The sequence below is a fragment of the Euprymna scolopes genome, chromosome 32 (genome assembly GCF_053919585.1).
Source record: "Euprymna scolopes isolate OS-2025 chromosome 32, ASM5391958v1, whole genome shotgun sequence".
In the NCBI taxonomy this organism is placed as follows: domain Eukaryota; kingdom Metazoa; phylum Mollusca; class Cephalopoda; order Sepiida; family Sepiolidae; genus Euprymna; species Euprymna scolopes.
The window spans coordinates 95,069,926-95,313,646 of NC_136513.1; the positions used below are offsets into that span (position 1 = coordinate 95,069,926).

The 243,721-nt window shown below is 36.1% G+C and overlaps 1 protein-coding gene across 1 annotated transcript; it reads right to left on the minus strand.

Moving 5' to 3' along the window:
• Positions 1-28,208: 28,208 nt before the first annotated feature.
• Positions 28,209-179,944, minus strand: LOC145256509 (MOB kinase activator 2-like). Its single transcript, XM_080115481.1, has 5 exons — positions 179,431-179,944; positions 100,970-101,136; positions 82,830-82,926; positions 53,850-53,974; positions 28,209-29,079 (listed from the first exon to the last, which is right to left on the minus strand). Exons 1-5 carry the CDS (start codon positions 179,445-179,447, stop codon positions 28,673-28,675), a joined length of 813 nt encoding a protein of 270 aa, XP_079971607.1. The 5' UTR covers positions 179,448-179,944; the 3' UTR covers positions 28,209-28,672.
• Between the last annotated feature and the right edge of the window lie 63,777 nt (positions 179,945-243,721).

Sequence of the window (243,721 nt, forward strand, 5' to 3'; positions counted from 1 at the left end):
TCACATTTTGCATAATATTAAAGTCTGTAAGTATAAGGCTTTAGAGAAACAAACGTTGATTAACTCATATTATGCCTCCCCACTCTCTCCCTACTCGAATATATAATGTTTTGGATTATGATAACGATTATTTTGGTAATGACCAGGCTCCATGTTGCTTAACTTTGGTGATCTACATAAAGTATTTAGTATTGCCAAGTAGTCACACATTTGATAATGACCAGGCACCATGTTGCTTAACTTTGATCTACATAAATCATTTGGTAATCCCAAGTAGTCACCCATCTGATAATGACCAAGCTCATGATTGCTTAACTTTGGTGATCTATATGAAGCATTTTTTTTATTCCCAAGTAGTTACCCATCTGATAATGACCAAGAGAATGTTGCTTAACTTTGGTGATCTTCGTAAAGCATTTAGTATTCCAAAATAGTCACTCATCTGATAATGACCGAGACAATGTTGCTTAACTTTGGTGATCTATGTGAAGCATTTTTTTTATTCCCAAGTAGTTACCCATCTGACAATGACAAGAGAATGTTGCTTAACTTTGGTGATCTTCGTAAAGCATTTAGTATTCCAAAATAGTCACTCATCTGATAATGACCGAGACAATGTTGCTTAACTTTGGTGATCTATGTGAAGCATTTTTTTTATTCCCAAGTAGTTACCCATCTGATAACGACCAAGACAATGTTGCTTAACTTTGGTGATCTATGTGAAGCATTTTTTTTATTCCCAAGTAGTTACCCATCTGATAATAACCAAGAGAATGTTGCTTAACTTTGGTGTTCTTCGTAAACATTTAGTATTCCCAAATAGTCACTAATGTGATAATGACCGAGACAATGTTGCTTAACTTTGGTGATCTAGTAGCATATTGTATTCTCAAGTAGTAGCAAAAGTCAACAGACCACCAACAACGGCGCACTGACCTTCACCTACGATGCCTGCAACTGGCAATGTAGATTAAAGATAGGCTTATTCAGCCACAGAAGACGGTGTTCAACCACAATAATTACAAGCGCAACCCGGATATCAACAATCTTTAATAATAAAACAAATTTAGCTGTTGATTATTTGTAAACGTTCCTATTTACAATGCCTCCCCACGGGACAGAGTTAGACACCAGAGTCGTTTTTTAACGTGGAGAAAAGGAACAAAAATAAAAATTGTCTCAGTCGTGAAGGATTTCTCTTCCACTGATAGAGAACAAGAAACTGAAGTGGAGCATCTGAAGAACAGATACTACACTATGATCTTGTCCCGAAGGCTTACCAAAAAAAAAAAAAATAACGTTCGAGAGTTTGGGTATGAACAGTATTGACAAAGCGTTCATCATGGCATGCTGATAAATACCATTCTCAAAGTTTTCCAGTCCATCGTATGCTGCCCATCCATTCGATATAGTAGAGTGAGTTTATATAAACAGTGTTTCTCCAACAGATGTCTCCCCAACATTGTTATATATACAACGTGTGACGTCTAGTGGTTAAAATATTCATCTGCTGTTGCATGTATGTGTGAGTGTTTCACATATAATAAAACAGTTTTATATTAATGTTCAGTCTGTGTAGTGCACACGCAAACAACATACATTTCTCCGTTGTGTTTTTGTCTCTTCACATTATTCAAATTCATCTCCCTCACAATGAAACCAAACAACAATAGATTTTATATTTGATAACTTCCTTCTTGACTTCCCATCGGATCCGTAAGACATAATTTTTTACATTATTCTAAAGTCGTGTTTATCCCAGCTTCCAAAAACGCTCCAGAAGATATCTCACCAATGATGCAATTCTCTATCTACAGGGTGGTCAAAAAGTCAGGTAACATTTTAAAGAAAAACGATATTAGAAAAGAAAGAAGAATATAAATGACACAACACATAGATTTAAAATTAAAGTTTATATATTACACTCAAATATTTAAACAAATAATATTAAACGAATAGAGATTATAATGGATCATATTGTTTTTTCTACCTTTAACATGTTACCTGACTTTTTGACCACCCTGTATATAAAAGCCAAGTATGTCAAAGGATGGAGTACTGCTGCCACATCTGGGCAGGAGCTGCTAAAAACAGCCTATCCTGCCTTGACAGAGTACAAAATAGACTTCGTGGCTTGGTGGGGGATGCCCTTTTCTCTTCCCTGCAACCTCTCTCCCACAGAAGAGATGTTGCGAGCCGGTCTCTATTTTATCGCTATCTCCATGGCAAGTGCTCGTCTGAGCTCCAATCTCTGGTCCCCCCTTCACCAATCTTTCATGAAAAACACTCGACTAGCTGTAAACACTGTCAATAATTTTCCCCACTCTTTATCCGTGCCTAAATCAAAACATAGATTCCATGAACAAAGCTTCTTTCTTAGAACTGCACGCCTGTGGAACTCTCTGCCGTTTGCCTGTTTGCGTCCTGACTTCAACTTGGATGTCTTCAATTCCAACACAAACAAATTCCTGATGAACCGCCCCCTTAAGTAATGACACTTTATCAAATCTCCGATACTTACTATTACTATGATAGTATCCCATTGATTACTGTACACACAATAACCCTTATCCCCGAGTGGCTTCTGGGCCTTGATAAGTGGTGAAGCCTTTGTAAAAAAAAATATTTTTTTTTAATTAAAAACATAGTCACATCTTTTTTTTTTTGCAAACGAACATAGCTGTTTTTTTTTAGAATAACATACTGACGAAAAAATAATTTCTCTGTAATTAGCATTGCTTTTTCCCTTTTTTTGTTATTAATGTTAAAACTTTGATGCATTAAAGTAGCTGTTTAGCTTGAAAATTGATTTCAGTGAAGTTTTAAAGTTGTGTTCTATCCTGCCTACAATCTTTTGGGTCAGTTTCAATAATCTTAATAATACAAACGTCCGTTCGCATAACACACAGTCTTTCAACTCACCGGTCTTCTTTTTATCGTTCTTTTATGCATTTTGCAAAATCTAATTTGCATAGAGTTTGCGTGACTCAAATGTTGGTTGGTTGGTTGTTTTGTTTTACGGCATATCAACCCTTTTCAGGTTATTTAATGCCGAATCTGGTGATTTTGAAGAACGATTTTTTAATATAGTATATTTGTTTTTTAAGTCATATACTATTTAACCCATAGTTGGGACCCTAACAGGTACTACCACTCCGGGTCAGAGTGGACCTGGGAGAAATGGCAATTAAAGAGTGGCTCCAGACTCCCTAAGGCCTGCAAGCTGGGGCCTCACCATAGGATATAGTTTAAGGTCATATCCAAGACCGTGACAAATGTGATCGTCAAATACAAAAGCAACGTCAATATTTTAGCTTTTTTTTTTTTTTTAATTATTTTCTCCATAAGCGAATGAACACGACACCAACACTAGTCAGGTAAGCTACAATTTTTCCTACACTCTTCCTGATCTTATAATCACAAACAGGGCAAGGGGTAGTATTGGTCTTTGTCAGGTACTTCTTCAGAGAGGAATGATGCAGGCCTCACTCTCATGAATACTCTCGTCTGCATGTCTGCTTTTAGTAGATACTTTTATGAGTCGGGAGATTACTAGCATCGGAATCACTGGCAAACAGGTCTAAATTCAGATAGATTAGTCACTCAGAATTACTTTTGTTACTTGATAAGTGCGTCCGTATTACTGTTTGAAGGTCTTTAACGTGCTGAAGCAACCCATCAACTTTCACACGGGCTGATCACTTCAGTAACGAGACCAGTGTTATATTTTGTGCACCTGGCACACGGATTTTTAACCTAAACGGCATCTCCTCTTTCATACTTTCCTCCAATTCTAGTTTTAGCAGTGGGTCAGCTTCAACACTTTTGATTCGAATATGATATCTATGTAGCACGTCAGCTGACACGGTGGAAGGTGAAACGTCATCCTTTGGGGTGATGTTGTGCCAGTAGACCGCCTCCAATAATGAACAATTCTTTCTAGTTGCGAAGGTCTTAATGGTCCTATGACTTCGTTCTACAATCTTGTTTCCATTCGGTGAGTAGGCACATCGAAGCCATAGATGTACCTCCCAATTTTTTGCAAATTCTTCAAACTCTTTACTGGTGAAAGCAGTGATATTGTCGGTCAGTATTTCCAGCAGCGGGCCTTGCTCAAGGAAAATATTCTCCAACTGTCGGATAACAGTGGTCGCATCTGCCCAATGCAGTAGCTGCCATATTGCAAATCTAGAGGTGCCACAGTCGATAATAGAAATTTTTTACAATTGTGGTGGGTTATGTCCCTCGCTAATCTGCTCCAGTTGTTTTTGATGCTGAGTTTTTCTTTTTTCCAGCGAACAGGTGCTGGATCTATTGATCGACAGGTTTCGCAACAAATTTAGCAGTCTCTTTGGACACTTTGCAGGTCAACTGACTTGGCAAAATATAAAGTTCGTTTCACACCTGGATGTCCACTTTGACGATAGACGTAAGCCACCTAGTCCTACTGTTGCGCAACTCCCAAGCACCAGCTCTCTACTTTCCTTGAGTAGATCCATACACCTGCACAGTACTCTGATGAGACTATCTGCATAGTTCTGACAGGACTTAACGAGTTTTACATCTATGATCAATCCATATTCGTTTGCCAGTGATTGCAAGGTTCCTAACCGTCCCCTGATAAGCATATCACCAGCCGCTCTCGTGTTCACTTGTGCTTTTCCAATTGAAGTGTCAGAAATCCACCAATGCACATATGCCAAATCAGTGACCAAGTGTAACACTGTCGCTTCCCACTGAAAGGCCAAATTGACTCCATTGAGTGCCGCGTCGAGTTCAGCTAGACTGATGTGCTGAGCATCGTTAGTTGGATGAAGCCAACACACATCCTCAATGACCGTTCCATTCGTTTCCAGTGCCACTCCTATGGCTATGCAACTCATATCTACCCAGACTATAATTTATCTACCATCCATACATCAGTTTCCTCCAGAGATCCTGCTATGTGGAGATAGGTAACCAACCCGGAACATTCTACATAAGGATGGAGTATTGCTGCCATGTCTGGGAAGGAGCTGCTAAAAACAGCCTATCCTGCCTTGACAGAGTACAAAATAGACTTCATGGCCTAGTGGGGGATGCCCTCTTCTCTTCCCTGCAACCTCTCTCCCACAGAAGGGACATTGCGAGCCTGTCTTTGTTTTATCATTATTTCCATGGCAAGTACTCATCTGAGCTCCAATCTCTGGTCCCCCCCTCGCCAATCTTTCCCAAAAAACACCCGTCTGGCTGAAATCACTGTCAGTAATTTCCCCCACTCTTTATCTATGCCTAAATCAAAACGTAGATTCCATGAACAAAGCTTTCTTAGAACTGCATATCTGTGGAACTCTTTCATTTGCCTGTTTCCCACCTGACTACAAGTTGGATGTCTTCAAGTCCAACATAAACAAGTTCTTGATAAACCGCTCCCTTAAGTAAGACACTTTATCAGATCTCCATTACTAACGATTACTACGATATTATCCCATTGATTACTGTACACACAATAACCCTCATCTCCGAGTGGCTTCCGGGCCTTGGTAGGTGGTGACTTCCATGTAAAAAAACAAAAAACAAAACAAAAATAAAAAACAAAAAAAAAGGAACCGAGTCACTGGACTTTTGAACAGAGAATTCTCCCTGAACGTTAACACGCTTCATTTGTCTCTATGTAAATACGTAAATAAACTTCTCTTTCAGAATTCAAACCATAGCGTATACTTATTTATTCCTTTCCTGGAATACTTATTTATTCCTGGAATACTTTATCTTTGATTGTCCATATAACAAGGACATATCAGATCTGCTTCTAATACTTTGCTCAAAGTTTCTGCCAATATGGGACAGAGAGATGCGTGTTTGATTCTGTCATCCCAGCTCTTTGTTACTGCAGGCTTGATAAATGCAACTGCCACCCGGAGTCTTCTACATACAGGGAAGTGACCAACGAATATCCCACAGAGAGAAAATGCACGTCAATGGCTCAATTCATCAGTTTCCTCGTTTCCATCAAAGAGTGCCATCTTTTTCCTAGACTTGCAAGCCAAGAACTCTGGCTCCAAATCTCAGTCATACCGGATCCTTGGAAACCAAACCATAGTCTAAGAAATGTTGTTGCACACACAACACAGGAATTACACTTTCATTAATACAAATATCATCAACATATGCTTATGTGACGCTTTTGATCACATGGTCTTGCGATACGATAACATCTATAACAGATTTCATAATAAGTGACGAGACAGAAACGTTGGCCCCTAAAAATAACTGTTTGAAACAGCCATAGCACTATGTCGACATGGATTTGAAAATATGCATTTCGCAGATCCATAAGCGACACACTCCTTGTTGCCACACATTCGCTTATATAGATAATAGACCGTTTCCATTAGAAAATAGCCATATTGACTCCAAGCCCTTGTGCAGCACACCTATCATAAAAAGCAATACTTTCAAGCCTTGTGCCACACACACAAAACCCGCACACAAATAATCATTCATTTAAAACGTTCGAACACAAGAAAACATTTATGTTGGAACATTTTATTTTAATACTTGTAACGCGTAAATAAATGTTATTTATTTTGTATAAACCTAGTGATTCTGTGTTGTTTGTCGAGTGCCGTAATTGGTAACCCTTTCTATAGATTGGCGATCTCGTTTAGTTTATTTTTAAGAGTCCCGAATACGCATCCTATGGATTGGGGAACCTCGACTTCAGCAATTTAGCAACATACATCCTATAGATGGTTACCCTTTCATGAATACATCCTATAAGTCGGTGAACCCCAACTTCACTGATAAGTTGGTGACTTTCTGACGTCAGCAAATTAGCAATTTACATCCTATAATTACATAGAGCAATGCAATCATGAAAAGTAACATGATTAAGATTAAACTTAGAAAAGTAAAAGGACTAGTTGTTAAAACTGGAAAAGAAAAAGACAAGATATTCTAGTAAAAAAAAAAATAACTTTATAACTTAAAATCTTGCAGTATTAAGAATTAAAAAACAAAAAAAATCAATTTAACATTGTATATAAATTCTTAATACTGCAATATTTCAAGTTATAAATGTATCATATTTTTTTACTAGAATATCTTGTCTTTCTTTTCCAGTTTTAACAACTAATCCTTTTACTTTTCATGCTCCCATTCTTTTATGTAATCCATGATTTTTTCCAGGCTTTGCTTTAAAATATTTTCTTTTTGTGTTCAATATCATACGCATTGTCAACAATCAATAAAAAAAAAATTACTAACTTCTTAATAAATTGACTAAATAAAAATATCAAATAAAAGATGTGATTAAGTAATTAAGCAGAAAGAAGGGACAAAAAAAAAAAAAAAGAGAGAAACAGAGTTAATGGGCTACATCATTAGTGAAATATTATCAGCCCTAGCACAGCAAAGAACATCACATTTTATGTTAATTCTCTCTATATTATAACTCAAATAAGATGGCATGCAAGCTACATTCCCACTATGATTTATGAAGGTGTCGACAACGAAAATGTTGCTATGGTAACCAACAGCCAATCAGAAGAAATCATCTCTGAAATGTCAACGTTGAAAAAGTCGCTATGGTAACCAACAGACAATAAGAAGAAAGCATCTCTCACGTTCCTTACTTATTCTGAGGACTTTAGAACACCAGTAATTTTATTATTACTTGTTCTAATGAACGAAAATTGAAAATTTTTATTTCAAAATATAGCTGAGAAGGTGACCTATGAAGTATAAAAATTTGTTTGAAATTTGGTTGCAAAATGTGAAGCTTTAAAGCAGTTCTAAATGAGTAAAACCAACACTTAACCATATATCTAAACACGGTAGCACATTTGAATGAGAAATAATAGCAAAAACCGTACCTCTGTACATCTTTTTTGAAAATAGATGCTAAAATCAAGTTGACCTATATCTAGAAATAAACATTTTTTAACAATTAAAATTATTTCAAGTTGCAGTTGAATTTGCTATTTTGTAATTGCCAATAGTCATTTTTTTAAATTATAAAAAAAAATGTTTTGTTAAATTGGAAAACTTTACTCAAAAATCTAAGTTTAAAAACTTCATATTGTGGAATATTGGAATTTTATTCTATTTAAATTTAAAAAATTAATTATTTAAATTTTTTTTTTTTAAATCTAACTAATTAGAATATATATTATTGAGAAAAAACGTTGATTTTTTTTTTAAAATAATAATATTGATTTTATGTCCATTTTTTAAATTTACAATTTCAAGGAAAGTGAAAGAAGTAATATATAACTAGTAATTGCAACATTTTATAAAGCTGAAGAGTTTAAAATAATTAAAAAGTAGTTATTTTTATTAAAAAAAAAGTGGACATAAAATCAATATTGTTTTTTGTTATTAAATCAACGTTTTTATTTTCAATAATATATATTATTAGTTAAATTACAAAAAAAAATTTTTTAACTAGGATAAAATTCCAATATGATATTCCATGATATGAAGTTTTAAACAAAGATTTTTGTGTAAGGTTTTATAATTTTTGAAAATATATTCATATAATATAAAAAATGACTATTGGCAATTATAAAATAGCAAATTCAACTAAAATTTGCAATTATTTTAATTGATAAAAGATGTTTATTTCTAGGGGACATCAACTTGATTTATGCCCCTATTTTCCAAAAAATGTATGAATGTCTCTAATAAATAAAATTAAGATAAACAATGGCAAAAAATTCTGCTCCTCTGGCGCAATTATAGACTAGTGGCTTCCGTAAAAAGTATGCCCAATCATACAATAGATATAAAATGATGATGTGTCTAACAGAGCATAAAATTTTGGTGATTTTACAAAAAAATTTGGACATCTCTATTACACAAGCAATCATTGTTAAACTTTTTGTTGTTAATTAACATTATTTTCTTTTAAATTGTTTTCAAACCGTTTGATAATTTTTTTGTGAATTTAAAAATTGAAATTGACTTTTTGTCAGATCTTGTAAAAAAAATAAAATAAAATGGAGTTATCTCCCTTAGATTCGGAACTTTTTTTTTTTTTTTTTTTTTTTTTTTTTTTTTTTACAAGGTGGTCATCACTTACCAAGGCCCGGAAGCCACCCATGGATAAGGGTTATTATAAGTACAGTACGTTAGTGTGAATATTTTAGAGTGTCTACTTAAGGGTGCGGTTCATCAGGAATTTGTTTATGTTGGACTTGAAGACATCCAAGTTGTAGTCAGGAGGGAAGCTGGCAGACAGAACAGAGTTCCACGGACGTGCAGTTCTAAGAAAGAAGCTTTGTTCATGGAATCTACGTTTTGATTTAGGCATAGATAAAGAGTGGGGAAAGTTTTTGACAGTGGATTCAGCTGGACGGGTGATTTTTGTAAAAGATTGGCGAGGGGGGGGACCAGAGATTGGAGTTCAGACGAGCACCTGCCATGGAAATAACAATAAAACAAAGATAGGCTTGCAATGTCCCTTCTGTGGGAGAGAGGTTGCAGGGAAGAGATATCTGTACGTGATGTTGCGAAGCTAATCAAAAACCTTGATTCGAGTAAAGCAACTGGCCCTGATGGTATTCCAATTATAGTACTCAAAAAACTTCAACCTGAATTAGCGCCCATACTTACAAAACTGTTTAAACGTTGTCTTAAGGAGAATAGTTTCCCATCTCCCTGGAAAATCTCATCAGTATGCCCTGTATTTAAGAATTCAGGTGATCGCTCATCCCCCTCTCAGTACAGGCCAATAAGTCTCCTGTGCGTCATGAGTAAGTTGCTAGAATCTGTGTTAAATACAGAAGTAATCAAACATCTCAACAAAAATAACCTTCTTAGTGACACTCAATATGGTTTCCGTTCTGCTAGATCTACAGCAGATGTCCTTACAGTTATATCGCATAGGATTAGCAAATCTCTCGACGGTGGCAATCTTTCTAGGGCAATTGCTCTTGACATATCTAAAGCCTTTGATAGGGTATGGCATAAAGGTTTACTTCATAAGATCGCTAGCTATGGTATAGCTGGAAAAGTCTTCTCAATTATTAAATCATTTCTTTCTGATAGGTTCATAAGAGTAGTAGTTGAGGGGCAAAAATCAGAAGCTCACAGTATTAATGCCGGTGTCCCTCAGGGATCCATCCTGGGCCCAACTCTTTTCCTGATCTACATTAATGATCTTCCAAATCATATCCTTACATCATTTGTAGACATTTATACTGACGACACTACCATTTATGGTACCACATCTAAGACAGTAAACGACCAAGTTCTCTCCAATTCTCTCTCCTCTGATCTTGAGCACGTAGTACAATGGGGAAAGGAGTGGCTGGTTACTTTTAATGCATCTAAAACCAAGCTTCTCTCTTTACATCATCAACATTCTAATCCACATTTGTCATCAATTGAAATGAATGGCTCTCGTCTTCAGGAGGCCTCAAGTTTTGACAAGCTTCTGGGCTTGACCATTACTCCTGATCTTAAATGGAACACGTATATCAAATCTGTTGTCAAGGCCGCTGGAAAAATGGTGGGATCTTTCTATCGATCCAGTAGATATCTCACTGCTGATGCTATTCTCTACCTATATAAGAGCCAGGTACGTCCAAGGATGGAATACTGTTGCCACATCTGGGCAGGAGCTGCTAGAAAGGACTTGTCCTGCCTTGATAGAGTTCAAAATAGACTTCGTAGCCTCGTAGGAGATGTCCTTTTCTCCTCCTTGCAACCTCTATCTCACAGAAGAGATGTTGCGAGTTTGTCTCTGATGTATCGTTATTTTCATGGAAAGTGTTCAACTGAGCTTCAATCTTTGGTCCCCCCTCGCCAAACTTTCACAAGAAACACTCGTCTAGCTGTAAACACTATCAATAATTTCCCCCACTCTTTATCTGTGCCTAAACCTAAACGTAGATTCCATGAACAAAGCTTCTTTCCTAGAACTGCACGCCTGTGGAATTGTCTTCCGTTTTCCTGCTTTCCGGCTGACTACAATATGGTTGTGTTCAAGTCTAAAGTAAATAAGTTCTTGATGAGCCGTTCCATATAAGTTATTAAATTTACCAAATTTTCATTACTAATGATTACTATATTGACCAATTTCTACTGTACACTCTTTAACCGTTATCCTTGAGTGGCCTCTGGACCTTGATAATGTGGTGATGCCTTTGTAAAAAAAAAAAAAAAAAAAAAAAAAAAAAGAGAAAAGGGCATCCCCCACTAAGCCACGAAGTCTATTTTGTACTCTGTCAAGGCAGGATAGGCTGTTTTTAGCAGCTCCTGCCCAGATATGGCAGCAGTATTCCATCCTTGGACGTACTTGGCTTTTATATAGAGAATTGCATCAGTAGTGAGATATCTTCTGGAGCGGTAGAAGGATCCACCATTTTTCCAGAGACCTTGGCAACAGACTTGATGTACGTGTTCCATTTCAGATCAGGAGTGAAGGTCAAGCCCAGAAGCTTGTCAAAACATGGGGCTTCACCTAGACGAGAGCTATCCATTTCAATTGATGCCAGATGGGGATCAGAGCGTTGATGATGTAAAGATAGGAGTTTGGTTTTAGATGCATTAAAGGTAACCAGCCACGTCTTCTCCCCACTGAACCACTCATTCGAGATCAGAGGAGAGAGAATCAGAGAGCTTTGTCATTTACAGCCTTTGATATGTTGCTGTAGATGGTCGTGTCATCAGCATAGATGTCAACAAATGATTTAAGTATGTGTTTAGCGAGATCATTGATGTAGATCAGGAAGAGAGTTGAGCCCAGGATTGACCCTTGAGGGACTCCAGCATTAATACTGCAGGCCTCTGATTTTTGCCCATCGACCACTACTCTTATGAGCCTATCAGAGAGAAATGATTTAATGATTGAGAAAACATTTCCAATTATACCGTAGCTGGAGATCTTGTGAAGTAGGCCTTTATACCATACCTTGTCGAAGGTTTTTTATATGTCAAGAGCAATTGCCCTGGAAAGGAAGCATTTGTCAAGAGATTCACTAATCCTATGAGATATAACCGTTAGCACATCTGCGGTAGATCTTGCAGAACGGAAACCATATTGCGTGTCACTAAGGTTATTTCTTCTGAGGTGGTTGACTATTTCTCTATTTAATATGGATTCCAGCAACTTACTCATAACACACAGGAGACTTATTGGTCTGTACTGAGAGGGAGATGACTTATCACCTGAGTTCTTAAATACAGGGCATACTGATGAGGTTTTCCAGGGTGTTGGAAAGCACTTCTCCTTAAGGCAACGTTTAAACAGTTTCGTAAGTATGGGAGCAAGTTCTGGTTGAAGCTTTTTTAACACTATAATTGGGATGCCGTCAAGGCCAGTAGCTTTACTGGAATCAAGGTTCTTGATTAGCTTGGCGACCTCATGCACAGATATTTGTATGCTACCTAGCGTGTTCTGTGTTATAGGAGGAAATATGGGGAGTTGATGGCCTTTGTCGCATAGGGTAGAATTAGCTGCAAAATTCTTGGCAAATAGTTTGGCCTTGTCTGAAGCTGAGGAGATGACCTCTGGTCCGTTGATAATGGTTGGGATAGAATGCTCACTTCTGTTCAGGATCCTATTTGTTATTTGCCAAAACTGGTGGGGACCAAGCCGCTGATCAGCTACTTTGGATTTAACAGACTGAGCATACAGCTCTCTTGCATTTTTTATTACTCTTTTAACATATTCTGTAATGGTGGCAATAGTTTTATTTTTATCTTAAAACGTTTAAAAAATAATTAAATGAAATGCTTTTTTACTTTTAAATATTAAGTACTAGATCGGGTGCCCGGATGTTCAGAGGTGTGTGTTCAGCAAAAAAAAAAAAAAAAAAAAAAAAAAAGTAGTAGGCAGATAGGCTCGAACTCGTACCGCGAAGGAGGAAAAGAAAATTAAAGAAAAAAACGTGACGTCATTACTGTTGCGCCCATCGCCAAACCGGAAGTGGCAAAGGTTTAAATTAAGGCTAGTCAATCAAAAAGAGAGAATAACTTTAAAAAATATTGGTGAAAAAAAGCGACCACTCCCTGTAAAAAAGTGTCCAGTTGAGGATAAAGGAATTAATGTTTTTAGCCAATTTTCGATATTTGTCGTCCAAAGGTTCGAGTTTCAAAACGATACCGATCTCATGAAAAGCTGTTGCCTCTGTTGAAAGTTTTAGGGAGATATACATACATACATTTAAACAGAAAGGTGAGATTTATATTATAGACTAGCGGGGGGTACCTGGCGTTGCCCGGGTGTTTGGAGGTGTGTGTGGTTTTGGGTAAATCTAAACTCCCGGGGGGGGGGGGGGGTAAAATAAAAATAAAAAAGTTTTGGTAGGTAAGTATGAAGATCGAACCTGAACCATTGAGGCAAAGTTGGAAATTAAAGTGTGAAAAAAAAAAAAAAAAAAAAGAATGCGTGACGTTAACCATTGGGCCACCGCGAAATACTAATGGAAACACGTTTGAATTTATTTAATTACTTAGAATTGGCAGGTGCACGTTTTAATGACTTAATGAGGTCAACTTTGACTGCAGAGTAGTATTTTATTTACTGCGGGAACACTTTTTTTATTTTTATTTACCCTAAGATGTTTGGGAGGGAAGTGGAGGACCAGCCCCCCCCCCCATAAAAAGAGTATTGTCCAAATTGAATAGCAATTGTCTGATATAAGGAAAATATTTCCACATTGATCAAAGCTGATTGCTTTCAGACATTTCCGACGATTGCAACCGGAAAAATACTGCCTGAATTAGTGTCGCTTTTATTATACGAAAAAGGCTAATCCACATGCGGCGAGCGAAAAATGTTGAATATTTATCTTTTTAAGTCGAGCAAATTAAATAGAGAGGCAACCTCCATTGTTAACTTGTAGATATTATGATTTATGTGATATAAAAAGTTTTATGTTGTGAGCCGACCGACCGCTTCTCGGAAAAAAGCCTTTCTTGGACATACACAAAAAGCGAACATTTTTTTTTTTTTTTTTTTTACACACGGTGGTCACCATTTATCAAGGCCCGGAAGCCACTCAGGGATAAGGGTTATTGCAAGTACAGTACGTTAGTGTGGAGATTTAATGAAGTGTTTACTTAAGGGGGCGGTTCATTAGGAATTTGTTTACGTTGGACTTGAAGACATCCAGGTTGTAGTGAGGTGGGAAGCAGGCAGACGGAACAGAGTTCCACAGGCGTGCAGTTCTAGGAAAGTTCTAGACGGGTGTTTTTCGTGAAAGATTGGCGAGAGGGGACCAGAGATTGGAGTTCAGACGAGCACCTGCCATGGAAGTAATGATAAAACAAAGACAGGCTCACAACGTCTCTTCTGTGGGAGAGAGATTGCAGGGAAGAGAAAAGGGCACCCCCCACTAAGTCACAAAGTCTATTTTTTACTCTGTCAAGGCAGGATAGGCTGTTTTTAGCAGCTCCTGCCCAGATATGGTAGCAGTATTCCATCCTTTGGACATACACACATTTTCGCTTTTATATATATAGATGGCAAATAAATTTACAGTTTTTTTCTGCAAAAAATATATCTTAATAAAGGAAAACGACTTGTTTATTTATAGCTCTTGAACCTGATCAAACGACTATTATTAATGCAGAAATATATACATTCTAAAACTCAAAACGAGGCGACTTTTTAACAAAAATATTTCTATGAAAATTTCCTTTTTGACAAAGAAAATCAATGAAAATTTTTTTCCATGAAAGTAAATTTTTTTTTTCCAATAAACTGTTGTTTTTTTAATTATGATTAATAAACAAAATATTGGAGAAAAAAAAAACAAATAAAAATGCGATTTCTAGATTTTTTGATGCAGCCTTTGAAACAGACACAAACCGACTACATTAGATAGGGTTAGGTAAGGGTAGAAAACAAAACAAAAAAGGTTTTTTATCTGGTTCAAAAGCTATAAAAAATTTTTAAAAGTCATTTTCAGATAAACAAAAGCAACAACCAACCAAGAAACTTTACCACGGACTATTAAATGTTTTTTTATCTTCACCGTTGTCAATACAATTGTTGTATTTGTTTGTGATTAACATTTTTTTAATAGTATAGTGGCCTCCCTTTGTTTCTCTCAGTCTCAATACGAAAGACAAGTTCTTATCATGAAAGTTGCACAAGGAAAAGCCAGCGGTTGAAACTCAACTGAGCTGCTTTTCATATAATATATGAGCAATCCTGTTGATAAATACAGAAACACAAAAAAACACAGAAAAACATTTTTTAATTTTTAATGTTCAAGAAAGCAACAAAAAGTTTTTTAAAAATTGTCATTTCTTTAACTCTCTTTTAATTTTTTTTTCTTTTTTTTTTTTTGCGACAGGGGGAGACAAATGGCAGTCATTTTGTTTCATATCTTTTTCTCTCTTTCTTTGGGTGAGAAAATCACCCCCACCCCCACCCTCTACTAATATATATATATATATGTGTGTGTGGGTGTATATTTTTTAAGCTGGAAGTAATTAAAGTTATCTGCAATTACGTAATTTCTTTTTATTATTTGTTTTTATTCAGTTTCTTAAATTGTGTCCAATTCAAAGAAATATAATTTAGTAAATGTTTTGTGTGTGTGTGTGTGTGTGTGTGTGTGTCTTTTCTAAGCTGGGAGTATTTAGAGTGTAACAGAGTGCGTATGATGGCTATATGTAAATACCGAGTTGTAAGCGAAATGACGTCATGGTAAGGAAAAAAGAAAGAAAAATTGTTTAAAAAAAAAAAAAAAAAAAAAAAAAAAAAAGAAGGAGTCAAGTTATTGTCTTGTGTTCCTTGCGATGCCCTCTGCTACAATGTGTTGGATCTATGTGCATAAAAGTGTAATGTTACAAAAGTTATGTCATTATGTAATCTTTTTTTTTTTTTTTTTACCTGCATTTACTGATTCAGTCTCTTAAATTGTGTTCAATTCAAAAATATAATTTAGTAAATGTTTTGAATTTTAAAAAAAATTTCAATTCAAACAATTATTTCTGCATCTTTAAAAAATATACATTTTTTTAAAATTATTTTTAAAATCCTTCATTAGTGGAATTTTTGCCAGCAAAATTAAGTCCCTCCCTCCAAGCATTTAGAATTGTTCTTTTCATTTAACTTATCTTTTTTCCTTTTATATTTTTCATAGACCAATGAGAATTCTTTTTACTTAAATTTTTTTCATAGACCAATGAGAATTCTTTTTACTTACATTTTTTTCAGTAGAAACTGATATTAGAAGACATAAAAAAAGTTTATTTTCTTACATAATATCTGACATTAGTTCTATTAATTTAAATTATACATAAAACATCCTTTCACAAAAAATCCTTTTCCTTTATTCATCTATTTTTTTTTTTATTTTCTTTAACTCATTTGCATAAACTTTTCCAGGAAATTTTTATGACTTATTTGTTCAGTATTAACATCTTATTGACTTCCGATGTCCATAGAAAATTACCTACATATCATTTAAAATTTTCTCACAGTGTGTGTGTGTGTGTGTGTGTGTGCGCGTAAAAGAATAATAATATAATTACATTTCAAGATCCAAATATGTTTTTCATGCATAACAGTTCCTCCAGCATGTTAAAATTCTGGTACATTTTTATTTATTTTTTTACAGATCCGTTTCGTTATGCAGAAACAAACAGTTATTATTATACCAATACCATCTCTTTTCGTGCATATACTCTTCAGAAAAATTAGAAATGCATGACAATATAATGTTGGAAAAAAAGAAATTAAATTCATAGATGACTCAACATCGTCTGTTGAGTCTTTTCTATGAACTTTTTTCTTCTTGCAGCATTATTTTTCATGCATTTTCCTCTTTCTAAGCAAAGAATTTCTAATTTTTCTGAAAAGTATATGTAAGAAAAAAAAAGGGGGGGTATAATGATAACTGCTTGTTTCTGCATAGTGAAACGGATCTGTAAAAAATGCACCAAAATTTTAACATGTTGGAGGAGCTGTTTTGTATGAAAAATAAATATTTGGATCTTATTCTTTTATAAATGCTGTTATATTTAACACACATCGAGCTTCTAAACAGAAAGGATTGGTATACACAAAAGAGTGAAATATATTTAACATATATATATATATATATATATATATATATATATATATATATATATATATATGTTTTATTAAAATACTGTAAATTGAGATTTACAAAAAATTATTCTTCAACAACACAATGCACATTTAGAAAATTCCTTATTTCACAAAGTTTCAAAGAATGCCTTCTCTTCAGAGGAAAGATATTAGCAAAATATCATTCATAGTTAAACTATGATTTTGCTGTTTAGCACATAAATGGAAAGTACAACATATGATATGAATCATATTTGCATAAAAGATAATGAAAAATGTTTGAGAATACAATACATAAGTGAAAGGATATTTAGATGGAATTCAGATAAATCTATAAAACATGATGGGGTTATCAAGAATCCAGAAATTATATATATATATATATATATATATATAAATAATGTTAAAAGTCCATGTATGCTTCTAGGATAGTGATTTAGAGGTTATGAGAGTTTTTTGAAGTATGAAAAACGATGTTACTTTTTGTATTTAATATTTTTATTTTTTATATTTCAAGCGAAACTCCGCTCTTGATCACAAAAAAGTATCAAAATTTTCATTTCGATACTTTTTTGTGACCAAGAGCGGAGGTCCGCTTGAAATATAAAAAATAACAATAAAAATATTAAATACAAAAAGTAACATCGTTTTTCATGCTTCAAAAATCCCTCATAAACCTTTAAATCACTATATATATATATATATATATATACTCTGCTATTGGCCAGCATTTGGTTGACAACCTGTGCTGTGCTGATAGATATAAAATAGATTGGTTCAAGGTGCTACATAGAGTGGACTCCAAAAACCATTTAAAGATTTTGGAGGGCGTCTCTATCGCGGTGCGTCAACCTTCTTTGTGCCGGCAAAAAGAAACATCAAACGCATTGTTTCTCTTTGGGGAACTTTGAATTTTTTCTCCCGCTTTTTTTTTTTTCTCCCTCGTTGTGCCAATATTTTAATCGTTTTTTAAACGTAAATAAATTTAATTAATGTCCCCGTACGTTGGCACAGTTAATTAGTTCCCCAATAGAACTCTTTATTTTCGTTACAATATTATTTAGACTGCCATCGATTTACTCCTGACGAGATGATAGCCGAAAGAGCTCTCGAGAAACTTCCGCCTAGTATTTTATTCAAAACTATATACAAATTCTGTACCTCTAAACATTTATTTAAATATATATATATATATATATATATATCTATAAAAACAGAGATGTGTGTGCCACAGACGATTTCTGATTGGTTAATCCAATAATCACATCTCCTAAAAAAGTATAGTTCTTACGCTCTTAACTTTACCATAAAATATTTTGGTCTTATTTATTGTCCATCTTGAAAGGGTTTAATTTTTTTCTAACTTGCGATTTACAACTTAAAAAAATACGAAACTAACTTACAATCTAACAATCGAACCTCCGACACCACGGCCGCCATTATGAAACTAAACTAAAAAAAAAAAAAATACGCGCGTTCACTCGTTTTTTTGTGCATTTTTTTTTTGGGGGGGGCTAATTTAGCATAATAGTGTCCATTTAATAGTATTATCTTGAAAAAATAAAAAAATAAGGAAAATTACCAAAAAAACAAACAAGAACAACAAAAGTGTGCCGTATTTTTAAAAGTTTTAATGCGTTATTTTTATTTGCTTTTTTTATTTCATCGGTGAAGAAAATGGCCAAACAGAAATTTTGAAGGCCAAATTTCGCGAATTTGGCCTTTTTTTTAAGCAGTTTGGCCTTCAAAATTTCTGTTTGGCCATTTTCTTCACCGATGAAATAAAAAAAGCAAATAAAAACAACGCAATAAAACTTTTAAAAATACGGCACACTTTTGTTGTTCTTGTTTGTTTTTTTTTGGTAATTTTCCTTATTTTTTTATTTTTACAAGAAAATACTATTAAATGGACACTATTATGCCAAATTAGCCCCCCCCCCCCAAAAAAAAATGCACAAAAATTCGAGATTTATGGTTTTGACGAGATAATTTAGCGAATTGTCCGGACTATTGCGAGATAACCATCCATTAGTTTTTCCTGAAATTTTGCCACAAATTGTATTTCATTACATAGATGTGCATAGTAACAACATTTTTTTGCCGAAAATTCCCGTTGCGTCTCCAGATTACATCGGTGAAGAAAAAGGCCAAACAGAAATTTTGAAGGCCAAACTGCTTTAAAAAAGGGCCAAATTCGCGATTTGGGAAAATCGATGTGATAGGTTTTCGACAGAAATTTGGCGATTAAGTGGTCAATATTCAACGATTTGACCTTTGAGAACTCTACCAAACTCCTCCTACAATTCTGGGTCTAAACAGTAAACACTTGATATTTTAGATATAGATTCCTTGGACATGGATCTAACTTATTAACTTTACTTGATCCCTAAACAATAAATGTTAAGAGGTCATAATAGGGGTCAAAGTTTTAAAAAATTGACCGTTTTTTTTTTTTTCTCAGCATTAACCTCAAAACACGTGGGCAACGCCGGGCACCGATTGCTAGTATATATATATATATATATATATTAATTATTATTCTATATTGCGTAGCCCGGACGGAGTCAAGTTATTTTAGTTTTTTATTTGTTTGCATATTTTTCAACATAAGGAAAACTAAAATTATAATTGCAAGATAGATAATTCATATTAGAAAAGGTAGATAATTCATATTAAATTCAATTTAAATATGAATTATTCCCCCTTACATTATTTGAGTTATGCTTAAGATAAAAAAAAAAACATTTATAAATTATTTCAGATGTTACTTAATTGTTTCCCCAGAAAATGTTTGAAATTGCTGTGGCATGTTAAAGAATGTTAGAAGAAGTATGAAAAAAAAAATGTTAACTGATTTGTATTTTTAGGTGATTATTTAAAGATGTTTCACATAATCTGTTGTCTGGGCTGGACTAATTAATTTTAAAAATAAATTATCATGAACTATGTTGCAAGTATGTGTTCAATATAATCATGCTGATACACTGATTCTTGTTAAATCATCAAAGTTAAGCAACATTAAGTCTGGCTAGTACAAGACGGATTACCATTTGGACATACTAGACCCTGTATATCATCTCTCCTAACCAAGGGTATACATGTAGACTAGGGACCGCATGTGAATTTGCATTCTCCAAAAACTTTCATTTTTAATGGAAGATAGAATGACGAGTAGCACAAAAAATGTTGCAAATAACATGATACGCCAATAACAAATGTAAAATGGCTCGTCAAAGGTAAAGTGTGATTTGTCAGCTTAAATGCTATTTGGGTCCAACTTTTAAAATCTGACATAACTATTTATTAGATAAATAATGTAAAACGTCTTTGAAATAAACACAATTCAAAAAACTGAATCACTAACTGATGCATTAGATCCATTTTGAAAAAAAAAAAAAAAAAAAAAAAAGGATTAGGGTGCAGGGAGAAAGAGAGTAAGAGATGAAACTGACATCCAGTAAAGAAATTTAAAAAAAAAAAAAAAGAAAGCCACCCCCTCCCCCGATCCCCTGAAAAAGAGGTGAGAATGCAAAGTGAGGGGAAGGGGGATTATGCAAATGACTAAATTAAAAAAGTTAATAAATAAAATTAAAACAAAAAAAATAAATACTTTTTCTTTAAGAAAAAAAACCCTAAATTCCACCGAAAGCTTTAAGTTAGAGATATGGGCTTTTTATTACGAGGACTTATAATTGCTTACATTTCCGCACAACACGGACAATGTGTACGCACACACACACACACACACACAAACACACACGACTTTCAGCTTTGCATTTACAGAGATATGTTCACTTACACACACACAGCCATGTCCTTATATGCAGACACATATATACGCACCTTTCATACACACCTTTTTTGTTTTTGTAGTCATATTGACACCTTGTTATAAAAGGTGACTCAGATTGACGCAAGTCATTTTAGTTTTAAATAAACCCCTCCCCCCTTTTTTGGTTGGAAAGTCAAAATCCAAATTCCAAATTTTTCTTGGGGAGAGGGGGAGGAAGGGGCAAAAAGTTAAGCAAAACCCTCTCTCCACCTTCCCCCACGCACAAGACAATGATAAGCTATCATCATCTGCAGATGATTAAAAAAAAAAAAAAAAAAAAAAAAAAAATGGGGAAAAAAATTTTTTGGTGCTTCTACAGAATTGGGATGAAATTTCAGAAATCGTAAAACTGAATTCCATATGAAAACAATCGTATCTACGTATTCCTCGTATTTTTAAGATGATTATATCGAAAAATTATGAAAATCGATAAGGTAGAAATTTATTTATTAAAGAAAATAAAAAAGTAGAATTTGATGAAAACGATTGTAAGACACAGGAGAGTTCAAAAGGGAGGTAATTGTTTTGAATTAAACAAGATGGCAGCAATTTTTCACTTGCTAACACGATTAAAGTTTTTTTTTTTAATAATTCAGTAATATTCAGGTAATTTCGACTGCATAATTTGGAAACTACTATTGTAACTCATTAGAATTGGCAAAAAAAAAAAAAAAAATCAGTTAAAACAATTGTTTTTTTTATCTGAAAACTCCATTTATCGACTAAAAAATCTTGTCCCAATTCTGTAGAAGTGCCAAATTTTTTAAATAAGTAAAAAAATTTTTTTTTTAAATAAGTAAAAAAGAATTTTTGCAATTTCCATGTAAAATCAAGTGAATAATAATTTTAAAATCTTTCGTTTTAAACACCCCCTCCAAAAAAAAAAAAAAAAATAACAAAGCCTGAAGAGGCGGGATTGGGTGGAGGGTGTGAGATGAATGCATGCAATATCATAAATATTTCAGATAAAAAAAAAATGAAAAAATTATTGCAAATTTTTCAAAAATCAATCAAAAAAAAAAAAAATCCGTTATTAGTATGAAACGTAAATTTTCTAAAATTTACGTTTTCTTTTTGTTACAAATGTTTGAGCATAAAAATATGTAACTGTGCACGAAGTCATTCTAGTTGCGATAATTTTATTCTGTATGTTTGCATATTTGCGATGAAATAAGTTTTGGGTGTTTATTTTTTATTTCTTTTTTTTCATTGAGACTTAAGTGAAATACGAAAGTTCTAAATCAAACCACAGGAAAACTTCTGAATATACTTATCACTTTTTTTTTTGCGTTAATCTTGAGTTCGGGGGGTCTGCAATGATAGATTTTTGTCTCTACTTGGCACGATCACAAGTTTTACTGAGATCTTCTTTGTGCCTAATCATTAGCCACCTTCTCAATTCCTTCTGATGCAAAAGCTACTAAGCTTAAGATGTTAAGCTTCAACGCATGTCTGAACCATCCGAGTTGCCATTGCCTTATCTGGTCTACAATCAATGTAATGCTGCAGCGCCTTTGGATATCAGGGTTAGGGTTAGGATCAGGGTCAGGGTTAGGATCAGGGTCAGGCAGATGTGGTAGAGTAATGTCATTCCCAATATCCAATGGAACATTTTGATTTTTATAACAATGAATCTTTACTCCATCTTCCTCATTGTTGACAAGCATTTAGAACTGTATAACGCGACAGGTTTTACAAGTTTTGTAGAACTTCTACTTTAAACAGTCATTGTTCTCATAATCGTAGGGGATGCTGGTGGTGGTGGTGTGCCCTTTGAATCACATCGAATTGATGCACTCGAGTGATTTCACTGATGATGCTGTCATCATAACTCAGCATTGAACCATGTCATTTCCAGGAAGATCCTGTCTGTCAACTTCGATAATGCCATCATTGGTTAAGTACTCTTAAATCTTTTAGATGTTAAATTGCAGATGAAACTGCGCCAACCTGTCTTTCCAGAACTGGAATTCTTGTTGCAGGTCGAATTTACTCTTCAACTGCGTATAATAGTGTCCAGGGCTGGTGAAGATCCATGATGATCGTATCTATAACAAAAATGAAGACCAGCTGAGAAAGAGATGTGTGTTGGTGTACTCTCTCATCGCAAAGTCCTTAGATATACCAGAAACGATTTTCATCAAACTCTTTGGCGTTAGATTAATCTGACTCAAATAACCAACCCCTTGCAATAAGAATTGAATGATCTAGTATAATTGAACTCTGTGTGTGTGTGTGTATATATATATATATATATATATATATATATATATATAAAATAATTATGTTATCAAAGAGTAGATCTTTAACAAAGAAAAACTTATCAAGATAAAAACTCAACACTATAAAGGGGGAGCAAAAACGATAATATTAAATGAAAGATAAGGAATAAAAGTTATAAGTTTATTATATCATCAGGACAATATGGAAAAGTTAAGGAGAAAAAAAAATAAAACCCTCTTTAGGCCATTTTTAGCTTTGAAATGCCATGGCCTAAAGAGTTTGTTTCTTAATTTTGTCATATTGTTTGGATGATATAATGAAGTTATATATAACTTTTATACCTTTTTCTTTCATTTAATATATGTATATATATATATATATATATATATATATATATATACAATATTTATTATGACACTATATATACATATTTCAAGGTCGTACCATTGGTTTCGATACACCGAAAACAGTAATAATATACTGTGGAAAATCGGTATAATCTCTTCGGCGACAAAGAAAAATCTGAAACTAATGCAAAAATTTTTGCATTAGTTTCAGATTTTTCTTTGTTGCCGAAGAGATTATACCGATTTTCCACAGTATATTATTACTGTTTTCGGTGTATCGAAACCAATGGTACGACCTTGAAATATGTATATATAGTGTCATAATAAATATTGTATCTTCAGCTCTCACATCTACAATCGAGCACTTTATTGGATTTTTTTCATCACCCCTGGACACGCTATATATATATATATATATTAAAAATGGGGGGGGGGGTTAAATGAAGAGAATCAAATCAATTCTTTCAGAGGAAACTCATCAGGATAATACAGAGCTCGACAAATTCTTTTGGAGCTTATATAGGAGTCAATAAAGAGAAAATGAAGGTATAAAAACTATATAATAATATATATATATATATATATATATATAGAATTATTCATTTATTTAATAAGGTTATACCACAATTAGGGGTGCTGGGAAAGGGGGAAGTCTTTATAACATGGTATTTCGAAGCCTAATGCTTCTCTTCAGAGGAGTAGAGAAGGTGCTAGGTAACTGATGAGAAGCATTAGGCTTCAAAATATCATGGTATAAAGAATTCCCACTTACCCAACATCCCTATCGATGTATACTCTTATTAAATAAATTAATAAATTTCTCTCTCTCTCTCTCTCTCTATATATATATATATATATACATATATATATATATATATATATATATATATATATATATATTACAATATAGTTTTTATACTTTCATTTTCTCTCTTTATTGACTCATATATATATATATATATATATATATATATATATATATTCTTGTAACATAATTGAAATATTTGTAATCATAATTAATGCATCTTCAACTTTTGAAATCTACACTATTAAATATTTATAGAAAGCCTTTTGAAATTTTCAAATATTTTGCATATCTTTATTTTTCCAAATATTGTGTTGGAAATATTGTGTTATTCTTCTGGTTTTGACTGGGTGTGTGTATGTATGTATATATATATATATATATATATATATATATATATATATATATATATATAACTATTCGTTATTGTTTTGTTATCGATAATGAATACATGAATATCCTATGGTGATGAATTGCCTAAATAATTAAGAGTTATTTCCCCTTTTGTTGCCTCCCATATTTTAGCAGCATATTTATTTATAGATAAAATATATCCGCGCAACACATGTGTCGACATTTCTTTGGCTCAGTAGCATGATTGACTATGACAAGATTTGAAATCACGATCACAGAAACTAGTTAGAAGTTTTACCATTAAGCCATGCTGATGAGCTTTAGTAATGGTGAAACACATGCTAATGGATAACTATATACTAGCAGGCTGTTGTAAAATATACTTAAATATATGTTAATTTGTGCAGATTTCGTATTTATTATTATAGAACCAATTCTCTATTGATTATAATATTGCACTCAATATATAATAGTGATTTCAAAAGTTTAAAAGAAAATAATATATGACTTAGGTGCCATCAGCTAGAATCAAAACCAAAACATTTACCGCTCCAGCATTATTCGCTACTATCTGAGCTTAGTCCATGCACATACAAAAACTTAAAAAAATAATGTTAAAGAAAGAAATGTATATTTACACATGTGTAGAAGTAACATTTACTTGCCTTACACCTGCCAAGTTCCAATTTTCTTTTTTTCTTCAATTTTGTCATTAGCAGCTATTTTTACCGGTTAAAGACAAAATCGAATTTGTTTCACATGTTCAAATCTCCCATATATGAAGTTTCAACTCTGTAGACCAAAAATGACGGTAGTTTGATAGAGACCGTCCCACAAACAGATAAGGTCACTTATATATATATATATGTATGTCTTTACATAAGCAGTAGTTTGTTGCTACACAGTCATGAGCATGTTTCGGTCTAAATCTTTTTTTGAATTCCGTTTTCGGAAATAAAGGTTGTTGCCTGATGAGGTCTCTAGTTGGTAAATACTGGTAGACCGAAACATGCTCATGACTGTGTAGCAACAAACTACTGCTTATATAAAGACAAATGTAACTTGCTCTACTGTATTGAGCACTCTCGTTATATTTCACTGGTTAACCTACCTTTGGAAAATAGCAACCTCAAATTATATATATATATATATATATATATATATAATTTGGAATTAACTGCTTCATCTTTTAAAGTTAAACTTTGAAATCTTTAGAAGAGGTAACAGACGATTCCAAGTGAGAATAACAAAAGGAACCTTACAAAATGGAATCGTCCCAATTAAAAATATTACCAAGAACGATGTAAGTATATTACCAACTCAATTGTATAAAAGGAAAATAATCTTTGGGGGTAAAAAAAAAAATGAAGAGATATTTGGAATTTCACAAATATTTATGAAACTGTCTTCCGATATTACAATAACCCTTCCCTCTTCCCTTCTCTATACTTTCTGATATTGTTTTTTTTTTTTTCCTGGTCTTCTTTTCTATCTCAAACGTCTTTCTCTTCTTAATTATTTACTTCATCCGCATCCTCCTCCTCCCACTAATTCAATAATCGTTCACATACAGACGTAACGAGAGCATGGTGACAAGCATTCAAATTTTAGGTATCGCATGTAGATATTTTCGGAAATATAGTAAACAGCTTAAGTATGATACGGTGCTTCTACAGCACACAACACATATTGACACAAAAAGTTTTGATTGTGATTTACTAAACAAACTAAAAGTGGCAGAAACCATTGCCAAACAGTCACTAAGTACTAACATCAGGGGAAACAACGTTTTCATTATTGTTAGAGGCAATTATCTCATCCCTCCGCATCATCATTTTGTGACTGCAATCGAAATGATAGAGTTTGGTAACCTCGATAATCGTTTTATATGGCTGTTAATGTGTGCGCACACCACCACTACACACACACAGATACACACTCTCCACAGACTTCCCATGTGAAGAATGGTTTAACAATTTTCATCAAATCAGTAAGTGAATCAATTTTATTTTATTTTATATATTTTTTTTTTGGGGGGGGGTTCAACTTTATTTGTCTATTTTTAGAGTCTAGGGAAATTCTCTTTTATAATCTACACTGGTTTTGCATTCATATGCATCCGTGTTGTCTTTCCTTTTACATTTTTTTGTAGTTTTCAAATTCTGGTCCATAAATTGCAGTGAAAAACAATTGGAAATATTTGAGTCAATATAAGCTCTATTTTGTTGAAGTACAAAACAAGTTGTTTAGTCATAAAATAATAAAGGATATGAAAAAAAAAATGTTATTGTAAATAATAAACGATCACACTTCAGGAAATAACATTTTAATTTTTTTTTTTTTTTTTTCAAACTTGTTAAAATCGATTATCCGTTCACACACATCTTCCACATGAAGAACGAGTTTAATAATTTTCTTCAAGTTCGTGCAGGAATCAACTTTATTTTATTGTATTTTTATTTATTTTCTTTTTAGGAAGATTTTACAACTTTAATTTGTTGGGGTTTTTTTTTTTGTGTCGGGATCATTCTTTTTGGTTTTTTTTTTATTAATTTTTTTTTTTTTTAACTCTAACCTACATTGCTTTTGAATTTATATGCGTTAGTATTTACCTTTCTAAATTTAATTTTTTTGAGGCTTCTAAATTCTCACACTGCTGGAAAGAATAAAAAATATTTGTGTCAATATGGGTCTTATTCTGTAGAAGCACCCATGATTTTAGCAGAAAATAAGACGTTTGGAAATATTACCAGAAAAAAAGGACATTTCACTGCAAATAATATGCAAACATACTTTGGAAAAAAATTTTTTTTTTCATATTTTTCAGCCAAGTGCATTTATGTGTTTGTATGTGCGTATGTAAGTGACCACATGTTTGTGTTAGTGAGAGAGCGACTGTAGGCATCTATGTGCATGAGAGTATGCGTTTATACATGTGGATGTCCACTTACAGATATGCGCATGTGCATCTGCACAGGAACTGATATTAATGCATCTTCTGCGTACACACTTATGACTGTCTGTGTGCACGTCTTTATGTGTGGCTACGTACATGTTTGTGTATATATATATATATATATATATTCCATGCTCAGATGTGAGTGCACGTGGTAGGTAGTATCCCCATCCAAGAAGGGTATATTTGAATTTTCACTCTTTCTGAGAAAAAAAAAAAAAAAAAAAAAAAAAAAAAAATTGGCTTCCATATTTTAATTCTGATGCATTTGAAGGCTGTTTAATTTTTTTTTTTTTTTCAGGTTTTAAAAAAATAAAAGTTAAAATAAAAAAGTAAAAAATAATAAATAGAATTTTTAAAAATGGGGGGGGGAAGATGCGCTACTTGAGTTGGAGAGAGAGAGAAGGTGTAGGGGGGTGGTGGAGGATATATCCAATTAAGATTCAAAATCCATCTACTAGAAATGTTTATATCTAAACTAATCTAACATTAATAATAATATATATTTTTATTATTATAAGATGCTATAAATTAGATATTCACTTTAAAGTTTAAGAAAGTAACTTTTTTGTATATGTTGTGCAAATTCATTTATTTTTATTTTTCTGTAAATGTAGCGCCATTAAAATTTACTAAACATCAGATCATTGGGCTTTTTATTTTTTTGTATCTAGGTACGTGTGTTTTATTTTGTTTTGGTGTTAGTTGGGGGAATGAGAAGGTTCGAAGCGGATTAGGGTTGCTGTGTTAATAGCAATGCAAGTCTATGCCAGGCAAGTGATGCTTAGTTATTTTAGAGGAAAAATTAAAAAATGCAATTGACAAAGCAAAAAAAAAAAAAAAAAACGAAACAAGAGACAAATGGAGAAAAAAATAAACAAGCGTGAGATCTGGCTTTTAGTTTTTGCAGTCAAGGTTCAATCCTTATTGTTTCCATTTGTACTTGTTTACTTGTTTTGGCCTTCTTTTTTCTTAAAATGATAAATTTTAATTTCTTTAAAAGTTTAAAGTCTTTTCCTTCCAAAGAAAATAAGAGTTTCTTTCCAACAAACCTACGTCTTTGTTTCGTACAGTCTTCTGCAATAATGCAATAAACTCAATTCTATGATAATTCTTACTATGTTCGTATCTGGTCGTGTTCAAATTCGTTAGCCGATGCGGAAGCAAGGGGGTTCACATGCCCAGCAGAGTCAGCGGTAGTTGAAATAACGTTGGTCCCATCCATGCCGTCTGCTGATCTCTCCTCGCCAGATGTTGTGCTCGTCAGAGGGTTAATCGTTTCCGTCGGTACAAAAGTCGTGAGTGCTTTGATTAAATCCTGTAGCACATCAGTCTCTTTCTCCTCGAGCAAATCAAAACGGAGGTTGAACACCATGAAGTGGGCGAACAACGTGTTCAAATGGCCGTGTAAACCAAGGACGTAAACTTCATTGTAATGACCATGGTAGATATGGGCGAGAACGTGGAATAAATATCGGTGAATCCGTTTGACAACTGTCTGGAAAGTTCCCGGAAAAGCATTGCCTGGAAGACAGGAAAAAAAAAAACAAAGTGAAACTACATAAAATTGTAATTAAATTGCAATTAAATTGTAATTAAATTGCAATTAAATTGTAATTAAATTGCTGAACAAAAGTTGGACAAATGAAAATTCCTTCAAGGAAAAATGTAAAGATGGCACAGATACAAAAAAGGTAAAAACTGAGATGGACTTCTCAGCCGAGAATGGGGCAGGGCACAGCCTCCTCAGTGTGTAGAGAGAGGGCAACACAATGTAAGAGTGATACAGCAAAAAAAAAAAAAAGAAAAAAAAAGACAACTTTGCAGAGCAGGCATAAACCAATCTACAGCCTGTAAGGAGATAGAAAATGTCACGGTGTATGCATTGTTATGTATGAAGTGAAACCTAGCCAGTAATAGTTGAGGGTATGTGTTGCATGGAAATGATAAAAATAAGGAGCACAGGCTTAGATCTGATGACCTCAGAGGAAGATAAAATCTGAACAGTATAGGGAGGATATGTGCAGAAGAGTAAGCGATGATATCGTCATGTTGATAGAATGGATAAAAGTTCTTGAGTTAGCAGATGTGGAACAGTTGAGGTAGCAGGCTGACTTTACAAAGGAAGGCCAAGGAAAAGATGGAAGTGATAAAAATGGACTTTGAGAGGAAGAGGGATAAACGAAAACCTATCCAGAAATAGGTTAGTTTAGAAGTCAATTCCTTGTAACCATTCAACACACACTAACATGTAGAACAGGCGATGATATAATGTTGCATAGCTAAAAGGGAGTGCTTTCTTCTTAATTTTTCATTATGAGACATTCAAGAAACGTTGGAAAACAAGTTCTTCTCTCCACACGCCTTCCATTATTTATCCATCAAACACAAACTTGTTGATATTTGCATGAGGGGGTGTCTATAGAAAAACAAGAACTACAAGTTTTGATGAAAAAAGAATCGCAAAACATCGGTTAAAAAACAAAAAACAAACACACATTGAAAGATATTCGTGTCAACATATTTGGGAAGGGGGAGGGGGCAAGTATCACCAAATCGTATTTTTTGTTGGAAACAAACTAATTTTTAAGATTTAAAAGGTTATGTATAAATCATCGTTTTTTAAAAGGTCATATTTCTCGTGTTACAGAGAATCATCATGAATGGTCAATGAATTTTTTTCGGGTAAGACTGATTATTAAAAGACAGTTTGGTTAGCACTCAAACTGGTGTCGTTAAATTACAAAGGTCACTGTTGTGCACCTTTCGTTAATTTCCGGACAAAATATTTCAATCATAAATCGAATAAGTAAAACATTCATATGGCAACAAAATTGAGTTTACAATTTGAAAGATTTTTTCTTTTGAATATTCACTCCTTCCGACATTCAACTAGGGACCAGAACCCCGACTCCCGACATTAAAAAAAAAAAAAAAAATATGTCAGAACCCCGACTCCCGACATTAAAAAAAAAAAAAAAAATATGTCAGAACCCCGACTCCCGACATTAAAAAAAAAAAAAAAAATATGTCAGAACCTCGACTCCTGACATTAAAAAAAAAAAAAAATATTTCAGAACCCCGACTCCCGACATTAAAAAAAAAAAAAAAATATGTCAGAACCCCGACTCCCGACATTAAAAAAAAAAAAAAAATATGTCAGAACCCCGACTCCCGACATTAAAAAAAAAAAAAAAAAAATATGTCAGAACCCCGACTCCCGACATTAAAAAAAAAAAAAAAATATGTCAGAACCCCGACTCCCGACATTAAAAAAAAAAAAAAAATATGTCAGAACCCCGACTCCCGACATTAAAAAAAAAAAAAAAAAAATATGTCAGAACCCCGACTCCCGACATTAAAAAAAAAAAAAAAATATGTCAGAACCCCGACTCCCGACATTAAAAAAAAAAAAAAAATATGTCAGAACCCCGACTCCCGACATTAAAAAAAAAAAAAAAATATGTCAGAACCCCGACTCCCGACATTAAAAAAAAAAAAAAAATATGTCAGAACCCCGACTCCCGACATTAAAAAAAAAAAAAAAAATATGTCAGAACCCCGACTCCCGACATTAAAAAAAAAAAAAAAAAATATGTCAGAACCCCGACTCCCGACATTAAAAAAAAAAAAAAAAATATGTCAGAACCCCGACTCCCGACATTAAAAAAAAAAAAAAATGTCAGAACCCCGACTCCCGACATTAAAAAAAAAAAAAAATATGTCAGAACCCCGACTCCCGACATTAAAAAAAAAAAAAAAATATGTCAGAACCTCGACTCCTGACATTAAAAAAAAAAAAAAATATGTCAGAACCCCGACTCCCGACATTAAAAAAAAAAAAATATGTCAGAACCTCGACTCCTGACATTCAAAAAAATGTCAGAACCTCAATGCTGACAATTCTAAGATGCTCAAATCAGACAATTCCAAAATGCCATATTCCAACAATTCCAAAATGTCCGAATCTGACTCCTTATTTTAAGGTCTTCCAATATTAAAACTTTCTTAATTCTACAGAGATCAAAATTTTTACTGACATATAAAATTCTTACGTCCGACTTATACTCCTTCCTAAACCCAACTTATGCTGACTAAGATTCTACATTCTTTATCTATATATATAAAAGACAAATGTGGCACGCACATTTTTGTATGTCTGGAAAAGGTTTTTTTCGCCACCATTCTCAGGAGGGGGGGGTACTATCGCTTAGAAGTATTTATATACCCCCTAGATAATAATATCGAAGAACGTGCATCGCATCTATAATTATTTACATCGACTTTTATAAGATTTGCGCTATTTCGTTTTGTCCCGTTTGTCCTGCTTTTTAGTATAAATACAGTGAAACTAAATTCAAACGGTTCGGTTTTCCGCAGAAAGCAATCAGCTTTTGATCAATGTGGAGTTTCTCCTTATATCAGACAATTGCTATTCGATTTGGACAATCCCTTTTAAATGGGGAGCTACCCTCCCCACCATCATCTTGGGGAAGCGAAAACTAAAAATACTACCACGTCATCGTAACGATCCTGCGATGACCTCATTTAGCGTCTTCCTGTCAATCAAACCTTTTTCACTCGCTTTATAAGCCTTAACTTAACACGCTAATCAATTACTCTCACTCGTGGTTGAGACGGTTAAGTGCTTGTCTTGTTTCCACCTCCACGTCAAGGCTTCCGGGTTCAATCTCCCCTCCCGACCAAAGCTATTTTTTTTTCTTTTACACCTTTAAACGCCCGGGCAACGTTTTTTTATTACTTCGCTTATTCCTTAGTTTACCCCTCCCCCCCCCTATACACACAGGCTCCGACAGATTTATTTATGCCATTTTTTTTTCCGTTTTGGCTTTTCCGATTTTTTTAACATCGTCTTTTTTATAACATTTAAGCAGGGTTATTACTTACCCCCACCCCATACATACACCTACAAACACCCGGGCAATGCCAGGTACCCCACGCTAGTATATATATATAAAAGGCAAAATGTGCGCGAGAGTTTTTGTATGTCCAAGAAAGGCTTTTTTCGAGGGGGGGGGCTACTATTGCTTAGAAGTATTTATATACTCCCTAGATAATAATATCTACGATTTACGAACGCGCGTCACAGCTAGATTTATTTACAGCGACTTTTACAAAATTATTGCGATTTTGGCTTCTCACGTGTTGATTCGACTTTTTCGTATAAAAGCGAAACTAACTCGAAGCTAAGGCATTGTTCCCGGCAATCGCGCCGGGAATGTCCAGAAAGCAATCAGCTTTTGATCAATGCAGGGGAAACTCCTTATATCAGACAATTGCTATTCAATTTGGACAACTCCCTTTTTACGGGGAGCTGCCCCCCCCCAACATCTTGGGGAAACAAAACCAGCCAAAGTTGGGTAAACAAACCCCAAAAAATTGTCCCGCAGTAAAAGTTAACTGCACTATTTCTATTTGACCTCATTAAATGCACGCACCTGTCAATTTCGTTTTTAATACTTAAATAAATTCGAACATGTTTCAGTTACTCTTCTTTCTTGCTGGCCGAGCGGGTAACGTGTCAGGTTTTTTATCACACTTTATTTTACACCTTTGCTTCAAGACTTCGGGTTCGATCCTACCTACCTACCAAAACTTATTTTTTTACCCCTCCCCCCCATCCCAAGACACACACACACACACCTACAAACACCCGGGCAATGATTTTTTGAAGAAGTTTTAACGTTTTTATTTTAATATAATATTTAAACAGAGTTATAGTTTGCTAGAGATAGCAAAGGTCAAATCTTTTGAACTTTGACCCCCTTCACAGCCAAATTTTCAGCCAAAAACTGATTAAAAGCTTGCCCTATGTCTGAATACACGTTATGTAAAATTTCAAATGTTTAGACCAGAAATTGGTTGAGTAATTTGGTAGGGACCACAGAGGTCAAATTTTTAAAAATTTTGACCCCAATTTTGACCCTTTAACATTTGTTCCATGTCCAAGTAACCTACATCTAAAATTTTAAGTGTTCAAACCCAAAATTGGCAGGAGTTTGGTTGAGTTTTCAAAGATCAAATCGTTGAACTTTGACGGCCAAATTTCTGGCCAAAAACCAATTAAAAAGATTTTTCCAGATCTCAATGCTCCTTATGTCAAATCTCGAGGCTGTAGACTGAAAACTGACAGAGTAGTTTGGAAGGGAAATGTACACACACAGACAATTTCACTTTTATAGATATATAGATACACACTATCTCTCTCTAGCATATTTTTCTTCACACAAACACCTGGTCTGTTACACTTAATTTTAAAATAGCAATTATTCTTCATCCTGTAATCAAATCTGAAAAACAATTTTGTTGATCTGTGATGCTTACATTTAAAATATAATTTTCATCACTAAATATCAGTGACCGCACTATTTCAATATATTTCCCGAGCATGATACAATTACCGATTCTGATTCTTTTTAAATTTCTAAGTATAGAGTTGTTTTTATTTTTTTTTTGGGGGGGGGGGTATTCCAGTAAAAATACTATGTAATATCTGAATATATTTTTACAAACTTAGAAATACACTTGTGGGAATGACCTATAGATTTTAGTTTTACTGATAATTTAAAATCAATAACTATTTCATCCTTTCATCATTAATACGAGCCATGGAAAATTAAGTTTTAAACAAAAGAAACCAAATAAAAACAAAAGGATCGTTTTTAACACCGGGGAATAGATACATTTTTTTTTTTAATTTAGATACCCCATCCCCCGGCCCCCCCAAAAAGTTTGATTTTTTTTAATTCCCAATTCTGATTAATTGTCCTAACAGAACGATTATTCAAATGTCTGAAAGAAGGGACAACCTGGCTCCGCTTTATCGTTATTTTCCCGTCTGAGCTCCAATCTATAGTCTCCCCTGGCCTGACTTTCACGAGAAAACATTATCAATAATTTCCCACACCCTTTATCTGTGCTTAAACCTAAACGTACATTCCATGAACAAAGCTTCTTTCTTAGAACTGCACACCTGTGGAACTGTTGTGCGTTTGCCTGCTTTGCAGCTGACTACAATATGGTCGTCTTCAAGTCCAATGTAAACAAATTCTTGATGAGCCGGTCCTCTTAAGTATTTACCAAATTTACATTACTAACGATTACTATAATATTGTCCCATTGACCACTGTTCACTCTTTAACCTTTATCATCGAGTGGTCTCTGGTGACTACTATGTCCCAAGAAAAAAAAAAAAAAAAAAAAAAAAGGCCAGCTGGACGTTGGCTTTTGTGTATACACATATATTGATTCTTATTTAAACAGTGTGAAAAAAGAGTGAGAGAGAAGTTTGATAGAATATGGGTGTTGGCAAGAGTTTCTGATGAAAAAGTCCGAGCAACTTTTGTCAATAGTCGCTGCGGAAAGTGATTAGTTCTCTTTTCATTATTGTTCATTGATCTACGCGATTATGAGTGTACCTTGCTCAACATGAAAGGAAAATAAAAAAAAAAGCAAGTTTATTCAATCGATAGAGATAAGTAAACACCTGAAAAGACTTTAGAAAAATAAAATATAAATGGGGGGGGGGGGCTAAAGAATGTAAATAAAATACAAAGAAATAAAATTTATTATTTGAACTATAAATATTTTAACAAAAACGTTTTGACTGCCTGGTTACTCTCGACTTGTTCCAAAATAAAAATAATTAGCCTCATTTTGTCCACTATATTTTCTATCTCTCTCCTCTCCAGCTCTAAGTTAAATAATATCAATACTTGTGGTGATATTCCCTATTGTTTATTATGGACTATTTTCAATCGTCTGCTTTAGTTTTATTACCTTTGATGAGAGAGAGAGAGAGAGAGAGACAGACAGACAGACAGACAGACAGACAGATAAATAAAAGCAAGTAACCAGATCAGGCAATTTTGAAGATACTGGCTTCCTAATCTAAAACGCACCCAACATTTATTTTTTTCTTTTCCCTTTAAAAAACAATCATGTTCTGCAAAGTCAAACGCAAAAACATCTTTCTTCTGAAAAAATAAAAATAAAAACAAACATCATAAATATTTAAATATACAAAAAGCTTTTCCCAAAATTACTGGATTCAGCATTAAACAGCTTGAAAAAGGTTAATATGTCAAAAAAAAAAAAATAAATAAACCTCATCTATCGCCTTAATAGTATTATCTCTTGTGATGATATTTCCTATTATTAATAATAGACTATTCCAATTGAGTGTTTTATAGCTATTATTTTTTTATTCTGCCGAAATGGATCAGAGAGGATTGCAAATTGCATTGTTATAATGACTGAACTTAAGCATCTATGACCTGAACGTTTCATCTCTCTGTTGCAGATATTGACGGTGTTAGACTTCTAAGAAAGCAAACCCCTGTCATGGACGTGCATCAGAAGTAGAGATGTGTCATTGAATTCCTAGTCAAAGTGCATTGAGAATCGTGATGACTATGTAGAGAAATTGATTCTTGAGCACAAAAGGTTCGCTCATTTTTATGATACCACTCCAGTTTTTATAGCTCTTCCACTTTTTGAGTTAAAAAAAATAGGAGGCTTTACTTTTGGAATGATCATTATAGTTTTATCACTTTTTATTGTTAATAAAAAGAAAAAGATAGGAGCGTGATGGAAGCAAAGTAAAAACTGTATAAAATGGGGGGGGGGTCAAACAACGTACAAGGAGAGAGTCTGAGTAATAAGAAAAGATGGATGACATGAGTAAATTCTAAATTACAGCTAATTAATTTTATTTTCGAACATCAAAACCAATTGCAAAACTGAGGAATATTTTAGCATGTATTTTGTGGGATTAAAATAAATATATATATATATATATATATATATATATATAAAAAGCCTTGGGAAAGGAAACAAGCATCTTTCACTAAACATGAGGTTTGGGGGGGGGACAGGTGAAAAGACCAACATTTTTCAATTTTTACAATTAAATTTCATACTTTTTTGTCATGTGGATTTAAACAAATAATAATAAATAAATAAAAAATTCAATAATTGGAGTGGAAGTCATTTTACATTAAAATGTGCCAGAATTGTGAAAACTATAAAATTTTATAAATGTTAATCAATTGAAACAAATATTTTATTGGGAAACATGCGAAAAAATATGTAAAATTATTATATTAAACACGCTCAAATTAAGTCTGTGGTCATCCTTTAAAAAAAAAAAAACATAACTTAGGACAGTACAGTATGTGTGTTCATTTTAATGCAGTTGTAGCAGAGAACGGGGTCTTCAAGATTTTCTTGAACTTCAATTTGATCTTGAGACAACCGAGTGATCCCAGATGAAGTAAAAAAGTAGTTATGACTTTTTTGATGATTAAGTGCAATTTAAATCAATTTCACATGTGAAAAAAAACAAAAAAAAAAACAGATAAATAACGATTTACTCAGAAGATATCCTCTGTTTTGTTTAGATCATCTGAATCAAAATATTTAAAAGTTTTCACTTTGTGGTTCAAATGATGGAAAGTATTTTATGATTCCAAAAGACATTATTAGTCAAAGTTTCATATAACGAGATTCAATAAATTATTTTTGCTTGAAACTGATTTTTAGAGTATGATTGAATATTTTCACATTTACTGCATGGGTTAAGTTTCTTTCTTTTTCAATCTTGTAAAAGGTGAACTAACATTTGAGTGAAAATATCTCGTATGTTCGAGCAGATGGAACATTCGCAAACACAAACTGCTATGCCAGATTTAAATGCTGCTTTAATCCCCATATATATATATATATATATATATATATATATATATATGTATGTGGTTTTGAATAGCAGAAAGCAGTGCCAAAATGACGCAGATCCCAGCACATCATCCTCTTTCCCATGCCACTCCTGAATAGGGCTCCAAAGCCATGCTCAAAGATGCCCAAACGACAATCCGCTGAAACTCCAAACCACGTCATTTTCTCCTAAGATAGATTGCCTACTACTATAAATACATATATATACACGTACACACACACGCACACATATATACACACACACATACACGCACACATATATAAACGCACACACACACACACGCACACATATATATATACACGCACACATATATAAACGCACACACACACACATATATATACACGCACACACACACGCACACATATATACACATACACGCACACATATATAAACGCACACACACACACACACATATATATACACGCACACATATATAAACGCACACACACACACACATATATATACACGCACACACACACACACACACACACATATATACACGCACACACATACACGCACACATATATACACGCACACACACATGCACACACACACACACACATATATACATGCACACACATACACGCACACACACATATATATATATACACGCACACACATGTATATACACGCACACACATACACACATATATATACACGCACACACATACACACACACACATATATATATACACGCACACACATACACACACACATATATATACACGCACACACATGCACACACAAATATATACACACACATATATACACACACACATACACACACACATATATATACACGCACACACATACACACATATATATATATACAAAGAGAGAGAGAGATGAGAGATACAGATTTAAGGCTCCCAAAAATGTTCCTTTATGGTGTACTGTCCAAAGGGAAAAGATCCACATAAGAACAGTGAAAACAGTTAAAGGACAATCTGAAGGTCTCCCTCAAACAGTTTGGCTTGTATTCTAACTCATGGGAAAACCTAACCCAAGACGGATGTTTCCTGGCGTACTGCAACTCACAAAGGAGCTACAATTGCTGAATTCGCACGCAATGAAGAACACAAGAGAAAACGTAACATTAGAAAAGACAATGCAGTAAACACCTCTGATACAGAATTATCCCAAAAAAAGGGTTCAACACGCGGGAAATACTCTAGAGCTTGAATCTGCCTAACAAGCCATCTTCGAACCTATAGAACAACTGCATGATCACGCTCATCTTTTCAAGTGATGGACGAACATCATCATATGTTCGTGTGTGTAGCTGTTTGGAAGTGAAAGAATGCATAAATACATTTAACCATGATAGGCGGTAAACTCTTTTAGAGTTCTTTCAACTACCATCTGATCAGGAGAAATAATTAGAAAATATATTGACAAAAATAAAAGAGCGTTCAAGAAAGTTTTAATTTCCAAGACTTATTAAAATAAATAATTTAATTAAGAAAAAAAAAAAAAAAATAGCAACAGTCAAAGAATCTGTTTTGCATGCGAGAATTGTCAGCACACCAGAACAATACTCCACGCATGATTTTATCGCAATATAGGATACTAACAAGCGTGAGAAGTTTTCTAGATCGGGAGACGGAGCCACCTTCTTTGCAGCAGAAGTAGCAGTATCTTCTATGAATATATAAATATATAACCACATACTTCACAAGAATGTGGTTTGTCTCTCATATGTGTTTGCATATGAGTCAACAAATGTTTCACATTTGAGTGAAGGTATCTTGTATGTGCTATAACTTGACCGTTACAATTTAAACTTCTCTCGGACCATCTCGCCATCTGGTATTGTTGAAAAGGAACAAAAATAAAAATAAATCTGACTCAGCTTTTCTTTCTTTTTTAATTTTTGGCTTGTTAGACGGATTCAAGCTAGAGTATTTCCTACATGTTTCCTGCTTGTTAGACAGATTTGAACTCTGAAATATTTCCTACATGTTGGACACCTGTGGGATATTTCTGTATCAGAGGTGTTAACGGCTCTGTCTTTTTCTAATGTCACATTTTCTCTTGCGTTCTTTATTGCGGGGTTTTTCTCTATTCTACTTAAATAAGCAGAGGATTGGTGATAAAATCCCCTCTAACGTTTACCAGAAATTGTATCTTTCAAGTACTGTGAGAAAACCCATCTGCTCTGGCAACTAATCTGTATTAAAATGAATGAAAAGGATATTAAATTTTTTCTATTCTAATAGTTTCTCCCCTCGAACAGCTAGACTTTGGAATTCCCTTCCTGCTGCCTGCTTCCCTGGCTGTACTGATATGCAGAAGTTTTAATAATAATAAGCATAAACAAATATCTTGTTAATCTTTCCTAGATATGGCCCCAAATAGTAGCCCCTTACATCCAAGAGGCGATATGCTTTGTAAAAAGTGAACATAAGTAAAAAAAAACAAAACAAAAACAAACAACATAAGTCATCATCGTTTTTCTTTCTTCCCGTCTCCACACCAGCTTAAAGAGTTTCTCGCTGCCTCTGTGGGGCCACATGTCTATCTCACCTGGCATGTTTTTTTTTTCTGCCGACCGTAAACAACCATTTCTCGTCTTAGACTTTATGTAATCATCTTTTTTTTAACCGCGCTTTTTCTTCTCCCGACTATGTGGTGTCCTATTTTTTTTTTTTTTTTTATGTCACGCCAGCTCATGTACACTTCCTAATTTGCATATATGCATTTTTCGGCTGCTGTTGTTAATATCCTTGCAAGCCAGCTATCTTACAGCTCCTGCTGATATTTACCCACGCAAATCTGTTGCAGATTTGTAGGCCATGATGTGTTTGTTTATGCTTCAATAGATTCTTCAGCATAAGTTAACGGCTTCCAATTTGTCATCTCAAAAGTTCCAAAGAACAACGGCACATCTAGTAGACGCTTGGGGAGATAATTACGAAGAGAAAGCTTTGTAGTGAATCAAGAGATTTTGTCTAAACTTTTTAAAGATTAAGGTTTTACAAATTTCCGTGTTTGTTGTGCAATAAATATTGTATTGAAATAGGAAAGAAGCTTTGAAAAGGCTTCCCTATCAAATAATTTGAGAATCACGCTGTAAATGGCATCAATCAGCAGTAGGAATGATATTTGTGTTACCACAGACCTTTGATGATTAAAGAAAAAAAAAAACAATGGAGAGAAAAAAATAAACAAGATAAAACGTTTCATATAATTCCGGCTGAAGAAGTGAAAGGAACATCTAACTGTAATAGAACGTGTATGAATGTGTGAAAAAAAATATCAGCAGGTGCTGTTAGATAGCTTGCTTGTGAGGATATTAGCAACAGTAGCCAAAAAAAAAAAAACAGCTGCAAATTAGGAAGTGTGTGTGAGCTTGCGCGACAATAAAAAAGACACCACGTGGTCAAGAGAAGCAACGTGTGCGGCGAAACAGATGGACGTGTAAAGTCAAAGAAAAGAAATGGCTGTCTGTGGTCGGTGTGTAGTGGAGTAAAAAGAAAAACGCCGGCCAGGTAAGATGGACATGTGGCCCCGCAGTGGCAGAGAGCGACTTTTAAGCTGGTGCTGAGATGGCAGGGTTTTGTTAATATCAGGTAGACAAAATGAACAATTAGAAAAAAACAAGAAGCAGGCGTTGTTTGGAAAGTAATGATAATAAAATATACAGCATAATCACGTTGACACACGGGTTCCCGTCAGATCACCAATTAAGCAACGTTGAGCCTGGTCATTACTAAAATGGGTGACCAATTTGGGAATTCCAGGTGTTGTATGGAGGAGGATGTTGATATTTCCCTGCAAGAGCTGAAAAAACCGGGGATATACATGCGACTGGGGACTGCTTGTAAATTTCATACTCCCATGAAACTTCCTCCTTCGAAGGAAGCTGGTTAAACCCAAATAGGATTAGTGTCGACGCACACAATGATAATAAATGTCTTTTGCTAAAATAGAAAGAAAAGCCGAGTCGGATTTATTTATTTTTGTTTGTTTCTTTTTGACGGTAACAAACTGTGTGGAGGTTCGAAAGAGGTTTGAACTGTAATGAATACGGTTTGGTGTAACAGCCATGTTACATAATGAATACACTTAACGAACTACATGTCCACGAAAAATCTTGTTCCAAACACAATTTTTGTTTCTGTGTTTCAGACAAATTATGTCCAAATGGGGAAATTCATAACGAAGACAAAAAATTTGAAAATGTTCTTAATTTCAAAAAAGTCTCATCAATTCTAACAAGCAAGAAATTAATGAAAAATTTGGTTTCAAACTCAATATTTTCTGTTTTTAGTCAATTATGCCCAAATAAGGAAATTCATTAAAATTTCTTAAAAGTTCAATCTCATCAATATGCTTCCAATGAGCCTTCGACCACTTTCAGAAAATAAAGGAAGGAAAAGTTATCAATCTTATCCCATATTTCTTAATTCTAGACACACTGTGGATTAGCGGGTTTATACCTATCCCATTACTATTATTAGAACTTAATAACAGCCAGGAAACTGTGGTTATATCCCCAATCAAGTCATACCAAAGTTGAAGAAAAAAAAATTGGTATATGATGCCCTCCTTAGTGGAGTAATTCAAGAAAAAAGTGATGCCCTCCCTTACATCTTGATATGATAGTTCAAGAAAAGGGAGTTTTTGGATCACCCTTGACTATGGTCAATCCATTTATTTATTTTTCATCTGTGCTTAATTAATTATCTAATAAGTAATTCCAGAATCCGTAATGCTAACCGTTATACAGAGTGACGTGACACACGGGAAACGGGTGTTTTTAAGGAAAACAAAACTCTGCGAATATTTCAACAAAAATTGTACATAAAAACATTTATTAAACTCCCTATCCCTTACTCAAGGAGAGCCAGGAGTGTTTTAAAAACATCCATTTCTCGTGACTGACCCTGTACCTAGCGAACATTCCACTAATTTTCAGTCAAAACCAAGCAAGTACTGCAAGTTATACAGCATAATCACATTGACACACCGATTCTCGTTAGATCACCGAAGTTAAGCAACGTTGAACTTGGTCAGTACCCAATTTGGGAATTCCAGGCGCTGTATGTAGGAGAACGTCAACACCTCCATGCAAAAGTTGCAAAAATCTAACGTTGTCATTTCCCCTAATGGGGATATACATGTGATTGGGGACTGCTTGTGAAGTTCATACTCCCATGGAACTTCCTTCTATGGAGGACGCTAGTTAAACCCGCATAGGGTTAGTGTCATTTCCATTTTCCAGCTACTACTAGTGGTCACAACGTGTAATTGGGTTAGTATAACAGTGTCGATTACACTGACATTTTCTATGTATATGTGGTCACAACCGCCACTGGACCTCCTGGCGCTATAATATTAGGTTGTCTGAAGACACCGGCTTCCTGATCTAAAACGCACCAAACATTGATGTTACTGTTTTTTTTTCTCTTTACAAAACTCAATCATATTCTGCAACACCAAAAACAAAGATTTTCCTCTACAAAACACCATATTTGCAGATATAAACAAATTGAAGGGAGTTTTTAGATCACTGAATATAGTCGATCCCTTTTTTGTTATTTTTTTAAATTTATTTTTAATTTATTTCTTTTATCTGTACTTAATTGAAGACAACATAGCTAATAGGCGATTGCAGAAATCGTAATGCTAACCGTTACAACTAAAACCGAACACACATTCCATTAATTCTCAGTAAAAACAAAACAAAACAAAAATAAAAACATTGAACAACTGCTAGTAGTGGACACGGTGTGTAAACTGGGTTAGTATGACGGTGTCGATTACATTGTCATTTGCTATGTACATGCGGTCACAACTTTTTGAAAGAGCTTTTTTTTTTCTTTTTACTAATACCAAGGCCAAAAGCCATCCAAGGATAAGGGGGGTTTAAAAGTATGAAACAAAATATTGTCACCTTCTGTTCATATATTCTAAGCATGTAACCCTACAACAGTTTCCTATCTCTCCACACAGTGTTTTGTATTATCACTGAATTCTGCGACATCTTTTAAATTATATCAAGTGGAGAGTAGCGAGAGCGTCATATGATGTTCCTCTCGACATTCGCAAGATTGTTAAGTCAATTTTTTTGACTCATCTAGCTAGCTAGTCACATTTGATTAGTCTATTCCTATTCTTATATGGTTAAGTATCCACCACTGGATCTTCTAACATCGTCATCTTCCCTAATTGGGATATACTATACATGTGATTGGGGACTGCTTGTGAAGTTTATACTCCCATGGAGCTTCATCCTTTGGGAGGAAGCTGGTAAAACCCGCATAGATTAGTGCTGTTTCCATTTTCCAACTACTACTTGTGGTCACGGTGTCGATCACGCTGTCATTTGCTATGTATATGCGGTCACAAATGTCACTGGACCAATTGGCACTACCAAATCAGGCTGTCTGAAGACACCAGCTTCCTGGCCTATTATGCACCAAACATTGATATTGTTATTTGTTTTTTTCCTTTCTCTTTGCAAAACTCAATCACGTTCTGCAAAACAATGAAACCAAACACCATACTTGAAGATATGGATAACTTGAAGTATAAAATCTTTTACCAAAATGTCTCGATCCAGCATTAAAGTAACACGAAAAGGGTTGATATGCTGTAAAAGAAATAAAACCCACTGAACTCAGAATGCTTTTGAATCAAGAGAGACAGCTTAAGGAAAGGGAGGAGGGGGGGGGTCCATGCATGCCAACTGAACCGGGTTTATTCTCTTGGATTTCTGATCCACAGCCCTGCTATAGTTTCTTTCGGAGAGATTATTAAAGACTGGATATGACTACGGAAGCTTCTTCCTCACTTCACACCCCAAAAAAAACCCCAAAAAAAACCTTGATATATCTTATCTTTCTCATCAAAACCCAAAAGCCCCTCAAGGATAAGGGTTAATGGATGTAAGATGATCAGGAGACAACAGCGTATTAATCGTTAGTGGTGGAAGTTGGGTAGAATTTGATTATTTAAGGGAACAGCACAATGAGAACTTGTTTACATTGGACTTGAAAACGATCATTTTATAGTCAGCTGGGAAGTAGGCCAGCGGAACAGAGTTCCACAAGCAGGTAGTTCTAGGAAAAAAGCTTTGTTCATGGAATTTGCGTTCAGATATAGGCACAGACAGAGAGTGGGGAAATTGTTGATATTCATCACTGATTTTGTGATCTCTAGTCGACTGAAACTCCCAGTCACATGTCACACATTCAGTTAATTAAAAAACAAATCTATTTTTGCATCAGGTGTTATTTAAAAAAAAAAAAAAAAAAAAAAAATACAGAGAGAAGGTAACTTTTTCATAGGTCGGGGGTTACCTTGTCGAAATGTTTCTAACTAATAGTTCCTTTCCTCAAACTACTTACTTTTAGAATTCCTTTCCTGCTCCCCCGTTTCACTGGCAGGACCAACATGCAGAAATTTAAATGTAATGTGAACAAATATTTTGCTGCTGAATTCCCCATTCAGATTGTACCCCTATAAATCTGGGCACCTATTACACTAACCTCTTACATGTCAGTGGTAATAGGCCTGGTTTGAGATAAATACAAAATTTTTTTTAAATTACTGAATCATTGTGAAAAAAAAAAAAAAAACTTTTTTAAATTGAAGAAAAAAAAAAAAAGAAACCTGTACCCTCCACTCTTACTTGGAGATAATTCCCTTACGGACATCCATTGAATGGATTGTTCTGGGAACAAAAACAATGGAAAGAAAGAGTTGAATTGTTCACAAATTAATATTTTGTTTCTTTTCCCAGATTGAGCAGAAGAGAATATTTCCATTAACTTCACATGTCCATAAAAATAGAATTTATGATTTTGATTCCCAAGAGAGATATGATTTCATGACACCGATTGTTAACATTATATATATATATATATATATATATATATATATATATATATATAGAGAGAGAGAGAGAGAGAGAGAGAGAGAGAGAGAATGACAAAAAGTTATATTCCAAAATTCATGGTGTTAACCATTTTATAATTTCATTTATTGAGATTGTTGGACTGACTTCCTCATCTTAGTTGTTATAGTCACAACGTTTCGGCCGTTTTACCCTCCGGCCTTCATCAGGTGTTTTGTATCGAACTGGGGAACCGTTTGTTAGGAGTCTCGAACCCAACCCTTTATTATTATTACGGGGGTACCGTGTTCGGACTCCAGCTAGGCTCTGGGACATAGTTGCTGATTCTCTGTTTTGAATGTTACTTTTCACTGCCTTCGTTCAGGATTGAACTCAGCACCTTTGGGTAACTAAACTTTGATACAACATCTAGGACCACTCGGCCATATGTCACTAGGACCTGTCCTAGCTGTGGTTCTCTCCGAAATGTGCTGCTGCCACTTTTTCCATTGCTTCCAACGTAATAGATGTACTGAGACTAAAACCGGTTTCAGTACTGCCAGCAACCACTGTAAAAAAGTAATAAAGAATGCAAGAGAGTTGTATGCTCAGTCCGTCAAGTCCAAAGTAGCCGAGCAGCGGCTTGGTTCCCACCAGTTTTGGCAAATAACAAACAGAATCCTGAACAGAAGCATGTGCTCTATCCCTACTCTCATAAATGGACTTGAGGTAATCTCGTCAGCATCAGACAAAGCCAAACTCTTTGCCAAGAACTTTGCAGCTAATTCTAATCTTTGCGACCAAGGCTGCCAACCCCCAATATTTCCTCCTGTATCAGAAAGCACACTATGTGATATACAAATATCTGTACGTGATGTTGCCAAGCTAATCAAAAACCTTGATTCCAGTAAAGCAACCGGCCCTGACGATATTCCAATTATAGTACTCAAAAAACTTCAACCAGAACTAGCACCCATCCTTACAAAACTGTTTAAACGTTGTCTTAAGGAGAATTGCTTCCCATCACCCTGGAAAATCTCATTAGTATGCCCTGTATTTAAGAATTCAGGTGATCGCCCATCTTCCTCACAGTAAAGGCCAATAAGTCTCCTGTGCGTCATAAGTTGCTGGAATCGGTGTTAAATAGAGAAGTAATCAACCATCTCAGCAAAAATAACCTTCTTAGTGACACGCAATATGGTTTCCGTTCTGCTAGATCTACAGCAGATGTGCTTACAGTTATATCTCATAGGATTAGCAAATCTCTCGACAGAGGCAACCTTTCTAGGGCAATTGCTCTTTACATATCTAAGGCCATTGATAGAGTATGGCATAAAGGTTTACTTCACAAGATTTCCAGCTACGGTATAGCTGAAAATGTCTTCTCAATTATTAAATCATTTCTCTCTGATAGGTTCATAAGAGTAGTGGTTGATGGGCAGAAATCAGAAGCTCTTAGTATTAATGCTGGAGTCCCTCAGGGGTCCATCCTGGGCCCAACTCTCTTCCTGATCTATATTAATGATCTTCCAAATCACATCCTTACATCATTTGTAGACATTTATGCTGATGACACTACTATCTATGGTAGCACATCTAAGACCTTAAACGACCAAGTTCTCTGATTCTCTTTCCTCTGATCTTGAGCAAGTGGTACAATGGGGAAAAAGGTGACTTGTTACTTTTAATGCATCTAAAACCAAGCTTTTATATTTAGATCATCAACGTTCTGATCCCCATCTGGCATCAATTAAAATGAATGGCTCTCGTCCTGGGGGGGGGCTCATGTTTTGACAAGTTTCTGGGCTTGACCTTTACTCCTGATCTGAAATGGAACACATACATTAAATCCGTTGCCAAGGCCGCTGGAAAAATGGTGGGATCCTTCTATCGATCCAGTAGATATCTCACTGCTGATGAAATTCTCTATCTATATAAGAGCCAGGTACATCCAAGGATGGAATACTGTTGCCACATCTGGGCAGGAGCTGCTAGAAAGGACTTATCCTGCCTTGATAGGGTTCAAAAAAGACTTTGTAGCCTTGTGGGGGATGTCCTTTTCTCTTCCTTGCAACCTCCTCCTCACAAAAGAGATGTTGCAAGTTTGTCTCTGCTTTATCGTTATTTTCATAAGTGCTCGGCTGAGCTCCATTCTATGGTCCCCCTTGCCAAACTTTCACAAGAAACACCCGTCTAGCAGAAAACACTATCACTAATTTCCCCCACTCTTTATCTGTGCCTAAACCTAAGCATAGATTCCATAAGCAAAGCTTCTTTCTTAGAACTGCACGCCTATGGAATTGTCTTCAGTTTTTCTGCTTTCCAGCTGACTACAATATGGTTGTCTTCAAGTCTAACATAAACAAGTTTTTGATGAGCCGTTCCATATAAGTTAACAAATTTACCGAATTTCCATTACTAACGGTTACTATATTGTCCAATTTCTACTGTACACTCTTTAACCCTTATCCTCGAGTGGCCTCTTGGCCTTGATAAATGGTGATGCCCATGTAAAAAAAATTTTTTTTAATTTCAAAATGAAAACAAAAACAGGAAATATTTAATAACGTGCTCCGTTTAAAACATTTTTTCAATTAAACTATCAGTTATTTCCCCTTTTGGTTTTCTGGGTTTTGAAAATAAAACGGTTTCAGATTTCAGATAAAATAAGTTAAATCAAATAAAACTTGAAATTTAAATAAACTAAATAATTAAAAAAATTTTTAATTAGTACAGTTGAAACAAAGCTATTATGTCAAATAAGTAATGTCATCAAGGTAATTATTTAAACAGATTTCATTTAATGTGATATGTTAATGACCGTAACTCAATAATGTAAAAGTGGTTTGAAGAACGTTATATATTGAAAGTCCGTATACAATATAATGTCTCCTTTGACAGAAATATCCTAACATGGGCATTAATATTTCTTGACCAGGTGAGGTGTACACAAACATGGCCTTTATATTTCTTTGATGATGGGGAGTTGTAGACACAAACATACACGAACGCTACTACTTTATATATATATATATATATGTGGGTCCAGCGATAATAATTCAATGAATCTAATGAAAAGAATTCCACCAGACTTTAATTTATTATCGCTGGACTCACAAACAAATTTTATACAAGTACTTGCCCGATTTGGATATCTAAACTGCTATGCGGATTACCCAATATATAACTTGGACTTTATTACCAAACGGATGTAGGGAACGCATAACATGGATTTTACCAAGCAAGCTGGATAAAAAAAAAAACTTTCATATCCTTTTTCTGCAAATCCTCCTACTACAGGATTTCTGATATATTTATTATTTTGACTTTGACTTTCCATGTCTCACTGAATTTAGCAAATAGGGTGCATACCTCATAAATATTTGCTAATATTTTCTCTCCTCTGATGAGATGGTAGACATCGAAACCCTATAGGTTAAGGAGATTAACTTTCTAAAGTATTCTTTGTCTTGCTTAGAATAATTAAAATTCTTTGATATGAAATTCATTTCAATGAGTTTTTTGAAATTCATTGAATTACAATTTAATATATATATATATATATATATATATATATATATATATATATATATATATATATATATACATACATACATACATACATACACACATATATATATATATATATATATATATATATATATATATATATATATATATACACACACACACACACACACACACACACACAAGTGCCTTAAATAAGTTTTCAGACATTTTTGTACAGGCATTTAAAATTTTCATAGACTCTTGAAAAATTGAAAATTCACTATATTACTGCTATACATCTTATGAGATGACTGACCAATTTTTATGATTTCAGCTTCAAATGAACAGCTACAGCAGGAATCAGAATACACCTTACTAAAGCCCGACTGTCACAGCTGGTAAATTTCAAAAATGTAATCTGAACATGAGGACACTTTAGAAGAACGATATGCAATAAAATTTTGTTCTAACCTTGGGAAAAAATGCCACAAACGTATAGAATGCTTCAGACTACTTTTGGACCATCTTGCATAAATCAAGCATCAGTTTTAAGTGGCATAAGAGATTCAAGGAAGGCAGGGAGTCTGTGAGGGATGATGAGGGGTGAGAGGAGTAAGGAAATCAGAACACCAGAGTTGATTGACCAAATAAAAATTTTTAAGGATAAGGACCGTCGTGTGTCTATAGAGACAATAATACAATTTGACGTCAGTGTGGGAACTGTACACACAATTATTTGTGAGGAACTGGAGACGTGGAAGATTTGCGCAAAATTTTATTATCTCCATGGATAACAATGTGTTCTGGATCGAGCAGCAGATACATAACTAAATACGTCCTCATTTCAAAGTAATTTTTTGTCAGTTTTATTTATAAAATAGATAATTATTATTAATCTACAACAGAATCGTTTTCTACCAATTTATTTCTTCACATTTATGTCTTACCACTGGGAAAATACCATTTTATTTTAACATATATATGCATACACATACATCATTCCAACTTATTATTGTCTTTCTGATTGTTTACTGTGAACACCCACCGATATAGCATTCATAGGTTTTTTATTTCCTCCCATTCATGCTGTTAGTGATCTAGGCCAAACTCTCTTCCTTATCTTCAATGATTTCCAAGCATTCTCATCTAAAAGAGGTTCCCTGAAAATGCTTATCCTCTATCTGTGCCTAAACCTAAACAAATTCCATGTACAAAGCTTTTTTCCTAGAATTGCCCGCCTGTGGAACTCTGTTCTGCTGGCCTGCTTTCCAGCTGACTGCAATATTGTTGTCTTCAAGTCCAATGTAAATAAGTTCTTGTTGAACTGTCCTCCTAAATAGTTCATTTCTACCCTATTTCCATCACTAACTATTACTATGCTGTTGTCCCGGTGAGTCCCATTGAAAAAAAAAAAAAAATTTTTTTTAATTCTCCCAAAACGTTAGAATGGTCCGGAAATGAGCGTTGTTAAACTTCTATGCAAACATGATCTCCCAATGTAAATTCTAAAATATTTTTATTTTGTCTTTTTATAGAAAAAACTGAGACCAGTAACATCACACATCTGTGAGAAAGAGATGCTGAGAAGAAGAGCAGGACCAATTGCAGATATCTTTCTGTATCTTATCAAGAATCCTCAAATAGGTACAGATCTTATTCACCAGCCCAAATATGACATTACAGTACTCCATACATTATCTGATAGTAGATTCTCAAATTTCAAAATTAAAGGATATTTTAATAATAATTTTAAGGATATTATTTTAACGCATCCAAAACCAAGTTTTTATCTTTTCACATAAATACTCTGATCCCCACTTGGCCCCAATTGATATGAATCGTTCTCGTCTAAAAGAGCCTCTGTTTTGACAAACTGATGAATCTGACCTGAAATTGAAGGCTTGCATCAAATCTGTTGCCAAGGGCGCCAGAAAACTAGTTCCATCATTCTACCGCTCCAGAAGGTATCTAACTCCTGGTGCAATACTCTACGTGCATAAGAGCAAGATACATCCTAAAATTTAGACTGTTGCCATATCTGTATGGGAGCTACTCAGAGCAGCTAATCCTGCCATGACAAAGTTTAAAACTAGTTTTGAAACTTTGTAGGTGATGCCCTTTTTTCTTTCCCTGCAGAAGAGACGTTGCGGCATGTTTCTGTTCTACCTTTATTTTCATGGCAAGTGCTCATTTGAGCTTCAATCTATGATCCCTCCTTATCAAACTTTCACAAAAAGCACTCATCTAGCTAAAGCAACCATCAACAGTTCCCCCACTTCCTACCTGTACCTAAATCTAAACAGATTCCGTGAACAAAGCTTCTTTTCTAGAACTGCCCATCTGTGAAACTGTTCTGCTGGCTTACTTTCCAGCTAACTACAACATGATTGTCTTCAAGTCCAATGTAAACAAGTTCTTGTTGATCTGTCTCTCTAATCCATTTCTACCCAATTTCAACTACTTATTAATATGCTGTTTAAGTGACTACCATACACTCATTAACTCTTATCCTCAAGTGGCTTTCGGGTCTTGATAAGTGGTAACTCGTGTAAAAAAAAAAAAAAAAAAAGAGTACCTTTGTGACAGTTAAAATCTTCCAACCAGCAGTAATCATCACTTCCTACACTGATGATTGCATAGGCATGAAACACTTGTTTTTACAATTTTGCTGCAGATACGACATACAGCCTGCATAGTTATATTTTTCTCCCGTTTGACATTCACATATTTGTTCGTGTCATAACATCTCATGAAAGGAAAATTATTTACAGTGGTTGTAACTAGACGAGTTGTGAATTTTTATAGGGGGAAACCATTGATTGGAGCTCAATAGAGCACCTACCATGGAAATAATGATAGACGAGAGAAAGACTAGTAACGTCTCTTCTGAATAGAAGAGGACATTCCCTACAAGACTTTTGTACTCTGTAAAGCCAAGAAATAGTGCTCTGAATGGCACCTTCCCGGACATGGCACCAAAATTTGATCTTAGAACGTATTTGACTGTTATAAACATAGAGGATTGTGTCAAGAATCAGATACTTTCTGGAGTGGTAGAATGATGCAACAATTTTTCTAGCTAAAACTTTTAGCAACAAATTTGATATAAAACTTCTGTTACAACAGTATTTTTGATCCAAGCATATCGATATTAAATATCACTTCATAAGAAATGAAGTAAAAAAAAAAAAGAAAAAAAAAGGAATCCATTATTGTAAATTACATCAGGAAAAAATATCACCGATATATTTACAGTGACCCACTAAAAATTCTTCATCTCCAGGACTTGTATAGAATAGTTACCCATTGGAAACTTTTCTGAAATTAAACATGGATTCCAATTCAAGAACTTCTATTTTAAGTCTAGAGTGAAAGCCAGTCTTCAGAGCTTATGTTGGTTGATTATTTTTGTTTTACGGCATATCAACCCTTTTCAGGTTATTTAATGTTGAATCCAGTGATTTTGAAGAAAAATATTTTAATAGAATATATTTGTTTTTTTTTTTTTTTCTATGCGGTTTCTATTTAACCCATAGTTGGGACCCTAACAGGTACTACCACTCTGGGTTAGAATGGACCTGGGAGCAATAGCAATTAAAAGGTGGCTCCACACTCCCCAAAGGATATAGTTTAAGGTCATATCCAGAATCAGGGTTCAGAGCAAGATGTAATTTCTGGTAGCGTGATACTATGGTCGACCTGTGGCCATTAAAGAAGGATGTAGGGAAATGTAAAAAAATAGATTTATTAATAAACAACGGAGAGAAATTTGTTCTTAACAGACAAAGGTAGATTTAAATTTGGGTCGGACAAATGACAGCAAAAAGTCTGAATAACATATTTAGTTTTAAGATGTTAGAGAGTGCCATGGGGTGAAACAGCCAATGAGTTTTTAACAATAGAAATGATTACGGACAACAAAGGTTAGCTAATGATTAACCAACGACAGTTTGAATCTGACTTTTTATGACAATCAGAGTTGAGAATTGAGCTGGACGCTTACACAGTTGGTCTTAGACTACAGTTAAAGACAGCTCGTGGTCTGGGCCATATCAGAAAAGTTTTGGGAGATGGGGAAATGAACTGACCGCAACAGATGAACTCAGCCTCGACAGGATGTAAATGTGAACCTTAGCATGTAAGCACACATGCAGAGCTCAACCGACATCAGAGTTTGTGTTTTTCTTGCATTGTGCTTTGTTTTATTTTTATACTTGCGGACCCAAGTGTCCCCATTGATGGTCACCAGTGTGAAAAAGACGATGACAATGATATGGCCAGAACAAGAACAATGAAAGATGGAGAACAAAGTCATAGCACACAACATTTGCGGTCAGTGGTCTGTCAGTGGGGGCACGTGGTGTCACAGTAGAAGGATCCAACCATTTTCCCAGCAACTTTGCCAACAGATTTGATTCAAGTCTTTTAGTTTTGATCTGGTGTGGAAGTGGAAAGAAAGGGTCTGTAGGGAAAGAAAAATCTCATTGCCCACTAGATTGTAAAGTCAATTTTTGTACTTTGCCACGGTATAACAGAGCCACTAGCGATGGTAGTAGCAACAGCCACATGAAAAATATGAAAATGGCCAAGCCAGTGCGCAAAGTGACGTCACAGTGAAGGAAGAGACGGAAAAGAAAGAGGGAGAAAAATCAGACAAGTGGACGGCAGAGGACTCCGTCTTAGGGCATATCTGATTCTTATATGATTGCTTCTAGAGTCAAATACTTTCTGGTGAAATGGAATGATCCAACCCTTTTTCTTAGCAATGAATTGGATTCAAATCTTCCAATTTAAATTTACTTCTACTTGACACGCTTTTGCGGGTTCAGTCCTCATTCGAGCAATACTAAGAATACAATTATGAATCACTTGAGACTTCTACTTGGTCATGGCTGATGGAACAAGAGTATGCTACCTTTGTGGATTAAATAAAAGGTTCCATTTGAAATTCTGTGCAGATTCACAATTTTGGCAAAAACATTCCCCAAGTTCAATAGAAAGATCCCAGAGTTTGACAAGATACACTTGAAGAACATCGGCCAAAACATTGTGCGAAAAACATTCAAGATAAGAACAAAAAAAAAAAAAAATTTAAATACAAGTTAGCAAATCTCATCTTAAAAGTTCAAAAACATTATTTTCTAGTATAAAAGAAAATAAACAATTCCATTTTTGGAAACTTACCAAATTTTGTAGGAAAGACAGATTCTTCTAAAATATCTTTTTGAATGAACGACATGACATAATCAACATATTCGGGTGCCGTACATTTGAACTTCTTGCCTTTTTCATCATGCCAAAAATATTGCCTGCAAATACAAGATAATAAAATACAATCAAAGAAAGAGAAAACTTTATACCCCCATCCCACATAATGAAGAGGAGGGGGGGGGGCACTAGTTAGTACATAATGTAAATCCGACACTCGTTTGTCCCAAAACGCCATCTGTTTTCCCAGACAATAACTACAACTCTAAGCAAGGGAGATCACTCTACGAAACATACACTCAATATTAGAGATATCTGCTGAGGAAAGAGGCATGTATGTTGTTAACCCTATTTTGGTCAGAGTCGGATAACAGTTGTCCAATGTCTTTGCAACGTTCATATAATTTTTTAATCCACCCAACATCGGATACACTTTGTCATTTTTTAAAATGCAGTTTCCATAAAATATAGGAGACGAAATATTTTTTTAGGGCGTGTTCCCCCTCCTCCATATTTATTTTTTCGAAATTCGGACAAAATATATTTAAATCTATCGAAATTTCTATTTATTATGAAACATAAGAATTCAAATAAGTAAAAAATATTTATTTTTTTTAAGTTTAAATACACACATTTACCTTGAAGTTGCAATTAAAAAAATGATATAAATTTAATGTTTTTTTTTTAAATAGCATTTTTTCGAATTCATATATACTATAATCAGTTGAATAGCACAGAAAAAGAAACTTTGTAAACATTAATTTTTAAAAGATTAAAACGATTAAAATTCCATTATTTCAAAATGTTCCACTACAACATAGATTTTTAATTAATTGTGTTTAAATTTTTTTTAAATATTAAGTTTTTACATGGCTCTTGTCAGCTATTTTATCGCCAGATTAAAACGGATTTGAAAATATTATTGCACAAATATTAAGCATTTTGTAGGCCCCCCACTCATATTTTGTTTGTCTCTTGTTACCGAACAAAATATGGAGGCCCGTAGGTAACCAAAAGAACATTCAGTAAAACCGTATTTCATATTTAATATACAAATGTTTATAAGATTAATTATTAATTGCAGTTTGAAGAAGATAAACAAAGGTTTTAAAAAATTAAGTCGCTTCTGCTTTTTCATAGTTCGTAGTTAACACAAGTCTAACGTCACGGGAACATGCGCTCCGTTTTTCACATTGTTTTGGGGATACCTACTGGGCATAATTCCTCATTTAAACCCGGGCAAAGTCGGGTCTTACTGCTAGTGTTTTATAAAATGTAGAGAAGTGAAATACAATGTTTTTCTCCAAGAGAAATGAGTCATAATAGATAACAATAGATCTGCTTTTAAGTTTGGTTCTAACTCCAATCACATCCATAAACTAATTCCTTGAGTGAACACAAAAAGAAAAGAGAAAAATCATAAAAGCTAATTAAAAGAAAACAAATTTTAAAAAGGGGAGATAACCGTGTAGGTTTTCTTTCTAACCAAAATAAACCTGTTTTCGAATTAAGAAAAAAGGTTAATGGAACATAAATCACGTGATGTTATTGTTGGTGGTTGTGTGGGTGTATGTGAAGAGGGATGGTCAGAACAAGAGGACACTACTATTTGGGCCATTCATAAAATTGTATAAAAATAAATTGCTGGTTGATTTAAAAAAGTAAAAAACAAAAACATAAAAAGAGAAAGAGAAAAAGAAAATTGAGATAGAGAGAGACGGACGAAAGAAAAAGACAAACGATTTGAGAGAGAGAGACGGACGAGAGAGAGAGAGAGAGACAGAGAGAGAGAGACGGACACGAGAGAGAGAGAGAGAGGGAGCAGTTTCAAACGATCTGAAATAACAGCAAGGGGAGGCTTAATTTCAAATATTTCTCATATCTCCCCTTTTTGGTTTTCATACATAAAGTAAATTTCAGTGTATAAAGCTTATTTGATACTGGAGATATTCATAATCGTACCATATGTCCAAAAGAGGGGAGATATAACATATGAGAAATGTTTGGTATCAAGTCTTCCCTTGCTATATATATTTCCCCAAAATCTCTGGCCTTGATGGAGGAGAAACTAAAACTTGTGGCTATGGTTTCAAATGATCTGAAATAACAGCAAGGGGAGGCTTGATTCCAAATATTTCTCATATTATATCTCCCCTCTTTTGGAAATATGGTACGATTATGAATATCTCCAGTATCAAATAAGCTTCATACACTGAAATAAATTTATTTTATGTATGAAAACCAAAGAAGGGAGATATAAAATATGAGAAATATTTGGAATCAAGTCTCCTCTTGCTGTTATTTCGGATCATTTAAAACTATAGCATTAAGTTTTTGTCTCCCCTTCCATCAAGGTCAGAGGTTTTGGGGAAATATCAGATGTAATTCATTTGTCATCCATTTTTTAAAAGATGGAATCGCTCGATTGTCAAAGATGCAAGAAAGCATGCAAAGTGCACAGAGTTTTGTGATCTATATATTAAGACGATAGCGTGTGTGCCATTTTCTGTGCCACGCTTACATCCAGGTGGTTTAATTGTTATTTCTTGTAAATAATTTTACCAAGAATTCATAAGTTTTGGTTTCGGTTTCGACTATAGCTGATGGCACTAAAGTCATCTATTTTTTTTTAAATAAACAATTTTATTAAGAATTCTTCATAAGTTTTAGCTTCAGTTTCAATTATGGCTGAAGGAACTCGAGTTTATATATATATATATATAAACTCAAGTAAAAATTAAGTTTACAAACCAAAAGCTTCTATAAACTTTTAAGCTAATATAAATATTAATATTTATATAGTAATCCCAAATAAATAAAAAAAAGCTCAATAAAATCAAAATACGAAATAGAGCTTGTCATAGAACACAATTTAAGACTGTAAATTACACTTTACAAGAATTTATTGTTCAACAGGATACTCAAGTAAGAAATATAAAGATTTACTTAATCCGCTGAGTTTCAAAGAAATGTGTTCTCATCAGAGAAAAGATAGCAAATGAATATTATAGCGAAGTGAAATTCTGCAGATTAAGGAAATCTTAATATATTTTTGTAGAGTAAAATTTACAGTCTAAAATTGTGTTATCTATCTATATATATAAAAGCAAAAATGTGTGTATGTATGTGTGTTCGCTTTTTGTGTATGTCTGTAAAAGGCTTTTTTTGCTGGACTTTTTGGTCGGCTCATTCCTTCTTAAAACTTTTTATATCACGTCTAAATGATAATATCTAAGAGTTACATACGGGGATCGTCTGTCTATTTAATTTGCCCAACTTTCATGCATTATTTTTTGCAGATTTTTAGAGCGTCCCGTGTATCTTTCGCTTTTCAGTATAAAACAAACGAAAACTGGCTTGCAGCCGCGTCATGTTTCAAAGTCAAACATCACGCGGCTTAATTTCATTATATAAACGTTAAATGTTAATTTCATTTTATAAACGTTAAATTAAGAGGATTTTCATTCCTCTTCTCTCGTGGCCGAGATGGCTAGGACCCAGGGTTTTTTTCCATTTCGTTTCCATCTCCACGTCAAAGGTTCGGGGTTCAAGCCTACTTTCCTATTAAAACTTTTTTTTTTCTTTTACACCTCCAAACATCTGGCCAACGTTTTTTTTTTTTTATACAGGGTTGTTTTGATCACACCCCCAACACACACACACCTACAAACACCCGGGCCACGCCGAGTACCCCCCCTCCCGCTAGTCTATATATATAAAAGCGAAAATGTGTTTAAGTATGTATGTATGTTTGTATGTCCGCTAAAAACTTTCGACAGACACAAAAAAAATTTAAAAAATCACAAAGTTGGTATCATATTATAGCCCGACCCTCCAGATGATAAATATTGAATTTTTGGCCCAAACAATCAACTCTGAGTTGGTCAGCTGTGCGTTTTTCTGCAGGGGGGGGGGGGCAAAAAGTGACATTTTTTTCGTTTTTCCTATGTATTTATGTAGTAATAAAGTAATAATCTAATGTATTTAAAAAAATTCTGAGTCATATCATGTGATCTGACGTCAGCAAGCTGTAATGGCACCTGTTAATACACACAATAACTGCCTTCGAAAGGTAACTTTATATTATAACCCAGAGTTAAATATTAATTTTCGATCATAAAATTAGTACCAACGTAATTATCGCATTTCAAAACGTAGAATCCCAAATTTACACGAAAATTGAAGGGGGGGTGGGAATAAAATTATGAGTGATTAAACTTTTCTACCGACGAGAATCGACTTACTGCGTTTTAAAATGTAAACAAAGCATTTCTAAATCTAAAACACTACATATAGGCGAGTATGAAGGGAAAGGGGGAGGCATAATATGAGTTAATCAGCGTTTGTTTCACTACACTCTTATACTTATACTACTTAATATTATACGAAATGTGAGTGAATGGATTTGATGACATCCCAGGCATAAATCCTCCTTATATTCGAGTAACGTTTGTTCCTCTAAGGCTTGAGATCCCAGGTATAACCTCCCCCTTATTTTCTTAGTGGGAGGGGAGGACGAAAGATGAGACCGCTTGAATTCTAAGAACAGATACTACACTTTGATTTTAGCCAAAAGACCAAGTACAGCTTAATTTCCTACCGACCATTATCTTCTATATATATAAAAGCGAAAATGTGTGTATGTATGTATGCTTTTTGTGTATGTCCGCAAAGGGATATTTTTCGTCGGCTTCTCGAGGCCGTCGCTCATTTTTAAAACTTTTTATATCACGTTGAAATCATAATATCTACGAGTTACGAATGGGGGTCGCCTGTCTATTTAATTTGCCCGATTTTGAAACGTTAAATATTCGACATTTTGGGATCACCGCATATTGCTTTCGTTTTTTGGTATAAAAAAAGCGAAACTCGATTTGAATCCCTGGCCCACGGCCAGTGGTCTCTAGAAAGCAATCTAACGTTTAGTCAATGTCGGCTTACCGTCATCATATCAGACGCTTGCTTTCATTTCAAGACGAGACACTCTCCTAATAAACAGGGGAGCTGCTTTTCCCTAAAGTTAGGTAAAAACAAACAAACCGGGTTATTGACCTCATTAAAAACTGTCCCGCAGAAAATGTTAACTGCTGAATAGCTATTGCTTACGTCGTCGTAATGCTCGCACAAAATGTTAACTCTATGACTTGCGTGCAGGCACCTGTCAATTCTCTTCTTAATCAAATAAATTCAAACATCTTTCAGTAACTCATTCTGGCTGGCCGAGCGGTTAACGTGTCATGTTTTTTTTTTCACATTTTATTTTCCAACTTCGCCTCAGGGCTTCAGGTTCGATCCTACAAACTTACCAAAACTTCTTTACCCCCCCCCCCGGTTTCTTTTTTATTTTAGAGCATACACACACCTCGTAACACCCGACAACGCCGGGTACCCCCCACTAATCTATAAATATAAAAGCAAAAATGTTTGTGTGTGTGTACGTTTTCGTGTATTCCAAGAAAGGCTTTTTTCCGAGAACCGATCAGTCGCCTCACAACTTCTTAAAACTTTTTATATCATACCTAAATGATAATATCTACGAGTTAACAACCAGGATCGCCTGTCTATTTAATTTGCCAGACTTTGAAAAGATAAATATTCAACAATTTTCGATTGCTGCATGTGCATTAAGCTTTTTCGTATAAAAAAAGAAGCGAACAGACTATTATTTTCCAACTGCGCGTCAAGGCTTCGGTTTTCTTTTAAAACAAACACCCGGGACAACCGACCAACGATTTTTCTTTTCATTTACCCAAAAACACACACCTACAAACACCTGGGCAACACCTGATACCCCTCTCCGCTAGTCTATAATATAAATCTCACCTGTCTGTTTAAATGTATGTATGTTTGCCTAAAACTTTCAACAGAGGCGACAGATTTTCACAAGATTGGTATCGTTTTAGAGCTCGACCCTTCGGACGACAAATATTGAAAAAGTGGCCAAAAACAATGATTCCTTCACCCTCAACTGGGTACTGTTCTACTGGGAGGAGGGAGCTTTTTTCGCCGATATTTTCGAAAGTAATCCCCTCTTTTCAATTGTCTAGCCTTAATTTAAACCTACATCACATCTGGTTTGGCGATGGGCGCAGCAGCAAAGACGTCACGTTTTTTTTCATGTTCTTTCTCTCCTTCGTAGCACGGGTACGGACCTGCCTGTCTAACACACCTCCGGGCAACGCCGGGCACCCAGGCTAGTATATATATATTTTAGGTCAATCCAGATCTCGTGTTAACCTTGTGTGTGTGTGTGTGTGTGTGTGTGTGTGTGTGTGTGTGTGTGTGTGTTACACACCCACACACCTTAACATGAGATCTGCATTGACCTAATTTCTTTCTCAAGTTTATTTTTAGTTAAAAAACAAAAACAAAACAAAAAACAGATCCAGTCATGGGAAGATGAAGCCAAATTAACTTTGAATTTCATATGAAGTCAGGTTCTTTATTGTTTTTGTTGCCACAGCTGCCGGCTCTTTCAAAAAAGGTAACTAAACACACCAATCAATGAAAAATCATCAAATACTTTTGTCTTTTTTTTTTTTTTTTTTTTTTTTTGTTGGTCCCAGTCATCAACAATTGCATAATATGAAACCAGGCAAATAATTTGATCATTATAGATTTTACATAAAAAATAAATAAATAAAAATAAGATAAGTGCACAGACAGACATCTTCTATAACCTTTACATCATTCTTCAAGGGAGTTAATTGCTGTCATGTCTGCCATCGGTTTCCTAATAGATTAAAAAAAAAAAAAAAATGCACAAAATATGAAACTTAAAACGGTCATCCAAACATCAAATTGGGAGATGATTTAAAAGCCATTGTATATGTTATGATTGGCCGGTGTTCTCTGAGGCAAGTGTGTTTACATCAAAATTATCCTGGCTGATCTTGCATCTTCCAGAATGCAATGTATGCTTAAAGGAGATAACTCAGCCATGCATATAAATTTTAGCCTGAGGACTTAACAATTACTCCCAATGGCACACAAACTGGCATCTTATTACATTCTAATTTCTTTTTTAAATTATTATTTTACTGTTTTATTCACTCCAAACAAGGCATAGTGCCACTAAGTAGTAAGGAACTATTATTCGGGATCAGACTTGCCAGGAAACTATGTAGGGAGTTGGGCAGCAAGATGTCTGTTCACATTACATTTGAACTTCTGTATGGCAGTAAAGTAAGGGAAGCAGAGGCCTGAGAAGGAATTCCAAAGTTTAGCAGTTTGAGAGAAGCTATTTGAGTGAAAGGTTTTATGACGACGCCTACGCATCTCTATAGTCCATGCGTGGGATTTTGTTGCTTGTCTGGTTTGTCGGGCGTAATAACGCCTAGGAGGAACTAGTGCTTTAAGCTCATCCGAGCACTTACAATTAAAGTACTTGTAAAACAAGCACAGGGATGCCACATTTCGGTGGGAGATGAAGGTTGGGGGTTTGTCCAACAGTGTGCGACCTATTGTGTTGGCAACTATTTTGAACCCTAAATATGAACGAGAGGCTAGTGGCAGATGCATCAGCCCAGATGTGAGAAGGGTATTTCATGGTTTTGTAGAGATACAGGATACTCTCAGGTGGGAGTAACTATCTAGCATGGTAGAGGGAGTCCGCCTTCTTTGCAGCTGTCAAATCAAAGGCAATAAACAATTAACGAAAACATCAGAGATCATTTTCTTCTTCTAAAAATAAGTATTTTATTTATTTATTTTTTACTCATGTTCACCCCTTAGAAAGCATATCGCCACTTAGACGTAAGGGGCTACTATTTGGGGGTAATGTCTAGGAAAGATTAACAAGATATTTATGTTACATTTAAACTTCTGCATATCAGTACAGCCAGGGAAGCAGGTAGCAGGAAAGGAATTCCAAAGTCTAGCTGTTCGAGGGAAGAGACTATTAGAATAGAAAGCTTTCTGGCATTTAAGGGCATCAAGAGTGAAGGGGTGAGATCTTATTGCTAAGCGGGTTTGTTGGGAATATGTACATCGAGGGGGTACAAGTGAAACGAGTTCATCAGAAAACATTTCATTAAAATATTTGTAAAACAGGCACAGTGATGCAATATTGTGGTGATGGGACAGGGGTTGGAGCTTAGTTGATAAAGTAGGACCGATTAGATTGACAACTCTTTTTTGGCCCTATCTAAAAGGGAGAGGCTAGTGGTAGATGCACCAGCCCAGATGTGGCAACAATACTCCATATACTTGTAGAGGTACAGGATACTCTTAGGTGTGAGTAACTATTTAGCATAGTAGAGAGAACCCATTTTCTATGCAGTAGTCTTGACAAATACCTCAATGTATTTATTCCATTCCATGATTGTGAATGTTAAGCCTCAGGTAGTGTATATAGCACAGGGTAAAGCAGATGAGACTAGGGCAGTAGTCCTAGACATATCTAAGGCCTTTGACAGGGAATGGCACAATCGTCTTATGAAAATTAAATCATATGGTATTACTGGACGCATACTTGAAATAATCAAATCCTTTTTAGATAAGAGAAAAATTCAGGTTGTCCTTGGTCGTCATACATCTGAACAACAATGATATAAATATGGGTGTGCTGCAGGGGGTCGATCCTTGCCCTTTTATTATTTCACTTATAAATGATCTCGCTGATAAAATTGTCTCAGAGAAGAGTATATTTGCTGATGACACTATGCTCTATAACAGACAAATGTGAATAAACTAATATCTAAGGAAATGGCTGAAACCTTAGAGGAAGACCTTCAGTCTGTAGTGGAATCGGGCCAAAACTGGATGGTAATATTCAATGCCGCTAAGACTAAGCTTATTTCCTTTAATAATTACAAGAAACCTTCTCAACCATCGATTTCCATGGCTAATGATACACTGCCTGAATTATTTATGCAGACAGTTTATGACAAGTATTTGTTTGTATTGAACTTGAAGATGATCTTGTTGTAATCTACAGGGAAGCCGCCGTGTTGAATGTGTTTTCTTTTTCATTTCACACGAGCCACTGTGATCCTCTCATTTAGAACACTTGAAAAAAATAAAAATAAAAAATAATAGGTTGGCACTTTTTTTTTTTTTAATATCTTTAAGTGAATATTTGAATTATTTTAGCTTTTTGGCTTTCTAAAAAAAATTATATGTTCATTTAACGATGTTTCAAAAAAAAAAAAAAAAAAAAAAAAAAAAGTGGCATCCTATTTCTTATAACATACGGTGAGTTGCGTGCTTACACTTGAAGACTTTAAAACTGTCAAGTTAACATCCCAATGGAATACCACAAAGAGAGATTTTTACATCTCCAAGAAAAAAAAATGATAAACAAAACGAATTCGCTTCATAAGCGCTTGTTCGAGCGGAAAGCTTGAATAATATCTAAATATCTATTTAACAAAAAAATGTATAGTTTTGTTTAAAAAAAAAAAAAAATTAAGAAAATTTATATATATATATATATATATATATATATATATATATACACACACACACACTTCAGAATAAAGTTATCTAACAATCAACTAGTATGGAAACCTGTGATTTTAAGAAATGCTATAGGATAAAGAGTTATATTTCAAATGTATTCTTTGTCTTACATAGAATAATAAAAATCTTTTGATATGAAATTAAAACATTTCACGTCATAAATTTTTAAATTTATTGAATGACTAAAATTTGATTTTATATATATATATATATATATATATATATAGGATTGATATGTAGTTTGCTTGAAGCATTGTGTGGGATAGGTATCTAGTAGAGATTTAGAAGGCTATCACAATGCGAGGAATGAAATATAGGAATGAGAGTGCTATCACAATGTAGTAGAGTCCTCGCATTGTGATAGCCTTCTAAATCTCTACTATATATATATATATATATATATATATTAGTTTGAATAAAATAAAAAACATTTGTATTTATATATCTCTTACACAGAAGTGTCACGAATACATGTGAGAGTCGTTCCAAAAGTAATGCATCTTATTTTTAACTTTTTTTGTTTTTTTGTTTTTTTTTAAATATACAAAAATTAAAAAATATAAATATATACAGTTTTTCTGTTTTTTTTTTTTTTTTAAATACATTAGATTACTTACATATAGTTTTGGAGTTACTCTATTAATCTACTTTCACTAGTTTTATACTACTTAAAAGCATTAGGATATCTAACAAATGTTATATATATGTATACTAGCAGTTCAGCCCGGCTTTGCTCGGGCCCTATGTACTGTTCATAACTTGCCCTATGTGTGAATACACTTTATGTAAGACTAGCGAGGGGTACCCGGCGTTGCCCGGGTGTTTGGAGGTGTGGAGGGGGGGGGTTAAAAAAAAAAGTAAGTATGAGGATCGAACCCGAACCCTTGAGGCAAAATTGTAAATTAAAGTGTGAAAAAAAAAACAAAAAAAAAAAAACGTGCGACGTTAACCATTACCCCACCGCGAGATGCTAACGGAAACACGTTTGAATTTATTTAATTACTTGGATTTAGCAGGTGCCCGTTTTAATGAGTTAATGAGGTCAAGTTTGACTGCGGGATAGTATTCATTTACTGCTGAACGCTTCCCCCCCCCCAAGATGTTATAGGAAAAAGACTAACCCACATGCGGCGAGCGACAAATATTGAATATTTATCTTCCCGAAATCGAGCAAATTAAATAGACAGGCGAGCTTCGTTGTTAACTGTGAGATATTACGATTTATATGTGATATAAAAAGTTTTAAAAAGTTGTGAAGCGAGCGACTGCTTCTCTGAAAAAAGCCTTTTGTTGACGTACAGAAAAAGCGAACACACATACATACATACATACATACATTTTCGCTTTTATATATATAGATTTCAAATGTTTAGACCAAAATTTGTCTAAGTAATTTTGTAGAGCCCGCAGAGGTCATTTTTTTTAAAACTTTGACCCCAATTTTGACCGCCTCAACATTTATTATTTTGGTCTCAAATCCAAATAGAAAGTTTTACCCATGTCCAAGCTACCTACATCTAAAATTTCAAGTCTTTAGACCCAAAATTGGCGGAGGAATTTGGTAGAATCTGCAAAGGTCAACTCTTTCAACTTTGACCTTTTGGCAGACAAATTTTCACCTCCAAAACTGATTAAAATGCTTGCCGCATGTCTGAATACCTGTTATGTATAAATTTCAAATGTTTAGACCCAAAATTGGCTGAATAGTTTGCTAGACACCACAAAAGTCAAATCTTTTGAACTTTAACCCCTTGGCAGCTCAAACTTTCGACCTGAACCAATTAAAAGGCTTGTCTTATCTCTGCTTAAAAAAAAAATTAAAAAGCTTGTCTTATCCCTTCATATAAAATTTCAAATGTTTAGGCCAGAAATTGGCTGAGTAATTTGGTAGAGACCGCAGGTCAGATTTTTTTTAATGTTGACCACTTAACATTAATTTTGGGGGGCTTAAATCAAAGTATAAAGTTTGATCCATGTCCAAGTAACCTACCTCTAAACTTTCAAGTGTTTAGACCCAAAATTGGCAGAGGAGTTTGGTAGAGTTTTCAATGGTCAAATCGTTAAACTTTGATTTGAAAACTTTTGGTCAAAAACTGATTAAAAAGATTTTCCTAAATCTCAATACTCCTTATGTTAAATCTCGAGTCTCTAGACCGAAAATTAACAGAGTTACTTGGTAGGAAAATGTACACACACACACACACATTTTTACTATATATATCTATAATATAAAGCTGAATGTCTGCGTGTGTGCGTGTGTGTGTGTTTCTGGTCACGAATAGGCTCCTATATGGTTGACTATTTTAAAAAACTGATTACATATAATGATAGATGTATCGAGACACAGGAATGGGTATGTTTGATCTAGCAGAACGGTGGTTCATTAAAATTGTGGGGTCTGCGTTTGCACCTGGTCCACAAAGTATGGAAATAAAAAATTTAAAAATTAAAAAAAAAAAAAAAACTTTTACAAGTGTTTTTGATATAGATGTACATAAAACATACTTATCAAAGTATTCTTAACTTAAATAGGGATGATATAATAAAATTGTGGGGTCTGCGTTCGCACCTGGCTTCCATGGAATGGAAATAGGCACAAACTTTAATAAAGACTTTTCATATCTATCTGCGTAAGTATACTTTGATAATTATGTTTCAGTTTGAAGAAATATGGTATAAAATTATGGGGTGTTCGTTCGCGCCTGGACCTCCATAGAATGGAAATATGTTACAAAGTTTAACAAGGTTTTTTAATATAGATCCACAGAATATTGTGATAAGTGTTTCAGTGTGAACAGGTATGGTATAATAAATTATGGGGTTTATCTATTTCATTTTTACTTTCATCATATTTTGCTTTGGTTTTGATACCCCCAAATTCGAAGCTATCTCTTTACAACCCTTCCTTTTCATAACCTATCATCCACATATATAAAAGCGAAAATGTATGTGTGTATGTATGTATGTATGTATGTATGTACGCTTTTCCTTGATGTCCACAAAAGGCTTCTTTCAGAGAAGCGCTCGCTTGCTTCACTTCTTAAAACTTTTTATATCATCTATAAATTGTAATATCTCAGAGTTACCCACGGAGCTCGCCTGTCTATTTAATTTTATTGACTTTCAAACGTTAATTATTCGACATTTCTCGCATCGGCACACGTTACATTCGGTTTTCGGTATAAAAACAAGCGAAACTCAACTCTAATCACAGGCCGAAAGCCAGTTGTCTCAAGAGAGCTAAGTAACGTTTGTTCAATGTCGACTTCGTCATATCAGACTGTAGCTTTCATTTCGCTCCTCCTAATAAACAGGGAGCGGGTTTTTAAAAACAAAAAAAAAAACGATTTATTCACCTCATTCAAAACTGTCCCGCACAAAATGCTAACTGCTGAATACCAATTGCCGTCACGTCAATCAAAAACGCGCACCTATTTTTTTTTTTAACACTTTACTATTTTCCAACTGCGCGCCGTGAAGGCTTCGTTTTTTTCACGGGCACCTGTTTTTTTTTTTCACATTTTCGTTTTTTTTTCACATACCCCGAAAAACACCCGGGCAACACCGGGTACCCCTCGCTAGTCCATATATATAAAAGCGAAAATGTATATATGTATGTTTGTGTGTCTGCTAAAAACTTTTGACCGATGGAACAAAAATTCACAAACTTGGTATCATATTAAAGCCCCACCCTCCGGACGACAAATATTGAAAAATTAGCCCAAAAGGACCATCAGAAGTGCGTCAACTGATCGATTTTCTGCAGGGGGGGGGGGCAAAAAAGTGACATTTCTTTAAATCGATTTATAACTGCCCCAAAAAATACAGGCGCCAACTCTTCTACATAAAGTATACATGGGGCCGTTTATTTTGGGTCAACTTGTATTTAAAACCCGCTGAGTCATGTCACGTGATCTTGACGTCAGCAAGCTCTAATGGCAGTCTGAATTTACAAAAACATGTTAACAGTAAAAATAAAATTAACCCTTACACAAGCTAAACTATGAACTTCTACGCTATGGCAACGTTACCAAAGTTATTAACACATTCAAAATAGTTAGATATGATAGTTAAATGAAAAATAACAAGCCAAAAATGTGAAGTAAAAAAAAAAAAAAAAAAAAAAAAAATATGCTTACAAAAAATATTAACAGCCAGACGCCATTTTCCAGTCTTTAGAGCGAGGAAGACAAAGTGAGAGAGAGAGAGAGAGAGAGAGAGATACACAAACGCAAACAGAGAGAGAGAGAGAGAGACAGACAGAAAGAGATGTCTAGGCAGGAACCGAAATACGTAATTTAATAAAAAATAAAATACTCCCGCGATGACCTGATTTAGTGGCTATCTGACAATCAAACCTCTTTCACTCGCTTTATAACCCTTATTTTAACACTATAATCAATTCCTCTTACTCTTAGCCTAGACAGTTAAGTGGTTGGAGTTAGTTTCACCTCTGCGTTCCGGGTTCAATCCAGCCTCACGACCAAAACTATTTTTTTTTCTTTTACATTTTTAGACACTCGGGCAACGTTTCTTTATTTATTTTTTTTTTTTACTTCGCTTATTCTTTAGTTTACTCCCCCCCCCCCCTACACACAGCGTTTTTTTTTTTTTCGCTGTTTTGTTTTTGTTTTTTGGATTTGTTTTTTCCGATTTTTTTAACATCGTTTCAGGGTTATTACTTATCCCCCCCATACACACACCTAAAAACACCCGGGCAACGCCGGGTACACCCCCCCTCACTAGTACTTTCATAAATCAGAGTCCATTTTCTGTAGACTGTTTTTAAACCCAGTCAACGACAGGTACTTTTGCTAGTATATATATATATATATATATTCTGTACAGAAAACGTTTCATTTATTTGGTTACAAAAGAATCTTTAGTGTGAAGAGGTCAAATATGATTTCTCAATTAGTTTTATTTGAAAACATTTCACTGAGAACAAACAAAATAAAAATAAAAAAAACTTTTTCAGAGAGAACCTAAACAAGAGAAAGCCTCATATAATTGGAGGGAGGAGTGGGGAGAGAGATAGGAAGAGGAGAGGATTAGAAAAATGTTTGAAGAGTCGGGTGGGGTCAGGTAGGAAGGTAGCGTCAGTAGGTTCTGAACTTTTAACTAAATGGATGTCAATTTAACCCAATTAGAAATAAACAGATGAAAAGATGTTTGGGTTGTATATGAAGGACAATTTGTGTGCTTTGTTGTTTTGACCATTCTCAATTTCTGTTTTTTTTTTGTTTTCTTTTTAAACTGGCTGTATTCGCTTTCCTAGGGAGTATATCGTAGAAAACATATCTGTAATTTGATTGGCCCCATCCTTTCTTCTTCACTGCACAGACGGGATGTTACTCGTCTTTTTTTTTTTTTTTTTTTTTTTTTACGTGGTAGTCACCACTTATCAAGGCCCGGAAGCCACTCAGGGATAAAGGTTATTGCGTGTACAGTAATCAATGGGATAGTATCGCAGTAATCGTTAGTATTGGAGATTTGATAAAGTGTCTTACTTAAGGGGGCGGTTTATCAGGAATTTGTTTATGTTGGACTTGAAGACATCCAAGTTGTAGTCAGGTGGGAAACAGGCGAACGGAAGGGAGTTCCACAGACGTGCAGTTCTAAGAAAGAAGTTTTGTTTATGAAATCTACGTTTTGATTTTGGTATAGATAAAGAGTGGGGAAAATTATTGACAGTGGTTTCAGCTAGACGGGTGTTTATTGTGAAAGATTGGCGAGGGGGGATCAGGGATTGGAGTTCAGACGAGCACTTGACATGGAAGTAACGATAAAACAAAGACAAGCTCACAAAGTCTCTTCTGTGGGAGAGAGGTTGCAGGGAAGAGAAAAGGGCAACCCTCACTAAGCCACAAAGTCTATTTTGTACTCTGTCAAGGCAGGATAGGCTGTTTTTAGCAGCTCCTGCCCAGATGTGGCATGTGTCCTTCAGAACTGTCTTGTCTATTCTCTGCTACTTTTGCTCCAACTCGTCTGACTCGTTGATCTAGGGGTCTCCATCAATTCATGGTTTTAAAACCTCGTCGTAATACAGCTTCCTAATCCAGTAGCTGCCTTTCAAAAACTGCAAGGTTGTGAAACTCTCTTCCTGCTCCCTGTTTTCATCCTACTTACAGCCTTGGTCTTTTCAAGACTAAGGTCAATAGGTATCTCCTATCTTTGCAACAATCAGCTTTTGTTCTTGTCAGTTTTTTTTTTTTTTTTTTTTTTTTTTTTTTACACCAAGTGGCTTCATGCTTTGTCTCAAGCGATTTCCATAAAATCGCTAAGTGTTGGGACGATTATTTGGGATCGGAAAAATTGGAACGTTTTTTGGTATTGGAAAAATTTGTCTATTTTCTGATACCAAAAACAACTTTTTTTTTTTTTTTTTGATTTTGTTTAAAAACAAAATCTTCCATGTTAGTAGTAGTGATAAAATAATCAATATTTATTGATTTTAAACTAACAGTACAACGAAAATCTATAGATTACCTCTTACTAGTGTGCTTTTACCTTTGAAAAAAAAATATGCACATTTAACATGGGAAGCAATAATTCCACAGTTAAATATTTAGAGATTTATAAAGAATCAGAATCTGTAATTGAATCGGAATCGGAAAAATACTGGAATTGTCCTTTCGCTAAACACACAAATCGTTTCAAATCACTCAGTTTTACAAAATTATATTTAATACATTACTGTATACAAACACATGCCATATATAGCCACTTTCAAAATATTTTTGCACATGCACATAAGATATACGTATAATACCAATTTTTTTTTTAATTTTCACCTCTTAGTGATTATTTTTACTGGCTAAAAACCAAAATTGAATTCGTTTCACAGATCAAAATCCTCTATATATTAAGTTTCAAGTCTTTAGACCAAAAATTGACAGAGTAGTTTGGTAGAGACTGTTCATCAGACAGACAAGGTCACGTTTATATATATATATATATATATATATATATATATACATACATACATACAGGGTGACCAAAAAAAACGGGCCCCGTGTACACTTTACTAATTAGACTTGGAGCCCGTTTCTTTTTTTGGTCACCCTACTTAGGGGATTAGAACAAGAGTCTAAAGAGCAGAGTATAAACTACATTTACCATCCCAATGAATGCATTGACTTTTAGAAGGCGAACCATTAAAAGATACATCTGTCTTACTTAAAAAATGCTAGGTTTATTTTTGCGGTCTTTAAAAAAAAACCACCCAATATTTTTGCTGATGAGGAGACTTTGTTTACAAAAAACTATATGATAAAATTATTGTCCAAGACTCAATGTCTATCTCAATAAAAACATTGTTTCCGAAACGATCGTACAATTTGATTTTGTTTGTTCTTCCTTATGAAACCGATTTTTAATTTTAATTATAAATTATCAATCATCTTAAAATATATATATATATACACACTAGCAGAACGCCTGGCATTGCCCGATCATAAAATATGCATAAATATTTTACTTTAATTCATACAGATTTCTTATTGATTATTATAAAGCCAATTCTCTATTGATTATCATCCAATATATAGTACTGATTTCAAAAGTTATAAAAAATATGATTTGGGTACCATCTGCTGGAATCGAAAGCAGAACCTTTAGCACTTCAGCCATAGTCATCTGTCTCTCCAGCATCATTACCATCTGAGCTATGGACAGATATGAACGATTGAAAATTAAGCAAATTTGAGTTATGTTTAATTTTGAGCATCCGCAAAAGAAACAGCAGGCGTAATCTTTTATTTGATTATCCTGAGGTCGACTGTTTTGTTTTCAATTTTGACACCTTAGCAGCAATTTGTACTTCAAGTTCGAATACCCTATATATCAAATTTCAACTCTGTAAACCAAATATTCAGAGAGGAGTTTGGTAGAGACTTTTTGCACACACCGACACAAGTCACTTTTATATAATATTAGCGGGGGGGGTACCCGGCGTTGCCCGGGTGTTTGGAGGTGTGTGTGTGTTGGGGGGGGGTGTAGATCAAAACAACCTTGTTTAAAAAAAAAAAAAGACAGAGTCGGGTGTTTGGAGGTGTAAAAGAAAAAAAATGTTTTAGTAGAAAGGTAGGCTTGAACCCCGAATCTTTGACGCAAGGTGGAAAGGAAATGGAAAAAAAAACCTGCGACCTAACCATCTCAACCACGAGAATAGATAAATTGATAAGTGTGTTAAGTTGACGTTTATAAAACGGAATTAACAGGTGCGAGAACGTTAAGTTGCGTGATGACCTAGTTTTGCGCTGGAAGCCAGTTTCTCTTTTCCCCGCTATGCGGCGATCAAAAAATATCTCTAAAATAGCTTGTAAAAGTCGGGTAAATTAAAGATAGCTGCAACCAGAGTTCCTTAGTCATAGATATTATTATTTAGACAGCATATAAAAAGTTTTAAGGAGTGAGCCAACCGAGAATCACGGCGATAAAAGCCTTTTGTAGACATACACAAAAAGCGAACACACATACATACATTTTCGCTTGTGCTGGAGTATAAGATATGACTGAGCGATTAGATTGGGTTGACCTTCTTCTAAAGGGTTGAGGGTACCGGATTGACAGTTCCTGGCTGCTGTTCCCGACTGGTAGTACAGGAGCTCTAACTCTTTGGTAGCGCTTAGAGTGGCTGCTCCATCAACAGTTGAATAATATCGGGTTGTTTGTAGTGCCATGACGCGCATGGAAAGGGACCCTGCACTCATCCCCGGTGGGCTTTCCTGAGGCCACAATCCTAATTGGAGAAAGGTCAGCTGATGGTCTACTTGTGATGCATGTCTGAAGCTCCACATAACCTCTTGTTTAGCTCCCCCTTACCGAAACTCTTAAAAAAAAATATGACGACAGTACAATCTAAAAATAAGCTTAAACCAGGATTAGGGACAAACAAATTCAACTTGCCTCCTCCCTTGAGGCTCTCATTCACAAATATCCGTGGGCTTAGAACTAACTTAGCTGATGTTGAAGCATTTCTCTTGACAAATACCCCGGATATCTTAGCACTAAGTGAGACTAACCTACACTCCTCCATTCCCTCTAACCACTTTAACATGCCTGGATATCTCCCACTCTGCCGTAAGGACTCTGACAGACATATGCACGGACTTGGAGTTTACATTCGTAATACCCTTCCCTTGACTAGAGAAACAAACCTAGAAACAGATGATCAAGCCTTTATGTGCTTTAGACTAAACATGCAACACAATATTAGCTACTATTATTTTCTCTACCGCTCTCCCTCGACTCAGGACTGCTCCATAATAAACAAAGTATCTGACAGCATAGACACGGCACTGACCCTCGACACTAGCGCACAAATACATGTGTTTGGTGACTTTAATGTCCACCACAAAAACTGGCTTGGATTCTCTACTCACACAGATGCAGCGGGCAGCACAACTCATAGCTTCGCTATATCTCACTCCCTATCACAAATTGTTACGTTTCCAACCCGTTTCCCTGACCAGGAAGAACAACACGCATCACTTCTAGATCTGTTTTTGACCACAGTTCCCGATGACTGCATAACGAAGGCCCACAGCCCACTCGGGAACGCTGATCATGCAGTGATAATGGTTGAAATCGCCCTAAACTCTAGACCCAAAACTGAAGAGCCAGTGCTCAAAACAACGAGATATTATAATAAGGCTGACTGGGAAGCCATCAGGGAACTAATTAGAGATGCTCCATGGAAAAATATTTTCTCTCTCCCTGCTGAACAATGTGCAAACGAGACCACTGACTGGTTCAAAACTGCAATTGAAGCGCATGTTCCCATGCGGAAATTTTATAGTAAGCCCCACTCTCCCCAATGGTTTACGTCGACTTGTGCAACTGCCATTGCTCAAAAGCAGCATGCATAACGTAGGTTTAACCGACATAAGTCCAGTTCAAACAGACTGAAGTATATAGAAGCTAGAAATAACGTTAAGAAAGAAATAGCGACAGCTAAGAGAGAATTTACGGAAACCACTAAAAAGCGCATCGAAGCACAAAAACTAGGAACTCGAGACTTCTGGAAAATCTACAACAGTGTAGTAAATAATGGGCAATCAACAATTCCCCCACTAACCAACAATCACGAGGTTGTCTCCTCAGCAACCGACAAGGCTAACATGCTTGCCAGTCGGTTTGCCTCAAACTCCACACTGGACCCTTCCAACCACCCCCTACCTGACTTTCCTATGCGGACAGACCCCACACTAGCCGATCTGAAAACCACCCCTGCTCAGGTGCATGCTATCATAAAAAACCTTGATACCTCAAAAGCATGTGAACCTGATCTTATCCCAGCTGTGCTATTAAAAAAGTGCTCAGCCGAAGTAGCTTCAGTTCTCTCCAAACTCTACAACAAATGCCTTAATGAAGCTTGCTTTCCGGTCTGTTGGAAAACTGCTTCTGTTGTACCAGTATTCAAGAATTCTGGCGAAAGGACAGACCCATTAAATTATCGCCCCATTAGCCTCCTCCCACTTTTTGCCAAAATATTTGAGACCATAATTAACCATGCTCTAGTCCATCATCTTACAGATGCTAAACTACTGACTGACAAACAATATGGATTTAGACAAGCCCGTTCCACAGCAGACATCCTAACTGATCTCTGAACGTATATACCATTCACTGGACAACGCGGGGAGGGCAGAGCGGTAGCTCTAGATATATCTAAGGCTTTTGACAGGGTATGGCATGAGGGTCTCCTCAGTAAAATCAGATCATACGGTATCACTGGTAGAATACTTAACATAATTAAATCCTTCTTAGATAAGAGAAAAATCCAGGTTGTCCTCGACGGTCGTACATCTAAACAATATGATATAAATGCGGGGGTGCCCCAGGGTTCTATCCTTGGACCTCTATTGTTCCTGATATTCATAAATGACCTCCCCGACAACATTGCCTCTGAGATGGGTATATATGCTGATGACACTACACTTTATGGCAGGCACGACAGGAAGACGAATGAACACATTTCTAAAGAAATGGCAGAAACACTAGAGGAAGACCTCCAATCTGTTGTGGAATGGGGACAAAAGTGGTTGGTCGCATTCAATGCTGCCAAGACTAAACTAGTTTCATTCAATAATTACAAGAAACCCTCTCTACCACCCATAGCAATGGCCAACGACTCTTTATCTGAGAGTCCATCTTTCAAACTCCTTGGCCTAACGTTCACAGGAAACATGAGTTGGAACAATTACATTGAAGGCATTGCCAGGGCCGCTGCAAGAAAGGTGGGCTCTCTCTACCGTGCTAGAAATCTACTAACACCCGAAAGTATCCTGTACCTCTATAAGGCCACCATTCGCCCATGTATGGAGTATTGCTGCCACATCTGGGCTGGTGCATCTGCTACTAGTCTCTCGCTCCTTGACAAGGTTCAAAAGAGAGTCGCAAACCTGATAGGCCCTGAACTGGCATCTAAGCTTCAGCCTCTGTCCCATCGACGAAATGTTGCATCCCTCTGCCTTTTCTACAAGTATCTTAGTGGTGAATGCTCTGACGAACTGCAATCACTTGTGCCCCCACGACGTGTGCACCCTCGACAAACCCGACAGGCTACTAAATCCCACCCCCACACTGTAGAGATCCCTAGAGGTAAAAGATCTTTTTACTCCAATAGTTTCTTCCCCAGAACCTCAAGACTCTGGAATTCCATCCCAGGTCCCTGCTTCCCCAACAGTACTGACGTGCAGAAGTTCAAGTGTAACGTGAACCGACACCTTGCTGCCCAAATCCCTACATAGTACCCCAGTAGTTGTTGCCCCTGATAGTAGCCCCCTACACCAAAGTGGCAATTTGCCTTGTTTGGGGTGAAAATGTAATAAAAAAAAAATTTTTTTAAATATAGATAGAAGATATATAAAGTGAAAACTATAGACAACTGTTTTAAGAAACAAATTTTATTTTATTTTTATTACCTAATTAATTTCGCATTTAAAATCACCCGTCAGAGAAATAATTCTTAAGTGTTGATCTTTCTTTTTTTTCTCGGAAGTAAAAAATTCATCCTTGTGTTGTTGTTGTTATTGGAATCACGCTGGCTGATACTGCACATGATTTGTTTTCTTTTAAGCCAAAAAGGCACGTATTCGCCAAATATGAAGTTGAAAATGTGTTAACTCTTGGAAGCATCTTTGAATAAAGTGAAAAATATAGAATAAACAGACAAACTGTTTTTAAAAACTGGTAATACTTTTACCATTTTTCTCTAAGCTTTATTCAAAAATTTTTTTTTTTAAACTTAATTCATCTTCTTCAACAAAGTTATTCAAAATTGAGTTCTAACCACAGATGAAGAACACAAAGGCAAAAAAGAACGAAAGAACCACGGTACAAATGAGAAAAGAAGTGATAAAAAATAAAAAAAAAATGCAATGCATTTTCACTGAAAGACAAGGACAATGCAGAATATTTGAAAACAAGGATTAAAGAGAAGAAAACACAATTCTAAAAAAAAAAAGGAAAAAAAGAAAAGGAACAAAAATGTAACATATCCTGATTTGGTGCCAAGAACACTTGCTCCCCACCTGGGAGCGTTACAAACAGTGCCATGACCCTCTCCCCCCACCCCCCAATAAAAAGAAGTTGAATAAAAAAAAGAAACAAGTGACAGAGAATGAAAGAAGAGAAGGACAACAACGAATATATAAGTTTTATGAATTGCTATTGAACTAAATAATAACGAAATAATGGATGAAAGACTTTTGGGATTTAAATTTTATTAAACGTTGAATCTTTAGAAAAGATGAAAATGTTTTTCATGTTAAAAGCAAAATTATTGATTGGACTTATTTTTAAAGAGAATCAAGAAGGTGAAGTCACCAATCAGCGTATTGATCTGATGACAAGAAAATGTTTTTTTTCGTTACATATTATTACATGAGGAGTCATATCGAGTTAATATTTTATGCATCGAAACACGAGAAATACATAATTTAAATATGTTAACATTGCTTAAAAACTAAAATGGCCGTCTTTTAGCTGTTTCAAATATGCATTTTCGATATTAAGCAGGTAAATGAAAAGCCACCATGTTTGTTGGGTAGTTCTAAGAAAGAAGCTTTGTTCACTGAATTTGCATTTAGATTCAAGCACAGATAGAGAATGGGAAAAATCGTTGATAGAGGTTATAGCTAGACGAATGCTTTTTTGTGAATGTTATGGCCGCATTTTGAAAGAGTGGATAAGTTCTTGGCTTAGTAGATTTAGAAAAGTTTCAGTAACAGATTAGTTCACATGGGAAGGCCAAAGAAAACAGGAGGAAACGATAAAAGACTCGAGAGAAAGATGGATAAATAAAGACCTGGCTAGAGATAAGTTAGTTTGGAAATCAATTGCTAACCAGCAGAGCATTACTACTGTCAATCAAGAAAAGAGTCTAACAAACATATGTATGCAATGTGATGATGTATGGAAGTAAAACAGACAGTGAGGGTTGAGGATATGTGTTGCATGAAGAGAAATTATATGAGAATAATATGATGAATGTGCAATGCTAATCTTAAAAGATAGACTTAGGAGGTCTGATAATTTCAGAGGAAGATTAGATCTGGACAGTATAGGGAGAGGTGTGCACAACATGAGACTCAGTTTGGTCACATTGAAATAAGAGATGAAAGTTCTTGGCTTAATGGATGTAGAACAGTTGAGGTAACAGTATCCATTGGCAGGGAAAAGTCAAAGAAAATATAAAGATGATAATAAATCGTGCACTTGGTTTGGTCGCATTGAAAGAAGGGATGAAAGTTCTTGGGTTAGTGGATGTAGAACAGTTGAGGTAGCAGAAGCAGTTAGCAGGAAAAAGCCAAGGGGAACATAGGAAGAAGCAATAAGAATGGATTTCAGAGAAAGAGGGGCAAATAAAGACTGGGCAGAGATAGATTAATTTCTAAAAGCTGTCTAACAGATGCCAACACATAAAATGGATGATGAAGAAGATGAAGTTAGTATCTATTCTGAATACTTGAAGTTTTTACTCTTCTTTTCTCAGTTAACTCGAATAATTAAATGACATCAGCACCATTCTTCAAAAGGGTACCAACCGAGAGATATTGAAGTAGACGAGACGTATAGGCCTCAATCAATATCTGCGCTGCAAAACATCAAACATCTATTCAAAAAAAGAGTCTAAAATACTGAAAATATATTTTTGCCAACATGTTGTACATGCCAAACTTTTAATAAAATTTTATAAAATGGCCTCTTTTCATATGGACAAGAATAATCAGTAGCGCAATAAAACTGAATAATAATGGATCCAATTCAAAATGTGGCACCAAAATTTGGCACGACTACCAAACTATGAAGAGTGGAAACTAATTAAAATTGGTGTTAAGACAGTGAATTCCAACCTCTTGAAGTGTGAAAAATTGCAGAGAAACAATTCTTATAGACTAATTATATGATGTAGTTATTGTGATGTGTAGTGGGAAAATGTGTCAGTCCAGCTTGTTACTGAGCTCAACGCAAAAATTAAATGGCTGCTCCCATGTCTCTGCTATGGGGAGATAACCACTGGTTACTTCCTGTTCAAGGATAGACAACTCTTACACCTATACAGATACGTAATTATATGGCATATTATAGCAAGGACCTACTTGTGCAACTGAGACTCAAAAAAATAGGAATAAATAAAATAATCCAGTTTTTTTTTAAAACATCAAAAATTAAATTTAACTGAAATTATTCATTTATCATATATAGTTAGTTTTGAAAATATATATGGCGATTAAGCTACACAGAATTTTCCAGGTTTCATCCTCATGAGGATTCGTCAGGCTATTTACATGGAATTGATGTTGCTACATGTTTTTATATATACATGGTGTTGAGTTTGCTAGTCAGCTAATCAGTTTCTTTTATTCACACATCCATTCATGTAGCCAAGTCTAGAAATTCGGGATAAGAACTATTTGATTCCCGATTTTCATGAGATGCAAACAACATTTTACGATGCAACTCATTTTCAGCATTAACAGTTATTTCAGAATTATTATCAAACCAATCCTGATGTTAGGAATGTTTGGATTTGCTAAAGCCAAGAACGCCTACACTTATATCATTGTGTATTTTTTTAAATGCACCCATGCTCTATATATATATATATATATATATATATATATATATGTGTATGTGTGTATGTGCGCATATATACACACACACATATATATATATACCAGAATACTCATAGTAAAAATTAAAATAATTACCTAAACAGAACTTTTTTGCACCACTTATGTCCTGTTATAAAAGGTGAAAAATCAAAATGTGTTATTAAACCTTATATCTAGAATCCTTACTTCAAATTTGATCAAAATCCATTACACGATTTTGATTCCAAAAAATTTCAGGCAGATTATGTTTAATTGAATGCCTAATGACTACAAATAAAACTTAATGTAAATCTGAAATATCTGAATGTTTAAATAGATTCCATGAACAAAGCTTCTTTCTTAGAACTGCACGCCTGTGGAATTGTCTTCCGTTTTCCTGCTTTCCGGCTGACTACAATATGGTTGTGTTCAAGTCTAACATAAATAAGTTCTTGATGAGCCGTTCTATATAAGTTATCAAATTTACAAAATTTTCATTACTAATGATTACTATATTGTCCAATTTCTACTGTACACTCTTTAACCCTTATCCTTGAGTGGCCTCTTGGCCTTGATAAGTGGTGATGCCTATGTAAAAAAAAAAAGAAAAAAAAAAGAGGTTGCAACTTGAATTATAGTTCCCAAAATAAATTTTAAAATACTTCAGTGCAACTGAACTTGGAGGAATATTTATTACGGTGTTATTTTAACTGCAACTCAACATTCCACTGTTAAATTGAGGATTTAAAACTTTTGGGGTATGCTGAAAACGAATATCACATTTAAATTTGGGGCAGACAAGTAGTTTTATTCATATTAAGACCATACTATCCAATGTTATCCCTTATGTTTTCACTAGCAGCCATGTTTTTTCCCAACTGAACAAGTATCAATGCGAATGCGCGTTACAAAAACATCCCTTCCTCCTCATGTTAAGAATGGTGATCGCCACTGATAGTCATTAAGTAATACACTGGAAAAAAGTGAATGGCATACAAATATATAAACATAAGCACATCTTCTATATATATAAATCTCAAACGTCTGTGTGTATGTATGTATGTTTGTTTGTAACGCTAAAACTTTTGACAGACACAACCAAACTTGACAAATTTGGTATCATATCAAAGCCCCATCACCCGGATGACAAATATATCGAAATTTCACGTCAAACGGACCACTAGAAGTTGGTCAACTGATCAGTTATCTTCGAGGGGGGCCCCCAAAAAACCTGTCATTATCTATATATATAAAAGACAAATGTTTGTTTGTAACGCTAAAACTTGAGATGAAAGATTCCTCTCCCCTAAGAATAAAACATATGTTCAATATCTGCTTTTGTTTTTTCATTGTTTATACGGTCCCGAGCAACGCCGGGTAGCCCTGCTAGTACCTAATAAATATCAGGCTTAAAAACACACAGGCAACAGGAGGTGAGGATTTCAAAATAAATTAAATACAATAAAAGACCCGGGGGGGGGGTAAAGTAATAGAAATATGAACGACTTTTTTCGATTGTTAAGTCATTTGAACTGCAACATCTGGAGGCGGAGGAGGGGGGGGGCATTTTGTGTCTGGGAGGAGATGCACATAGACACTACATGACAATAACAATAAAACCCTCATGATATACTTCATGGCAATGCGGGAATGCAATACTCAAGCTGGCTGGAAGGGAGGGTAGGGTGATCCCCCTCCCCCCTCCCTACACATTGCAAATTGTTTGACATGGAGGTAGAAAAGAAAAATAAATAATGTGATTTCCATTGTAAGAAAAACAAGAGATGAATGGGACTTGTGTTCTGTCCAATTTTTTCTGGGTGAGAAAGAGAGAGAATGGAATGGGGTGGGAGGACGATGACGACGTGTGGTTAGGGAGGTGATATTTTTACAACATAATTTGTCACTCTTGTCATTTGATGTCAGAAATGTATGTGTAATTTTTGTATACAATGAATTTTTAAACTAATTTACTTTAGTAAAAAACATAGAAAATGATTGGTTCTATTAACAATTATGGGATTAGGCGAACCTGTAAATAACAGATTCTATTTAACTTATGGGACCTCAATAAATAGAGTCACCCTAGTTCAGGCAGGAAAATTAACAGATACAATGACCACTCCAGGGATCAGGCAGACCAGAACAAGTACAATAACCACTCCAGGGGTCAGGCAGATCAAAACAGGTACAATGACTACTTTGAGGGTCAGGCAGACCACAACAGGTACAATGACTACTTCGAGGGTCAGGCAGACCACAACAGGTACAATGACTACTTCGAGGGTCAGGCAGACCACAACAGGTACAATGACTACTTCGAGGGTCAGGCAGACCACAACAGGTACAACCACAACTCCAGGGGTCAGGCGGACCTTGGCTGCGACAACGACCACTATGTGGGGTCAGGTGGACCTTGGCTGGTACAACCACCACTGAAGGAGTCGGGCGGACCTTGGCTGGTACAACCACCACTGAAGGAGTCGGGCGGACCTTGGCTAGTACAACCACCACTGAAGGAGTCGGGCGGACCTTGGCTGGTACAACCACCACTGAAGGAGTCGGGCGGACCTTGGCTGGTACAACCACCACTGAAGGAGTCGGGCGGACCTTGGCTGGTACAACCACCACTGAAGGAGTCGGGCGGACCTTGGCTGGTACAACCACTACTGAAGGAGTCGGGCGGACCTTGGCTAGTACAACCACTACTGAAGGAGTCGGGCGGACCTTGGCTGGTACAACCACCACTAAAAGGGTAAGGTGCACCTTAGCTGATACAACAACCACTAAAGGGGTCAGGCGAACCTTGGTTGGTACAATGACCACTGTGTGAGGTCAAGCAGACCTTGACGTGTACAACGCCCACTTTCTCCATGAAACTCCATAATTTATGTTGGTTTCCATGTAATATTGTTTGAGGCTATCTTTCAGTCATTTCAAGTCTTTCTCAGTTTGGCATTTCTTTGCTTACTCTCAATTAACATGGGTTTATATCTGTTTATCACAACTAGATCTTCATTCAACGTGTTCCTATCAGTGTCCTTGGTAGCAACTCAAAGCCGACTTCAGTCTGGTCACCTTCCACTTCAATAGTAGGGAATCAGGACTGTTATGAAGTTACACACAAAAAAAATCTACTGAACCATCGCTTTGTCATTTTTCTGAATGTTCAGAAAGACCGAGTAAATGTCATCGCAGGATTTGTCTGCAGGTAACACGGCGTCACAGAGACAATTTTTGTAAACTCGACTCTAAACAATTTGGGGGTATCTTAAGTAGGACGCCCTCTAGTGTGAATGTGGTATTCTGGTAATTAGGATGAGTGTAAAGTTAAAGTGAACGACAGGTTAAGATAGGATGAGCCTCACAAAACTTGCCGCCATACAGTCCATACCCATACTGATAAAATCTGAGAGAGCATAGAAAGGAAATGAATAGAAAAGCGGACAAAAACAAAATCTCAAAAGGAGACAAATTTTTTGTTTCTTTTATTTACAGAAACTTTATCAAAGTTAAATGAAGACGGTTTCAGAATTTTTGAGATATGAATTGATATTTTTGCTTAGTGTATTTAGATTACCCTTCTCATCTTGCACGTTATTCTTACGACGTTTTGGTTGATAAGCAATTCTCTATCTATATAAAAGCCAAGTACGTCCAAGGCTGAAGTACTGTTGCCACATCTGGGCAGGAGCTGTTAGAAGCGCTTATCCTGCCTTGACAGAGTTCAAAATAGACTTTATAGCTTAGTGGAGGATGCCCTTTTCTCTTCCCTGCAACCTTTTTCCCACAGAAGAAACGTTGCGAGCTGGTCTCTGCTTTATCTTTACTTTCACAAAAAACACTCGTCTAGCTGAAACCACTCTCAATAATTTTCCTCACTCTTTATCTGTGCCTAAATCATAGATTCCATGAACAAAGCTTCTTTCTTAGAACTGCACGCCTGTGGAACTCTCTTCTGTTTGCTTGTTTTCCATCTGACTAAATTTGGTTGATCAAGTCCAGCGTAAACAAATTTTTGATGAACCGTCCTCTTAAGTAATCCAATTTACCAAATTTCCATTGCTAACAATTACTATGATATTTTCCCATTGACTACTGTACATTCATTAATCCTTAGGCCTTGATAAGTGATGACCCCTTTGTAGAAAAAAACAAAAAAAAAAGAAAAAAAAAAGAAAAGAAAGAAAAAAGGAAAAAAGAAAGAAAACGGTAATCCAAGGAATAAAAATATTCTTGATAAATTTTCGGATTATTTTTGGATCATTTTGACAAGATGAGAGAAAACAGCATTTATATTTCATAGTATATCAATTTTTCCATTTCAAGGTTTTGTTTTTTTTTATATCACTCAAAAATTGGGAAAAAAAATATTAAAATAATTGCTTACACATTTCCGGGGCCGTTCATAATCGAACATCCTTCTGCCGTACAGTATTCTGAAATTGCTCCGTACAGTAGGTTGACATGATTAAAAAATGAAATGACTGAAATAAGAAGAAGAAGAAAAAAACGTTAATATGAGATCAATTTTCGGAATGCAAAAAGCCAACGGCAAAAAAGCTGAACTCGATGAAAAGCTAGATTTAAGGAGTTGGTGTACATGACCCGAAACGAAGCGATTTCATTATTGTGTATTTTTAAAAAGTAAAAATTACTTGAAATCTTAAAGTAACATAAAAGATACAATGAGAAAAACACTAGGCTTCACCATCACGCCAACGATTTCTGAGTGCAACAACATTTTATTAAAAATTTCATATGTACAGGGTGTCCCAATAAAATGTATACACTCTTTAAATGACCATAAAACCAACATTTATTATAAGAAAGAAAAGTTTCATACACCAAAATACTGCAAACAAATATAGAAACCAGTTAATTATCAAAAGTGTTCAAATTGTTAGCCATTGTGGTCCATGAACAGCTGACAACGCTCACTGATTGAATCGAAAATGTTCCTAATCTTTTCAATTGGTACGTTGACACATCTTCTTTCAATGGTTGCTTTCAACTCATTCATTGTGGTGTGAACCCTGTGTTTAACATGCCCCCACCCATCCCCTGCCATCTAAAAAAGAGAAAAATACAGGGGGGGGGTCAAATCTGGTGAGTGTGGACAGTACTCGATACTTCCTCTTCGTCCTAACTATCTGTTTCGCAGGTGACTATAAAGATATGCTCTTACGTCATGATGATATTGGGGAAGTGCTCCATCCTGCCGGAAGTGCCAGTCTTTATTCCTAAACATCTCTTGCGTATACATGTAACAAATTGAGATAATTTAAGGAGTGTATACATTTTATTGTGACACCCTGTATGTACAGGGTACATTTGGTGTTTGAGAACATCACTTATTTTACTAATTCTTTCCTTATATTAATTTTCGCTTTTTTTTTTTTTTTTTTTACAATCAATCGTGTGAAATAAAAAACACAAGAAATGATGAAAAGATATGTTGTAATAGTTGCAACAATGGAAGAACACAGCGATTTGCAAATTTCACAATTTCTTAAAGTTGTCTGATCCTTTGTTTTTAAAGTTTGCAAAGAGTTAGAAGATAATGATGGCCAAATTTCTCCTGTTGCTAAAAAACACCAGCATCGCTCTGACAGCATACGAACATACGAGTTTATTCAAGAAGTTCAGAATATCATTGACAAGGGCCCTCAGAAATCAATGAGGCCAATTGCAAAAGATCTTGGTGTCCTCGAAGCCACAATTTAAAGAACTATCCACGAGAATTTTCGATATAAGTCCTATGTGATGGAGAGGGCAGTTTATGTCCAAATAAAGAAAATCATTTAGTGAGATCCAAGAGGCTTTTAAACAAACTGAAACATCCTGCTGAAGAAAACATGCTCTAGTTTTGTTTTTGTTTTTTTTTCAGACCAATTTCTAAGCTCTCCAGGCCTTATTTCGTTGGATTATTATGTATGGGACATTGTTGAGAGAGATGTTAACAGGCATCCTCACAACACCAAAAATTCTCTGAAAGCATCCATAGTCAGAGTAATGGACAACATGGACCATTTTATATGCACCTGCCAAAGGTTTAGGTCTCGAATAGAAGCTGTCTTTGAAGCGGACGGAAATTTCATTGAATGAAATCATTAATTACTTAGAATGTACCAATGTAGTTATATTATCCTTAAAAATATAATAAATGTTCTCAAACAACGAACACACCCTGTGTGGGTGTGTATATATATATATATCTATATATATACACATGTAGGTATTTAATAATTATTATACTAAATAATTATGTCAGCCCCTTTAAGAAACTCGTTTCTTAGCGTTGAGCACTTTCAGATCATCATATAATTATTAAATCACTCTGACAGATGTTAAAAATATTTTAAAAGTAAATGTTTAAATTTCAACAGTATTTCTCGCGGTTAACGGTGATCGAATGGATTTGGTTCTTGCTAATGAAGTCAGAGATGGCTTCATTGCCAGGTTTGGATCTATCAACCAGTGTTAACCGTGACATCCTGCATTGATGATTCCTGAAAGGATGAAACACTAGTGTCTGTAGTGGGTATTTAATAATTATTAGAGTATATATGTATATATATATATATATATATATATATATATATAGTAAATTATAAAATATATATGGTGATTAAGCTACACTGAATATTCCGCATTTCATCCACTCTAGGACTCTTCAGGCTTATGCACGAATTCTGTGGTTGTTTATCGTTTTTATATGCTCCTCTTCTATTGAGATTTTAGTTAGCCAATCAGCTTTCTAGTATCCACCGCGCCCTTCCTATCAGCCAATGAGCATGCATTTATCGGACAAAGGCCTATTTGGCCTCTGGTTGACCTGTTCCTTTGTGTGTGCTCTATTTAGTTTCTTGATCTGTTTTAAAACTAGATTAGTTTTTTTTTTTTTTAAATGTTAGTTTATATATAAATATATATATATGTGTACATACATATATGCACATATATATACATACATACATATAGGTGTGATCGTTTATGTATATTCATTTGTTTATTTTTTATTGTTTTTTTTTGTTAGTTTTAAAACTATTTTGTATCGCTTATTGTTTTTTTTTTTGTTAGTTTTAAAACTATTTTGTATCGCTTTTAGTTTTAAAACTAACAAAAAACAATAGAAAATAAACAAATAAATAAATTAAATAAACATGAATATACATAAACGATCACACATATATGTATGTGTATATATGTGTGCATATATTTATGGACACACATATATATATTTATATATAAACTAACATTAAAAAGACAAAAAATACACTAACCTAGTTTTAAAACAGATCAAGAAACTAAATAGAGCACACACAAAGGAACAGGTCAACCAGAGGTCAAATAGGCCTTTGTCCGATAAATGCATACTCATTGGCTGATAGGAAGGGCGCGGTGGATACTAGAAAGCTGATTGGCTAACTAAAATCTCAATAGAAGAGGAGCATATAAAAACGACAAACAACCACAGAATTCGCGCATAAGCCTGAAGAGTCCTAGAGTGGATGAAATGCGGAATATTCAGTGTAGCTTAAGTGCCATATATATTTTATAAATTACTAACTAGCGCTACCTACGTATTGAGCACTTTTGAAGTAAATACTTTAAGTTTACGCATAAATCTATACTTTCGTATATTAATTTTATGTGAGTAAATTAAGTAGTTATATAATATATATATATGAAAAAAAATTGAATTTATAATTCTGTAAATCAAAATTTTATTTTCGACAAGGAATACAAAAAATTTTTTAATTTTAAAATTTTGTCAAGAGGGGAAAGGTAGTTTGCTTGAAACATTACTGGTAAATAAATATTTATAAGATAGCTATAGCAATGCAGTGACCTGGGTGTTAAAATGATGTGACATATGTTGTGGCAGTAATCTGCACCAACAAAGATTGGCTCAACACAAAGCCTTTCCTAAAACAAATCGAAAGCGGGTTAGGATTAGGGTTAGGGTTAGGGTCTACAAGCATATTATATACTTCTTATACTCCTCCACATTTACATTTTTGTATTTTTAGTCGAAAAATAGATTTATTGTAACTTTTAATTTACAGAATTTAAATTCAATTTTCCTTATATTATTGCTCTATCTCGAATATTGAGCTTTTTCACCTGGTTGGCATCGTCTAATAAATATTCATACTAACTTTTATACATGCTTTCAGTTTACAGAATTATTCAATTGGTAAATTTAATTTAATTTTTTCTTTATATAACTAGCTGACTTCCCAGCGTTGCTCGATTGTACAAAACACTTAAACATGATATTTTAATTTATGCAGATTGCGTATGTATTATTATAGAATAAACCCTTTATTGATTATTATATATTACGAGAAATAATTTGCCCAGTAAACTAGTTCGTAAATAAAAAACTAAAAAGCATTAATAATGATAATGTCGTTCATCAAATTCCATCTGTGTTTTTGTAAAATATCACGTCAGCCGATATTTGGGCTTGACGATCTTGAACATAGTCTTTCTTCTGTTATAGATAAAATGGAAGTATTTTCACAGGGGAATATTTTACCTAACACCAACCGGTGCAACTTAAAATATTCCCCTATAAAAATTCTTATCAGATGAATTTCTGTACAAAACATATCTAAGAACACTGCCAGACATATAAATTAGTTATGTGTGAAACTTGCAAAAGATGGACTCAGCCATTTCGGAAACAATGAGGAAGGAACTCTCACACACACACACACACACACACAAAGTGACTTTTATATAATAGTAGATTATAATTGGTCCGACTTAGTCAGATTTGTTGGTCCATTGATTTAGTCGAATTTGGACCTTAGAATTCACGTTCGTCCATCCATTCCCAAAATTCTCAACTACTCATTACATTTTTCTGAAATTTTGCATGAAGTACCAACTACCCAAGGGAGTAAATGTAACATTCTTGGATTTTTGATAAAAATTCTGGTTGCGTCACAAGGAGGTCAAAAGGAGTCCAAATTGCCAAAAATAGCACTTTTTGATACATAGAATCTTTTCAAACCATTAAATTTTGCTGAAAATTACCCAAAAGCAAGGTCACATAGATATACATCTGGAAATGTATTATTTGACTCTGGGAAAATTCTGGGGGTGAAAAACATACCTTTTGGGGCTAATGTTTATTTTTCTCCTAAAATTCAAAGCATCAGTCGGGGAACCATGTAGTTTTTGGCTTGTTATTTTTAATATCTACAGTGTTTTATCATTCCGGTATTAGTACAAAAAGTTATGATTGCCGTTGGCAAACGGAAGAGAGTTCCACAGGTGTGCACTTGTAAGAAAGAAGCTTTGTTCATGGAATCTGCGTTTTGATTTCGGCACAGATAAAGAGTGGGGGAAATTATTGACAGTGGTTTCAGCTTTACGAGTGTTTTTCATGAGAGATTGGTGTGGGAGGACCAGGGATTGGAACTCAGACGAGCACTTGTGATGGAAATAACAATAAAACAAAGACAGGCTCGCAATGTCTCTTCTATGAAACCAAAACATTTAATGCTCCAACCAAGTTCCTTACCGTTTGAGCTATCAACAGATAAGAAAATTTTTTAATTGAAACCACTTTATGAATAAATTTGCGCATGCACAAAAGTAACAGAAATAAGTTGAAATGAACAGTCTGCATTATAACTTATTACCGACATATTTCTATACACATTAATTGTCCATCCAAACAAAGATTTTACTCGTTATAAACCATCCTTAGTGTATGATTAATATTTCCTGTTAATTTCAGTGTTATGTGACTAGTCGTTTAAGAGTTAATTGGTTAAATGTGTACACACACACACTTCCACTGTTATATTTATAAAGCTATAAAAAAATGTGAAACATGTATAAATACTTCAATATTTTAAACAAATTTTTTTAAATCTATATATCTATAAAAGTGAAATTGTCTATCTGCGTATGTGTGTGTGCGCGTGTACATTTTCCTACCAAACTACTCTGTCAATTTTCAGTCTACAGATTTGAGATCTGACATAAGGAGTATTGAGATTTGGGAAAATCTTTTTAATCGGTTTTTGGTCCAAAATTTGGCTGTCAAGAGATCAAAGTTCAATGATTTGACCTTTCAAAACTCTACCAAACTCCTCCACCAATTTTGGGTCTAAACACTTGAAATTTTAGATGTAGGTTAGTAGGTTACTTTGACATGGATCAAACTTTTTAATTTGATTTAAGCCCAAAACAAGAAATGTTAAAGAGTCAAAGTTAAAAAAAAAAATTGACCTCTGCAGTCTACCAAATTACTCAGCCAATTTTTGGTCTAAACATTTGAAAGTTTACATAAAGTGTATTCAGACATAGGTCAAGATTTTTAATCGGATTTTGGCCGAAAATTTGGCTGCGAAGGGGGTCAAAGTTCAAAAGATTTTACCTTTGCAGTCTCTAGCAAACTATCCAACCAATTTTGGGTCTAAACATTTGAAATTTTACATAAAGTGTATTCAGACATAGGTCAAGATTTTTAATTAGTTTTTGGCCGAAAATTTGGCTGCCAAGAGGTCAAAGTTGAAAGAGTTGACCTTTGCAAACTCTACAAAACTCCTCCACCAATTTTGAATCAAAATACTTGAAATTTTAGATGTAAGTTACTTGGACATGAGTCAAACGTCTTATATATATATATATATATATAATAAATTCCACAGCCAAACAACGTCGCAGCCCACAAGAGCCATGACAGTTAACGAACCGGCTCCTGTGGGCTGCAACGTTGTTTGGCTGTGGAATTTATTATATACAATCTCTCACATTCTGAAAATCATGTATATATATATATATATATGCACATAAAGTTATGAACAGTACATAGGGTCCGAGCAAAACTGGGCTGAACTGCTAGTACTTCTATATCTTAAACAAAATATTTTTTTTAAATCAGTAAAAAACTTTACTTCATTACAAATGGTTTCCGTTCCAGTTTTCTGTATCGCTCACAAAGACAAGATCATTTTTTCCCAATGCCAAGAATAAATTGTGTATTTTTTCCTGATTTCATGTAATGTTTTCAACTGATTTTAACTCCAAAATATTCATCATATCATAACATGAAAAAAGAAAAAAGTTCGCTTATGCACAATTTTTATTCTCGTTTTCAAACAGTTTCCAACGACGACCTCAACAACTGCCAGAGACACATTAACCATATATATATATTCTGAAACGACATTAACCATATATATATATTCTGAAACGACATTAACCATATATATATATTCTGAAACGACATTAACCATATATATATATTCTGAAACGACATTAACCATATATATATATATTCTGAAACGACATTAACCATATATATATATATATTCTGAAACGACATTAACCATATATATATATATATTCTGAAACGACATTAACCATATATATATATTCTGAAACGACATTAACCATATATATATATTCTGAAACGACATTAACCATATATATATATTCTGAAACGACATTAACCATATATATATATTCTGAAACGACATTAACCATATATATATATTCTGAAACGACATTAACCATATATATATATTCTGAAACGACATTAACCATATATATATATTCTGAAACGACATTAACCATATATATATTCTGAAACGACATTAACCATATATATATATTCTGAAACGACATTAACCATATATATATTCTGAAACGACATTAACCATATATATATTCTGAAACGACATTAACCATATATATATTCTGAAACGACATTAACCATTTATATATTCTGAAACGACATTAACCATATATATATTCTGAAACGACATTAACCATATATATATTCTGAAACGACATTAACCATATATATATATTCTGAAATGACATTAACCATATATATATTCTGAAACGACATTAACCATATATATATTCTGAAACGACATTAACCATATATATATTCTGAAACGACATTAACCAAAGTGTTCAGATAAGAGACTTTTAGTATTGCAGGGTCTGCGTTTGCGCCAGACATCCATAGGAAGAACACAACTGTCGAATTTCCATGGGTCCCAATGGTTAATGATGAATAAGAGGAGGGTGGGGGCAACAAAAAGTGAACACTACTAAATGGTATAGTTGTATAACAAAAGGGGGGGCGCGCGCAAAGAACGTGGGAGTGGGGCGGTGTGACCTCTGACATAGATGACTTTTTAATCATATAACCAGATGAGCATTTTCCAAACAAAAGAGCAATTAAAACTAATGAGTATATGAAAATATAAGAAGAGCTTCGTGACTGAGGATATTTATTTCATCATGCCAAATTTGGTAGGAGAGAATGGGGGTGGGGAGAGGGGATAACAGATCAAGTCGATCTGATCTGCTCTACGATCATTTGATTTAGTGAGTAGGGGTTGGGGGGGTCTTCTTTTCTCGTGGGGGGGGGTGGCTGGATGAAGTTGATTATTCTAACCACTAGATATCATTTTCGTAACTATATTGTTACAAGAGTAACCAGACTCCAAATGTTTCTTCCTATAAACGCTGCAGAGCCGCAATATAAGTTTTGTTTGTGTGCCATCATAAACAGTTCAAGGACTAATTGGCTTCATGTTACAATGGACGTATTTGTTTTTCTTTTGTTTTTTTTTTGTTTTTTTGTTGTTTTTTTTTTCTCACAAAGGAGTCAAAGTGAAATGAATGTAAGGTGGTAGTGTAGTAATCATTACTGGTGTAAGTTGAGTACAATCTGATTTAGGGGGACAGCTCAACAAGAACTTGTTTGCATTGAACTTGAAGGCTATCATACTGTAGTCGGCCGAGAAGCAGGCTGATGAAAGAGTGTTCCAAAAGCAGGCAGTTCTAGGAAAAATGCTGTGTTCATGGAATCTGCAATTAGATTTAGGCACAAAGAGTGGGGGAAACTTGATAATGGTTGTAGCTGAATGAGTGTTTTCTGTGAAAGTTTGACAAGGGGGAATCATAGATTGGAGCTCAGATGATTACTTGTCATATAAATAACGATAGAGCAGAGATAGGCTTGCAATGTCTCTTCTATGGTAAAGAGGCTGCAGGGATGAAAAAAGTGCATCACCTACTAGGTTTTGGAGCCAGTTTCTTTTTTTTTTTTTTTTTACATAGGCGTCACCACTTATCAAGGCCGATAGGCCACTCAAGGATAAGGGTTAAAGAGTGTACAGTAGTCAAAAGGACAATATAGTAATCGATAGTAATGGAAGTTCGGTAAATTTGTTAACTTAAGTGGAACGGCTCATCAGAAACTTGTTCACGTTGGACTTGAAGACAACCATATTATAGACAGCTGGAAAGCAGGAAAACGGAAGACAATTCCACAGGCGTGCAGTTCTAAGAAAGAAGCTTTGATCATGGAATCTATGTTTAGGTTTAGGCACAGATAAAGAGTGAGGAAAATTATTGATAATGTAATGTTTCAGCTAGTCTAGTGTTTCTTGTGAAAGTTTGGCGAGGGGGGACCATAGATTGAAGCTCAGTCGAACACTGTCCATGAAAATAACGATAAAGCAGAGACAAACTCACAACATCTCTTCTGTGAGAAAGAGGTTGCAGTGAAGAGAAAAGGACATTTCCCACCAGGCCACGAAGTCTATTTTGAACCCTATCAAGGCAGGACAAGTCCTTTCTAGCAGCTCCTGCCCATATGTGGCAACAGCACTCCATCCCTGGACGTATCCGGCTCTTATATAGATAGAGAATTGCATCAGCTTTGAACTATCAAGGCAAGATAGGAGGTGCGCGCACGTGCGGAGCAACAATACTCCATTGCAGAATGTACTTGGCTCTTATACAAATAGAGGATTGCATCAGCAGTGAGATACTTACTGGAGCGGTAAAGTGATCCATTTTTTCAGCGATCCTGGCAACTGATTTGATGCATGGGTTCCATTTCAGATCAGGAGCGAATGTTAATTTCAAAAGCTTGTCAAGCCATGGTGTTTCCCCACGATGAAAGCCATTCATTTCAATTGAGGCCTGATGGGGGTCAGAACGATTATGATGAAAAGAAATGGTTTTAGATGCATTAAAATTAAGCAGCCACCTTTTTTCTATTACATCACGTGCTCAAGATCAGAAGAGAGAGAATCAGAAAGATCTTGGTCATTGCTGGCATTTGAAGTGTTGCCATAGATTGTGGTGTCGTCTGCATAAATGTCTACAAATGATCTTAGAATGTGATTTGAGAGATCATCGATGAAGACCAGGAAGAGAGTTGGGTCCAGGATGGAACCCTGAGCTACGCCAGCATCGATACTTTGAGCTTCTAATTTCCGCCTGTCAACAACTGCTCTCATAAGCCTATCAGAGAGAAAGAATTTAATAATTGAGACGACAGTTTCAAGCTATTCCATAGCTGGCAATCTTGTAGACTTTTATGCTTTTGACATGTCAAGAGCTATTGCTCTAGAAATGAAGCCTTTATTGAAAGATTGACTAATCCTATGTGTTATTACAGTTAGCACATGAGCTGTAGATCTAGCAGAAAAGTTGTATGTCACTGAATAGGTTATTTTTGCCGAGGTGGTTGATCACTTCTCTATTACAAATTCCAGCAACTTACTCATGACACACAGGAGACTAATCGGCCTATACAGAGATGCAGATGACTGATCTTTGGAATTTTTTAAAACAAGGCAAACTGATGATGTTTTCCATGGTGTTGGGAAGCATTTCCCATTAAGACAACGTTTAAACAGCTTTCTAGTTCTGCTTTTTGAGCACAATGATTGGAATTCCGTCAAAGCCAGTAGTTTTACTGGAATCAAGGTTTTTGATAAGCTTGGCAACATCATGCACAGATATTTGTATGTCGCATAGCATGTTTTCAGTCACAGCAGAAAATACAGGACGTAGGCGGCACTGGTCGTAAAGGGTAGAATTTGCTGCAAAGATCTGGCAAAGAATTTGGCTTTGTCTGATGCTGGTGAGATTACCTCAGGCCCATTGATGATAGTTGGGATAGAGGACCCTATTTTGTTATTCACTAAAACTGGTGGGAATCAAGTCACTGCTCAACTACTTTTAACTTGACATACTGAACAGATGAATGTCTTGCATTCTTTATTACTCTTTTACAGTGGTTGCTGGCAGTGCTAAAGGTAGTTTTAGTTTCATAACACCTATTTAATTGATAGCGATAGAAATAGTGGTTTCTGTGTGCAATGGCACCAGCATATTCTGGAGAGAACCACGATTGGCTGTTAGGCTTTTGCTGGAATTTCTTGTAGGATATGAAGCAGTCTATACATTCAATCAGGTTTGATACTAGAGAATATACATTCTTTTTAAACATGGGAAGCAGAGATAGATCTGATATAAATGTTCGAAAATTATCCCAGTCAGTCATGTATATATATATATAAAAGGCAAAAGTGGCACGCACGCGTTTTTATATGTCTAAGAAAGGCTTTTTTCGAAGGCTTCTTTGGCTACTATTCTTTAGAACTTTTTATATACTCCCTAGATTATAATATTTTTTATTCTTTAGAACTTTTTATATACTTCCTAGATTATAATATTTTTTATTCTTTAGAACTTTTTATATACTCCCTAGATTATAATATTTTTTATTCTTTAGAACTTTTTATATACTCCCTAGATTATAATATTTTTTATTCTTTAGAACTTTTTATACACTCCCTAGATTATATTTTTTATTCTTTAGAACTTTTTATATACTCCCTAGATTATAATATTTTTTATTCTTTAGAACTTTATACACTCCCTAGATTATAATATCTACGATTTGTGAACGGACGTCGTCTCCACATTTATTTTGATCGACTTTGATAAAATTCCTTCTATTCCGCCCTTTTGCGTGTTTGCTCGTTTTTTTTGTATAAATAAAGCATAACTAATCGAAGCAAATCGACTCGTCTGGCCTTCGTGGCCGAGACATCTTGAAGGCAGTCAGCTTTGATCAATGTTGGGAAAACCCTTCATATCAAACAATTGCTATTCATTTGAAGAGCTCCCCCTTCTTGGGGGAGCTGGTTTTCCCCAACATTGTGGAGAAGCAGAAACTGGCCTGCAGCCAACCTTCATTTCTGCACCTGCGTGAACTCATTTCTGCAAGTCAACTTTTTAATCGTTAAATTTGAACGCTTTTCACTTTCTCTCATTTCATAGCGTAGCGGTAAGATCTCAGCTTTTCTTTCACTTTCTTCTTTTCCGCCTTCGTGTCACGGGTTAGAGTCTGCCTGCCTGTCTACTAACACTTTTTTTTTTTTCAAACACCCAGGCAATGCTGGGCATCCCCGTTAATAGAGTATAGATATACAGTACAATGGAGAGACACATCCAAAGACTTATTAGATTTTGTTTTTATCTTAATTGAAACAGGAGACCCAACGTTGTCTGGAATTGAATGATGATCAACAAATGTTCCACCCTCCTATAAGTTTATTGCCATTGAAATCAGTGAAATCGTCCATTTTTCAATCAAATCAATTATCTCTAGTGTACTGGGAGGAAGCTTTACATGTGTGCTTGCAGTGACGTAGTCTACAGGGTGGTCAAAAAGTCAGGTAACATTTTAAAGAAAAACGATATTAGCAATATACGTATATTTAAGTACCATACATTGAAATATAAAATGAAACACGTTTATTTTGTTAATTGTCGTCCATTTCTCTCGATCAATCGCTGGAAGCGATTAACCACTGATTGTGTAACACGTGTAATCATGTCAGCTGATATCCGCGCAATCTCCTCTCCAATAAATAACTTTAAAGACGCTATTGTATCAGGCTTCTTGCCATAAACGCTATCCTTTACATAGCCCCAAAGCCAGAAATCAGGAGGGGTAGTTTATATATTACACTCAAATATTTAAACAAATAATATTAAACGAATAGAGATTATAATGGATCATATTGTTTTTTCTACCTTTAACATGTTACCTGACTTTTTGACCACCCTGTATATTGCACTGTGTAGAATCTGTTGATTTTATAAAATTATCTGTAAATAATGGCTTCACTTTAAGTTTAAAATGCAAAAATCAAGTATCATGGTTCCATTGTTCTCTAAAAAACATTTCAAATGTGCCTTTGTCTTAGAAAAGAATCTACAGTTGATTTTATAGGCTGGGCCTTTCTGCTTGTGTAGTGATAAAACTTCTCAAATGCATTTCTTATGTTAGGTTGTCTAAGAGTGTTAACTTTCAGTCAGAATTGGACTTCTTTCTTTAATTGGATTTTTTCGATTATCAATTTTCGATACTTATCGAATGCATTCCAATACAAAACTTATGTAAGAATATTCCCACACACAATAAATATCTTTGTGCGAAATTAAAAGATAAAAAAAATTGGCCCAGCGGTTTCTGAGTTCATAGGGAATGAACTTACACATACATTGTTTTGTTCAAATATTTGTGAAAAACCTTTTAAAATTTCCACATATTTATGAAACACCTTTCAGAGTTAAGGGGGGATGCAGATCAAATTAATCCTTTCTGCAATCTGCATTCATTTGCTTTGGTAGACGGATGATCTTTTTTGGGGGTTATGTACTGGTTGATTATTTTAGCCACTTAATAGTATTCTGAACTTTCTACTGTGTATATATTGTCACAAGAGAAACGAGATCTCAAATGTGTAAAACAAGACGCACAGATAAGGGAGATAATTACATTTTGTCATCAACAGTTCATGGCTTAATTTGGTGTCATATTATTTTTATTAGTTTTATCGCCAGTAAATTATCACAATTCTACCAAGCCAACGACCAATGAAAAATGCATTTGTTTTTATTCAAACTAGTTCGTTTTAGCATTACTATCAGGTCAGTTTTTTTGGGTTTTTTTAATTTGTTATTAAATGTTTATGGAAAAAATTTGAAAGACTTTTCATAAAAGTAAATGTTGAAAAAAATATATTGGCTTTGTGGGTGTATCTTGTGTAGTTTCTGACTTTTAGCTGGATACACACATAGACAGACACGCACATACATATGGCACAATTATGTTGATACACTGGCTCTTGTTATATCACTGAAGTTAAGCAACGTTGAGCCTTATCAGTACCTGATGGGTGACCGTTTCGGAAGAACCAGGCGCTTTATGTAGGAGGACGTTGCCACCTCTCTGCAAAAACATAGTGTTGTCATCTCTCCTGACAGGGGATATATATGTGAATGGGGACTGCTTGTGAATTTAATATTCCCTTCACACTTCCTCCTTTGGAGGAAGCTAGTCCAACCCGTCTAGGGTGAATGCTGCTACCACACTGGCAACAGATAGCAGACAACTGCGCTTTTTATAATAGAAGAGTGTTTATTCAAAAGGCAACGAATAAAGAAATTCTTGTTGTTGGCGCCAGTTGAATTCTCAGCTTTCTCAATATGATTTATATATTGATTTCTGGCCAAATAAAATAAATCTCATTAACTTATAAAGTGTACATATACAGAACAATCAGATCACCAAAGTTAAGCAACATTGAGTCGGATCAATACCAGATAGGTGAACATTTGGGATAACAGGCATTGTATGTAGAAGAATAGTTAAACCCTACTGCAAAAAAAAAAAAAAAAAAAAAACACAAAAAAAACACAAAAAAAAGTCCCGAAGATCTGAATTTAGCAAGTATTTTAGGATAACCTGCTAATCCACACAGGTTGGCAAGACAGAACACCTCCCCACCTCCCCTTTGAGTGAAAGTTTTGTTCTTAATCATGTGGTGAAGTTCTTTGGAGTGAGTACACTAATAATAAAATGCATTTTAATATATGATTTAATTAATATTTTTTAAGAAATTAATTCCTACTTCTGTTGTGTGTTGTTAACACAGTACTGGATTGAACCAACTTGCTTGTGTTCAAGTTAAGTGCAGAGTGGTCGAGAGATTAAGCCTGACAGGTTTCAAACTCATTGACAACATGTGCACCTGCATGCTAGCGGGGGTCACTAGGCAAGTCGATACATTTTCAGTGCAAACCAGTTAATGGGATGTTACTGCCCTACACATACACCTTAAAATAAATACAGACGCACATGCTCATGCCAGTCAGTCTAGAGTCTACAGTTAGTTGAATCGTAGTTAGTCGGAACAAAGACTTCTCATGGAGTCAACTTTCGGGATGTCTCTTGTATATAATGTGTTGATAGAACAGAACTATCACCAAGCGAAAGTTGTTCTCAATCATGTGGTGAAGCTCTTTAGAGAGAGGGAGAGTATGCAATTCTGTTGTTGCACCGTTTAGATTGTCCGTCTTATGGCATATCAACCTTTTTGGGTTATTTAATGCTGAAACATCAAAGTGTAGTCTACTAAAACCTCGATTGAAACCACCCTTCAATCAAAAATACCCTTCTCTGCATTAAAAAACAGGCTTGTGTCGATTTCTGCTCTCATAGGGAATAAAGTCAATAGGGAGATAAACATGAAACAACAATGCTGACATGTTTGTATGTGCATAGCGAAGTCAATATTCAAAATGAACTGCCCTGTGACCTCTGTCAAATTATCCGATGCAAAGCACTGCCATCTTATGTGCTGGGTTTGTGACAGAAGAGAGGATACCAAGCCAGAAAGACTTCATCGCTAACAAATAGTTGAAACAGTTAACTAATGTGTGTCGGCGGCTATGCTGAGGAGTTGTTTGAGCTAGCATGGAAACGCGACACATGCAGATTAAAAAAATGGTGAAGTAGCAAATGCTGCTATATCGAAGTTGTGTGAGGTAATGGCTACAGACATGGACTGTGGACCTGGTGAGCCATGTTCAAGTTCTGGCGGAACTACTACATTACTTTAATACTCTTGCGAAATCAACCAGACTTGACATCCATATCTCGGATCTTGTAACTTACACCAGAGATTGACATCATAAAAACTATTTTAATTTGCCGAAAGAAAACTTTGTTTCAAAGAAAAAGCAAACGTTCAGCAAAAAAATTGCAAAAAATGATGCAATTTAATTTTACTCGTTTATTTAACAGACGGAATCTGGAATTACAACACCCCGTGCCAAAAAAAAATGTTATTGCAAAAAAAATAAATAAAAAAATTGTTATTGCAACAAAAATAAATAAATAAAAAATTGTTATTGCAAAAAAATAAAAAAATCTTCGGATTAAGTACGACATGTTGAAGATTATTAGTAAATTGAAAATTAATAAATTAAAAAAAAAAAAAAAAGGTTCAATTTTACCCTTTGTTCCCATCCTACCAACGGAAAAATGAAAGGTGAACCTAAAATAATATTCTGAAGAGATGTCTTCCTTGCATTTCATGAAAGAGTAGAGTGATCTGCCCTTGAAAACAAGGTCAGCCATAACAGTTGCATATTTAAACAATAACGCCTTGCAAGACATTGGACAATCATTTTGCATCCCGCAACATTTAAATAATCTAATCTGTAAATTGTTTTAATAAACATGTTGCATTTCATATTTCAGTCATCGATTATTTTTTGTTTGTCACTGCATCGATAACAGCTGTTATTATCGAACATAATCTCTATCATTCCAGTAGTGCGTGTTTAGTTTGTATCCCAAGAATAGTTCAATAATTTAGTTTAATAGTTCAATATGGACGAGTTAGGCAGTTGTGCCTTCTTGCAACTAAAGAGGTTTGGTTTGGTTTGGTTTGGTTTGGTTTTACGGCATATCAACCTTTTTTTTTTTTTTTTGGTTATTTAATGCAGCGTTCTGTAATTTGGATTCTTTTTTTTTGTCATGGGTTAGAGATTTTAATTTATTCAGTAAATCAAATGTTTTAGTCATTTTGTTTCATCGTACATCAACCCCTTTGGATTATTCATGCTGCATCCAGTCATTTTGTAGAAGGCTTTTATTCCTCAAGCTCTTTGTATCTTTAAATCGCTAGTTCGTAGTGTTTGGTTTGGTTGTTTTATAGTGGATTTTGTCGTTTTTGTTCCCTGCCCTGCGTTTTGCAATGGGAGAGGGAAAAGGGTTACAGTATTAATATTTAGTACATTAGAAAGAGAGAATAAGGAGAAGGAAAAGGGTGGTGATGCTTTTGTTTTTAGTTTTGCAGAACATGATTAAGTTTTACAAAAGGAAGTAGAAAAACAAAAAGCATCAATGTCAGGTGCATTTCGTCTCAGGAAACCAATATCTTCAGACAGCCTGATCTGGTAGCACCAGGCAACTAAAGACGGTGAACAGTTCCAATGCACTCCCTTTAATAACCTTCAGAAACTAGTGCCTAGCTTGCATCAAAGATTGTTTCTGATTGGCTAAATCCCAATTGTAATTACGTGTTTGCCCCAATCAGCACCAAGCGTACAAGTCAAGCAAATATTTCAAACATAGTTAATGGCGACTGCTGCTGTTGCTACTCGTTGTCATAGTAACCATCACTATTGTCTACACTAAAGAAAGTGGGAGATCATTGGAGGAATTCATCAGCAAGTTGGTGGCCCTAATGCCACTCGCTGGGTGCCTAGCATTGCCTGGGTGTTTAGAGGTGTGTGTTGAGCAAAAAAAAAAAAAAAAAAGTGGTAGTAGGTAGGCAGGCTAGAACCTGTACCGCAAAGAAGGAAAAGAACGTGAAAAAAAAAAACATGTGACATCTTCGCTATTGCGCCCATCGCAAAACCGGAAGTGTCGAATGCTTAAATTAAGGCTAGTCAATCGAACAGAGGGGATGACTTTCGAAAATATATGTGAAAAAAGTGGCCCCTTTCTGTAGAAAAGTGCACAGTTGAGGGTGAAGGAATTAACGTTTTTAACCAATTTTTCCATATCTGGCGTCCGAAGGGTCGAGCTTCAAAACAATACCGATCTCATGAAAATCCATCGCGTCTGTCAAAAGTTTAAGGCAGACATACAAACATACATACATACATTTTAAACAGACAGGTGAGATTTATATTATAGAGATTACATAAAAGTTAAATATATTTTTTTTTTTTTTTTTTTTTTTTTTAAATGCAAGAGAGTGTATAGCATGGGTTTTATTTAAAATTCAATATCGGCACTAGCATTCACCACCAGCATTCATGAATAAAAACATCCATGTTAAACCTGTAATCGATCTGAAACAATGTATTTACGTGCATTTACAAGTCATGATTTTTTTAGTGAATGAAATAAGCAAAGAAAATTTTTAATTGGCTAGTTGGAATCAAATACTGATTTATCAAATCCATTGCTATTGATGATAAATTTTTAAAATCTGATGAGACGATTTTATTCATTAGATTGTGTGTATGTCCATAATGTTGGATAAACTGGAAGATGAATTGCAGACAAAATAAATAGCACACAATGATATGTAATATTGTAATAGATTGAAAACAATTTATCGACTTGTATTTGCAAGAAGTGATTGGAATACTTTACATGGATTTAATATGAAGGTTTGTCAATACATCTATAGTTAGATGGTTAACTTTGAAAGTCGCCCTCCATCCCCCACCGAGTGTTTAGAAGCCACAAGCAACAAAACGGTCACTAAGAATAACTTGAATAAATTAGTTTGAAGAGTTATTGCCCTTTAATTATTTGTTTGGGAATTACCTCGTAAATAAAAGAAAATCTTGCAGACTTACCATGAGTTGCTAACCATTCACAATAATCCAAACAAAGTGGGATCTCAACAATTTTTTCAAAATCGGCTTGAATAATTCGCTCCTGAACACAGCTGTCTTGTAAATACTGTCGTTGTTCATCTTGGACAAGCGGCGTTGGAGAATCTTTGTCTTTCCGTCTCCCCTTCCTGAAACAAAACAAACAACGGAATCAAGAATAAATCAACTGGACATTATTCATAAGTTCAACGACATGTTTATGTGAAAAATCTTTGCACACCGGCTTCATGCCTGGGCTGCACAAGCATGATGGTGGAACATTATATAATACTACCCGGTGTTGCTGGGGACAAAAGTATAACATATTTCTATTAAAACATTTATCTCTCTATCTTTCACTTTTTCCTCCTCACCAGTCCCCCCCCCCACTTCCTGTCCCTAACCTCTTCTTTCATCTCCGCCAAACCCAAATATCTCTAAGCTGGACATATACGCATACAAGTCATTTATAGAATCAATTTCTTGAGGAATGTATCAACATTTTCTTTCAAAAAAAAAAAAAAAAAAAAAAGAAAATGACCCCCTCTGATGAAAGCTGGCTCAGTTGATCCCCCAAAAATCATTTCTTTTTAGATATTATTTATCTGGGGTAATGCTGATCAAGAAAATACCAACTTTGTGGGTGTTTGCCTTGTAGTTTTTCAGCTGGACACACACAACTGCCTTATATTTATCTCTATCCATCTCCATTTATCTGTGTCTCTATATTTCCTCTGTATCTAACATCCTTTTTTCCTCCACTCTGCACATTATTCTTTAACTTGACACATACATACGCAACTCTCCTTTATATAATAAACTAGCGGGGCGCCTAGCGTTGCCCGGTCGTTAAAAAAAAAAAAAAAAAAAGGACAGGTAGCATCAGCCAGAATTGAAACTGAAATCCAAATTTTGTAAGCAAAAAATATTTTTTTTAAATTGCCGCGTGCTGAGCGTGAACTCGCATAACTTAAGTTAGTAAGTGAACACGTTATTGATAGGACTACAAGGACACAGATGTTATCAAGTCACAAATTTAGCTTTTTAAAATAAAAGAATGTAACGATACTCCGTGCATATGCGGTTTGCAAACCACATCAAAAGCAAAACACTTCAAACAAAACATTTCTACACAAAAAAATTGCTAATTTTTTCGCCAATTTTTCGATATTATATTGCCCGAAAGATTGTTCTTTCTAACGATACAATGTTCATGCCTGCATAATGTAGATGACACAAGTTTTTAGTAGACATACAAGCACACAGACATTCGCCCTTTATATAATAGACTAGCGGGGGTACCCGGCGTTGCCCGGGTGTTTCGAGGTGTGTGTGCTCTTAAATAAAAAAGAAACCGGGGGGGGGGGGTAAAAAGTTTATATAATAGATTCCTCAAGAAACGAGTCAACATCGCTTTTTTTACAAATTAGTACAAAAAACAGCTAAGAAAAATCGATCCTCCCCTTCAAAAAAAAAAAAAATAAATAAATAAATAAATTTTAAATATTATTCATCCTAGGCAATATTAATCAATATATTAACTTTGTGGCTATTTGTTTTGTAGTTTATTACTTGTAGCTAGACAAACACATACATGCTTCCTAGGTGGGTAGTTGTGCAGTACTATGGGTACTTCTACAGTAGAGGCACAAGTGAAAATCCTATTCCAAGTAAAAACTCTAGATACAAAATTATTTGGTTTTGGCTTGGATTTCCTATAATGAAATTTTTGTATCCTGAAATCCGTTTTGCACGGAAATCATCTAATCTGTTCCAAAACCCTATGAAAACATACATTAAATTTTATGATAAGTGTAAAACTTAAATGAAATAAGAGCCAAATAGTACCTACCTAACCATTAATACCTGTAAATAAAGTAGATATTAGAAAATAATGCAATAATTTTTTTTTAATTTTTATATGAAAACTAGCGGGGAGTACCCAGCATGTGTTGGGGGGGGGGGGACAAAATAACCCTGTTAAAAAAAAACAAAAAAAAACGTTAGCCCCGGTGTTTGGAGGTGTAAAAGAAAAAAAATAGTTTTAGTAGAAAGGTAGGCTTGAACCCCAAAGCCTTGACGCGAAGGTGGAAAGGAAATGGAGAAAAAAACCTGTGACCTAACCATCTCGGCCACGAGGGGAGAGGAAGTGATAAGTGTCTTAAGTTGATATTTATAAAGCAAAAATTAATAGGTGCGAGAAAGTTAAGCCGCGTGATGTTTGATCTAGTTTTACGCTGGAAGCCAGTTCCTGTTTCCCCCGCCCCATCATTTGCTTTTCAAAGACACAACGATCGAAAAATCTCTCGGAAATAGCTTGTAAAAGTTGGGTAAATTAAAGGTAGCCGCGATCCCCCATTCTTAAGTTGTAGACATTATGATTTAGACGTGATAAGTAAAGTGATGTCTGAACTTTACTTTACATGCTTCAAAATAAATCAAATGTTTACAATCTAAATTTTTGTCTCCAACTTGAAATTATCAAAGCAATCACAGCCACATTCCAAACACGATATCAACCATCTTACCATAAGTTATAATTCTTATTCACGATCATTCTTCAGTTACATGTTTACCCATTTTCACACTTCAAACTAGGCTGTTTTTTTTTTGTTTACTTGTTTTCTTATTTATGGAAATCGCTCAAGACAAGGCAGGAAGCCATTTGGTGCAAGGAACTAACAAGAATGAATGAATTATCGCAAAGTCAGAAAGTGCTTATCGAGTTTAATCTTGAAAAGACCAAGGTAGAAAGAAAACAGCGAGCAAAAAGAGATTTCTACAACATTGCAGAAAGAAAGAAGCAAATTGAATAGGAAGCTGTAGTACGATGTATTAAAACAGCAAATTAATGGAGACCACTAGACCAACGAGTCAAACGAGCTGGAACAAAAGAAGCGGGGAATAGATCAGACAATTCTGAAGAACATTTGCCATAATAGTATTTACAGAAAAGACTGAGACTAGCAACATCTATTATAATAAAGTCATCATTTTTGTTCACAATTTGATTAATACAGTAGAACCCCAGGATACGCCATTAAAAATTAGTAACAAAATACAGTACAATATACCCCGAGATACGGCATCAAAATTAGTCAGAAAATACAGTACAGTATACAATATACCCCAGGATACGGCATTAAAAATTAGTCACAAAATACAGTACAGTATACGATATACCCCAGGATACGGCATTAAAAATTAGTCACAAAATACAGTACAATATACCCTGAGATACGGCATCAAAATTAGTCAGAAAATACAGTACAGTATACGATATACACCAGGATACGACATTAAAAATTAGTCACAAAATACAGTACAATATACCCCGAGATACGGCATCAAAATTAGTCAAAATACAGTACAGTATACGATATACCCCAGGATACGGCATTAAAAATTAGTCACAAAATAAGTACAATATACCCCGAGATACGGCATCAAAATTAGTCAGAAAATACAGTACAGTATATGATATACCCCAGGATACGGCATTAAAATTAGTCACAAAATACAGTACAGTATACAATATACCCCAGGATACGGCATTAGAAATTAGTCACAAAATAAAGTACAGTATACAATATACCCCAGGATACGGCATTAAAAATTAGTAACAAAATACAGTACAATATACCCCGAGATACGGCATCAAAATTAGTCAGAAAATACAGTACAGTATATGATATACCCCAGGATACGGCATTAAAAATTAGTCCCAAAATACAGTACAGTATACAATATACCCCAGGATACGACATCAAAAATTAGTAACAAAATACAGTATAGTATATAATACACATGTATATAATCAAATAACAAATATAAATTATTATAAAACCGTAAGGTGGGACAAATACCGTAACCAGGGTCCGGAAAACATTGTATTCCACATTGTAACATGGAAAAAAAAAAAAACGTATCTTAGGGCCACTGTATATACTAAAGGTTCACTGTTTATCAAAAAAAAGATTTTTTATAATGAAAACGGACTCTTATATACTTTTATTTCTGCATGATTTCTATATATATATATATATATTATTATTATACTGTTGGTAGAATTTTTCAGTAACTTATAACAACACAATATGTCATTCCAAAGAGTGCTCAATGCATGAAACAGAGCAATATATTGATTGTTGGAGAGCTATTGGCTACACATTAGCAAACGTGTTTCAATGATCCCCTAGCAGGGAAAATCACCTCATCAGGTGAATGGTTTTTGGCCTGATGAGGTAATTTTCCCTGCTAGGGGGTCATTAAAACACGTTTGCTAATGTGTAGCCAATAGCTCTCCAACAATCAATATATATATATATATATATATATATATATATATATATATACTATTTATTCAAAATTAATCAACATCCAAGAGGTTATCTCATTTGCATATTATATTAAAAAAATCTCTTTTAATAATTAGCTCTAAATTTTTAATGGAAACTAGTGATAGAATTATTTTAAGTAGTCTATTTAAAAATATTATATAAAGTTAATGCATTTAATTTAGTTTTAATTATTATTATTATAACCAATACCACATTTTTTTTTATTATTTATTTAAAACTAGCCTGGGTGCCTGGCATTGCCCGGGTGTTTGGTGGTGTGTGTTAAGCAAAAGTGGTAGTAGGCAGGTAGGCTCGAACCCGTACCACAAAGGAGGAAAAGCATGTGAAAAAAAAAAACAAAAAAAAACATGACGTCTTTGCCGTTGCATCCATCGCTAAACCGGAAGTGGCAAAGGTTTTAATTAAGGCTAGTCAATCGAAAAGAGGGGATGACTTCCGAAAATATCAGCAAAAAAAAGCGACCCCTCCCTGTAGAAAAGTGCCCAGTTGAGGGTGAAGGAATTATATTTTTAGCCAATTTTTCAATATTTGTCGTCCGAAGGGTCGAGCTTCAAACCAATACCGATCTCGTGAAAATCCGTCGCCTCTGTCGAAAGTTTTAGGCATACATACATACAGACATACATACATTTAAAGAGACAGGTGAGATTTATATGATAGGAGGTATTTTTGAATAACAACCAAAGTATAAAATCGAAAATTCCAGAAGGGACGTAATCTATTATGACGTCATTCCTGTTTTATTCCTGCATAATTTCTATCATTTCTTTCATTCAAGAGGTTATCTAATCTGCATATTAAATATAAAAAATTTGTTTGAGTAATTAGGTCTAATTTTTTTTTTATGGAAATTACTAATAGAATTGTTTTAAGTATTCTATTTAGTAATTATATTAAGTTAATTTAATATATTTTTAATTACTAGTATAACCAATATTAGCTGCATTTAAAAACGAAAGTAAGTTTGCATTTAATTTAGGAGTTATTTACCTTTAAGCTATGAGATTTTTTTCCTGTTTGAATTTCATAGATAAAGATGGCTATGTTTTCTGCTTCTAAAAATCCAAAATATGGTCAACTTTCAGGAAAAATTTAATAACTTAGAATATTTGGTGTATTTTAAATCGTATGTTACTAAACTCTCCATCCGGCAATATGTATTTTTAGCTGGAAATACTAAACACGTACAGCTAAGTAGTATTCTATATATAAGAAAGATTAATTTATTTATTGCGGACTACTATCCTCAGCTTTCTTAGTTGTTGTTTCATGACGTTTCGGCCAACTATTCCTTTGGCCTTCTTCAGGTGGTAACTGTGACGGGATAGGAACTCCGAATCTCCTAACTGCATTCTCAGCAATTACTGCCATCCATAGTTGTTGTATCTATTTACAATGCCTCCCCACGGGACAGAGTTAGACACCAGGGTCGTTTTTTGACGTGAAGAAAAGGTACAAAAATAAAAATTGTCTCAGTCGTGAAGGATTTCTCCACCGAAAGAGAACAAGAAATGGAAGGGCAGCATCTGGAGAACAGATACTACACTTTGATCTTGGCCAAAAGTTGTTGTAGTCTCACCACATTTTAGCCAAGTAAGCCTCTGGCCGGCTTTGGGTAGGATTGAAACCGCTATCTTCAGACAATTCTCACCTGGAACTCAACATCTCTATCCACTGCACCTCGGGCCCCGAAATGCCATGAAACAACAACTAATAAAGATGAGGATAATAGTCCGTAATAAATAAAATTAATAAATAATACTCTTCTCAATAATGAATTCCAATTAAATAATATATAATTATTTTTTTACTATAATAATTAAATACCTACAGACACTAGTGTTTCGTCCTTTCGGGATTCTTCAGTGCAGGGTGTCACGATTACTACCAGTCGAACGATTCAAACCCCGCGACACGAGACATCTCTGGCTCGATTAGCGGAGGCCGTATCCATTCGGCTACCATTAACCATGTGAAATAGCGTTGAATTTTAAACATTTTAATTTAAATGTTCATTACGTCAGACAGACAGTGATCAAATCGTTATACGATGATCTACGCATAAGAGCTAAATTGACCGACTTTTAATTCAACTGAAAGTGCTCAACGATAAGAAACGAATTTCTTAAAGGGGCTGTCATAATTATTTTTTTACTATAATAATTAAATACCTACAGACACTAGTGTTTCGTCCTTTCGGGATTCTTCAGTGCAGGGTGTCACGATTACTACCAGTCGAACGATTCGAACCCCGCGACACGAGACATCTCTGGCTCGATTAGCGGAGGCCGTATCCATATATATATATATATATACACACACACACCATTCAGTACGGACCCGACTATGGAAGATCAGATAATTAATAAACGTAGATTTATAAACCCAAAAATCCAATCTTGATTGCCCCTTTAGGGCCCATGGCGCAGTGGATAGAGATGTTAACTCTCTGTTCCAGCTGAAGATAACGGTTTCAATCCTACCCAAAACCGGCTAGAGGCTTACTTGGCCAAAACGTGGTGAGACTACAACAACTATGGATGGCAGTAATTGCTGAGAATGCAGTTAGGAGATTCGGACTTCCTATCCCGTCGTGGTTACCACCTGACAAAGGCCAGAGGAATAGTCGGTTGAAACGTCATGAAACGACAACTAAGAAAGATGAGGATAATAGTCCGCAATAAATAAATTAAAAAAGAAAGATTAGTTGTGATACTATAATCTCACCCTCCACTGCTAAGTGTTAGGAAGTAAAAGGAAAAAAAATAGAAATAGGGTTTATCAGTAAGTAATAGATAGGAATCTGTTCACTGGGGTAGACAAAATAATTTTGAAATAGGATTGTTGATCAGAGTGTAGCAATGGCTCTAACAAAAGAATCAAACAATGAATCTGAGACATATTTAGAATAAACAATGGGTTTTATGACGCGAGGGATCAGTTTGTAGAGACTAGTCTTTTGCAACATTTTTGCTACAGTGTTCGGTTGACGACAATTGGGAGAGTTTTGGCAACGGTTGATGATAGCCAGAGTTGAGTAGTTAGTGAGACAATTAAGAATAATCGCGATTTTGACAGAAGAAAAATTGTGATTTGGGCTAAGTCAGGAAAGCTTTGGGAGATAGAGATGAGCTGACGGCAACAGACGAACACAGCCTCGACAACAGATGTAGATGGGGACTTTAGCTTTTAGAGGGTCAATGGTGCCACGCACACATGAACCCAGAGTCCAGCGAATATGTACGTGAAGTTTCAGAGTTTGTTTTTCTGTGGAGTTGTGTTCTGCCAATGTGTAAGAGATGATGACGCGGCTATGATGAGATGACAAGATGAAGGAGAACAAATCCACGGCACACAACCTTGGGATTGGCGAATTGTCAAGTAGGGGTAGGGTTATGTGGTGGCATCACATAGAAACATCATATCATATCTGAGAAAGAGAGAGAGAGCGGTTCCCGTAAAAAAGAAAGGGTAGAGGCCAATCAAATTTACAGATGAGACAAAGATTCACCAGCCCAAATATGACAACAGGACCCCATAATTTTATAATAAATTTATTCAGAGTTTTACATTTTTATATTTTTGAAATGAGGATTGATTATTCATATTATTTGGATTATTCCAACTACTGTTTTCATCTTGAGTGTTATTTTCACGTTTCAATTTCTGTGCAAGAAGGCGCAGTGAATAAAGTACTTGGGGAAATTCAGTTGTAAAGTTATACTCTTCTGGAGATCAAAAGTTCAATCTTCAATGTGGGCAACGCTTTAAATACAATTACGAATTACTTAGGACATTTACCCAATCATAGCTGATGTAATGATAACAGACAATTCTGAAGAACACGTGCCATAATAGTATTTGTAGAAAAGACTGAGACTAACAACATTATGTATGGTGAAGGAGAAAGGGGGGGGCAATCAAATTACAGATACTTTTCTGCAATTTATCAAGAACCTTCAAATGGGACACAGATTCACCAGCCCAAATATAACAGCAGTACTAATATGGTCATCTTCAAGTCCAACGTAAACAAGTTCTTGATGAGCCGTTCCCCTTAAGCAATCCAATTTACCAAATTTCTACTACTAACAATTATTACGACATTGTCCCATTGACCACTGTACGCTTATTAACCCTTATCCTCGAGTGGCCTCTGGGCCTTGATAAGTGGTGACTCCTTTGTAACAAAAAAGTACTCCATACATGGTCTGGTAGTAAATTTGTAGAGACAGAGAATAGCCTCGAGTATGAAAAAGTGGTTAGAGCGATAGAACAGATTTTCAAGAAGCAACAAGAAAGCACCGCCATTTTTTTTTTTTTTTTTCTGTAATAATCGATTGAGATTGAAATGACCCTTGTAGCAAAGTAAAAAAAAAAAAAAAGAGGGGGGCACTTGCCATGCTATTGAATGGCACACGCATTAAACTGAAGTTTTTGGTGACGTCTTGTTACGCATGCCAACTTTCATTTACATTTAATTACTTATCTCCATGGAGAACTAAAAACGCCATTTACAGTTTACGCATTTATGAAAGCAACAAAATGGGATTTGACTGGCAACAATCCACGATAGTCATCTTGTTTTTATGTACTAATGACTCACACTTCATGGAGGCTCAAAGGCCACTCGAGGATAAGGGTTAACGAGTGTCAGGTGAGGCAGTGAAACAATACATTGAGTATTTTCTTTGCTCTGTCACACTTAAGTTTGAAATAGTATTTACTTTGCTCTGTCACACTTAAGTTTGAAATAGTATTTTCTTTGCTCTGTCACACTTAAGTTTGAAATAGTATTTTCTTTGCTCTGTCACACTTAAGTTTGAAATAGTATTTTCTTTGCTCTGTCACACTTAAGTTTGAAATAGTATTTACTTTCTCACACTTAAGCTTAAAATAGCATTTTCTTTTGATCTGTCACACTTAAGTTTGAAATAACATTTTCTTGAATCTATCAATGTTAAGTTTGAAGCAGTATTTTCTTTGCTCTGTCACGCTTAAGTTTAAAATGGTATTTTCTTTACTCTCTCACACTTGAGCTTCAAATATCATTTTCTCTCTTTTATTTTCATTTTTCTTAAACTTTTTCTTCTAGGGGATGGGACATCCAACCAGATGCCTGACATTTACCCCTACTTTAGTGAGTCCAACCAAGAGATCTTTTCAGGATTCTAGCCGTCCCTTTCAGTGCAATCGTTTGTATTTCACTTGCACTTGGTTCACCGGGTATGCTTGCTATGTACTTTTTAAAGTTCTTTTTCATAAGCCCAGTTGCTCCTATGATGACTGGTATAATTGAAACGTCTTTTAATTTCCAATTTCGTTTCATATCATACATAAGTCCTTGATACTTTGTAATCTTTTCCCTCTCAACTCTGTTAAGCCCTGTATCATTAAATAATAATCAGAAACAAAAGAGTGTGGAAGAAGGATAGTACGAAAAATTCATAAACAACGGGGTTACTGACCTACAAAATCTTTAGGGAAATAACAAATCAATAGCCGAGTTTCGTCTTATATTATGGATTATATAAATTCTCGGTCAATAAGTTGAACAATCTACAATTGGCAGCGTTACACATGGACGGGCGCTTATCCAATATATCGACTTTCATAACACACCCTTTCGCCTACATAACTGTACAAGCCTCACCGCATCCCAAACAATCTCTTTCAAAAGAAGAAAAACAAGCTGAAAACAGACCACATTAAAAAAAAAAATAATAATAAAATAAAAACAATATACTCTGTACTAATAACTATATTTGGACATATACCAAGCAGAGTATTCTAACTGTCGACCAAGAAAAAGTCTATCAGGTGAATATAGGCTGTCTGATAAAATATGGAAGTGAAGCCTGAAGAGTTAGATTTGAGGATATGCGTTGCATGGAGAGAAATAATAGGAGAATGATATGATGAGCATGTAATAGGAGTCTCTTAAAAAGATAGGATTCGCTCTGATCAGCTCAGAGGGGAAATTACATTTGGACAATAAAGAAAGATGTGTGCAGAGCAGGAGGCTTTGTTGGTTTGGTCACATTAAAAGAATGACTGAGAGTTGCTGGATTAGTAGATGTTGCTCACTTAGGTAGCAGTTTTAGTTGGCAGGAGAAAAACCCTATAAAAAACATAAAAATGATAATGATGGATTTGAGAGGAAGAGGGATAAATAAAGACTTGAGCAGAGATAGGTTGATTTGGAAGTCAATTTCTAAAAGTTATCTAACACATGAAAGCATGTAACAATGGACGTTAATCATCCTACTCATTCAGTTGATGACGATGATGATGATGATGACGATGACGATGATGAGCTATACACAAATCATCTCCCGTGAATTATACGATCAACAAATGAGAACAAACTCTTTAATTTTGAAAAACAAAAATCTATGGCAACATTTCAAAGGGCAGCAATGGCATCTTTCTAATTCTCTTCTGATCTCCAGCACGTGATGCAACAAGAAAAAGGGTGGTGGGTTCATTCTAATGCAGCTAAAACCAAGCTCCTCTTTTCATCATAATTGTTCTGACCGCCATCAGGTCCTAGTTGAACTGAATGGCTACTGTCTTGGAGAAGCACCATGGCTTGACAAGCTTCTAAGACTGACCTTTTTGCCAAGAATCGCTGGAAAAATGGTTGGATCATTCTACTGCTCCAGAAGGTATCTCATTGCCGATGCAATTTTCTATCCGTATAAGAACTGCGTACATCCTAAAATGGAATATTGTTGCCACATCTGGGCAACCGCTCAGCATTCCTATCCTGCCTTGATAGAGTTCAAAATCTAGTCAGTGATGCATTTTTTTCTCCCCTGCAGCCTTTCCCCACCCCCCACAGAAGAGACGTTGCGAGCCTGCTTCTGCGCTATTGTTATTTTCATGGCAAGTGCTCATCTGAGCTCCAATTTATGGTCTCCCCTTGTCAAATTTTCACAAAAAACTCGACTAGCTAAAACCACTAGCAACAGTTGCTATCAGTAGCTAAATCTAAATGCAGATTCCACAAACACAGCTTCTTTCCTAGAACTGCCCGCCTGTTGAACAGTTTTATTGGCCTGCTTCCTGGCCGAATTCAGCATGGTGGATTTCAAGTCTAATGTAAATAAATTCTTGTTGAACCATCCCCTTAAATAATATAATTGCACCTTGCTTACACCATTAACGATTACTACACCACCACCATACCCTTACCCTCAAGGTTCGAAGGCAACTTGAGAAGTCGTGAATCCCTTGTAGAAAAAAAAAAAAGAAATACAAAAACAACTTGCACATGCTAAATGTGAGATTCAAAACTGAGACGTAGTCTCTTTCTAGTTTGATCTTGAAGCCAGATGAACATATCCTATCCCTATATATATATATATTATTCCCTAATTGGAATTCATTTTTGAGATGGGCATTATATATATTGATTTAGTTTTATTTCGGACTATTAGTCTCATTTTTATTAGTTGTTGTTTTTCATATTTTATAAAAATAAATTAATATATATAATGCTCATCTCAAAAATGAATTCCAATTAAGGAATAGTATATATATATACCAATCGATACGGACCTGACTATGGAAGATCAGATAATAAATAAACGTGGATTTATAAGATCAAAGAATCCAACCTTGATCGCCCTTCGGGGCCCGTGGCGCAGTTGATAGAGATGTTGAATCTCTACAGTTCCAGATGAACATTGTCTGAAGATAGCGGTTTCAATCCCACCCAAAGCGTGCCAGAGGTTAATTGGCCAAAAAAATGTGGTGAGACGACAACAAAGACAGATGGCAGTGATGGCTGAGAATGCAGTTAGGAGATTCGAAGTTCCTATTCGTCGTGGTTACCACCTGACAAAGGCCAGAGGAATTAGTTGGCCGAAACGTTGTGAATAAACAATCCAATAAAAGATGAAAAATAACAACTAATAAAGATGAGACTAGTAGTCCGGAATAAAAATAAATTAATCCTATCCCTACTCTACATTTTCACATGATTTTCGCGACTGGCACGTTTATTGTTAGATGTCCTATTAATCAGTAGCAGCTTTTGTTCAGACAGATATTCAACTATGGTCAGTCGTTTCAGTTTAACCCTTTTTCTATTGGTGGCAGAATTTGTTTTGAGAATAGTTTCCAGACAACAAAAAAAATTAGTCGTTTTTATTTTACATATCCCATGCATTCTCTATAATATGTTTACCCGGGCAAGTTATGCTATTATCAACTGTGCTAACTCTTACATGAGTAATTATGCTTGTAATTTTAACCCTTTTTATGTACCATATTTTATTATGTAGGATGTTGCTATTTCAAGAGAAACACTCCCCTTTTCAAAAACAAAATTTTATTCTGTGCATATGCTGAAATACTAGAAAAAAAAAATGGTGCCTTCATACAAACGGAAGTTAGTGATTATTTCATCATATGTACACATTTCTAGCATGTTTTTCTTAATATTACAAGTGTAATACTAAATAGATTTTAATTCAAAATGGTTCTTCATTTAATAATATTCAATAAATACAACAAAATAAAACAATATTTATCAACCGCACACAAATTTTCCATAAATCATGTTCAGGCCATGAAACTGCAGTTTTACCTAAAATTCAAAAGTTAAGGAATATTACTTACAGAACTTCTTGTAGCTACAACTCAATCCAGTTGCGTTTCATTTATTTAGCAAATATTTCTTTCCGTTTCATGCAATCGCTCTGGATTATCCAAATGGGATGTTCCGCTATTTTCGGACACCTACACATCCTTAAACTACCAATGCCCTTCCAGCATATCACCTCTGCAACTTCTTGTAGCCACACCTCTATCCAGCAAATAGATGTATTTCTATCGTATGCAAGTGGTTTATCGAGATGGAGTTTTTGTTTCATTATTCTTCCAACTATACTGGTGTTTCATTATTACCTAGATTTAACATCTTGCTTACCTCACTCTCAGTTTGATCATTCTTTTTTTTTTTTTTTTTTTAATTATTTGACAAAGGAGTCACCACTTATCAAGGCCCAGAGGCCACTCGAAGATAAGGGCTAATAATTGTACAGTGGTCAATGGAACAATGACGTAACTGTTAGTAGTGGAAACTTGATAAATTGGATTACTTAAGGGGAACGGCTTATTAAGAACTTGTTTACATTAGACTTGAAGACAACCATAAACCGGAAAGCAGGCAAATGGAAGAGAGTTCCACAAGTGTGCAGTTCTAAGAAGCTTTGTTCATGGAATCTACCTTTAGGTTTAGGCACGGATAAAGAGTGGGGGAAATTATTGATAGTGTTTTCAGCTAGACGAGTGAGCGTTTCTCATGAAAGTTTGGTGTGGGGGGACGATAGATTGGAGCTCAGATGAGCACTTGCCATGAAAATAACAATAAAGCAGGGACAGGCTCGCAACATCTCCTCTGTGTGAAAGAGGTTGCAGGGAAGAGAAAACGGCATCCCTCACTAAGCTACAAAGTCTACGATCATCATGCTGAAAGATATGGAGTCTTTTGTTTGATCCTATTAAGACTCAGCTATTGTCTTTCAATCACAAACATGTCCATTTTCTTCCTGAGATTTTTACGGATGGCTCTGCTCTCGATGGGAAATAGACTTTAAAACTTCTTTGTTTTTCTTTCTCATCAAATCTTTCTCGGAGACCAAATATTAAATTCATTGCTGTTTCCGCTTCCCATAAAATCGGTTCTCTATCGCTCTAAATGCTTTCTCAGCACCTGAGGCTATTTTCTATCTCTACAAATCTGCTATCACACTATACATAGAGTAGTGTTGTCCGTGTCTGGTGAATCTGTTTCCCTTTGAAAGTTCTTGATAAATTGTAGAAACGTTTTTGTAATTTGACTGGCCCCACCCTTTCTTCTTCACTGCAACTTCTCCTCACATGTGATGTTGCTAGTCTCAGTCTTTTCTACAAATACTATTGTCTGATCTATTCCCTGCTTCCTTTGTTCCAGCTCATCTGACTCATTAGTCCAGTGGTTTCCATCAATCCACTATTTTTAATTCCTCACTGTAATGCAGCTTCCTATTCTAGTAGCTTCTTTCCAAGCACTGCAAAATTGTGGAACTCTCTTCCTGCTTACTGTTTTCCGTTTACCTATAGGCTTGGTCTTTTGAAGACTAAAGTCAATAGGCATCTCTTGTCATCTTTCATTCTTAGCTCCTTACATCAAGTGGCTTCATGCCTTATCTCGAATGATTTCCATTAAAAAAAAAAAAAAAAAAAAGATCTTGCATAACAGTGAGACATGGGTTCCAAACACTTTCGATGTGCAATGGCTTCGACACGACAATCATGTCACGACAATCATGTCACGACAATCATGTCACGACAGGGTAGATGTGTAGCTGCAAACTGGAGGAAAGGATTCCTTCAACCTTGATCACAAATTTTAATGTTGGTGAAATTATCAAGGTCTTGCACGCTCGGCGTCTCGGATGGTTCAGCCATGCATAGAATGCCACCACTTGCATCAACTCTATAACATATTCGGATATTCCGGGGATTAAGGAGCATGATAGACCTGGCTTTAATGCGTTAGAAGTAATATTATTGTATGTGATTGTTTAGATAGAACTAGATGGAGAGCAAAAGTGCGATGTTGCCAGGTGTGTGTGTGTGTGTGTGTGTTTTCCCTTTGTTTTAATTTTTTTATCACTTTGTTTTTGTTGGGGATGACGCATTCTACCGGATGCCAAACATTCTCCCATTTAGTTTAGTTACTTCAATGAAGAGATTCTAACCATCACTTTTAGTGCTATTGCTTGTATTTCTCTTGCACTTGGTTCACCAGGTACATTCACCAGACAGCTTTTGAAATTCTTTTTCATTAGCCCAGTTGCTCCTATAATAACTGGTATGATTGATACCTTTTTAAGATTCCAGTGTGTGTGTGTATGTGTGTGTGTGTGTGTGTGTGTGTGTGTGTGTGTGTGTGTGTGTGTGTCCCCTCTAGGATATTCCAAAAACGGATGATGATGATGATGATGTTGATGAATATTTGTTAATTAAAATATCTAAGTGTTAGCGAAATAATCTCAGGTTTTATGAGCACATTTTGTTTCTCCCATGGGAAGAGAGAAAAGGAAAGGATTCTTATGATTTGTTTCAGAAAGCAAATTATGTGTTGCTGCAGCAGTGCAGCATTCGCTGTCCATTTTCAACCCTGATTTAGTAATAAAACTTGTGAAATACTTGTTGCACACTATTAACAAAACTGTTTCGATAATCATGATTGCTAGAAATACAAATATCTCCACAGCTGCAATGGAGACAATGCCAGTGTGGAAAGTAATGAAGTTTATATGCGAGTGAGAAAGAGAGAAGGAAAAGGAGGGAAGTGGAGTGAGACAGACAAAGAGAGGGTGTAGAGAGAGGGGGGGAAGAGGATAGAGAGAGGAGGAAGAGGAAAGAGGATAGAGAGAGGAGGAAGAGGAAAGAGGATAGAGAGAGGAGGAAGAGGAAAGAGGATAGAGAGAGGAGGAAGAGGAAAGAGGATAGAGAGAGGAGGAAGAGGAAAGAGGATAGAGAGAGGAGGAAGAGGAAAGAGGATAGAGAGAGGAGGAAGAGGAAAGAGGATAGAGAGAGGAGGAAGAGGAAAGAGGATAGAGAGAGGAGGAAGAGGAAAGAGGATAGAGAGAGGAGGAAGAGGAAAGAGGATAGAGAGAGGAGGAAGAGGAAAGAGGATAGAGAGAGGAGGAAGAGGAAAGAGGACAGCGGGAGAGGAAAGGGAAAAGAGGATAGAGAGAGAATGAATAAATATAGAGGGAGGAAAGGGGATAGAGATAGGAGAGAGGATAGAAAAAGAGAAAGAATATAGATAAAGGAGGACAGAGAGAGGGAGGAGAAAATAAAGGAGAGAGAACAAAAGAGATTGTGAAGAGAAAGAAAGAGGTGGGAGAGAAAGAGAAAGTTTTCAGTCAGTATCTACGTTTCCATTTCGTTTTACTCTATAAATACAATATAAATATAAATAAAAATATAAATAAAAATAAAAATATAAATATAAATAAAATATAAATAAAAATAAGATAAAATATAAATAAAATATAAATATAAATAAAATAACGATTAATAAGAAATTATTTTTGCTTTCATTATACTTCAGTATAACATGCTCCAACGTAACCATGACAACAATTGAGTTTGTTTGTTACACAATTAAACAATATTACTAGTAACACTTTTAGGATGAATCTAATACACTGAATCCAAAAATCAAATTGGTTTTGCTCTATCAGGCCAAGCTTTTGAACTATAGCCGCATGTTTTATACGTTTTTCGTTTACATGTACACATGTATGAAAAATTTTAGAAGTTAAAATGTCATGTCGAATAACTTGATTGGAAATGATTATTTTAATGACAAGAACTATTCAGGTTCAATATTTCTGAGTGAAAGGATCAGTTTGCCACCATAAAACCTAGAAATCTTCCAAAAATTGGTTCAGCAAAGCATAAAGTTGGTGGATCAAAATTGCTGCCTTGCAAAGAAAGAATTGTCATCAACAACGTTCTGGCATAATATTCTTCCCACCGCTGCACATCAAGGTCAGCTTAATCAAACAGTTCACCAATGTTCTGGACAAAGATGGTTATTGCTTCATTTACTTGTGCCAGGATTTCCCAAGATTCACCATAGAGATGTTGAAAGTTGGCATCTTGGACGGTCTTCAAATCTTGCAGCTCGTCAGAGATCCAAAGTTCGAAAACTCAAAAAACAAAGTGGAACTGGAAGCATGGAAGACATTTGTTCTGATAATGAAAAATTTTTTTGCCAACAATAAGGCCAGAAACTATGCAGAATTTGTCAACAACTTGTTGACTTTGATTGAGATTGTCGGACTGACTTCCTCATCTTGGTTGTTATTGTCACAACGTTTCGGCCGTTTTGCCCTCCGGCCTTCGTCAGGTGTTTTGTATCGAACTGGGGAACCGTTAGTTAGGAGTCTCGAACCCAACCCTTTATTATTATTACGGAGGTACCGTGTTCGGACTCCAGATAGGCTTTGGGACATAGCTGCTGATTCTCTGTTTTGAATGTTACTTTTTCGCTGCCTTTGTTCAGGATTGAACTCAGCACCTTTGGGTAACTGTAAACTTTGATACAACGTCTAGGACCACTCGGCCATATGTCACTGGGACAATTCTTAGTTGGTTTTTGTTAATGTTAAACCTATGTTGTTATTCAAGGTTTTCTCTCTCTATCAGAGGTGTCCAAATTGCATTCAGCTCTATGCTTGGTTTGCTCAGTAGGTTGTTATGTCCAAGCATGTGAGCTGCTTCACAGACAATTACCAACTTGTTGACTGTTCTCAGAAACCTGAGCTGCAGCTTGCGCGTTAAGAGCCTTACATATTTTCACATATGAACTGGTTTCCTGACATAGTCCTGGATATGACCTTAAACTATATCCGATGGTGAGGCCCCAGATTGCGGGCTTTGGGGAGTGTGGAGCCACTCTTTAATTGAGATCGCTCCCAGGTCCACTCTGACTCGGAGTGGTAGTACCTGTTAGGGTCCCAACTATGGGTTAAAATAGAAACTGACTTGAAAAAAACAAATATATTCTATTAAAAAAATTGTTCAATTCGGCATTAAATAACCTGAAAAGGGTTGTTATGTTGCAAAACAACCAACCAACGGTTTCCTGAGAACCTGGGTTCAATGAAACGAGCAAGTGGAGAGATTTCATCAGGACCTGAAAGAGATGGAGACCAAGTACCAGAGTCGCTGAGATGCAGTCATGATGGCTGACTACAGTTGGAATCTGAATTTAGCTTTATCAATTCAGTTTAGATTGGAGTTGTGGTTTTGTTACAACAGTGGCAAAGACTGCAAGACCCGTGTCAGAATCAAGCACCAACTTCAAACGAAGACCACAAATGAATGATCATACTCTATGCAGGGAATGTACAAGGACATACATTACAAATAGCTTACCATTTCTAGATTTTTTTGTTGTTACATAATTTAATTTTTAGTCCAACTGGTTTTGATGGCATGTCTTAGTGCGTAGTCTTAGTCTTAGGCTGTACTGTTATCGGTTTTGTATAGGTCATTATTATTATTATTTAAGACACCTGAGGAGAGTTGAATGTTAGATGCTTTGTTCGATAACACAGAACTTGCTCCCTTTATCAGGGGTAGATAAACAAGGTAGTTTACATAGGTGACACATACATAGGCCAACAAATAAATAAATAAATATATATATATGTGTGCGTGTGTGTGTGTGTGCTGCCAGTTGCATATCTATGTTAGTAACTTTAGTTTTGTAAATTCAGTTAAGAATACTTGCAGGGCTCTACGGACAAATTTATCCTCGCTTGACCTTTGACAACTAAATGCTTTCGTTTACTAGACATATAGAAAAGTTATTACCCAAACTCATGATTTTTGGAATATGACATCTTCGTTCCGTGACGAGTACGTACATCATAAAGTGTAATTCTAAATATGCACTAAATTTTATGTTAAAACTTAAACATTCAAATTTCTTCAGAGGTGTTTTAAAAGAAAGAAAACAAAAGCATATATTGTTCTATTAAACTTTCATTGTTTAAATAATCTGCCTTTGCTCATTTTATTAAAAAACAAATATAGGTTAAAAACACTTTCTTCACGCAGGATTAAGCTTTGGAAGATTGGTGTAAAAAAACAGTCACCGAAAGAAAAGCATTTTATTATTTCTAGTCGCTACTTGGAAAAAAAAAAAATCACTTACAAATGCGACTGTTTCACTCGCAACGTAAAGCCCTGTCTTGATGGACTAATTGAATCTAATTAAATTTTAAGTATTTTTTTTTATTATTAATATTTTACGAATAGCATCTCTCAAAGTTTGGAAATAATTTCTTGCTTTAAATTTGGAACCTAAATAGGAAATCTCCAGAAGTATGGCGGAGATCTGATACGTACACACATGGCGCTAGAAAATAATGCGTCTCCTCATCGGCTGTGAATCCAACGAGTTTTTTTGTTTTTCCAGGAGGGTGTGTATATACTCTATAAATAAGAGTTGTTTTTTTTTTTTTAGTCTTATGATTTTGCAAACTTTAAAAGATTCCCATTTCCTTTCATCAACATTTTTCCTTCAACATATACTTTTATTCCAAAGGAGAAACACGTGTAAGACGTATTACATTAACATATGAATAAAATACTATGAGTGAAAAAGAAATATATATTCTGGTTTTGGAATGATTACCATTGTGACGCATGTACAATTCAGGGAATGATTACCATTGTGACGCATATACAATTCAGAGAATGATTACCATTGTGACGCATATACAATTCAGAGAATGATTACCATTGTGACGCATATACAATTCAGAGAATGATTACCATTGTGACGCATATACAATTCAGAGAATGATTACCATTGTGACGCATATACAATTCAGAGAATGATTACCATTGTGACGCATATACAATTCAGAGAATGATTACCATTGTGACGCATATACAATTCAGAGAATGATTACCATTGTGACGCATATACAATTCAGAGAATGATTACCATTGTGACGCATATACAATTCAGAGAATGATTACCATTGTGACGCATATACAATTCAGAGAATGATTACCATTGTGACGCATATACAATTCAGAGAATGATTACCATTGTGACGCATATACAATTCAGAGAATGATTACCATTGTGACGCATATACAATTCAGAGAATGATTACCATTGTGACGCATATACAATTCAGAGAATGATTACCATTGTGACGCATATACAATTCAGAGAATGATTACCATTGTGACGCATATACAATTCAGAGAATGATTACCATTGTGACGCATATACAATTCAGAGAATGATTACCATTGTGACGCATATACAATTCAGAGAATGATTACCATTGTGACGCATATACAATTCAGAGAATGATTACCATTGTGACGCATATACAATTCAGAGAATGATTACCATTGTGACGCATATACAATTCAGAGAATGATTACCATTGTGACGCATATACAATTCAGAGAATGATTACCATTGTGACGCATATACAATTCAGAGAATGATTACCATTGTGACGCATATACAATTCAGAGAATGATTACCATTGTGACGCATATACAATTCAGAGAATGATTACTATTGTGACGCATAGTAGTCATTGATAGGTATTCCAATTGGCCAATAGTGTTTAGAGCAGAAAATGGTGCAGACGGCCTAGTCAGGCGCCTCAGGGAAATCTTTGTGACCTTTGGAGTATCTGAAGACTTAACTTCAGATGGAGGCCCTCAGTTCACAGCTGAGAAGATTCAGGAATTTCTTCACTCGTGGGGTGTGCACCTCCACCTCACCTCAGTCGCCAACCCTCGCACTAACTGCAAAGCTGAGATAGGTGTAAAGATTGTCAAATGCATGCTAATGGACAACACGTCTGCAAGTGAGTCCATTGATGTAGACAAGTTCCAGCGAGCTATGCTCATCTGTCGGAATTCAACTGACCCAGAGAGTAAGGCATCCCCGACCCTCATAGTCTTCGGAAGACCTATAAGAGACCCTATCCTCATGGGTCGCTACTGCCTGCATCTGATATGGACAGAGACCTTTGTCAACAAGAAAAAGGCTCTCACAAAGCGACACTTGCAACTCGCGAGAGCATGAGAAATGGAGCGAACACACTATCCTTGCCTTCTCTCGATGTCGAGGATCACGTCTACTTACAGAACCTGAGATGCAATCATCCGAAACGCTGGGAAAGAACAGGTACCTTTTTCCTTCCCTGCAACCTTTTTCTCCACAGAAAAAACATTGCGAGCATGTCTGTGCTTTATTGTTATTTTCATGGCAAGTACTTGTCTGAGCTCGAATCTATGGTCCTCCCTGGCCCGACTTCCATGAAAAACACTCATCTATATGTAATATCCTCCACTCTTTATCTATGCCTAAACCTAAACAGATTCCATGAGCTTCTTTCTTAGATCTGCACACCTGTGGAACTGTTCCGTTTTTCTGCTTTCCAACTGACTACAATATGGTCGTCTTCAAGTCCAACATAAACAAGTTTTTGATGAACCATCCCCTTAAGTAATCCAATTTACCAAATTTCCACTACCAATGATCATAACGACATTTTCCATTGACTACTGTACACTCATTAACCCTTATCCTTGAGTGGCCTCCTAGCCTTGATAAGTGGTAACTCCTTTGTAAGAAAAAAAAAAAAAAATACTAGAGGTTCGATCCTCAGTGCAGGTAATTATAAGAATATGTTTATGAATTACTTAAGACTTCTACATATTCATGGCTGATGGAACAAGAAAAAACTATCTCTGTGGATTAAATAATTCAAAATTCCATACAGGTTTCCAAAATCTCAACAGAAAGATTCCCAAGTCCAACAATATGCATCTGAAGAAGGTCAGTGGTCACATCGGCCGAAACTTTGTGGAAATAAAATCAAAGGTGAGAACAATAGTCCAAACAATCCCAATACAAGGAAATTCTATTTTTGCTTTTGTGTTTTTCGTGCTAATGAATGCACTTACTGATCCGCGCTATTTTTTAAATCATATTTCCAAGTTTAATTAAAGTTTTATACTATGTTTTTTTTATTCAATTGTAAGGTTAAAGTACAGAATAGGTACAAAACACCATCCCATCCCCATGTTAAGAATGGCTTTTCAAATAACGTTATTATTTCAGCACGGATCAATAAGTGCATGAGTACCGGGCATTTTTTTTTTTTTTCATAAGCATCACCACCTATCAAGGCCAAGAGGCTACTCAAGGATAGGGGGTTACAGAGTGTACAGTAGATAATTGGACAATATAGTACTCGTTAGTAATGGAAATTCAATAAATTTGTTAACTTATATGGAACGGCTCATCAAAAACATGTTTACATTATTACTCTTGAAAGTGAGAAAACTAATAATGATATCAGGATGGGGGGGGGGTAAAATTAACTCCTGTATCTTGATACTTACCTAATGATTTTTCAAAGAAACGCATGAGAAAAAATTTGAAAATATTTGAAAAGAAAGAAAATAATTCAACCTTTTTCGACATTGACTTTTAGTGAGGGTTACCAAATTCGGGAAGTGAGTAGAGCCATTCTCATCATTTTTTTTTTTAACATTTTGAATGTTGTGGTCCAATTTTGCTGCTCAGCATTCAGGTTTTTGGTTCAAAATGAAGTAAGGTACGTGAACAAACCCAAAGAATCGGATAAAAGAAATTCTTTTGGGTGCAGGGGGGGGGGTCTAAAAAGATACAAAGAAAAACACAAAAACATGATTTTACTACTCCCTCTCCTGCCTCACAGCTACTAGATTTAAGACCTGCTGACCCTCACATGTGTTATTCAAGTAGTTGGAATTGGAGAGGGAAGGAGGACGAGGGGAGGATAAATAAAACTAAATATTTTTTAGTTGCTGCTACATTGGCAAAAATTCTATTTCATATTTTAAGCTCGACAAATCAAAGAAATTTGTATTCTACACACATGAGGACCATCTTGACAAAAAAATGTCTGGTATATGGGTGTGGCTGCTCAGGTGGAAGACCAGAAAAGAATTCCTAAAATAGGAAATTCTGTAAAAGGTCCTATACAGATTGCCTTAGAAGAGCAGACTCAAAAACACTAATGTTTCAAAAATGCAGCTCATTAGGTTTATTTATATCTATATAGTTTCCTTATTTTAGGAATCCTTTTCTGGTTTGCCACCAGATTTCTATTATCCTCACCTTACCGTACCCGTCTGTGAGCATGTATACACACACATACATATATATATATATATATATATATATATATATATATATATATATGATAGTTGAATTTTTAGATTTTTGTTACCATTCCAAACAAGCCCAATTTTTGTTTTTTAATGACATTACAGCATTCCGGGCAACATTGGATAGGTATAGATAAATTTGAAGAAAATTAATAGCATAATGATGTAATTGACACTATCCTTAAGTCAGGGGAGGGGGGGGTATTATTTACTGTCGGTACTAATTGATTGCTTAGCCCTTCCCGCCCGTTTTATGAATCACCAACTTCCAGGCCAATGTAGATCCCCAACTGAAGAAGTACCAAAAATAAAAACATGAGAGGAAAAAAAGGAAGTGAGGTGATCAAAGGTTGAATATTGTGGGTACCCTTCAAATAGCTGAGCCTAGGTCATCCAGCTGCCAAAATAGCTAGGTGACCCCCACCTCTGCTTCTCCACCACCTCCATCTTTTTTCTTTTAGAAAATTAGCTAGAATACAACCTGAGAATGTCAGAGTTACCATTTAAAATAATCCACACATGTTGAGCATAACAGGCACACTTTATAGGGGTTTATACATAATGGTTAGATCAAGCTAAGGTATCTGTTTCGATGCTCCACTTTATTTCTAATCAGTGGAGGAGAAATCCTTCTAGGCGGAGGCAATTTTTGTCTTAATCCAGTGTTTCATTTTGGGGAGCTGGATTTTCTCTATTAAAAACGTATTCTTTTACCTAATTTACATTCATTAACAATTACTAAACTACCACCATACATTCATTAACAATTACTAAACTACCACCATACATTCATTAACAATTACTAAACTACCACCATACATTCATTAACAATTACTAAACTACCACCATACATTCATTAACAATTACTAAACTACCACCATACATTCATTAACAATTACTAAACTACCACCATACATTCATTAACAATTACTAAACTACCACCATAATGAATAGCCTTAATACGTAGTGACTCTTTTGTAAAAAAAAAAAAAAAAAAATGTCTAACTTTATAGAGAAGGTGAGGCAAGTAAATAGGGCAATGGATGACAAAATAGGACCAACACATGACCCCTTCTCGTCTCTATTTTACTATATTAAAAAAATATGGGAATTTTTTTTTTTTAAATAAATTCAAGATAAAAAGCATCACATTTTGGTAAATGATGAGATTACCATCCTAAACAGAATGTGATAAAAAAAAATGGTTTTATGCTGTTTTTGCTTTAAGATTAATACATAAAGAACAATTCCGAATTTTCAGAGAAGCCCAAAAGACATAGTTACATTCCAAGATCCAAATATTTATTTTTCATGCAAAACAGGTCCTCCAACATGTTAACATTTCGGTACATTATTTTATAGATCCGTTTTGTTATCAAGAAACAATCTGTTATTATAGGCTCTTTTTGTGCACATACGCCTCCGAAAAATTAGAAATTCTTTGCTTAGAAAGAAAAAAATGCTTGACAACATAATGTCACAGTAAGAAAAAAAAAAGAAACTTCATAGAAGATTCAACATCATGTTTGTTCCGGCAGACATCTTGGTTCATTTATAATTAATTTTTCAGTATCATACAATCAATACAAGTATTTCAAAATTTCAGTATATATATATGATGATGATGATGGCAGCAAATTCATTTTCGAACATTGCCATTACTTGATATAGCACAAAAAAAAAAAAAAAAAAAAAAAAAAGATATACAGAAACACAAAAACAAATCAGTGATGACCTGCATAAAGGTGGCTTTTAAGCCCTGCCAAACTATAACATTCTTTGGCACACATTGTGCAGACATGTGCGCCACTAGCAGCACGTTCTTGATGGTCACTTCTATGTATAATCAAATGCCGCTTCAAACCACCTGCTGTTTTGTATGTCCGCCCGTAGTTGACACAGGTTAGATCTGGCAACACAAGACTGCTTTATGGTCCACTGCGCTGATGAGTAGTCTTGTGGCTTATCAGCCCAGCTCTGCCCAGACATAATCTTCCGCACACCTCACTTCACCCTCCGTTTCTGGATATCACGTTTAAGTCGCTCATCCTGGGTTCGATCAGCCTCAAACTTGCCCACACCTTCCTTCTCCACTCAACTCCACACAAGGTCCTTCTCCACAATCCAAAGCAAGACTCTCCCAGGTTCTTTCATCTATCTCACATTTTTTTTAAAGTGGACCTCAAACAATCTTTGAATCTCATTTTAGGCTTTTCTGTGTGTGTGTGTGTGTGTGTGTGTGTGTGTGTGTGTGTGTATATATATATATATATATATATACACACACACACACACACACACACACTAGCAGGGAGTTCCAACGTTGTCAGAAATTGAATGAAGATCAACAAATGTTCTACCCTCCCATACTTTTGTCATCAAAATTGGTGAAATTATTACCTGCTCTAGTTAGGTACTTCACCCCCAGTGTACCAGGAAGAAGTTTCACTTAGTCCACAATATATTGTAATTTACACGGCACTGTAGAGAACCTACTGTTGATGTAATTATCTGTAAATAATGGCTGGAATTAAAGTTTAAAATGTAAAAATCAAATATCATGGTTCAATCATGCTCTAAAACGAAAATTCATTTCGAACACACCCTTGTCTCATCAAAGAATCAACAGTTGATTTTATAGGTTGAGCCGTTCTGCTTGTGCGGTAATAAAACTTCTCAAATGTAATTGGTTCTACAACATAAGTGTGAACTTTGGTCAAAATCAGACTTTCTTTTTTAATTGGATTTTTTTCGATTTTCAATGCTTATCGAAGACATTCTGATACAAACCCCATGTAAGAACACTCCTAGATACATCAAGTAACTGTGAATTTAAAAAAAAAAATTGGCTTGGTCGTTTCTGAGTCTATAGTGAATGAACTAGAACACACAAAAGGTCCTTTTATATAATAGTAGAAATATAAACCACATGCATGCATACCCACATATATATACATACACACACACACACACGCATACCCTGAAAAAGATCTTTAAAAAGTACATAGCAAGCATACCCGGTGAACCAAGTGCAAGTGAAATACAAACGATTGCACTGAAAGGGGCGGCTAGAATCCTGAAAAGATCTCTTGGTTGGACTCACTAAAATAGGGGTAAATGTCAGACATCTGGTTGGATGTCCCATCCCCTAGAAGAAAAAGTTTAAGAAAAATATATACACATATGTATATGTAAACACTGACATGCTCATCTGCACACACACACACGTACATACACATACCTCCATGTATACATTTTTAATTTACTTTTACTTTATTACATTATATATATATATATATATATATATATATATATAATGAGAACTGGTGTGTCGATGTAATTATACCATATATATATATATATATATATATATATATATATATATATATATATATATATATGGTATATATATATATGGTATAATTACATCGACACACCAGTTCTCATTAAATCCCCAAAGTTAAGCAATGATGATGATAATGACCAGGTAATCATTTGTGCCGATTGAGGTCAGCAGTGGTTCCAAAAATATGGATGGTCCTGCACAAAGCCTTCACCACAATAAACAAACTGTGTGCATTTTGGACAACTTAGATGCCTAAATCCTATACATCAGCATTCGATTGGACACACACACACACACACACACATATATTTATAAATATTATTAATTATTTTTAATAACTTCATACACTAGTGTTTTATGCTTTTGCAGTCATCAGTGTAGGAAGTGATAATTACTGCTAGTCAGGAGATTCAAACCCAGTCACAAAATCACTCTATTCCATAGGCAAAGATGTTGCCTCAATTCCACCAGACATTTACACAAAAATTAAGGGAAATCAATCACCTTTAAATATAAAATGTGGGCATAACATAGTAAACAATCAGAGAGTATTCTACAACCAGATGTCGGAATGTTACATATCGCTAGTCGACCGCCTTTTTCTTAATTCCTCAGACAGGGCTCAACTTTAATTATTTTAAAGGGGTTAATTATTATAAATATTAAATAACTTTTTATTTTTATACTTACAGATACTAGTGTTCGTGTTTTTGCAATCATCAGAGTAGAAAGTCATAATTACTGCTGGTCAAGAGATTTAATCCCAATTCGAAAGTTGGCATTGACTCCATAGGTTAGGACTCGTTCAATTAAAAAATAACAAAACAAAAAACTAGCAAACATATGAGAACAAAATGCTGGAATGTTAGGAATTCTAATAAAAGCAGGAATTTTGATTGCATGTGCGATTATGTATACAATTTCTCCAGCCAAACACACATATTATATATATATATATATATATATATATATATATATATATATAAACAATTTATTACGATCTGACATTTGCACTTTTTTTTTCCTTCCTCCAATACAATAGAATTACACTGTAACTTTCATATAAGAGACCCGAATATAAGAAAAACGGATATAAGAGAGATTTTCTCTGGTCCCAAATTAGAGTCTGTGTTAATGTACAGTGTAACCCGGATATAAGAAATACGAATATATAAAGTGTAACCCGGGTATAAGAGAGTTTGCAGAGTCATGATAAGTCTGCTTCCCTGTAGGCAACAATACGGTCATCTTTAAAGACAATGTTAAATAATTGCTGCAAACAATCCTCATAAGTTATCAACCCTCGTTTATTTCATTATTTTCAATCCTCTCATAATATTCTTCAGTCAATCAATAATCTATCCACCTTATTAACCCTTATCCTTGAGTGTTTTTTTAGCTTTGATAAATCGTTAGCATGAAAAAATAAAAACATAATTAAGACATACACATATCTGTCAGGATGAAATTCGACAGTTCTCAGAAAGAACAGCTTAGCTTATTGGCCACTTTACATCGACCACACTAAGGTGTTTTTGGCATCGTACCAGCACCATACAGCTGGCGGGTTTCTGTAGACAGCGAAACGCTAAATCCTTGTGTTGCCAACTGGAATTTCTTACCGATTTCTGTCCTATGTTAGAAATATAAACAATAAAAAGAAACTTATTTTTAAAGCAGAATACCAGAGGTGATAGGTCAAATTCTAAAAACCGTTACCAGATGGAATAAAAGCTTTCAAATGATAGCTTACTGGGACAAAAAAAGAAGAAGAAAAAATTGGCCCCATTATCTAAAAATAATTGTACCTACCCAGAGTTGTTCAGCAGTGTATTTACTTGTCAGTATATTTTTCTTTGCTTTTTTCTCTATTCTCTATCTGTATAAAGGCCAAGTACGTCCAAGGATGGAATACTGCTGCCACAACTGGGCAGGAGCTGCTAAAAACAGCCTATCCTGCCTTGACAGAGTACAAAATAGACTTCATGGCTTAGTGGGGGATGCTCTTTTCTCTACTCTGCAACCTCTCTCCCACAGAAGAGACGTTGCGAGCCTGTCTTTGTTTTATCATTTCCATGGCAAGTGCTCATCTGAGCTCAAATCTCTGGTCCCCCCTCGCCAATCTTTCATGATAAACACCTGTCTAGCTGAAACTACTGTCATTAATATTCCCCACTCTTTATCTGTGCCTAAATCAAACCGTAGATTCCATGAGCAAAGCTTATTTCTTAGAAGTGCACGACTGTGGAACTCTCCTCCGTTTGCCTGTTTCCCACCTGACTACAACTTGGATGTCTTCAAGTTCAACATAAACATATTCCTGATGAACCGCCCCCTTAAGACATTTTATCAAATCTCTAATACTAACGATTACTGCGATACTATTCCATTGATTACTGTACACGCAATAACCTTTATCCCCGAGTGGCTTCCGGGCCTTGATAAGTGGTGACCTCATGTAAAAAAAAACAAAAAAAAACAATGACATGTGAACAAATCATCATAACAGTTACAGAATACTTATCGTCAGTTATGGAAACGAGTTGGATTATCATTAACGATGTTGAACTGTTCCAAACGTGATATAATAGACGAAATTTAGATAGTCACTTTGCTGGCTGTGTACAGAGATGGTGCTGCCGGCTATGCAAACGAGTTGCACTGAAACACTATGCAAATGAGCCTAGCTCCCGACTATGCAAACGAGTTGATTCGCTAGGTAATAACTGATAGCATTTATGCGTTCTGATATAATGAATACGATATAATGAATACGATATAACGTATACGATATAACGTATAGGATATAATGAATACGATATAACGTATACGATATAATGAACACGATATAACGTATACGATATAATGAACACGATATAACGTATACGATATAATGAACACGATATAACGTATACGATATAATGAACACGATATAACGTATACGATATAATGAACACGATATAACGTATACGATATAATAAACAAAACATTAAAGTATCAATCGATGATGTTAAAAAAAAAAAAAAAAAAAAAAGGAAAAATATGTATCAATTGGTATATATTAAAAAAAAAAAAAAAAAAAAAAAAAAAGCCCGAAAACATCTTATTAGATAAATAGAGTGAAGGAGATCTTTCAAAATTAATTTTAGATAGCGGATGGGGGGGGGGGGGGTCTTCTTTAAAATTCAACCTAATTAAAAAAAAAAAAAAACAAACAAACACAGAAAACTCTGATATACGTATCCACCTTAGAACGAAGATGTCATATTCGAAAAACACGTGAAGAAATCAAGTACTTTTATTTTTAACTAAGAAAATCAAATTTTATGAGTAAGGAAAAAGAGACCGTCACCATTTAGGGAGGGGGAGGGAAACAGCAGATAAATCCACAATAATTCAAATTTGCACGATTAGTCTTGTAATACTTCTGATTTCATATTAATCACTAAATCATTTAAAAGTGATGTTCTTTATAAAAAATAGAACTACTTGATCAATTTACATAATTTTTGGAATATGACATTTCCGTATTGTGATGTGTACGTCCAGCATAATTTTTTTTTTTCTTTTAATTTGGTTGAATTCTAAGTAAGAACCGACAGAGGGCATCTGACTTCTTAATCGCTTTCTCCCTTTCCCTAGATATTGAAATGCTTTTATTTGGTATATGTTTTTTAATCACGTGATGAGATTACTTAAAAGACCCCACTTTCGACCCGAAGCGGCATTCACCCTAGGTGAGTTGAAAAGATTTCCTCCAAAAGAGAAAATTTCATGGGAATATTAAATTTACAAGTGGTTTCAATCACTTGTATACCCTTGTCAGAGGAGATGACGAAGTTTGAGTTTTGCAGTTCTTGCAAGAAGGTGTCGACGTCCTCCTACATACACCACCTGGTATTCCAAAATGGCCACCCATCTTGTACTGAGTAGATTCAACGTTGCTTAACTTTGGTAATCTAATGAGAATTGGTATTTTTACAAGAGGTCTGACACTTATCAAGGCCCAAAGGCCATTCGAGGATAAAGGTTAGTTACGAGACGAAAGTGAAAAACTTATAGATTTGAAAAGTTTTCTCTTCGCTTAAGATCAAACACTATCTGGAGGCTTATTAGAATAATAGGAAATATTCTCCTTCTCTTTCATATACGTGTCTCAGCAGCTTTATGGACAAAAACATCAAATAGGATGAAAATCAAAGGTGACTTTAGTCTGGTGTTCGAATTCTGGTATAGTTATAAATAGCCAAACTGATGAGTTTTAGTTAAAATGAAATGTGGATATTAAGAAATATTAGTTGTAAAAAAAATTTATATCATTCAAACACGGTAGTGTTTAACTATATGGTTAAGTGGCAGTTTTAGTCATTTAGAACTGCTTTAAAAACTTCACTGCTCTCATTTTTTTGACCAAATTTCAACAATTATTACAGTTTATAGATAAGATTTTCAGCTATACTGTGAAAATTTTTTTCAATTTTTATTCAGTAAAAACAAGTTATGATGAATTTTCTGGTGTTCAAAATCATATGTAAGGAGATGACTGGTTTCCATAGCAACCACGTTGCTTCAGCGACTAGTGTTGCTACTAATTCAAAAAGAGAAGTAACAAGAGAAACAGAGATAATGAAAGCATGAAAGGGAGATAATTGGGGGTATTTTATTGAAACCAGACGAGCGCCGTACATTGTTATTACATATATGTTTATGGAGGCAAAAAAATAAGGCTGAAATTAAACAAAGAAAAAGTGAATTTATCGGAAGCCTGGAAAAATCTTGGATTACAACAGAAAAATGCGAGCGTGAAAAGTAATATGGTTAAGCTTAAACATGGAAAAAGTAAAGGACTAGTTAAAACTGTAAAAGAAAAAGACAAAATATTCTGGTAAAAGATATAAAGTTATAACTTAAAAATATTGCAGCATAAAGAATTTTTTTTTAAATTCAATTTATAACATATAATCAATTCTTAATGCTGCAATATTTTAAGTTATAAATTTATATATTTTTACTAGAATATTTTATCCTTTTCTTTTACAGTTTTAACAATTAGTCGTTTATTTTTCCATGTTTAAGCTTAACCACATTACTTTTCATGCTCACATTTTTCTATTGTAATATATTACTTTTATTTACTTCAAACAAAGATTATTGCCAACTTTTAAAATTTGGCAGAGTAGAAAGTTTCACTTTCTACTCTATTTTAATTTTAGTTCTCACATTCTATGAGCGTCGTCTTATAAAGGAGGAAGAATTGCTATTTTCTGGGTCAAAATATAACATTTCTAAAAGTGATGATATTTGTTCACATTACATTTAAATTTCTGCGTATGATTTTAAACAACGAGCAAAATCTATAAATCACCCCCCCCCCGTCCCAGTTTGATTTTATGTTTGAGCACATTTAACAAGTTTTCTACAGGGAAAAATAACAACTCTATAGTTAAATATTTAGAGACTTATAAAGAATTGGAATTGGTAATTGTATCGGAATTAGGAAAAAATACTGAAATCGTCCCATCCCTAACATATATTTCCCCAAAACCTCTGGTCGTGATGGAGAGGAAACTAAAACTTGCTGCTATGGTTTCAAAAGATCTGAAATAACAGCAAGGGGAGACTTGATTCCAAATATTTCTCATATGTTATAACTCCTCTATTTTGGAAATAGGGTACGATTATGAATATCTCCAGTATCAAATCATTCTTATACACGGTGAAATTTATGAAAACCAAAGAGAGACAATATAACATATGAGAAATATTTGGAATCAAGTCTCCCCTTGATGTTATTTCAGATCATTTGAAAGCATAGCAGCAAGTTTTAGTTTCCCCTCCATAAAGGCTAGAGGTTGTGGGGAAATAGATATTTTGTAATTCATATGTAAAACTAGGAAAACAAATGACTATGATTGAAACATTTTATGGCTGTAAGAAAAGTGCCAAAAATAAGCTCTGGATGATGGATGACTTCATTAATGTGCCACCTTAAGGGCAAATGTTACATAACCCACTACACAATTCAGGTCATTACCTTTCCAATGAGCCTTCATTTGTTAAATTCTGATCAATAGTCGCTGAGATTTGGAACTTATAAAATTGCCAACAAAAGTGGTATATCTATACATAGATAAGATATGAGCATTTCAATATTCGTTTTGGTTACCATACTCATATATATATATATATATATATATATACTCATAGCCAAATTGAATACTGAAATGCTCATATCTTTGGTTTTATGGGAAAAAAATGCATGAAAATTGGCAGGCTTTTTGAAGATTATTATACTATTCTATGGTTAAAATTTTATGACAATTGGTAAAAAAAGAACCTACATGTTTTCAAACCAATAAAACATGCCCAAATTTGCATACATTTGTATATATATATATATATATATATATATATATATATATATATATAGTGTCCCTCAGGCCCGCTTCAGTTTTGCAAAATGGGCGCATGCGTTTGTGTATGTCCAAGAAAGGCTTTTTTCGTGGGGGTTCTCAACTATTTTGGAGAAGTTTCTTTATACTCCCTAGTTCGTAATATCTCCGATTTGCAGACGGACGTCGTCTCTATCTTTTATTTGATTGAGTTTTTAAAATAATTGCCCTGTTTCCGGTGTTTGTTTGTCTTTCTCATATAAAGCGAAACTGATCAAAGCAAACGCATCCGCCTGGCCTTCCGGGGTGGGACATCTTGAAGGCAATTCGGTTTGATCAATGTGGGGGAAACCCTTCATATCAGACAATTGCTATTCATTTGGACACTGCCAGAGTTCCCTTTTTTGGGCGGAGCTGGTTTTCCCCAACATTATGGGAAAACAAATACGGCAGAAAGCTGAAAGCTTAACTGGCCTACAGCCAGTCATTTCGCTATCCATTATGGCGTAATGGTTGACATCACTAAATTTGAACGCTTTACACTTCCGCTCGCCTCATGGCGTAGCGGTAAACTCTCACGTTTTCTTTCACTTTCTTTTCCACTTTCGCGTTATGGGTTCGATTCTGCCTGCCTATTATCCCCCCCCCAACAAACACCCGGACAATGACGGGCACCCCCGCTAGTTTATATATAAATACACACTGGTTTTTACTATAGAGTGTAGAATATACTGATCTATGACAGAAATGTAATAGATATTCCCAACTCTAAGTATTAATTATTGTTGAAACTTAAGCTATTCAAAACTATTTTATTGGCTAGAGACCAAAAATAACAAAAATACAAAAAGAATTTTTTTTTAAATTCAATAAAATATTTGGTAGCATATGTTATCTTATCTGCCTGAACTGTTTTGTTAGTCATTAAAAAAAAAAAAAAAAAAAAAAAAAAAAAAAAAATTATTGAGTTGCCAAATAAAGAAATAGTTTCAGTGAAAAGCGTTCACCATTTGCGAATAGCTTAGGGCTGTATAGTGAGTAGCCAAAATAATTAAAAAAAAAAAAAAAAAAACTAAATAAAAAATAATTGAAAAAGGAATAAATTGAAAAAGGAATAGATTGAAAAAGGAATAGATTGAAAAAGGAATAGATTGAAAAAGGAATAGATTGAAAAAGGAATAGATTGAAAAAGGAATAGATTGAAAAAGGAATAGATTGAAAAAGGAATAGATTGAAAAAGGAATAGATTGAAAAAGGAATAGATTGAAAAAGGAATAGATTGAAAAAGGAATAGATTGAAAAAGGAATAAATTGAAAAAGGAATAAATTGAAAAAGGAATAAATTGAAAAAGGAATAGATTGAAAAAGGAATAGATTGAAAAAGGAATAGATTGAAAAAGGAATAGATTGAAAAAGGAATAGATTGAAAAAGGAAAAAATTGAAAAAGGAAAAAATTGAAAAAGGAAAAAATTGAAAAAGGAAAAAATTGAAAAAGGAAAAAATTGAAAAAGGAAAAAATTGAAAAAGGAAAAAATTGAAAAAGGAAAAAATTGAAAAAGGAAAAAATTGAAAAAGGAAAAAATTGAAAAAGGAAAAAATTGAAAAAGGAAAAAATTGAAAAAGGAAAAAATTGAAAAAGGAAAAAATTGAAAAAGGAAAAAATTGAAAAAGGAAAAAATTGAAAAAGGAAAAAATTGAAAAAGGAAAAAATTGAAAAAGGAAAAAATTGAAAAAGGAAAAAATTGAAAAAGGAAAAAAAAAAAAAATTTGAATCTTCATGTTGAGAAAGTGTACCTAATGTTCAAAACATTAAAAAAAAACTTGAGATGTTATAGGATTCATGACCAGATGACTGATAGACTCTTGGGTTAGTCAGTTTTTATATTTAATGATTGAACAGCCAATAATTATCAAGTGGTCTGTGTGTGGTCTGAACTGAACTATCATTTGAGGCAATAAATAAATAAAATTAAAAAAATAAGTTGAAATCGAAAATGTTCATGTGCAAATTCATTCATAGCTTGAAGTGGTTTAATTTTAAATATTTCTTACTTATCTGTTGATAGCTTAAACCATAGGGAACGCGTCCGAAGCAAAGCCTTAAATATTTTGGTTTCGATTCTAACTGCTGACGCATGATTTTTTTTTTAATCTTTTGAATATTAGGTACTACATAATATTCAATAGAGTATTGGCTGAACACTAAATCGGCATAAATTAAAATATACTTAAGCATATTTTATGACTGGGCAAAGCATATCGCCTTATAAATATTTATTTATTCAAATGTTTAAAATAAAAAAAAGGAAAAGAGAAATGCAACAAAAGACTTATCCTTTTTAAAAAAAATGAAGCTTTGCTCAGAGAAAATAACTCGCAGAATAAACGTAAAGAATCAGTAGTTTGAAAGTTTTTTTTTTAATTATAAAAACATTTTTTTTTTAACTCCATTGAATAAGCAAGAACAAAAAAAATACTTTGGTTAAATTCCCGGTTTTTAACATTTGAAGAAAAAAAAAAATTTTTAATTTTCATCATATACGAGTGGCATGCAATAAGTAATGTCCCTGACCCACTTCCCATAGCAGTAGAGCAACGAAACTTGGCACAGTTATTAGTCTTTCTCTACATAGGAACCACCAAAAGTTATGCATTTCTCCCATCGTTTGATGCAGCTCTGGAGACCGTTTTTGTAGAACACCCCAAGTTGGTCCTCCAACCACGACATGACTTCAGAAATCAAGGCTGCATCATCTGGGAAATGCTTTCCTTTCAAAAACAACTTCATGGCTGGGAAGAGGTAAAAGTCAAATACATATTTTTCCACAAAGAAAACTATTGATCGCAAAGATTTGAGAAAAAGACTTACTTTACTTTATTTATTTATTAGCTTTAAGATGATACAAGTTTTATAAATGTAACAAAATTAACATGGCATAAAAAACAAATATTACATAAATAAACTCTGGGTTTGTATTACTGTACACAGATTCGAAAAAGTTGTCAAAAAACAAATATATAACAAATAAATGTTATCAAAGGCAAGATAAGTTACTTTTCTGCCAAACTGGATATATTTTTTGTGTTTTTATTCAATGTAACATATTTATTCAGCTCGAAAAACATACAGTGTTTACCGATGTATTCGAAAATTCAAGATGGCGTCTCACACCCTCTTTAACACCGTAAGTATGGAAAAAAGTGTTATAAATAAAAAACTATACAAAATACTATTAAAAACCCGCCGAATATATGTCAACCTATGTCACGGTAACATATATTGAGCAAGTTTCTAACAGTATTTTATCCGGTTTTTTTATTTATAACATCTTTTCCCACACTTACCGTGTTAAAGAGAGAATAAGACGCCATCTTGAATGTTCCAATACATCGGTAAACACTGTATGGTTTTCGAGCTGAATAAACATGTTACATTGAATAAAAACACGAAAAATATATCCAGTTTGGTAGAAAAGTAACTTATCTTGCCTTTGATAACATTTATTTGTTAAATATTTGTTTTTTTGACAACTTTTTCGAATCTATGTGTACAGTAATACAAACCCCTTTTTTGTGTTTTAACTTATTTTATGGCAGTATTTTTTTACTAGACTACAATGTATTGTGCATTAAGTCGTTGCAGGGAGGCATGTTAGGCTTCCTTCCAGTGCAACGTGGTGGGTTCCCAACTAGAACAGGCAATCAATCCATTTGACTGAAAAATATGCTATTTCATCGATTTCGATGACAATAAAAATGTGGGAGCGTGAAACATTTTTTGATTATCATTCAATCCCGGGCAACGTCGAGTCACCCTGCTAGTTCATGAACATATTACAACAGATTACAATGATTTCCCCTAACATACATTAATTGACATGTCGATGCCTATCTGATTACAAAATGTTGCCTGAACAGCAAATTGATGAAGATAACGAGTAAAGGAGGCGGGGAATAAATCGGAGCATTCTACAGAACACCTGCCATATCTTTTTATTTATATTAACACAACATGATCGTCTCGCCTCACATCATTTACATCTGATCTTTCATGCAATACACACAGGACATATACAAAACGGTACACGTATTACTCATTCATCTAATTTATAAAACTCACTATGTCTCCATATTTTCAAACTATCTCTCCCAAAGATAAAAGTCACAGAACAGCGCTAGGGGCCTCTAATGATTGGATTTTTTTTTCTGGACCATTCTTTTATGCGTCTTTAAGCGGTTAAAATAGTTTTTAAGCAGTCAAAACTGGAAAAATTGTTATACATTTTGTACATTCACTTTAGTTTATTTTTAATCAGTTCATATGCATATCACGTTGGTACAGTGGTAACGTCACCAGCTTTGAATGCTAGTTTTGCTTAAAGTTTTGATTCTAGCTGATAGCATCCAAACACTTTTTGTTTTACTTTTGAAATCACGATATTGGATTGTGTAGTGGACTTTCGGTCAGCGTTCAAGTTGTGGATAACTTGACCAAGACTAAAGTTACCTCTCATGAAAGAGGAGAACTATTTATGGCACAATGGGAGATTCCATTGTGCACACATGGGCCAGTCTATTCTTTGGATTGTGATTGGCTGAATCACCTGATTGGATATGCTTGTACATAAATACAAGCCCTCAGTCCAGCTCAATCTGGTGTCTGCCTTATGCATAAGCTGGACCCTTGGTAAGTGTTGCTGCTATTATTATTATTATTATTATTGTTGTTGTGTGTTATTGACTACTACAGTTCTTTTGATTATTCTACACACGACTCTATAATAATAATACATACAAAATCTGGACAAATTAGAATATCATATCTAAACGTATTTTATAACTGGGCAAGGCCAGCCCTCCCCCTCATGCCTGCTAGTTCATCCATACACTGATACTAGTGTTGAGACAATTAATTGAAATTTAAAAAAAAAAAAAAATCGGAATATTTGGGGTTTCAAAATGAGAAAATTTTGTGCCGATTGTTTCATTTTTGTCTTTGGTGAAAACTTAATTTTCCATTACAGATACTGATGGTAAAGTAGTAAGTATAGATTTTAACTATATGTCACCCTCCGATGATGGCAACCTTTTGTGTCACAAGACAATGGCATTCTGCATCTAGTCTGGTGCACTGCAAATCTGCTGTGGTCATAATACAGTTCGAAGCTGAAATTGGTTCTCTGGGTTCAGGCCTGGGCGAGTGATAAAGAGACCTAGGTTTTCCCAGTTACCAGGATCCCCTCTCACCGTTGCAGACAAAATCCAACAGCAGAAAGGCAAACCAATATGATCAGAACCAACACAACTGCCAGAAAAGTTTTGCCGGATTTTACTCCCTTAGCCTTTCCGAACGTATCTAAAAGATAGTGGAGCTATTTGCTGATAGCTGGTGAAAATTTGAACATATTTTCAATTTTGACGAAAATAAACATCCTCATAGGAGTTAAGGTTATATCAAAATGAAAGCAAAATCCTAAAATGGTTCTTCTTAAAAGAGTCGGACAAAAGAAACGAGAATACACTAAAGTTTATTTTTTACATTTGCAATTATATATGCACATCTGATTAGAGTTTTTACCCTCGGTCCTAAAAATCAACAGAGTTTAAAGCATTCCTGTAATGACCTGGTCCATGTTGATTGCGGTGTGATGCTAGTTCTGTGCAGTTCTAGGAGGTCCACCTTCTCAGGTTTTGCTTTCTCTCTTTGAGAAGGGGTTAGTTTAGTGCTAATTGCCTAAAGCGCCCTTACCAGGGAATGCTGACAGGGCTGCCTAGGTACTTTTTTTGTGTGCCCCTCTTTGGGTGTGCCGACTTCTCAATCACACTTTCTGATGTGGGTGTCTAAATTCTTGCAGTGGAAGATAACTAAAATTCTACATAAATTGCCCCCCCCCCCCACAAAAAAAAAAAGAAAACGATATAATTAAATATTTAGAGATTTAAAAAGAATCAGAGATTGTATTGGAATCATCCCATTATTAATGGATATATTACAACAGATTACAATGGTTGCCTCTGACATACATCAATGGTCATATTGATACCCATCTACTAGCTATAAAGCAGGTAAAGATAGTGGAGATAGACACACAGGTAGTGTACTAATACCGCCCAAGGAGTGGGTATCAACTAGTATACATATAAATAGATAAAACATTTTTGCTTTGATCCTCTATCGTAACAACGACAACAGCTGACGATATTAATTGATTTCTCAAAATTGATTAGAACCATGATCAATGCAATAACTAAATGACTCACTTGAGATCAATTATTGATCAGTAGAGCCCATGCCTGTCCCCACCTCACTGCCCGAAAAGTGGAATTGGAAAATAATGATGCAACGTTTCTCTGGCGTCTGCAATTTGAGGTTTTATCCAAAGGAGAACGAGTTTAACATTTAAAAAAAAAAAAAAAAAAAAAAAAACTCCAAACTTGACCGATTCCAACCTTGATTTGTGCATTCTAACAGTTCTGGGTGTAAGGTTTTTTTTTTTCTGAATGATGATGACCACTACGAGAAGATTTGAAACATTAGATGGAATGACAGCAGATGATTTAAGAGAAGTTGATTTTCCAATAGGACGGTTCAACAAGTACTTGCTTACTTGAAGATGACCATATTGTAGTTGGTTGGGAAGTAGTCTCATGGTATTGTGTTACACAGGATAATTTGGACTATTTGGATTATTGGGGCTACTGTTTTCATCTGGAGTATTATTCTCACAATGGTTTAGTCAATGTAACTTCTGACCTTCTTCAGGTGTATCTCGTCAAACTTGGGAATCTGTATGGAATTTCGAATAAGGCATACAGGTGCTCTCATTCCATCAGCCATAAACAGACAGAAGTCTTTTTTTTTTTAATTGCCAATTCACCCCAAACAAAGCAGTGCCATTTGGGTGTAAGAAACTATTTGACGCAAAATTTACAGGGACAATATGTAGGGAGTTGAGCAGCAAGATGTCTGTTCACATTACACTTTAACTTCTTCATGTCAGGGAAGCAGGAACTCGGGAGAGAATTCCAAAGTCTGGTAGTGTGAAGGAAGAATTTTTTGAATAGAAGGCTTTTCAGCATCTAGGGAGCTCTACTGTTTAGGGGTGGAATTTTGCTGCTTGCCAAGTTAGTCAGGAGTATTTGTGCTTAGGGGTTATAAGGAGTTGGAGTTTGAACACATACCATTAAAATATTTGTAAAATAGGCACAGGGATGAAACATTTCGTCGATGGGACAGAGGATGGAGTTTAGTTGGCAGTGCAGGACCTATTTCATCAATAAAGAGAATGTTATGAGAATTTTTCTTAATATGACCGTTTAGTCCAAGAGAAACGATCTATTTGATGGTGGCTTACAGTTATGAATTTAAAATGATCACCGCCAAGTGAGCATCTACAACAAAACCAAACACTGTAATACAATACTTAATTTTTATATTTTGTCATCTATGAGTCCAAGACAATGCTGGCTAGCTCTATTATTTAAAGACATTTTTTTCAAATTTGTACAGGATAATTCTATGTTAATTTTCCCCGCCTCCCCCCAAAACGAGTTTTTACTTTAAGGGATTACATGTAAATATCATGCAAAACTTTGCAGCAAAATTGTTAGAATTTAGAGTGGGAGATCAGTTTTACACAAATTTAACTCAAGAAGATCACCTATTTCTGAACAAGAAGTTTCTAACCAGATAGCACTTTTTTAAGGCATATCACAAAGGACAGGCACAACGAAATCAAAATCTCTAACGCATATGACAAATGTCAAAGTTGTAAGATTTCTAAGAAAATTTTTTAAATGTCTGTTTTCCTTTAAGTTATGTATTAATTTATTTACCCAATTGTTTTTCTTTCTATATTTGTCCCCAGTCACCCCTCCCCTAAAAAATTGTTAAAATTTATTATTGGAATTTAATGTTGTCAATTTGTGGCTTGTGATTCATTTGCTAAATTGCTAAATTTTCCTCAAAATAAACGTGTTCTCCAATTTTGAACTCAATGCCTTCCCACGTTTCCTTTTGCAAAAAAAAAAAAAAAAAAAAAAAAAAAAAAAAAAAAAAAAAATGCAGATGCTCTTCCATTTTCAAGTAATCATACTAATAAATGCGCCACCTAGCGTTGAATGTTAGCAAAAGGGGTAGACAATTTCCATTCAAATCAAGTCGGGAATGATTCAAGGAAACTTAGCCGAGTTGCTCAAGAATCAAACACGTAAACTTTGCCAACTGAATTTCTTTCTTTACTTCAGTTAGTGAGAAGGGAACCTATCGCCATACTTTCCGTTAAACATGTCAACTGAACTTATATTAAGTAGGATGTTATCAGTTTTTTTGTTTTTAAAGCAGAGTAGACAATGCATTGTAGATACGTTATCAGCAGCTCCCATAACTCTCGCTTCTCCTAAAAAAAAAAAAAAGCTGTATTCTAGGTCAGCAGTATTTTTGCATGGGTAGTTGCCCGAGATGTCGGAAATTTTCTGTTTCCATTTCTATCCTTGTAACCATGTCACTAATAAGAGTGCTGAAGGTAAACGTTTTTCTGAGCTGACATTATCCACAATACTGGGGCTGCTGTATTGCCATTTGGTGAATAGATTCTGGACCATGCAGTAGCTTCTGGTGGGGCTTACCCACTAATATGGCATCGAGAAACTCCACCAGTTACAACTTTACTTTATCATAGTCTACAAAAAAAAAAAAAAAAAAATTTCACTTCTTTTTCTTCCATATTTTCCCTCGCTCACCAAGTCTGTCGACCTATTCCACAAATCCTAAAACTCCATCATCAAAATTCTCCAGAAAAAATTAAACCTAGAACTCAAACTTCCAACGTCTCCTTCAACATCAGGTGTCTACGTTCCAACCTTCAAGAAGTTGAACCCCAATTACAGGAGACCAAACTAGACCTATTCTTCCTAAGTGAAACTGGCATTGGACTGACTATTTCTGTAGACAAGTTCGTAATTAAAGGATATTCTAATTTAAAATCCAAATCTGACCCCCAAGGTCGACATGGGCATGGAATATGTGCCTACATTAGAGATGGCTTTCCATATTGTGGGGACATTTCTAGATGTGCTTTTGGATTACACTTGGTCACATCACTGCATTTATCTATCGACCCCATAATAGCAGTTACTATTTTTAAGAGCACATCTGAGAAAATTGACCACATCCTGTCTGCTCATTCTTTGGCTAGCATTCACGTCTGTGGAGACTTCAATGTTCACAATGTAGAATGGTTAGCCCACTCAAACAAGAGAGATAATGAGAGGAGGTTCTCTCACAATTTCTCCATTGAGAAACTCAGATTGTTCACGGATCCACCCGTGTGCCAAACACTGATGATCAGTACGCAAGTCTCCTAGACCTTTTTCTCACAACTTGTCCCCACAAGAATCTTCTGACTACTCTGTTGTCTCCATTAAGATAAAAACAAAATATACTAAGTCCTCCTACATACCTCTCTATCATACAGTATATCGATACTCTATGTCTGACCGAGATAGTTTTCATACATTTATATCAGATCTACCTTCACATTCCATGTTTAAAAAGAATGTGTCCTCCATAGTATCAGACCTGACGGAATGGTTAATTGGAGGTAAAGACTGCTTCATACCCTAAAAAAACTTCCTAACAACCAGCCATGGTTCTCTCCAGAATGTGCTGCTGCCATTGCGCACAGAAATCACTATTTCCATTGCTTCCAACGTAATAGATGTACTGAGACTAAAGCCGCCTTCAGGACTGCCAGCAATCACTATAAAAGAGTAATAAAAAACGCAAGAGAGTTTTATGCTCAGTCCGTCAAGTCTAAAGTAGCTGAGCAGTGGCTTGGTTCTCACAAATTTTGACAAATAAACAGGATCCTGAATAGAAGTGTGTGCTCTATTCCAACCATCATCAATTGACCTGAGGTAATCGTGTCAGCATCGGACAAAGCCAAACTCCTTGCCAAAAACTGCAGCTAATTTTGCCCTTTGTGATCAGGGCCACCAACACCCCCATATTTCCTCCAGTGTCTGAAAACATGCTATGCAACATACAAATATTAGTGTATGATGTCGCCAAGCTTATCAAAAACCTCAATTCCAGTAAAGCAACTGGCTCTGATGGCATTCTTATTATAGTGCTCAAAAAGCTTCAACCAGAACTAGTTTCCATACTTACAAAGCTGTTTAAGTATTGTCTTAAGGAGAATTGCTTCCCAACACCCTGGAAAGCCTCATCAGTATGTCCCATATTTAAAAATTTAGGTGATCGGTCATCTCCCTCTCAATACAGACCAATCAGTCTCCTGTGTGTCATGAGTAAGTTGCTGGAATCTGTGTGAAATAGAGAACTAGTCAACCACCTCAGCAAAAAAAGAAAAGAAAAAAAACCCTCGTGTCAGCGGCATGCAATATGGTTTCCGTTCTGCTAGATCTACAGCAGATGTGCTAACAGTTAAGTCTCAGAGGATTAGCAAATCTCTCGACGGAGGCTTTCTTTCTAGGGCAATTGCTCTTGACATATTAAAGGCCTTTGATAGGGTAGGGCATAATGGTCTATTCCACAAAATCTCCAGCTACGGTATAGATGGAAATGTCTTTTCAATTATTAAATCATTTCTCTGATAGATTCATAAGGAGTAGTGGTTTATGGGCAGAAATCAGAAGCACACAGTATTAATGCTGGAATCTCTCAGAAGTCCATCCTAGGCCCAACTCTTTTCCTGATCGACATAAATGATCTCCCAAATCATTTCCTAAGACCATTTGTAGACATTTATGCTGATGACACTATCTACGGCAACACTTCAAAGGCATAAACGACCAAGTTCTCTCTGATTCTCTCTCCTCTGATCTTGATCACGTGGTGCAATGGGGAAAGAGGTGGCTGGTTAATCTTAGTGCATTTAAAACCAAGTTTCTATCTTTACATCATCAACATTCTGATCCCTGTCTGGCATCAATCAAAATGAATGGCTCTTGTCTTGGGGAGGTTCCATGTTCTGACAAGTTCCTGGGTCTAACCTTTACTCCTGATTTGAGATAGAACACATCAAATCCGTTGCCAATGCTGCTGGAAAAATGGTTGGATCCTTTTACCGCTCCGGTAGATATCTCGCTGCTGATGCATTTCTGTACCTGTATAAGAGTCAAGTACATCCAAGGATGGAGTACTGTTGCCACATCTGGGCCAGAGTTGCAAGAAGAAGCTTATCCTGCCTTGACAGAGCTGAAAATAGACTTCGTAGCCTAGTGGGGGGGGGGGCCTTTTCCCATACCCTGCAACCTCTTTCCCACAGAAGAGACGTTGCGAGTCTGTCTCTGCTTTATCGTTATTTTCCTGGCAAGTGCTCATCTTAGCTCCAATCTATGGTCCCTACTTTCATGAAAAATACTATCAATAATTTCCTCCACTCTATATCTGTGTCTAAACCTAAATGTAGAGTCCATGAAAAAAGCTTCTTTCTTAGAATTGCACGCCTGTGGAACTCTGTTCTGTTTTCCAACTAACTACAACATGGTTGTCTTCAAGTTCAATGTGAACAAGTTCTTGAGCCGTCCCCTTAAGTAATCCAATTCATCAAATTTCCACTAACAATTACTACATGTTCTCTTTGACCACTGTACACTCATTAAGCCTTATTCTCGAGTGGCCTCTGGGCCTCAATAAGAGGTCACTCCTTCGTAAAAAAAAAAAAAATAAAATAATTACATGCTCTTCCTTTATCTTATCACTAGCGAGGGGTACCCAGCGTTGCCCGGGTGTTTATAGGTGTGTGTGGAAACTCCGGGGATGGGGGTGGTGGGGGGTGTAAAAAAAGAAAAAATAAAAAAAATAAAGGATCGAACCCGAACCGTTGAGGCAAAGTTGTAAATTAAAGTGTGAAAAAAAAACGTGCGACGTTAACCATTGCCCCACCACAACATGCTAACGGAAACACGTTTTAATTTATTTAATTACTTGGATTTGGCAGGTGCCTGTTTTAATGAGTTAATGAGGTCAAGTTTGACTGCGGGATTTTTATTTTCCCAAGATGTTATAGGAAAAAGACTAACCCACATGCGACGAGCGACAAATGTTGAATATTTATCTTCCCGAAATCAAACAAATTAAATAGACAGGCAAGCTTTGTCGTTAACTGTGAGATATTACGATTTATATGTGATATGAAAAGTTTTAAAAAGTTGTGAAGCGAGCGACCGACCGCTTCTCTGAAAAAGCCTTTTGTAGACATACAGAAAAAGCGAACACACATACATACATATTCACTTTTATATTTATAGATGAACCTTAAGTTGGGGTAGTAACAGACACCCATTCCCCAAAAAATAAAATAAAAAATGATTTAACAAAAAATGGTTACGCTATCTGGTCAGAAATTGGGTGATTATGTTAAATTTATATGCTAAACTGATCCCTCTCTAGTCTTAAAAAATTGTTTACATTTTTTATACTAAATATAATTCGGACCTTCTTAGACAAGACGACCATCCAAGTTGTCCTTGATGGACGTACATCCAAACAGCATAACATTAATGCAGGAGTGCCTCAAAGAGTCTAGCCTTTGACCACTATTATTCCTGATATTCATTAACAAACTCCTTGGTGACAGTGTCAGATATGGGTATATTTGTTGATAATACAATGCTCTATAACATGTATGAGGGAAAAACGGATGTATACAAATCTAAATCAATGGCAGAATCCCAAAAACCGTAGTGGAAAAGGAGTCATAAGTGGATGGTACCATTTAATGCTACTAAGACTAAGCTGCTTTCCTTTAACAATTACAAGATGCCTTTCCAACCACTGATAGTCATGACAAATAACAACCTACCTGAGAGTTCTTCATTCAGACTCATTAGCGTAATATTCATGATCAATATGAATTGGAAAAAATACATTGAGGACATTGCAAAGGCTGCTGCAAAGAAGGTAGATTCCCTCTATCATGCTAGATTACTCACACCTGAGAGTATCCTGTACCTTTGCAAGGCCACTATGCATGGAGTATTGTTGCTACATTTAGGCTGGTGTATCTATAACTAGTCTCTCTCTCTCTTTCTCTTAGACAAGGTCCAAAGAAGAGTCTCATCTAATAGGTTCTGCACTGTCAACGAAGCTCCAACCCCTGTCCCATCACCGCAATGTTGCATCTCTGTGCCTGTTTTACAAGTATTTTAATGGAATGTACTCTGATGAACTCATTGCACTTGCCCCTCCCCCTCGACGTACATACCCGACAAACCTGCTTAGCAACAAAACTACACCCCTTTACTGTTGAGGCTCCTAAATGCAGGAAAGCCTTCTACTCTAATAATTTCTTCCCTCGGCAGCTAGACTTTGGAATTTCCTTCTTGCGTCCTGCTTCCCTGGCTGTACAGACATGTAGAAGTTTAAATGTAATGTGAACCATCTTGCTCATCTTCTCTAAACATGGTCCAAATAGTTCCAGTGGCAATATGCCTTGTTTGGTATAAATGGGAGTAAAAATTAAAAAAAAAAAAAATTTAAATAAACATTTATTATAAAATTTCAAATAAAGAATTTTATTTCTAAAAGAAACTTGTTTTTATAATTTTATTATTAAAAGTGTAATTAAAGACTAATTTTGCAATTTTTATAATTTTCAATGTGTTTTTTTTTTATATTATTTCAATAAATCACTTAAAAAAAAAATACTGAATTAAAAAAAAAAAATTTTTTTTTTTAAATTAAAAAAAAAATAGGGATTATTTTGAGTTGTCACCGGTTCCGCTAACAGTCATGCGCAAAACACTCATAGATGTTAGTCGGCTATAACCTTTTAGAAATACTAAAACTTACATTAAAACTGGTTGATTTCCTGAATTTTGGTGAAGTTTATACATCTTGGGGATTGGCCATTAATTTTATACGTACATAATAATTACTATCCGATAAATGTTCTTTTCTGTTTCTGAGCATTTTTTTAAATCTGATTGATTCTCGGCATATTCCGGGATTCTACGTAAGGTGCCAGTCAATCCCAAGTGGATAACGGAAATCCGGTTCACAAATGCAACAGTACAATTATGTCGTGTTTCATCTTCCATACTTTATTTACACAAGAATGGCCATATTCATTCATTTGAGACAGATTTGAGTAGGCGTTTTTTTTGTTGTTGTTTTTTTAGACATATTTTACTATTTTTAGAAATATTTTTGACGTCTATTATTATTTAATGTTGAAAAGAAAGGTACTTGTGTAGTCTATAGCCTACGCAATTGTTTTGGAAAATTTTTGGGTACAGTGCATCCTTTGAACTAGTTCGCTCCGCTTTCCCTTGGAACATGACGTCAACAGTCGGATTATGCCAAGCGTCACCGATAAAATCAAAATCATAACGTTATGTAAAAGAAAATACCATAATGTTAAATGTAGAAACATCTAAATAAATAAATAAATAAAATAATTTAAAAAAAACTACCGTAATTTTTAATTTTATTAACTGCGTGAAGAAAAGGTTATAAGAGTTTGTTTTTTTTGTTTGTTTTTTTGTTTTTTTTTTGTCAAATAAATAATTTTAAGCAAATGTTTTCAAGAAAAGGTTCACAGGAACAAGTTTTTTTTTTTTTTTGTTTTTTTTTTAAGTTTATTTAAAAATGGGATAATTTTATTTTTTTTTAAGGAAAATTGGAAAATAACATTTTGTTTTCAAGTATTATTTTTTTTTATGAAGAAAAATTGGAGCAAACTTTTTTAAGTCCCACTTTCTTTTCAGGAGTATTCGAGTTTTGGTAACGTTCTTTATTTTTTATGCATTTTGTTTCAAGTATTTTTTGGCAAAAAAAAAAAAAAAAAAAAAAAAAAAAATTAAAACAAAAGCGAATGGGTTAGAATTTTTTTTTTTTTTTTTTTTTCAGAGATTTAGCATATAAAAGGTTCCATTCCAAATTGCTATTCATCGCCGATACTTCCCATTTGCACATCTCCAGCCACAGCTGTCGGTAATGCTCCATCTTTTTGCTAGACTGCACTTGTGGTCGCATGTTGCACATTGTATTAAATATAGGTACGGCCAATAATGGCGGAAAAATGATAGGGGGATACAGTTTTAAAAGCCGGTTTATCATCATTTTTTTGTAGGTTTCGGACTACTTTTTGAATGTATTTGAAGGAGTAAAGCCTAAAGTTAATTTCCAAAAGGAAAAAATATTTGTATATGCGAAAAAAAAAAAAAAAAAAAAAAAAAAGTTATAATGAAAACTGTTTTATGGCGACATTCGGAAACTGACAAGTTCAACTAAGTATTAAATTTAAATAAATTCATTGTAAAAATCCCTTGAAAGATAAATATTATTTTACTGGGCCTATTTCAAAGATAATTAGTTAAGTCCTTCGATATTAAATTAAATTTAAAAAAAAAAAAATTGTTCGTACAAAAAATATCTTAATTAGCTTCCTTATTAGGGGGTGGGGGTTCTTTCCAATACTTATCCAATTTCTTGTCAGATGTTCAAGAGTAGCACTCGTGTGCACGTGTATTAAGTTGAAACTAAGCATGCAGCGTTGCGATTGACTGATCGCAATGTCATGTCAGACAGCAGCTAAATCTGAGCTGTGGCCATGTTCCGAGGAAAGCCGAACAAACGCAGAGTTACGTATGGTTCAAAGAATGCACTAGTACCAATTTTCCAAGTTAAATTCAATTTTGACGGCATATTTTGTTTATTACTTATGTGACAGTTGTAGGAATACATCATCTCCTTTCTATTTTCAGATTGACTCATTATTGGCTTTTGCATGACTAACTTATTCTACATGGCGCTACGAACAGGATCGCCAGGCCAGCTCGTTGATTCGGCATCCTGGATCAAATTTTTCGACAAGGCAGGCACTCCCAAAAGTGAGCATGCCCGTTATGCACAGATCTTCCTGGAAAACCACCTGACAGAAAATACTATTTCGAGCGTTACAGCGGAGGACTTAAGATGCATGGGTATCACAGCCATTGGGGATATCCTTGCAATTATGCAATATGTGGTAAAATATTCCCAGGCTCCTGCAACGCTCCCAGTCCTGCGGCTGACACCTGTACCAAATTATAAGGCCACGACAACAGCTTATCTTCCAAGGATCACTGCAGACATGACGCTTCAACAATTTCGAAAATTGTGTGTTGACTGGGATGTATATAAGCAACTTACCAACTTGCTTACATCACAGGTCGCCGCTCAGTTATGCAGCGCTTGCGATGAGACTGTACAAAATGCGAATGTCAGCTCACATTCGTCGTTCTTTGAATTGGAGGAGGCAGCTTTGTCGAACATTTTGGAGTCATTAGTCACCAAGCGCGCCACCCCTGCAGTACACAGAATGGCCTTTAGTAATCTTTGTCAGCACGACAATGAAACCATCCAGCAGTTTGTTACTCGTCTTCGTGCCGCTGCCATTGATTGTGCGTTTTCCTGTCCAAATTGCCAGAGTGACATTGCTAATGAAAACATCAAAGATCAATTTATACGGGGTATTTCAAATCAACTGCTGCAAACAGACATTCTCGCAAAAGCCAATCAGTTGAAAAGTATTGACCAAATCGTGAACCATGCTGAGGCTTTTGAATATGCCCTTCGCGATCAAGCCAAGTTACAGACATCATGTGACACTTACGTCACCCGCGCGTCGTCCAGTGGTGGAATGACCCTGGTTGTCGGTTCTGATGTTTCCTCAGCGATGATGTCAACGGCCGGTTTCCTGAAACAGACTTGTCATGCAAAACAATTGAAGTCAATAAGCGTTTCTTTTTGTTTAAACTTCTTTGTATTCAATCAGGGTACAATCGCAGCTAGCTGTTTAGTTAGGGACTGGCCACTTGTTAACTGCGAGGTTTTCTCTTCTCTCTCCGACAGACAACTCAATTATCTACGTGACAGGGTCAATTGATGGGGGAATCTTCGCTCGTCGGACCCAAGGAAGCAAAGCTCTCTCTCTAACTCTCTGACTGTCAATCTCTCAAGGCTCGCTGCTTATATTGTGGGGGCGTGGACTGGGTCTCTTCCCGTTTCAGGTCGTTGGCCAATCAGAATTAAGGGATCACTGTCCGTCAAATCTTCGCCAGGCGGCCTATACCCAAAAAAAGAGCTGTCTTTCTTTCTCTGTTGGCATTCGGGTGTTCTCTAATGGAACTTGACAGGTCGTAAAAACAGAGATGCCCAACTTAATTATTTTTGAGAGGACATAAAAACAGCTGAATCCGATTCCACAAAGGCCACGCGTCTTTTCAATAGGGTCACTTATCGCCCCGCTGTTTGTCGACTGTTTGCCTTGTACATCGGAATTTCATTGGTATCCTCGCCACCCACGGGCTGTCATGGCCAATTTAACGTCATCACGTTCTCTCACCATAAGCTATGATCTTATCTTTTTTTCTCTGTCTTTCTTTCTCTTCCTTTCGTCGTTTACAGCTGCCTTTTTTTCCTTTTCTTTTTCCACGGGTTCACTGCTACTCTTGGCCTTTTGGTCAGGATCAAAGTGCAGCATCTGTTCTTCGGATGCCGCACTTCCATTTCTTGTTCTCTTTCGGTGGAGGAGAAATCCTTCACGACTGGGACAATTCTTATTTTTGTACCCTTGAGCGTCTCTCAATCATCTGAAACCTATGCCTCCCAAAGTTCTAATTATCGCAAACAGTGCAAGCAGCCCACAAAGAATTGCATCAGTTGTGGTAGTTCATCTCATGGTGTACCGGGAAAGCCACCACGTCACACCAGTTGTCCAGCATGGGGCCAGACCTGCGTGAATTGTCATAAGCTCAATCACAACGCCGATGTTTGCTACCGCACTAGTAGGGCAAGTAGCCTCATCGCCCATGTCAAATTCTCTGAGCAGCATAAACAGTTCATTTCGCCCACACCCAATGTGGATGAAGTTACCATGACGCTTACACCAAACTTAAATGGTGCGGAACCAGTGCAACTTTCCGTTTTTCCAGACAGTGGTGCCAATATTTGTCTTGCTGGGCCACGGCATATTTCCGCTCTAAAGATTCAACCATCACAGTTACGCCCATGCTACAAGAAGATCAGAGCAGTTGGTAGAGGCATGCTAGTCAGTCGGGGGTGGCTGCTGATCACTTTCACTCAGGAGTTGGTCTACAACACAGCCTCTCTACATTGCTGACAATATTGCAAAATTGTTCTTCAGCAAACAAGGTTGCATGGACTTGGGAATACTCCCACAGTGCTACCCGCAACCTATGAAAACTCCTGCATCTCCAGAGCCTGCCGTCCTCGTCGCCTCAGCAAACACAGCACGAAGTCCACCACCAAAACGTCCAGAAAATCTACCGTTCTCTCCCACCGAAGACAACATTCTGAAACTGGAAAACTATATCAAGGAAAAGTTTTCCCTAAGTACATTTAATACTTCTGCTCCATTTCCAGCCCTTTCAATGCCACCAGCCTCTATCCACCTTAAAGACAATGCTAAACCAAAGGCCAGACACATTCCAATCCCAGTTGCGCATCATTGGAAGAAAGAAGTGAAAGCAGGGCTGGATAGAGATATTGCACGCAGTATAATCAAACCAGTCCCTATTGGCACTCTTGTGACTTGGTGCAGCCCAATGGTCATAGTAACAAAACTAGATGGATCACCTCGACGCACCGTGGACTTCCGCCATCTCAATAGTCAGGCATTGCGGGAAACACACCACACGCCATCCCCGTTTTACGTTGCGTCTCAAGTGCCAGCAAACACGAGGAAAACTGATCGACGCCATCGATGGCTACCATTCTGTGCTCCTCGATGGCCAAAGTCAACCTTTGACCACATTCATTACAGAATGGGGCCGATATATGTACCGACGCATGCCTCAGGGTTTTTTTGCTGCTGGCGACGCATATACTCGTCGATATGATGAATTATTATCTGACATACCACGACAGTTCAAAATCGGTGATGACGTTTTGCTTTATGATGCGTGTATCGAGGATCACTTTTATCGTGTTTGGGATTTCCTCACATTCTTATACACAAACGGTATCGTCACTAATATCGGGAAGTTTCAGTTTAGACACCGCACTGTTGATTTTGCTGACCTCTCGATTACTCCAGATGGCGTTGCCCCGGCAGCAAAGACGTTATCTGCAATCGAAAATTTTCCGACCCCAACTGACATTACTGGGGCTCGATCTTGGTTTGGTTTGATTAACCAGGTAGCGTGGGCATTCTCCATCAGCGACGTTTTACAACAGTTTCGGGATTTAATAAAACCACACCAAACATTCTATTGGGATGACAACCTTTCACAATTGTTTGAAAAGTCGAAGTACAAAATTATTCAACTTGTTAAAGAAGGTGTACATTCATTTGACGTTTCACGAAAAACTTGCATCCAATCAGATTGGAGCAAGACTGTGATAGGATACGTATTATTGCAGAAATACTGCACATGCCAGACAATATCTCCTGTCTGCTGTAACGACGGCTGGAGGATAGTTTTTGCTGGATCACGCTTTACCACACTGGCAGAATCGCGTTATGCCCCAACAGAAGGCGAAGCATTGGCCCTTTCCTGGAGCCTCTCGCACTCCAGAATGTTCACACTGGGATACAAGGAATTAACAGTAAGTGTTGACCACAAACCATTACTTGGAATCTTCAAGGACAGGGAACTTTCAAGCATCTTAAACCCGCGACTTCAATCATTAAAAGAATCGACCCTCCTATGGAGATTCAATATGATACATTCTCCTGGCAAATAGAATCGCGCACCAGATGCACTTTCTTGTTTTCCTTCCGAACATTCCGCAGTGTCATCAATTTTCATGGGACAGCCTACCAATCGAGAAATCAGCGCATCATCACATTTGCAAAGCCTGGCAAAGTCTATGACAGTTATGGCTGTTGAGAACCTGCCACACGTCACCGTGGAACAAGTCAGTATTACGCCATGAAATGACCTACAAGACAAAGATCTCATCGACATTATTCAGCAGGGTTTTCCTAGGAAACGGACATTAGTTGAACCTTCGGGAATATTGGGACGTCCGTGATAAATTGTCTATCATAGATGACCTTGTTCTTTTTGAAGACCATGTTGTTATTCCTCGCGCTCTTCATTCAGCAAATCAGGGGTTCAGTGCCATGCAGAATCGTGCAAAAGCCTCTGTTTATTGGCCAGGAATCACCAAAAATATTCAGCACCACCGCGACTATTGCAAGGATTGCACAGAAAATGCGCCTACTCAACCGTCAGAACCACTGTCCCTCTGCGATCCTCCTACATTCCCATTTGAAAAAATTTACAGCGACTACTTTGAAATCGGGGACTTCAGCTACGTTGTTGTTGTGGACAGATTCAGTTGCTGGCCGTGTATCTATCATTGCAGAAAATCAGAAATGAATTCGGCTCATCTCATCAAGATTTTCAGAGAACTTTTTATAGCCTATGGTGCGGCAAAAGAACTCAGTACTGATGGAGGACCTCAATTCCAATCTGCTGCTTTTGATGATTTCTTGCTACTATGGGGCGTTCAACAAAAAATATCGTCTGCTGCGTACCCACAGTCAAATGGACGAGCTGAATTGGCAGTCAAGGTCGCAAAACGTATCATTCACAACAATATATCGATCAACGGCAGTCTCAATAATGACAAAGCGGCTCGTGCCATCCTTCAATACAGAAACACACCTATACCGGAGATAGGATTAAGTTCTGCACAGATTCTGTTTCATCAAAAATTGTGGGACAGTATCCCTTCAAACCCCCAACATTACCAGGTCCATCGCAATTGGATAATTTCTGCTGAACAACGCAAGAAGAAATTCGCTGTCCATGATCAGGCCTTGAGAAAGCAATACAATACTAATGTAAAAACTTTGCTGCCCTTGAAAGTCGGATCCCACGTGTGGGTTCAAGAGCGCAAAAGAAGGCCAAGTGGCTCAAATCAGGCACTATCGTCGAGGCTCTACCACACCGACAATACCGAATCCGAATGCACCACTCTGGGAAAGTTTCTTTGCAGAATAGACGATTCTTGAAAAGGTGCTTAATCCCTATACCAACTGCAATAACTCATGACGGAAGCCAGCGTCCAATGAGGAACAACAATGTTTCGCCACAACACTTGCCTCTGACTGGTCTGACAAACACATCAATACCAAACTCACTCCCAGACAGCAATACCCCCAACACGGCTGATGTACCTGGTGGCAGACCCAAGATGCCGCGAGCATTGAAAAATTTACAGCTGTACAATAAACCTGGCTTAAAGGAACTTTAGTGCCAGGGGGAGATGTAGGAATACATCATCTCCTTTCTATTTTCAGATTGACTGATTGGCTTTTGCACGACTAACTTATTCTACAACAGTATAGAATAATTTTTAAAGAAGGCCTTTCCGTCCTCATTTTAAGAATGGCTTTCTAAATAACTAGCGAGGGTGCCTGGCATTGCCCGGGTGTTTGGAAGTGTTTAAAAAAAAAAAGTGCTAGTAGGCAGGCAGGTTAGAACCCATACCGTGAAGGAGGAAAAGAACATGAAAAAAAAGAGTTGGTAATTAACTCTTGCCCGGGTAACAAAAAAAAAAAAAGAGAGGTGGGATCGAACTCAAAAACGTAGGGTAATTAGTAGTGATGGGACGATGCCAAAATTTTTCCCGATTCCGATTCCGATTCCGTTCAAAATTTCCGATTCCGATCCGATTCCCGATTCCGATTCCGATTCTTGTAAAATTCATACATATTTAATTAGAGATTTTTTTTGTTTGTTTTTTCGTAAATTTTCAAATTATTACATAAACCCCTGGTTAATGTCCGCGTATATTTTATCTCAAATGTTTGCCTTGTAATTGATTAAAAATTGTAACACAACAAAACATTTATTTTGATTTTAAAACAAAGCTATATTGTACCAGTTCGTATTTACTGTATAACATGCTACTTACATGAATAGTGGAAAATATTCGAAGATTGGTAGGCAAAATAAGAAAACGATGTAAGAACAATATATTTAACAACGCCACTTAGCAAAGCCACATCTCATTGTTACGAACGAATTTCTAAATAATAATATTACTATTATGAAAACCATTTTTAACGTGAGATTGCGTGAGCTTTCTGTGCTTTCTCTCGCAGCTAAATCCCTATTCCAAAATGAAATATTACTTTTATAGATTACGTGTTAGAACATTTTTTTAATTGGCGGAAAGAAAAGCGATCATTTAGAATTTAGAGTGCAAGATCAGTTTCGAATATAAATTTAATGTAAAATGATCATCATTTCTGGCCATCCTAATTCTTTATGGATATTAACTAAAGTGTTTCCCACTAAATTAAGTTCGGTTTGCAACGTTGTAAAACCATGTGTAATCGCTTAAAAAGTAGACACCCTATCCCCAATAAGCGCACATAATTTAAAATTGGTAACACACTACAGCTCATGTTACGTTATATTTATTTGTGAAACTGACCGTCTATTTTAAATTCCTAATCGTTTTATATATATATATATATATTTTATAATCATGAGTGTTTAGACAAATATGAAAAAAAAAGAGCCTAAAAAAGGGGTGGTTTTTAGCCCTAAAAGTTCCCGGGGGGCGCAAACCAGAGTTTTGCCAGGGTCAGCGATACTGAATTTACATTTGCAACAATTGCCTTCACATTTTGGACAAGTTTCAGTAAAATCTAATGGACGGGGAAAAAGTTATGGGGCCAAAAGTGTCATTTTTGCCATTTTGGGCATTTTTGACCCCTTTTCAGCCCCTGGGGGAGCAACGAGAGTTTTCTTTTAAAAAAACTCGATGTTGTGCACATCTACGTATTGGAGTACAACTTGTGGCAAAATTTCAGAAAAAAGTAATGGACGGTTATCCGGGAATCATACGGACGAACGAACGGACGAACGCCACTGAAAACTATAGTCCCTCTCCGATAAATCTGGGGGGGGGGGACCAACAAGGAATGGGCAAAATTGTGAAAAGGCTTGGCCTTTGATTTAATTTGAAATATGCTTCCAGTGTGATTTTCTTTGATTCTGCCGGTATTGTTTATGTTTATACTTAAGGATTGCCCGTCTGAAGCCGAGGCCTCCGTGAGAAGCCCATCTCACTCAAAAGTTGAGTTGAAAGTATTATGGGGTAATTAACACCTTCGATGCCGTTGGTTTCGACAACAATATTTTTTCACACCTACTTGCCAACTTTCTCAAGGAGTTTAATATGAAAAGATTTCAAACGAATAGAGTTTTATTTTATTTTCCTGGAGCCACATTGTCTGACACCGTCGCATTTTTCTCGGGGGTTTCGGAAAAGTTAAAAATATACATGAATATCTCACAATGAATTTATCAAAGTCTGGATAAAATAGATAAAGAGAAAACATTTAGAAATTTTTCAGATTGAAAAAGAAATTATATTTACATTTAAAAGTCCCCCCTCATTGAAATTCTACTTTTGGACGATATTTGTAAACCCACTAAAAACCAAATTATTTTTAGATCTAGGATGAAGCTCTAAACTGTCTTCACGTATTAAAAAAGGGTGCTTGTGCAGTTTACACTATGTTAAAAAACGAAAAATAAAAAAAATATATATATTCTACGTACTCGTCATGGAATGAAGTTCTCATAAAAAAATCACGTAATTTCATCAAATAGTTTTTATTTTATGCCGTAAAAACGATTTGGGAAATTCGGAATCTTCCTAAAAAAACTGCGATAATTAGTCAAGGGAGCGTAAAACAAAAACTATTTAATGAAATTACGTGATTTTGTTATGAGAACTTCATTCTATAACGAGTACGTAGATCTATAGAGTTTAGTTTTACTAATAGTTTAAAAGAAATAAATATTTATAATCGGTACAAGCAATTGAAAATTAACTTTTGAAAAATATTCAAAGAATCGATTTTGGAATCGGAAATTATACACAAATTTTTCCGATTCCGATGCCGATTCCGATTCCCCGAAAATTACCGATTTAACCGATTCCGATTCATCGGCACAACACTAGTAATTAGTGTTTCTCTCTAACCATTACGCCATAGCGGGTAGTTAAACGAATGAGTTGGTAATTAAGTTAAGAAGCATGCACGCGCAGAAATGAACGTTGCTTTTATAGCTGGCCAGAGGCCAGTTAAGTTTCCCGCTTTCTGCTGATTTATTTGTTTCCCCACGATGTTGGCGAAAACCAGCTCCCCCCAAAATGGGGGTACTCTGGCAGTGTCCAAATGAATAGCAATTGTCTGATATGAAGGGTTTCTCCCATATTGATCAAAGCTGATTGCCTTTCCGGACGTCACAGCCGGAAGGCCAGGAGGCTGGTGACTTCGCTTCGATTAGTTTCGTTTACTTATAGGAAAAAGACAAAAACACTGGGAACCAGAGATTTTTTTAAAACTCGATCAAATAAAAGATAGAGAAGACATCCGTTTTCGAATCACAGATATTATAATCTAGGAAGTATAAGGAAAGTTCTCGGAAATAGTAACCAACACGAGAAGCGAAAAAAAAGCTTTTCTTGAAGATACACAAACGTGCGCGCCCATTTTTCCTTTTCTATTATAGATATTATTTCAGCACAGTCCGTAAACCAAGTACCCAAAGAAAATCACAATTCGGTTTTAATTCATAACAAAAGAAACGCAAAGAATAATGAAAAAAGGGATTTGAATTAAAATAAACTTTAATTCCTTTTTTTATTTCAGTTATTTATTGGTGGACCTGTACAATGCACACCTTTGTATATTTTCTTAATTCTTTCAGCAGATTATTATCGAATGAACACTAATTAACCAGATTATCCCCCCCCCCACTTAAAAAAAAGATTCGAAAAAGTCAATATTTAAAGACTTTTAAAGGGTGCTCAGTTTCTAATACATTTTAGTAAACCGACACCTCATAATGGAACCAGTCGATGTATAAGACCAAACTTCTATAATAGGCTAAATCCCAATATTATCATAGCATTACACTTAAATCTTATAAGGCTGTTAGACAAAATATTTGTGTAACGTGTGACACACAGATGTATAATAACCCGGTTGCGATACGTGTCGCAGTGTGCCTGCTAACCACTCCCATGTTTGTAAACAAAAAAAACTATCCGTCCATCTATACAATTGATAATGAAAAAGAACAAATTCTCATTCCTAGATGTGCTGATAACTTCTAGATTTGTGAAAAAAAACTTGAACGAATATGTAATCTGTGTGACATCAGGACAATATTCAGAAGTGACTTGACTCTGCAGAAACATCTTGAATACGACAAAATGTATTTAAGTAACCTACACTGTTGGGTGTAGGTTGCCGAAAGTTAAAACCATGTCACAGTAAAAGGAAGTAATAATAAAGAAAGTTTGGTTGGTTTCCAAAAGTCTTCTTGGAGCAAAGCTATCTTCTCTTTTCAGTGTCTAGCTGAAAGGAACAGGATAGAGGATGTCTTTCTTCATAATCAAATCACCACCATCATTACCAATTAGTGTTGGGACGATTAATCGGAATCAGAAAAACCGGTATCAGAATTCAGAAAAATTTGTGCCTAATTTCCGATGCCAAAAATGATTCTTTTATGTGTGCTGTGTTTAAACTTAGTTTTCCATTGCGGGTTCTAACGACAAAATGGTGACTTTTAAACTACCAGTAAAACTAAAATCTATAGATTCCGGCATGAATTTTTTTTTTTACGTTTGCAAAAATATATGCGTATACAACATGGGTCTTTACGGTAATTATAAAAAAAAAGAAAAAAAAAAAAGTAACTTCATAGCTAAACATTCAGAATCGGAATTGGAAATTTAGAACTGAATTAGTAATTGAATTAATATCAGGAAAAATATTAGAATCATCACAGTGTTATCTCACCATCCACCTGGCATTCATTTAACCATTATCCTCGAGTGGCCTTTGGGCCTTGATAAGGTGACACTTTAGTTAAAAAAAAAAAAAATTTTTTAAGAAAATAACTGCTCAGCATCTCTGATAGAGGGACATCTTTCTCCGCAAGTTCCAGGAAGCTCTCTCTCTCTTATTCACAAATTCCAAATGGCCTGGAAGTAGTCCATTAACAGTTTGGTTGAAATTAGCATCTCTTGGAGGCTTATTGGTTGTAATGCAACCCAATCATCTAACAGGGGTTGCTCTTCCTAAGGAAGAAAGAAGTAATGACAGCAATAAAAAAGTGTATGAACTTACATGAGAGAGAGTTGAGTGAGCGGTGTGCATGCTCAATCGCTAATTTATTCACATCTCATCGTGTGTGCACTGTTGCCAAGAGCCTTTCACCCGAAAGGGGCTTGACTGGATTGAGACGTAAAGTAGGTGAGTGTTAGCCAGTCAGTCTAGAATATGGCAAAAGAGATATCTCCTTTGCACTCTATGAATTGGGTAGAGTGATCTGCCCTTAGGAAACAAGATTGGCCATGACAGTTTCAAATTTAAACAAAAATGCCTAGTAAGACATTGGACAATCATTTTGTATCCAATGACTTAGAAATCATTGTCTAATTTGTAAATTATTTGAATAAATATGTTAAGTTTTGTATTTGGATTCTTTCGACTACTGTTCTCATCGTCATTTTCGCATCGTTTTAGTCAATGTAACCTCCCACCTTCTTCAGGTGTATCTTGACTCTGGAAGCCGGACAGAATTTTGAACAGAACCAGTTATTACTTCAAGGGGGTAGCATGCTTTCAGAATGGTCACCGGCAACATTCCCCCGTTAAGAACGGCTTTCGGAATGGTCACCGGCAACATTCCCCTGTTAAGAACGGCTTTCGGAATGGTCACCGGCAACATTACCCCGTTAAGAACGGCTTTCGGAATGGTCACCGGCAACATTCCCCGTTAAGAATGGCTTTCGGAATGGTCATCGGCAACATTCCCCCGTTAAGAACGGCTTTCGGAATAGATAACCCATTTTAGTATTGGGAGTTATTGGATTGTGTAGTGGACTTTCGGTCAGCGTTCAAGTTGTGGATAACTTGGCAAAGACTAAAGTTACCTCTCATGAAAGAGGAGAACTATTTATGGCACAATGGGAGATTCCATTGTGCACACATGGGCCAGTCTATTCTTTGGATTATGATTGGCTGAATCACCTGATTGGATATGCTTGTACATAAATACAAGCCCTCAGGCCAGCTCAATCTGGTGTCAGTCTTGTGCATAAGCCGAGTCTTTATCGTCACGTTGGTTTGTTATTTTTTCCTGCGATTGTTTCACATATTGTTATTATTATTGTTATTGCCATGTTAAATTTGTTTTATTTGTTAAAGTTGTTATTGCTGTTATCTTCCTGCTGTTATTTTTGAACGGGACTTTTACCCTATTTTTTTTTTTTTTTTTTTTTCCCCCCTCTCTAACCCGTCGTCCATGGCATCCGCCAGCAATGTGCCGTCGGAAGAGGACAAAAGTGGCGAACAAAAGAATGGGTGGGCGAAACCACCCAAAGTTAAAATTAACGTTAACAACTTTTTAACAGAAGCAAGGAAATGTCTGCAATATGTTACAGACACAGGAGTTACTTTGGAAGCACCACGGCTACAGGAATTTGCCAAGAAAACGATTTCACTTTTTGTGATTGATCGCAAGACCAAAAAATTGATCAGGTCAACTAAGGAAACAGTAACCAAATTACTGGCAACGGCAGGAATGAGTGCGGATCGTGTAACGAAATGCTGAGGCTACAATACCTGGGCCGCCCTGTTTAAAACAGAGGAAGAATGCGTCGCACTAACCAAAAAGGAAATCATTACACAAGAATACATATTAAGAATGGAGTACCTAGGACGGAGGAGAACGACTGTTTCCATTTTCGAAGTTCCAGGGCGGTCCCAAGTGAATATCTAGCTGCCTACCTCCTGAAATTCGGTGATATCACTGGTATAGAGGTGGACCAGTACAACGGAGTCTGGTCCTTCGATATCCTATTAAACAAAGAAGCTTTCCTCGAAATACCCTACTTCCTGGAAGCGGGAGCTGAAAAACTCCCCATTGTGGTCACAGGGAGGAGGCCGACCTGCTGGATTTGTAGTGAAGTAGGTCACTTAACTTACACCTGTCCGAAAAAGATAAAAACCAATGTGACAAACACAACAAACCCTAAAGAGGTGGTTGTTGGGCACCTCGAACCTGAGGCTAGAACGCCAAATACAAGCAAAACAATTGAAGTGATTAAAGAAATCACAACAGAAGAATTCGAGGAAAAATTCAACTCCGAGATGGAATCGCCCAAAAAGAGAGAATGGACACTGGTACTGTTTACTAAATCGCCTCGTAAAACGTACGCGGATAAACTGACCAAAGAGCAGATATTAGACATTAGGACCAGTAAAGACCCGGGGGGCAACAAGTTTAAGGCCCTGCTAAAACCAAAGGACTCGCTTGATGAAAAGCGCAAGCAAAGCGAGAAGAAAAAAGAAAAAGAAAAAGAAAAAAAGATATTAGATTTCCCCGAATCTCTCTTCCCCGAAAAGCCTGCCCCTCCTCCAAAAGAGAAAAGATCACCACGTAAAGCGCCACCCTCTCTCCCACAAACGTACCAAAAAGAGACCCAAAGTTGACAACCCTTGGCTCCCCATCCAAAAAGACCCCTAAACCGTCTCCATTCTGCTCCCCAAACAATACACCCAAAAACTCCCCCCCCCCGCTTCCCCTATGAAAATTGACATGCCCCCTCCTCCATCACCTCGCCTTTCTACTTCTGAAAAGAAAAGACAAAGAAGTCCCTCCCTGGAAAAAGACCAAAAAAAGAAAAGACCCCCTTTTTTTCAGGGCAAAGACGTGTGTAAGATCACGGCTGATATAGAGGCCATATCAAAAAATCATGGTAGAAAAGACTACCGAAACCTCTACGTGGTGAAGCAGATAAACAAACTGGACATTACAAACCCAGAAAATTTTCCCAATGCCAAAAGGCTTTTTAACTGTGGTTAGAAGTCGTGAAGAGGCCAAAGGAGTTTGGACTATGCTGGAGGAAGCAAACTCTGCTTTTAATATCATTCCTCCAGCAGCCTTTTTTAGCGACTCCGACATACTTAAAATGGAGAAACTATGTGTTGGATGGGTCCCCATAAAAATCCACCCTTCACTTTATAGAGCGATTAAGTTAACATTTCCTCTAGACATCGGTGGTCTGTCCCCTGATGGGGCCATCACTAATGAGATGACCTCTGGATCATTGGGGACAGCTGTCGGTGTCTTGGCACCGTCCATGTTTGTTAAGGATACCCAACCCTAGATAGATCACAATGGCTTTAAGGTTAGCTACTTTGAATGTCCGAGGGTTGAGGGACGCCTCTCGTAAACTTCGAGTTGCACGCGACCTTCAACGCCTCGGGATGGATATATGCTGTGTACAGGAAACGCACTTCATTCCCAGTGATTATCAGGGTGTACTGCTTAGGGACTTTCAGCTCTATTCAGCACATTTTGATTCCCACTCGAGGGGTGTTTCCTGGCTAGTTAGACGCGCTCTTGATGCTTCGTATGACCCGGTCTATGCTGATCCAGAGGGAAGAGTGCACGTGCTGGATGTTACCGTAAAGGATGTGGCATTTCGATTTATTGGGGTTTATGCTCCCAATAGCCATAGCGAGAGGGTTTCCTTTTTCCGGGGGATCGAGCCCTTCATGAATTCGTCTCGGCGGATAGTTTTAGCGGGAGACTGGAACGCGGTCCTGGATCCCGATTTAGATCGCGGGGGTAATACTTCAAGGGCTACTAACCAGAACCGGGATGCTAAGGCGTTTCGAGACTTTATTGACAAGTTTGATCTTGTCGATAAATTTCGAAACGAAAAGCCCGGGGATGTAGTTTGGACTTGGACAGCTAGACGCGGCTCCGATCCGGTGCAACTTTCGAGTTACATCGATCGGTTCTTAGTTAGGAGAGTCGACTTAGGGCTTTTAGACTGTCCAAGTTTTCATAACATAGTTTATTCGGACCATAGGTTAGTCCGGGTTCGGGTAAACTTAGATAGCGTTAAACCTAGGATGGCTAGTTACTGGAAGTTCAACACGTCGTTGTTTGACGTGAAGGGCTTCCGGGAACAGCTTTTACTAACAATACAGAGGGAATTGACGGGAGCCATTATCGGGAATAAGTGGTGGGGAAAACTTAAACAAGTAATTAGGTCCTTCGCTGCTGATTTTAGTCATCGACTCAATCTTAGTTCTAGAGCAGCGAAAGCGGCACTAGATGATAGATTAAAAAGGGCGGTGGAGGAGTGGGATAGTGATAGTCATACTTTAATTAAGGCTGAACTGGATTCCCTGGATAACAGGAAAGACCAGGGTCTAGTAGTTAGGGCTAGGTTAAAAAGAGTGCCGAACGAGGCAACAAACATGGCCGCGTCAATGCGTGCGGAGGAGCGTCGACATGCGACTGATCGACACATCGCCAGTGTCACATTGCCGGACAGACAAACCATAACATCAAATGATGGAATCCTGGAGGGTTTTCGAGCTCATTTGCAGGAGCTTTTTACCATGGAGCCCGGTCTGGAGATTGAACAGTTTGATACGTATTTAGCTGACTTTTCTCGCCTTGAAGCGACCGAAGCAGCTACGTGTGAAGGTAGCATAAAAGAGGAAGAAGTCCTTGAGGCTCTGAAACAAGCCGGGCTAGACAGGACCCCTGGGATTGATGGTCTGCCTTACGAGGTGTACTTGAGGCTGTCGCCCATTTTTATTCCTTTGCTGGCCACACTCTTCAACTCCTGGTTTAGGAACGGGTCTATACCTCAGTACTTTACCAGGGGGATCATTAAATTGCTTCGCAAAGATAAAAATGGAGGGGATGGGATTAGCAATTTCCGGCCCTTAACGATGTTAAACATAGAGTTAAAGATTTTGGCCAAGATCTTAGCAAATCGTCTGCAGGTTGTTTTACATCGTCTCATAAGTCCCGAACAGACGTGTTCTGTTAAGGGCCGGACGATTCAAGATAATTCGCATGCGATACGCTTGATCATAGAGAAAGTCGACACAGAAGCCGCGCTGATCAATTTAGATCAGTCCAAAGCATTCGATAGGGTGGACCATCGTTACCTAGGGGCTGTTCTTTGCTCGGCTGGGTTTGGACCCCAGTTTCGCTCATGGATTCGCCTCTTGTATGCTAACCCCGGTGCTATGGTGGAGGTGAATGGGGTGAGATCGAAGCCCTTCAGGTTAACAAGATCTATCCGTCAAGGTTGTCCGTTATCACCCATGCTGTATGTCATCGCGCTTGAGGCCTTTTTGCGCCAGCTTAGGGTGAATCCGGTCCTTCGCGGGATTACTTTGCCAGGTGGTTCTACCCCAGTAAAGTATACCGCCTATGCCGACGACGTGACTGTGCTTGTAACGAGCAATGCCGAGATTAGAGTCGTCGACATGGAAACAAGACGGTATGCACGGGTAACAGGGGCCATAATCAACCACGTTAAGTCTATTGGCTTATGTGTTGGTGCCTGGAGGGGAATGCCCCTTCAGGGGCCCTTTGGCTGGACTGATGGGCCCTGCAAGCTACTCGGCGTCTGGTTTGGCCCCGGTGTCCAGCTGGAGAAAAATTGGTCGGAAGTGTTGAAAGCGGTCAAGACCACAGCTCATTTGTGGTCTTTGAGAAATCTAACTTTAAAGGGTCGGGCAGAGGTATGCAATACTCATATCTACCCCCTGATCCTATACCGTCTATCAGTGCTTCCACTCCCGGAGTCCTCACTACTTGAACTAGTGCGTGTTCTTTTCGCGTTCTTATGGCGCGGAAAGCAAGCCATGGTTGCTCGGGAGATCTGTTGCCTGCATTCGTCTGAAGGCGGTCTGGGTATGCCTAATATCAAAATACGTAGACACACTCTAAGGCTGATATACCTGGACCGAATGTGTACACCTGACTTAGGGAACGGTGTCTTCTGGATGGAAGACACTAAGAAAGCCTTTCCAGCTTTGGAGAGTGTGCATTCGGCTGAGGGGGAGGCACGCAGGAGGCCCCGAAACGAATGCCATTTCTATTACGAGTGTTGACAGGCGTTGAGGTTCCTTCAACGGGTGAATGAAAGCCTCTCTGACACCCAGCTGTTGTCTCGCAAAGCGCTATATAGGGTTTTAGTGAGGGGATCTGTCCGAGACGAAAAGATTGAGGAGTTCGGTTTCACGAATGAGGAGCGTCGCTCGATATGGCCTTGGGCGCCCGGGATGAGCTGTTTCGATAACTACGAGGCATCGCTCACCTGGCTGGTAATCCGAGATGCCCTCTGGGTTCACAAAAATCTTTTCATAGCGGGTTTTACAATGACACCTAGTTGTGTCCGATGCGGAGATTGGAAGGAAGACCTAAGCCATGCTTTCTTCCGCTGCGCTATCGTTCGACCGTTACGCGAGTTAGTTGAGAGCTTCACGGTTCGCATACTAAACGGGCGTTTTTTTGTACTGGATGCGGTTTCCCCGTGCTGCAATTGGGCGCCGAGTATGAAGAAAGAGGAACGTTATGTTTTTCTGTGTTTGCTAGCTGTTATGAGAGGCGTGATTTGGTCGACACGACAGAAGGAGGTTTACGGAGATGAGACCTTCACTGCTCCCCAGCTTGTTCTCATGTTCAAGCATCGGTTGAAAATGCGAATTAAGCTGGAGAACGTGAAACTCCAGCCTGTGAATTTCAACGAAAGGTGGGTGAAAGCTTCGCGACTGTGTAGAGTGACTGGAGCTGGCCTTGAATTCGTTTCTGATTTGATTTAGGTCAAAAAGGATTTTGGGTGTCCTGAACTAACAAGACATCAGTATCGGACTGATTAGTTTAGTATAGGTTAGTTAGGCTTTATTGTTTGATTTTTTAGCTTAGCTAGAGTATGTATGTGTTCATCGTCCCAGTCCCTCTTTTAGTTTGCCCTTGTCCCCCCCCTTTTTTTCCCCCCCACCTTAGGTTCGATAATCCCCATTTCCGACCCCAATTAGGTGACGGATGGATTGCTTTGTCAGTGATGCAGGTCGTTTTTGTACTGTTTATTCAATAAAGTCAGTTTTTGTGTGGACCTGCGTCTTTTCGACTCACAAAGCTTTCTATCTGCCACAATTAGTAGTGGGGGGCTCTTTTACTAACTACTATTTTTTTTCATTGTAAATATTTCTTTCTTTTTTGTATATAAAATTTTTAGTCCCAACCCCCCCACATCATGTATATATCATTTTTCGGGTTATAATTAGGATTCCCATAGAGTGATTCTGGTATTCTGGTGAAAGAGTCTAGTTAAGTTAACTTTATGTTAGATAGGTCCACATTACCCCCCCCTATTTTTGGCCTTGTGCCACATTTTGTTTATATATTTATGCAAATAAATATTGTCTTGTGCATAAGCTGGACCCTTGGTAAGTGTTGCTGTTATTATTATTGTGTGTTGTTGTTGTGTGTTATTGTCTACTACAGTTCTTTTGATTATTCTACAGGAGTGACTGTCAAAATATTTGCTACAAATTTTACATTGATAGTTGGTGTCAAGATCTACATGCGCAAATACTATAAACCAAGGAACAAGTTAGGGGGTGCCAGTGTCGGTTGGATATAATCAGATTTGATTCTCACCCGTGCATACTAATCTGGCGGCCAGGTATATACATAGTGCATAATACAGGCTTTATATGTCGAAAATTACTTGCATCCGGCTAAATATAATTAGATTTTCTTAATCAGCATAGAGGAAAACCAATAAAAGTTGTCACTTTAAAAGGAAAGTGTGTAGGTGGATCTAAGGTAAAAATCTATAAAAAAAGAGAAAGAAAATGCTGTATAAAAAACAGTGAAGTACTATTGCTGTTGCCCCCCCCCCCAACTCCTCATGGTAAGAATAGCTTTCGGAATGGACACCTCCAACCTTCTCTGATAACCCATAACATCCCCATATTAAGAACAGCTCTCAGAATAGACACCCCCATCCTGTGAGTCGGAAGAGTTTTGTTCAATTTATCATGTCATAATGTAGGACGCCCATACCAAACATTCCAAAAAGAAAATTAGTCTTGTTTACTAATATTTGTTCATTTTCTCATCTCATAATTTAGGACGCTGAAACTAGACCCCAAAATTAATTTTTTTTAAAAGTTTGTCGCGTTTACTAATTCATTAAGTCATCTAATAATTCAAGACGCTGAAACCAAACATGTAAAAAAGAAAGTTTGTCTTGTTTACAAGGATTCATTTATTTTGTCATCTCATAAGTTAGGACACTGAAAGCAAACATTAAAAAAAAGAGATGTAAACAGTTAGGAAAGAAGATCAGGCAACTTATTTCTAAAGTTTTATTACGAATACTTTTTTGGTAAGGAAAAAGTAAATGTTTTGGTAAGGTAATGCTAAAATTCGTCTTTAACCTCGCGAAAATGCAACGATAGAAAAGTATATTTTTACAAATAATGTGTGGCCATAATGTGTGTGTAGTTAAATGTGAGGGTGTAACTATGTATAGTTATGATTATGAGAGTTCTAGTTTAATATTCAGAAAAAATATTGATCCGTGTAGATGTAGAGGCCATGTTGGTGGAGATTTTAAATGTTTGGTTTTAGTATCAATGTGTGTAATCCGGAAGAACAAATTTTTACGTTCCCAGCCAATGATAATACCTGGAATGTAAGTAGGGAGAAATTATTTTGAATTGTAAAAGGTAGTAATATGTCTATCACTGTATAATGTAGTTAATAAGGATGTCAGAGCAATATATTTATATTGTGTATATTTTTACCCGGTCTTCAGTGGGAGTGAGAGTAGTACTTTTTATTTAGAGGGAAAAATAACAGGTGCTTCCATTGCTTTGCGACAGTGATGATATTTCTCCTAGGTTGGAATGTAAGATTTTAATATAGCGGATAAATGTGTGCAAGATGGCGTTAAAAAGTTACATAATATACTTCCTAATAGTGTAGACATAATAATTTTTTATGTGGTCTTTTGGAGCAAACCTTTAGTTCAGAGGGAAATTTCTGCAATCAAATTATTATATATATATATGGCAAGAATTCTGCATTAGCTAAAAATATAATATTTATGTGTATTTTATGACTGGGCAATGCCGGGCAACCTACTAGTAAACAATAAAGCCTGAAAGTCACAATGAAGTTTCGGCAAAAATAGACATCATGATAGAAATCATGTTGGTTTGGCCAAGTAAAAGTAACGCTAACAAATACATAGATAATGAATCTTACCAGGGCTCTACAGGAAAATTTTTTATCTTAGTGGACCTTTGACAACTAAATATTTTTGTTTACTAACCAAATAGAAAGTTAAGTGATTTTTAGAATATGACAAAGATTTTTCGGTATTTTTTTTATAAGTGTAATTCTAAATTTGCACCAAATTTTAAAGATAATAAACATTCAAATTTCATCAGATTTTTTTTTAAACAACCTTTGTTAAAGAAAAAAAAACAGTATGAAGTTCTGCTTACAATCAGTAAACGCATGAAAGTTATATAAGTTTTCTTGCATTTGGTAACAGTTATTTGTTATCTATTTCACCCCTTTATATTGTTAACTATACTGCACAATCACCCGAACTCCAAGATTTTGGGAGATGGACTCATTACTATATACATTCTAAAACTGCATCTACGTAGATATTTCGTTTTGATAAAAAAGGTTGACAATATTTTGAGGTCTGCGTTTACACCTGGCATCCATAAACGAAATCACACTTAAATTTATTTTAATAAAAAAATTAAAAATAATAAAAAAAATTAAAAATAAAAATTTTTTTAAAAATAAAAAACAATAAAAAAAAAATAAAAAACAATAATAAAAAACAATAAAAAAAAACAATAAAAAAAAACAATAAAAAAAAAACAATAAAAAAAATAAAAAACAATAAAAAAAAACAATAAAAAAAAACAATAAAAAAAAACAATAAAAAAAATAGTTAACATTTTCACTTTCTTCCCACTTTAACACTCACTTTTAAAATGACAGCTTGAGGTATGCTGGAAACGAATATCGCATTTAACTTTTGCACAGAGAAGTAATTTTCTGGACATCAAGACATTTTTTTCGAATGTATTGACAAATATTAGTTGTGTTCGCCATTCTTAACATGGAGAGTAGGAGAGTGGTTGTAACATGCATGTGCATTAGTATTTGTTCAGTTGGGAAAAAAAAGATGTCCATCAGTAAAAACAATGATTACATAGGGGAAAAAGAGGTCTTAATATTCTACTTGTCTGCCCCAAATTTAAATGTGATATTCGTTGTCAGCATACCAGAAAACCTCCAAAAGTCGTCAGTTTAAAAAGGTGAATGCTGATAGAGTGTAGGATCAATACGAAAAACATCCCTTTAATTTTAGCACTAACTTTGTCCGCCTCTCCAAAAACATGGAGATGGAATGGGTGGCGATTCTATAAAATTACATTAAAAAAAAAAAAAAAAAAAAAGTAGGGTTTTATTGGCCGAGACAGAAAATCAATGTTGCTCATTCAATCCGGGCAATGGGTGATTATTAATTCCCAACATTAAGAATGGCTTTCTATATAATAACATTTCGAAAGCCATTCTTAACATGGAAAGGTGTGGGAGGGGGTAACCATTCTGTACTTCTATATAATGATTTAATAAACAAAAGATACCGTAAAAATCCAATTCTTTTCTTTTTTGCAATAACAGTTCATTATGAAATTTGTGGAGAGGGGAATTATAATAATACGTTATCTGCGAACGAGTTCACGTTATCTAAAGACGTAGATAATTAATCAGAAGGGATTCTATCTAGGTAGACACCAGTTACTCATCTGTTAGCAAGTGGAAATAAAAATTCATTACAAAATCGTAACTTTGATATTTTTGTTAAATTAAAACGCCAAAACGGGGAAGCAGAAGAACCGGCTACTCGAAGTCGGCAGCAAGCATTGCCTATTAAAAAACAAATTTGCATTATATTTATTTTTTGCATAAAATGTTACTTTTATCGTTTTGAATTTGTTTTTATAAAAAAAAAAAAAAAATCGTTATCTTGAAGGTACGTCCCCCGATGTTTACAAAGGTTTTGCCCGGAACTGTCATCTGGCACTGTTTGCTGCAGACTTCGAATCGCCTGTTCTGCTTAACCGATTACAAAAATTTCATAATTTTGAAAAAACGAAACGCATACTTGTAACGCAATATGATGCGAGACAAAAAATTCTCCCAAATTTGTTGCGGAATTAAAAACCAAAAAATATTACGAAATAAAAGCATAAAAAGCAAAATAGGACAATGACTGAACGGAACAAACACCAAAATGCATTCCGGTGGATTAATTTCGTAATGAAATATTTTGTTTTAAAATCCACAGAGGTACGAAATACGAAAAAGTTGTCAAAAAATAAATATATAACAAATAAATATGATCAAAGCAAGATAAGTTACTTTCCTACCGAACTGAATAAGTTTTTATTCAATGTAAAATGTTTATTCGCTTAGAAAAGAAAAACAAGTGGTGTTGAGCACTACGGGAGAACAAGAAAAAAAATGGCCGCATTGTCTCTTTACATCTTTGAAGTCTTCACAATGATTTAAAAATAAGAAATAAAACAAAATGGTGGCAGAAACCCACCCAATAAATGTCACGGTAACATTTATTGGGTGCGTTTCTACCCCATTTATTATATATTTGCTATATATGCAACTTTTTCATATAACTGGATTGTAAAACTAAACCATTTTTTATAATTTTTAAAATTTCGTTTTATTTTATATTATTGTAGTTTTATTTCCAGAAAAAAAATTAATACAACAGTGAAAAAATGTAAAAGTCACATCGGGACGAGAAATAGTCATACAAATTTTAATTTGTTCACTTCAAATGAAAATGCCATAAAATATACGGTTTTTATAAAAACATAAAGTTCTTTTATAAGCAAGCTGTTATAAAGCCTATTATGACAATTTTTAATACAGTGAAAGAAAGGTATTTATAATTAATGGGTATGCAGAGGATTACGCAGTCAGACTAGAGTATTGAGGAGAATCCCAAGTCAGTCCCGGAAATAGTCGAAAGCACTTTACAAGTTGAAAGCTTTTTTTTTGGGGGGGGGGGGGGGGGCTTTTTTCAACTTTTTTTCCTAAAACTATATTGACTTCATTTTTTTTTTTTTTTTTGTTACCCTAGCGTGTCAATTTTTACATTTTTTCGCGGCTTTCAAATTATAAGCTGCTCCGCTCCGGTCATTTCCGGGACCGACACGGTATTCTCTGTAAACGTTAAAATCTTTAAGATACCTATTTATTATCGTAGTGTTTTCGTCGGCCATGATTAAATACGATGAAATAAAAAAAGAGAGTACAACTCAAATCGAAGTGTCACGGTCAAAAAGTCAGCCTTACGTTCAATGCAGTTTAGTAGTAAAATCGTAATTTTTTTATTTTCTTTGTTTTAAATAAAACTACTTGATTGATTTACGTAATTTTTGGAATATGAAATCTTCGTTTTGTAACGAGTTTGTATATATCATACAGACTTTTCTGTATTTTCTTTTCAATTTTTAATTGCCGCCATAAGTGTTAATGATGACTGTTAATCTGAATAAGCACCAAAGGAAAGGGGGGTGCCCGTGCCCGGGTGCGTGTTCTCGTCGAATGGTTAATATGGGGGGGGGGTCGATTTACGAGAGCGCTGTATTAAAAATTGAGCACACACCCTACAAATATTTAAATATTGATTTTTTTTTTTTAATCTGGTAGATTAGTGTCCAATCGATAATAATCCGCTGAAAAAAAAAAAAAAAAGACGAAAAATACAAGGGAGGGGAGTATTGTGACAGTGTGAATCTACTTGGCCCTTTTGGCCAAGATCAAAGTGTAGTATCTGTTCTTCAGATGTGCTGCCACTTCCATCTTGTTCTCTTTCGGTGGAGGAGCCTTCACGACTGAGACAATTTTTATTTTTGTACCTTTTCTCCACGTTAAAAAACGACCTTGGTGTCTAACTCTGTCCCGTGGGGAGGCATAGTAAATAGGTACACAATACTATTGTGTAGATTCACCGCTTGCGCAGGTGGCGAGCTCATGTTTACTTTTTTTTTTATTATTCGTTTTTATTTCCCTTTATTTTTTCTTTCACTATTCGATTTAATAACAAATATACAAAATAATTCCAGGTTACGTAGAAGCGAGAATAGTTTTTGTATGGTCGACTTGTTTTACTGCCGTCGTGACCCTTCAAAATTGGAAAGTGATTTTCAAGCAAAACTGACATTTTATTTTTATTTTTTATTATTAAAAAAAAAAAAAAAAAAAAAAAAAAATGAAAGGTTAATGTGTAGTTTAGCGCCATAAATTATTTGACAGACATAAAACTATTAAAAAAATTACGAAATTAAATCCATCAGAATGCATTTCGATCTTTTATTTATAAACAAATCGGCCATTTTCGTTATATTATCTTAATATATTTTTCTACGATATCAATAAAAATACATCTCGACGGAGGCAACCTTTCTAGGGCAATTGCCCTTGACATATCAAAGGCCTTTCATAGGTTATGGCATAATGGTCTACTCGACAAAATCTCCAGCTACGGTATAGACGAAATGTCTTTTCAATTATTAAATCATTTCTCTTAAGTTCATAAGAGTAGTGGTTAATGGGCAGAAATCAGAAGCTCACAGTATTAATGCTGGAGTCCATCAGGGGTCCAGCCTGGGCCCAACTCTCTTCCTGATCTATATCAATGATCTCACAAATCACATCCTAAGATCATTTCGTAGACAATTACGCTGACAACACTTCAAAGGAAGTAAACGAGTAATCTCGCTGATTCTCTCTTCTTTGATCTTGAGCACGTTGTGCAATGGGGAAAGAGGTGGCTGGTTAATTTAAATGCATCTAAAACCAAGCTTCTATCTTTACATCATCAACACTCTGATCTCAGTCTTGCATCAATTGAAATGAATGGCTCTCATCTTGGGGAGGCTTCATGTTTTGACAAGTTTCTGGGTCTGACCTTTTTACTCCTGATCTGAAATGGAACACATCAAATCCGTTGCCAAGGCTGCTGGAAAAATGGTGAGATCGTTCTACCGCTCCAGTAGATATCTCACTGCTAATGCAATTCTCTACTTATATAAAAGCCAAGTATGTCCAAGGATGGAGTACTGTTGCCACATCTGGGCAGGAGCTGCTAGAAGCAGCTTATCCTGCCTTGACAGAGTTCAAAATAGACTGCATAGCCTAGTGGGGGGGGCTCTTTTTCCTTCCTTGCAACCTCTTTCCCACAAAAGAGATGTTGCGAGTCTGTCTGTTTTATCGTTATTTTCATGCCAAGTATTTGTCCGAGCTCCAATCTATGGCCCTTCCTGGCCTGAATTTCACAAAAAACACCAGTCCAGCTCCAGCTGAAACCACTGTCAATAATTTCCTCCGCTATTTTTGCCTAAACCTAAATGCAGATTCCATGAAAAAAAGCATTTTTCTTAGAACTGCACACTTGTGGAACTCTTGTTTGCCTGCTTTCCAACTGACTGCAATATGGTCTTCTTCAAGTCCAATGTAAACAAGTTCTTGATGAGCCGTCCCCTTAGGTAATCCAATTTACCAAATTTCCACTACTAACGATTACTGCGACATTTTCCCATTGACCCTTATCCTCGAGTGGCCTCCGAGCCTTGATAAGTGGTGACTTCTTTGTAAAAAAAACTTTTTTGGGGTTATGAGTAAAAACATCTGACAATTCAACGGGTCGAACTTTTAACATTTGATACAAATAATATTTCTGTTTAGTTTAAATTAACTTGACGTTATTTTAAATAATTGTAGTCATAATTTTTTTTTCCGACGCTAAAATAGAACATTACTGATCTAACATATTCGGGCAGACAAGTGTTTTTTTGTTGTTTTTTGTTTTTTAATTCAGAACAAATAATTGTTACCAAAGGCAAGAAATAATTTATTTAAAAATAATAATGTAAAGAATTCAAAGAAAAAACGGTGCTTCTACATTATTGGAACGAGATTTCATAGTCGATAAATCGAGCTTTCAGATAAAAAAAAAATGGTTTCAACTTTTTTTATCAATTCTAATAAGTTACAATGGTAGCTTCCAAATTATACAGTCGAAATTACCTTAATATTACCGAATTATTTAAAAACAAAACAAAAAAGAAAAACTTTAATCGTGTTAGGTGAGAAATTGCTGCCATCTTTGTTTAATTCGAACAGAAAATTACCTCCCTTTTGAACTATGTTTTACGATCGTTTTCATCAAATTCTATTTTTTTTCTTTAAATAAAAAATTTCCTACCTTATCGATTGTCATAATTTTTGGATATAATAATCTTAATACGAGGAATACATAGATACCATTGTTTTCATGTGAAATTCAGTTTTACGGTTTCCGAAAATCTCGTCTCAATTGTGTAGAAGCGCCGAAAAAAAATTCCTGGGTGATTTGCGGTCTCATGCTCAGCATATTGAATAATTCGACCCCCTGTCTTTCCAAGCTTATAACTACTCGAAAAATGTAATTCAAACCTTTTTTTTTTTTCAATTAAAAGGGGAAAGGACCAAGGTTTCATTAAAAAAAATACAAACAACATGGTTTTAAAAAAAAGGGGGGGTTAAACTTCGGACTTTACAGGCAAATTTTCAAAAAACTTTTTTTTTTAAATTAGAATATATTATTTATTGATCTTTTATCATCAATTTGTGATATATAAAACTTTGGCACATAAATTGATTATTTACTTTTTAATAGACATTTCAAAATAAGGGGGGACGGGCCTGAATTAAAAAAAAAAAACGTTTGTCTAAAATATTATATTCGGTTTATTGGAAAGAGCATAAAGTTTCACATTGACCCTGAAAATATCGTAAAAATAGAATCAGAAAAATTGACAGATTTTTAAAGTTTAAAAATTGAAAAATACTGAACTCATAAAATTCAATTAATTTCATTACTGTTTTTTTTTTTTTTTTTTTAATAAAAAAAATATTACTTTTTATAAAACTTTAATAGTTTATTTTGGAAGTATAATCCATAAAGAAAATAAACAACCCACTTTTAAAGGCGAAATTACGAGTTTTTTTATATTTTATTCGCAGTTTCGTGTTAGGGTGTCAAAAGTTCCTACAAAAATTCTGATACACCTACAGCCCACCTGTGCGAGCCTTCTGTAACCCCTCCACCTCCACTCATCCGTGTATAATATAGACGAGAGGGAAGCTGGGAGGGGGTTAAGAAAGTCCCCTTCCTAACCCCCTTTTTAGACGGCAATATTAACCAGTCATGTAAAAGAGTCGCAATATTTTTCTCTGTGATGGTCACAAAGTAGGTGTCCAATTTAGTAGAACGTTATAATTTAAAACTGATCACCGACGATGTCAAATTTTTTTTTTTTGGTATTTTTTTACGGCCTGTCCCAGCGCAGTGTAACCCCCCCCTCCCAACGACCCCATGTTAAGAACGGCTTTCGGAATAAACACTCCCCTCAAACTCGCCATGTTAAGAACGACTTACGAGGTTGGTGTGGGGGGGTATTCCGAAAGCCGTTCTTAACATGGGGAGGTTGGAGTGTTTATAATACGCTGGAGTGGAGGAGCGTCGAGCGAGCACTGAGCACGTCGTAAAAATTTACCTTTTTTTTTCTTAAATCTTAAGAATTGATGGAATTAACGTGAAAAAAGAAAAGTATAAATTTTGGATTATAGAGGTGGGGGGGGAGGTGCAATTTCCTAAACGTCCCCGTTTTTATTAATTCCGCGAGAAATTGGGGAAATTTTTTCATTTTTTTTTTTATCTTGCCTCATATTCCGATTGATTATGGTACTTACACCGTACTGTGGACCGTGCTGAAATAACATTTAGAAACCCATTCTTAACATGGAAAGGGGAGGATGAGTGTTTTGTAACTACTTTCCCCTAAGATTTAATAAACAAGATACCATAAAACTTAAATTTAACTTAACAGTATTTTTAAAATACTATTTAAAAAATAAAAATAAAAAAATAGCACGGTTCCTTCTCTACATGCGCCCCGCCCCGCCCCGTCCCCGATTATAATAAATATTTTGGTACTTGTGCAGTTACGGACTGTTTTATATTAATGATTTGCAATTTGAATTCAATTCCTATCTTTTTATTATTACTGTGTAAGGGCCAACGTGCACTTGCACTGGTTGGGTTGTCCAACCATCAAAGGGGTGTTTATTCCGAAAGCCGTTCTTAACATGGGAAGGTTGGATGTTTATTCCGAAAACCTCGCCGTGTTAAGAACGACTTTCGGAATAATCAATAAGTGCACATTGACCGGTGAAAGTACAGAATAGTTATAGGGCATTTTTTTTATTATTATAGAAAAAATAAATAAATAAATAAACGTTACCAAAGGCAGGAGAGGATACTTTTCTACCTAGCTAGAAAATTGTTTATTTTGATAAAATTTGTTTAGTATTCATTTTGGCAGACCTGAACAAGAATCAACCCCACACCCCATAATTTTAACCGGTATTCGGGTTTGTATTAGTGTACACATAGATTCGAAAAAGTTGTCAAAAAACAAATATATAACAAATAAATGTTATCAAAGGCAAGACCTAACTGGATATATTTTTCGTGTTTTTATTCAGTGTTGTAGCATGTTTATTTAGCTCGAAAAACATGCAGTGTTTACCGATGTATTGGAAAATTCAAAATGGCGGCCGACTCTCTCTCTCGGAGAGGGTAAGTTTGGGAAAAGGTATTATAAATAATAAACTAGACAAAATACTGTTAGAAATTCGCTCATTATATGTTACTGTGACATAAGTTGACATATTCGGTTGTTTTTTAATAGTATTTTGTCTAGTTTATTATTTATAACATCTTTTCCCAAACTTACCGTGTTAAAGAGACAGTCGGCCGCCATTTTGAATTTTCTAATACATCGGTAAACACTGCATGTTTTTCGAGCTGAATAAACATGTTACATTGAATAAAAACACAAAAAATATATCCAGTTAGGTAGAAAAGTAACCTATCTTGCCTTTGATAACATTTATTTGTTATATATTTGTTTTTTGACAACTTTTTCGAATCTATGTGTACAGTAATACAAACCCAAAAAAACATATAAAACTTAAATTAAACTTGGAAATACGATTTAAAAAATAGCGCGGATCGGGATCAGTAAGTGCACTAGCACCAAAATTAGGTACCTATGCATTTTTGTTACAGTGATGATGAAATAATATTTAGCAAGCCATTCTTAACATGGGGAGAGGGTTTTCAAACAATTTTTTACTTTCACTTAATTTAATATAAAAGATATAGTAAAACTTGAATTAAACCTGAAAATATTTTTAATTTTTAAAAATAAGATTTTCAGGTTTAATTCAATATCGCGGTAACAAAAGTGCATAAGCACCAAAAATTATAGGATGGGAGCGATTTTCGTTCAGGTCCGCCTTTATTTTAAAGCGTTTATTCAGTTCGTAAAAAAAAATAAATAAAAAATAGTGTCAGGGTTACATAAGAAAAAAATGTCCGAAATGAAAGGGTCACATCTTCGGAGTCTGGATAATCGCCCAAAAACAGAAAATTCAACAAAATACTGGTAGAAAAATCAATAAATTTTGTTGGATGGGCTTTTACCAGTTTTTGTTAAATTTTTTATTTTGAAGTGATTATGCAGACTTCCCACCCCTTTCCATGTTAAGAAAGGGTTTCTTAATAATAACGTTATTTCAGTAGGGCTCATATGAAAACTTATTAGGTGTTATTGTAGAGCGCTTTTTTTTTTTTTCAATATTATTTTCAAGTTTTACGATCTTTTTTTTTTTTTTTTTTTTTTTTTTAGATTGTCAAATGAAAGTACAGATTAGTTACAAAACACTCTCCCCGTCTCCATATTAAGAATGGATTTCTAAATAACGTTTTTATTTTAGTACGGTACTTTCTATGCATAAGTACCCATTATAATTATTATAATAGTTGTTTATTATTATAACCATTATTATTAATTATAATTATAATGTGCAAGTAGTCACGGAGAGGCAAGAAACACACACAGGCACACGTGAAGTTATCTCATTATTTATTAATATAGAAGTTAAAAATAAATAAATAAATAAATTTAAAAAAAATGGTACTTATGCACTTATGTTACCAAGCTGAAATAATAACGTTATTTAGAAATCCATGTTTTACATGGGGAGGAGAAGGAGAGGATGTTCTGTAACTATTCTGTACTTTCACCTAACAATCTAATTAAAAAAAAAAAGACATCGTAAAACTTTAATTTAACTTAAAAATACTATTTGAACAAAATAGTATGGTAACATAAGTGCATAAGTACACACACAACAACAAAGGGGGGGGGGAGATTTAAAAATAATGATGCTAGTGCACTTATTGATCCGCGCTATTTTTTAAATAATATTTTCAAGTTTAATTAAAGTTTCATGCTTTTATTAAATTGTAAGGTACAAAACACCCTCCTCTTCCCATGTTAAGAATGGCTTTCTAAATAACGTTATTATTTCAGAATGACTTTCTAAATAACGTTATTATTTCAGCACGAATCAATAAGTGGACTAGTACCATAATAATAATAATAATAATAATAAAGGCCATTAAAATAATGAAAATAAAATTAAAAAACGTGAAAAAAAAAAAAAAAAATGATGCTTACCCCATAAACCAGTCCATTGTATCTCTCAGATAATCCGGGATTTTCTCCAGTTTGCTGAGCCCTTTTTTTTAGAAAAGGGTTATTTTTGTCTGTAGGTCTTGTTTATCAAACAAAACCCTTTTTAGGGTCTTTATATGCCCCCCAAAAAAACGCGTTCAAGTCGAATCGACAACCATAAAGAAAGAGGAGAAAAAAATATTTTCTTTTTGTAAAATATGAACACGAACAGAACAAAGTCCTCTCTCTTTCTCTCTCTTTTTATCCCTTTCTTTCCCACCAACTCAACATGGCCGAGTTCCCAGAACCCCAACCAAAAAGCAGAATCTCTAATTTCATTAAAGCCACGGTTAATTTCTGCTATTTTTGTATCTATCTCCTTTCTTTCAGGACGACAATCATGCCTACCTTTCTTTCTCTCCTTCACACACAACTGCCATTATTGCGAGTGTTTAACCATATCGACAACACGAGATTCTTTTACGCTTATGGAAGCCCGAAAGTAACACAAAACACCGTTTTATTTTCTTCTTAAAGTACCGTTTTATTTCGCTCTTTTTAACAAGCATACAAACATAAAGGACAGTTTTAGTTTTATTTATTTAGAGTCGTTTATACTATGGAAGGCCGAAAGTAACATAAAACACCGTTTCATTTTCTTTTGACAACATTTTACTTGCATATAATCACCTGGCACCAGCATTTGAGCTTACATCAGTGTTTGTTCGGCCCGAGAAGCTTATCCTCCCAGGCATACATCCTACTTCAGGACATACAGATGAAGTATGCACGGTGACAAGATAACAATATTCTCTGCTTTAATATTGTAAAGGTACGCATTTGGAATTAATTTATAGGATATAAGGTTCTTATTTAGAATTCAACCTAATTAAAAAAAAAATTTTTTCTTAAACTACAGAAAAATGTTTGATGTATCACGGAAAATTACATATTCCAAGAATCAGGTAACTAGATCAAGTAGTTTATTTTTATATTAAAAAAAAAACATTTAGAAAATATTTTAAGGGCCTAAAAGGAAATCGATGGCATTACCAGGCTGAAATCGCACATTTGAATTATTGTTGAATTATCTACCCTTGACTTTTTTTCAAGATGGCGAAGCGAGATTGCTTATTTATAAAATTTGATTTTCTTAGTTAAATATATAACTACTTGATCAATTTATATGATTTTTGGAATGTGACATCTTCGTTCCGTGACGGGTACACATTATGAAAATATATATATATATATATATATATATATATATATATATATATATATATATATATATATTAAATTCTAAATAAGAACCCAAAAACATTGTAAGGAATGGGTATTTAGAGTATTTCAGTATATAATCAGCCAGTCCTAAGTAACAATGAAGTATTCCGGGTCTGTCCAAGAAATGTCCAAAGAGTTTGTAGAAGACTAGGATATATAAATACCCTAAACTCGCTACAAGAAAAAATAATGAAACGAATTGAATGAAGGAAACAAAGAACTCAAATGCTGGAATATAATAAACTTGTCGTTTATTTTCTGTTGAGAAATGAAAGTCTTGGGTGTACACATGTTCATTTGGCCGTTGACGACTACGCGTGTGGAAGGAAAGGGGAATGCAATAGAGAAACGCAAAGTGGCAAGCCGGCCTGTAGAAAGAGAGGGTTAAGATCAGTAGAGCGTCGCGCACATGTCTGTTTTGATGGACCAAAGCCGAAGGGGAGATACAGTGAGATAGAGTGAGAATGTCAATCCAGTTCATGGAGAGAGAAAGCGTATAAAGTGTACGTACGGTCTGATAGCTTTTTGTCCCACATAGTAGCAAGTGGTGTGAGGTATGCGCGTGTGCGCGCCTGCCGAAACGGCGGTGGCTGGTGCGCCGACCAACCACCTCGGAAAGGCAGGTCAAAAAAGGAAGAAGCCGCTTATTGCTCTTTCTTTTATACTTGTTTCCGGTGGTCTTTTGAAAGGGGAAGTGACGTCATCCGTGTGTGCTTACATGTGCGTACGTGTGCGCGTATGTGAATACATGTGTGTGCATTAGCGTGTATATGACAAGTAATATAGCTTGAAAGGTGAACGTGTGTTTTTGTGTGAGACTAGAAAAGGCTCGCACAAGTTTACGATTTTAACACCACTTTCTTTCTTTTTTCCTGTTGTTTGTGGTGGAGAGGAGATTTCTCAACCTTTTTTTAGGAATCAACTCAGAATGATCTGCCGATATTCAGAACTGACTTTTAGGGATGTGTGCCTACACCCTTGTAATACATAGCACAGAATAAACAACAAAACCGCTTTTAAAACAAAACAATGAAAGGTTTATTTCGGCAGTCGAAAGTTGGACTGTGTCAGGTGAGAAAAAAGAGGAGTGGAAAGTTCATTGGGAGTTGCAAGTAACCCAGCAGTTATTTTCAAGTGAAAATTGTCTATACTGGATTGGACAGGGACAGCAGTGAGAAAGGAGATGGGTTTGTCTTTGATGCTTCGAGTTCTCTCTGCCAGCTGACTGTGATTCCCAAAAGGGGCTAAAGAAGTTCCTTAGAGAAAAGATGGTATCAATGCATTCTGGCAGTTGATTGGTCAGTGTGTGGCTGAATCGTTTTGATTAGCGAGAGAAAATAGATTTTTGTTTTATTTGTGACAGCTAAATCAACCCCTGTTTAGGCCAAAAGCTGACAGAGAAAAAAGGTAGAAGTTATAAAAAATAAAAAAGCCAAAAAAAAAAAAATGTTAATTCAGTTTATGGACAAATTATTTTTTTTATGAAAAAAGATGTTCTTACTTTTCTGTGAAAAGTTTTTTGTAGAAATGAGAAAGACAAGGAATCTCATTCTAACATTTAAAAACAGTTATTGGTTATCTTCATTAATATGACTTGTATACAGAAAGGGTTATTATTGGGAACAGTTCCTATGTAGAAACGTTGACTATACCTGTTGAAAGAGAAAGAGTTCATGTATGTGTGTCTAAGTTTGTAGTAGAAACGTGCGTCCATGTGTCTGGACGGACACAAAAGATGAGAGACAACACTGTAGGAAAATAAGAGTTCATTTATGTACTGTTTTGAAATCTGGTTGCCATGTTGGGTTCATTGTCTCTCCATCTTAGTCAAAACCCGGGTCCGGATGCCAGGGCGGGTAGTGTGGCATCCAAGAGAGAAGTTGGGGGACAGGCCCGTGTCATGTGGAGTTGTTGTCAGTCCAAGATCCGGGAAAATAGAGAGTGAGTGTGTGTGTGTTACCATGGTTTCACCTTTATGCGCTTCGTCACATGTTCGGCTCGCCAGAGAGATGGTGTTTGATTGGGCAAGCGAGAAAAAGAAGTTCACTGCTACTTGGGCAAGATCAAAGTGTAGTATCTGTTCCGGCAGATACTGCAAGCTATGACTAGCTATGACTAGCAAAGACCAGATGTGGGGGCAACCCCACATGCCTGACCTTTAACCAGCTCCCATTTCCCACCTCTCGGGAGCTGGTCCCCATTTTCCCTTCCCCCTCCCTTCACTCCTCACATTAAAAATCGGCCTTGTGCCTAATTTGCTCGGTGGGGGAGCAAATAAATACCATCTGTTCCGGCAGATACTGCACTTAAGATAATTTGTACCAGTCAATGGAGGGGAAACCCTCTATACTGGGACAATTATTATTTTTGGTAACCAGAGTGACCCCTTTTAGGGGAGCTGGTTTTTACCTCACATTAAAAACGGCCTTGTGCCTAATTTGCTCAGTGGGGGAGCAAATAAACACCATCTGTTCCGGCAGATGCTGCACTTAAGATAATTTGTACCAGTCAATGGAGGGGAAACCCTCTATACTGGGACAATTATTATTTTTGGTAACCAGAGTGCCCCCTTTTTGCCTACTTTTAGGGGAGCTGGTTTTTACCTCACATTAAAAACGGCCTTGTGCCTAATTTGCTCAGTGGGGGAGCAAATAAACACCATCTGTTCCGGCAGATACTGCACTTAAGATAATTTGTACCAGTCAATGGAGGGGAAACCCTCTATACTGGGACAATTATTATTTTTGGTAACCAGAGTGCCCCCTTTTTGCCTACTTTTAGGGGAGCTGGTTTTTACCTCACATTAAAAACGGCCTTGTGCCTAATTTGCTCTGTGGGGGAGCAAATAAATACCATCTGTTCCGGCAGATACTGCAAGCTATGACTAGCAAAGACCAGATGTGGGGGCAACCCCACATGTCTGACCTTTAACCAGCTCCCATTTCCCACCTCTCGGGAGCTGGTCCCCTTTTCCCCTTCCCCCTCCCTTCACTCCTCACATTAAAAATCGGCCTTGTGCCTAATTTGCTCGGTGGGGGAGCAAATAAATACCACCCTCTATACTGGGACAATTATTATTTTTGGTAACCAGAGTGACCCCTTTTAGGGGAGCTGGTTTTTACCTCACATTAAAAACGGCCTTGTGCCTAATTTGCTCAGTGGGGGAGCAAATAAATACCATCTGTTCTCTCAGTTACTAAACTTTCCGCCACCGGGCTTTCGGGCTAGGTTAAGGTGTTTTCATACTAACCTTGGTTAGCAAGGACCGACCCCCTCCTTTGGGGAGTCAGGACCTAAAGGACCGACTCCACATTTGTGGGAGCTTGGACCCGGAAACCGATCCCCTTTTTTGGGAGACTGGAATCTCGGGACCAGCACCACTAGCTGGTAGTTGAGACCTGCTTTTGTTGTTTTTTTGCATGCGTTTTTTCTTCGTTCCGGTCTCTTCCCTCTAGAGACAGGGGATGGTCTAATTTCTCCACACTTAATTGCCTGAGCAGCACTCTGACCTGCCAGGCCCAAACTTTGTCTATCTTCGCTGCTCTCCCAGTGGATCGAGCAGACAGGGTTCTCTTTCTCGCTTCCGTTGGGGTAAGTTAGTGGGTAGGGTGACGTGGGGTAGGGCGGGTGCTTCGTTTCTGCTCCCCTCTGTTGGCAGGGATGCCTATCCCCTCTCTCTCTTAATTGCGACGCGGCACTCTGACCCGCTAGCACCCACTGCGTCTTTCTTCTCTGCTCTCCCCCCTCACGGGGGGATCTGAGCTGCTAACCCGACATCCCCGTGAGGGGAAGTCAAAAACTCTAATTTCTTCAAAGTCCGCTCCTCCCCCTCCTCCCCCTCCATTCCCCTGGGTTTTCTTTTCCCCCCACTACACTTTGGTCCGCGCCAGCGGCCAGTGCAACCGCCACGATGCCAGGCAGGAGGGGTACGTCACCCCAAATGCGCAGCATCTCAACTGCTAACGACTCCCTATGTGAGGGAGCTGATGCATCTCCCGGCGAGACGGCGCCAGGAAACAAGGTAGGGCCCCGGCGCGCGGCGACCTTGGAAGAAAGCGGGAGGGTAGGGCCGCAGCCCGCGGCGACCCCCCGAAAAGCACCTGCAACCGCTCCCCACGAGGGCAACCCAGCGGAAAAAGCTGCCGTTAAGTCAATAGCTGGGGAAAGTGCAGAACCCAGCCAACCAGCTGCACCCCAGGACGGCAGAACCAAGGGAGGAAGACCGGGGAACCCATCCCCCGCTCCCCCAAAGGGCGACTCCCCAACAGAAAAGGAGGAAAACAGCACCGCGGACCAAACCGAGGCGCTGGATGAAGACATAATAGCCTCCATCTGCTCACTATTCGGCGGGGAAAACAGTGATTGGCCCCCCAACACTCCCCAAGAGGACCAAATACGGAAAAGGGGTGACTCTCCGGCCAGTGGTAACAAAAGCAAGTTGGAAGGAGAGACACCCTTGACAGTACCCACCAAGGCTCCAGCTGGGAACACGGCACCAGAAGGGGAGACACCTCCATCCCCCAAGGGGACAGCCACCCAGCAAAGGAAGAAAATAAGAAAGGGGAGCGGCCCGGAGAGCAAACCAAGCCAGGACGAAACAACGCCAAAGACACAATGGCCTACTTTGCCTGGTAACGGCCCCGTTCCGAAACCAAAAATGCCCATGACAATGGAGAGCCCCACAACACCAGCTACGCCCCCCAACCCGAGTCCAGCTGACACCCACCAGGATGGAGGACCGGCATGGGGCCCCAAAGAGCAGCAAGGGAAGTTGACGCCCGAAGACTACAGAGCACTCTTCGACTCCACTTACAAGGAGTATACCCAGGGGAACAACATCCAACCCCTCCCGGGTCAAGTGGAAGTTCTGGAGAAAAGAGTGCTCTCGCTGATAACTTCAGACACCAAGACAAGGGGTCTGACGGGCGTCAACAAGGACACCATGATGAACGTGTTGCTGGAGCAGAACATTCCCGCCAACTACATCTGTAGAAGGAGTTACGCACAGTGGGATGTTCTGCTCCCCACCTCCGAAGACGCAGTCAGGCTGTCCAGGACCTGCCATCAGAGCAGGAACATAAAGCTCCAACCCATCTATATGAACAAGAGGAGAGCAAATGTTTCTGCTCTAAACGTCCCCTGCTATATGGAGGCCAAACAACTGGGGGCTATCCTAAGCCAGTATGGAGACGTAGAGGAAGTCACCCCGGTCCGCGGATTAAGAAACATCATGACCGGGGACTACAAAGTACAGATGGTCCTGGACAAGGCTGGATTCTACGCCATCCCAGCCACACTCAAGTTCGGAGAGTGGACACTCTCCCTTATAGTGGAAGGGAGGAGGCCTCATTGCTGGCTGTGCACACAACAAGGGCATATGGCGAAGGACTGTCCAAAGAGGAACGGAGGGAAGAAGCCCACAAAAGCGGCGGGAACAAGCGTGACAACAAATCAAGCCGCTGCTCCCGCGCCGGCCGCAAATCCTCCAGAGGCACCGACAGGCTGGGTGACGGTCGTAAAGAAAGGCAAGATCAACAAACAGCCATCCTTGCAGACAGTCACCCAAGACCAAGAACAACCGAAGAGCGAGACGGAGAAAATGGACACACAGACACCCTCCTCCTCAAACAAGAGGAAACTACCAGAATCTGAGGAGGAGGCCGCGTCAGAGGCAGAGGAAGAGACAACAACAGTCTCTATGGCCCTGAGTGCAACAGAGATCAGGAGGGCCAGGAGGAGGAAAAGCCGCAAGACACGCGCAAACCCTCCTACCCCCACTGAGACTGAGAAGGACTCCCTCGCAACAACAACACAGGATGAGCCCCCTGTGATCCCAACACCCCAGCAACCCGAACAACCTTCCCCCTCTCCTATAAAGGCCCCAAGAAACTCTTCCCGCCCCTCATCCCGTGACAGGAGCCAAAAAGAAGAAAACGAGCAGGCTACCCCCTCCCCAAGCGCTCAGCCTCCCCATCAACCAAAAGAGGTCCCCTCCCCCACTCCCAAAGTCCGCACTGAACGGACCAAAAAGCTCCCCTTCCTGCCAGGAAGCAGGATTTGTGAAACAGACCCTCTCCAACCGGCTCCGGACCTTAAAGGACAACAGAAGGTCCGGTACAATAAACTCAAAAACTTTGAAAAAGTCGGTGGAGACCTAGTAACAGACCCCACTAAATTCAAGGACGCTCCCTTGTTGACCACTTTCGTTAGGGTCAACAAGGACGGTAGGACTGGAGGAATGTGGGCAATGATTAAGGCAGCGAAGAATGCGATCCCAGGCCAGCAGCTGGTGGATAGGGACCATCCTTCACTGACCAACATTTTCTTTAAATGTGAGGGTAGAATCCCCATGTATGTACACCCATCGCTATACAGGGCACTCAAACTAACCTTCCCCCTGGACGTGGGGGGCGTGGCCAAGGATGGATCACCTTCATCGGATTTACTTACCGGCAGCCTTGGCCAGGCCTGCCATGTCCTCACTGCCCAGGATTTCAGACCCGTCTGTGACAGTGCTTGAGGTAAGTGATCATGTCTTTGAACTTGGCTACATTGAATGTGAGGGGCATCAGGTGTCGAAGCAAGGCCTCGCGCGTTGTGAGAGACTTGGTGTCCCTCAAGGTAGATATTGCCGCTATCCAGGAGACCCACTTTGTTTGTGACGGGGATTGTCAGGTGCTGATAAACGATTACGATGTCTACTCAGCATATGGCAATACCTATAGTCGTGGAATCTCCTTGCTAGTGAGTCGCACCCTGTCAGCGTCGGTGAATGTTGTTCACGCAGGCGAGGACGGGCGGGCGCTTGTTGTTGATGTTGCTGTTAATTGTAGTGTTTTTCGGATTGTTGCTGTTTATGCTCCCAATGCTGCTGTAGAGAGGGCAACCTTTTTTCGACGGTTGGAGGGATTCTTAGTGGATCCGGAACGGTTAGTTTTAATGGGGGATTGGAATGCAATCCTTGATCCCAAAATAGATAAGGTCGGGGGGACTAGCGGGTCGGCGTGGTGTGACAGCAGTCTGTCTGACCTGATGGCCTCGTGCGATCTCGTCGACAGATTTCGTCTGGATCATCCTGGGCGGGAGATGTGGACGTGGCATCCTGTAGTGCCTTCCCATCCAAGCACTTACTTGGATCGGATGTTAGTTAGAAGAGGCGATGTAGACTTCCTATCTTGCCCCACGTTCCACTTGCTAGGACACTCGGACCATAAACTTGTTATGGCCCGTTTGAGCTTAAGTGCTAGGCCTAAACTGGCCGGATACTGGAAGTTCAACAGCACCTTGTTGGAGCTGGAGGACTACCGGTTGAAGGTCACTGAGCTAATTCAGCGGGCTTTAGTGGGGGCGGTTACAGGGAGTAAGTGGTGGGTTAGTCTCAAGGCCAAAATTAGGCGCTTCTCTGTCCAGTATAGCCAACGCCTCGCGATAGATAAGGCTAAGGCAAAGAAGCGTTTAGAGGATAAGCTGACCCGGGCGGTGGAGGGGGGGGACCCCCTAGAGTTAGCACTAGCTAAACAAGATCTCAACCGCTTGGCTAGCGAGCGGTATGAAGGTCAAGTAGTTAGGGCTAGGTTAAACAAAGTTTCTAACGAGGCTGTGAATGTTGACGCTGTTGAGCGTAAGGCTGCTTTAAGGCGCGGTTCGGATGGGTACATTCGTAAAGTACATAACCTGGAAGGACACCCCTTAGTATCGACTCGGGAGATCTGCGAGGGGTTTCGGGAGCATCTATCGGTGCGCTTCACCCAACTACCCGGACTCAGGGTTGATGAGTTTGGCAGCTATTTGGCTGACTCGCCCCGCCTCACGGCGGCTCGGGCGGCTAGCTGTGATGGTCTTATTACTGAACATGAGGTCATTACTGCGTTGAAGCAGGTCGGCTATAACAAATCCCCGGGGCTTGATGGTTTACCCTACGAGTTTTACTTGAGGCTGTCGCCCATGTTGGTCCCTATTCTGAAGGATATGTTCAACCATTGGTTTGCCCAGGGTTCCATCCCTGGACAGGTGACCAAGGGTGTGATCACATTGCTGAGGAAAGGTCAACGGCATGGTGGGAGGGAAAACTTTGATGATTTTAGGCCCTTGACTCTGCTAAACACAGAGTTAAAGATTTTGGCAAAGATTCTTGCGAATCGCTTGCAGGTTGTCATCACTGACTTGATCGAACCGGACCAGACTTATGCTGTGAAGGGGAGATCGATTCAAGACAATTTGCACTTGATACGCTCGATCATAGAGGGGACAGAAGACGACGCCGAAGCCGCGCTGATCAGTTTGGATCAGTCCAAGGCATTCGATAGGGTCGACCATCGGTTCCTAGGATCTGTGCTAGAGGCCGCCGGATTTAATCCGGACTTCCGCAAGTGGATCTTTGTTCTGTATGACAGGCCGACGGTAGCGGTGCAGATCAACGGTAAGCTGTCGGAGTCATTCGCTGTCTCTCGGTCGGTGCGACAGGGTTGTCCGCTGTCGCCTCTGTTGTATGTCCTGGCGTTGGAACCCCTCCTTCGCAAGTTAAGGGACGAGGCGGCTACACCAGTCCTGCGCGGAATAGCTCTCCCTGGAGGCACACGAGCCAGGGTTTCCGCGTTCGCCGATGACGTCACCGTGTTCGTGTCTTGCCTCACGGACGTTCAAGCGGTGGTCGAGGCGCTCGCTCGATACGAAGAAGTAACAGGGGCCATCTTCAACCGTAGCAAGTCTGTTAGCCTGCGGTTGGGGGCCTGGACCGGGGTAAACTCGCTTCCAGGTATTTTCAGCTGGACCGATGGACCGGTCCGCATTCTCGGTGTCTGGTTTGGACCGGGACTTCAGCTGGAAAAGAATTGGTCGGAAGTACAGTCTAAGGTCAAATCGTCAGTAAAGACTTGGATTGGAAGGAAATTGTCCTTGAAGGGTCGGGCGGAGGCGTGGGCTACATACGTCTTTCCGCTCATCCTTTACCGTTTGTCTGTACTTCCTCTCCCTGCAGAACGACTAACCCGCTTACAAGGGTGCCTCGATTCACTTTTGTGGAACGAGGGTAAGCATTATGTCTGCAGAGAGGTCTGTGTTCAAAATCCGAGCGAGGGAGGCCTGGGTCAGCCCAGTCTCTTGTGTCATAGAAACGCCGAGAGATTGGCTTTCCTGGGTCGTTCGCTTGAAGGAGACGCTCCTTGGGTCCCTGTGGTTGAGAACTCGTTTCCCAACCTCAAACCCAACCCTTCGGTAGAAGGTCGTCGTAGACCGAAGGGGGAGTCCAAGTTCTTCTCCGAATGCCGAACCGCTCTTAGAGCTTTGCCGGGGACCAATGTCCTCGATCAGCCAAGGAAGAAACTGTATCGGGATTTAGTGGAGGGGACCGCGAAGGATCCACTTTGTAGGCGGATGGGATGGTCGATGGAGGTTGTCCGTTCTCAATGGCGTTGGGCGCCGGGACGGGAGATTCTGAATAACTCGGAATTCTCCCTGACTTGGCGACTGGTCCGAAATGCGCTGCCCCTCTTCGACGTACTTTTCCGGTATAAAGAACATACCAGCCGCTTCTGTCCGTGCTGTGACGAACGCGAGCCCGAAACAATCGAGCACGCGTTTTTTAGTTGCAGCCGGATACAGCCCCTATTAAGGTACGTCGAGGGGGTAACAGCTCGCATCGATGCCGAGTGTCTGCTCGGTCTCGACGTAGGAACTTTTGTGTACAACATGGAGCCGCCGTTCCCCAGGGAGGAAAGTTTGGTTTTCCTGGCGATCCTAGCAGTAGCGCGCATGACCATTTGGATCGCGCGCCTCAAGTTGGTCCACGAAGGGACATCTGTTCCTGATCGGGATCTGATCGTTTACTTTAAACATTTGCTTAAAGTAAAGATCAGATGCGATTGGAAGAGGTTGCCTAGAGTGGAATTTGACAAGAGGTGGGTGCACAGCACTAGTTTGTGCATCCGTCGAGGAGCCAAGTTTCAATACGTGTTCCCTCCTTAGGCATGGCATGGGCGGTGCTGGGTCCTACGGAACCCATCCCGCCTAGGTTAGCATTATAAGTTCAGTAAAGTAACTCTTGACTGGTGGTACAAATGAGATCCTGTTCCTGATTTTATTTTTTGGTATTAGAGAACCTCTGAGTCTGCCCAACCCCCCTGCTCCTCATCTTTATTTTCTGATGCCCCCGGTCATCCCCCTACTCAGAGGTCACCTTCCTACCCCCTCCATCCGTTGCTTTATTTTCTCCCACCTCCATTAAGGCGACTTCCCCAAACCCCACTAGGGATGCTCTGCTTGTTTTCGGTTCCCCGGAAAACAGTGGGGGATCTAGCCACATAGAATAGTACAGGGGGGGTCTTACTAACAACACATTAGTAGATTTTCCTTATTTTTGAAATGAACATTTTCATTAGTTTTTTCCCACTCCACGAACATTTTATGCCAATTAATTCAAGAACTCTTTCTAATGAAATCGAACTTTATTTTCTCACACATACACACACACACAAAAAAAAAAAAAAAAAAAAAAAAAATGCACACACAACATACAGAAATGAATATACAAATTGTACATAGTTAAATTTTACATTGAACACTGGGGTTATTAGTTAGATTAGGATCCACAGAGTGATTGAGGTATTTTGGTAAATGTTGCCAGTCAAGAGTAAGACTTCAAAGTCTCATCTGTTACATAGTCAAAAAGACCCTGTACCCTCCTCCTCCCAATTTCTTGTAGGGCCTTGTGCCTAATTTTGTTGAATTGAATTTTTTGTACGTTTTTTATGTTCAATTTTTTCTTTCTCAATAAAATATATAAACAAGATCAAAGTGTAGTATCTGTTCCGACAGATACTGCAAGCAAAGACCATATGTGGGGGCAACCCCACATATAAGACCTTGGTCAATGTAGGGGCAACCCTTCATACCAATTGTCACTATCCAGCTCCCCTACTCCCCGGGGAGTTGGTCCCCATTTTCCCTTCACCCCTCACATTAAAAATCGGCCTTGTGCCTAATTTGCTCGGTGGGGGAGCAAATAAATACCATCTGTTCCGACAGATACTGCAAGCAAAGACCATATGTGGGGGCGACCCCACATATAAGACCTTGGTCAATGTAGGGGCAACCCTTCATACCAATTGTCACTATCCAGCTCCCCTACTCCCCGGGGAGTTGGTCCCCATTTCCCCTTCACTCCTCACTTTAAAAATCGGCCTTGTGCCTAATTTGCTCGGTGGGGGAGCAAATAAATACCATCTGTTCCGACAGATACTGCAAAGCTATGACTAGCAAAGACCAGCTATGACTAGCAAAGACCATATGTGGGGGTAACCCAACATATCTGACCTTGGTCACTGAAGGGGCAACCCTTCATACCAACAGTTTCTAATCCGGCTCCCACTTCCCTCCTCTCGGGAGCTGGATCCCCATTTACCTCCCCCCTCCCCCTATCTCCACATTAAAAAACGGCCTCCTGCCTAATTTGCTCAGTGGGGAAGCAAATAAATAAAAAGATCAAAGTGTAGTATCTGTTCTTCAGATGCTGCACTTCCATTTCTTGTTCTCTTGTCGTAGAAACGTGTGTCCATGTGTATGGACGGGCACAAAAGATGAGAGACAATGCTGTAGGAAGATGAGTTCATTTATGTACTGTTTTGAAATCTAGTTGCCATGTTGGATTCATTGTCTCTCTGTCTTAGTCAAACCCCAGATCCGAAGGGCGGAATAGATTGTGTAGTGCCCCAAGATAATTGTTGGAGATTGGTCTGTACCACATGAAGATGTCTTTAGCCCAAGATCCGAGAACAAAAAGAGAGAAAGTTGTCATGGTTTAACCTTTATGCATTTTGTCACATGTTCAGCTCCCCAGATAGATGGCGTCTGATTGGGCAAGCCAGAAAGAAAGTTAAATGCTATAGCCAATCAACAATGATGTTACAAAATAAACATATTCAAAATCTGAAGCTGCCAGCATATGCGGCTGCCACAGTTCTTAGCTGAATAAAAAAAATGTTCTTGTTTCTCAACGAAAAATATTTGAGAGGACAAATTGTTTATTGCGATAAAGTATGTATTTTCTATGAAAAGTATTTTCTTGGGGGATGGGGCGAGCAGAATTTGTACAAAAAAAAAGTACAAAGACTCAAAAAAGCTCATTCTATATGTATAGAAATGTAGCAAATCGTTATTTCATAAACAGATTCGCTATACGTTCAAAGGAAAATAACTCATTTGAAATTATTTCCAAGTTTTAAAATAGATGTTAGATCTAAAGGAACACCGTTTCACCCACGCAAACAGATGCCGGAATGTTCACTGCGTGCTTCGTCCCTAAGTCATGTGAATTCTACGGAGACTAATTTTTGTCTTCTCACATAAGGGTACAGTAAACAGGCCAGGAGCATTGCAATTTTGATTATAAATATAGTACGCACAAAAATCAAATCAGTTTAGTGAAAAAAATCTGTCCTCCTAACTCCATCGTGAGCTGAAAAAATTATTTACCAGTGAATACGCATGCTGAAGTGATTCACAACAATGGATTAATACCTTACCAAGGGATTTTTATTTTTACCTAAAAAAATGCATTCATTTCTTGTTCTAAAAATAACAAATAAATAAATAAAAACACAATTATGCATGCAAACAAAAAAATTGAAATTTTAAAGGCACAAAGATTTTTTTAAAAATACGCCCACGCAAATTCTGCAGGGAACAGAACTTAAAATGCATTTTGTTCGGTAGACGTAGTTGAAAGCATACCATGTGATAAAAAAGTGCACTTTTTGCCCGACCAACGCTCAGAAAGATTTGATTTTGAAAACCTTTTTTTCTAACATCGCCTGGGAGCCGACCGACAAATACTTAAACGAATTCACTCACTCACTCATTCTTACTCGGCACTCTGCGTTCCTCCCCGCTCTTCTCTCACGACTCTGCTGCTACATATTTTTCCACCAGCATGACAAAACACGATTATCCACACACACACACACACACACACACACACACATACACACACACACAGAAGTACATATCTGCACGCATGCACACACACACCACGAATAATGCAGATATTCAGACACACGCAAGCACCTTTATCTTCTTTTTTATTTCTCCTAGCACATACAAAAATTAAGTCTGTTTTCTCGCTGAGAAAACAAAGGCACTCTCTGCTTTTTCTTGTCAAAACAACGAATAGTCTCAATAACTTTCCCGTTTGCAAGAACTGTCTATCCAGACACACCTTTTATGACACAAAAAAATGTTTCGTTTCTTACTTGTTATTTTTTTGTATAAATAAACACCGTTTATTTACACATGTTTTATTTTATTTCATTTTATTTTATTTGTGGTGGAAAAGGGGGTCTTATGAGACCTGAGTACCACTCTACTAAATTCTACTACTGCGCGAGCCTTTCCTAGTCTCACACAAAAACGCGTTCACATTTCAAGCTATATTACTTGTCATATACATACGCACACACAAACATACGCACCCACGTCCACATACGCACATATATTCACGTTCGCATACATACACTCACATTCACGTGTATATACACACACGCTAACGTACACACATGTACTCACACACACGCACACGTACGCACACATGGACAACGTCACTTCCCCTTTCAAAGGAAATCCACACATGCGCAAAAGACCACCGGAAACACCTATAAAAGAAAGAGCAATAAGCGGCTTCTTCCTTTTTCCGACCTGCCTTTCCGAGGTGGTTGGTCGGCACACCAGCCACTGCTGTTTTGGCAGGCGCGCGCACGCGCGTACCTCACACCACTTGCTACTATGTGGGACAAAAAGCTATCAGACCGTACGTACACTTTATACGCTTTCTCTCTCCATGAACTGGATTGACTTTCTCACTCTATCTCCCCTTCGGCTTTGGTGCATCAAAACAGACATGTGCGCGATGCTCTATTGAGCTTAACCCTCTCTTTCTACACGCCGGCTTGCCACTTCGCGTTTCTCTATTGCATTCCCCTTTCCTTCCACACGCATAGCTGTCAACGGCCGAATGGACACGTGTACACCCAAAACTTTCATTTCTCAACAGAAAGTAAACGACATGTTTATTTTATTCCAGCATTTGATTTCTTTGTTTCCTTCATTTAATTCGTTTCATTTATTCAACAACTATAAAGATAAAGATAACAGTCTGCAAATAAATAAATAAATAAAATATGCAAATTACTCATCTCAACGGATTCCAATAAAATAATATATAAATATATAAAGAAAAATCTGTATGGCATACGTACCCATGACAAAATAAAATAATCATATTCAAAAAATCATGTAAATTGATCAACTAGTCTTATTGTATTAAATAAGGAAATCAAATTTTATGAGTATTGGAGGAGTGACAGTCTCGCTTGCCATTTTGGAAAAAAAAAAAAAAGCGCAAAAAAAAAAAGACAAACAAAAAAACAAGGGAGATAACGCAACAATAATTCAAAACTTGCAAGATTTATGTTGTAATACCTACGAATTTCAATTAATCGTATTAATGATTTCCTTATAAAAATGAAGGTACTTATGCATCTATGTTGCCACGCTGAAATAACAGCATTATTATTTAGAAAGCTATTCTTAATATGGGGGGGAGGGTGTTTTGTAATTATTCTTTACTTTAACTTAACAATTTAATAAATAAAAATATCGTAAAAACCGAATTTTACTTGAAAATACTATTAAAAAAGAGTGCGGTAACATAGATGCATAAGCACCAAAATAAAACTACTGGATCAATTTACATCATTTTTGGAATATGATATATTCGTTTTATCATATAAACCTGATAAACCGCTCCCTTAAGTAAGACACTTTATCAAATCTCCATTACTAACGATTACTACGATATTATCCCATTGATTACTGTACACGCAATAACCCTTATCCCCGAGTGGCCTCCAGGCCTTGATAAGTGGTGACTACCATGTAAAAAAAAAAAAAAAATCATGGTTATATACATCGTTTTTTCTTCATTTTTGATTTTTATATAGGGAGAATTCTGGAGAAGAATCGAGAAATGTTTTAAATGCCACAATGTTTTCATTTAAAATGCCACAAAGTTTTCATTTAAAATGTCACAGTGTTTTCGTTTTAAAATGCTACAAAGTTTTCGTTTTAAATGCCACAAAGTTTTCGTTTTAAATGTCACATTTTCGTTTAAAATGCCACAGCGTTTTCCTTTAAAATGTCACAAAGTTTTCGTTTATAATGCCACAATGTTTGTACACCAAAAAAAAAAAAAAAAAAAAAAAATGCTGAACCATGTGAAATTGACGTTGTTTTATTTCTTACTTCAATCATTTTTTTCTCTCCCACCTAGACTTTACCCCAATTAGAGATTGGCCTGCTTGTTTTCGGTTCCATACAAACCGGAAAACAGTTAGCGATTTTTATTTAGAAAGTCTGGAAGGGTCTTACTAACACCTGTTTTTATTTTTTTGTTTTTCCCCACCCAACGTCAATGAAATTATTGTTAATAAAAAAAAACGCTGTATTTATGTACATATTTATTTTTTAAAAATCGTTTTGGGAATCGTAAGTAGGGCGACACCTAGAGTAAATGTGGTATTATGGTGATTCAGGATTCGGCTTGGAATAACTTAGACAATTACAAGGTAAAGTGACAAGGACGAACGTAGACCCCTCCCCACACTTTTGGATGGCCTTGTACCTAATTTATTTATGACTTTTATATAATTTTCGAAAATAAATACATTTTTCAAAGTTCTTGTTTCCTTCAGCTAACGAATGCAAAGTCAAAACTTGAGTTGCAATTTGTTGATGTCGATGGGGGTTTCCCTTTTTGGGTGACCTTTGAGGTCATATCTGCCTTCCTTGAACCACTTAACCCACCAACAAACATTTGAGAGCCAGCATCCTCAACAAGATGAGACTTCCACTCAACATTTGTTATTTATCTACCACTTGAACAATTCGCATTTCCTTGCAGCCAAAAGAGGCTCTATTTTAAATGGGCATCTTCACAACACAACAATTGGCGTATTTTTTTTTTCTTTTTTTTTTTGAGGATCGATAACTTGGATTATTTTACAAAACTTAGATCTAAAAAAAATGAAAATGAATGATATAATTTATATTAAGATTTTTTAAAACCTATTTTAAACCCAAATAAGGAATATTTGGAATATAAGGAACTATTATTTGGAATCGTGTCTTATCAGGGGACTGTGGGAAATTGAGCAGCCATATGTCTGTTAAAAATACGTTTAAACTTCTGCAGGTTAGTAAGACCAGGGAATTAGGAAACATTACATTTAAACTTCTGCACGTTAGTAAGACCAGGGAATTAGGAAACATTACATTTAAACTTCTGCAGGTTAGTAAGACCAGGAAATTAGGAAACATTACATTTGAACTTCTGCAGGTTAGTAAGACCAGAGAATTAGGAAACATTACATTTAAACTTCTGCAGGTTAGTAAGACCAGAAAATTAGGAAACATTACATTTAAACTTCTGCAGGTTAGTAAGACCAGAGAATTAGGAAACATTACATTTAAACTTCTGCAGGTTAGTAAGACCAGGGAATTAGGAAACATTACATTTAAACTTCTGCAGGTTAGTAAGACCAGGGAATTAGGAAACATTACATTTAAACTTCTGCAGGTTAGTAAGACCAGGGAATTAGGAAACATTACATTTAAACTTCTGCAGGTTAGTAAGACCAGAGAGTTAGGAAACATTACATTTAAACTTCTGCAGGTTAGTAAGACCAGGGAATTAGGAAACATTACATTTGAACTTCTGCAGGTTAGTAAGACCAGAGAATTAGGAAACATTACGTTTAAACTTCTGCAGGTTAGTAAAACCAGAGAATTAGGAAACATTACATTTAAACTTCTGCAGGTTAGTAAGACTAGAGAATTAGGAAACATTACATTTGAACTTCTGCAGGTTAGTAAGACCAGGGAATTAGGAAACATTACATGTAAACTTCTGCAGGTTAGTAAGACCAGGGAATTAGGAAACATTACATTTAAACTTCTGCAGGTTAGTAAGACCAGAGAATTAGGAAACATTACATTTAAACTTCTGCAGGTTAGTAAGACCAGGGAATTAGGAAACATTACATTTAAACTTCTGCAGGTTAGTAAGACCAGGGAATTAGGAAACATTACATTTAAACTTCTGCAGGTTAGTAAGACCAGGGAATTAGGAAACATTACATTTAAACTTCTGCAGGTTAGTAAGACCAGGGAATTAGGAAACATTACATTTAAACTTCTGCAGGTTAGTAAGACCAGGGAATTAGGAAACATTACATTTAAACTTCTGCAGGTTAGTAAGACCAGGGAATTAGGAAACATTACATTTAAACTTCTGCAGGTTAGTAAGACCAGGGAATTAGGAAACATTACATTTAAACTTCTGCAGGTTAGTAAGACCAGGGAATTAGGAAACATTACATTTAAACTTCTGCAGGTTAGTAAGACCAGGGAATTAGGAAACATTACATTTAAACTTCTGCAGGTTAGTAAGACCAGGGAATTAGGAAACATTACATTTGAACTTCTGCAGGTTAGTAAGACCAGAGAATTAGGAAACATTACATTTAAACTTCTGCAGGTTAGTAAGACCAGGGAATTAGGAAACATTACATTTAAACTTCTGCAGGTTAGTAAGACCAGGGAATTAGGAAACATTACATTTAAACTTCTGCAGGTTAGTAAGACCAGAGAATTAGGAAACATTACATTTAAACTTCTGCAGGTTAGTAAGACCAGGGAATTAGGAAACATTACATTTAAACTTCTGCAGGTTAGTAAGACCAGGGAATTAGGAAACATTACATTTAAACTTCTGCAGGTTAGTAAGACCAGGGAATTAGGAAACATTACATTTAAACTTCTGCAGGTTAGTAAGACCAGAGAATTAGGAAACATTACATTTAAACTTCTGCAGGTTAGTAAGACCAGGGAATTAGGAAACATTACATTTAAACTTCTGCAGGTTAGTAAGACCAGGGAATTAGGAAACATTACATTTAAACTTCTGCAGGTTAGTAAGACCAGGGAATTAGGAAACATTACATTTAAACTTCTGCAGGTTAGTAAGACCAGGGAATTAGGAAACATTACATTTAAACTTCTGCAGGTTAGTAAGACCAGGGAATTAGGAAACATTACATTTAAACTTCTGCAGGTTAGTAAGACCAGAGAATTAGGAAACATTACATTTAAACTTCTGCAGGTTAGTAAGACCAGGGAATTAGGAAACATTACATTTAAACTTCTGCAGGTTAGTAAGACCAGAGAATTAGGAAACATTACATTTAAACTTCTGCAGGTTAGTAAGACCAGGGAATTAGGAAACATTACATTTAAAGTTCTGCAGGTTAGTAAGACCAGAGAATTAGGAAACATTACATTTAAACTTCTGCAGGTTAGTAAGACCAGGGAATTAGGAAACATTATATTTAAACTTCTGCAGGTTAGTAAGACCAGAGAATTAGGAAACATTACATTTAAACTTCTGCAGGTTAGTAAGACCAGAGAATTAGGAAACATTACATTTAAACTTCTGCAGGTTAGTAAGACCAGGGAATTAGGAAACATTACATTTAAACTTCTGCAGGTTAGTAAGACCAGAGAATTAGGAAACATTACATTTAAACTTCTGCAGGTTAGTAAGACCAGGGAATTAGGAAACATTACATTTAAACTTCTGCAGGTTAGTAAGACCAGAGAATTAGGAAACATTACATTTAAACTTCTGCAGGTTAGTAAGACCAGGGAATTAGGAAACATTACATTTAAACTTCTGCAGGTTAGTAAGACCAGAGAATTAGGAAACATTACATTTAAACTTCTGCAGGTTAGTAAGACCAGGGAATTAGGAAACATTACATTTAAACTTCTGCAGGTTAGTAAGACCAGGGAATTAGGAAACATTACATTTAAACTTCTGCAGGTTAGTAAGACCAGGGAATTAGGAAACATTACATTTGAACTTCTGCAGGTTAGTAAGACCAGGGAATTAGGAAACATTACATTTAAACTTCTGCAGGTTAGTAAAACCAGAGAATTAGGAAACATTACATTTAAACTTCTGCAGGTTAGTAAGACCAGAGAATTAGGAAACATTACATTTGAACTTCTGCAGGTTAGTAAGACCAGGGAATTAGGAAACATTACATTTAAACTTCTGCAGGTTAGTAAGACCAGGGAATTAGGAAACATTACATTTAAACTTCTGCAGGTTAGTAAGAGCAGAGAATTAGGAAACATTACATTTGAACTTCTGCAGGTTAGTAAGACCAGGGAATTAGGAAACATTACATTTAAACTTCTGCAGGTTAGTAAGACCAGAGAATTAGGAAACATTACATTTAAACTTCTGCAGGTTAGTAAGACCAGGGAATTAGGAAACATTACATTTAAACTTCTGCAGGTTAGTAAGACCAGGGAATTAGGAAACATTACATTTAAACTTCTGCAGGTTAGTAAGACCAGAGAATTAGGAAACATTACATTTAAACTTCTGCAGGTTAGTAAGACCAGGGAATTAGGAAACATTACATTTAAACTTCTGCAGGTTAGTAAGACCAGGGAATTAGGAAACATTACATTTAAACTTCTGCAGGTTAGTAAGACCAGGGAATTAGGAAACATTACATTTAAACTTCTGCAGGTTAGTAAGACCAGGGAATTAGGAAACATTACATTTAAACTTCTGCAGGTTAGTAAGACCAGGGAATTAGGAAACATTACATTTAAACTTCTGCAGGTTAGTAAGACCAGGGAATTAGGAAACATTACATTTGAACTTCTGCAGGTTAGTAAGACCAGGGAATTAGGAAACATTACATTTAAACTTCTGCAGGTTAGTAAAACCAGAGAATTAGGAAACATTACATTTAAACTTCTGCAGGTTAGTAAGACCAGAGAATTAGGAAACATTACATTTAAACTTCTGCAGGTTAGTAAGACCAGAGAATTAGGAAACATTACATTTAAACTTCTGCAGGTTAGTAAGACAAGGGAATTAGGAAACATTACATTTAAACTTCTGCAGGTTAGTAAGACCAGGGAATTAGGAAACATTACATTTAAACTTCTGCAGGTTAGTAAGACCAGAGAATTAGGAAACATTACATTTAAAATTCTGCAGGTTAGTAAGACCAGGGAATTAGGAAACATTACATTTAAACTTCTGCAGGTTAGTAAGACCAGGGAATTAGGAAACATTACATTTAAACTTCTGCAGGTTAGTAAGACCAGAGAATTAGGAAACATTACATTTAAACTTCTGCAGGTTAGTAAGACCAGGGAATTAGGAAACATTACATTTAAACTTCTGCAGGTTAGTAAGACCAGGGAATTAGGAAACATTACATTTAAACTTCTGCAGGTTAGTAAGAGCAGGGAATTAGGAAACATTACATTTAAACTTCTGCAGGTTAGTAAGACCAGGTAATTAGGAAACATTACATTTAAACTTCTGCAGGTTAGTAAGACCAGAGAATTAGGAAACATTACATTTAAACTTCTGCAGGTTAGTAAGACCAGGGAATTAGGAAACATTACATTTGAACTTCTGCAGGTTAGTAAGACCAGAGAATTAGGAAACATTACATTTAAACTTCTGCAGGTTAGTAAAACCAGAGAATTAGGAAACATTACATTTAAACTTCTGCAGGTTAGTAAGACCAGAGAATTAGGAAACATTACATTTAAACTTCTGCAGGTTAGTAAGACCAGAGAATAAGGAAACATTACATTTAAACTTCTGCAGGTTAGTAAGACCAGGGAATTAGGAAACATTACATTTAAACTTCTGCAGGTTAGTAAGACCAGAGAATTAGGAAACATTACATTTAAACTTCTGCAGGTTAGTAAGACCAGGGAATTAGGAAACATTACATTTGAACTTCTGCAGGTTAGTAAGACCAGGGAATTAGGAAACATTACATTTAAACTTCTGCAGATTAGTAAAACCAGAGAATTAGGAAACATTACATTTAAACTTCTGCAGGTTAGTAAGACCAGGGAATTAGGAAACATTACATTTAAACTTCTGCAGGTTAGTAAGACCAGGGAATTAGGAAACATTACATTTAAACTTCTGCAGGTTAGTAAGACCAGGGAATTAGGAAACATTACATTTAAACTTCTGCAGGTTAGTAAGACCAGGGAATTAGGAAACATTACATTTAAACTTCTGCAGGTTAGTAAGACCAGGGAATTAAGAAAACATTACATTTAAACTTCTGCAGGTTAGTAAGACCAGAGAATTAGGAAACATTACATTTAAACTTCTGCAGGTTAGTAAGACCAGGGAATTAGGAAACATTACATTTGAACTTCTGCAGGTTAGTAAGACCAGGGAATTAGGAAACATTACATTTAAACTTCTGCAGGTTAGTAAAACCAGAGAATTAGGAAACATTACATTTAAACTTCTGCAGGTTAGTAAGACCAGAGAATTAGGAAACATTACATTTAAACTTCTGCAGGTTAGTAAGACCAGGGAATTAGGAAACATTACATTTGAACTTCTGCAGGTTAGTAAGACCAGGGAATTAGGAAACATTACATTTAAACTTCTGCAGGTTAGTAAGACCAGGGAATTAGGAAACATTACATTTAAACTTCTGCAGGTTAGTAAGACCAGGGAATTAGGAAACATTACATTTAAACTTCTGCAGGTTAGTAAGACCAGAGAATTAGGAAACATTACATTTAAACTTCTGCAGGTTAGTAAGACCAGGGAATTAGGAAACATTACATTTGAACTTCTGCAGGTTAGTAAGACCAGAGAATTAGGAAACATTACATTTAAACTTCTGCAGGTTAGTAAGACCAGGGAATTAGGAAACATTACATTTAAACTTCTGCAGGTTAGTAAGACCAGGGAATTAGGAAACATTACATTTAAACTTCTGCAGGTTAGTAAGACCAGGGAATTAGGAAACATTACATTTAAACTTCTGCAGGTTAGTAAGACCAGGGAATTAGGAAACATTACATTTAAACTTCTGCAGGTTAGTAAGACCAGGGAATTAGGAAACATTACATTTGAACTTCTGCAGGTTAGTAAGACCAGAGAATTAGGAAACATTACATTTAAACTTCTGCAGGTTAGTAAGACCAGGGAATTAGGAAACATTACATTTAAACTTCTGCAGGTTAGTAAGACCAGGGAATTAGGAAACATTACATTTAAACTTCTGCAGGTTAGTAAGACCAGGGAATTAGGAAACATTACATTTAAACTTCTGCAGGTTAGTAAGACCAGGGAATTAGGAAACATTACATTTAAACTCCTGCAGGTTAGTAAGACCAGAGAATTAGGAAACATTACATTTAAACTTCTGCAGGTTAGTAAGACCAGGGAATTAGGAAACATTACATTTGAACTTCTGCAGGTTAGTAAGACCAGAGAATTAGGAAACATTACATTTAAACTTCTGCAGGTTAGTAAGACCAGGGAATTAGGAAACATTACATTTAAACTTCTGCAGGTTAGTAAGACCAGGGAATTAGGAAACATTACATTTAAACTTCTGCAGGTTAGTAAGACCAGGGAATTAGGAAACATTACATTTAAACTTCTGCAGGTTAGTAAGACCAGGGAATTAGGAAACATTACATTTAAACTTCTGCAGGTTAGTAAGACCAGGGAATTAGGAAACATTACATTTAAACTTCTGCAGGTTAGTAAGACCAGGGAATTAGGAAACATTACATTTGAACTTCTGCAGGTTAGTAAGACCAGAGAATTAGGAAACATTACATTTAAACTTCTGCAGGTTAGTAAGACCAGGGAATTAGGAAACATTACATTTAAACTTCTGCAGGTTAGTAAGACCAGGGAATTAGGAAACATTACATTTAAACTTCTGCAGGTTAGTAAGACCAGGGAATTAGGAAACATTACATTTAAACTTCTGCAGGTTAGTAAGACCAGGGAATTAGGAAACATTACATTTAAACTTCTGCAGGTTAGTAAGACCAGAGAATTAGGAAACATTACATTTAAACTTCTGCAGGTTAGTAAGACCAGGGAATTAGGAAACATTACATTTGAACTTCTGCAGGTTAGTAAGACCAGAGAATTAGGAAACATTACATTTAAACTTCTGCAGGTTAGTAAGACCAGGGAATTAGGAAACATTACATTTAAACTTCTGCAGGTTAGTAAGACCAGGGAATTAGGAAACATTACATTTAAACTTCTGCAGGTTAGTAAGACCAGGGAATTAGGAAACATTACATTTAAACTTCTGCAGGTTAGTAAGACCAGGGAATTAGGAAACATTACATTTAAACTTCTGCAGGTTAGTAAGACCAGGGAATTAGGAAACATTACATTTAAACTTCTGCAGGTTAGTAAGACCAGGGAATTAGGAAACATTACATTTGAACTTCTGCAGGTTAGTAAGACCAGAGAATTAGGAAACATTACATTTAAACTTCTGCAGGTTAGTAAGACCAGGGAATTAGGAAACATTACATTTAAACTTCTGCAGGTTAGTAAGACCAGGGAATTAGGAAACATTACATTTAAACTTCTGCAGGTTAGTAAGACCAGGGAATTAGGAAACATTACATTTAAACTTCTGCAGGTTAGTAAGACCAGGGAATTAGGAAACATTACATTTAAACTTCTGCAGGTTAGTAAGACCAGAGAATTAGGAAACATTACATTTAAACTTCTGCAGGTTAGTAAGACCAGGGAATTAGGAAACATTACATTTGAACTTCTGCAGGTTAGTAAGACCAGAGAATTAGGAAACATTACATTTAAACTTCTGCAGGTTAGTAAGACCAGGGAATTAGGAAACATTACATTTAAACTTCTGCAGGTTAGTAAGACCAGGGAATTAGGAAACATTACATTTAAACTTCTGCAGGTTAGTAAGACCAGGGAATTAGGAAACATTACATTTAAACTTCTGCAGGTTAGTAAGACCAGGGAATTAGGAAACATTACATTTAAACTTCTGCAGGTTAGTAAGACCAGGGAATTAGGAAACATTACATTTGAACTTCTGCAGGTTAGTAAGACCAGGGAATTAGGAAACATTACATTTAAACTTCTGCAGGTTAGTAAGACCAGGGAATTAGGAAACATTACATTTAAACTTCTGCAGGTTAGTAAGAGCAGAGAATTAGGAAACATTACATTTAAACTTCTGCAGGTTAGTAAGACCAGGGAATTAGGAAACATTACATTTAAACTTCTGCAGGTTAGTAAGACCAGAGAATTAGGAAACATTACATTTAAACTTCTGCAGGTTAGTAAAACCAGGGAATTAGGAAACATTACATTTAAACTTCTGCAGGTTAGTAAGACCAGGGAATTAGGAAACATTACATTTAAACTTCTGCAGGTTAGTAAGACCAGGGAATTAGGAAACATTACATTTAAACTTCTGCAGGTTAGTAAGACCAGAGAATTAGGAAACATTACATTTAAACTTCTGCAGGTTAGTAAGACCAGGGAATTAGGAAACATTACATTTAAACTTCTGCAGGTTAGTAAGACCAGGGAATTAGGAAACATTACATTTAAACTTCTGCAGGTTAGTAAGACCAGAGAATTAGGAAACATTACATTTAAACTTCTGCAGGTTAGTAAGACCAGGGAATTAGGAAACATTACATTTAAACTTCTGCAGGTTAGTAAGACCAGGGAATTAGGAAACATTACATTTAAACTTCTGCAGGTTAGTAAGACCAGAGAATTAGGAAACATTACATTTAAACTTCTGCAGGTTAGTAAGACCAGGGAATTAGGAAACATTACATTTAAACTTCTGCAGGTTAGTAAGACCAGGGAATTAGGAAACATTACATTTAAACTTCTGCAGGTTAGTAAGACCAGGGAATTAGGAAACATTACATTTAAACTTCTGCAGGTTAGTAAGACCAGGGAATTAGGAAACATTACATTTAAACTTCTGCAGGTTAGTAAGACCAGAGAATTAGGAAACATTACATTTAAACTTCTGCAGGTTAGTAAGACCAGGGAATTAGGAAACATTACATTTGAACTTCTGCAGGTTAGTAAGACCAGGGAATTAGGAAACATTACATTTAAACTTCTGCAGGTTAGTAAAACCAGAGAATTAGGAAACATTACATTTAAACTTCTGCAGGTTAGTAAGACCAGAGAATTAGGAAACATTACATTTAAACTTCTGCAGGTTAGTAAGACCAGAGAATAAGGAAACATTACATTTAAACTTCTGCAGGTTAGTAAGACCAGGGAATTAGGAAACATTACATTTAAACTTCTGCAGGTTAGTAAGACCAGGGAATTAGGAAACATTACATTTAAACTTCTGCAGGTTAGTAAGACCAGAGAATTAGGAAACATTACATTTAAACTTCTGCAGGTTAGTAAGACCAGGGAATTAGGAAACATTACATTTAAACTTCTGCAGGTTAGTAAGACCAGAGAATTAGGAAACATTACATTTAAACTTCTGCAGGTTAGTAAGACCAGGGAATTAGGAAACATTACATTTAAACTTCTGCAGGTTAGTAAGACCAGGGAATTAGGAAACATTACATTTAAACTTCTGCAGGTTAGTAAGACCAGAGAATTAGGAAACATTACATTTAAACTTCTGCAGGTTAGTAAGACCAGGGAATTAGGAAACATTACATTTAAACTTCTGCAGGTTAGTAAGACCAGGGAATTAGGAAACATTACATTTAAACTTCTGCAGGTTAGTAAGACCAGGGAATTAGGAAACATTACATTTAAACTTCTGCAGGTTAGTAAGACCAGGGAATTAGGAAACATTACATTTAAACTTCTGCAGGTTAGTAAGACCAGAGAATTAGGAAACATTACATTTAAACTTCTGCAGGTTAGTAAGACCAGGGAATTAGGAAACATTACATTTAAACTTCTGCAGGTTAGTAAGACCAGAGAATTAGGAAACATTACATTTAAACTTCTGCAGGTTAGTAAGACCAGGGAATTAGGAAACATTACATTTAAACTTCTGCAGGTTAGTAAGACCAGAGAATTAGGAAACATTACATTTAAACTTCTGCAGGTTAGTAAGACCAGGGAATTAGGAAACATTACATTTAAACTTCTGCAGGTTAGTAAGACCAGAGAATTAGGAAACATTACATTTAAACTTCTGCAGGTTAGTAAGACCAGAGAATTAGGAAACATTACATTTAAACTTCTGCAGGTTAGTAAGACCAGGGAATTAGGAAACATTACATTTAAACTTCTGCAGGTTAGTAAGACCAGAGAATTAGGAAACATTACATTTAAACTTCTGCAGGTTAGTAAGACCAGGGAATTAGGAAACATTACATTTAAACTTCTGCAGGTTAGTAAGACCAGAGAATTAGGAAACATTACATTTAAACTTCTGCAGGTTAGTAAGACCAGGGAATTAGGAAACATTACATTTAAACTTCTGCAGGTTAGTAAGACCAGAGAATTAGGAAACATTACATTTAAACTTCTGCAGGTTAGTAAGACCAGGGAATTAGGAAACATTACATTTAAACTTCTGCAGGTTAGTAAGACCAGGGAATTAGGAAACATTACATTTAAACTTCTGCAGGTTAGTAAGACCAGGGAATTAGGAAACATTACATTTGAACTTCTGCAGGTTAGTAAGACCAGGGAATTAGGAAACATTACATTTAAACTTCTGCAGGTTAGTAAAACCAGAGAATTAGGAAACATTACATTTAAACTTCTGCAGGTTAGTAAGACCAGAGAATTAGGAAACATTACATTTGAACTTCTGCAGGTTAGTAAGACCAGGGAATTAGGAAACATTACATTTAAACTTCTGCAGGTTAGTAAGACCAGGGAAATAGGAAACATTACATTTTAACTTCTGCAGGTTAGTAAGACCAGAGAATTAGGAAACATTACATTTAAACTTCTGCAGGTTAGTAAGACCAGGGAATTAGGAAACATTACATTTAAACTTCTGCAGGTTAGTAAGACCAGAGAATTAGGAAACATTACATTTAAACTTCTGCAGGTTAGTAAGACCAGGGAATTAGGAAACATTACATTTAAACTTCTGCAGGTTAGTAAGACCAGGGAATTAGGAAACATTACATTTAAACTTCTGCAGGTTAGTAAGACCAGAGAATTAGGAAACATTACATTTAAACTTCTGCAGGTTAGTAAGACCAGGGAATTAGGAAACATTACATTTAAACTTCTGCAGGTTAGTAAGACCAGGGAATTAGGAAACATTACATTTAAACTTCTGCAGGTTAGTAAGACCAGGGAATTAGGAAACATTACATTTAAACTTCTGCAGGTTAGTAAGACCAGGGAATTAGGAAACATTACATTTAAACTTCTGCAGGTTAGTAAGACCAGAGAATTAGGAAACATTACATTTAAACTTCTGCAGGTTAGTAAGACCAGAGAATTAGGAAACATTACATTTAAACTTCTGCAGGTTAGTAAGACCAGAGAATTAGGAAACATTACATTTAAACTTCTGCAGGTTAGTAAGACAAGGGAATTAGGAAACATTACATTTAAACTTCTGCAGGTTAGTAAGACCAGGGAATTAGGAAACATTACATTTAAACTTCTGCAGGTTAGTAAGACCAGAGAATTAGGAAACATTACATTTAAACTTCTGCAGGTTAGTAAGACCAGGGAATTAGGAAACATTACATTTAAACTTCTGCAGGTTAGTAAGACCAGGGAATTAGGAAACATTACATTTAAACTTCTGCAGGTTAGTAAGACCAGAGAATTAGGAAACATTACATTTAAACTTCTGCAGGTTAGTAAGACCAGGGAATTAGGAAACATTACATTTAAACTTCTGCAGGTTAGTAAGACCAGGGAATTAGGAAACATTACATTTAAACTTCTGCAGGTTAGTAAGAGCAGGGAATTAGGAAACATTACATTTAAACTTCTGCAGGTTAGGAAGACCAGGGAATTAGGAAACATTACATTTAAACTTCTGCAGGTTAGTAAGACCAGAGAATTAGGAAACATTACATTTAAACTTCTGCAGGTTAGTAAGACCAGGGAATTAGGAAACATTACATTTGAACTTCTGCAGGTTAGTAAGACCAGGGAATTAGGAAACATTACATTTAAACTTCTGCAGGTTAGTAAAACCAGAGAATTAGGAAACATTACATTTAAACTTCTGCAGGTTAGTAAGACCAGAGAATTAGGAAACATTACATTTAAACTTCTGCAGGTTAGTAAGACCAGAGAATAAGGAAACATTACATTTAAACTTCTGCAGGTTAGTAAGACCAGGGAATTAGGAAACATTACATTTAAACTTCTGCAGGTTAGTAAGACCAGAGAATTAGGAAACATTACATTTAAACTTCTGCAGGTTAGTAAGACCAGGGAATTAGGAAACATTACATTTGAACTTCTGCAGGTTAGTAAGACCAGGGAATTAGGAAACATTACATTTAAACTTCTGCAGGTTAGTAAAACCAGAGAATTAGGAAACATTACATTTAAACTTCTGCAGGTTAGTAAGACCAGGGAATTAGGAAACATTACATTTAAACTTCTGCAGGTTAGTAAGACCAGGGAATTAGGAAACATTACATTTAAACTTCTGCAGGTTAGTAAGACCAGGGAATTAGGAAACATTACATTTAAACTTCTGCAGGTTAGTAAGACCAGGGAATTAGGAAACATTACATTTAAACTTCTGCAGGTTAGTAAGACCAGGGAATTAAGAAAACATTACATTTAAACTTCTGCAGGTTAGTAAGACCAGAGAATTAGGAAACATTACATTTAAACTTCTGCAGGTTAGTAAGACCAGGGAATTAGGAAACATTACATTTGAACTTCTGCAGGTTAGTAAGACCAGGGAATTAGGAAACATTACATTTAAACTTCTGCAGGTTAGTAAAACCAGAGAATTAGGAAACATTACATTTAAACTTCTGCAGGTTAGTAAGACCAGAGAATTAGGAAACATTACATTTAAACTTCTGCAGGTTAGTAAGACCAGGGAATTAGGAAACATTACATTTGAACTTCTGCAGGTTAGTAAGACCAGGGAATTAGGAAACATTACATTTAAACTTCTGCAGGTTAGTAAGACCAGGGAATAAGGAAACATTACATTTAAACTTCTGCAGGTTAGTAAGACCAGGGAATTAGGAAACATTACATTTAAACTTCTGCAGGTTAGTAAGACCAGGGAATTAGGAAACATTACATTTGAACTTCTGCAGGTTAGTAAGACCAGAGAATTAGGAAACATTACATTTGAACTTCTGCAGGTTAGTAAGACCAGGGAATTAGGAAACATTACATTTGAACTTCTGCAGGTTAGTAAGACCAGAGAATTAGGAAACATTACATTTAAACTTCTGCAGGTTAGTAAGACCAAGGAATTAGGAAACATTACATTTAAACTTCTGCAGGTTAGTAAGACCAGGGAATTAGGAAACATTACATTTAAACTTCTGCAGGTTAGTAAGACCAGGGAATTAGGAAACATTACATTTAAACTTCTGCAGGTTAGTAAGACCAGGGAATTAGGAAACATTACATTTAAACTTCTGCAGGTTAGTAAGACCAGGGAATTAGGAAACATTACATTTGAACTTCTGCAGGTTAGTAAGACCAGGGAATTAGGAAACATTACATTTAAACTTCTGCAGGTTAGTAAGACCAGGGAATTAGGAAACATTACATTTAAACTTCTGCAGGTTAGTAAGAGCAGAGAATTAGGAAACATTACATTTATACTTCTGCAGGTTAGTAAGACCAGGGAATTAGGAAACATTACATTTAAACTTCTGCAGGTTAGTAAGACCAGAGAATTAGGAAACATTACATTTAAACTTCTGCAGGTTAGTAAAACCAGGGAATTAGGAAACATTACATTTAAACTTCTGCAGGTTAGTAAGACCAGGGAATTAGGAAACATTACATTTAAACTTCTGCAGGTTAGTAAGACCAGAGAATTAGGAAACATTACATTTAAACTTCTGCAGGTTAGTAAGACCAGGGAATTAGGAAACATTACATTTAAACTTCTGCAGGTTAGTAAGACCAGGGAATTAGGAAACATTACATTTAAACTTCTGCAGGTTAGTAAGACCAGGGAATTAGGAAACATTACATTTAAACTTCTGCAGGTTAGTAAGACCAGGGAATTAGGAAACATTACATTTAAACTTCTGCAGGTTAGTAAGACCAGAGAATTAGGAAACATTACATTTAAACTTCTGCAGGTTAGTAAGACCAGGGAATTAGGAAACATTACATTTGAACTTCTGCAGGTTAGTAAGACCAGGGAATTAGGAAACATTACATTTAAACTTCTGCAGGTTAGTAAAACCAGAGAATTAGGAAACATTACATTTAAACTTCTGCAGGTTAGTAAGACCAGAGAATTAGGAAACATTACATTTAAACTTCTGCAGGTTAGTAAGACCAGAGAATTAGGAAACATTACATTTAAACTTCTGCAGGTTAGTAAGACAAGGGAATTAGGAAACATTACATTTAAACTTCTGCAGGTTAGTAAGACCAGGGAATTAGGAAACATTACATTTAAACTTCTGCAGGTTAGTAAGACCAGAGAATTAGGAAACATTACATTTAAACTTCTGCAGGTTAGTAAGACCAGGGAATTAGGAAACATTACATTTAAACTTCTGCAGGTTAGTAAGACCAGGGAATTAGGAAACATTACATTTAAACTTCTGCAGGTTAGTAAGACCAGAGAATTAGGAAACATTACATTTAAACTTCTGCAGGTTAGTAAGACCAGGGAATTAGGAAACATTACATTTAAACTTCTGCAGGTTAGTAAGACCAGGGAATTAGGAAACATTACATTTAAACTTCTGCAGGTTAGTAAGACCAGGGAATTAGGAAACATTACATTTAAACTTCTGCAGGTTAGTAAGACCAGGGAATTAGGAAACATTACATTTAAACTTCTGCAGGTTAGTAAGACCAGAGAATTAGGAAACATTACATTTAAACTTCTGCAGGTTAGTAAGACCAGGGAATTAGGAAACATTACATTTGAACTTCTGCAGGTTAGTAAGACCAGGGAATTAGGAAACATTACATTTAAACTTCTGCAGGTTAGTAAAACCAGAGAATTAGGAAACATTACATTTAAACTTCTGCAGGTTAGTAAGACCAGGGAATTAGGAAACATTACATTTAAACTTCTGCAGGTTAGTAAGACCAGAGAATAAGGAAACATTACATTTAAACTTCTGCAGGTTAGTAAGACCAGGGAATTAGGAAACATTACATTTAAACTTCTGCAGGTTAGTAAGACCAGGGAATTAGGAAACATTACATTTAAACTTCTGCAGGTTAGTAAGACCAGAGAATTAGGAAACATTACATTTAAACTTCTGCAGGTTAGTAAGACCAGAGAATTAGGAAACATTACATTTAAACTTCTGCAGGTTAGTAAGACCAGAGAATTAGGAAACATTACATTTAAACGTCTGCAGGTTAGTAAGACCAGAGAATTAGGAAACATTACATTTAAACTTCTGCAGGTTAGTAAGACCAGAGAATTAGGAAACATTACATTTAAACTTCTGCAGGTTAGTAAGACCAGAGAATTAGGAAACATTACATTTAAACTTCTGCAGGTTAGTAAGACCAGAGAATTAGGAAACATTACATTTGAACTTCTGCAGGTTAGTAAGACCAGGGAATTAGGAAACATTACATTTAAACTTCTGCAGGTTAGTAAGACCAGGGAATTAGGAAACATTACATTTAAACTTCTGCAGGTTAGTAAGAGCAGAGAATTAGGAAACATTACATTTAAACTTCTGCAGGTTAGTAAGACCAGGGAATAAGGAAACATTACATTTAAACTTCTGCAGGTTAGTAAGACCAGAGAATTAGGAAACATTACATTTAAACTTCTGCAGGTTAGTAAGACCAGGGAATTAGGAAACATTACATTTAAACTTCTGCAGGTTAGTAAGACCAGGGAATTAGGAAACATTACATTTAAACTTCTGCAGGTTAGTAAGACCAGAGAATTAGGAAACATTACATTTAAACTTCTGCAGGTTAGTAAGACCAGGGAATTAGGAAACATTACATTTAAACTTCTGCAGGTTAGTAAGACCAGGGAATTAGGAAACATTACATTTAAACTTCTGCAGGTTAGTAAGACCAGGGAATTAGGAAACATTACATTTAAACTTCTGCAGGTTAGTAAGACCAGGGAATTAGGAAACATTACATTTAAACTTCTGCAGGTTAGTAAGACCAGAGAATTAGGAAACATTACATTTAAACTTCTGCAGGTTAGTAAGACCAGGGAATTAGGAAACATTACATTTGAACTTCTGCAGGTTAGTAAGACCAGGGAATTAGGAAACATTACATTTACACTTCTGCAGGTTAGTAAAACCAGAGAATTAGGAAACATTACATTTAAACTTCTGCAGGTTAGTAAGACCAGAGAATTAGGAAACATTACATTTAAACTTCTGCAGGTTAGTAAGACCAGAGAATTAGGAAACATTACATTTAAACTTCTGCAGGTTAGTAAGACCAGGGAATTAGGAAACATTACATTTAAACTTCTGCAGGTTAGTAAGACCAGGGAATTAGGAAACATTACATTTAAACTTCTGCAGGTTAGTAAGACCAGAGAATTAGGAAACATTACATTTAAACTTCTGCAGGTTAGTAAGACCAGGGAATTAGGAAACATTACATTTAAACTTCTGCAGGTTAGTAAGACCAGGGAATTAGGAAACATTACATTTGAACTTCTGCAGGTTAGTAAGACCAGAGAATTAGGAAACATTACATTTAAACTTCTGCAGGTTAGTAAGACCAGGGAATTAGGAAACATTACATTTGAACTTCTGCAGGTTAGTAAGACCAGAGAATTAGGAAACATTACATTTAAACTTCTGCAGGTTAGTAAGACCAGGGAATTAGGAAACATTACATTTGAACTTCTGCAGGTTAGTAAGACCAGGGAATTAGGAAACATTACATTTGAACTTCTGCAGGTTAGTAAGACCAGGGAATTAGGAAACATTACATTTAAACTTCTGCAGGTTAGTAAGACCAGAGAATTAGGAAACATTACATTTAAACTTCTGCAGGTTAGTAAGACCAGGGAATTAGGAAACATTACATTTAAACTTCTGCAGGTTAGTAAGACCAGGGAATTAGGAAACATTACATTTAAACTTCTGCAGGTTAGTAAGACCAGGGAATTAGGAAACATTACATTTGAACTTCTGCAGGTTAGTAAGACCAGAGAATTAGGAAACATTACATTTAAACTTCTGCAGGTTAGTAAGACCAGGGAATTAGGAAACATTACATTTGAACTTCTGCAGGTTAGTAAGACCAGGGAATTAGGAAACATTACATTTAAACTTCTGCAGGTTAGTAAGACCAGGGAATTAGGAAACATTACATTTGAACTTCTGCAGGTTAGTAAGACCAGGGAATTAGGAAACATTACATGTGAACTTCTGCAGGTTAGTAAGACCAGGGAATTAGGAAACATTACATTTAAACTTCTGCAGGTTAGTCAGACCAGGGAATTAGGAAACATTACATTTAAACTTCTGCAGGTTAGTAAGACCAGGGAATTAGGAAACATTACATTTAAACTTCTGCAGGTTAGTAAGACCAGGGAATTAGGAAACATTACATTTAAACTTCTGCACGTTAGTAAGACCAGGGAATTAGGAAACATTACATTTGAACTTCTGAAGGTTAGTAAGACCAGGGAATTAGGAAACATTACATTTAAACTTCTGCAGGTTAGTAAGACCAGGGAATTAGGAAACATTACATTTAAACTTCTGCAGGTTAGTAAGACCAGGGAATTAGGAAACATTACATTTAAACTTCTGCAGGTTAGTAAGACCAGGGAATTAGGAAACATTACATTTAAACTTCTGCAGGTTAGTAAGACCAGGGAATTAGGAAACATTACATTTGAACTTCTGCAGGTTAGTAAGACCAGGGAATTAGGAAACATTACATTTAAACTTCTGCAGGTAAGTAAAACCAGAGAATGAGGAAACATTACATTTGAACTTCTGCAGGTTAGTAAGACCAGAGAATTAGGAAACATTACATTTGAACTTCTGCAGGTTAGTAAGACCAGGGAATTAGGAAACATTACATTTGAACTTCTGCAGGTTAGTAAAACCAGAGAATTAGGAAACATTACATTTAAACTTCTGCAGGTTAGTAAGACCAGGGAATTAGGAAACATTACATTTGAACTTCTGCAGGTTAGTAAGACCAGGGAATTAGGAAACATTACATTTGAACTTCTGCAGGTTAGTAAGACCAGAGAATTAGGAAACATTACATTTAAACTTCTGCAGGTTAGTAAGACCAGGGAATTAGGAAACATTACATTTGAACTTCTGCAGGTTAGTAAAACCAGAGAATTAGGAAACATTACATTTAAACTTCTGCAGGTTAGTAAGAACAGAGAATTAGGAAACATTACATTTAAACTTCTGCAGGTTAGTAAGACCAGGGAATTAGGAAACATTACATTTGAACTTCTGCAGGTTAGTAAGACCAGAGAATTAGGAAACATTACATTTAAACTTCTGCAGGTTAGTAAGACCAGGGAATTAGGAAACATTACATTTGAACTTCTGCAGGTTAGTAAGACCAGGGAATTAGGAAACATTACATTTAAACTTCTGCAGGTTAGTAAAACCGGAGAATTAGGAAAAATTACATTTAAACTTCTGCAGGTTAGTAAGACCAGAGAATTAGGAAACATTACATTTAAACTTCTGCAGGTTAGTAAGACCAGAGAATTAGGAAACATTACATTTAAACTTCTGCAGGTTAGTAAGACCAGAGAATTAGGAAACATTACATTTAAACTTCTGCAGGTTAGTAAGACCAGGGAATTAGGAAACATTACATTTGAACTTCTGCAGGTTAGTAAGACCAGAGAATTAGGAAACATTACATTTAAACTTCTGCAGGTTAGTAAGACCAGAGAATTAGGAAACATTACATTTAAACTTCTGCAGGTTAGTAAGACCAGGGAATTAGGAAACATTACATTTAAACTTCTGCAGGTTAGTAAGACCATGGAATTAGGAAACATTACATTTAAACTTCTGCAGGTTAGTAAGACCAGAGAATTAGGAAACATTACATTTAAACTTCTGCAGGTTAGTAAGACCAGGGAATTAGGAAACATTACATTTAAACTTCTGCAGGTTAGTAAGACCAGGGAATTAGGAAACATTACATTTAAACTTCTGCAGGTTAGTAAGACCAGGGAATTAGGAAACATTACATTTAAACTTCTGCAGGTTAGTAAGACCAGGGAATTAGGAAACATTACATTTAAACTTCTGCAGGTTAGTAAGACCAGAGAATTAGGAAACATTACATTTAAACTTCTGCAGGTTAGTAAGACCAGGGAATTAGGAAACATTACATTTGAACTTCTGCAGGTTAGTAAGACCAGGGAATTAGGAAACATTACATTTAAACTTCTGCAGGTTAGTAAGACCAGAGAATTAGGAAACATTACATTTAAACTTCTGCAGGTTAGTAAGACCAGAGAATTAGGAAACATTACATTTAAACTTCTGCAGGTTAGTAAGACCAGAGAATTAGGAAACATTACATTTAAACTTCTGCAGGTTAGTAAGACCAGAGAATTAGGAAACATTACATTTAAACTTCTGCAGGTTAGTAAGACCAGAGAATTAGGAAACATTACATTTGAACTTCTGCAGGTTAGTAAGACCAGGGAATTAGGAAACATTACATTTAAACTTCTGCAGGTTAGTAAGACCAGGGAATTAGGAAACATTACATTTAAACTTCTGCAGATTAGTAAGAGCAGAGAATTAGGAAACATTACATTTAAACTTCTGCAGGTTAGTAAGACCAGGGAATTAGGAAACATTACATTTAAACTTCTGCAGGTTAGTAAGACCAGAGAATTAGGAAACATTACATTTAAACTTCTGCAGGTTAGTAAGACCAGGGAATTAGGAAACATTACATTTAAACTTCTGCAGGTTAGTAAGACCAGGGAATTAGGAAACATTACATTTAAACTTCTGCAGGTTAGTAAGACCAGAGAATTAGGAAACATTACCTTTAAACTTCTGCAGGTTAGTAAGACCAGGGAATTAGGAAACATTACATTTAAACTTCTGCAGGTTAGTAAGACCAGGGAATTAGGAAACATTACATTTAAACTTCTGCAGGTTAGTAAGACCAGGGAATTAGGAAACATTACATTTAAACTTCTGCAGGTTAGTAAGACCAGGGAATTAGGAAACATTACATTTAAACTTCTGCAGGTTAGTAAGACCAGAGAATTAGGAAACATTACATTTAAACTTCTGCAGGTTAGTAAGACCAGGGAATTAGGAAACATTACATTTGAACTTCTGCAGGTTAGTAAGACCAGGGAATTAGGAAACATTACATTTACACTTCTGCAGGTTAGTAAAACCAGAGAATTAGGAAACATTACATTTAAACTTCTGCAGGTTAGTAAGACCAGAGAATTAGGAAACATTACATTTAAACTTCTGCAGGTTAGTAAGACCAGAGAATTAGGAAACATTACATTTAAACTTCTGCAGGTTAGTAAGACCAGGGAATTAGGAAACATTACATTTAAACTTCTGCAGGTTAGTAAGACCAGGGAATTAGGAAACATTACATTTAAACTTCTGCAGGTTAGTGAGACCAGAGAATTAGGAAACATTACATTTAAACTTCTGCAGGTTAGTAAGACCAGGGAATTAGGAAACATTACATTTAAACTTCTGCAGGTTAGTAAGACCAGGGAATTAGGAAACATTACATTTGAACTTCTGCAGGTTAGTAAGACCAGAGAATTAGGAAACATTACATTTAAACTTCTGCAGGTTAGTAAGACCAGGGAATTAGGAAACATTACATTTGAACTTCTGCAGGTTAGTAAGACCAGAGAATTAGGAAACATTACATTTAAACTTCTGCAGGTTAGTAAGACCAGGGAATTAGGAAACATTACATTTGAACTTCTGCAGGTTAGTAAGACCAGGGAATTAGGAAACATTACATTTGAACTTCTGCAGGTTAGTAAGACCAGGGAATTAGGAAACATTACATTTAAACTTCTGCAGGTTAGTAAGACCAGAGAATTAGGAAACATTACATTTAAACTTCTGCAGGTTAGTAAGACCAGGGAATTAGGAAACATTACATTTAAACTTCTGCAGGTTAGTAAGACCAGGGAATTAGGAAACATTACATTTAAACTTCTGCAGGTTAGTAAGACCAGGGAATTAGGAAACATTACATTTGAACTTCTGCAGGTTAGTAAGACCAGAGAATTAGGAAACATTACATTTAAACTTCTGCAGGTTAGTAAGACCAGGGAATTAGGAAACATTACATTTGAACTTCTGCAGGTTAGTAAGACCAGGGAATTAGGAAACATTACATTTAAACTTCTGCAGGTTAGTAAGACCAGGGAATTAGGAAACATTACATTTGAACTTCTGCAGGTTAGTAAGACCAGGGAATTAGGAAACATTACATTTGAACTTCTGCAGGTTAGTAAGACCAGGGAATTAGGAAACATTACATTTAAACTTCTGCAGGTTAGTAAGACCAGGGAATTAGGAAACATTACATTTAAACTTCTGCAGGTTAGTAAGACCAGGGAATTAGGAAACATTACATTTAAACTTCTGCAGGTTAGTAAGACCAGGGAATTAGGAAACATTACATTTAAACTTCTGCACGTTAGTAAGACCAGGGAATTAGGAAACATTACATTTGAACTTCTGCAGGTTAGTAAGACCAGGGAATTAGGAAACATTACATTTAAACTTCTGCAGGTTAGTAAGACCAGGGAATTAGGAAACATTACATTTAAACTTCTGCAGGTTAGTAAGACCAGGGAATTAGGAAACATTACATTTAAACTTCTGCAGGTTAGTAAGACCAGGGAATTAGGAAACATTACATTTGAACTTCTGCAGGTTAGTAAGACCAGGGAATTAGGAAACATTACATTTAAACTTCTGCAGGTTAGTAAAACCAGAGAATTAGGAAACATTACATTTGAACTTCTGCAGGTTAGTAAGACCAGAGAATTAGGAAACATTACATTTAAACTTCTGCAGGTTAGTAAGACCAGAGAATTAGGAAACATTACATTTAAACTTCTGCAGGTTAGTAAGACCAGAGAATTAGGAAACATTACATTTAAACTTCTGCAGGTTAGTAAGACCAGGGAATTAGGAAACATTACATTTGAACTTCTGCAGGTTAGTAAGACCAGAGAATTAGGAAACATTACATTTAAACTTCTGCAGGTTAATAAGACCAGAGAATTAGGAAACATTACATTTAAACTTCTGCAGGTTAGTAAGACCAGGGAATTAGGAAACATTACATTTGAACTTCTGCAGGTTAGTAAGACCAGGGAATTAGGAAACATTACATTTGAACTTCTGCAGGTTAGTAAAACCAGAGAATTAGGAAACATTACATTTAAACTTCTGCAGGTTAGTAAGACCAGAGAATTAGGAAACATTACATTTAAACTTCTGCAGGTTAGTAAGACCAGAGAATTAGGAAACATTACATTTAAACTTCTGCGGGTTAGTAAGACCAGGGAATTAGGAAACATTACATTTAAACTTCTGCAGGTTAGTAAGACCAGAGAATTAGGAAACATTACATTTAAACTTCTGCAGGTTAGTAAGACCAGAGAATTAGGAAACATTACATTTAAACTTCTGCAGGTTAGTAAGACCAGGGAATTAGGAAACATTACATTTAAACTTCTGCAGGTTAGTAAGACCAGGGAATTAGGAAACATTACATTTGAACTTCTGCAGGTTAGTAAGACCAGAGAATTAGGAAACATTACATTTAAACTTCTGCAGGTTAGTAAGACCAGGGAATTAGGAAACATTACATTTAAACTTCTGCAGGTTAGTAAGACCAGGGAATTAGGAAACATTACATTTAAACTTCTGCAGGTTAGTAAGACCAGAGAATTAGGAAACATTACATTTAAACTTCTGCAGGTTAGTAAGACCAGGGAATTAGGAAACATTACATTTAAACTTCTGCAGGTTAGTAAGACCAGAGAATTAGGAGACATTACATTTAAACTTCTGCAGGTTAGTAAGACCAGAGAATTAGGAAACATTACATTTGAACTTCTGCAGGTTAGTAAGACCAGAGAATTAGGAAACATTACATTTAAACTTCTGCAGGTTAGTAAGACCAGAGAATTAGGAAACATTACATTTAAACTTCTGCAGGTTAGTAAGACCAGGGAATTAGGAAACATTACATTTAAACTTCTGCAGGTTAGTAAGACCAGGGAATTAGGAAACATTACATTTAAACTTCTGCAGGTTAGTAAGACCAGAGAATTAGGAAACATTACATTTAAACTTCTGCAGGTTAGTAAGACCAGGGAATTAGGAAACATTACATTTAAACTTCTGCAGGTTAGTAAGACCAGAGAATTAGGAAACATTACATTTAAACTTCTGCAGGTTAGTAAGACCAGAGAATTAGGAAACATTACATTTGAACTTCTGCAGGTTAGTAAGACCAGAGAATTAGGAAACATTACATTTAAACTTCTGCAGGTTAGTAAGACCAGAGAATTAGGAAACATTACATTTAAACTTCTGCAGGTTAGTAAGACCAGGGAATAAGGAAACATTACATTTAAACTTCTGCAGGTTAGTAAGACCAGGGAATTAGGAAACATTACATTTGAACTTCTGCAGGTTAGTAAGACCAGAGAATTAGGAAACATTACATTTAAACTTCTGCAGGTTAGTAAGACCAGGGAATTGGGAAACATTACATTTAAACTTCTGCAGGTTAGTAAGACCAGAGAATTAGGAAACATTACATTTAAACTTCTGCAGGTTAGTAAGACCAGGGAATTAGGAAACATTACATTTGAACTTCTGCAGGTTAGTAAGGCCAGAGAATTAGGAAACATTACATTTGAACTTCTGCAGGTTAGTAAGACCAGAGAATTAGGAAACATTACATTTAAACTTCTGCAGGTTAGTAAGACCAGAGAATTAGGAAACATTACATTTAAACTTCTTCAGGTTAGTAAGACCAGAGAATTAGGAAACATTACATTTAAACTTCTGCAGGTTAGTAAGACCAGAGAATTAGGAAACATTACATTTAAACTTCTGCAGGTTAGTAAGACCAGAGAATTAGGAAACATTACATTTAAACTTCTGCAGGTTAGTAAGACCAGAGAATTAGGAAACATTACATTTAAACTTCTGCAGGTTAGTAAGACCAGAGAATTAGGAAACATTACATTTAAACTTCTGCAGGTTAGTAAGACCAGAGAATTAGGAAACATTACATTTAAACTTCTGCAGGTTAGTAAGACCAGAGAATTAGGAAACATTACATTTGAACTTCTGCAGGTTAGTAAGACCAGAGAATTAGGAAACATTACATTTAAACTTCTGCAGGTTAGTAAGACCAGAGAATTAGGAAACATTACATTTAAACTTCTGCAGGTTAGTAAGACCAGGGAATTAGGAAACATTACATTTAAACTTCTGCAGGTTAGTAAGGCCAGAGAATTAGGAAACATTACATTTAAACTTCTGCAGGTTAGTAAGACCAGAGAATTAGGAAACATTACATTTGAACTTCTGCAGGTTAGTAAGACCAGAGAATTAGGAAACATTACATTTAAACTTCTGCAGGTTAGTAAGACCAGAGAATTAGGAAACATTACATTTAAACTTCTGCAGGTTAGTAAGACCAGGGAATTAGGAAACATTACATTTAAACTTCTGCAGGTTAGTAAGACCAGGGAATTAGGAAACATTACATTTGAACTTCTGCAGGTTAGTAAGACCAGAGAATTAGGAAACATTACATTTAAACTTCTGCAGGTTAGTAAGACCAGGGAATTAGGAAACATTACATTTAAACTTCTGCAGGTTAGTAAGACCAGGGAATTAGGAAACATTACATTTAAACTTCTGCAGGTTAGTAAGACCAGAGAATTAGGAAACATTACATTTAAACTTCTGCAGGTTAGTAAGACCAGGGAATTAGGAAACATTACATTTAAACTTCTGCAGGTTAGTAAGACCAGAGAATTAGGAAACATTACATTTAAACTTCTGCAGGTTAGTAAGACCAGAGAATTAGGAAACATTACATTTGAACTTCTGCAGGTTAGTAAGACCAGAGAATTAGGAAACATTACATTTAAACTTCTGCAGGTTAGTAAGACCAGAGAATTAGGAAACATTACATTTAAACTTCTGCAGGTTAGTAAGACCAGGGAATTAGGAAACATTACATTTAAACTTCTGCAGGTTAGTAAGACCAGGGCATTAGGAAACATTACATTTGAACTTCTGCAGGTTAGTAAGACCAGAGAATTAGGAAACATAACATTTAAACTTCTGCAGGTTAGTAAGACCAGGGAATTAGGAAACATTACATTTAAACTTCTGCAGGTTAGTAAGACCAGGGAATTAGGAAACATTACATTTAAACTTCTGCAGGTTAGTAAGACCAGGGAATTAGGAAACATTACATTTAAACTTCTGCAGGTTAGTAAGACCAGGGAATTAGGAAACATTACATTTAAACTTCTGCAGGTTAGTAAGACCAGGGAATTAGGAAACATTACATTTGAACTTCTGCAGGTTAGTAAGACCAGGGAATTAGGAAACATTACATTTAAACTTCTGCAGGTTAGTAAAACCAGAGAATTAGGAAACATTACATTTAAACTTCTGCAGGTTAGTAAGACCAGAGAATTAGGCAACATTACATTTGAACTTCTGCAGGTTAGTAAGACCAGGGAATTAGGAAACATTACATTTGAACTTCTGCAGGTTAGTAAAACCAGAGAATTAGGAAACATTACATTTAAACTTCTGCAGGTTAGTAAGACCAGGGAATAAGGAAATATTACATTTGAACTTCTGCAGGTTAGTAAGACCAGGGAATTAGGAAACATTACATTTAAACTTCTGCAGGTTAGTAAGACCAGAGAATTAGGAAACATTACATTTAAACTTCTGCAGGTTAGTAAGACCAGAGAATTAGGAAACATTACATTTAAACTTCTGCAGGTTAGTAAGACCAGGGAATTAGGAAACATTACATTTGAACTTCTGCAGGTTAGTAAGACCAGGGAATTAGGAAACATTACATTTGAACTTCTGCAGGTTAGTAAGACCAGAGAATTAGGAAACATTACATTTAAACTTCTGCAGGTTAGTAAGACCAGAGAATTAGGAAACATTACATTTAAACTTCTGCAGGTTAGTAAGACCAGGGAATTAGGAAACATTACATTTGAACTTCTGCAGGTTAGTAAGACCAGGGAATTAGGAAACATTACATTTGAACTTCTGCAGGTTAGTAAAACCAGAGAATTAGGAAACATTACATTTAAACTTCTGCAGGTTAGTAAGACCAGAGAATTAGGAAATATTACATTTAAACTTCTGCAGGTTAGTAAGACCAGAGAATTAGGAAACATTACATTTAAACTTCTGCAGGTTAGTAAGACCAGGGAATTAGGAAACATTACATTTAAACTTCTGCAGGTTAGTAAGGCCAGAGAATTAGGAAACATTACATTTAAACTTCTGCAGGTTAGTAAGACCAGAGAATTAGGAAACATTACATTTGAACTTCTGCAGGTTAGTAAGACCAGAGAATTAGGAAACATTACATTTAAACTTCTGCAGGTTAGTAAGACCAGAGAATTAGGAAACATTACATTTAAACTTCTGCAGGTTAGTAAGACCAGGGAATTAGGAAACATTACATTTAAACTTCTGCAGGTTAGTAAGACCAGGGAATTAGGAAACATTACATTTGAACTTCTGCAGGTTAGTAAGACCAGAGAATTAGGAAACATTACATTTAAACTTCTGCAGGTTAGTAAGACCAGGGAATTAGGAAACATTACATTTAAACTTCTGCAGGTTAGTAAGACCAGGGAATTAGGAAACATTACATTTAAACTTCTGCAGGTTAGTAAGACCAGAGAATTAGGAAACATTACATTTAAACTTCTGCAGGTTAGTAAGACCAGGGAATTAGGAAACATTACATTTAAACTTCTGCAGGTTAGTAAGACCAGAGAATTAGGAAACATTACATTTAAACTTCTGCAGGTTAGTAAGACCAGAGAATTAGGAAACATTACATTTGAACTTCTGCAGGTTAGTAAGACCAGAGAATTAGGAAACATTACATTTAAACTTCTGCAGGTTAGTAAGACCAGAGAATTAGGAAACATTACATTTAAACTTCTGCAGGTTAGTAAGACCAGGGAATTAGGAAACATTACATTTAAACTTCTGCAGGTTAGTAAGACCAGGGCATTAGGAAACATTACATTTGAACTTCTGCAGGTTAGTAAGACCAGAGAATTAGGAAACATAACATTTAAACTTCTGCAGGTTAGTAAGACCAGGGAATTAGGAAACATTACATTTAAACTTCTGCAGGTTAGTAAGACCAGGGAATTAGGAAACATTACATTTAAACTTCTGCAGGTTAGTAAGACCAGGGAATTAGGAAACATTACATTTAAACTTCTGCAGGTTAGTAAGACCAGGGAATTAGGAAACATTACATTTAAACTTCTGCAGGTTAGTAAGACCAGGGAATTAGGAAACATTACATTTGAACTTCTGCAGGTTAGTAAGACCAGGGAATTAGGAAACATTACATTTAAACTTCTGCAGGTTAGTAAAACCAGAGAATTAGGAAACATTACATTTAAACTTCTGCAGGTTAGTAAGACCAGAGAATTAGGAAACATTACATTTGAACTTCTGCAGGTTAGTAAGACCAGGGAATTAGGAAACATTACATTTGAACTTCTGCGGGTTAGTAAAACCAGAGAATTAGGAAACATTACATTTAAACTTCTGCAGGTTAGTAAGACCAGAGAATTAGGAAATATTACATTTAAACTTCTGCAGGTTAGTAAGACCAGAGAATTAGGAAACATTACATTTAAACTTCTGCAGGTTAGTAAGACCAGGGAATTACGAAACATTACCTTTAAACTTCTGCAGGTTAGTAAGGCCAGAGAATTAGGAAACATTACATTTAAACTTCTGCAGGTTAGTAAGACCAGAGAATTAGGAAACATTACATTTGAACTTCTGCAGGTTAGTAAGACCAGAGAATTAGGAAACATTACATTTAAACTTCTGCAGGTTAGTAAGACCAGAGAATTAGGAAACATTACATTTAAACTTCTGCAGGTTAGTAAGACCAGGGAATTAGGAAACATTACATTTGAACTTCTGCAGGTTAGTAAGACCAGGGAATTAGGAAACATTACATTTGAACTTCTGCAGGTTAGTAAGACCAGAGAATTAGGAAACATTACATTTAAACTTCTGCAGGTTAGTAAGACCAGGGAATTAGGAAACATTACATTTAAACTTCTGCAGGTTAGTAAGACCAGGGAATTAGGAAACATTACATTTAAACTTCTGCAGGTTAGTAAGACCAGAGAATTAGGAAACATTACATTTAAACTTCTGCAGGTTAGTAAGACCAGGGAATTAGGAAACATTACATTTAAACTTCTGCAGGTTAGTAAGACCAGAGAATTAGGAAACATTACATTTAAACTTCTGCAGGTTAGTAAGACCAGAGAATTAGGAAACATTACATTTGAACTTCTGCAGGTTAGTAAGACCAGAGAATTAGGAAACATTACATTTAAACTTCTGCAGGTTAGTAAGACCAGAGAATTAGGAAACATTACATTTAAACTTCTGCAGGTTAGTAAGACCAGGGAATTAGGAAACATTACATTTAAACTTCTGCAGGTTAGTAAGACCAGGGCATTAGGAAACATTACATTTGAACTTCTGCAGGTTAGTAAGACCAGAGAATTAGGAAACATAACATTTAAACTTCTGCAGGTTAGTAAGACCAGGGAATTAGGAAACATTACATTTAAACTTCTGCAGGTTAGTAAGACCAGGGAATTAGGAAACATTACATTTAAACTTCTGCAGGTTAGTAAGACCAGGGAATTAGGAAACATTACATTTAAACTTCTGCAGGTTAGTAAGACCAGGGAATTAGGAAACATTACATTTAAACTTCTGCAGGTTAGTAAGACCAGGGAATTAGGAAACATTACATTTGAACTTCTGCAGGTTAGTAAGACCAGGGAATTAGGAAACATTACATTTAAACTTCTGCAGGTTAGTAAAACCAGAGAATTAGGAAACATTACATTTAAACTTCTGCAGGTTAGTAAGACCAGAGAATTAGGAAACATTACATTTGAACTTCTGCAGGTTAGTAAGACCAGGGAATTAGGAAACATTACATTTGAACTTCTGCAGGTTAGTAAAACCAGAGAATTAGGAAACATTACATTTAAACTTCTGCAGGTTAGTAAGACCAGGGAATAAGGAAATATTACATTTGAACTTCTGCAGGTTAGTAAGACCAGGGAATTAGGAAACATTACATTTAAACTTCTGCAGGTTAGTAAGACCAGAGAATTAGGAAACATTACATTTAAACTTCTGCAGGTTAGTAAGACCAGAGAATTAGGAAACATTACATTTAAACTTCTGCAGGTTAGTAAGACCAGGGAATTAGGAAACATTACATTTGAACTTCTGCAGGTTAGTAAGACCAGGGAATTAGGAAACATTACATTTGAACTTCTGCAGGTTAGTAAGACCAGAGAATTAGGAAACATTGCATTTAAACTTCTGCAGGTTAGTAAGACCAGAGAATTAGGAAACATTACATTTAAACTTCTGCAGGTTAGTAAGACCAGGGAATTAGGAAACATTACATTTGAACTTCTGCAGGTTAGTAAGACCAGGGAATTAGGAAACATTACATTTGAACTTCTGCAGGTTAGTAAAACCAGAGAATTAGGAAACATTACATTTAAACTTCTGCAGGTTAGTAAGACCAGAGAATTAGGAAATATTACATTTAAACTTCTGCAGGTTAGTAAGACCAGAGAATTAGGAAACATTACATTTAAACTTCTGCAGGTTAGTAAGACCAGGGAATTAGGAAACATTACATTTAAACTTCTGCGGGTTAGTAAGACCAGAGAATTAGGAAACATTACATTTAAACTTCTGCAGGTTAGTAAGACCAGAGAATTAGGAAACATTACATTTAAACTTCTGCAGGTTAGTAAGACCAGGGAATTAGGAAACATTACATTTAAACTTCTGCAGGTTAGTAAGACCAGGGAATTAGGAAACATTACATTTGAACTTCTGCAGGTTAGTAAGACCAGAGAATTAGGAAACATTATATTTAAACTTCTGCAGGTTAGTAAGACCAGGGAATTAGGAAACATTACATTTAAACTTCTGCAGGTTAGTAAGACCAGGGAATTAGGAAACATTACATTTAAACTTCTGCAGGTTAGTAAGACCAGAGAATTAGGAAACATTACATTTAAACTTCTGCAGGTTAGTAAGACCAGGGAATTAGGAAACATTACATTTAAACTTCTGCAGGTTAGTAAGACCAGAGAATTAGGAAACATTACATTTAAACTTCTGCAGGTTAGTAAGACCAGAGAATTAGGAAACATTACATTTGAACTTCTGCAGGTTAGTAAGACCAGAGAATTAGGAAACATTACATTTAAACTTCTGCAGGTTTGTAAGACCAGAGAATAAGGAAACATTACATTTAAACTTCTGCAGGTTAGTAAGACCAGGGAATTAGGAAACATTACATTTAAACTTCTGCAGGTTAGTAAGACCAGGGAATTAGGAAACATTACATTTGAACTTCTGCAGGTTAGTAAGACCAGAGAATTAGGAAACATTACATTTAAACTTCTGCAGGTTAGTAAGACCAGGGAATTAGGAAACATTACATTTAAACTTCTGCAGGTTAGTAAGACCAGGGAATTAGGAAACATTACATTTAAACTTCTGCAGGTTAGTAAGACCAGAGAATTAGGAAACATTACATTTAAACTTCTGCAGGTTAGTAAGACCAGGGAATTAGGAAACATTACATTTAAACTTCTGCAGGTTAGTAAGGCCAGAGAATTAGGAAACATTACATTTAAACTTCTGCAGGTTAGTAAGACCAGAGAATTAGGAAACATTACATTTGAACGTCTGCAGGTTAGTAAGACCAGAGAATTAGGAAACATTACATTTAAACTTCTGCAGGTTAGTAAGACCAGAGAATTAGGAAACATTACATTTAAACTTCTGCAGGTTAGTAAGACCAGGGAATTAGGAAACATTACATTTAAACTTCTGCAGGTTAGTAAGACCAGGGAATTAGGAAACATTACATTTAAACTTCTGCAGGTTAGTAAGACCAGGGAATTAGGAAACATTACATTTAAACTTCTGCAGGTTAGTAAGACCAGAGAATTAGGAAACATTACATTTAAACTTCTGCAGGTTAGTAAGACCAGAGAATTAGGAAACATTACATTTAAACTTCTGCAGGTTAGTAAGACCAGAGAATTAGGAAACATTACATTTAAACTTCTGCAGGTTAGTAAGACCAGGGAATTAGGAAACATTACATTTGAACTTCTGCAGGTTAGTAAGACCAGAGAATTAGGAAACATTACATTTAAACTTCTGCAGGTTAGTAAGACCAGAGAATTAGGAAACATTACATTTAAACTTCTGCAGGTTAGTAAGACCAGGGAATTAGGAAACATTACATTTAAACTTCTGCAGGTTAGTAAGACCAGGGAATTAGGAAACATTACATTTAAACTTCTGCAGGTTAGTAAGACCAGGGAATTAGGAAACATTACATTTGAACTTCTGCAGGTTAGTAAGACCAGGGAATTAGGAAACATTACATTTGAACTTCTGCAGGTTAGTAAGACCAGAGAATTAGGAAACATTACATTTAAACTTCTGCAGGTTAGTAAGACCAGGGAATTAGGAAACATTACATTTAAACTTTTGCAGGTTAGTAAGACCAGGGAATTAGGAAACATTACATTTAAACTTCTGCAGGTTAGTAAGACCAGGGAATTAGGAAACATTACATTTGAACTTCTGCAGGTTAGTAAGACCAGAGAATTAGGAAACATTACATTTAAACTTCTGCAGGTTAGTAAGACCAGGGAATTAGGAAACATTACATTTAAACTTCTGCAGGTTAGTAAGACCAGAGAATTAGGAAACATTACATTTAAACTTCTGCAGGTTAGTAAGACCAGAGAATTAGGAAACATTACATTTAAACTTCTGCAGGTTAGTAAGACCAGGGAATTAGGAAACATTACATTTAAACTTCTGCAGGTTAGTAAGACAAGGGAATTAGGAAACATTACATTTGAACTTCTGCAGGTTAGTAAGACCAGAGAATTAGGAAACATTACATTTAAACTTCTGCAGGTTAGTAAGACCAGGGAATTAGGAAACATTACATTTAAACTTCTGCAGGTTAGTAAGACCAGGGAATTAGGAAACATTATATTTAAACTTCTGCAGGTTAGTAAGACCAGAGAATTAGGAAACATTACATTTAAACTTCTGCAGGTTAGTAAGACCAGGGAATTAGGAAACATTACATTTAAACTTCTGCAGGTTAGTAAGACCAGAGAATTAGGAAACATTACATTTAAACTTCTGCAGGTTAGTAAGACCAGAGAATTAGGAAACATTACATTTAAACTTCTGCAGGTTAGTAAGACCAGGGAATTAGGAAACATTACATTTAAACTTCTGCAGGTTAGTAAGACCAGGGAATTAGGAAACATTATATTTAAACTTCTGCAGGTTAGTAAGACCAGAGAATTAGGAAACTTTACATTTAAACTTCTGCAGGTTAGTAAGACCAGGGAATTAGGAAACATTACATTTAAACTTCTGCAGGTTAGTAAGACCAGGGAATTAGGAAACATTACATTTAAACTTCTGCAGGTTAGTAAGACCAGAGAATTAGGAAACATTACATTTAAACTTCTGCAGGTTAGTAAGACCAGAGAATTAGGAAACATTACATTTAAACTTCTGCAGGTTAGTAAGACCAGAGAATTAGGAAACATTACATTTAAACTTCTGCAGGTTAGTAAGACCAGGGAATTAGGAAACATTACATTTGAACTTCTGCAGGTTAGTAAGACCAGAGAATTAGGAAACATTACATTTAAACTTCTGCAGGTTAGTAAGACCAGAGAATTAGGAAACATTACATTTAAACTTCTGCAGGTTAGTAAGACCAGGGAATTAGGAAACATTACATTTAAACTTCTGCAGGTTAGTAAGACCAGGGAATTAGGAAACATTACATTTAAACTTCTGCAGGTTAGTAAGACCAGGGAATTAGGAAACATTACATTTGAACTTCTGCAGGTTAGTAAGACCAGGGAATTAGGAAACATTACATTTGAACTTCTGCAGGTTAGTAAGACCAGGGAATTAGGAAACATTACATTTAAACTTCTGCAGGTTAGTAAGACCAGGGAATTAGGAAACATTACATTTGAACTTCTGCAGGTTAGTAAGAACAGAGAATTAGGAAACATTACATTTAAACTTCTGCAGGTTAGTAAGACCAGGGAATTAGGAAACATTACATTTAAACTTCTGCAGGTTAGTAAGACCAGGGAATTAGGAAACATTACATTTGAACTCCTGCAGGTTAGTAAGACCAGGGAATTAGGAAACATTACATTTGAACTTCTGCAGGTTAGTAAGACCAGAGAATTAGGAAACATTACATTTGAACTTCTGCAGGTTAGTAAGACCAGAGAATAAGGAAACATTACATTTAAACTTCTGCAGGTTAGTAAGACCAGAGAATTAGGAAACATTACATTTAAACTTCTGCAGGTTAGTAAGACCAGGGAATTAGGAAACATTACATTTAAACTTCTGCAGGTTAGTAAGACCAGAGAATTAGGAAACATTACATTTAAACTTCTGCAGGTTAGTAAGACCAGGGAATTAGGAAACATTACATTTGAACTTCTGCAGGTTAGTAAGACCAGAGAATTAGGAAACATTACATTTAAACTTCTGCAGGTTAGTAAGACCAGAGAATTAGGAAACATTACATTTAAACTTCTGCAGGTTAGTAAGACCAGGGAATTAGGAAACATTACATTTAAACTTCTGCAGGTTAGTAAGACCAGGGAATTAGGAAACATTACATTTAAACTTCTGCAGATTAGTAAGACCAGAGAATTAGGAAACATTACATTTAAACTTCTGCAGGTTAGTAAGACCAGGGAATTAGGAAACATTACATTTGAACTCCTGCAGGTTAGTAAGACCAGAGAATTAGGAAACATTACATTTAAACTTCTGCAGGTTAGTAAGACCAGAGAATTAGGAAACATTACATTTAAACTTCTGCAGGTTAGTAAGACCAGGGAATTAGGAAACATTACATTTAAACTTCTGCAGGTTAGTAAGACCAGGGAATTAGGAAACATTACATTTAAACTTCTGCAGGTTAGTAAGACCAGGGAATTAGGAAACATTACATTTGAACTTCTGCAGGTTAGTAAGACCAGGGAATTAGGAAACATTACATTTAAACTTCTGCAGGTTAGTAAGACCAGGGAATTAGGAAACATTACATTTGAACTCCTGCAGGTTAGTAAGACCAGGGAATTAGGAAACATTACATTTAAACTTCTGCAGGTTAGTAAGACCAGAGAATAAGGAAACATTACATTTAAACTTCTGCAGGTTAGTAAGACCAGGGAATTAGGAAACATTACATTTGAACTTCTGCAGGTTAGTAAGACCAGAGAATAAGGAAACATTACATTTAAACTTCTGCAGGTTAGTAAGACCAGGGAATTAGGAAACATTACATTTGAACTCCTGCAGGTTAGTAAGACCAGGGAATTAGGAAACATTACATTTGAACTTCTGCAGGTTAGTAAGACCAGAGAATCAGGAAACATTACATTTAAACTTCTGCAGGTTAGTAAAACCAGAGAATTAGGAAACATTACATTTAAACTTCTGCAGGTTAGTAAGACCAGAGAATTAGGAAATATTACATTTAAACTTCTGCAGGTTAGTAAGACCAGAGAATTAGGAAACATTACATTTAAACTTCTGCAGGTTAGTAAGACCAGGGAATTAGGAAACATTACATTTAAACTTCTGCAGGTTAGTAAGACCAGAGAATTAGGAAACATTACATTTAAACTTCTGCAGGTTAGTAAGACCAGAGAATTAGGAAACATTACATTTAAACTTCTGCAGGTTAGTAAGACCAGGGAATTAGGAAACATTACATTTAAACTTCTGCAGGTTAGTAAGACCAGGGAATTAGGAAACATTACATTTGAACTTCTGCAGGTTAGTAAGACCAGAGAATTAGGAAACATTACATTTAAACTTCTGCAGGTTAGTAAGACCAGGGAATTAGGAAACATTACATTTAAACTTCTGCAGGTTAGTAAGACCAGGGAATTAGGAAACATTACATTTAAACTTCTGCAGGTTAGTAAGACCAGAGAATTAGGAAACATTACATTTAAACTTCTGCAGGTTAGTAAGACCAGGGAATTAGGAAACATTACATTTAAACTTCTGCAGGTTAGTAAGACCAGAGAATTAGGAAACATTACATTTAAACTTCTGCAGGTTAGTAAGACCAGAGAATTAGGAAACATTACATTTGAACTTCTGCAGGTTAGTAAGACCAGAGAATTAGGAAACATTACATTTAAACTTCTGCAGGTTTGTAAGACCAGAGAATTAGGAAACATTACATTTAAACTTTTGCAGGTTAGTAAGACCAGGGAATTAGGAAACATTACATTTAAACTTCTGCAGGTTAGTAAGACCAGGGAATTAGGAAACATTACATTTGAACTTCTGCAGGTTAGTAAGACCAGAGAATTAGGAAACATTACATTTAAACTTCTGCAGGTTAGTAAGACCAGGGAATTAGGAAACATTACATTTAAACTTCTGCAGGTTAGTAAGACCAGGGAATTAGGAAACATTACATTTAAACTTCTGCAGGTTAGTAAGACCAGAGAATTAGGAAACATTACATTTAAACTTCTGCAGGTTAGTAAGACCAGGGAATTAGGAAACATTACATTTAAACTTCTGCAGGTTAGTAAGACCAGAGAATTAGGAAACATTACATTTAAACTTCTGCAGGTTAGTAAGACCAGAGAATTAGGAAACATTACATTTGAACTTCTGCAGGTTAGTAAGACCAGAGAATTAGGAAACATTACATTTAAACTTCTGCAGGTTAGTAAGACCAGAGAATTAGGAAACATTACATTTAAACTTCTGCAGGTTAGTAAGACCAGGGAATTAGGAAACATTACATTTAAACTTCTGCAGGTTAGTAAGACAAGGGAATTAGGAAACATTACATTTAAACTTCTGCAGGTTAGTAAGACAAGGGAATTAGGAAACATTACATTTAAACTTCTGCAGGTTAGTAAGACCAGAGAATTAGGAAACATTACATTTAAACTTCTGCAGGTTAGTAAGACCAGAGAATTAGGAAACATTACATTTAAACTTCTGCAGGTTAGTAAGACCAGGGAATTAGGAAACATTACATTTAAACTTCTGCAGGTTAGTAAGACCAGGGAATTAGGAAACATTATATTTAAACTTCTGCAGGTTAGTAAGACCAGAGAATTAGGAAACTTTACATTTAAACTTCTGCAGGTTAGTAAGACCAGGGAATTAGGAAACATTACATTTAAACTTCTGCAGGTTAGTAAGACCAGGGAATTAGGAAACATTACATTTAAACTTCTGCAGGTTAGTAAGACCAGAGAATTAGGAAACATTACATTTAAACTTCTGCAGGTTAGTAAGACCAGAGAATTAGGAAACATTACATTTAACCTTCTGCAGGTTAGTAAGACCAGAGAATTAGGAAACATTACATTTAAACTTCTGCAGGTTAGTAAGACCAGGGAATTAGGAAACATTACATTTGAACTTCTGCAGGTTAGTAAGACCAGAGAATTAGGAAACATTACATTTAAACTTCTGCAGGTTAGTAAGACCAGAGAATTAGGAAACATTACATTTAAACTTCTGCAGGTTAGTAAGACCAGGGAATTAGGAAACATTACATTTAAACTTCTGCAGGTTAGTAAGACCAGGGAATTAGGAAACATTACATTTAAACTTCTGCCGGTTAGTAAGACCAGGGAATTAGGAAACATTACATTTGAACTTCTGCAGGTTAGTAAGACCAGGGAATTAGGAAACATTACATTTGAACTTCTGCAGGTTAGTAAGACCAGGGAATTAGGAAACATTACATTTAAACTTCTGCAGGTTAGTAAGACCAGGGAATTAGGAAACATTACATTTGAACTTTTGCAGGTTAGTAAGACCAGAGAATTAGGAAACATTACATTTAAACTTCTGCAGGTTAGTAAGACCAGGGAATTAGGAAACATTACATTTAAACTTCTGCAGGTTAGTAAGACCAGAGAATTAGGAAACATTACATTTAAACTTCTGCAGGTTAGTAAGACCAGAGAATTAGGAAACATTACATTTAAACTTCTGCAGGTTAGTAAGACCAGGGAATTAGGAAACATTACATTTAAACTTCTGCAGGTTAGTAAGACAAGGGAATTAGGAAACATTACATTTGAACTTCTGCAGGTTAGTAAGACCAGAGAATTAGGAAACATTACATTTAAACTTCTGCAGGTTAGTAAGACCAGGGAATTAGGAAACATTACATTTAAACTTCTGCAGGTTAGTAAGACCAGGGAATTAGGAAACATTATATTTAAACTTCTGCAGGTTAGTAAGACCAGAGAATTAGGAAACATTACATTTAAACTTCTGCAGGTTAGTAAGACCAGGGAATTAGGAAACATTACATTTAAACTTCTGCAGGTTAGTAAGACCAGAGAATTAGGAAACATTACATTTAAACTTCTGAAGGTTAGTAAGACCAGAGAATTAGGAAACATTACATTTAAACTTCTGCAGGTTAGTAAGACCAGGGAATTAGGAAACATTACATTTAAACTTCTGCAGGTTAGTAAGACCAGGGAATTAGGAAACATTATATTTGAACTCCTGCAGGTTAGTAAGACCAGAGAATTAGGAAACTTTACATTTAAACTTCTGCAGGTTAGTAAGACCAGGGAATTAGGAAACATTACATTTAAACTTCTGCAGGTTAGTAAGACCAGGGAATTAGGAAACATTACATTTAAACTTCTGCGGGTTAGTAAGACCAGAGAATTAGGAAACATTACATTTAAACTTCTGCAGGTTAGTAAGACCAGAGAATTAGGAAACATTACATTTAAACTTCTGCAGGTTAGTAAGACCAGAGAATTAGGAAACATTACATTTAAAGTTCTGCAGGTTAGTAAGACCAGGGAATTAGGAAACATTACATTTGAACTTCTGCAGGTTAGTAAGACCAGAGAATTAGGAAACATTACATTTAAACTTCTGCAGGTTAGTAAGACCAGAGAATTAGGAAACATTACATTTAAACTTCTGCAGGTTAGTAAGACCAGGGAATTAGGAAACATTACATTTAAACTTCTGCAGGTTAGTAAGACCAGGGAATTAGGAAACATTACATTTAAACTTCTGCAGGTTAGTAAGACCAGGGAATTAGGAAACATTACATTTGAACTTCTGCAGGTTAGTAAGACCAGGGAATTAGGAAACATTACATTTGAACTTCTGCAGGTTAGTAAGACCAGGGAATTAGGAAACATTACATTTAAACTTCTGCAGGTTAGTAAGACCAGGGAATTAGGAAACATTACATTTGAACTTCTGCAGGTTAGTAAGACCAGAGAATTAGGAAACATTACATTTAACTTCTGCAGGTTAGTAAGACCAGGGAATTAGGAAACATTACATTTAAACTTCTGCAGGTTAGTAAGACCAGGGAATTAGGAAACATTACATTTGAACTCCTGCAGGTTAGTAAGACCAGGGAATTACGAAACATTACATTTGAACTTCTGCAGGTTAGTAAGACCAGAGAATTAGGAAACATTACATTTGAACTTCTGCAGGTTAGTAAGACCAGAGAATTAAGGAAACATTACATTTAAACTTCTGCAGGTTAGTAAGACCAGAGAATTAGGAAACATTACATTTAAACTTCTGCAGGTTAGTAAGACCAGGGAATTAGGAAACATTACATTTAAACTTCTGCAGGTTAGTAAGACCAGAGAATTAGGAAACATTACATTTGAACTTCTGCAGGTTAGTAAGACCAGGGAATTAGGAAACATTACATTTGAACTTCTGCAGGTTAGTAAGACCAGTGAATTAGGAAACATTACATTTAAACTTCTGCAGGTTAGTTAGACCAGAGAATTAGGAAACATTACATTTAAACTTCTGCAGGTTAGTAAGACCAGGGAATTAGGAAACATTACATTTAAACTTCTGCAGATTAGTAAGACCAGGGAATTAGGAAACATTACATTTAAACTTCTGCAGGTTAGTAAGACCAGAGAATTAGGAAACATTACATTTGAACTTCTGCAGGTTAGTAAGACCAGGGAATTAGGAAAACATTACATTTGAACTCCTGCAGGTTAGTAAGACCAGAGAATTAGGAAACATTACATTTAAACTTCTGCAGGTTAGTAAGACCAGAGAATTAGGAAACATTACATTTAAACTTCTGCAGGTTAGTAAAACCAGGGAATTAGGAAACATTACATTTAAACTTCTGCAGGTTAGTAAGACCAGGGAATTAGGAAACATTACATTTAAACTTCTGCAGGTTAGTAAGACCAGGGAATTAGGAAACATTACATTTGAACTTCTGCAGGTTAGTAAGACCAGGGAATTAGGAAACATTACATTTAAACTTCTGCAGGTTAGTAAGACCAGGGAATTAGGAAACATTACATTTGAACTCCTGCAGGTTAGTAAGACCAGGGAATTAGGAAACATTACATTTAAACTTCTGCAGGTTAGTAAGACCAGAGAATAAGGAAACATTACATTTAAACTTCTGCAGGTTAGTAAGACCAGGGAATTAGGAAACATTACATTTGAACTTCTGCAGGTTAGTAAGACCAGAGAATAAGGAAACATTACATTTAAACTTCTGCAGGTTAGTAAGACCAGGGAATTAGGAAACATTACATTTGAACTCCTGCAGGTTAGTAAGACCAGGGAATTAGGAAACATTACATTTGAACTTCTGCAGGTTAGTAAGACCAGAGAATAAGGAAACATTACATTTAAACTTCTGCAGGTTAGTAAGACCAGAGAATTAGGAAACATTACATTTAAACTTCTGCAGGTTAGTAAGACCAGGGAATTAGGAAACATTACATTTAAACTTCTGCAGGTTAGTAAGACCAGGGAATTAGGAAACATTATATTTAAACTTCTGCAGGTTAGTAAGACCAGAGAATTAGGAAACATTACATTTAAACTTCTGCAGGTTAGTAAGACCAGGGAATTAGGAAACATTACATTTAAACTTCTGCAGGTTAGTAAGACCAGAGAATTAGGAAACATTACATTTAAACTTCTGAAGGTTAGTAAGACCAGAGAATTAGGAAACATTACATTTAAACTTCTGCAGGTTAGTAAGACCAGGGAATTAGGAAACATTACATTTAAACTTCTGCAGGTTAGTAAGACCAGGGAATTAGGAAACATTATATTTGAACTCCTGCAGGTTAGTAAGACCAGAGAATTAAGAAAACTTTACATTTAAACTTCTGCAGGTTAGTAAGACCAGGGAATTAGGAAACATTACATTTAAACTTCTGCAGGTTAGTAAGACCAGGGAATTAGGAAACATTACATTTAAACTTCTGCGGGTTAGTAAGACCAGAGAATTAGGAAACATTACATTTAAACTTCTGCAGGTTAGTAAGACCAGAGAATTAGGAAACATTACATTTAAACTTCTGCAGGTTAGTAAGACCAGAGAATTAGGAAACATTACATTTAAAGTTCTGCAGGTTAGTAAGACCAGGGAATTAGGAAACATTACATTTGAACTTCTGCAGGTTAGTAAGACCAGAGAATTAGGAAACATTACATTTAAACTTCTGCAGGTTAGTAAGACCAGAGAATTAGGAAACATTACATTTAAACTTCTGCAGGTTAGTAAGACCAGGGAATTAGGAAACATTACATTTAAACTTCTGCAGGTTAGTAAGACCAGGGAATTAGGAAACATTACATTTTAAACTTCTGCAGGTTAGTAAGACCAGGGAATTAGGAAACATTACATTTGAACTTCTGCAGGTTAGTAAGACCAGGGAATTAGGAAACATTACATTTGAACTTCTGCAGGTTAGTAAGACCAGGGAATTAGGAAACATTACATTTAAACTTCTGCAGGTTAGTAAGACCAGGGAATTAGGAAACATTACATTTGAACTTCTGCAGGTTAGTAAGACCAGAGAATTAGGAAACATTACATTTAAACTTCTGCAGGTTAGTAAGACCAGGGAATTAGGAAACATTACATTTAAACTTCTGCAGGTTAGTAAGACCAGGGAATTAGGAAACATTACATTTGAACTCCTGCAGGTTAGTAAGACCAGGGAATTACGAAACATTACATTTGAACTTCTGCAGGTTAGTAAGACCAGAGAATTAGGAAACATTACATTTGAACTTCTGCAGGTTAGTAAGACCAGAGAATAAGGAAACATTACATTTAAACTTCTGCAGGTTAGTAAGACCAGAGAATTAGGAAACATTACATTTAAACTTCTGCAGGTTAGTAAGACCAGGGAATTAGGAAACATTACATTTAAACTTCTGCAGGTTAGTAAGACCAGAGAATTAGGAAACATTACATTTGAACTTCTGCAGGTTAGTAAGACCAGGGAATTAGGAAACATTACATTTGAACTTCTGCAGGTTAGTAAGACCAGTGAATTAGGAAACATTACATTTAAACTTCTGCAGGTTAGTTAGACCAGAGAATTAGGAAACATTACATTTAAACTTCTGCAGGTTAGTAAGACCAGGGAATTAGGAAACATTACATTTAAACTTCTGCAGATTAGTAAGACCAGGGAATTAGGAAACATTACATTTAAACTTCTGCAGGTTAGTAAGACCAGAGAATTAGGAAACATTACATTTGAACTTCTGCAGGTTAGTAAGACCAGGGAATTAGGAAACATTACATTTGAACTCCTGCAGGTTAGTAAGACCAGAGAATTAGGAAACATTACATTTAAACTTCTGCAGGTTAGTAAGACCAGAGAATTAGGAAACATTACATTTAAACTTCTGCAGGTTAGTAAAACCAGGGAATTAGGAAACATTACATTTAAACTTCTGCAGGTTAGTAAGACCAGGGAATTAGGAAACATTACATTTAAACTTCTGCAGGTTAGTAAGACCAGGGAATTAGGAAACATTACATTTGAACTTCTGCAGGTTAGTAAGACCAGGGAATTAGGAAACATTACATTTAAACTTCTGCAGGTTAGTAAGACCAGGGAATTAGGAAACATTACATTTGAACTCCTGCAGGTTAGTAAGACCAGGGAATTAGGAAACATTACATTTAAACTTCTGCAGGTTAGTAAGACCAGAGAATAAGGAAACATTACATTTAAACTTCTGCAGGTTAGTAAGACCAGGGAATTAGGAAACATTACATTTGAACTTCTGCAGGTTAGTAAGACCAGAGAATAAGGAAACATTACATTTAAACTTCTGCAGGTTAGTAAGACCAGGGAATTAGGAAACATTACATTTGAACTCCTGCAGGTTAGTAAGACCAGGGAATTAGGAAACATTACATTTGAACTTCTGCAGGTTAGTAAGACCAGAGAATAAGGAAACATTACATTTAAACTTCTGCAGGTTAGTAAGACCAGAGAATTAGGAAACATTACATTTAAACTTCTGCAGGTTAGTAAGACCAGGGAATTAGGAAACATTACATTTAAACTTCTGCAGGTTAGTAAGACCAGGGAATTAGGAAACATTACATTTGAACTCCTGCAGGTTAGTAAGACCAGGGAATTAGGAAACATTACATTTAAACTTCTGCAGGTTAGTAAGACCAGGGAATTAGGAAACATTACATTTGAACTTCTGCAGGTTAGTAAGACCAGAGAATTAGGAAACATTACATTTAAACTTCTGCAGGTTAGTAAGACCAGAGAATAAGGAAACATTACATTTAAACTTCTGCAGGTTAGTAAGACCAGGGAATTAGGAAACATTACATTTGAACTCCTGCAGGTTAGTAAGACCAGGGAATTAGGAAACATTACATTTGAACTTCTGCAGGTTAGTAAGACCAGGGAATTAGGAAACATTACATTTGAACTTCTGCAGGTTAGTAAAACCAGGGAATTAGGAAACATTACATTTAAACTTCTGCAGGTTAGTAATCCCAGGGAATTAGGAAACATTACATTTGAACTTCTGCAGGTTAGTAAGACCAGGGAATTAGGAAACATTACATTTGAACTTCTGCAGGTTAGTAAGACCAGGGAATTAGGAAACATTACATTTGAACTTCTGCAGGTTAGTAAGACCAGGGAATTAGGAAACATTACATTTGAACTTCTGCAGGTTAGTAAGACCAGGGAATTAGGAAACATTACATTTGAACTTCTGCAGGTTAGTAAGACCAGGGAATTAGGAAACATTACATTTGAACTTCTGCAGGTTAGTAAGACCAGAGAATTTGGAAACATTACATTTGAACTCCTGCAGGTTAGTAAGACCAGGGAATTAGGAAACATTACATTTGAACTTCTACAGGTTAGTAAGACCAGGGAATTAGGAAACATTACATTTGAACTTCTGCAGGTTAGTAAGACCAGGGAATTAGGAAACATTACATTTGAACTTCTGCAGGTTAGTAAGACCAGGGAATCAGGAAACATTACATTTGAACTTCTGCAGGTTAGTAAGACCAGGGAATTAGGAAACATTACATTTGAACTTCTGCAGGTTAGTAAGACCAGAGAATTAGGAAACATTACATTTGAACTTCTGCAGGTTAGTAAAACCAGGGAATTAGGAAACATTACATTTGAACTTCTGCAGGTTAGTAAGACCAGGGAATTAGGAAACATTACATTTGAACTTCTGCAGGTTAGTAAGACCAGAGGAATTAGGAAACATTACATTTGAACTCCTGCAGGTTAGTAAGACCAGGGAATTAGGAAACATTACATTTGAACTTCTGCAGGTTAGTAAGACCAGGGAATTAGGAAACATTACATTTAAACTTCTGCAGGTTAGTAAGACCAGGGAATTAGGAAACATTACATTTGAACTTCTGCAGGTTAGTAAGACCAGGGAATTAGGAAATATTACATTTGAACTTCTGCAGGTTAGTAAAACCAGAGAATTAGGAAACATTACATTTAAACTTCTGCAGGTTAGTAAGACCAGGGAATTAGGAAAACATTACATTTGAACTTCTGCAGGTTAGTAAGACCAGGGAATTAGGAAACATTACATTTAAACTTCTGCAGGTTAGTAAGACCAGGGAATTAGGAAACATTACATTTAAACTTCTGCAGGTTAGTAAGACCAGAGAATTAGGAAACATTACATTTAAACTTCTGCAGTTTAGTAAGACCAGGGAATTAGGAAACATTACATTTGAACTTCTGCAGGTTAGTAAGACCAGAGAATTAGGAAACATTACATTTAAACTTCTGCAGGTTAGTAAGACCAGAGAATTAGGAAACATTACATTTAAACTTCTGCAGGTTAGTAAGACCAGGGAATTAGGAAACATTACATTTGAACTTCTGCAGGTTAGTAAGACCAGGGAATTAGGAAACATTACATTTAAACTTCTGCAGGTTAGTAAGACCAGGGAATTAGGAAACATTACATTTGAACTTCTGCAGGTTAGTAAGACCAGGGAATTAGGAAACATTACATTTGAACTCCTGCAGGTTAGTAAGACCAGGGAATTAGGAAACATTACATTTGAACTTCTGCAGGTTAGTAAGACCAGGGAATTAGGAAACATTACATTTGAACTTCTGCAGGTTAGTAAGACCAGGGAATTAGGAAACATTACATTTGAACTCCTGCAGGTTAGTAAGACCAGGGAATTAGGAAACATTACATTTGAACTTCTGCAGGTTAGTAAGACCAGGGAATTAGGAAACATTACATTTGAACTTCTGCAGGTTAGTAAGACCAGGGAATTAGGAAACATTACATTTAAACTTCTGCAGGTTAGTAAGACCAGGGAATTAGGAAACATTACATTTGAACTTCTGCAGGTTAGTAAGACCAGGGAATTAGGAAACATTACATTTAAACTTCTGCAGGTTAGTAAGACCAGGGAATTAGGAAACATTACATTTGAACTCCTGCAGGTTAGTAAGACCAGGGAATTAGGAAACATTACATTTGAACTCCTGCAGGTTAGTAAGACCAGGGAATTAGGAAACATTACATTTGAACTTCTGCAGGTTAGTAAGACCAGGGAATTAGGAAACATTACATTTAAACTTCTGCAGGTTAGTAAGACCAGGGAATTAGGAAACATTACATTTGAACTTCTGCAGGTGAGTAAGACCAGGGAATTAGGAAACATTACATTTAAACTTCTGCAGGTTAGTAAGACCAGGGAATTAGGAAACATTACATTTGAACTCTGCAGGTTAGTAAGACCAGGGAATTAGGAAACATTACATTTGAACTCCTGCAGGTTAGTAAGACCAGGGAATTAGGAAACATTACATTTAAAGTTCTGCAGGTTAGTAAGACCAGGGAATTAGGAAACATTACATTTGAACTTCTGCAGGTTAGTAAGACCAGGGAACTAGGAAACATTACATTTGAACTCTGCAGGTTAGTAAGACCAGGGAATTAGGAAACATTACATTTGAACTTCTGCAGGTTAGTAAGACCAGGGAATTATGAAACATTACATTTGAACTTCTGCAGGTTAGTAAGACCAGGGAATTAGGAAACATTACATTTGAACTTCTGCAGGTTAGTAAGACCAGGGAATTAGGAAACATTACATTTGAACTTCTGCAGGTTAGTAAGACCAGGGAATTAGGAAACATTACATTTGAACTTCTGCAGGTTAGTAAGACCAGGGAATTAGGAAACATTACATTTGAACTTCTGCAGGTTAGTAAGACCAGGGAATTAGGAAACATTACATTTGAACTTCTGCAGGTTAGTAAGACCAGGGAATTAGGAAACATTACATTTGAACTTCTGCAGGTTAGTAAGACCAGGGAATTAGGAAACATTACATTTGAACTTCTGCAGGTTAGTAAGACCAGGGAATTAGGAAACATTACATTTAAACTTCTGCAGGTTAGTAAGACCAGGGAATTAGGAAACATTACATTTTGAACTTCTGCAGGTTAGTAAGACCAGGGAATTAGGAAACATTACATTTAACTTTTGCAGGTTAGTAAGACCAGGGAATTAGGAAACATTACATTTGAACTTCTGCAGGTTAGTAAGACCAGGGAATTAGGAAACATTACATTTGAACTTCTGCAGGTTAGTAAAACCAGGGAATTAGGAAACATTACATTTGAACTTCTGCAGGTTAGTAAGACCAGGGAATTAGGAAACATTACATTTGAACTTCTGCAGGTTAGTAAGACCAGGGAATTAGGAAACATTACATTTGAACTCCTGCAGGTTAGTAAGACCAGGGAATTAGGAAACATTACATTTGAACTCTGCAGGTTAGTAAGACCAGGGAATTAGGAAACATTACATTTAAACTTCTGCAGGTTAGTAAGACCAGGGAATTAGGAAACATTACATTTGAACTTCTGCAGGTTAGTAAGACCAGGGAATTAGGAAACATTACATTTGAACTTCCTGCAGGTTAGTAAGACCAGGGAATTAGGAAACATTACATTTGAACTTCTGCAGGTTAGTAAGACCAGGGAATTAGGAAACATTACATTTGAACTTCTGCAGGTTAGTAAGACCAGGGAATTAGGAAACATTACATTTGAACTCCTGCAGGTTAGTAAGACCAGGGAATTAGGAAAACATTACATTTGAACTCCTGCAGGTTAGTAAGACC

Excerpts from the sequence above, each read along its gene's own strand:
- LOC145256509 (XM_080115481.1), bottom strand. Across the intron at positions 82,927-100,969 it reads TGAATGGTTAGCAACTCATG|TCATTTCATTTTTTAATCAT; the intron begins GTAAGTCTGCAA and ends TTCTTATTTCAG. Across the intron at positions 29,080-53,849 it reads TGTCTTTCCTACAAAATTTG|GCAATGCTTTTCCGGGAACT; the intron begins GTAAGTTTCCAA and ends CCTGTCTTCCAG.